The sequence below is a fragment of the Ammodytes marinus genome (assembly GCF_949987685.1).
Source record: "Ammodytes marinus genome assembly, chromosome: 21".
NCBI lineage: Eukaryota > Metazoa > Chordata > Actinopteri > Uranoscopiformes > Ammodytidae > Ammodytes > Ammodytes marinus.
In genome coordinates, this window is record NC_137225.1 from 6430385 (window position 1) to 6697363 (window position 266979).

At 42.3% G+C, this 266979-nt stretch overlaps 3 protein-coding genes across 4 annotated transcripts; 2 read left to right on the top strand and 1 right to left on the bottom strand.

The window, feature by feature from the left end:
* Window positions 1-5794: 5794 nt before the first annotated feature.
* waca (WW domain containing adaptor with coiled-coil a) lies at window positions 5795-47376 on the bottom strand. Its single transcript, XM_080049763.1, has 13 exons — window positions 47149-47376; window positions 46911-46941; window positions 45883-46075; window positions 31744-31835; window positions 24254-24369; window positions 24042-24157; window positions 20421-20666; window positions 11587-11709; window positions 10560-10708; window positions 10120-10268; window positions 7241-7439; window positions 6996-7123; window positions 5795-6902 (listed from the first exon to the last, which is right to left on the bottom strand). The coding sequence occupies exons 1-13, from the start codon at window positions 47187-47189 to the stop codon at window positions 6833-6835; spliced, it is 1653 nt and encodes a 550-aa protein (XP_079905889.1). The 5' UTR covers window positions 47190-47376; the 3' UTR covers window positions 5795-6832.
* Window positions 47377-50027: 2651 nt separating this feature from the next.
* mpp7a (MAGUK p55 scaffold protein 7a) lies at window positions 50028-198008 on the top strand. Of its 2 annotated transcripts, none has more exons than XM_080050158.1 (17): window positions 50028-50202; window positions 92323-92482; window positions 106405-106523; window positions 116574-116651; window positions 128719-128799; window positions 135899-136030; window positions 150588-150669; window positions 151210-151295; window positions 152120-152194; window positions 155286-155482; window positions 156232-156296; window positions 171746-171916; window positions 178813-178893; window positions 183077-183170; window positions 185799-185907; window positions 187596-187739; window positions 195605-198008. In XM_080050158.1, exons 2-17 carry the CDS (start codon window positions 92446-92448, stop codon window positions 195782-195784), a joined length of 1731 nt encoding a protein of 576 aa, XP_079906284.1. In that variant the 5' UTR covers window positions 50028-50202; window positions 92323-92445; the 3' UTR covers window positions 195785-198008. The 2 variants fall into 2 exon arrangements, with proteins under 2 accessions (XP_079906284.1, XP_079906285.1); XM_080050159.1 differs by lacking the exon at window positions 50028-50202 and adding an exon at window positions 85908-85975.
* An 18981-nt stretch (window positions 198009-216989) lies between these two features.
* Window positions 216990-254336, top strand: odad2 (outer dynein arm docking complex subunit 2; the record flags this gene model as incomplete). The annotated part of the gene is made up of 20 exons (XM_080050582.1): window positions 216990-217213; window positions 217592-217746; window positions 218179-218353; window positions 218562-218668; window positions 219251-219387; window positions 220784-220900; window positions 224089-224192; window positions 224743-224895; window positions 225878-226010; window positions 232721-232867; window positions 233236-233445; window positions 234451-234684; window positions 235415-235525; window positions 236623-236777; window positions 240713-240893; window positions 240995-241056; window positions 243413-243527; window positions 246597-246785; window positions 247050-247271; window positions 254220-254336. The coding sequence occupies 20 exons, from the start codon at window positions 216990-216992 to the stop codon at window positions 254334-254336; spliced, it is 3048 nt and encodes a 1015-aa protein (XP_079906708.1).
* Window positions 254337-266979: the final 12643 nt, after the last annotated feature.

The following is a 266979-nucleotide window of genomic DNA, read 5'->3' on the forward strand; positions in this document are numbered from 1 at the left end:
AGACATAGGCCTACACAGCCTTCATGAAATACCATGGACCCATTATAAGAAGTGAAATACATGCTTAACCAGTTTAAAGATAACTAAAATAGTTTACCAAAATGCAGATCATTCTACAGACAGATAGGATCCATGCCAAGTATTAAAGGCACAGCTATCCCGGGACCTTTTATTCTGTTTCCCATGTGCAGGACGTATCTGTTGTGTGGTGATTCTAGTGAAAGCACATTGGCCGGTGGCTGTGTATGCAGCGTCATGGTGCTGCAGCCAGGTCGACGCCGCTCTGAGACGCTTCCCCCCGGGCTGTAGAGGCTGCTGCTGCTGCAGGGAGGAGAGGACACACCGAGAGAGAAAATTAGCAATCCAAAAAGGCACATGGCGCCGCCGAGACGACACGCACGCAAACACGCGCGCGCACACACACACACACACACACACACACACACACACACACACACACACACACACACACACACACGGAACGCCAGCGCGATCCATATCAGTGACAACTCCTTTTTTCACAGACAGGTCCGAAACATAAATCATGTCACTGTCATGCAAATGCAAGACAGGTCGTTGTGTTTTTTTTAGGATCCTTGTTTTCGATGTTCACAAAACGAGAGTATCCTCAGCCTACTCCTGAGAGGGGGGGGGGGGGGGGGAGTGGGTCATTGGTCATTGGGGAAGACCTTGTCTGCGTTCAGAGCTCCGTGCGTGCAGAAATAAAGCGTGCACTGCAAGGCAAGGCCTTAACTGCGGCCAACAGACAACAGGATGAGGATACTGCCTCGGGGAAGGCAGAAAACCGCTCACTGCAATTACCGTAATTATCTGCAATCACACAGAGGCGCCAGTTGCATCATTTCTCCCTATAGAAAGAGCTGCATGGGAAAGGCGTGGAAGTCCACACAGAAACTGGTTTGGTACTGGTTTCGGGATCATTGGCCTTTCTCATGTGTAACATGGCCTTCAATAGTTTCTGTATAAGAGTTAAATTGTCTCTAAAGCACAAGTAAAGACCTGGGAACTCCTGTGGCACAGTGGCTGACTTTCCCAAATTATTGAAGATGTTTCACATTTTAAAATAAGGTGTTCGGATTTGGTTCAGTTCAAATATAATTCGACATGTCCCTTTACTAAACTGTGAGCAGCGCATCCACCTCTTCCAGTCTGCTGTTACATGTGGTGGACGGTTAAACGTCGCCACCTAGTGGTCAACACGGCAATGAGCTTTTCACTGAGAAAATAGCTCCCATTCTGACCGCTCTTTGGCTTCTGGACTGTGGCAACACAATGTTGGTTTGGTTACATTCAGACAGATTCAGCAATGAGCATTAAAGGGGCACTGCAGCCGTTATTGTACTGTCATGTTAAAAAGGTTCAGGAAGTTGTGATGTCCTGCCTGTAAAGAGTCAGCAATTTTGGAGAATGCTTGTTGTCAATATCAGTGAATATCTTATCACCATCCTGTCTCTTGACTCCACCTTTGATACATAGAATAGGCCAAACTCCCAAAACACGGGATCCTAACTTTCCAATAATTTCCTAATTCATTTGTAAGAACTCCACTGCCAAGTAAATAGATATTTCCACACAAAAGGGCTCCACAACTATGCAACTTCAATTTGGAAATGCAGGCTTTAAAAAAAGTCTCCAAGCAAGCCTCGGCAGACATAACCTGGGGATATATTTTATAATAATAAAGTGCTTACTGTATCTGCTTATTTATTCTCTCAGACTTCAACAAAGCCACTTGAGACATGGTTTACTGAACTCTGTGTATGATATCAGCAGAAGGCCCCTTTAAACCATTATTCTAAAGGTTAAAGGAGACAAACAACTTCCATAAAACATTTCCGAGTTGCTGCTCCCTATTACCATACAGCAATGACTGTTTAGAAGGGCCAACCGGTAGGAAAACAAAACTGTGTGTGTTTCCATGCTGAGAGGATGAGCGTCAACAAGCTCTCAGCCCAGTGGGGTGGGGTGTGTGTGTATTTGTGTGTGTGTTGGGGGGCTCATGTAAAGTAAGTGGCCTTTTAAGGGAGCGATTATACCCCACGGCTAGCGTCTACTTTCACACATTAGGAGACACTGGTGTACTTGTCACCTGGTACAGACAGACGGGTGGGGGGTCTTTGCCTAACAAGGGCCCCCCACCTACCGCTCTGGCAACGATGGCTGGGTGGAGATGCTGCTGGGATTTTGAAAGAGAGTGAGGTTGAAGGGTGGGTTAGTGGTGGTCAAGTCCACCTGAGAGAGTAGGACAACTCCAAAGCGTTGTTGCATTTCAAAAGTCAACCTTTAACACCATCAGTGACAGCTCTTAAGACTGTCCAAATACTCCATACCACTTTGAAGATCCTAAACCACAAGCTGATTCACATTCACCACTTTATTTATATCTACAAATAGTATAATTAATTTGTAGCCTTCCCAGACATCCATCCATCATAAAAAAGTCAACCAATAATTGTATTATGGTACACATATTTAAAGGACTAGTTTCAGAAGGACGTAAATAACAATACGTTCTATAACCACATCAGTAAATAATAATACACATATTAAGTCATTTAGAATGAGTATAGTCTGTATTCAGCAGCTTATTGGGGTCAGCCTGAGGGCATTCGAAATAAAACAATTTGAGAGAATGTTGTGTGTTTGGACCACACTCTAACTATACTATTTAGACTGCTCTTGTCTTTCACAGACTACCTGTTATACCAGCAAAATAAAATAAAAACTTAAAAGGCCTTCCATTAAAGAATGGTAAAAGTTGCATTACAACCAAAATCGTTTCACAGACATCAAAAGAGTGTAGCTTCCGCATTAAATTGATCCTTTGTTGACCCTGTTTGACAATCAATTTAGTGTTGTTGCCTCAAATTTCAGCTGTGAGTCAAACATAACACTGCATTACGCCCTAATACATGGAGACACACACACCGGGCTAGACACACTTCCTCTTAACACCTCCCCGGCTTCCTCTCTGTCCCCTCTTTGATGTGGGCCATATCAAGGTCTCTGAAGAGGCAGACTGTCTCCATCCTCCGTCATCTGTTTCATTCACTCCAGGATAATGGCTGTAGCCAAGGCAGTGACATAGCGTAGTGTGTTGGGATATACACATACACACAGACAGAAGAAGTGCAGGGAGGCTGCTTTGATGTAACAGATTGGGTGACGCGGGCTCTTTAAATATGAGGCACCCAAGCAGACTTTATCTAGAGTGTTCTCTATCAGAGGCAGCAAACTGACAGAATCCATCGTTTTTGTGTTGTCATTTGTTTGATGTGGAGATTCAGTGGCACTCCTCCTGTTCTATAATCCACACACACACACACACACACACATCTGAGATAACTAGTGTTTGATCACCAGGCCTGAAATGAATACAGTTCTGGTATACATTTTATAGAAAAAAAGAAGCTTTTGCCGAAAAATAGAACAAATCTCAGAATTAACCTGTGCTTGAGATTTATTTTTTGACTGCAGTGGCTCGTCTTACTTTATATATTTATAGTCGAGCCCAAAATTATTCATACCCCAACTTTTGATTTAAAGTTACTTTTATTCAACCAGCATGTTTTTTCCTGATTGGAAATGACACAGGCTTCTCCCATAAGATAATAAGACGATGTACAAGATGCATCATTGTGGAAAAAAATATTGTTCAGCTTTTATTTACATTTGAACAAAAAGTGGCATGTCCAAAATTATTCATACCCTTAACAATAATCAATAGAAAAGCCTTTATTGGCTATTACAGCAATCAAACGCTGACTATAATTGCTGGACAGCTTTTTGCATGTCTACACTAGTATTTTTGCCCATTCATCTTTAGCAATGAGCTTCAACTCTTTCAGTTTGGAGGGTCTCACTGTCACCCTGATCTTTAGCTCCCTCCACAGATTCTCAATTGGATTCAAGTCAGGACTCTGGCTGGGCCACTGTAAAACGTTAATGTGTTTGTCCGCTAACCATTTCTTTACCACTTTTGCAGCAGCAGTTCCACATTCAGATAGCCAACTAGCCAACCATGAAATCTCTGAGAAATCCTCCGACACTGCATGACGGTCTCAGTGTGCACCGTTGTGTCCGTAATGTCTCGCTATGAACGCAAATAAAAAAGTGGCTTTGCAAGTTGAGACAGGAGGAGAACATACCAGCTTCGTCTCTGATCTGATAACTCCAATCTACAGTAATCAGGTCTGACTTCCCAGTCAGCAGTGCAAGACATAAGAGTTCCAGCAGGGGGAAGCAAAGTTCCCAGGTTAAGTGTTAGCTGTGGGTGATTGATGGGATATTTTCTCCAAGGAAACACGTTTGCATATTAAGGTGCACTATGTAACTTTGGGTGTGTCAGAGAAGTGATCATTTTCTAAGATATATATTTAAAAAAAAAAAAAAAAAAAATTCCCTACAGAAAAATTGGCTCCCTGGAACACAAAGTAATATTTAACCTAAGAGTTACCGTTTACAGCATCAGAGCCCAGTTGTGTTTACAAACATATTCTAGACTTACGTTTGTTTCCAGAAGCCTACTAGTTAAATTACTTTTGATTTTAGATTATATAATTATTCATTAGTAATAGTTACATACATTTGAACTAACTGCAGACTCTGCAAATGTAAACAAACCCCCTCCCCTGAATCGGCATACTGCACCTTTAATTACGCCCAGGGGATAAAATAAGTGTCTTGCTGCCAAACATGACTTTGCAATTAACTTTGTTAATTGCTGCAATGTACTACTTTCCGTGCTGAAAACCTAACCAAAACAAGTCTATTCCAAGTCAAGCAAGACAAAACACTGAAGCTACAGGGACCATCAAAAACCAAGAACAACATGGCCCTGGAGAGGCATATTTTATTTTTCATTTGTCAATATACTTCAGGAAACAATATACAAAGCAATGATTTAGTCACTTTACTGAATGTGTGGTGCAGTTCAGTTCAGTTAGATACGTCCGGTGGGGAAAAGAAAAATAAACAGGTCTTTGCAGCTGGTCTTCACCAGTGTGTTAATAGAGAGAGAGAGGGCTGGGACATGATAGAAAAACAACCCTGTTCATGATGAGGATGACAGACAGACAGTGTGGGGGTCTGTAGGTTCAAATCAGGCTGTGAGACTTAAGACTTTCAACAAGGCACTAGCGCACAAACCAAAAACCTCAACACTCCAATGAAAATAACCAGTGCTCGCTTTAGTTGAAGATCTTTATTACAATACGTAAATTTCACATTTGAGCTTGTGACCTCTGGTGTCGCCCTGCTATCGACACAAGGCGGTTATCCACAACCGTCGGCCTCCGAGCCCCCCTGTAGCTGGAAAAATACCACTCCTAAACCGGATGCAAATGAAAAAAAGTGTGCGGATATCAACGTGACTTTTACTGATCATCACTACAACTCTAATAAATAAAACCGTTTATTAAAGGCCTACTTCACCGGTTTGAATATGAAGGTGTATTGGATTCTGAGATCCTATGTAGTATAAATGTGCAAAAAAAATTAAAATTGGTTCATCTTAGCCTGAGAAAAGGCAGAAAGAGTGTTTTTTTAACCCTATATTTCTCTTTCTCGTGACATCACAGAAAGAGAAATATAGGGTTAAAAAAAAACTTACTTTGTAAATATTACTGTGATGTCTTTTACTGTGACATCACAGTAATATTTACAAAGTACGTTTTTTTTAACCCTATATTTCTCTTTCTGTGATGTCACGAGAAAGAGCAATATAGGGTTAAAAAAACACTCTTTCTGCCTTTTCTCAGGCTAGGATGAACCGATTTTAAAAAAAATCGCACATTTATACTACATAGGATCTCAGAATTCAATACACCTTCATATTCAAATCGGTGAAGTAGGCCTTTAAGTATGCATCCTCTTCTTAAAACTCCAGTGAACGTTAGCGACTGTACAACGGAATGAACCGGGAAAAGGATCAAAAACGGTTGGCTCTAAAGTGTTGTGTCAGTATAGGGGGTGGGGCTGAGGCCAGGGGAGAGGGCCAGTGGGAATGGTCCAAAGCAGCACACCATCACATCTCCTCTTTTTTAGTTTTTTACCAGTTACTCCACCACACCACCAGGCACTGTTTTTTCAGACTGGGACATGCAGGGCCACCAGAAGCTGCAAATAGATCACTGAACCGTATGTGAGCAGTTTACCACAGACCTGTAGAGGGGATGTATTGTTGAGCACGCCTGAGTAGAGTTACAGTTACAGTTGGCCCACAGAGGGCGCAGGAAGAGAGTCTAGACCGACTGTATCAGTTCACCATTATCTGAGGAGGAAACCACATGGACGCTGCTGTGCTATGCTTCATGCTTGGCTTCTGTGTACAGAAGTGACTGAAGAACGGCCTCCTCCGTTCGCATGCAGGTCACAAGCTCCATGGTTCAATGATCTATGAATCGACACAATTGAAGCTTTAAGTCTGCGGACAAGTTTACATGAAGGTAAAGGCTAGCTAATGAATGTAGCCGCCTCGGCGTTGATTAGTTTTGGATGTCAAAAGCTTTGATAGGCATGGCTTTCCATGGCTTCAATCTACAAAACATATTTACAACATAGATAATAACATCTACAAGAAATCTACATTTTCCCCCCGCGGAGGGCTTTTTACAAAACCGAGTCTTGTAAATCACCCCTCCCTCTTGGCTTGGTTCTCCCAGTCCAACGGTCCAAAGCCAACATGACTGCAGCCTCTGTGTGTTTCACACCGGGCTCAAGAACTCAACAGCAGTTCTCCTTCCAGCTTCCAACTATGTGCAATGGGTTTCCCCCCTTTCCTCCACGCCGGCTCCGACGCGCAAACAAGTTCTCAGACCATGAAAGAATTCTGATTCTTCAACTTTTCAAGTTCTTTGATTTGCTGTCTCAGAAACAGTATCCTATGGGAGACACAAAGAGGACAATAGTTATTAGTGTTGGTACTTGGATTTGAGTGCACTTTACATTCTTCTGGACAAAATATATGTTCTCACCTCTGCTCTCGCAATGTTGCTTGTATTTCACAGACTCTGACCAGGGATCGGAGGTTCTTGAGCTCGGTGCAGTTCTCAGACATACAGATGCTCCCCATGGTGTGGGCCTCTTCACGTAGTCTTGATGCCTGGAGAAAATGTGTGTCCAACAACATTTGTTTAACAGTGAATACAAGAACCAGACAAAATAATGTTCTAAGTTTTGGAGGCTATAGAAATGACGGTGGTATGTTAGCAGGACAGACCTGCTTCTCTGCATGCTCAGCAGGCCATCCCTGTACATGTTTGATGAGATTCTCATTGAAGTGAGCAGCGAGGGTGGGGGTAAAGGTGCAGGAGGGCCGGGCTGAGGAGGAGGTGGGCGGAGCTGAAGAGGAGTTGGGGGCGTGGCTACTGCTGCTTGAGGAGACATGGTTAGGACCCGGGGAGGGACTCCTCTGACTGCTGCAAATAACACACAGAGACACCATGTTTATCAACAAGGAATGTTCACAACCAAACTTCCTTACTTCCAACACTGATCCACTAGGGTGGATGACAAAATACAGGTGTGTTAATACTAGGGGGTGTGAACGCTTACAAAATGTCTAAACGGTTACACGACTGCTATTTTTTTATGGTGTGTTTTTTTAGAACAAGTTATTGAATACTCGCTCGAAAAAACATATTGGTAACAAGTTATTGAATACTCGCTCGAAAAAACATATTGGTAGCCTGTAAAATAGTATTTGGGACAGCCCTAGTCTCTCTTGCACCCTTCTACACAGCACATTAGCAGGACAACAGCAGCAGCTGCTCTCCATCGGTGCTGAGAATGAAGCTGTTCACCCATTTAACTGTTTTGCACTGACAAACACTTTGAAAGCTCAACACCCAGCCATACACCTAGGAGCCCCAGTATAGGAAAATATTTTTTTCTTAAATCCCTAAGGATCTTGATATCAAATTGTATGCATAAAAGTGTTGTTGTTACACAGCCAGTGACAGATGGATGACTGGAAAGAGTTTAGGTATAGTAATGGTGCCAGGCTACAACTGTACAAGACTAACTAACAGTCAATTACCTGTAGCTTCCCCCCCACATTTATTTTTTTGCGGCAATAATAAGCTATGGGCCTCGGCCAGCAGCGGACCCAGGTTTGATTCCAGCTCGCGGTCGTTCTCTGCATGTCACTCCCCTCTCTGCCCCATTTCAACTCTGTCTCTACACTGTCAATAAAGCATAAAAATGCCCCCAAAAAAATCTTAAAATAATAATAAGCTACTTATTGCAAAACTGATTTACAAAATGAGTGATTCCCATGCCCCCAACGCCATCAATAGTATCCAGCTGCAGCCCGGAGACAAGCACCCTGGCGTAACGACACCCAGGCGTGACGGAAGTAACTGTGGTGTGACGGACGTTACCTGTAGATTTTATTTTTGCAACGTCATAAATTTCTAAGTTGTAAACAACGTCAAACAATAACAAGACAGCAGACCGATACTAAGTTTGTGTTATTTATATTGTTTTGGCGATTAGGTTCAGGCATCACAGTTGGGTGGTTAGGGTTAGGGCAAGGGGACAGGGAGAGGTTAGAATATAGATAGAACATTGACGGAACACGGCGGCGGCCATCTTGAGTACGTCACGTCAAACAATAAAAAAGACCGCAGACCGATAGGCTACTAAATTTCGGTTATTTAGGCCTATATTGTTTTGAGGATTAGGTTCAGGCATCATAGCTGGGTGGTTAGGGTTAGGGCAAATGAGTGACGTAGCAGACATGTCATGGAAGCTAAATAGTCAAAAATCACGTCCGTCACACCACAGTTACTTCCGTCACGCCAGGGTGTTGTTGTCACGCCAGGGTAACTTGTCTCCGGGGCTGCAGCTGGACCCTACTCAACGCCATGGGATCCTTGGTAATGAAACTAATGTTAGGTTGTAAAGGGATGCACTTAGCAACTCATTTCCACAACGTTTACTAGTCGGCCAGTCTATGAGCAAGAAAACAGACCAAATCAAACCCAATGTAAACGTTTTAGGAGGCCTTTAGCCTCAACATTCTAATAGACAAATACCAACTATTAATGTAAATGTGCACCGTTATTAAGACTGGGCACATTAAGATAATGGCCACGTCATCGGACAAACGTGGGCTACCGGACGGAACACACAGCAATGGCCCCGCCTCCGCAAAGAGATCCACTTAGGTTTCATTTGGGGCAGAGAGTGATTTCAAGTGTGTCTTCATAACGTAAAGCCAGCATTAGCTGACTAACGAGAGCTCTCACAGCTGGGATCCTGATTGATAAGATACAGTTGCTGTGCCTTTCCGCTGAGGTCAAGATAAACCTTTTTCCTTCAAGTCCACGTGGTGGGTATTCAATTATTAAGCGACTAGTATTTCTGTTGCCAACAAGTGAAACAGCATGAGAGACAGAGTCAAGTCATGTGCATCTCTAGTTGTTATACGAATGGATCACTAGGCCTCAAGCTTAAAATGCAACAGCTAACCTCATCAATGATAATAATAAAGACCTGTAATAATTGTGCATAAATGTTTTATCAACCATAAAAACAATAACAGTATTTAATAGGTTTAAAAAAAAGATATGTTAGTGTATGGCAAGTGTTTCTTTCCATTTTATCTGGGGGTCCCTGTTCTGTTTTTCCATCAACCAAGGGGTCCCTGGGCTGAAAAAGATTGAAGACCCCTGATTTAAGACCAGAGAAAAGTGAATGAAGCAGCATCATCATTGTTCCATCTTTGACCAACAGATGGTGCCATGACACTATACAGTGAAAATGGTCAACAGTCAGGGATTCACTGGAAATGCTTTGTGCTGGTACTGGGCCTCAATTTTCAGAAACAGTATTTATCTATATGGTTTCATGGGAAGAAAGCAAACCAACACACACACACACAGATGTATGTGACTATAAAAAGGCATGTCTTAAATATTTTAAACTATAAAGGAAATGATCTTAAGCGCAGCAGACAAAGCCTACACATCAGAGTTGGTCATCTCAGGACCCACACATAATGAAGTCCCATCTGCTTATCATCCAAGGCTGCCTGCTTTCTCTCATACCATCTATTGATTGTCAAAGCAAGCAGAGTACTGAGGTTGCACTTACCCTTGGCGATGTAGGTTGCGCGGTGAGGCCGTGGTGGCATCATGACTGTGCTGCTTGTCACTGGAGAGGGACTGCTGGGACGTGGGATGAGGATGGGGATGAGGATGAGGATGAGGATGAGAGGTCTGCTTCGCTGATTGCGAGCTCACCTAAAACACAGCAAGTTTGAACCACTACGTCAAAACAAGTCCTCTACACAGGACCAAGATTCAAGTGTACCGATATTGTCAAGCCAGCCATCAGAGCCTCTTTCATTCAATAACATGTATTTGTTAAAAAAATTAAATACTCTATTAACATGGGATGTATCTGCATATTTGAAAAACCTTCACATTATTCAAGAACACTGTAGACAAATGCTAACAATGTCTACAGTGGGCAACTACTCCCAACAAAGTGTATACTGCATAAGCTTGTTGAACTGTCTTTTTGTGACTTACCTTTGACTGTGAGATGGCAGGCTGCGTGCTGAGGAGCGGTTTAAGATGACCAGCGTTGGTCTGTGGTGTGCTGATCCTCGGGGAAACATAAGACCGGGGCGACGAGGCGTCCGATGTTAGTGACATGGGCGACTGGTTGGATTGCTGAGCTGCAAAGACAAACACAAGACAATCTAAGGGCTCCGGACAATAGACGCATTTTAAAACCCAGCAACGGAACAATTATAACATCACACTATCATGATGACTGAAATCTTATGAATGAAATTACTTTTCCCTTAAGGCCAGGACACACCGGCCCGATAATCGCCATCGGAGAGTCTGGAAGTGGCGGGGACACACATCTGTTTGGTGTGTGCCGTGACGTCGGTCGTCGTAGGGCTTGTTTTGAGCCGATTGAACATGGGCAGTCTTTCAGTTGGAGCGATTTGATTGGTGGAGGGCTAGCGAATCAGTAAAGCCCGGAAGTGAGGCGGGTAGCACAAACAGCTAACAACAGCTAGCCATTGTTTTAATGTGTTTGTTTGTTTCGTTCAGCGAGTACTCACATGCATCAACCATTGTTGACTGCTCGACACCATGCTCGACACTCTCTGCTAAAAATGGTGCTCTTTATGGTCCATAAATATAAATACTTATTTCTATCTATGTTTATGGTCTAGAGAGTTGTCCCATCATTTCCGGCTTCTGTATTTTTTTGGGCCAAAATACAGATTAGCGCCGCCTGCTGTTATGGAGACATTACGTCCCGCGCAGAGCGTACGGAAAGTCAGTAGTCGGATCGGTGTGTTCTTGGCACTTTTTTGGCTGCGACGGGCAGACTGGAGCTGCCTGAAACGGCAGACTCCATTTTCGGGTAGTCAGACTGGTGTGTCCTGGCCTTTAGCCAACGGCTCATCAGAACTATTTAACTTGCAGAAAACAGAAGGGTCCTTCTCTATTACTAGTCAAAGCATTATAATTGTACAACAAATAATGTAAACACACAGTGGTGGAATAGATGTGCTCCTGCGTGGGCTTCATTTACCTTGGTTGGAGAGTTGAGCAGCTTGAGAGAGGATTGTAGTGAGGTTGAAAGCAGACGGTCCAGCAGTGAGGATCTTATGGAGCATCGACTGTAATGAAGCTTGTGTGACGGCAGCGGTAAGAACTAGAGATAAAAACAACAGACTGTAAGTGTGTGCACACATGTATTCATTAAATTAATTCAAAGGTTTCTGTCACAGCATCACAGTGACAGAAAGTACATATGGCCAGTTAAAATGTTACTTAGCTTGAACAGGCCAAGGTGAAAAGAAACTAAACAGATTTTTTTCCAATGTGGACAAACTTCTTTGTAACCCTTCCTCTAGCCCACACCATCCCAGTGTTTCCCACACACAGGCTCTACTTGGGCGGCCCCCTGCGTTCTCCTGTTATAATGTTAAATAAAGTCAGTTTAACTTATGCCTCGTTTCCACCGAGTAGAGCGGGTCGGCTCAGAGCGGCTCAGAGCGGGACAGCTCACTTTTAAGAATCTCGGTGTTGTTTCCACCGCCGACCCTACCCTTACTGCTGGGGCGGGGTTTAGGCTGGACTGCGATAGCCGCCGCCAGAATGTGGGTTAAACTATCGGGCTGTGGAACAACTGTGGTCAAGCCAGCGGTCTCTCGTTTTTGCTTGGTCAAACCAGCCGCTTCTTTATTTATTCCCCCCGTGTTGTTGTGAGCACAGAGACGGCTCGGTGCAAGTTGCAACTGATAGAGACAGTGAGAGAACAGCGCTGGCTGCGGCAGCTACGTGACATCGTAGCAGTGGGACACAGTGTAGCCAACTGATTCATTTAATGACGAGGAAAAACACCACACAATAAACAGTGCCGCGCTCACAAGCCAGCGATCTCTCGTTTTTGCTTGGTCAAACCAGCCGTTTCTTTATTTATTCCCCCCCGTGTTGTTGTGAGCGTGTATTTACTATAGCCTACTATCTATGGCGAAAACACACAGAGACGGCTCGTTAGAGACAGTGAGCGTGACTAGTGGGACACAGTGTAACCAACTGATTAATTTATTGACGAGGAAAAACACCACACAATAAACATTGCTGTGCTCACATTTTCGCCAATACACAAGACTCTCTTCACTCTTGCCGAGATGACTACACATGGCGGAAATGATTATTTCGACCAATCAAATGACGGCTCCGCATTTTCGGTCCGCTTTCAGGCGGCTAGTACCCCTACGGAGGAGTACTGAGATCGGGAGCGGCTCAGAGCGGTTAGGTGCGCTTAAACCGTACCCTACCCAACTTTTGGCAAATGAAAAGCCAAACTACCCGGACCGAGCCGCTCCGATCCGACCCGCTCTACTCGGTGGAAACGAGGCATTAGAGAGTTAAAGATCTTAGCAGACCCTCGTCCCCACCCTCACGGCTCTGAAGAATCTGCCTGCTCCATGTGGCGCTGTGTGTGTTTGTCTCAGCGCCGGTGCACAAATACACGGACATGCACTCGCCGGTGCACAAATACACGGACATGCACTCGCGGTGCATCACTCACGGTGGACGAGTGTTTTGATGAAGTACGCTAATAACGTTAGGACCAGAATTGAAGTGAATAACGCTCGTTATAAGGGGTGGGAAAGTCTTAGCCCCAACCCTGTTCATCCTCTACACAAATGACCTACCCACCACCAAATCCCACAAATTAATCTATGCAGATGACATCTGTTTGACCTTCCAAGCACCAGCTTTTGGTACATTAGAAGAAAGTGCTCAATGAAGACCTTGCTAAACTGCACGAATAGGGATGGGGATCATTAATTGTTATTGATACCATTATCGAGCCTCCTTATAGATCCGGGTCTCTATCGATACCTCTATCGATACTTTTCTATTATTTTGTTGAAAGATAACTGGTATTATTGCTTTAATTGCCCATAAGATAATCAGAGCTCAAGATAGGACGGTAAACAAGTCATAATTCCATAGTTACCATCTATTTTATATAGCTGAAAAAACAAGTTTTTCACCAAAACTGTATTATTAAAGTTTCTCTCTAAAAACAAAAAAGAAATTGTTACATTTGAACACACCATGATGACCTTTTATTTACCTTTGCCTAATATTTATATTACCGAGCCGACCTGAACACAACACATTTGACACCGTTAGCAACTTTTTTAAGCTAACTAGCTCTATATCACATGCTATATCCTGCCGATTTTAACATGGATTTGAAAAATGGATAACTATTTTTAACTGTCATCCCATACACACCATGTGGACACCCAATTGAACTCTACAATCCGCTCAACACCACTCCCCTGGCTCCCTGTCCTAGCCAACATAGCTCCTCCGGCGAGTAGTTCTTACTCAAAGGATGCTCCGAAAGACAAAAGACTCCCTTCACCTTCCAATTCACATGGACATTTTCAACCCACCCACTGCTCGACTTCCATCTAGACGTCTAATTTGGAAGAACCCACCACCAGCTGATCTCACCATCCAATCAGTTTGGAAAAAGGAATGGGAGTCCAAGGACGTCCCAAATCAACATCTGGTGTCAGACCCCACCCTACTGGTCCCTGGCACCAATCTCCCAAGGAAGCAGTGGACGACATTGAATAGATTCAGGACTGGACATGGCCCCTGCTTGGCCAGCCTTCACAAATGGGGCAGCAGCCCAACCCCACAGTGTGCTTGTGGAGAGCTGCAAACAATGCATCACATCATTGAAGCATGCCCTCTACAAAAACGTAAAGGAGGACTCGTCACCCTTCATACAGCAGAGCAACAGGCAACTGCTTGGCTAAAGGACTTTGCATTCGCTAAATAGACAGAGACTGAAAGAATGAAAAAGAATAGAATCCTAAAATTGACAACTCATTAACACAGCCTGACAATACAGTGAGCGTTAAGCCAGATAAGAGTTCTCATTCTCCAACTTGTGGCTCAAACCCCCAGACTGCAGAGGTCAGCGTTTCCCCCAGCTCTTTATGGCTAAGGTGGCCGCCTTAACAATGCCAGCCTCCTGCCTTGACTACCAACCGACAGACCAGATTTTTTTTTAATCTTTTTTTATTGCTGCACAATTAATGTAGGCTACTAGCAAGCACAATTTGTGCTTATGCTTGGCTGTGATTTGCGGTAAATAAATGTGCATGCGTTCCTCTATCAGCTGCTCTGTGTGTGTGTCCGCTATGGGGATATTTAGGATACAGGTACAGGAAAGTTTAATACTCCACATCACCGTGCCAACACAACCTATCTGTATTAAACAGCTCAGACAGCACAGAGAAAAGCAGTGTTTCCCACTAATGTATCATTCCGTGGCGGGCCGCCACACTTTCATTTTGCCACACTTTCACTTTCATTTTTTTTTTTTTTTTTTTTTATGTATATTTTACTATTTAAAAATATACATGTATACATTTCATTTGCAATGCGCAAGTTTCACTTGGAAACAATAGCATTTCCGCATAAAAATCTTTAACGTGTGATTCGCGCTGTGATCTCAAGAAACAATATTTCCTTCAATCATGGACGTATTATCAAAGCGCCGCTTGAGGGATCGAGGCTTCAATCTCCCCGAGTCAATCAGCCCCTCCCCCTGCGGTGTCAACACGCGCTGTGACTGTATTCATAAGTAGCTATTTTCTGCAATTTTTCCATCACAATTCATTCTGCGCTCTTTGAGCACCCTCTGCTGGAAAGAATATTGTGAGCTATCCTTCGTGATTGTAGTCACAGTTATTTGAGTACTAGTAATTCAACAATCTAATAAAACAAAAGGGCGCTTGTGTTCACTCTTTTGAACCACAGGTAACCACCACCTTTGCTTCATTTTTTTGATGGCTCAAATGTGTATCATAGAAAATTATTTATTCATTAACCATTGATAAGTGTGTTAAACTCCATCTTAACACTATGCAGCCCACGGGAGCGCCGGCGCTCCGACATACAATATATTCTTTAGAGCGTCATATCTCCTTGACGGTTTCAGCTAAAGACATGCTGTTTTTTAAGCTAACAATTAGACAAAAAGCTCTAAAAAGCAAGCCAAAAAGGACCTGTGTGAGAAGACTATTTACCCAATGATTTAACGTCGTAACTTTCGTTTGAGTGTAACGTGGTATAACCGGTGGAATGCACGGAGTATGCACTAAGTAGCAAGAGGCAGAGTTACGTCCCCCTCACTGTCTTGCAGTAAACAAATGATTTATAGATTTATCTTCAGTCGCCATCTTAGCTAGTGACGTTTAGTACTTTATACACTCCTATTGGCTACATTAAATGACATCACAGCTTCAGTAGGCTGACCAATCAGAGTGAATCAATGTCCGCTCGCGCTGAGTTTGACAACCGGAGTTTGACGGTCAGAGAGAGAGGGGAAAAAAAGCCAACAACCAAATAACGATAAAGAGAAAAGGCAAAACGTAAATTCACAAGAGAGAAGGTATACGAGTATCTTTTTGACAAGGATGCCGGTAAGGACATTGAGGACTCGGCCCCGGTGTCCTGCTGCTCCGAAGATGAGCGGCAGTTTGGAGACGGGATTGATCCTCTTCAGGATAACAAGTAAGTAGCCTAGCTAGCATAACCTTTTATGAAAGCATCAAAATTGTGAAGGACTACAACCTTTCTATAACAGAAGACGTCTCTCGCTTTGTTTGTGTGTGTGTGTGTGTGAGAGAGAGAGATGGAGAGATAGAGGCGCGCGGGTGGGGGGGTGTAGGAGGGGGGTGGTGTAACGTTAACGGTGCCCGGAGCCAAAACAGACAATAATCAGCTTTATAAATCATGGATATTCTGGTCGTCGTTTGGCCGCGAGCTTATTTTCACTCCAAATCACTGTCTGTGTTTTGGCAAGTTTATCCGCGGAGATAAGACGGCGCAACAGCGAGAAAAGACGTTCATTTTAGAAGACTGAACAGTGAGATCCATATAGGCTAATAATGGATAATAATGGGATGTGATTGTGGAAAAAGTAGCTTTGCGTGTAAGAGCAGCTGGGAGAGTGTGATTATCGTAGCCTGATCTACCTGGCAAATCAACTTGATGTGTGTGGGTGTGGCTGTGACGTGTGCTCGCTGAGTGCGGGTGGATGATAATCGCACTGGCACTGAGATGGGATGCGCAACAAGGCGTTTTTTACGGGGTGGCTCTTGGTCAGGTTTAGAAACAGAATTATAACCATAAAAATCATAAAAACTCTTATTGTAAAAACACTTAGTCTAAGTTTTTTTACGTTCATGTCAGAACACTTATAACATGACAAATAAAACACTATTTGGAAAAGTCATCGATTTGGAGACAGGGTTTTTATAAGAACAGAGATATATTCATTTGAATAGTGGAGCAAGGTAAAAATGACCTCATTTCAGTTCTAAATATACAGGCTACAGAGTTTTAGTATGGAAATGTGTTATTGGATTACAGATAGCATATACTGTTTTTACTCCAACAACACAGACCTAGTATGTACAAAAATTACTGTGTTTTATTTGCCTAGATTGATTATATTTTTAGATGTTGATTGGTTAATTCTCTTATGTTACAGTGAGGAAGCAGACCCTGCAGCTCCTGTCAATCCACCACAGCCTGAGCCCTCCACTGCAGTCAGTGGTTCAGCTCAGTAGGCCTACAGGTAGGAGACGGATGGGTCGTGGACCTGGTCGTCATTGTTGACAAACTGCCACAACGAATACCACAGCTAATCTGTATACACAAGATTGTATATACTGTAGTGTATATAGTGTGTACAAGATTTTTAAATTGATTGATTGATTTGATTATTTACCATGTATATATTTTTTACAGATTGAGTTCATATTTTCCATCATATTGTTCATAATATTCATATTTTCCATTATATTGTTCATAATATTAATATTTTCCATTATATTGTTCATAATATTCATATTGTTCATATTTTCCATGATAATGTTAATATTTTCAACCATATTGTTCAAAGAATACTCTGTTTATTATGTGAAATTTAATTAAAACTCTGTTTTACCTGACACTGGGTCTTGCTTCTGCTGTTGACATATCTTACCACTTCTAGTAGAAAAAACGCCTGTATACACTGCCCAAAAGAATGAGCATAACTCCTGAACTGAATAAGCTAGAAACCTCTGGTAACTTCTGGCAGAACACAAACTTGTGTGTGCAACTTTTTAGATTCAGATTTTCTTTCTTTTTAATGGTTTACTTTTTTTTTAAATGAAATATGTCAAAATTAAAGTTACGATTTTCATTTGTTTTAGCTTTTTGGACCAATATTCCATATTAGAATGCATAAAAGTTTGAATTGAGTTACATATACAATTACCTGAGGTTGTGCTGATTCATTTGTATGTTAAAACATAATGCTGGTGTAAAAAATAAGATTTTTATCAAGTAAAATACAAAAATATAGAACAACGGAATGTTAGAATGGTGGGTCTCAAAGGGTTAATCACCATTTATATAGGAATAGTGTTCCTCAAAGTACACCAGATTGATGCATTTAACATTTAAAAAGGTACACAATTTTCTTCCGGAGGAGCATACCACACTTTCAAAAAATTCTGTGGGAAACACTGGAAAAGTATGATGGATGCATGAGAGTGATGGCCCAGGCAATATCAGTTAGTTTACAGAAGTTCCACACTGTTACTATCTTTGACCTTTGGAGAAATGCAATTAGTTATGTTCAAGGGGAAAACACATTGTATTTATTATTTCAACTATTGAGTTATTTTTAAAACAACATGCTAGTGTTGGCCTATAAGATGAATTTTCAGAATTTTCAATGCTGCTTTAATTTTATGTTTTCAATTGGGAAATACATGTTCCAAAACGACCACTAACCTCTGTATTTAAAAATAAATCAAGTAAATAGGCTAAAAATAACCATTACTGAATAATAGGCTAACCCATCACAGTAGGCCTATTGTCCACAATAATCGCACAGCCCCCCCCATCCAAAAAGGAACTGTAAGAAGTTGAATTTGCACTTTGATGTGCACTGCATACACATTAAGTGTATGGTCCATCATTTATATTTAGTGTGTCTGCATATTATTGCACCAAAACAGTAGAAGTTTCAATTTTCTTTAATTGTATCTTGTACTGTCTGCGTGTTTGCACAAACTTTGTACCTGCACATAGCAAACAAAATTGCACAACTGTAAGGTCAGTGTCTTTTGAAATTTTGTATTCAAATAAATAGTTGTTTATTTCTTTAGTGCGTATTGCCATCTTTGAGCAAAATACCCCCAACAGTTCACCACGCCTCCTGCACCCCTTGGCAGCGACCACCTTGACTAATAGGCCTTTCACACCAAAAAGAACCATGAGCCAGTTCCGGGCTGGTGCCAGTTCAAAACTGGTTACAGCCTTATCCCAGTTGAACCGGTTGGTTTAATAAACGACCAGAGCCAGCCATGGAGCCGGCAAGAGAGCAACGTCATGACGTCACTGTACACGTGTGTACGTCGCCCGACGCCGCTGCTCTTGTGGCTAACGCTAAAGCTACCGCTAGCTTTAAGCACAACAACGGCGAATACGTCTTATTTTTACACGTGTTGGCTCTCACTTTGTCCGTCTGTGTGTGTGTGTCTGTGCGTCTCCGTTTGTCGCGCTGCTCGGCTCAGTGGGCTCTGTGTTTATATATCCATGCTGTGAATGTGCTGCCTGCTTCAGCGTTTACTTTCATGTTACTTCAAAATAAAAGCCAACTCACGTTTGTCCAGTGAAATGCTAATGTGAAGCCAGTGAAATGCTTTTAATGTGAAGCCGCAGCCTTAATGCTCTATTTGTTTAACAGTAACTTAACTGCTGCGCGCTGATCTAAAGATAGTGTTTTTCAATATAGAAAGCCGTGTCTCTGGCATTACCGGTGATGACAAGTTTATTTTGCTAAAAAAAAAATGGCACATTGTCCCGCACAAACGTAGTCTTTGTCCCACATCTGGTGAATTGGGATCTGGTCTATTATACGTACGTATTTTCGCCGGTCAATTTGATCGCTACGTTGGGTAATTATGTTATGTTTACGTCTCGTAGTAGCGGTGTTTTTAAATATGGCGGGCATGAGGTTTGAGTTGGTCTGGTTGGTCAGGATAATCCCTCCCCCGGCCGCTGGTGCAGGCAGTTCTTACCTCAAGCCCAGCTCAATCCTGGGGTTTGAGTTGAACCGGTTTTTACAGGCCGGAGCCGGCTCTCTGGCGTTGTGAAGCCAAAACACTGGCTCTAGCTCCGAAATAGCCCGGAACCGGCTCCGATTTTGCTGCGGTGTGAAAGGCCTATAAGACATGGTGAAACACTGAGTGGTGCATGTACTGTTGGTCCTTGGGTCTGATTACCCAAAATATAACCGTGCCCTAGACAGCCATGATGTAAGCCATTACAAAGTGTTCCACTCAATGTTTCAACTGGTCCACTGGCAGGCTAGTCATTTATGGCTGGTCATTGGTAAGTTCAAAGTGCTCCAGCATGCTAAACAGAAGAGAAACTCAAAGCAGCAGCCCTCTAGAGACCATCTGAAAGTGTGTCATTATTTCCATATTTACAATGATTGCATCTCATCCCCCTCATGCATCAGGCTTATTCTCCTGTCTTCCAGTGTGACTGTGGAACAGCTACTAACACTTTGTCTTTGGATATGGTTGTTTGAACAAGAGCCATTGGGCTTTTTTTTTTTTGTACATCCGGACAGCAACATGTCAAAGCCTTCATCAGGTAGTCAAGACACGAAGCTGATAAAAGTACTGCTATCATTTCACAGCCTGCTATCATTTCACAGCCCTGTTACTAGTGCTTATCAAACACAGACACTGCAGCTAGCTGACAATAGACACCAAATATTTACAGCTTTATCATGGGAATTCTTCTTACCTTCGTTGATTTTGGCCATGTCCACACTGGCATTGTTAAGCTGCAGGGCAGTCTGAAGTGCTGGTAGAAGCTGACGGAGCAGGGTGGGGTCCTGCAGTAGTGGATGGGCGTGGGACTGCAGGACGGGGGACACTGGCACCGTGGAGGCAGATGATCCAGGATGCCCAGAAGGGTTCACGCTCCCTGAGCCGGAGGATGAGGAGGACTGGGAGGCATTTGTCGCTGAAGGCTTCTCCTGGGCAGACTCTGAAAGCAGCAGAGAGGATGATGTCATTTCATGTCATCATCATGCACCATCTATGTGCTCAACACACACTATTTTCATATCATCTACAAGCATGGATGCCTTCAGCACATGCAGGCTGATAGACGCGTCGGCAGCCTGCACATATTGTGTGGTAATGTCATCGCTACTTTATAACTACTCTACCTGTCACACAGTAGAGTCAACATGTAATTCCATGGCCCATCACTGCATAATGCGGTCAGTGTGTTTGTGAGTTAACTTGGGACTGTCAGCGATCCGCTGGCATGTATTGATTTTTGAAAGGGCAACAACCTATGAGGGCAGAGTAACAGTGACTTACAGACTTTTATGACCTATCGCCGAGTTTGGTCACTCACACTCACTCAGCGACATTCATGTTTGTAGGGCTGGCCTTGCTTGCCAAAACATTTATTTAAAAACATGAAAGCATTAAAGAACCAGAGTGAAACGTTCTTAGGAGGACCAGTGGTAACATCAGTGTTTCTGATAAAGCTAAACAAGTCTTAATGATAGGACATTGAATTTAGTTTCAGACAATTATTGCGAAGCATTCACTGGCATCTGTGTGTAATACACATTAAAATAAGAGTCTGTTACTCCATGTAAACAAGGCCACCTTTGAACAACTACTGTGTAGCTTCATGTACATGTTTTCATATTCTGATGTGAAGGAAGCAGAAATAACTGCATTCACCTGCTCAACACCAGCTGTATGATAAATCGTAATATCTTACATTTGTCTGATCTGCAATGTGATCAGTGATCAGGCAAGTTGCCCTCCATGTGTGTGCTAAAGTTGATGTATCCCAAGCATACAAACAGCCTACAAACCACCTGCCCTCTTCATATTATTAAGCATTTATAATGAAGTGTATGCGTAGCAAGTGTTGTGTTACTATAATGAGCAGTAACTTTCCACAGCAAGTGAATAGTGGCTCTCACTGAGAGTTGTTTGAGTGACAGAAAAGAGTGATAAAGGAAATGTCATGAACTGGGGATTGGCATGGGGATGGCAGGTCATAGATAATGAATGTGGCAAGAAAACTGTCAATATACACATCAAAATGTCAACAGCATGTTTAACCCATTGATGACCATGGCAATCTAGGATGCATGTCCTTAATGCCTGAGGGTTTTCTGAAAAAATTGTATGAATTGTAAAGTCTACCAAAACCTTAATATCTAAGCCTGTGTAGCACATAGAAACATGAAATAACATACATTTAAAAGTTAAGGTTCACAGGTTTTATTTAAACATGCTCCCTTAGCGCTTACAAACCAACACAGTTTTCTAAAAATCGTCAAAATTAGATGGGGGAGAAATTTTTTTTAAATAATATAAAATATTAAAAAATAATGTGCTAAACGAGGTTATAATCCTGCTTCCTTTTAGCATGGATAGTAGTGACTGAGTGTGCAGTGGAGGGATACAGATAGACAGATATAGGAAGGAGAAGATAGCTTTATTTTATTATTTAGTTCAGTTATCACTGGAACCATAAATCCGATTTCCCAGTACAACTGGAACGCAGACTGACTCCTGCTGTCGGGAGCCGATCAGCTGGTCCAAAGGGCTGTATACCACAGAGATGAAAACGAAACTGAAACTTAACTATCGCCTGGCTGGGCTGAATTTGAGTTGGAGCAGCAAAATATAGCCTAAATTCATAAATATTGTTAATAAATAGATGCAATGTGTTGTGTGATTTTCGTCAGTAGCCTATAGTAGACCTTGATTCTGCGCTCCGAACGCCACTAACTGTTCTGTAATACACTATCGCCGACACAGCTGGCGTATTTTTATTATTATTTATTTATAAATTTTTTGATTGGCGTAATTTTCTGCAAACCACACATTTTTTGGGTGGTCACGTGGTCTTTAAAAAAATCAACAAAACCCACCTCATGTGTATTTGAACCAATGACGGTGCATTCTATGTTGCGCACGCCATGAAAATTAGATAAAGTAACAATTAGGGCTGCAACAACGAATCGATAAAATCGATTACTAAAAGCGTTGGCAACGAATTTGGTCATCGATTCGTTGAGTCGCGCGATTAATAAGTCACTTGCAGGCGCGGCACTGTTTACATCCAGCCGCCGACAGGTTCATGCACACCCACAGCGAGCCTTCCGCACGTGAAGGCTCGCTTCACGTGCGGGAAAGCTATAGTGTGAGCGGCCACAGCTTGTATTTTGGTCACTCACAGTTGTGTGAGTTTGAGACTGCTTTGGCCTCGACTCTTAACGATTTGGAAGACGGCACTCAGAACATTCCACTTACTTGCTAATGAAAGATTTGTTTTGCCGACAACGGCAAACGTTTAATTTAACAGTTTAACAGCTGTTCGCTAAACGAAAGGGGCTTATGTCACCTTGTGCATCGCTCTGATTGGTTGTAGTGCTATCCAACTGCGTGCAGTGGCATTTGAAATGCACGAGTAGGAGCCGCCCCTTGAGTTGGACATTACTATTGATCGTGGCCAGACCCTCTATCGTTCAAGATATCAGGGTCTGGATTTCCAGGCTATGGTTCAACCAGTTTTAGTCTCAGTCTTTTGGTAAGCAGTTCTTAGCATTCATCAGCCAAAAGGTCAGCTCAACAACATTCATCATTGACTAACCAATAACAGCAATGCTTAAGCTCATGCAGGGCTCAACAATAAGGATTGCCAAACTACAGCTAGTAGTATAGTCCAGAACCAGGCTATATCGTTTCGAGTATAGGGGGGAAAACTGGGCTGGCCTGTTTTGATTTCTTTAAACCAATCACAATCGTCTTGCTGGGCTGCGCTAACCTCAGGAAGCTTTCAAAATAATGCAATTTGGTTGCCGACCACGGACCTATTATGAAAGATGCCAGCCAACAGCGTTAATGACGCGTGGCGTGTTGTAGTACAGTGTATGAGCTAGATACTATCAAACAGGCGCACACTTTCTGTTGTCTCCCATTCTGAGCGGAGCATTAACAGTAGGCTACAGCGGGGAAGAGGAAGAGTTTGACACTTATCTAACGGAAGCGCTATACTAGTTGTCGATATCTGGTAAGACTTTCAGTATGACCCTTAACTCATCTATAACACTGTCCATGATGTGTTCATACATTGTAAATAAAGAGCAAATATAACAATTTACCTGATTCTTTGTCGTAATAAATAAAATAAAACATTGTATAGGGGCCAGTAAAAATTTACTTTGGGCAAGTAGAACTCAGACCTACTTGCCCGACCAGGCAAGTGAAAAAAAAAAACCTTAGCGTTGAACCCTGACACGGCTTTCAAGTAGGACTGTAGAAAGATCAAAGCAGACTGGTGAGGAAGATAGTGTATTGCAATAGTGTGTTAAAAACTTACTAGCACCAGTGAAGCCAGGGGCGGCCGATGCTTGCATAGCCTCCCTCCTGTAGTCCCTGTCTTTGGGAAAACTGTTGACAACCGCAGTCTTTGTTGTCTCTTTTTGCCTCTGTTCTCTGTCAAAGACAGATTCAAGCAGATATTAGCCATGTATCCAACCTTCACTGAACACTGATTCAAATCAAGTGGTTGGGTAAAGAGATTACAGCTACCTCTCCAGCCAGTCTTTGGGCTTCTCCCACTGGGACACCTCTGTCCTGCAGTTATAATAGTATTTCTTTCCAGATGAGCTGATGTGCTCGGACCAGTCGTCACCAGGTTCCTGTGGCTGAGAGAAAGAGAACATATTTAGGGACATGAGGCCAGCCAGACAGAAACCAAGTGTGTGTGTGTGTGCTATGGAGGGCTGATGCAAGACCTTGTAATATAATTTAAAACGTACAGGAAATATTGGGATGGCAGCGCTAAATCTGGGCTGTTTTCACAGGATCTTTTTATGTAGGAGGGAAGGCTAGGATTGTAAAGCCCCACATTGTAAGTGAAACAGTTGGATCATTTAAAAAAGTCCATCGTATTGACTGATGTTTTGGGTATATTTACTGCATTCTGTTAGCCTGGCATTCCCAGACCTGCCACTAGGCGCTGGCAAATTAAATTTGCTGCGCGTGTTGGTCTGGACACGCTCCGTTGAAGCTTATCAAGAAAGCCAGAAATCTGGCGGGCGCGCCAGAGCCCCTTATATGGTACTCTGGGGAGGACGTAACCGGATGACGACAGTGACGTGCATGCGACGTCGAAGCCGTGATAGTAAACATCAGAGATGGCTGCGGATATGTTGTGTGAGTTTGAGACTGCTTTGGCCTCGACCCTTAACGATTTGGAAGACGGCACTCAAATCTTTCATTAGCAAGTAAGTGGAATGTTCTATTTTGCCGACCGACAACGGCAAACGTTTAATTTAACAGTTTAACAGCTGTTCGCTAAACGAAAGGGGCTTACGTCGCCTTGTGTATCGCTCTGATTGGTTGTAGTGCTATCCAACTGCGTGCAGTGGCATTTGAAATGCACGAGTAGGAGCCGCCCCTTGAGTTGGAAATTACAATTGATCGTCGCCAGACCCTCTATCGTTCAAGATATCAGGGTCTGGATTTCCAGGCTAGCATTCTGTTACTAATTCACACGAATATAGACACTGCTTCCATTAAGTCAGGGGTTTTCAAAGTGTGAGAGAGTGAGCACCCCCCCCCCCTCAGATTTCAGCAGAATTTTTTTTTCTAAATCCCTGTGTTCTGCTTTTTAAAATACATAAGAGGAGTGAGAAAGGGAGGCAGAAAGACTTGCCCAAATGATTGACTATTGTTAAATGTCATTCACACACCCAGTGTTTTTTCGCAAGTGCCTCCAATGTCTTACTGGGTAAAAATAGTAGCCAGCGGAGAACAAGACTCTCCTAGGGGGGTCCTCTCCCCCGGGAGATTTTTTTTTTTACCTTTTTAAAGTGAAATGCATGAATCTGGTGCACTTTGAGAGTAAAATTTAATTTTGTGTGAACAAATAATTTGGAGACACTGGGTCGGATGAATTAGAAGCTATTGAAGAAAGACATGCATTGTATATAAAAATATACATTTTAAATAAAATATTATGCAGGTTCCTCTGAGTTGGGCTTGGTGCTATTTTTCTTTAACGAGACACATTTCTCTGTAATATAGTGAATGCATTTAAATGCAGTGAGAGGAACGAAGCAGAATAACTCTTGACCAGCTGTCTTTTTTTCCACAGACGAGGCTGAAATAGGCTATAGACTATACAGAGTGCATGGGAAACTGAAGGCAGCCCCATTTCCAAATGTTTATAAAAAACTCTATACACACTGTGCATGGATGTGAACGTGACATGATCAGTTAACCTCGGATTATCTCCCAGATGATCTGATTCAATTATTAGGCTATCAAATACAATCATATGAAAAAGTTTGGGAACCCCTCTCAGCCGGCATTATAATTGACTCTGCTTTCACAAAAAAAATATAAAAGTGGTATGTCTTTAATTTACCAGGAACAGTTAAGTACTGGGATGTTTTCCAAACAAAGATTTTTTGAAAAGCAGTATTTGGTTGTATGAAATAAAATAAAATGTGAAAAACTGGCTGTGCAAAAATATGGGTACCCTTGTGGTTTTGTTGATTTTAATGCCTGTAACAGCATGTAAAACTGATGAATTTAAACACAAAGTTGGTTGGATTATGTTGTTAAGCCTTGAACCTCATAGAAATGTCTGTTTAATCATGAGAAAATGTATTTTAGGTGCCTAAATGCACGTTGCACTTCTCTTTGACTCTCTGCTGAAGTGAGACAGAATGGGATCATCAAAACTGCTCCCAAAAGATCTTAAAAACAAAGATTATTCATTATCATGGTTTAGGGGAAGGCTACAAGAAGCTTTCCCAAAGGTTTCAATTGTCAATTTCTACTGTAAGGAACGTTGTCAGGGAATGGAAGGACACAGGCACAGTTGCAGTTAAACCCAGGTCTAGCAGACCAAGAAAAGTACAAGAGCGGCATATGCGGCGGATTGTGAGAATGGTTGCACACAACCCAAAGATCACCTCCAAAGACCTGTAAGAACATCTGGCTGCAGATTGTGTATCTGTACATGGTTCAACAAATCAGTGCAATTTGCACCAAAACATCTGTATGGCCAGGTGATGAGAAGGAAGCCCTTTCTGCGCCCACGCCACAGATACAGTTGCATGGAGTATGCAAAAGCTCATTTAGACAAGACAGATTCATATTGGAAGAAAATGCTTTGGACTGATGAGACAAAAATTAAGTTATTTGGTCTTTATAAAAAGCAGATGTTTTGGTGCAAATTGCGCTGAATTGTTGAACGATGTACAGATACACAATCTGCAGCCAGATGTTCTTGCAGGTCTTTGGAGGTGATCTGTGGGTTGTGTGCAACCATTCTCACAATCCTCCACCTATGCCGCTCCTGTTTTTTTCTTGGTCTGCCATGCCTGGGTTTAACTGCCACTGTGCCTGTGTCCTTCCATTTCCTGACAACGTTCCCTATAGTCGAAATTGAAAATTGAAACCTTTGGGAAAGCTTCTTGTAGCATTCCCCTAAACCATGACAATGAATAATCTTTGTTTTTCAGATCTTTTGGGAGCTGCTTTGATGATCCCATTCTGTCTCACTTCAGCAGAGAGTCAAAGAGAAGTGCAACTTGCATTTAGGCACCTAAAATACCTTTTCTCATGATTAAACATACATTTCTATGAGGTTCAAGGCTTAACAACATAATCCAACCAATTTTGTGTTTAAAGTCATCAGTTTTACATGCTGTTACAGGCATTAAAATCAACAAAACCACAAGGGTACCCACATTTTTGCACAGCCAGTTTTTCACATTTAATTTATTTCATACAACCAAATACTGCTTTTCAAAAAATCTTTGTTTGGAAAACATCCCAGTACTTAGCTGTTCCTGGTAAATTAAAGATATACCACTTTTATATTTTTTTTTGTGAAAGCAGAGTCAATTATAATGCCGGCTGAGAGGGGTTCCCAAACTTTTTCATATGACTGTATCTAGACCAAAACATTGTATTCCTTCTTTTGTATGATAACTTACAATTGCTTAATATGATGTTAATATCAAAAACACAAACTCAATTTGTATTTGTAACTCCACGCCACAGTTTGAAAACCACTGCATTAAGTTATACAATCCCCATTTCATGGTCATGTTTAAGTCAATATTGTATTGCAAACGCACATAAATAGAAAGAAAAATAGAGCCTATCCATTAATGAAGCCAAGGGCAAAATAAAAACAAACACGGTTTCCCTCTGATACTTCTTCATGGCAACACAGATAATGAACACTGTTCAACTTTGCCATACACTCATACTGGATCAGGCTTTTCCCCTTAGCTGGGGGTATTTAACAAATGGATTATATGTAGTAGTTATCCGTTTGTAACAGTACCCAGTGTTACCCCTAGAATTTTTTTTTAGGCCCGGTGGTAAGAGCTGATAAAGAGTATGCGCGCCGCGTGCGTACCACATTTCTAGAAGAAATTGACCAAAACGAACCCCATTTGGGATGAGCCTCTTTTGACAGCCCGTTAAAAATGAGGGCATAGGGTTATGCTTTCACATTCAGTACATTTGTACATGTGGTGTTTCTCACAGGATTTTTAGATCCTGCTGGGTGAGAATGGACCTTCTGGAGTCTGGGGGCATGCCCCTGCAGAAGAAAACCTTATCATTTTTAAAGTTAAATGCATCAATCTGGTGCACTTTGAGAGGTGAAATCTGATTAATCATGTGCTCTGTAAACAGCTGTCATATGTCCTGCCTATAACTATTTTCTGTAATAATTTGGAGACACAAGCCATGTAAACTATTCAAGAAAAACACGTGGATTTCAATAAAAAACAATAAACACTAAGATCTAATATAGACAGGTCCTGTCTAGTACTCATTTCTGGAATAATCTGAATCACCTCACCTTGAAGCTAGCCTATTGATTTTTTTTTTAATGCAAATAGCCTTGTTGAAAATAAATGAATTAACATAGGCTACACATCATGATTAACCTATCAACATGTGTGCTACATAAGGCAAATTCCCTATTCCGACCATTATATTTCATCTAGCCTATTTCTCAATTTTAAACATAAAAATAAAGTAGCATTGAAAATACAAAGAAATAGGGCTACAATAGCCAGCTGTTTTCAAGATAACTTAACAGTTAAAACAATAAGTAAATTAATATATCCCCTGAAAATAAATGAATGCTTTTCTGAGTCAAAGGCAGTAGCAGTGTGGCACTTCTGTAAACTTACTGAAACGTGTGCATGCCGTTTTTTTCTGCGCTGTCTCTGCTGTTGATACAGATTGGGTGTGTTGCGATTTTAACTTTCTAAGTTTTGCTCAGCACTTTTTCCTGTTCAACGTCCCTGTTACTGAGTCCTTAAAGCTCACATATTATGCACTTTGCTGTCAATTTTATATGGTCTAAGTAGTCCCTAATACTTGTTTTTTTAGATATTTGCTGAAAAACCCGTTCAAATCATTTATTGTAGCAAGCCTCTATACCAGGGGTGTCAAACTCATTTTGGTTCGAGGGCCACATACAGCCTCTCTGATCTCAAGTGGGCCGGACCAGTACAATAATGGCAAAATAACGTACATCAACTCCAAATCTCTAGCTTTGTTTTTCAGTAATATGCTTTATCACTCAGTCTACATTTGTAACCTACATTATCATGGATCACAAGGGATCTCTGTACCCCCCAGGAAATGTCTTAGTAAAGGTTGCTGCTGGCCATGGGAATAGGAGGTGCGGCGCGCAGCGCCGCAGCAAAAATTTGGGGGGTGTTTTGCTCAAAGATGCCAATACGCACTAATGAAATAAACAACTGTTTATTTGAATACACAAATACAACAGGCACTGACGTTACAGTTGTCCAATTTTGTTTACTATATGTACAGGGACACATTTTGTGCAAACATGCAGACAGTACAAAATAAAATTTAATAAAAGTGCAACTTCTACTGTTTTGATTTATTTTTAAATACAGAGGTTATTGGTTGTTTTGGAATTCGTTTTTCCCAATTTAAAACATAAAAATAAAGCAGCATGGAAAATTAGGAAATAAATCTTGTAGGCCTACACTAGCATGCTCCTGCTCGTTTCGCACGTGCAGAGCCGCGGACACATCGCGCTTGCTAGTACATTAATTGTTCAGCACTAAAAATAAAAATTGTTTTATTTATTTTTTATTTTTTTGGTTTTTACTTTGCCATAAAGCACTGGAGGAAACATTAATAGCGGTGAAGCAAGATTGCCATTTACCATTTCCCACGTTGCTAAAATGTGCTTTTTTTTTATTTAGGCTGCCCCCTAGTGGCTGGAGTGAGCATTTTGGTTATTTCTTTAAAAATTCATATCTCCTCACAGGAATGGGCTAGAGACTTACTTTTTTTTTTGAAATGCTCATAAATGTGTGCTCTACAAGTCGCGGGCCGGATTAAATCATCTCGCGGGCCGCATCCGGCCCGCGGGCCGTATGTTTGACACCACTGCTCTATACCCTGATTGTCCTCTGGTCTCAGGATGACCTATATTTGTGCGATCTGGCTGGCCCCTCCCACCTCTCTGCCGGGGTTTCTTTATATGTCCATGGGGCTCTCCCACCGTCTCTGCCGTGCTCTCGCGATACTAGAGAGACACTGCGTGACTGCGAACACAGTGTTTACCCGGAGCTAAGCCATTGCTGGTTGCTTGTCCCAAAGCTAATAGCTATACACCAGTCAGGCAAAACTACCAATAAAAACTATTATTTTAGTTTCACCGTTTAAAAAAAAGCACAGGTAGCTTCCTATCTGTTGTGTTATTAAAAACGAGGCATTATTAGACTGCAAGGGGAAAGCTAAGTTAGTGTATTAGGAGCAAAACTTGGTGCTACAACCGAAGCGACATGGGCGCTAACGCTAAAAATAAGACTCAGACGATTTAAACCAGTGAAAACAGTAGCTTCAAAGTGTGATTTCTACAGGAATATCTTCCCATCCTTTTTCATGTTAAAAACGAGTCATTTCCAGACTGCTGTGGGGAATATAAACAGCGTGTTATGAGCAAAAGCTGGTTGCTTGTCCCAAAGCTAATACCTATACACCAGTCAGGCAAAACTACCAATAAAAACTATTATTTTAGTTTCACCGTTTAAAAAAAAAGCACAGGTAGCTTCCTATCCATTGTGTTATTAAAAACGAGGCATTAATAGACTGCTGTGGTTAAGATAAATTAGTGGAGTATGAGCAAAAGCATTCTGTGTTGGTGTATGTAACATTCAGGATGTACTAAGGGCATCTTGTCGCTTAGCTGGGACAACAACATGGCTGTCGCTCGGAAAATTTTCCATTGGATCTCGGGGCCGTGGACCAATAAGAAATGGGGGGGGTGGGGTTATCATAAACTACTGCACGGTGGACGTTTCTGGGGGGGAAGCATGGACATATAAAGAAAATATGGGGATGTGGCTGTGCCGACTATTACGTAATAGTCGGCGAGAATTCTGACTATTCTGAGTATATTGGGGGGGAGGGGTGGGGGTTTCAGAAAGGGGGAGAGTGAGAAAAGGAGAGATTGTTATTTTTTTTGATATTTTGGCAGTCTCTAGGCACACCGTGGACCCATGGATATGTTAGAACACATTTAAAAAGTGCATTTAGCATAATATGTGACCTTTAATATCTCCATAGAGCAGGCGCTGGTTTTATTTTTGCCACTAGTTCAGCGTTTGCTTGCTAGTCATGCTCCTGCTCATTGGCTTCCGTGTTTAACAAGTGCGCACACACGCATCGCACGCAGACACGCGCACACACGCATCGCGCCGCACGCAGACACACAGATCAGCTGATGGGATGATCAAACGAGAGGTTGTAAAGACAGGCGCACACGAGGGGTAGACCGACAGTGCTGCGCAGACACTCGCAAATGATTATTACGGAATCAAGGAAAAATGTATTCAAAAAATATAAATAAATAAATAAATTTTAATTTTTTTTAAAGTCAGGCTGCTGTTGGGAAACACTGAGTACCATTGTAATGGCTTTGCCTGATGTTGCATTAATGAAATCATATTTCTTGATGTGAAAATGAAGCACATGAGGATATGAATACTTACTGTGTCTGAGGTCTTGCTGGGGTTAGAATGTGAGTTGGAGGAGCTATGGAGGGAACTGTGGTTGTGATTTTCTTGTGGCGAAAAACTGGTCCCTGCAACAAAACACAAGGAGAGGAAAAATACACCATCAATAATAGTCAGTAACAATACACCATTCAAAGTTAAGACATAACTAACAAGCCTGGCTGAGAACTACATAAAGTGCACACCAATCCAAATACTTCTATGCTCAATGTTGACTGAGAGAAATTTAACAAAGGAGGTAACAAAGAATTAGCCTGGAAATCCAGACCCATATCTTGAATGATAGAGGGTCTGCTCCTACTCGTGCATTTAAAATGCCACAGCAAGAAGTTGGATAGCACTAGAACCAATTCCTCTCATCTGCTAATGAAAGATTTGAGTGCCGTCCTCCAAATTGTAAAGGGTCGAGGCCAAAGCTGTCTCAAACTCAAACAACATATCCACAGCCATCTCTGTTGTTTACTATCACGGCTTCGGCAAGGCATGCACAGCACTGTCGTCATCCGGTTACATCCACCCCAGAGCACGCCTTAGCACCATACATAGGACTCTGGCCCGCCCATATCAGAAATAGCGATTTGATTGGTAGCTCAGGATTTCTTGATATATTTAATGAGCGTCAATGGACAGTGTCCAGACCAACAGGTGCAGCAAATTTAATTTGCCAGAAGCAGGTCTGGATTTCCAGGCTAATAAAGAATGTCAACTGTTCAGAAACTTCAAATGTTCCTCTATGTTAAAAGTGCCAAGCAATTATTACAGCAATGCAAAATTGTTATTATTTACAACCACCTTGTTAGGGCTAATAAAGTCAAGGTCAAACTACATCTGGCTTATTCAATACCTACTTTCAGGCCTGCAATACAATACAATGTATTGAGAAATGTGTGATTGTGGATATAGTGGCTAGTATTGCGATATTATAAATCGTATTGTGATTCTACTTGCTTGGTTTTCAAGGAAAATTAGAGATTATTGATAGTTTTGAAACCGGTATATCTAAATTTAAAAACATAGGCCTTCCTACACATATTAAGAATCATTGAAAATATAAAAAATATTGTACAAGTAGCCTAGCCTAATGTTTTCAAAATAACAAATTGTAGTTTAAAAAAATAAATAAAAAACGTTTTTCCCTATGAAAATAAATGCATTCCTCCAAAGTGCAAAGAAAGTAGTAGTGTCTGTAAACGTACTGAAACTTGCGTGCCCCTTCACTCTCATGCATTCATCTGACTTTTCTCTGTGCCGTCTCATGTGTTGATAGACTGGCAGTGTTGCCACCGGTCGCCACGTGACATAGCGACTTTAACTTTCTAAGTTTGAAACAGAACTTCTATCGGTTCAATGTCGCTGTATCCTAATCCTAAATATCCCCATAGAGCAGACATTTCGTTTGTTTTTTCGCCACAGTTCAGCGTCGGCTTGGCCATAAACGGTATGGCCAAATCTCTCCCGGTAGACACTTTCATATCGTCCACGATATGATACCGTCATATCGCCCAGCCCTAGTGTAGTGTAGGAATTACATGGCAAAACTGAACAGGCCTTTGGTCATTGCAGCTTCCTAGGTCTGTCTGTATTATAAGATGTTACAAGTGTTAAGAACTTTAGTCTATTTACATTTGGGACATGTTTTCAATTGCTTTGGGGGTAGAATTATATGTCAGTGAGGCAAACCACTGCAGGGGAGCCATACTTGAATGGAAGGCCTCTGGTGAGGAAGGTCTCTTACATACAGAAAAGAGGAAGGATGCACCAAGCACCACTGTCATTGAAGCCATATGAAGCATTCTATGGCAATCACCACATACAGCATCATCTGCAAGAGTCCAATATCGATGCTTCAGCGTGTAAACCGTCACATTTAATAGAGAATTTTACAGTTGTTTTACCTGCAGCCGGGCAACGAAAAATTAAATGCAACAGATAAAAGCAGAAAAAAAATGACATCTGTTTATGCAAAAAACAGATTACTGAACTGGGGACAATACTAAAAGCTGATGTCGATTGTAACCCCTTCAGTCATTCCCAAACCCTGCTACAATTACAATAGGACAATTCAGTTCAATATTAGTTGAATAACAATCTTTTTTACCAGGTAAATAAATTCACTACAACTGGTCATTAACACTAGAACCGCCACGGGGTCAATTTGACCCGTGGTGGTTTTTCAACTGCCCATAACTATACTTTTACGAAATATTGAAGCCCCCAACTCTTTGACTTTTCCTAAAATGGTGTTGTGATGCTCTCCCTATGGTTAAATAAAGTCACAATTAAACTGGATTAAAAAAACAGGCATTTATACCTAGAACCGCCACACTGGGTCAATTTGACCCGCACAGGAAAATGAAATATTTTCGAGCAGGTTGCTAGGCAACTGCATTGTTTGGGGTCCGCGATCTGAAAACTGTAGCATACGTGCAGTCATTCATAAACACTTACAATAAATTAGAGATGAAGATAAATACCTAACAACATTATAGTTACTAAGTGAAATGAGTGATGTGAGTCTGATAGCGAGAGATCAGAACTGAGCGCTGTCTTCCACACACCGCGGCTCGCAGCTCAACTGACAGACAGCTGAGTGCTGTCTGTGAGCCGGACAGAGAGCGGCGGAGGGATCCTCCGCCTCAAAACATGTCAATGTGGGGAAAAATGAATGAATAATCAATTAGAGCTTACCTAAAAATAAGTTTGCCATGTTACTGTTTATTGTATTTAGGATTTTAGCTCATTTGGACGCTGTTTTGACCTTCTGTTTTCATTACTATACTTGCGATATTATAGCTACTTTCAGTTTCATTACTGAGTCGCCACGAAACGTGATTAGTGTTCTTAAAGATACTTAGATTATAAAACAAGAGGTCCAAAACACAGATGATTATTAAACAAACTAATTTATGACTTTATACCACACTAGAAATGCACGGGTCAATTTGACCCGCCTGGCGGTTCTAGGTATAAATAGAATGCTGGTTATTAGTGAGTGCCCATCAATTATTTGACCTCATCATCCATGATTGGAACAGTGCACTAGTCATGGCACGGGAAAAAGGGTATACTAGGCTAGGGTAGCACATAAACGGATGCTTTTAGCTTTTCATTTAGTTGGAGGTTTTTGGATAGATCACTTATCATGATTCAAGAATATCAGCAGTTAATCTAATAAAATAACTAATAACAAAGGCTGTCCACCTGAGCCAATATGTACTTCAGGACCTGATTTAAACAAAGCAACGACATAGTGTCCGACAATCCTTTTTTGGCACTGACCGAAATAGAGAACCGAAAAATGTGTGGTCAGTTCCAAATGTGGATACCTAGGGGTTAATCTGATCAGCGTCAGTGAGCCAATAAGCATGCAGCGTGGATCTAAAAGTCTGGGGCCGTATTCACAAAACATTTTATCTTAGCTCTAAGAGTACTCCTAAGGAGCACTAAAAGTTCTTAGTAAGGAGTAATTTCTTAAAACCTATTCACAAAGCTGATAAGACCAACTTTTACTAAGGAATGGGAGGGACTCATAAGCTAAGACTAGAGGGCGGTGTTGACCCTGTTGCTATGGATGATGTCATGTTCATACCTTCTATGCCCACAGTGATTGGCTGAGAGGGAATGAGAGCTAAGAGTGAATTTATGATAGAAACACTGTGGGAGATATCCATATTGTGTCGCTGTATTAAAGTAAAGAGTTTTTATATACAATTAATGACAAGTGACACTGATTTAACATGAAACCCAGATACTGCAGGGTTTCCCACACATACATTCACTATTACCTACAAAAGCGCCACATAGGTCTATTAATTTTAAATTTTACAATGATTTGTATCGGAAAAAATATCCTCATTGAACAGCTGCACGCCACGCACTCTCACTGTATTTCTCTCAACGGCGTACTATGCAGCAATAGTCAGACAAACCAGGAAATTCACAATTTAGAAACAACAGCCGGCGAAATCGTAAAGTGCATGCGGAAGGAAAAAGGCGAGACGCACAACTATACAGTAGCGGACCTGTGGAACGGAGGAGATGCTGCATGCGCCACATATAGGCCTCTACGTAGTAGGAAATTAAACCCAAACGTGACACCAACAGTAACTTTAAGTGCATCGTAAGCCCAAAGCAACTGCAGGAAAAGGAACTTAATAAATATTTTTTTATATTAATATAATAAATATAAATGTGTCTATACTTTCTAAATTTAACTTTACTAAGATCATTAAACCCTCACGGTTATTAAAGGTACCTTTTGTAAAGCTCACTAGCATTAAATCTCTCCAAAATGCCATCAAATGGTTGTCTGTGAATTACTCTTAGTGACTTAGGAGTCCTCTCGAGGACTCCTAGCTTTTCATAGATTTAGGAGCTAGTTTTAGCGCTAAAATGCTTTGTGAATTAAACTTATCTTATAAAGTTAGGAGTCCTAAAATTAGGAGTGAAACGCCCCTTATTTTTGAGAGTTACTCCTAAATCGGCACGTTAGGACCTACTCTTAGCCTTAAAATGTTTTGTGAATACGGCCCCTGGTAATTAGCTGTTACGAGGCAACCAGGAAAAACATTAGGTTACACGTCGGTGAGCCCATGGAACTATTACTGGGGAGCCCCGTCTCTGGGTGCGTCACTTGTAGTTACATCGCTGTGTCTCGCTGGGTGAATCTCAATACAGGGGTTGCGGTCTACGAAGGCTGCATTTGAAGACCGATTGCGTCATAGCGGCGCGCAAAGGTTGTTCCATTTGCAAGGCTCCTTGCAAGGCTCCTCATATGCGGTCGTGAAATGCAGCCTTCGTTTCACGGTTTTGAAGGCTGCATCAGATGTATCCTTCGCGGCCCAACATATCCCAAGATTCATTGCGTTTTTTTCAGAGATGGCATAAGATAAAATAAAAAATAACAAAACAGCAACGTGTTGCTCCATCTTCTTAACTTTTATCTTCCTTTCTTTTTTTCTTGTACTTTTTTTTTCTTTTCGTCTGGTAGGCAACTTATTTTTATTTTTTCCTCCATTGACAAGGCTGTCTCCGTTGGCAGCAATCAGGGTTGCTAGGCAGCACAGGAGCGGCGAGTCGTCACGCAAGGTAACGGCTTGTTACACAAACCGGAAATGCTCGTAAACAGAGCGAAACGGAGACCTGCGGAGACCGTCTCGTTTAACAACGCTTGTTGGCCTTGGAATCGGCCTTCACAGGCTATGGCCTTCATAGACCGCGTCCTACCAAGGAGGCGGTCTCTGTAACGGGATACAGCCGCTGTCTTTAACCTGTTGCCAACATGGCGTCCGCCTTTTCAGACTGCAATAGGGACTTAAATAGTTAAAGACAAGTGAAAAATCTAGCGTCTTTTTCTTGTTTGGAGATTGTGTTGACAAAGCTCTGCAAACATTACAACCGAGCTCACAAGAGCCAAGTAGCGACGGCTGCCGTCGTCTCCTCCTCCTCAAACACACTGACAGAACTCACTCACAGCTAGGGCTGTGCGATATGGCGATATATATCGTCTGATGAAACAAAAACGTCTATCGTTTAATTTTATGCAATATCGTTTATTTCGTTATGTTGCAAATCCCACTCTTTAGGACACAAACTATACATGTAGCTCGCAGTTAAGTTACTGTTAGTTAAACCGAAGATTTCCTACAGCGTAACTTCACATTAACAGCCTTTAACAGGTGAAATGTGAGAAATCAAAGTCAACTTTGACTTTTATTTTGAAGCAGAAACACTTAGCGCTTCCTAGCCCCGCTGCACTTCCATCACACTACTTCCGCCCGACCACACCAGGCTTTTCTCGCTTGTGTGATAATCAAAGTTAATTTCGGACACTAAAATCCATCGGTTACAGACCTGTCTGTGATTGCACACGTGTAGACGAGTATTAAGAGGATCATAAATCCCCGCTGACAGAGCAGTCGAACCAACGTCACCCGGGCAGCGCTCAATTGGCTCGCGGGGGGATAGCAGCCGAGCTAGCGAGCCGTTATCCCCACGGGCTGTTGCGCGCTTCCCGGCTCGCGGTAATGCGCGGCTCGGCTGCTCTCTCAGCGGTGAGAAGCTCCTGCGCTCCCCGGGGCGGTCACCCTCTCCGCGGGGTGAATTTACAAGCCACCGCAACCTCAGCTAAAGAGGATAGCTCCATTAGGCTAATGAGCTAAGCTAAGGAGGAATCCACCAATTCAGTCAATTCTGTGCCCTAAAACCCCACACGGCCCAAAACTACTCAAATGTCACATTGCAATTTTCTATTTTGTTGAATGCTTGAAAATGCGTGTTTTAATAAAAGCTGAAAATAATCAAATTTGGATAAATACTTTATTTGTTGAGTATTTAATTATTTATATTAAATATTCATTAATTGAATTTACAGAAAATATGCTATATCGTCAAATGTATCGTTATCGGGATAAGAAATTTCTATATCGGGATATGAGATTTTGGTCATATCGCCCAGCCCTACTCACAGCCATTCTAGATAGCAGGCCCCAGCCATCTGCAGAGAGACAGGGCCGTGTCCGCTCTGTGCAAGAGCTGCCAGGTGACGTTTGTTAATACGTAAATAAGTGTATAGGTCCTCATTCAATAGGCCACTTCATAGGCCAGCTATAAATAAATAATAAAAATCTAACCATATGTTATATGGCAACAAAGAAAGCTTTCATTTTGCACTGAAATCTATTCATGTTGATCCTTTTTCAAAAGAACCGTTGAGAGAGATGGCTATGTTTTAAGTATGCAGCACTGAGCCTTAAATACCGACTTGCACTTGTTAAAAATGCCAAGGAGCTGAAAAATTTAACTTGACATAATTTTATGCAATGTCATCTTGTTAAACGTATTTCATGAAAAGGTATCGCTCAGGAACCAGTATCGATATCGAATTTGTTTGAACAATACCCAGCCCTACACACTGTATATGCAATTAACAGCAACCAGCAGTTTTAAATATTAATGTTAGTGTTTATCAACAAGTGGTGCAAAGAGCATCATTGGGAGTAAAAATTATCCATTTGGTAGGTTTCGTGTTGGAAAACTGCATTTGGACTTCAGAAATGTGTTCAGTGAGAAAAGTTCAAACCATATCCACAACTGACCCACAGTGAAACTCTTCTCTCCATAGACTGCTGTCTAACACAGGGTTCTCCCAACACAACTTGGTTTGGAGAGGTGGTAAGCAGTGTACTGCTCAAAATATGAAGGTGATGTACAGTATTTTTATGATATTTTTGTCAGCTAAGCCACTTCGAGAAGAAATCTCCACTCTATAGCCGTTACTACAACAAAAACACTCCAGTCCACTTGCATTCACACAGTGGTGTTCAAAAGTTGTCGTCTTTTCACACAACACATTTTTGGCTTAGTACAGACACCAGCTTGCAGAGAGCAGCAGCTAGAAGTCTCATTTTAGTCATTACAGAATTAACTTAAATTAGCCACAGCTGATATCAGGACTGAACGTTAACCATTTTACCAAGGAGCACCTCTAGACCTAAAATTATGGACCGCATAAATAACTTTTCATTTTCAAGCAAAAATAATTTAATTACAAAAAGTACACTGTTTTCAATAATTTCTGCTTCAACCTGTATGCAACTTGGGTGAATGTGCACATTAAAGGGGAAACTATCAGAAATGGTAATGTTTGTTCAGGCAACGCACTTAATACAAATGATATAATCGTCTTGTCAGGTTCATCTATGACGATAAATGCTCTTTAGACTACAGTTTTTGAATAAATATACAAGGTTTCCTTGATTCATTTCTCAATATTTCTTAGCTCGAACTCTTGTGTTGTGTGTTTTTAAGCATATCATTTCAGATAGTTTTACTAAAATGAGGCACATGTGAAAAAATGTATGTTGGTTGGACTTGCAGATCATTCATCATCATTGATGAACCTGACAAGGAAGATTATATCATTTTGTAACAGTACTTTGCCTAACAACATGGATGCCGACTGGCAGAAGTCTGATGAGCAAGCCGCTGCTGTACTGGTGGCGAAAATAAACGCAACATCTGCTATACGTGGATATTTCGGGTTTCCGGTAGTGCAACATTGAACAGAAATTATTGCTGTGCAAAACTTGGATAGTTAAAGTATAAACTTCGCCTGGCAAAACAATCAATCTCTATGAACATCTGAGACAGCACAGAGAAAACTACGAGGAATTCATGCGAGTGAAGACAAGCCATTTATAGTTAATCTGTCTACAAACGTTACACGCTGATACTCTCACTTGCCACTTTGGGAGGACTGTATTTATTTATTTTCGACAAAAAAAAAATGTATGCATTACATTTTTTAAACTTGTTTTATTTGAAAGCAGTATGCTACATACAAGCTGTATTTTTATAGCTTAAATGCTACATAAATATTGTTATGTACATATAAAATTGAGAAAAACATTTCAAAACAATCAATCTCTTATTTCCATGAAAACAAAGCAAGTAGACTCATAATAGTCCACTATAATCGTAATTGCACAATTTCACCAAAACGTGCAGCACTTTTGCCACCATTCCAACAACTTTTCTGGGGAAAACCCTGAACTGCGTTTTCTTTTTCTCCCACTTGTCTGCTATGCAAGTGTTTAGTGTCAATGTCACCATTTTATTATTACCACAGCTGCTGCAGAATCAGGAGAAATACATGATTTCATTAGCCATTGCCATCAGCAAATTAACAGATGGTATTTATGCAGGTGATAAATAACCGGAGATGGTTTCTATAAGACTACACATATGCCAGCCTCCAATTCAAAATCAGTAATAGGAAGCAAACAACAGAACTCTCACCTGTAGGTGACTATTTAATGAGCTTGCATGGTTTGGCTAACATCTTTGTATTCATCCTTTTTATACCTAACCTCACACAATTAGATATGAGTTGATAATGAGGCGCACAGCTCTAAAGGGCAGCACACACTGGTGGGTGGTGTATGACGTGTGTCAAAAGACACCCATCCATTGTTTTCTATACAAGTCAGTACACTGGAGGCATTTTTATGCCTATCAATGTGTCAGCCACAGCATCAATACATGTTAACGCAGCATTTTGTTGCTCACACAATCTGGCTACAATACTTGACAACTACAACTGTCTGTATGGAATAGGGGTGTGAACATTTACAAAAATGTCTAAACAGTTACACGACTGTAATTAACGCAACTGCATTTCTTTTTAACCGTTTCATATGGCGGGGTACGAACGACTTCTTTGTCATCACGATTTTATTGAATTTTCCTAAATGGTTATGATTTACTAACCGATTACAGGTGTACACAGTACACACCCCTAGTATGTAATGTCACTGATGCATTTAAGAAAGTTTCTCAAATATGCTTTGAAGTCAAACATTCACCTTAAAACTCCTGATACGCCTCAATCGACTAACGGTGGTTTCTAACAGGACGAGGAAACCGACAATAAACCTTCTCAAAAAGCCTCGTATTAGAGAGTCATTAATACTGGTGTGTGGACCCTCACTACTTTGCAAGCCTTCTTCTTGGGGCGCACTCACATTTGGCCCGGTTGATCCGTGATGTGCTTAAGCGCGGCTGTCCCCACCCATGCACCCCTGCTGGCCGTGCACGGCGTGCACTCACAATCTTCAAAAGATCTGTGCTTAGGTAGAATTGCTTCTTGTGTGCAGGGTTCGACATAACGTATAGCCCGATGGCCCGGGGCCAGTAAAATCATATGCAGGGAAAGTTGATTGGCCAGTCACTGGCCCGGGCGGGGCTGTGAAAGATACTGAATCACAGTTCAGTATCTTTTTGTAGACTACATCATGGTTCATTGAAATGCGCGTTGAGAGTCGGAATGAAAGCAGTGTTTATTTAAGACTCAATATAATAAACCTAATATAAAATATATTTGTTTAATGAAAGGCCAGTGGACAACCGATGCGTGGGCGTTTTGACAGGCGGAGCAACAAGCGGGTGCACTCTCGCTCCGTTGGCAGAGCTGCCTACCGTCCGCCTGCGAGTCGACAAATCAATCAACTTGCTTTGCCCCCTTTCTTTCTTCCAACAGCAGAGGTTGAGGTGCAGAAAAGGATAACTGCACTTTTTCCTTTATCTGCCGCCGTAATGTTGCAGTATTTGCATCCAAGCCCCAATGGTAATACAAATGAGAGGCTTTATTTAAACGCTGTGAATGCGTCTCCGGTGATTGTGTCGGTTGTAGATAGAAACGAACGGAGGGACTCCGCTCACTCTACAGTTCCTATAGTCGCGCAGTTTGGCACTGTGTTTTCAGGCTCGAGACATTCAATCAGATCGCGGAAGTCTTTCCCATTGAAATCGCTAACGGGGAGAATTAACGGCTTGCCATAAATATCCCCGGTTATTATTTTAGCAACAATCCACGCGGCGGCTCACTCGCTGGCGAGATCACACGGTGAAACGTTGCTGTGATCGGACGAAGGCATTGTGTGTTTCTAAGGTGATTTAACGTCATAGTCTTAGACGAGCGTTTAACTTATGCTGCATATTTTGCACTGCATTATTTTTTATCAATAGTTTGAAAAAATGGTCCCACACCGGACTCTTATGTGAAGCTGACACTTCTTGGAGAAGTGACACTCCTGCAGCGCGCTCACGACCAGACGTGAACTCGTACACGGTGAAATCTCCCATTAAAAAAAACGGCATAACCCACTGATTTTCGGATTTCTATTCTATTTTTAAAGTCAACTTGAGCGCAAGTGGAAAACTGGCCATTCGGTCGACACATTCATATCCCTAATGCATATAGAGAAAGTAATAAAAACAGCCTACCACACCACAAAGAATGATCAGACCTTCATCTCTTATTTTTTTTTTATGTTTGAACATGAATTCTGCAGGTGAACTATTCATTTAACTGCCCAAATTCAAGAATAAAAACAATCATCAAACTACTGGACTTTAAAATACTGGCCCACTCTTTCAACATACTTTCAGTTGTAGGCTTCAAATTCAATATGTTTGCCTGGTTTTATATTATGTGTATGAGCAATATCAACATTTCATATTACCTAAAATAAAAATAACCAAATCTAAAGGGTTTAGATATGGTTATTTTTCTAATACAGGTATTAAAATTATTGACACTAAATTATGAAGAAAAAAAAGTGTGTGCAGGGCCAGTGAAAATATACAAGGGGCCAGTAAAACTCGGATCCACTGGCCCGGCGGGCCAGTAGGAAAAAAAAGTTATGTTGAACCCTGGTGTGTATGTCATCTTGTCTTAATACGCACGGGTTTGTTTTTGAATATTTTAATCCGGCAAAATTTGGCAGAAGCAAATCTCTCCCAACCGCGCCAGGGCCGAGGAAGTGTACCATGCTTGAGCCAGTATGGAGCACTCACACTGGTCAAACAAACTAGACTTTAGTCGTCAATCTTGCTTGGGCAGGGAACAACTGCCTAGTATGAGTGCAGTATGCTAGCACTAAACAAACCTAAAGGATCAAAACCATTTTGAATATGAAATAAAACTGATGTTTTAAACAACTCAAAATAGAAAGATTCAGTAAAAATCTGTAATCACATTTCAGCCAGTAATGCAGAAATGTTTTTTTTTGTGGCAGCAAATAATGTTCACAACCTGGAAATGAGGTGAGCAGCTTTGGTCAACATCAGCTGATAAGCTTAACTGTTCTAAGCTGCAATTTGGCACAACACCTCAATGGGGTCAATATCGTACATATTTGAGACAAAAAGGCTTGTAAAGTAATAATGACAATTGTTTTATGATAGTTTAAGTATCTAGCTGGCACATATCAAAAGAGTTGTGATTCTGGCCACCTGATCAATTAGTCAAATATTCACTCTCTTTAGTTTTGTTTATGTCTTCACCAAGTCCCGAGAAAAAATTAGCTCCGTATTTAGCAACTAAATGCTCCATTATGCTCACTAGCCAGTTGCTGATGTTGTTTGGTCTAGCGCAGGTAGAGAACCTTGGGTTTGTCAGACCTTTGTATGTGAGAACAGCTGCGTTCTGCAGCAGGAAACAGGGCTGGTGGACGTAGTGAGGGCAACGTTTCGGGCTAGAAAACCAAAACAAAGAGCTCGAGATGCAAACATGCTCCTTAGAGCTAAGGGGGACAATTCTACAGGTTCATCACTACAAGAAGTGTAGTTTTCCAACCTGCTCACATTTGTGATTCTTTTAAATAAGACTATAAATCTAGGAAGATGATGAATACATTCTAAGATGAAAGAATATATTTGTATCAAAATATTGGAAATGGTCTTCTAAGGTGTCTTCTGTGTGTTTGCACACATACAATTGATATAGAAAACAATGTTTAAGCCCATAGTCTCCTTTTATTTAGAAGCCCTTAATGATTTATGTACATCATGTTATAATTATGTTAAAGACAACTTTTGCTGTTTTGACCCACATAAAACAAAGTAGATTAATCTAAATCTTATTTTACTTATAACCACTTTTGTATAATAACCTCCTGACCTGCAATGCAATGAAAATGCAGGCTGATGTTTGGTGCCTAAACTAAAACACTCAGTTTAAATGCAACTGACTACATTATACCGCTTATTGGCTTCACAGCAGAATACTGCTGAAATAATTAAAGCTCTTTCTTTGGTATCAGTTTGTTAACAGACAGAAGTGTCAATGTCTAAGGCCTTAGACACAAGTTCATATCTCAAAATAAAATGCAACACTGTCTCTTCAAATCCAAACAAAAATACTCAGGGTCATACATCAACTCCTGTTCTACAAGGTAACCCCACACAATGGCAACATCTTTACCAAGCCTTACTGGTAGCAAGGGAAACTATTTAATTGATTCTTGATTAAATAGCCATCTTGTTGACTGCTGCTACAGTTCAATGATTTGATCCTAAACAAGCTGGGATACCTACTGCTTTATATCAGAAATAAGCATAAACCAGGCCGTATTCATGATGGAAGGTAGAGAAAGAAACGTATCACAGAGCTGAAGGGTTTCAGTGTTTGAGTTTGGCCTCTTAGGCCCTGTTCTCACGGTGAAAACGTGACAGTTTTCCCGTTTTTGGTTTAAAAAAAAACCCCGTTCAGACACAATTTATCTGACATCTTCACTCGTACACATGTTTTCAGAGGAAACGGGACGAAATCGCTGTAGTAAGCATGCCATGCCAGCAGTTGGCGGTACAAGGTAGTAGTAGATAGCTTTTCCGGTACAATTTGATGCATAAAACCTTACTGTAACTGAAAATTAATGCCACTAACGTTCATAAAGCGGTTGGTGTAAGCTTGGGGTTACAAGTATTGTAAATGACAAGCTTTCTGTCCTCTTATTTCACCCATTGAACTCGTGAAAACAGAAGACATGCTGGTAGTGAAGGGGCTTTGTGAGCGGCTATCTTTCCTGTTAGGCGTACTTCAAAATAAAAGTCAACTCACGTTTGTCCAGTGAAATGCTATTAATGTTTAGCTAGTGACATGCTTTTACTGTGAAGCCATAGCCTTAATGCTCCTTTTGTTGAACAGTAACTTAACCGCTGCGAACTATGGATAGTTTTTTAATGTAGAGAGAGCCGTGTCCCTGGCATATAGAAGCTACACACGTTTATTTTGCTAGAAAAACCGGCAGAGCACAAATCTTTCCCCAGACAAAGTGGCGGTTGCATGGTATCAATAACTTACTAATAGACTATAGACTAAATTGGCGAGTGTTATATTTGAGCCCTGCACGACACTCTCCGCTGATCACAGTGATGGTGCCGCGGAGACACCGTGCATGTTATGTTGTCTGCTAACTTTATAACTTGCGTCGCGTGTGGGTATTTTGACAGCAAATGTTATAGACTATGCATACGTGAAGTGGAGCCGTGACGTCAGCGTTATCAGGGGAAATGGTTTCGGTGTTTACAAGAAACCAAAACCGTTGTGTTTTCCAAAAAATCCTCCCTGGGAGTAAATCTCAAAAACTTGCGGTTTCATGCCTGCGTTTGCTGTTTTCATGTACATGATATAGTGCAACCGCGGGAATTTTACCGCGTTTGCACCGTTTCGTGTTGCCGTGAGAACAGGGCCTTAATTGACAGCATTGTCTGCCAATTATTACACATTTCTAATCCAAACCAATGTCTTCCTCAATAACCGCTGCGTCTCACCTCCATCCCTGTCTCTGGCCCGGTGTGTGTGGACAGCCTTTCCTCTGCCGTGGCCTGTGTTGTCTGTGTGTTTGCTTTCGGGGCTATCAGACCTCTTGAGCATTTTGCAGGGAGGGGTGACATCTGAGGAGTCCCGCATCTTTTCATGTCTGTGGTCCCCTCCCGGATGGCTCTTGGATGAGTATTTGAGAGTCTGTGGGCACAAATCAAAAACCTTTCTACAATCTAGCATCTTGTGTGTGCAATGATTTATTTTAATCTTCTTCACAAGGTATCACACCAGCCAGTAATACACTGTTGTTTCACACCGAGTTTGGCCGTTGGAAACAATACAACATCAGTCTGCTTGTGTACCAGAGTCTATTTTTTATATTTCAGGGATGTGCAGAGCTTAGCAGCCAATGATTTAAGATTTAAGATAGCATATATATCTGGCAATTCTTTCTAATGCAACATTACTATGTAGCCATATAAGCTAGGCTAGTGTGGCAACAATGTTTCTAAGAATACTGACACATTTGAAATTTGAAAAATTCTGATAATTAAGAAGTAAACAGAACATTTCATGTACTTGTATTAGCCTTCGTAACGGCATAGTAGCTATATTTTCAGTTTAATTGTTAATACATTACTTTGTAGGATATATTTTGAGCACTTTGGTGTTTGGAGAGTTTAGCTAGCTATATCCCTAAAATGACAGATTGCGGTCAGGCCCTAATCGGACTTGCTAGCAAGCAAAGCTAACAGTTACATGCTAACACTAGCTTCGAGCTGCAATAAAACTCGCCTTTGCCTTTTCCCAAACAGCCCAACTCGACGAATATACTCGACCTTTATCATCGTCGCCTGAAAACATTAACGTTAAGAAATGTTTTGAGCGCACATACTGCATTTTCGAACGGACCAATTTACTTTTCACGTTATTTTCCGCACCAACTCGGGCCTGTTGTGCTCTCCAGAAGCCTGCGCTAGAGTGTCCATTTTAATCTTATTTGCTGCTAGCAGGCTAACGGTAAGCTAACAAGTACCTGATATGGCTGAGAGTCTCTTCGGTCGCACCTGTAAAAAAGAAAAGAAAAACTGTTGTTAATATCAAGCTTCAAATGTCATCGTAGATAAACAGTTACAAGAAAAAGTGCTGCAACAGCTGAGCATACAAGTTGCCAGACACTTATTTTGGTTTCAATAAAAATGGCGGATTGTCAAAGCGTAGCTACGAGGGGGAGAGGAAAATCGTAATAAGAAGCGATAAAAAAAGATGTTTACCCATCGCCGAGTCTCGGTTGTTTCCTTGCATACATTACCATCAATGCCGTGTTAGTGTGTTTGGAGTGGGGTGTGAAAGACTGACAACGGTGCTATGTTTTTTTTCTTGTTGATTCAGCGACCTGAAATAGTCAATTATTTCAGCCTAGCTTATGGGTATTTCAATGTTCTAGGCAGCGCAGGTCTAAAGAGCGCCCTCACTCAGTCCATCTCTCACTCCAGCGCTCACAGCCGAGTGTCTCTATCTGCCGAGCAAATGCAGCACAGCAGTGGAGCTGCGCGCTGGGGTTGCCAGATATTACACGTCCACCAGTATGGGAAAGCGCTTATTAGTCAACAGTACGTGCAATGCAATCATATTATGTCTTGTAGCCTAGTGCATTTTCGTAGCCTACATGTTTGTATAGCCTATATTGTTTTTGTCAGACTACTAGGCATAGGCTACTGTTTACAAGAACATATGCTACTGGCACATTTGCTAGTCTCAAATACGCAGTTTTCTTTTTGTAACACACGACATTTTGGAGAGGTTCCAATATGAAAACTTCGGCTACTCTTATGCTGTCAACGGTATGTTTTGCCAATGGTGCTTCTGAAAAAATTGAAGTAGACCTACGCTGAAAAATAAACATCGAATACGATTGACAAATGTGGGTATTGTACCAAACTGGCAACCTTGACTGCACATTCTCCACACTCCCCTTTCCTATTATGTATGGCAACATCCGGGACACACAATGGCTGGAGTTGAGCAGTCTGAAAAACTTGTAACCCTTTTTTCTTTGTGCTCTTGCATGGAAATAAAATCAATTTCTATTCGCGATTGCATTATTTTACTATCAGAATAAACTATGCATTTGCAATCAAAGGATGTAGGCTATATTCAATATTTCACAATCCCTGACAAACCTGCATTGAGTAGGCCTAGTGACTTGTTCTCTCCTGACATCTAGTGGTGACACTGTGGTATCGCAGGAAAGGTTTCTCCATAGTGATCGAAATCATGGTAAATCCCTACTCCTGTGGTATTGCCCAAGGATTGTACACTTTGTAAGCCAACTACAGTGTATATTTACACCAAAATGCTTGCATTATTAGCCTACTTTAAAAATGTAGGCTATTTCAGTAGGCCTATACCTTGGTTTTAGCCTTAAGATGAAAACAATTCTGCACAGCATAATGGTTAAAATAAACAACCGTAATATTGTTATACAGTATTTTAATATATGCTAACGTGAAAAGCATAGTAGAGTAGGGTACCACAAATGTTTTCTAGGAGTACAATTATAATTTAGCCATACATTCTACACGCAGGCCTTTAAAATGGAACGGTTTGTCTCTTCACATTTCGCGGCTTTGACCGGGTTGCATTAAATGGTTCAGAGTGAGTATCTGTCAGAAGAGGGCTGCTGGGCTACATTGTTTCCCATACAATATATCCCACATCATACCCCAGGCTGAGGACAAAAGAAGCTGCGGTCAGCTTTTTGGCACACAACGCACTTTAATGTGGGGACGAGGGGCACAAAGGGGGCTGCTTCTCTATTGTTTGCACATTTCTGGAACTTGTTCACACGCAGACAGACGGACAAGCACACACATGCACACACAGTTTAATGTGAGTCTGTGCTCATCTTATATAACCTAATGTATGATGGAAAACTGCGTCCATAATATTTCTCAGGATCAATGGTCAACAGGATTAGAGGAGAAACATGTTTCTATAGTATACCTCCAGGACCATTTAAAGACATGTTTTATTTAGGCTATTAATTATTATAAAAAAGAATATTTAGGCAAAACCAACGCACATCTTTTACAAAGTGTCATTTCTGGAATTTGACCACTTGTTGCTTTCTGTCTTAACATGGCCTGTAGGGGGAGGTATCTAACCAATAACAAACCAACCAAACGCAACAAGAGGGATTCCCACTTGCATTAGGCTACCTGAAAAATAAAATAAAATAGCCTGTTATAACTTATAAAATATGATCAAGTTTAATTTCATTGTATCCCAAAAAAAAAAAAAAAAAATCATTGTATCCCAACTATTAGACAAATACAGATGCATGAATTATTGTTCCTCTCACGACAAGGATATACAAACTTAAATAAAAAAAATAAAGAAAGAAAAATGACATTCTACAAAACATAAATTATATATATATCAATGCCAAAAATACGTTTGGATGTCGGTGATGTTACAAGTGGCCGTGGGGAGCAGATACATAGAAGGCGTATTATACATTTGCTAGGCACTCCAACCTGTGTGCAATTACAAATGTAGGCTAAGTTATGTTTAAAATCAGTGTCTGTCTGGGTAGCCTATATAATTAATAAATCATGTTAAATTGACACAGATCTATGCTAATTGATGTTTGAATTAACTGGATTAATTTAAATGAAGGCATGGCATATATAATGTTTTAGAATAAAACAGCGATTTGTAAACTACAGTTCGTTCTGAATATTTTTCATAGGCTATAGGCTATGTCTATAAATCAATTTTCGCAAAGATTGATGCTGTCAAAGTGCGATTGTTTTGTTTTCACCTGTCGCCTGACTGAGGCGTAGCTGATAATTGACAAAGGCACAAGCCAATAACGAGACAGAAGTGACCCACTGAGCACGCCCTGACAGAATACTGACCAATGAACGAGTGGATTGGGCGGGCTTTGGGGCGGGATCCCTGCGTGGTACAGATCTCAGAACAGATTTGCGTTATCGCGCGCACACTCGCGAACCTTGCCTCTACATTTACAAACCGTTTCCAAATCAGCGTCTCGACAGATAACTTTATCCAGCTCAGAGAGCGGAGAGTGGCACGGCCGAGGCGTAACAATTTTGAAAGGTTGTGTTCGTTCAGTAGGCTACATGACTACGGAGAGCGGGGATGACTTGAGGAGGTTTGAAGGAGCAAATCACTGTTATTAGAAAAAGTGGGAAATAAAACAACTGAGGACTTCCGTTTTTTCTCTCTCAAAAGAACCATTGGAGTAGGCTTTACACACCGTGACCACCAAGACACTATTCAACTCCGACCGCCGATGCGAAGTGAGTACTAACATATTGTATCTACTATCTACAGTAGCTAAACACGTATCTTTACAAGTGTCAAGCCGATGAAAACAAGAAGGCGGCTTCAAAGGGAATTTTGGAAAAAAGAATTGTCGAAAATATGGCTATGGCTTCAAGGGGGAGACTGGGCTACAGCCATGGACATATAAAGAACTGCGGTCAAGCCAGCCGACCCATCGAAAGCGACAGTCAAGCCAGCCGACCCAAGTTTTTGCTGTACCTGTTTGTACTAGCCATTACGGTAATAGCGCCACAGAACTAGTTTCAAAATAAAAGCATAGTTTGTGCATTTGTCTGGTACATAACAGAAGACAGTAAATAAAAGCAAATACTATCAAAGGAAATGTACAGACGTTGTGATATGTACTTTCAAAATAAAAGCCCAACTAATTGACAAATGTAAGCTTATGTCCATATTCAAAATAAATGCATTTGTCTGGTAGATAACAGAAGACAGTAAATAAAAGCAAATACTATCAAAGGAAATGTACGGACGTTGTGATATGTACTTTCAAAATAAAAGCCCAACTAATTGACAAATGTAAGCTTATGTCCATATGTTTTTTAATGTATATTTAAAAGGAAACGCCTTGTTATCGCAGACTAATTCCAAATCAGGTTTATAGTACACAACCCCAAAGTGTGACCCAGTAAGTTTCAAGACCTTCTCATGTGTAGTTTCAAAATAAAAGCCCACTAGAAATTGAAAATATGAGACAAATTAGATATTATTTTGGATTCAATTTTAAAAAAAATGCCCTGTTATGCCAGAGTCATTCCACTGCAGGGTCATAGTTCACGACCCCATGAGGCCACACAAGAAGTTTCAGGACATTCTGATGTGTAGTTTCAAAATAAAAGATATTGAAAATATGAGAGAAATTAGATATGATTTTGGATTCAATTTAAAAAAAAATGCCCTGTTATGCCAGAGTCATTCCACTGCAGGGTCATAGTTCACAACCCCATGAGGTCACTCAAGAAATCTCAGGACATTCTGATGTGTAGTTTCAAAATAAAAGATATTGAAAATATGAGAGAAATTAGATATGATTTTGGATTCAATTTAAAAAAAAATGCCCTGTTATGCCAGAGTCATTCCACTGCAGGGTCATAGTTCACAACCCCATGAGGTCACACAAGAAATCTCAGGACATTCTGATGTGTACTTTCAGAATAAAAGCCCACTAGATATTGAAAATATGAGACAAATTAGATATGATTTTGGATTCAATTTAAAAAAAAATGCCCTGTTATGCCAGAGTCATTCCACTGCAGCGTCATAGTTCACGACCCCATGACGCCACACAAGAAGTTTCAGGACATTCTGATGTGTAGTTTCAAAATAAAAGATATTGAAAATATGAGAGAAATTAGATATGATTTTGGATTCAATTTAAAAAAAAATGCCCTGTTATGCCAGAGTCATTCCACTGCAGGGTCATAGTTCACGACCCCATGACGCCACACAAGAAGTTTCAGGACATTCTGATGTGTAGTTTCAAAATAAAAGATATTGAAAATATGAGAGAAATTAGATATGATTTTGGATTCAATTTAAAAAAAAATGCCCTGTTATGCCAGAGTCATTCCACTGCAGGGTCATAGTTCACAACCCCATGAGGTCACACAAGAAGTTTCAGGACATTCTGATGTGTACTTTCAGAATAAAAGCCCACTAGATATTGAAAATATGAGAGAAATTAGATATGATTTTGGATTCAATTTAAAAAAAAATGCCCTGTTATGCCAGAGTCATTCCACTGCAGCGTCATAGTTCACGACCCCATGAGGCCACACAAGAAGTTTCAGGACATTCTGATGTGTAGTTTCAAAATAAAAGATATTGAAAATATGAGAGAAATTAGATATGATTTTGGATTCAATTTAAAAAAAAATGCCCTGTTATGCCAGAGTCATTCCACTGCAGGGTCATAGTTCACAACCCCATGAGGTCACTCAAGAAATCTCAGGACATTCTGATGTGTAGTTTCAAAATAAAAGATATTGAAAATATGAGAGAAATTAGATATGATTTTGGATTCAATTTAAAAAAAAATGCCCTGTTATGCCAGAGTCATTCCACTGCAGGGTCATAGTTCACAACCCCATGAGGTCACACAAGAAATCTCAGGACATTCTGATGTGTACTTTCAGAATAAAAGCCCACTAGATATTGAAAATATGAGACAAATTAGATATGATTTTGGATTCAATTTAAAAAAAAATGCCCTGTTATGCCAGAGTCATTCCACTGCAGGGTCATAGTTCACGACCCCATGAGGCCACACAAGAAGTTTCAGGACATTCTGATGTGTAGTTTCAAAATAAAAGATATTGAAAATATGAGAGAAATTAGATATGATTTTGGATTCAATTTAAAAAAAAATGCCCTGTTATGCCAGAGTCATTCCACTGCAGGGTCATAGTTCACAACCCCATGAGGTCACTCAAGAAATCTCAGGACATTCTGATGTGTAGTTTCAAAATAAAAGATATTGAAAATATGAGAGAAATTAGATATGATTTTGGATTCAATTTTTTAAAAAATGCCCTGTTATGCCAGAGTCATTCCACTGCAGGGTCATAGTTCACGACCCCATGAGGCCACAAAAGAAGTTTCAGGACATTCTGAAGTGTACTTTCAGAATAAAAGCCCACTAGATATTGAAAATATGAGAGAAATTAGATAGGATTTTGGATTCAATTAAAAAAAAAATGCCCTGTTATGCCAGAGTCATTCCACTGCAGCGTCATAGTTCACGACCCCATGAGGCCACACAAGAAGTTTTAGGACATTCTGATGTGTAGTTTCAAAATAAAAGATATTGAAAATATGAGAGAAATTAGATATGATTTTGGATTCAATTTAAAAAAAAATGCCCTGTTATGCCAGAGTCATTCCACTGCAGGGTCATAGTTCACAACCCCATGAGGTCACACAAGAAATCTCAGGACATTCTGATGTGTACTTTCAGAATAAAAGCCCACTAGATATTGAAAATATGAGACAAATTAGATATGATTTTGGATTCAATTTAAAAAAAAATGCCCTGTTATGCCAGAGTCATTCCACTGCAGGGTCATAGTTCACGACCCCATGAGGCCACACAAGAAGTTTCAGGACATTCTGATGTGTAGTTTCAAAATAAAAGATATTGAAAATATGAGAGAAATTAGATATGATTTTGGATTCAATTTAAAAAAAAATGCCCTGTTATGCCAGAGTCATTCCACTGCAGGGTCATAGTTCACAACCCCATGAGGTCACTCAAGAAATCTCAGGACATTCTGATGTGTAGTTTCAAAATAAAAGATATTGAAAATATGAGAGAAATTAGATATGATTTTGGATTCAATTTTTTAAAAAATGCCCTGTTATGCCAGAGTCATTCCACTGCAGGGTCATAGTTCACGACCCCATGAGGCCACAAAAGAAGTTTCAGGACATTCTGAAGTGTACTTTCAGAATAAAAGCCCACTAGATATTGAAAATATGAGAGAAATTAGATAGGATTTTGGATTCAATTAAAAAAAAAATGCCCTGTTATGCCAGAGTCATTCCACTGCAGCGTCATAGTTCACGACCCCATGAGGCCACACAAGAAGTTTTAGGACATTCTGATGTGTAGTTTCAAAATAAAAGATATTGAAAATATGAGACAAATTAGATAGGATTTTGGATTCAATTTAAAAAAAAATGCCCTGTTATGCCAGAGTCATTCCACTGCAGGGTCATAGTTCACGACCCCATGAGGCCACACAAGAAGTTTCAGGACATTCTGATGTGTAGTTTCAAAATAAAAGCCCACTAGATATTGAAAATATGAGTGACATTACATATGATTTTGGATTCAATTTTAAAAAAAATGCCCTGTTATGCCAGAGTCATTCCACTGCAGCGTCATAGTTCACGACCCCATGAGGCCACACAAGATTATTATATTTAATTTAAAATTGCAACGCTTATATTGTTAGAACACTTTTGTAAAATAAATACATTGTGGGTATTTAACAGACATGTGTATGTATGCGAGTATGTATGAGAGTATGTATGAAAAAATAAAAATTTACAAAGTTAATTTAATAAAAAACTATTACATTATCCATCGAAGTAGAATACTCAAGTACTGTAGCAGAGTTGATGAAGATGAAGACCCTATACCGCTGCCAAGCCTGTCAGTGGTGGAACTCCTGGTGGGGTGAAATGGTTTCTGCAAATATGGTGTTGGCCTCTAGAGTAATGGAGTTTCGGTGACCCCGAACCTTTTCTTACTCATCAAAATTAGGATTCCTATACTTGCAAGACCATATAAGTAATCCACTGTGATCCTACAAAGAGAAAAGCATTAACATATTTAAACCAGAAGAAACGTGAACAGCAATGAAGCCCACGTGCTGGAACAAGAGGGCCGAAAGTGAAAAATGGGAAATCAAAGAGGAAGAACCATTCTTAATAATACATAGAAAATATTGTACATAATAAATCTTTACATGGAGAGGGTTTAAAAAATATATACTCTAGAATGTCCTGAAACTTCTTGTGTGGCCTCATGGGGTCGTGAACTATGACCCTGCAGTGGAATGACTCTGGCATAACAGGGCATTTTTTTAAAAATTGAATCCAAAATCATATCTAATGTCACTCATATTTTCAATATCTAGTGGGCTTTTATTTTGAAACTACACATCAGAATGTCCTGAAACTTCTTGTGTGGCGTCATGGGGTCATGAACTATGACCCTGCAGTGGAATGACTCTGGCATAACAGGGCATTTTTTTTTAAATTGAATCCAAAATCATATCTAATGTCACTCATATTTTCAATATCTAGTGGGCTTTTATTTTGAAACTACAGATCAGAATGTCCTGAAACTTCTTGTGTGGCCTCATGGGGTCGTGAACTATGACGCTGCAGTGGAATGACTCTGGCATAACAGGGCATTTTTTTTTAAATTGAATCCAAAATCATATCTAATTTCTCTCATATTTTCAATATCTAGTGGGCTTTTATTCTGAAAGTACACATCAGAATGTCCTGAAACTTCTTGTGTGGCCTCATGGGGTCATGAACTATGACCCTGCAGTGGAATGACTCTGGCATAACAGGGCATTTTTTTTAAAATTGAATCCAAAATCATATCTAATTTGTCTCATATTTTCAATATCTAGTGGGCTTTTATTCTGAAAGTACACATCAGAATGTCCTGAAACTTCTTGTGTGGCCTCATGGGGTCATGAACTATGACCCTGCAGTGGAATGACTCTGGCATAACAGGGCATTTTTTTTTAAATTGAATCCAAAATCATATCTAATTTGTCTCATATTTTCAATATCTAGTGGGCTTTTATTCTGAAAGTACACATCAGAATGTCCTGAGATTTCTTGAGTGACCTCATGGGGTTGTGAACTATGACCCTGCAGTGGAATGACTCTGGCATAACAGGGCATTTTTTTTTAAATTGAATCCAAAATCATATCTAATTTCTCTCATATTTTCAATATCTTTTATTTTGAAACTACACATCAGAATGTCCTGAAACTTCTTGTGTGGCGTCATGGGGTCGTGAACTATGACCCTGCAGTGGAATGACTCTGGCATAACAGGGCATTTTTTTTTAAATTGAATCCAAAATCATATCTAATTTCTCTCATATTTTCAATATCTAGTGGGCTTTTATTCTGAAAGTACACATCAGAATGTCCTGAAACTTCTTGTGTGGCCTCATGGGGTCATGAACTATGACCCTGCAGTGGAATGACTCTGGCATAACAGGGCATTTTTTTTTAAATTGAATCCAAAATCATATCTAATTTGTCTCATATTTTCAATATCTAGTGGGCTTTTATTCTGAAAGTACACATCAGAATGTCCTGAAACTTCTTGTGTGGCCTCATGGGGTCATGAACTATGACCCTGCAGTGGAATGACTCTGGCATAACAGGGCATTTTTTTTTAAATTGAATCCAAAATCATATCTAATTTGTCTCATATTTTCAATATCTAGTGGGCTTTTATTCTGAAAGTACACATCAGAATGTCCTGAGATTTCTTGAGTGACCTCATGGGGTTGTGAACTATGACCCTGCAGTGGAATGACTCTGGCATAACAGGGCATTTTTTTTTAAATTGAATCCAAAATCATATCTAATTTCTCTCATATTTTCAATATCTTTTATTTTGAAACTACACATCAGAATGTCCTGAAACTTCTTGTGTGGCGTCATGGGGTCGTGAACTATGACCCTGCAGTGGAATGACTCTGGCATAACAGGGCATTTTTTTTTTAAATTGAATCCAAAATCCTATCTAATTTCTCTCATATTTTCAATATCTAGTGGGCTTTTATTCTGAAAGTACACATCAGAATGTCCTGAGATTTCTTGAGTGACCTCATGGGGTTGTGAACTATGACCCTGCAGTGGAATGACTCTGGCATAACAGGGCATTTTTTTTTAAATTGAATCCAAAATCCTATCTAATTTGTCTCATATTTTCAATATCTAGTGGGCTTTTATTCTGAAAGTACACATCAGAATGTCCTGAACCTTCTTGTGTGGCCTCATGGGGTCGTGAACTATGACGCTGCAGTGGAATGACTCTGGCATAACAGGGCATTTTTTTTTAAATTGAATCCAAAATCATATCTTATGTCACTCATATTTTCAATATCTAGTGGGCTTTTATTTTGAAACTACAGATCAGAATGTCCCGAAACTTCTTGTGTGGCCTCATGGGGTCGTGAACTATGACGCTGCAGTGGAATGACTCTGGCATAACAGGGCATTTTTTTTTAAATTGAATCCAAAATCCTATCTAATTTGTCTCATATTTTCAATATCTAGTGGGCTTTTATTCTGAAAGTACACATCAGAATGTCCTGAACCTTCTTGTGTGGCCTCATGGGGTCGTGAACTATGACCCTGCAGTGGAATGACTCTGGCATAACAGGGCATTTTTTTTAAAATTGAATCCAAAATCATATCTAATTTGTCTCATATTTTCAATTTCTAGTGGGCTTTTATTTTGAAACTACACATGAGAAGGTCTTGAAACTTACTGGGTCACACTTTGGGGTTGTGTACTATAAACCTGATTTGGAATTAGTCTGCGATAACAAGGCGTTTCCTTTTAAATATACATTAAAAAACATATGGACATAAGCTTACATTTGTCAATTAGTTGGGCTTTTATTTTGAAAGTACATATCACAACGTCCGTACATTTCCTTTGATAGTATTTGCTTTTATTTACTGTCTTCTGTTATCTACCAGACAAATGCATTTATTTTGAATATGGACATAAGCTTACATTTGTCAATTAGTTGGGCTTTTATTTTGAAAGTACATATCACAACGTCTGTACATTTCCTTTGATAGTATTTGCTTTTATTTACTGTCTTCTGTTATGTACCAGACAAATGCACAAACTATGCTTTTATTTTGAAACTAGTTCTGTGGCGCTATTACCGTAATGGCTAGTACAAACAGGTACAGCAAAAACTTGGGTCGGCTGGCTTGACTGTCGCTTTCGATGGGTCGGCTGGCTTGACCGCAGTTATAAAGAAGGCTACAGAGCCTACACAGGATATAGCTGTACTACTATTTACAACTCACCCAATGACAGAGCTTCGCTATTAGGCTACTACACTTGGCTGGTGTGGCACTTGGGGAGTACTGAAGTGTTGTTGCGATGTGATATTAAAGTAACCGTGTGGGAGCACATACAAAATTAGTTTACTGAACAGAAAAAACTGACCACACGGTTTATCTTTAAACGTAGGCTATGCGTACCTAATTTTCTTATTCATCTAGGCTACTCATTTAGCCTACTCAAATGACTGTCGTGGTGGTGCTTTTGTGTTTCAAATACATTTCACTTGACATCTTCTCCCCGTTCGCGTACAGGACAGTGATAATGTAGCTCTAGTACAGAGGAATAATGATAATGTAAATGACAAGCTTTTGCAGAGTAAATTACAGCATGTATAGCCTAGTAGTTTACCACACACCTTATCCTAGAGGGAACGCTAACATTTAAATAAACAAAACATTATGACACAATTCCCTCGTGACTCTACCAACCCTCGACTTTCACTAAACACACACGCGCGCACAACCTATACTCTCCAGGAAGCCCAGTGTGGCGTGTAGCAGGAGGCTAACGAGGAGCACACTGAGACCTTTTTTCTTATTTTTTTTGTTGCATACTGAGCCCTTGTGCCCTGAAGAGTCGAGTGTGGTGACACGGAGCTCGTCTCTGGCTGTCAGCGCCAGTGACAAGCCTCTGTGCTGCCCGCCTGCCCACATCATGGGGAGAATCAGCACTTGGCCTGCTTCCATCACCTCACAACTCAGCCATTTGTTTTGCATACTTTGAATTTGTGTATATTTTAATGACAGGGAGCACTGTGGAGCCTATTTCTCTGTCATATACACCATTCTTTGTTGAGTGCGTGCCACAATGTGAAGAAGCCACTGTCGCCACAACACGGTAAAGACCCTTGTTCACATTCAACATAAAAATGCTTCATAACCCCCTTAAGACCACAATATCATCTGTTATGTGATGTGGTGGAACTGTTCAAAGGGAACCAAGATGGGCCTGTAGCAATTCCTTGAAAATGGAAACGCCAGTATTGTTTTTGCATTCCACTCTTGTCATTCTGTTCCCCTCAAAATAGTCTTCAGTATTCTTCTTGAATGCACATTTCACACAATAAGCATGCAGACTCATTTGACAAAAGTGCAGTGCTTGATGTTGTAGTAGTAGGTGCTGCAGAGAAAAGCGAGGTCAGATGTAAACTTGTACCTATGGTTAAAGAAGCTTATTTTTATTTGTATTTACAAGTGGATTGATTTAACCAGGAAACTGCACTTTGCATATTGCCTTTTTAAATAAAACGTTTCTGAAGCTTCATTACTTTGAATACCCACACTTTTTGTTGCCAAGGCACATTGTCTGCATCATATGTCAAGGTTGTTTCTTGGTGTCTTCTGCTCTGTGCTGGTCTTTGGTCTCAAACAGAAAGGAGACGGTAAGAGGACGACCTTTCCCTTGAATGCCGCTGAAGGCTCTAGAGAGCCCACAACTCCCTGTGTAAACTCAGAAACGTTCACTTTGGCCAACTCCTCTGCTCTCAGTGGGAATAGCCTAGTTCTTTGAAATCTTGCCTATAATCAGTTGTGTGTGTGTGTGTGTGTGTGTGTGTGTGTGTGTGTGTGTGTGTGTGTGTGTGTGTGTGTGTGTGTGTGTGTGTGTGTGTGTGTGTGTGTGTGTGTGTGTGTGTGTGTGTGTGTGTGTGTGTGTGTGTGTGTGTGTGTGTGTGTGTGTGTGTGTGTGTGTGTGTGTGTGTGTGTGTGTGTGTGTGTGTGTGTGTGTGTGTGTGTGTGTGTGTGTGTGTCAGTGTGTGTGTGTGTGTGTCAGTGTGTGTGTGTGTGTGCCAGTGTGTGTGTGTGTGTGCCAGTGTGTGTGTGTGTGCCAGTGTGTGTGTGTGCCAGTGTGCGTGCGCCAGTGTGCGTGCGCCAGTGTGCGTGCGCCAGTGTGTGTGTGCCAGCCAGCCGGGCATAGAGAGACTCAGCAGACTTTGATTAATTTGTATTTCAGTCCGGTTTATTACTCTGGCTTGAACTGTTTATTAGGTCAGCAGCTTCACATAGTGACAAGTGTGTGATGGCTTTATTATGCCCTCGCTGTCTGAAGTCTTAGCATGTACTAACAGACTTTTTAAAGGGATAGTTAGGTTTTTGAAGTGGGGTAGTATGAGGTACTCATGGCTAGTAAGTCTGTCACCTGATAGAGATGGGCTCGATTTTGAGCTCAATAGCTGATTTCAGACTGTTCCGCTGCACTACACAGGCGTGATTTGGTGTTGTGATACATGGCAAAAATACAAGACTGTATGTTTTGCAGCAACTTAAGCAGTGAAACTTAAGTTTGCCTCCTTTGCAACAGTACAAGGCTGACTTCTCCTGCAGCGGCTTCTTCTCTAAATCCCCAAAGTGACTGTGCTTATTGCCATCCCCATAAGGTAAAAGACTAACTATAAGTACTTCATACAACCCCATTTACAACAATAAAAGAACTTTGCCTTCAATTAAGCCACTGAAGGCATGGTACAGGGTGAAAGTGTTGGTAAAAGTTGCAAAGGTTTTTCCACCTGGTAATCATCTTGGCTGGCCCGGCTCGTTTGTGCGACTGCCCCTGACATGAAAACAGATGCTTGTTTCTTGATGTTAGTGCCCACGGTGCTGGAGTGCAAACAGGGGCAGCCGAGGTCAGGGTGGGGTTGGAATCGGATGCAGCGTCTCAGGCTAGACTGGGTGTATGAGGCTTCCCCCGTGTTGGTTGCCTCAACAGGTGACAGCTCGCTGCAGCTCTGCATTGCTCACATTCCCAGGGTTTTGTTCCATGGTTGGGGTCGGTTAAGGGGAGGGATGGGGGTGGGTGTGGGAACTAAAGAATGCTATGTGCGAAAGGCTAGACTCCCATAATTTACCCGAGCAACCTGCTGATTGAGACAAACGCTTCCTGTCATTGCAACAGAACAGCCCGGTGGCCAGTGTTGATGAGAAAGCTGTCGGCAGCCCGTTGCGCTGTTCACGGCCTCGGACAAAGCCCACAGTTGGCTTCCATAACTCCTCGTCAGTAGAAAATGACATTTTCTTGGGGCTTAAAGGGTGGCTAGGATACAGTGGTTTAAGACCCTTAATCCAAACATTAGTTTGGATCGCTATCGGTTTCATTCACAATGGCAGGAAATAGGCTCATATGTGCAGAAGGGCTGTCATTTTAAACTGCTCCCTTTATTTCATGCACCTTGTCTTTTCAGCGATTCCCTAAACACATCCACGGATTATTTACTTTAAATGTCACATAGATCCAAAGCAATGGCTCCCATTGTAACTGCCTCGAATCCCCTCATTTCAAATGTGTTTTCCTGCAGGAATGCAGTCATTCTGGTGTTGTAGTGAAGCAGAAGAGAAGATAGTTTGTGTGCTAACTTTGGCCTCTTTTGAATGACTGTGCCGAGTTCTCTCTCTCTCTCTCTCTGTCTCTCTCTCTCTGTCTCTGTCTGTCTCTGTCTCTCTCTTTCTCCGTCTCTCTCTGTCTCTCTCTGTCTCTGTCTCTCTCTGTCTCCGTCTCTCTCTGTCTCTGTCTCTCTCTCTGTCTCTGTCTGTCTCTGTCTCTGTCTCTGTCTCTCTCTGTCTCTGTCTCCGTCTCTGTCTCTGTCTCCGTCTCTCTCTGTCTCCGTCTGTCTCTGTCTCTGTCTCTGTCTCTCTCTCTCTCTCTCTGTCTCTGTCTCTGTCTCTGTCTCTGTCTCTCTCTCTCTCTCTCTCTCTCTCTGTCTCTGTCTCCTCATCCAGGGTTGAGTTGGTCTCTCAGCTCGGGTCACACGAGTGCTGCCTCTTGACATTTTGAGGTGAACCTACTTTACTACCATCCATTGCTAAACTTGGCATGATATGAAATACGAATACAAGTATGCTGTGGCAGTAGCTTAATCCAGTTACAGTCTGTAACACATTATAGCAAGACTGATTAAAAGCTTTTGACACTGCCTCAGCATATGTCTGACGCCTTAAAGGGTGGAGTCAGCGATTCTGTCAAATGCTTGTTGTCAAAAGTACTTTGTCAAAATCAGTGATTATCTGGTGTTAATACACCGCCTAGGATCTGTGAACAGATATGCTGCAAGCTATGGTGGACCCCTTTGTTTACACATACCCGTCTACAGTGCCTAGGCTCTGTTTTAACACTGGATTTGTTTTTTAGAGATCATAGATATTCACTGATTTTGACATGAAGTCATTTTGAAAACAAGCATTCTCCAGAATCGCTGACTCCACCTTTTTTAAATGTCATATTTTTCCACAACTGCACTGGTGCAGAGTGTTCATTCATCTGTCCATCTAAAAGCTCCCTGACGTCTTTTCACCCTTTGCCCCTCCTGCTTTGTCGTCACTCATCATTTTACTCATCCAACCACTCATATCTCCTCATGTCATTTATCCGTCTATTTATCCATCCATCCATTCTTTTTATCCATGCATAATCACCGCCTTGCTCCACATTGTCACTAATCTCTGTTGTGAGTCCGCGGTGGACTTCTGTGGCTCTGCTGATCCCAGACGCAGAGATTAAAGTGATGTACTTGGCATGCCTTCATCAGTACTGGTGGTGCTGAGTTGTATTGCCCCTGCCAGCCCAAAGGAGGAGTAGGGTTTCTCTCTGCAGTGCTGCATTGGAATGAGCCCACCCAGCAGAGGCCAGCCATCAGACACCTGTGTGTGTCCCAATACTGTGCTCACCGTGTAGGCATGCTGCCCTCCTGAATCACCGCCCGCCGTGTTTTGATGGAGAAAGCAGAGAGCCTTACTCGACGACGGTACTAGCATTAATAAAAGCCCTGTGCGTGGGAAACCAAGTCCGACTCTGAACCCTCAGGGGGAAGGTTAAGCTATAAAGTGTTACTGTATAGGGCTAGGCATGAGTGGTCGGAATTCAGAAAGTGCTGTTTAGGCCCGGTCTTCTTATTCAGCGACATCTGAAGGCTAGCTCTGGTCTGCATTTAAATAGTTTGGCTAACTTAGGAACTTGTAGACTCTTTGTACTTGTGCAAGGGATTGGATATTAATGTATTCATTTGATTGATGATAGTAGTGGACTTCCTGACCACCCAGTGCCATGCCTGGATTCCAAACAGGAGGATTTGAAAAAATATATTTTGAGAGTCTGTTGTTTAAAGCTAAAACATTATCTAAAAGGAATTGTTGCACACCCAAGTGGAGACGGACTTTAATTCTTGAACAGTTTGTAACCAATTTGTCAGCTGTCATCGAAGGCTATTGCCTTACATACGTCAGGCTTATTTGTCAAATGTTGTATTATTTATGAGGGTTTTCCATGTGTGGCCCCTGCCTAGCATTACTATGCCTATTCCCCCGTATGGCAGCCGTGTGAATAATGCAACAAACTTGGAGTGAACAGAACCAACATAGGCCAAAGAGTGTAGTTGTTTAGGGCTCTTTCTAGTAAATCAAATCAACAGCAGAGGATTTGTGTAGTTGTAGTAGTTTATGTAACTAGTGTGCACTCATGTCAATGACAACATGCATGCACTCAACAAGTGTAATAGGTATGTAGACTTTCCACTTGGTATTTTTGCCTGATGTCACCTCCTGCCTGTGATGAGTGTCCGTAGCTGTATTAAAGGAACATGAGGTTGCAGTACTCGTAGCCTGTGTTGATGACATGCGCTTGGGGAGCTTAGTTACACTACAGCAGTCCTGTTCCTTCCTCTACCATGATCTCTACAGATGACAGTAACGGTAACTTGACCATGCCCCACAAGACCTATCGTGTAACTCATATAAGGGTAATGAGAGCACAGTTATGTTGTAACGTAGGAATCGCACGCTGATTTCACCACCACCTGCTCCTTGGTTGTTGATAAGCAGGTAAAACAACATTTTCTTTACCAAACATTACAATCTGTTAGCGGTCTAATGGTTCTGGAGGGCATGGTCACAATGCAGGTTCACCTTTCAGCGGAGGAACTGAACCTAACAGTGGATGTCATTTAGCTTGTTTGAACATATTGGTGTCCTTCTCCTTTGTTGGGCTGCCTGGCACTCCCCCTATTGCCTGCTCGTAAGGGATACTGTTCTCTGTCTCGCCAAATGGCTTCTTAGCTGCCGTAATGATTGATATAATTGTGATAAGCAGATAAAAAGCACAAATGGCCCAGTGTTGCTTACCACTCTGATCCCATTTTCCTTGTAAATCTATTGCAATTTACCAACATTTACTCATTTACTCAATCAAGATACCTGTTCCACCCCAGACCATGCTGCAGTTTAACCATTGATTTGACGTCCGGTAGGAGGAGACAGGGGTTAGAAATCGGGGAGACTTTGTCATACGTTAGTTAAGCATTTGTGATGGTGTGTTGGGTCTTGCAGAGGCCTTGGGTCCTTCTGAATTGTACTGTGTTTTTCTTTAGCTGCCTGTTTCCTCTCTGTGTTGGCAGGGACTCCTACCAGACAGCAATGCTGGTTTTCACCTGCCAAACTCCCCCCCACCCTTTGTGTGTGGAAGCGTCTCGAGTAGTGTCAGCTGTATAGCCCTGTACACTTGTTGCTGTGTGTCCTGCCACCTCCTTCTGGCAGCAGGCCCCCAGCCGCCCCCACCCCTCCCTGGACAATTCATTTTCACTCTGCCTGTTAACATCTCTGCCTTCCCCTCATTTGCCTCTGGACTACGCCAAACAACACGTAAACGTTTGATCGGCAAAAGGTCTGTGTACTTGCGTGCGTGTGTCTGTGTGTGTGTGAATGCATTATTTTGTCTCAACTTGAAAGCACGTTCTCCAGCTTCTGTGTGTATATTTGTGTGCGCTACACATGCATGGGACAGTCAGGCACTCATTCCTCTTTAGTCAGGCCCACTCTTGTGCCTATTCCCTCGCCGCACATTGAGGGCAATTACAGCTGCTTAACTGTGAATACCCATTCACAACAGCCCATTAGAACCATTAGCTATGCAACCTTCACTCTGTGTTGGACCGGCCCTTGTGATTACAATGATTCAGTCTGGACCATGGCAGACTAGGGGATGGGATTGTGAGCTCTGTCTAGACTAGGGATGTGAACAATGTGTCGATTCTCGGCTCAATTTTCGACTCGTGCTCATGACGACTCTAAAAATAGAAATCGGTAAATCGGGTGTTTTACTTTATTAGATATTTTGGGGACATGGGAGACGTCCGTGATGCGAGTTCACGTGTGGTCACGAGCGCGCTGCAGGCGCTTCATTTCTGCAATGTGCGCGCATTAAATGTCCTGTGTGGGTCAACAGTGCAGTGCAACATATGCAGCATAAAGTTATAGCATTCATCTACGACCGTGATGTTAAATCACCTTCACTCAAAGCCTCCGCCCGGGCAAAGCAGCGAGTAGCGCTGTGACGGTGACGATCACCGGGAGACCTCGCAAGTAGCCTACGAGTGAGTGAGCCGCCGTGCAGAAAAACTCTGTGGTTTGTTGAGTAAAATGATAACCGGGGCTATCCTGCCCATTAACGTTGTCTACGGGAACGGCTTCTGCGATCTGTTTGTATGTCTCAAGCCTAAATACACAGAGCCATGTCGGCAAGCTGACAGTGCGACTGAAGGGACTGTACAGTGAGCCGCTCCCCTCCGTTAGTTTCTGTTTTCAGCCGAGTAAGTTACATTCACCTCCGACGCATGGACAGCGTTTTTAAAATTAAAGCCTCTCATTTTATTATCAAAAAGGCTTTGATGCAGTTGAAGTCTGAACACACACAGCGTGTGGCACCAGTGTTGTTTAAAGGAAAGCGCCATTTATCAGCACCACAACTACGTGCTGCTGCCGCAAAAAAATGCACACTGCCTTTTTTTTTTTTTTTTTAAATGGCACAGTAAATCGATCGATTTGTCGATTCATGCCTCCGACACGTCGACACGCAAATAATGAGTCGTTTAACATCCCTAGTCTAGACCAATGGGACTTCTGTGTCCTGCATTCTGATTTCATGCAGGTTACTTCTAAAATTGCCTTTTATCCTGCCCATGATAGCCATTACTTCCATTAAGTTGTTCAGCCGCAACTCCACGTCTATCAGTCAACATGACAAGAGACTGAGTAATTCACTTTGCACAAATGTCCACTCTGACTCAAGGAGGAAGTGATTAGATTTTGAAGCTCATAGGTCAATGGTCAAGGTCACCGTGACCTCATGCCTCAAGAATGCAATATCTCATGAACGCCTTGATGTATTTTTGTCAAACTAAGCAGAAACTTACATATGGACTCAGGGTGAACTGATTAGATTTTGGAGGTAAAAGATCCCCGGTGACAGTGATCTTAGTGTAGCTTCTGCGGAGCTTTACCTTCTTTAAAGGTCTCATATTGTACACTTTTCTGTCAATTGTATATGGTCTAAGTAGTCCCTATAGCTTTTTTTAAAGCTGTTCGCTGTATTTTTCAGATCATTTATTGTAGCATGCCTCTAAACCCTGATTTTCAGCGTATCTCAGGATGGCCTATTTTGGTGTCTATTTAAAAAGAATGAGTTGCTTCTCCCCCTACCCCTGTCAGGAAGAAACCCCGCCCTCTGGTCGTGGTGCCCGCAGTCAATGCAATGCTATCGTTACCACGGTTGTTTACTTCATGAGAAGTAATGACATGTCTAATGCAGGAGCTCAGCCATACTTTGAACAGTTTGACATACACGACTCTTGTCTTCATGAAAGACTATCTTCATACCGAGGCACTGACAGCCACAAGCTAATCAAAATGACATGTTCACAATCAAAATGCATCAAAAGCGGGATGCTACTGCGAAGCTAATCGTGAGCTAAAGGCTACAAATCACAGTCAACCGATTTAAAACCAGTGAAAACATTAGCTTCACAGTTTGATTTCTACAAGAGGAGCTTCCTATCCTTTGTCTTGTTAAAAACTATGCTTTATTAGACTGCAATGGGTACGCAGAGTTAGCGGATTATGAGCAAAAGGCTTCTGTGTTGGTTTATGCAACACTCAGCATGTCTTGCTTAACCATGGGCATCTTGTCGCTTAGAGGGAAAAACAATATGGCGGTCACTGGAATTTTTTTCCAGAGGAGCTGGGGGCAGTGGACCAATAAGAAATAGGGTTGGACTTATCATAGACTATTGCACTGTGGAAGTTCCTGGTTGTTAATGTGGGGGGAGTTGGCTTCCCCGTTTCTGACGTCGGAACAGGCAAAATTCTAAACTGAGTATATTGGGGATGTTTTCAGGAAGGTGGAGGGTGAGAGAAGGAGAGAGTTTTTTTAATTGTTATACTTTGTCTAGGCACACCATGTACCCATATTTATGTTATAAAACATTGAAAAAGTGCATTTTGCATACAATGGGACCTTTTAAGTCATTGCCTACCACCACTGTACAACGTTTGGCAATTATACATCACAGAGGAACAACTGCCCGGGAGGTATTTCTAGTTGTACTTTATTTTAGGTAAGTGCACATTCTTTCCTGTACAAGCAGTTTGCCATTTGCCAGTTTACGCTAATTCGGTCTTGCTACATTGGAGGTAAAATGTCCAAACGAAACCAACACGAGTGGCTGCCATAATTTGAGCCAGTACGTCACCGCAGATGTTGTTTTCCCTTTCATCCGAGAAGCATGCTAGGATTTCAACAGCTGTAATCATCTTCCTCCTCCTATCACATGTTGCCCTCCTATCAAAGGACAGGCTGTGCTGCTAACTCGTCCCTTAGCTCACCACTAATTGCCAAGTAACCTCATAGAAAGGGCCTCTGGTGAAATTAAAGTGCGATATTTATAGTTTGCCTTTGGATTTTCGAACCTTGATAACAGAGGCCGTGTGGTGTTCATCGGTGTGTGTGTGTGTAGAAGTAGTTTACTTTGTGCGCAATGGTGGGGGCTGCATCGTCATGTTCATCAGCTAACATTTGAATTGACCTTAAATAGATGGTGTCAGTAGGGTGGAGTTTGGGATTTGGTGTCTAAGTTCAATGGGTCACAGAGCTTCTTTGATCATACTAGCATTGAGCAGCAGAACTACTATAGAACACGTAACTGAAGTAATAGGCCGTTGATGTTTTTACATTGACCAGGTGTTTTTGAAGGAGTCATATACGATGCATGACACAGTAACCACCAAGCCGGGCACCCCCAGTAGCTCAATAGTAGAGTGTGTACCATAAAGGCCAATTCCTTGTTGCAGCGACAAGAGGGTACGATTACGGTCCACATCCTTTTGCTGCAAGACTTCACCCTCTCTTCCCTATTTCCACCCTTTCTCTATCTCCAATTAAAGCTATAGTGTGCAAGGAAGTTCAGATAAATCCCAAAAATCGCCCACAAAATGTTTCAGTTGTTGATTCTATTGCTAAGAAAAAACCTGGATTGTACAGCCGAAGGTATAAAATCCGTACGTGATCACTGAAGGCTTACCTCATGTAGATGCACCGACACAACAGTGTTGTAATTAACAAGAATTCCTCATAGGGGCTACGTAAGTTACGCATTATAGCTTAAAAAAATATCATAAAGTAGGGGAGAACGGGGTAATTTGTCACATGGGTTGGATGTCACATTCGTTATATCTCACCACCAGAGCGCGCTAGCTCTGAAATGTTGATATAAAAAAGGTCCAGAATTGGGATCAGAGGTCACATACATAGACTTCCTTGGAGTTAGACTGCTGCATTTCAGGTGAGAGGATGTTTTGTGTTTTTCATGTCAAATTCCAAATATTTTGCTTCTCAGTACTTTTCTTCTAGGCTTTTACACAATGGGTTTATAACAAAACACTTGTTACCCTCAGAAAGTGTGAAGGGTAAACTATAGTTTAGATTGTGGTTAGCAAGCTAATTAGTTGTCAGATGGTTGTTGGCCTTGATGCTAGCAAGAAATTCAAGTTGGGGTTGGTCGTCAAATTTTTTGGGGGGTTGGTTGTCACATGTTATCTCAAGGCTGCAGCCAGAAAAGGAACCCAATAACGAAAGAAATTGTCAAGCTGTATCCTCACTGACACCCCAGAGAAGGAAATAATAGAGCAGGAAAAGGCAGCTAGCAAGCAAAAGAAAAAAGGGCAACAAAATCAAAACAACCCAGTGCATCCCAAACTAGACCAGCTGCCAAGGCTACAGAACGTTATGTAGGCCTATTTGTCAACTTGACAATGCAATTAAACATTCAAATTTGGTCCTGCCTCCTTGCCTTCTTTTTAAGATTTTTCCCATTAAGATAACATTGTGACAAACAACCCCATAGTGTGTGACAACCGACCCCTTGATGGGGTTGGTTGTCACAATGTGTCAGAGTGTCTTTGATGGTAAATTACTTCTTCATTACAATAAGTTGGAAAAAAAGAGAGACACACATTTCTAGCCAACACCTTAAGCTTCAATTTAATGTAGGAATGGCTATTGACAGATGTTTTGGTGATGAGCAATTCTCACTAGAGTAAAAAGTGTGCCTACTTACCCCGTTCTCCCCTAACTACCAAGCAAGTTTCTTAGTCCTCCTCCAAACCCGGGCTCTCACTGTTGGTCATTATAAATGGCCCTTGTCATACTTTGTCCTGTCCAGTGTCCACCAAGCTTCCTCTCTCACTTCCGGGGTGGTCAGTTCCACATTAAGACAAAGCAGCTCTTTCTTTGTCTGTTTAGATGTGGTCCCTTCAGCGGCTGGATGCTAATCTGACTGACCATCAGCAGCTTCTGTCATGGTCAGGGGAAAGAAAGACAGATAGAAATACTGACAGAGAGAAAAAGAATGAGATAGATAGCAAAGGAGGGGTGAGGAAGGGGTGTCATGGAGGGTGAATGACTGCTCCATTTGGCATCCGTGGAACAGAGGAGTATTGTGTGCCAGGCAGCGGGCCACTGTGGATTCTGAGAAGAAAATGCACCAGTACCAAAGGACTGCAAATTCAATATAGATATACAGTCCCTTGCAAAAGTATTTATACCCCTTTGAACTTTTCCTAATTTTGTCACATTATAACCACACACTTACACTTATTTTATTGGGATTTTATGTAAAAAGACCAACACAAAGTGGCGCATAATTGTGAAGTGGAATGAAAATCAAACATGTTTTTCAATTTTTTTATAATTAAAACAACTGAAAATTGTGACATGCAAACATATTCAAGTTCAAGTTTTCTGCCACACATTGCTTTTTGCATTCAGGCCAAAAACGTAAATGTGTGTCTCATCTGACCGGAGCACCTTCCTCCAACCCTTGCCACAAGCCAGTCACACAGCAGCATAGTCAGATGAGACCAAATTTTGGTTTTTGGCCTGAATGCAAAATGTAATGTGTGGCAGAAAACTAACACTGAACTCACATCCCCACAGTGAAACATGTGTGTGTGGCGTTGTTGTGATTGTGATTATTTAATTGTATGTGTGTTCTGGTCATTTGAGCATGATTAAACATGCCACCTTTTAATATGGCTGTAATAAAAGCATGTATCACTCATGTGATACCTTGATAAGTGATATTTTCTAATGTATCACAAGTAGAAAGAGGGTCTGATATAATCAGCCTAGTTAAAGAAACAAAACTAAAACATAAAGCTCTCTCTCTGCATCAGTGTCTGTCCAATTATATCATCACTGCACACAGTGACAGCAGTTTGTAAATGCTGCCATACTGAGAAAACAGAGAGTTTTGTGGAGCTGATGGGCTTAATCTAACTCTGTGTCAACTCATCTGGCGATGGCTTGAATGTAACCTACATTCATTTATACTAAAAAGTGACACACTATAGCTTTAAGAATGACTACTTTGGCGTTTGTTGGTGCACCTTCCATTTCTGTCTATAACACACCAGTCACAGAAGATTCTGCTCCAAAACAAGATTAGTATGTTATTGTAATGTGATTGCTTTGACTTGGAACTGTGCATCGGGGTGTTAAGAAATGAAATGCACCAACATGATCAAACTTGATTGGTTTGCTTCTGCGTAGGATTCAGTCAGCTCCTGGCAGCACTGGAATGAAAAGACAACAGCAAAGAGAAAGGAGTTGCTTGGCGGAGGGGAGATGTAAAAACATGTGCTGAGCTTAAAAGTTAATGTGCGTGTCTCTGCTTCCCCCCAGCCCCCCCCCCCCCCCCCCCCCCCCGCCGCCGCTTGCAGGTGTTGATGATGTTCCTACTTTAGTCTGTAACAGCAATGAACTACTCAATACTTTGTTATTTCATGTGGTATGTTCATCCTTCCCAAGGTTCAGGCAGAAATTCCACATAGCAGCCCAGTGACAGTTTATTTGGAAGACCGGTTATAACTGGGGAAGGCATTCATGGCTTTGACATCATCTGCGTTCTCCAGCAATAACATTTACATCAACGTAAAGGCACATTAATGCCTTTTGTCATGACATGAACACCTCTATCTTGTTGGTCAGCTGTGTGTGATATGAATGGATCCCTCATGTAAAGGTTGTGTGAAAAGCTTTAACATTTAGTTTCCTTAAGAACAAAAAAAAATAAAAAGAGGAAGAGGAAATTGGCAAACAAAGAAAGCTCTCAACAAATGGATGTGTCTAAGCAACTGACAGAAATGCGTGCTGCTTTGTATGTGTGTGTGTACTGAGCACACCTGGGTATATCTGTATAGTGTTTTGTAAAGCCTTGTTTTGAACCAAACATACATTTTCTCCTGCATGATGGAGGCAGTGTGCTGCTTTTAATGTGGAGTCATTACATATCATCTCACTCACTCACTCACTCACTCACTCACTTAACGGTGCATATGACAATAAATCTATCTATCTATCACTCACTCACTCACTCACTCACTCACTCACTCACTCACTCACTCACTCACTCACTCACTCACTCACTCACTCACTCACTCACTCACTCACTCACTCACTCACTCACTCACTCACTCACTCACTCTCATTATTCTTCATCCATTACATTCATATGGTTTAAGGTCAGTGAAGCCGAATAAGGCCTGGAAAAAAAAGGCTTAAGTCGATGTGTGATTTAGACAGCTGCAAGTGTAAATGTGTATGTGAGTTGTCGTTTAACGTGGCACCATTCACAGAAACAAGGATTAGCAGGTTATCAGGTGGCGTTAGTCATCCCCACTTTGTGAGATTGTGCACTGTGCAGAAGTATTTGCTATGTGTATACTGCTCTACCATCACAGTTGTAGTTATCAATGATGAGAGTTTGTGTGGTGCTCCGTGGTCAGAGTGAAGTTCATTCCTCAGTACTGGCATTCTTATTCTTATCTTCTTCGTGGAGATTGCAGCCTGGTACTCCTCCACTGACTAAACACAAGCTATCTGGCTTTTCTCAACCAAAGTTTGCCATCCAAAGACATTTCATGAAGATTCAGTGTATCACAAACGGCTCCAGCCTTTTTTTTGTGCTTGGAGATCTTTGAAATGTGTGCTGTTGGAGATTTGTTTGTGAAATCACATGAATGTATGTGATCCCCAAAGTTTTGTTCTCTCATGTCGGCGAGCTGATTGGTTAGCCTGAAAGAGTTGTTATGTAGCGTCTAACAAGGTCCATGAACCCAGCCAGTGGTCACTTTTAGGCTCAGGAGTTATGGGAGGTTTTTTTTAAAGTTTTTCAGTCATTTTGGTCACAAACTCAAACTTGGTAGAACTTCAAAGCTGGATTGTAGTTAAAAATCATAAAATGTAGTTGGTAATGTGTGTGATGGTAGTGGGTTCCCAACTCTGTTCTTCACTTCCATCGAATTTAACCTTGTAACTTAACCTTATTAAGCATTTAAACCAAGGGGAATTAACCATGTTTAATCATACAGCTCTCCCTCTGCCTTACTCTGCTTTTACACAAAACCATAGTCATTCTTGGAATTAACTTTTGAAACATTGGCCTTGTACTGTTCATATCTTTTACAGAGTTTGAATGTTTTTTTTTATTCTGAGCTTAACAAGCTGCTTCCCCGCGTCTCGGGTTTCACTGACAAAGCGGCAGCGAGACGAGAGGCAGGCTGCGGTAGAAAGCGATACCCCTCCACTCGAGTGGAGGAGGAAGTGCTGGGCTGTACGGCATTGTGTGTTTGTGTGGAATGTGAAGAAGAGTGGAGATGAGAGCGCTTGAGAGTGAGTGATGGTGTGTGTGCGTGTTTGTGTGTGTGTGTGTGTGTGTGTGTGTGTGTGTGTGTGTGTGCGTGCGTGCAAATCAGGCTGCTGACGGGTGCTGCCTAGCCATTTAGAAAGGCTGTCATAGACAATGGGGATTATTATGGTATGGACATAAATTTGTCTCTGGGCTCAGGCGACACACCGACATCGGATGGAAGTGACTGAAAGGAGCTGTAGGCGATATACCTCGATTACAGGAACGGTGAATGGAAAGTGTGAACGTTTCATTCAAGCAGAACGACACACATCGGTGACACATTTATTCAGCAGCGCTGTAAAGTCCCCCGATGGCCCTTTTCAGCGCTTTGTTAGACCGCCACTTAAAGACTATTTAACTGAGGTGAGTCACATGAAGCCCTCTGTGATGCTCAATTGAGACATTGTTCTTCTTGCCTCCTCCCTTCTTCATGCCTGCGCTCTTCTCCCCAGCAACCAAAGCCCATGCAAAGTGGTCACACAAACATCCTCGTTTTCAATTATCAGTCTAATATGACCGTGTACTGTATAGCAGGGTGGAGGAATGTGTTCATTGGTGGAGCTAACTGAGAGATAATGGACGAGCCCCTCCGCCCTGAGACAATTTATTTCCTGCCATGTTCAAGCCTGATCATCCCGTCCTTGTCCTGCCATTCCCTGCCTCAGGTACATTCAACACGTGCACTTTCTCAGCAACAGAACACATTTGAGACATTCTTTGGTACGCAAACGTCCTCGACCGATCTCTCTATAAATACCTCAGTGTGTATTTCTCCTTAAACTCCTGGGTGTCTTACCGCTACTTGCATGCTAACTCGCCTGCTGTTGGTTTTGTTCTCATGCTCAGGAGTGCAGGTTTACCGGTAGCAAGTAACGCAGTGCAAACACAGGAAAGACAGGCTTATGTTGAAACCTGCAGCAATGTTTAGTTTAGTCTGCAAGATTGATTAAAGCTGTTGGTGGTCCAGACAAAGTGGCAGTAACTATTGAGTTAACAAATCTCACTCCTTCATGCCCCAGATTCTGCTACTAGATTTTAAAACTAAAATGCCACACACTCATCAAAGCGTGAAGGGCACCGAGCAAAGACACATTTAAGAATGAAATGACACGCATACTAAAGGCTGCTGGTGTACACTTGACATAAACTATTCTATGTGAGCAAAAGTGACTAAAGCTGTTTCCATTTGCAAAGCAAACACATAGACTGGTCTCTGATTCCATCTTCTCCAATGTGAGGTGTACATTTTGGGTTTGAACTGTTGATCAGAAGAAAAAAAATCTTAAGACATCTGGACTCTTTGCAATATGTTTTGTTTACATGTTGAAGACCATCCAATTCTTCCAAAAAGTAACCAGAAGAATAATCATCAGGGAAATTAATTATGAGTTGCACTTGCAGTCCTAATATAGTACCACAACAAGATGTGTGTAACATTGTTTCTGAAAGCCATTACCTCCTCAACTATGAAACTCTGCTTTAAAAAAAAGATTATGATTGAATCTTCCCCAGGCACACACAACCTGCAGAAACAGACATGTGTTGATGTGATGCAACATCAAGCGATGCATCTGGTCTGATCTTGAGTGAGAGTATGAAACCAAAGGATTAAATGTGCCGTGGAGCCAAATACATGTTCAGATCAGGTTGTTAAACCCTTTTTCCTGCTCCGACAAGCCCCGACGAGCCCCCCACCAGAGCACCTAGAGTAACCGCTTAACACTTATCTAATGAAGAACCAGGAGGGCAGGGATTTGTAGCCAGACGGGGACGCACACACAGACACATCACTACTATCACCCCCATCATCTTTTAGCTTAACCGTACCCCGCAACCCGACTCTAAAGCTCCTCTGACTCTAAAAGCAGACCCAAGGCCTCACCACAGAGCACTGCTCGTCGCCTCTTCAATCCCTCTAATTGGATGGAGATAACCTGGGACTCATTATGCTTTACTGCAGGGCACATATTAGACCTGCCTCTCTTTACTTTCCAAAAATCATCCTGATCTGGAGGCAGCAGAATGAAATAGCAACTCAAGGATCACAATAGAATTAGTTGGTGAGGCTGGCATGGCTTCATACTGTCATTGTGTACGATGCATGACTTGGCACAGAGTTTACTGACTCTGTCATAGCGGCTGTGAAAGTCTCCATCAGGGCGAATGGTAAGAGAGATTTTGTAAGACGTTAAGGCCTGGCACTCCCTCTTGTATCCCACGCACACACACACACGGTATTAGGCTGCAGGCTGACCTGTGTGTTGGTAATTTGGGAGGTGATGATCGCTAGCTCTCCATTATAGCTGCTGAGACTGTGCCAGGGAGCTGCTACGATGATACTTCCTCTGACACTGTGCCTGCTTGTGTGTGTGTGTGTGTGTGTGTGTGTGTGCGACACGGCTCCGCTGTGGTAAAAATGCATGTCTTGCAGTCTTGCAATTTGCAGCCTTCAAGGTCAGGTCGTCTGTCTTATATATTACGACTGGACTGTCAGGATTCATTTTCTAGATACGTCCCATCTGCTTGCAGGCACGTCAGTTTTGTCCATGTCCAACCTCGGGGTGATAAAATCTTGACAATGTGACATACTGAAAGTGTTATCAGAATTACTAACACTTATACACACTTAGCCCCACTCGGGGAAAAGAGAAGCAGATGTGGGCTGCTCTTAAGACGTGTTCTTAAACAGTATTTTTTTGATTTTATGAAAGAGAAAATACTTTAAGGGATGAGAACTATCTGGTTGTCTGGCAAATGTACTTCTGTCTAGCAGCCCTACCGCTATTAAACAGCAACAGACTGCTGTTTACCTGAGCTTCTCTATTGGACCTTTTCTATGGGACCTTGTTTGGGCTAATCTACACTTGACAATGATAGGAATATGTCCAAGACTGTACCACTCCATCCTTCACAATCTGATGTTGGATATTGGAATGTTTTCAATTGAACAAACCCAAACCACTTCTTCTCAAATATCTTGTTTTGATGTATCTGCCAGTCAAAGGATGGATGAAGGGCTAATTATCAGGTGAAAGTTGTATATCCAAGTGTGGATCTACATTATGGTGGTCCATCTCGCTGCTTGGTCTCAGATCTCAGTCCATTGTGGCTGGCAGTTCTGGAGCCAGTCTGGTACTGTGCTGCTGACCATAGCAGCCCGGCCGACAGTTGTCTTGTTGTACCCGGAGCAGCAGCTTTAACGCAGCATCTGTTCCCAGCAAAGCTGCTCACACTCCACCTCACCACCTTTCTCCGTCTGCTGTATCAGCATTCCTCCATCTGCTTTCCAATGGAGTCAGCATCAACAGGGGTTTCCACCACCTCATCACTGTCATGGTTTGTGTTGTTTCTGTCAACAACATGTTTCAAGTTAAAGCCAGTGATTCTGGAGAACGCTTGTTGTCAAAATCAGTGAATATCTCCTCATGATCCGCTACCTGTCAGTACTGTGTATGCATGCTAAAAAGAAATCTTATGTTGTATACACAGCCTAGGGTCTATAAACAGGTATGTAAACCCGCTGTAGCTAGCAACATGTTGGTTTACAGAGCCAAGATTGTGTATAAACAATTGCTTTTTCTTCTCAGCGCACACACAGTATAGGTAGCAGATCGTGAGGAGATATTCATGCTTTTGACAAACATTCTCCAGAATCATTGACTCTGAATAACTGCCACCTTTTTAAATGAGGCAATTTGAGAGACACATTGTGTCCATTGACATTATCTGAGACACTGCAGTCTATTGAATTAACAAGGTGGGACATTAAAGTACTCTCAGGTAGGTAGCAAGTAGGGCAAGTATATCTCATTGTATATATTATGGCATGTTAGGGTTTGTCTAGAAGGGGAACCAGTTTGTGTGAGAGTATGAATCAAGCGTGTCAAAATGAAGCAGGTGCACCCAAGTGTAACATGGAGTGCTCTGGTAGAACTGACAGATACTTCTACTGTTCCTGCTCGTAAACATTGCTCCCACTCTCTCTTATCAGACAGATGTTCACAAGCTGTCACGCCTCATACGTCGTCAGTGTAAATTGATAATGATGTCGTTCTTCGCACTCTGCTGACTCGTGTGTCACCGTGAACGGTTGCACCAATATAGTGTTACCTCTGATGATGTAATGCTAGAAAAACAATAATACACACAGCAGAGCTTCGAAAGCAAGGCTTGAATGGTGATCTGTGCATGCCAACCAAATAGATCTCAGCCCCGGACAGGAGGGTGTTATTTGTCAAACTAGAGGTGTCTGGTATTACATCTACGGGGCCCACCACCTCTACCACTGTGTCCTTGAGCAAGGCACTTAAACCCAAACTGCTCCAGGGGCGCCGTAATGGCTGACCCTTCGCTCTGATCCCCTCAGGAGTGTGGTAACTTGAGAGGGGATATCGATATACCTTGTGGAAATTGACAAATAAAGAAACTTAACTTAACTTTAGCAGAACTCCCGCTGTGCTAGATTTAGCATAATTGTGTGTAAGGCAGGACTTTTAAGAAAGTCGTGTTGTGTTGTGCAAACAGGTTTAATACTTTGTGGTAAGTAACATGTTTAAATAACAACATTTTGTTACCTCACTATAACAGCATTTACTAACTTGGTACAATGAGGCCCTACAGCGATAATTACTCCACAGAAACTCCAAACTTGCCCTGCATTCCTGCCAGCACTTATCTTGGAAGAGGAGTTTTTCCAGCTTTTTTCAATTTATGACGCGCGAGTATCTGCCAAGTGATTTTGCTTACTATGCAGAGTTGCGTAGGTTGCATGCGCATACACTTGAGCTTTCCCATGTGTCATTAGGCTAAGTGTGTGGGGCTCAGCTGTTGGTGCTCCGGCCCATCTGTCTTACTGTCCTGTGTGTCCCGGTCAGGGTCAGGTCACCTCAAGGACTTGCTCCGTCACTCTAGAGGATCCTGTGTCCACACAGAGTGGACAAGTGTAAAGAACAGGGTGCAGAGTGCTGGATGCGTCGTCTGCTGAGGGGGAGAGGAGAAAAGTAAGCTGTGTTTGTTGACCGTAGATGCTCGGATTCCACAGCTCGGTCTGTGTGTAAGGAGTTCAAGTTGAGCTTGTTATTTTGCCTCTTACACTCCTCTTACACCGACATTTGATCTCTTGTGCTTAGAAAGCAGTTTTACCCTGTGGCCTCCAGATGAACTTCATCTGTGTCTCACTACAAAATATGTGGTTTTAAAAGCTAGCCATCTTTGAGCATATTGCTGCGAGTTAGTCACATTGTATATGTTACAGTTTTCCAAAGTTGTTTATTCCAATCCAGTCCTCTGCTGTCTAATATAACCTTTGGGAAACCATGTCTCCTTTTGTGGAGCAGCTTATCTCTGACAAAGGAGCTTATCCAACACAAGCTTATTGGCGAATGCTGAGTTCATGTCATATTGGGGTTGTGGTTATTAGAAGTGTTTAAGTCTTTCCCTTCACTACCAACACGTACCTTTGCAACGTGACATGAATGCAGCATAACCTACAATGTTCTTCCATTTCCACTGAGAAGAGTATTTGCTTTCTCTCAAAGGCGTCAATGTGTGTGTATAAAGTTCACCAAAGTTAAAATGTGTGCAGATTGAAAGGCATATTTTTCACTTTTCAGATTTCAAACGGTAGTTTCACCTTACCTTAGTCAGTTGGTCTAATATGGCGTTTGCTGGCCTCACGCTTAAGTATCCTGTTCATTAACGAGAAAAGCGGCATGTGGGAAACGGCTAACCTCGACCTTTAAAAAAGCCATTCCCAGTCTGAATAAAATAGCAACAGTAACATTTGAATATCGTCTCACAGTCTATCTGCTCCAAACAGTGCATCTTTGTCCAACCAGAGGAATGTTTCTCACCACATGGCCGGAGTGCTTCAGAGCACTGGCAGCACCAAGCCTTGTTTTACACTGTGTGGAATCTCCCTGGTTCAACGCTGGTATTCAAACAAACTCACTGTTTTTATTTGTGTAACTACTCCCTTATTCACAAGCGCAGACATCATTTAAACCTGCCTGTTTCCTAACTGCATCTGAAGAGGCCTTGGCTGTCTGTGGGCGCTTTGTGGGCGGTTGAGGGAGTGTGATTGAGGACGAGGAGGCATTGAGGAGCGCTCGGTGGTCTGGAATTCTCCTGCCAGAGTGAGTAACTATGAGGATGTGAAAAGCTTCACTTGGGCTGATTTACACCTGTGTTTGTGTCCTGGGTAAGAGGAAGAGGAAGCACTGTGCCCTGTGTGTGGATTATAGTGTCCCCAGCAGTGGGTGGCATTGGGTGCCCCCCCGCCCCCCTAGAGGGAACTTCAGTCTGAAATAATGAAAGAATTTGATTTCTGATGAAACTTTGTATAAAAATGGCTCTGGTTGTGTGGTTAAAAAATGCATGTCATCCTGTCTTTGAGAATGATGTGAATGCTTTTTTTCTTTTGAAAAGCCACTTTCCATTGAACAGCCTCATGTCAACATGTGGCTACATGATTACATGCTTTCCTCTTCTCTCTGATGCATTCCACCTATATTTCATAAACCACTCTTTTCACAAATAAAACGGATATAGAGAGTTGAGCAAAATACATCGCTGAGTCACCTATTATGCAAACATTTACTTTATTATGGCTTTTCTACATTAGTATGGGTCTAACCCTAACCCTATGGACACCACATCATAAAAACAGTTCATAGTAGAATCTCCAAATTACTATTTTGAACCTCAAATTTGTTAAATATGTTACCTTTTTAAGCTGCACAGTTACAAAACCCTAGCCTGGTCCAAACAGACCATCCTACTTCATTTGTACAGAAGGTCTGGAAGTGCTGTAATTGGCAAACGTTCACTCACTTTGAGGCGTGTGTCTGTTGAAGTTTAAATCTATTGGATCTGCCCAGTGCCACTCTGGATTAGCCAACCAATCGCATAATGTTTGGTCGTCACGTGTGTTATGAGCCGGCTTCTGACGGTGCGTTCCAGTTGTACAGGCAAATCGGAAATTTCCGACTTCACTACATATTGTGGTCTATGGATCTACAACGGCTCTGGCAACGGTAACTTGCTAGAGCCTAACGTTTAGTTATTTGGATGAGAAAGGTTGTCGGCGTCCATATTTTTGCGAGCAGATGCACTGGAACACAGACAGGTCGGAACTCGGAACTACCAAGTCGGAAATCTCCGAGTATAAAGGAACGCAGCATTCAACTGAAACTGGAGCGCGACTTCGACTTCATCGTTCTCAGCCACTCGCTCTGTTTGCTGATTTGACGGCTGTAGATTTTCCTGAGAAAACTGATAAATTCACCGCACCCCCAGTCTGACTACTGAAGGGAAAATGAAATTTGAGCGCAAGTAGGTAGGCGGGCTAGGCCAGGCTAACAAAACCCCCTTTTTCTTCCAGAATCCAGTAATTATTTTGTAGGGTGTCTATTTTTCGCTTGAGTCCAGTCTCTTCACAAACATGACTCTGCCCTCCCAGCTGAGAGGAATCTAGTATTTGTTTGTTTTCCTTCTTAAGGAGTTTAGCAGCAGGATTATGAGGGGCTAAAAGTGATGTCTTTGTTTTTCGCAGATGGCGTGCCTCTTCTTTTCCGAGCAACACATGATTTAGGCTTGCTAGGTCATTATTCCTTTCTCACGTTCAGGTATTAGTCTCCCCCCTCTGAGCCGACAGGAGCACAGCTGCTCAAAGGGTGAGGCGTGGCCGCTTCTGGCTTTGTTTTCAAGGTGGAATATGGTGAAACACAAAAGGACAAAAGAAAGCCTCAGTGTGTCCATTCAAACACCTGTGCTCTGCAGGTGGAAGGCTGAAGGACAGAGATGCAGCGCTGTCGGGGTTGTTACTCAAATCAATGTGTTCCATGTAGTAATACAATCTAATCTTAATTCAATGTTAGGGGGCACTATCTCTTTGGGCAATATTTTAGCAAAAGGAAAACAACACCTGATTGAATGCAATGTGGTTGTGGATAATATAGAATGATCTTGTTACACTTGAATTGGAGCCTGGGTAGTTCACGATTGCAAGTAAAAATGCATAATGCTCAAAAAAGCCACATTTCAACGGAAGTAATGCTTATTTAGCATTAACTAACGGTTTGTGCTTAGTTATTAACAGTTAGTCAATGCTTGGTGACAAATTAACTATGCTCTGTTAACTAAAGCTTACTTTAGCATTTACTAAGCATAAGGGTTAGCTAATGCTTAGTTAATACTTATTAATCATTAGCTAAGCAGTTATTAACGGTAAGTTAACGTGTAGTTAATTCTTATTGAACATTAATTTAGCATTAAGTAACAGTTCATTAATGTACCCTTATTGTAAAGTGTTACCGACTAATCTAGAAACTGATGTACATGAATGTTTGCCCGCTCGTAGGGCTGATGTCTAACCCTCTCTGGCTTCTGCTGGGACTGCCTTAAGGGGCTGTTTTTTTAGCTCACGTCTCAAAGTAAACTAGCCCTAAAATGTTAATCTTTCCAACTCCTGAGCACCATACTGTATGTTTGGGTCGTCATCGTTGTAACCCAACCGGAATTTGACCCTCTCCACTCACACTCTGGCTGTCCTCCTGTGGTGCTAGCTGTGCCTTGTGTGCTCCCCTCCATCCACTCACTCACTCACTCACTCACTCACTCACTCACTCACTCACTCACTCACTCACTCACTCACTCACTCACTCACTCACTCACTCACTCACTCACTCACTCACTCACTCACCCAGACCAGAACCCTGCCTGGTTGTACAGGACACATATCGTATTGGCACATATTAGCTTGCTGCAGAAATAGCTGTAACAGGAAACTGCGGTAAACAAAACAGACAAAGACATGTTAGTGGTCATTTTATGGTACCAGTGCAACTTCTCTATACATTTGAGGGTCTGAGAGCCTGAACATTGTCACTGTACTCGGGGACAGGTTATCAAGTGTTCCAGGATAGACTTGGTGGTGTTTGACTGTTCCCAAGAAAGTTTAGGAATTCTGCTTAGGTATGCAGCCTCGGCTCGGAAGTTGGACCAAGGTCACCGGTTTTGGTTGATGATATGAGGGTTTTCCTTTTAGCGGCAGTGATGAGTGAATGCTAAAATAGGGTTATTTTGTCTCAAAGCTAAACAGCATGACAGGATGGCAGTTGGACAGGATACACAGCAGCTTCCAGATAAACTGATAGGATTTGGTTACTTTTCTGTCTTTACCAACCAGGCCTTCTGGTTGTCTTTTGTTCTTTCTCTCTTTTTTGTTTCTTTCCAACTTATCTTATTCTTTCTCTCCTCTCTCTCTCTCTCTCTCTCTCCCTCCCCACCAATAATGGATCTGTAAATGGGCTTGCTTCCACTTCCCGCTGTGGCACTGTAAACGTGTGTGCGAGGAGCAAACACTTTTGACCTTAGTGTGTGTGTGTGTGTGTGTGTGTGTGTGTGTGTGTGTGTGTGTGTGTGTGTGTGTGTGTGTGTGTGTACGTACCTGTAAAAGAAGCTTTGTGAGGACCAATGCAAGCTTTTTACCATCTTAGTGAGGACATTATTGGTAATTTAGGACATTTTCCTGGTCCTCACTTCTTTACAGGGTTGTTTTAGGGGACTTGGTTTTACCGTTCAGGTTAGAGTAGGGTTTGGTTACGGACGGTTAGTGTGAGGTTTTGAGTTAGGCATTTAGTTATGATGGTAAGGGGCTACGCAATGCACTATTTCAATCATGGTCCTTACAAAGAGGGAAGTACAAGGTTGTGTGTGTTGCATCTAGGGCTGCAACTAACGATTATTTTGATAATCGATTAATCTGTCGATTATTTTCTCGATTAATCGATTATTAATTGATTAGTGTTTTGGTCCGTAAAATGTCAGAAAATGGTGAAAAATGTTAATACATTTTCCAAAGCCCATGTTGACGTCCTCAAATGTATTGTTATGTCTAAAACACACAGATATTTCAGTTTACTGTCATAATAGGATTAAAGAAACCAGAAAATATTCACATTTGAGAAGCTGAAATCAGAGAATTTGGAAATTTTTCATTAAAAAATTACTCGAAACGATTAATCGGTTATCAAAATAGTTGGCGATTATTTTAATAATCGATTAATAATCGATTCGTCGATTAATCGTTGCAGCTCTAGTTGCATCACTGTTTCCTTGTCAGTTTCATCCTGCCTGTCAAACCAGCGTTGACTCCCTGCCCCAGCCCCGGGCCTCACCAGGTGAGGCCATTCACTCAATAATTAGGTCTGTGAATCTTTTGGAATCCCACGATTTGATTCTGATTCTTGGGGTCACGATTCGATTCCAAATCTATTTTTTGATTAAACACAATTCCAAAAATGGATTTCTCGTTTCAGTACATAAGAGGATTTCAGATCTACTCCAGTCCATTGTGTGCTAAGAGGTGTTGTGGCAAAATATGTCATGAAAGCTAATTTAAAGTCCATGTCTCATTTGTCTTCATTTCAATCTTTTTAATATCTATCGATTTTGGCAAATAATGAATCGATTTATTTCACCTCCCCTACAAATAATACTAGGTGAGTATGTATGTTACCCAGCAGCGCTGGCATTGTTCAAGGCCTTCCAGATTAGTGCAGCTTATGGCCTCTATCCCTCTCTGCCCATGCGCCTCATTGCAGGTGCGCTGCTATTTGTGGCTCAAATCGCTCATCTGAAAATCGATCGTCATGTAATTAATGTCAGTGGGGCGGGCGGTGGAGTTACAGAGTACATATAGATAATGTTTGCATAGAGTGTTATTGAACAAATACAATTTCACTCAGGCCTAGCCGACTCCAGCAAGGCTTAAGTAGAGCAATAAAGCACTCCCATCAATGACGTTTTTTTGATCAAGCAAAGTGTTTGTTAAAGCAAACCCCACTCCATCCACTCTCTATCTGTCTCTCCTCCTGCTGAGTTAAAAGCATAATTCATTCTACCGCTTCATCTCTACCATTAATTGAATTGGTCATTAACAGGTCGGCGGCGAGCCTGAATGAGTGTGTTGTGTTTTTGTGTGTGTGTGTGAGAGACGGTGGAATGCGTGAGTGGCGACTCAGTAGTGACTGCGGTCTCGTCCCCCTGTTAATGGGTCAGAGAGAGACAAAGAGCTGTTGTGTCCGCATGGGAACCAGAGAGCAGGGACGGCAGGGCCACAAAGAGGCGGAAGAGGTGTTGTAGCAGCCAATACTGTCATAATAAGAGCCAATAACGTAATACTTTTTCATTTTTGATGTAATTATAGCCCATCATGTAGTAAATTGCCAAGAACGAAGGCCTTATTAGATTTAATGAACATAACAAATGTTTGCCCATAATATAGAGTAGGGGTGTTTGTGTGGTCAGGTCTTTGAGCAGGTATTTAAAAGAGGCAATAGTAAGTAAATGTGATGCTTATAGCCAATATATCGTACTTAAAGCTATAGTGTGTAACTTTTTCATATCAATGAATGTCGGTTACATTTAAGCCAATCGGCCAAGCAAGTTGACACATCTGATTAAGCCTACCGCCCCCATAGAACTCTCTGTATCTCACACAATAGTAAGTCTGCAACTGATGTTTTGCAACGTTTCCTTTTGCATTCAACATTTCTATTAGTAATCTTTTATTCTATAAAACAACTGAAGCATCACAGTTTTTCTTTTTCTTTTTGTAGGTTGATGGGTTTAACTCATGTACATTTTGACTTGTCATATAAGCCATAACACAGTGACTCAGCATGCACAATACCAGCTACATGGAAATCATTTTATAATATACTGCTGTGCTTTTCATACTGTGACATGTTGACATTTCTTCTGTGAAAAAGGGTTCATTATTTGGCACTGCCCTTGTCAAATGTTATGTTAGGCACAGTGCACAATTTATTTCTTTATTCACGTTACCTTTGTTTAACCAGCAAGTCTCTTAAAGAAGAAAGACCTTGCCGAATTGGCCTCATAAAGTAGTCTAACAGTCATATTAGAAGAACACATACAGAGTTTAATACCATTCATGAACGGAATAAAAGAAAGAAGCTTGACTATTTACTGCACTACACTATACTGTATGTACAAAACATTTAGTTGAGCTTTTTTATTTTCTTATTTATTTCTTATTGCAGCCAGCACTATAGCCGATCAACAGTAAAGTCTTGTCAAATCCCCCTTTTAAACTGGAATTGTGCTCGTTAAACAGTCATGCGGAGAGGTGTTGATTTGAAAGGCGAGTGCTGCAACAAAAAAAACATTGTAACATGATAATAGAAAGTGTCATTTCCTTTTGTCAACGAGGTCGCACATACACACAACCCAGTCTGCTGCCAGTCTGCATGGCCCCTTCTTAGTTTTTAGCTAGCAATGGGGCCCTGGCAGCCAGTGGATGAGATTACTGGAGCCCATCTTTACTGGCACCCTGAGGCTCATCTGAGGTCGTGAAGAGGACGCAGACAAACACACACGTACAGTGTGGCGCATGCACGCACGCACGCACACACGTACACACACACAAAAGCAACTATGTCATCTTGCACTGTCTGCTACTTTCCATAATAGTTTTTTCTTCCTAATGTGGAGACTGGGGAAATTGAGTTAGGCGAGTGCTCCATCTAGTGGCCGTTAGTTGTCACTTCAGTTTGAGAGGACACTGCACTGTAAGTACATTGAGTCATATGGTATCTGGCATGGGTGCTTTACCATAACACTAATTTAAAAAAAAAGTAATGCAATAAATTAAAATTATGTTGTCAGTTCTGATTGGGGAGTTCCAGAATGACATTGTCACTGATGTAAATGTGCAATAAATGAATTGTGCAACATGAGCAGTCATACTGTTGTAGGATGTGTGCACAAAAATGTATTCACAGGCAAATGTTTTCTCACATTGATTAACACTGTTTATCTTTGTTTACAATTGAGTAGAAGTGTGAGCTTCAGTAAACAAAATGAAAGGGTGGAGCATTGCTTGTCTTCAGTTAGAACACAAAACTTGTGTTACAGGTTGGTTCAGTTGAGCTGATACACCTGATGGGTGGCTGTCTTCCTGTAATGGGAGGATTTAGTTTAGTGTGTGGTTTAATAGTGGAGTGGGAGTGCCCACTGCTGCGTGTGAAATTGTGTTTCTGTGGCAGGAAGAAAGAGTGTCCCGGTAAGTCCCAGCACGGCTAATATGGCTTTATCTACGTTATTTTCACAATCTGCATGAGTGTATTCTCTTTATTTGTATATTTGTCTGTTCTCCTAACGCCTGTGCTTCCACATAGATCTAGAAAACATAGATCTCATTCTCACTGTGGTCACAGGAATATTGTCCAGAGAAAGTGACTTTGACCATTGATTTCCTTAGTGTTTGTTGCTTTAAATGCGGGTCACTCCACGCTAATAAGTATACACTTATTCAGTTATTGATTAAGAACTTTAAACATCATGCTGCAATAGCAATGTTATCATATGTTTACTTCAAGGGAAACCAAACCGCTAACCTGGAGGTGTGAGACTCGGGAGATGGCGCGGTTGTAAAGCCTTAAAGCTAGTTTGACACATCCAGCAGACATTCATTGTAGTACAAATCTGCAATAAATATCCATTACACTAGAGACCCAGAGTCTGTCACCTTTTGATTTTCCTGGACTGCTCTGACTCGTATTCTTCCATATCAGTGAGCCCTGAAACATCTTTCCATTTCTCTTGTAAATGCTACAATCTCTTAAAGGATTTTCTTTTTTCAAACACTCCATCCAGTTGTGTGTTGAGGTGGCTGAGAGTGCACAATGACTTCATGCCTCTCTGGAAAAGACCAGTTGACCCAAACTCCAAGAGGAGTAATAGCTCTGTGCTGTGCGTGTATGTGCTTTACAACGCACATGTTCGCACTGATAGGCAGATGTATTTTATGTGGAAAGTACTGGACGCTTGTGAGCGACACGTGGCAAAAGATTCTATACTGTCAAAAAATAAATCAATCCCAGCTGAGGCCAAGAGAAGATATATCTTCCCATTTGTCGTCATGGGTTAATACTAGTGGTCATAGAGATCCACATTTGCTCCCTCCTAATCTGTTTCCATATATGCTTTTATTAGTGACATGCATCCGCTTCTTCCATCGTTATTACTGCCCCTCTCCACAGCAGTCAGCAGTCAGTCCAGGAACATTAGCCGTTGCCAGGTACCGCTGGGTCTTAATTTAAGCAGCCCCAATCCCTTGTAAAGCTAACGGCTATTAAGGAAAAGCCGTATGGCACACGCCTGAAAACACAACCCTCTCCCAGGCAGCGTCACGCGCCTCATGCCTAATGGGAATGGACGTGGTGACATTTTGCCAGCGCTGTGAGCAGAGGCAGGAGAAAAGACATTATTCAACAATGTGTTTTTCCACCGAAGAAACAGAAAAGGCAAAAGAGGGCTGTCCGACTGTGCTGTGCTGTGTGCTGGCATCAGGAGGATTTTTTCGGTATCATAATTTCAAGATGTCATGTCGATGAACATTCTCCCCCCTCGACCGCGGTTTAATACACTGCAATTATGCACAGCCCATTGAAATGTAGCTCCGCCGTGTGCCTCCGTGTAAATGAATGTTCGGCCTTTACCACAGTCGGTTACACTGCAATTATACTCTTATGATTGTGTCATGTACAGTTGTGTGCATGTGGCTGTAACCCTATCTACTTCTGTCTGTCTGACTTTGCACTCTGTGGTTCCTACAAGCCAATATGATGTAGAGCAGTTGAAACACAAATTGATTTTACATCCAATCTGTCTTCACAGCTAGCCCATACTAATACCCCAAAGCTGGAGCTCACCAACGGGCCTGGAACTCAAACAGTGTTGTTTTTCATATAAGGAGCAACTATATTATTTATTTTAAATCCGAGGGTTAGTTCATCTTTCTTCCTCTGTCTCCTCAGCCATGTCAAACTCTTGCTCCCTCTTTCTAAACAGCTTTCACTGCACAAATATTCGGAAGCCTCTTTTGAGCACTGGAAGGCTGTGTGCTCTCTGCTACAGTTGACTTGTATGTAAGCAAACAAGCATATCCAAAAAAGAAATGTTGCCTTTAACATGCAGCCGTTGATAACACAGAATCTTCTCGTAACAGGTCAAAATGAGAAAGATTATTTAAGACAAAAGCAGCAGCAGCAGCAGCAGCAGCACATTGGACAATAAACCCTGGTTTTCATTTTACTAAAGACCAAGATGAGTGCAGAAGCAAAGCCTCACGGGGTTGCAAGAGACAATACAACATTAGGTAACATGAGTAGGTGTCACGCAGGCTGCCACATAGATCTTCAACACATCACCAAGGAGCCGTGTAGATAAACTCATCAGATTGGGAGCAGATCAACAGACGCTGAAGCTGGTGGATAGCTTTGGAGCAAACGTGTCCTTTGAGCTGAAACCAGAGCAGGTGTGACATGGGTGGCTTTGGATGGATGGATGGATGGGTGTCTGTAACGCGATGAAGAGGATCAGTGTCATCCATGGTGGCCCAGTAAAAACAGCCAGTATAAACCCACCTTCCTGTCACTGGATGTGGGACAATCCAGGACAGAACACTCCATTGGCACCCTGGGGAGGTTACAGAGCTGACCTCTATACCGTGTCCTGTTGAAGGACTTCCTGTCCAGGTCCTGGCGGAGGCAGCATGCTCCTCCCACCCTGTGAACCCTGTCAACACTTTACAGCTTTACATGTGTTTCTCTTTGTTCCTTTTCCTGATTAGGATCTCGTTGTCCTTTGGCCAATTTCTTTGAATGGTGATCTTTACAGCGGCCAGGTCACTCTCAGGAGAACGGGAAGGAGCAAAAGGTTGTTTAGTAAAACGGATATAAAGTTCTAAATTCAAACCATACTCTAAATTCTTTTGATAGCCTCTTTAATGTGATAGGTATTGCAGTGTTTTTCACTGTCAGTCATTCCCCTCCTGACTGTGTTATTCCTCTCGCTGACTTCCAGCTGAGTCAGACGGCTCTGCCCGCGCTCCCCCTGGCCAGACGGCCAGGCTTGTTTTTGAAAGGTGCAGAAGAATAAGAAGTCTTCTTCACCTCCCTGTTTCCAGCTTTCCACCCATCCATCCATCTCCCCAATCTATTTTCTCTTTAAATACAGAATTTGACCTCAGGTTTCAAACTCCGTACGAGGCTGTGCGGACACAGAATGCGTCCCCTGACATCCAAACATACAGGTCTATGTGAATGAGAGGTGCCTCGGCTTGTCACGGCTGGAGTTTCAGGGCGAAAACTCCCCTGCAATACTGAAAGCTCCCACTAGATGGTGGCAGAACCATTTGAGGGAGGGAAACTTCACAGGGGTTGAGGAAGGCACATCTCCTTGCAATTAAGCGTATCCCATCTTTTGTCCACATGGCAAAGTGTCCCTTCACTCCCCACATGACCATCTGATATTGTGTGATCTGAACAGACACGGTTAGAGCATTCTGACAGTGGGGAATGTTTCTTTAACTCTGCCTGTTATGGTCCTTTTGGGCCTTTTTTAAAGAGTCCCAGGTGTTCCCGGGCCCTGCGACATGCTTCCTGGCCCATTCAAAAGATCCTCAAATGGAAAGATGGATCTTTCCCCAGATTGGAGAATTTGTGGTCATTCCCCTTTGGATGCAACAAAAGGCAAATGACTGGTATTACAGCACGGCATACCTTAAGGGTATTCATGTCCCTTGTCTTTCCGTATGTCTGTCATTCCAATCACAAAGCCTTATGACAATACCGTGCTGTAGCCCTCTCCATGAAACACTGAACTGATTTAGCATGGGTCAGTTCTCTTGGCATGAGCTCAGTGGCTGTTAGGTTCGGTCCCCTGTTCAAACTGGCCTGCTGGAGAGATTTTGTGGTCAGTGCTCGAGGCGCCGCTGCCCTTCTCTGCTGGTCCCCTTAACCTATTTTATTGAAGTATGCAAAGGGTTGAACAGCACTGAACTCCCATTTCATCAGGTTTTAAGTTTGCACATGCAACGCTCATGCAAATGATTGACAAATTTGGCCTACAGATCGGCGCTGGCGTGACACAGTTGCAGGGTTTTGAATTTGTCCCCCAGATCCCCTCTCGTTGGAAAATCGATCCTTCTTTAAGTACTGTTTGATGAATGCACCATATTTTGTACATCTCAATCCAGATGAAAAATGGCCTTTTTCTGATATGCACTCACTGGCTTGCTTACCTGCTCACTCAGGCATCCTCTGGACTGCATTGTCTAGATGCTTTTTCCACAAGGCTACACCCGGGGTCTGCAAGGCCCTGAGGTGAGTTCACATCGCAGTATGTCAGACAGGCATGGTAGCATTTTGCTACGTGGGCTGTCGTCTTGGCAGGCTCAAGCCTCCACCTCTGCATGTGTTTGTACACACATGCCAGGCAAAGTGCCAGGAAATAGTCACTCCTGTGCAGCTGTCACTGCGGGGGCTGAGTCAGAGAAAACACATTTCTAATGAATTTCCGGTTCAGTTTTCAGCCACTGAGATGGACATTCAGCCAGAGCATTTCAAACTTAAAGTGTGTGTGGCCGACACCACCTGACCACTGCCTGGGGTCCCAATGAGCTGGAAGGGTGCAGGTGTCTTGACTTTCCCTTTCTCTGCCCTATTGTTTATGAGTCAGCCATAGCACTCTGTGACTCAGTGTCCAACCAGGGGCCAGGTTTAAAATCTTTCTTTACAACTTCTATCAATATGAGAATGGCAGAAGGCAACCTATCTCACATGGGAGTTGCATACCATGGATGATTAAGGTGTGTAACAAGGTGCATGCTTTGAAGAAGCAAAAGGCTCACAGGTAATTGTTTCAATTCCCTTGTTGAGGTTAAGAATGCATCCAGGTGACTCAGGAACCTGTTGAATGCATTTTAAAGTTGCATTTTAAAATGCGCTTGACAATTTGTGTTTGGTTGCTAAATAGGCTATGAAGCCAAGTCAGTACCAACACCAGTGTTAGACATATACAGACTTACACACTAACAGTGACATAATAAAGAGCTTTATGTCTCACCTACTTTGCAAGCCACATTACAGCAGACAGACCTAGTCTTAGCCAGCAAAATTCAAGAGGTGCATCTCGACTTGCAGATTGCTTACTAAGGCTTGACGTGTGTAGCAACTAATAATGTAATAACGGCTCATAATTTCAATGTTATAAAAGTGCATAATGTAATCGGCTCATAATGTAATAAAATCACGGACGCATAACTTAATAAGGGCTTTGCACATAATGTAATAATGTTATAACTTATTACATGAAAAGCCTCATTGACAGCGCTCATAATGTTAGAACGGCTCATAATGTAATAATTGCTCATATAGTGAGAAAAGTGTTGCATTATCATACGTTTACCTCTCAAATAAAGCTGCAAGTAAAGCAAAAGGCATTGGCTTCAGTGCATTAGTAAACTAAATGAGTGAAACCAAGTATTATTTAATAGTCATTTCATTCTCACATTTTATTGTTGTATAAGGTTGGAAAATCAAAAAGTGAACAATAGCACACCCCCTGGAGTGGGGACTCGTGTTCTGTGAAATGTTTGAATGTCTAAGTGTAACGGTGTGGGAGGAGATAAAGCTAGAAAATGTGGCGGAAAATCATCTCAGTTCTGTGCTGAATTTTTTATTTTAAATATGACATCTATGTAGCTATGAAAGCACTGCCTAATTATCTTTCCTTGATTTGGAGAATAACCAAAGTTAAAGGTGGGAGTCTTGAGTACAAGTTTTCTTTCTACTGCGATTAGATTTATGAGTCTGCCTTGGCCAAATCCACACACATTAGCTGTGTTCCTCCTGTTGTGGTTGAGCAGTTTATTGTACACTACTATGTGTGTCTGCACATATGTTGATCCATTGCTGGGGGAGAATTCAATGAGCCACAGTGGTTTTATTTGTGTTCTACATCCCCTTTCTTCCTGTTCCTGCTCTATCTGCCTTTCCAGTTGAGTGCCATTATTTACGAAGCAATGCTTTTCCACGCCTGTTAGATTTTTCACAGGTCTGTGGCATTTGCTCGCTTACTTATCTCCAGCGAATAAAGTTTCCCTCATTTCCGATGGATTTCGGAATACAGCGTGGGATGTGTGTGTGTGTGTGTGTGTGTGTGTGTGTGTGTGTGTGTGTGTGTGTGTGTGTGTATGTGTGTGTGTATTGTGTCTGAGTGTATGGGTGAGGTGATGTTGGCTCATGTTCAAAGCAGGATGTTCAGCAGCTTAGGAAAAAGAGTGTTGGCTTGTAAACACCCAGAGTCAACTGTGAAAGTACTGTCAAGGCACACACATACTGAAGTGAGTCATTCTCTCTCAATCGTTGGCTCATCTACACACAAATGCATATATTTGCTAGTATGGCATATCTTCATATCCATGGCAACGGGTAGCTATAAGATCCTATAACGCACACTCATCAAACATTCACCCACACAACCCAGTATCTGACTGACGCACACGTGCATGTGGCCCATTCTGCCATTTGACAAGTAGGCTCTAAAATCTTGTTCTCTTTGCAGGGCTCCATGGCATAAAGCCCGTCCTCACATTCAGCTGGTCCCTGGGGAGAGCTGCCGAGGAGCTGACGCCCCGCTGCCATATTCCACAGCCCGAGGGGAACCAGGAAGCAGCCGGCAGGAGCCATGCCTGCCCTGGCCACCGGAGCCGGCCACGAGCCAGGTACGCTATCCCCTTTGGGCCTGGAACACAGTCTAAAACACAAGACCAAAAACAGTAAAGTGCTGTTCTAAAAATGTGGGACTTCCAGGGGAAAAAAAAGAAGAGTATTTTGCTACTTTAATTACAGGAGTCCAAATCCATCAATCTTGATGCCCATCACTGCACAATTGCAGAAAATCTGTGCAAGCAAGTGTCGTCCCAGCCTTAAATGAATTTAAATGTCAAACAAAACCATCACCAAAAACAGCGCTATTTACAGTAGGGGAGAGTGGGCTGAGATGTGCCACTTTTTACTCAGTGACTTTAAAGTGAGGCCTTGACAGTAAAGTCTCCAACTCAAATATGTACATATATTTCAGGGTGTTGTGCATCCCCTGCAACACTAACTTTGGATCTGAAATAAACTGTTTAAGAAATATAGCTTTTGGAAAAAAAGTTGTCTTGTGGCACAACTTGCCCCCGGTGTGGTGTAAGTTATGCCACAAGAGAGAGTAACATGGGGTAAATTGTGCCATTGATATATATCCCATAAACTGTAATGCAAGACAAATCCATTAGACAATCACTTATTTAAGGTTTATTTAAAGTAAATATTTTACAAAGATTGAAGGACAATTTTCTTAAACTAGGCCTAAAATAAAATAGGTAAAATCTAATGCTTTTACCTGCAAAGCTCACAATGACAAAGTCACCATCATCATCTTTCTGGCCATCTGAACTCTCATCAGTGGTGCCGTTAAGTTGAATGGAGATGTCAGTCTCTTTTGAGCTACTGTAGACACTCACTTTCTTTTGGTGACCAGCACATACAGCCATACCAATGGCACTACTCTCAGAAATGTACTTTGAGGGGGAGCCTTTAGCTCAGTTGGTAAGGCGTCCCCCTCCCGGGCCGGGCCCAGCAGCAGACCCGGGTTCGATTCCCACCCGCGGTCGTTCTCTGCATGTCACTCCCCTCTCTGCCCTATTTCACCTCTGTCTCTCTGCACTGTCAATAAAGCATAAAAATGCCAAAAAAATATCTTAAAAAAAAAAATAATAATAAATTTACTTTGCACTAGCTGCTCCGCCCTTGTAGAACCAACTTCCACATGGCATATGCGATTCCCCCTCCATTTCTGCCTTTAAATCAAGGCTCAAAACCCATCTGTACATCCTGGTTTTTCCTCCCCATTATCTATCTTACCTCTGCGTGTCTATAATTGTTCAGACACAATAATCAAAAAACCTTGATCATGGAAATTTTACTTTGAAAGGCAAAAAACAGTTTTTTGAGCTTAAATGTAATTATATCTTATTCCATGTTTCTCCCTTCTTTACATGATGAGTCAAATGGATGGCTCTTCTTAAATATGTGGTCACATTTCCAATTTCTTCTATGGTTTTCTAGAAACAAGGGGTGGCACTACTTGTCCACTGGCACAACTCACCCCACTCTCCCCTATATAGTTATTATTAATGCCGTTACACAAGTTCGATTTTTCCTGGGAACATAGACGACACGATTTACGGCAGACAGACCGTATCATTCTATGTTTATGAACAGTACTCAATGAAACTTTGCTTTACCAACGTCATATCACCATTATTAATCTTACATAGTTGCATATAAATACATAACCTCACCTCTATTTATGGACTCATAAACAAAAATGCACACACCGCTGGCACGCACTAGTGTTCTGGTGTCATAAACCAGAACACATCTATTTTATCCAAAGATGCTGCTAGAATCAACAAAAACTGAGAACTCCTCGTAACTACTCTAAATGTATTGAGTTTTCTAAAGCTACTTTGTTTTCAGGAGTGGAGTGCAGCTTCTAAAATTGCGGTAGGAAAATAAACCAAAGTAAATTTTGTGCCTCGTCTGATGAAAAACACACCATTGAAAATATTCGCAGTGGGCAGATTTACAGTTTAACAACAGCACAATAATTGCAAAATATGTGTTCCGTACTCAATCTCTCTTGTTTTGTCTGCTCCGTTCTGAGGAGTGTGAGTGTGTGTGTGTGTAGAGTGTGTGATGTCAGAGTAAGGAACGCGTCAAGCTTGTCAACGCCGAGGCAGCTGCCAGAAATCGCCACCTCTCCCCCCAAGGAGCACTATCCTTCTCTCTGCCTGGCTTAATGGCCGGCTACATCACACACACACACACACACACACACGGACACGCACACGCACACGGACACACGCGCGCGCAGAGGACTCGACCCACTGAGAGCAGGATAGCAAAAGGACAAAAGGAGGACAGACATTAAGTTCCTTTTCTGATGGATAAAGAGTGTGTTCCTTTCAGAGTCCAGACTTTTTAACAGAGTTACCATAGCCCCCGTCGTACTGGAAATTTGTGCAGACCAAAGTAGAAAGCCAGACCGTCAATTACGATTAGAGTCATTTTGGGCAATTACCGGCGAGGGCTCAGGTTTCCAAATAAAACACGTAAAGACTCCTCCGGCCCATCTCCTCCGCTTCCCCCTTGATGGTCCTGTGAAGCTGTGTGTGCAGGTGAAACATGATGAACAGTATGGTGAGCCCTAAGGCCACTCATCTCCAGGCCCCGCTCAAGTCACAGATACACGTGGCTCACCTGGCATTGGGACTGCCTGGCCGGCATTGTGCCAAAGATGACACGGAAAAAATGGTAATATTACTATTGGTATCATAATAATGCTGTTGATTTAAGAGACAAAGTTCCGTTGGGATGATGGAAAATCTGTCTGCTATATGGTTTGCTTTCGAGAGACGAGCCTTTTAGCTGCGTCTGTTCTTGGTCAGATGAGTTAGCGCTGGAGACTACAGCTTCAAGCAGTGTACTAAAGAGAGCAACATGGGGAAAGTAATGTGAAGGAATGATTGCTGACTAAAAAGTCAAATTGACTATTGAATAACCTCGTCTAATACTCTCTTGGTAGACTACTCTAATCCTCTTTTATTATGAAGTTCTACTGCTATTCAATACTATGTGTAGTCGCTGCTGGATGAGGAATCGGTGTATCGGATTTAGTTTTTCTATAATATTGTGCTGTAGTTTTTAATGTTATCTTATCCTGGCTTTATTGGTGCTGTATCACAAACAGTGTTTTCCATCCACAGTTGCAGTTACAAGCAGAACACTAAACACATGACATATTTGAATACACAAGTCAATAAGCCATGATTTCTAGTTCCACTTCACTTTTTTAGCATTTCGGATTAGATAGATAGATAGATAGATAGATAGCTTTATTGTCATATGCACCGTTACAGCACAATGAAATTTGCCTTTTCAGTACACACCTCTCCAAGAAACATACAAGACAGTGACAATAACATGGGTGGACAGGAGATAGTGTAACTGCTTACCAATAATGGAAACAATACAATTCAGCCCAAACAATGGTATTCAAAAACAGCAACACATAAGTACTGAGGGGGTATTAAACATAATGTTTACAACGATCGTCTGTACTTGGGATAATGGGGTTTACCTAACCAGTAAGTCTGGAGCGGCTGTGGTCTGGGAGGCCGTGCGCTCCTCCTCCCAACTTGTCCACATTTCAAAGTGTCCCTGGCAGTGTTTACTGATCCCCAAATTACACCTGATGGTTGGCCAGAACCCTTCTCGTTATCACCCTGCCATTGTTGTGTGAGACTGTATGGGTGAATGATCAGTTTTTGAATGACCATTTACCCAGTTTCCCAAATCATCTCAGTGACAGACTCAAATGGAGAAAAAAAGTTATTCTCTGATTACACACTAAGCTGCCTGCTATTTTCTACGTACCAAGAATGTTTAAAAACTTCAGTATGAACCTACCACTTAAACACAATCGTTATCTTGGCAGTTCTCAGCTAGCGAGCAACAGCACAGAGTGATTTGTATTCATAATTGCTAATATTGCGTTAATTACTTTATTTCAGAGGGACCTCACTGCTTGATACGACATTAAGTATGGATTACAGCACACTCTTGCCCAAGATGAAAAGTAACATCTTAAACTATGTTTCTTGGGTATAGTACACCTAACACGCCTTATGTGGAAATAAATATCTGGCACCGCTGAGTATTTGTATTCATGGCAGAGCATTTGAGCTTGAAGAGGCTGACGTATAGTTCCACTTCAGACAACATCCACATCAGCTCCAGCAGGACTCCTACATACTTCTGGAGATTGTCCACGGACGTAGCAACACCTCGACAGACAAGCATAAATCCACAGAGACAACAATACCTCCTCCACACGCGCGTAGCTGCCAGTAATTACAGAGACATTACAGTATATCCTGCCAGTACCTTTTGCTGCTTTTCTTTTTGCAGTCCTGCCATAAGCAGACCCCTCAACACCATACTCGCACTACACACACAGAAGATAAAGTACAATGCTCAGGCTGTTAACCCTAATGCGAACAAATATTATCATTAATATAACTATTCTTTGGTAGCCGTTCTCCTATTTCATCGCCACATTTAGGCAGACTGCGAGTGTGTAATGTGTAGATCTTATTAAAATGCTCATTACGGGAGTGTTTAGAGAGCAAACACATGGGCAGACAAATGGAGGGCATATGTAAGATATACCATCGCTCTCTCTTTCTCCCTCTGCCCAAGTAAACAACACGGGCCTTCGTGTGGATTAGATTCTAATAAATGAAACCAAAAAAGCGAGAGAAAATAAACTTGAAAAACAATAAAAGGTTGGAAAAACCCACCTTTTAGAATATTAGTGTGGGGAGTACTGGAGAGGCGGTACTGGTGATTGGGTTACTGTAGACTCATTTCACTGTGTAACTTCTAGTTTTTTTTTCACAAATGCTTCAGAAGCAGATTAATGACAGGGCTGTAGTTGATGATGCTGGCCATGCTCTTGTTGAAACATTTTGTCTGAGTGTATTGAAGCCCGACTCTCTATCCTTCAACATCAAGAAAAAAAACCCTGCCCCGTGCTTCAGCGCGCTGTAGTGTGACATTAAGTTGGCTACTCTTTCTTGGGATCTAATGCACAAACACACATTAATTCACATTCTAACAAGGCCGCCAAGAAGAGACAGAAAATTAGCTTTTAATTGTGCAAACAGGGCCTGGTAATGGGAGGCCGCTCCACAGAGACATCCAGGCGATAAGTCAAAACTGTGCCTGGGATCAACCTGGACACTCCGTAACCCGCCCATGTCCTCCAGCAAAGCTATGCAGCTGCTCTCTTTTCCCTCTCTCCTCCAGACCGCTGCTGTTAAGTCATTTCTTTCTCCCGTTCAGCTGTGATAGAGTTTTGTCGTGGGCTCAGTCGGGGACAGATCACTGTTACGCCTCCGCTCAGTTTTGGCTCGGCTCGTCTCGGTTTATTTCAGCTCCCACTCAGGGATCTTCAGACAGACAAAACCCCGCCCACTCCTCTGTCTGCTACACACTCTTTATCTCCCTACTGAACTCCATTAGCGCGGCAAGGTCAAATTTTGAGAAATGTTATTCTTCTTTCTTTGTTTTTTACACTGTGTGGGTGTCTGTGTTTTGCTGCGTTTGTATTGTGAACTACCGGGAATCTTCACCTAAAACTATACAGCATCACCGGATGTGCAATCAATCAAAAACCTCCTCCACGCTAAAGAGACACAATAACACTGATCGGGATGAAAAGGGGATGAGCATTGCGTTCCAATTTTGTTTCATTTCAAAATTAAATGTAGAATAGCATATTCCCTATTTTGAGAGCAGAAGTGTATCATTGTTGTTCTATTGAAAACAATGGTACCATCTGATTTCACCTCTACTGCATACAATTCCATGTGTGTGTAAACATTTCTTTGTATGCAGGGATGTTTGGCACTCGAAGAGTAATTGTACAGTAATGGCAGATGAGGCCTTCTGCCGATGAGCAGTTTTCTCAATTGCTTTCAACATCTCTGTGAGACCCTGAGACTCACAACATCTGGTTTATGCCATTCAGAGGTCAGCGAGCCCCCTGGAGTGAGAGTGGGTGTTTGCTGCTTGTAGCCCCATTTCCTCCCTGCTTCTGCAGTTATGTGATAGCAGTTTAGTGTTGGAATGGTTCATGTGTAGGGTAGAGGTCGAACGAGACATCAGAACAAAGCACTAGACTTAAATCTATCTTGGACAGTGTAGGGTGCAATACCTTTCTTTATGTAGTTTCAGATCATCGCATTGCCCTTTAATCCACTAGAATGTTTTTCTGTACAGTCATATTTTTCCCTTCTGGTGTCATCCATCCGCAGTATAAGTCTTAGGATTGTGGTGTGGTTGGAATTTTATATTGTGGCTTCATGCCTGCAGTTCCCTGAAAACCATCTTCCAAAACATTGCCAATTGGCCACATATATCTATATTGGTGATGGCTAACCTAAGTGAAAAATAAAATAATACTTAAGTAGATTTTTAAAAAGTACACTTAATATATTTAAGTCTGTTTATGAGCAATGTACTTCAAGTTGCTCTTAAGTTAAACTTAAGCAGTGCTTCAACATAATTTACAGTACAGTTGCTCCACTAGTTTCTGTCGCAAGTGCTGCCTCACTTAGTTGGCAAGCTAGCTGTTGAGTCCATCAGATGTGTTGTCTTTGTGGAGTTACTTAACTCTCAATAACTTACATTCAATTTCAATGATCAGAATGACTTTCTTTCTTTTAAACACACTACTACTGCTCTTGTTCCTTTTACCTGATTCAGTGAACAACACATCAACGATGCTTATTTTTTAACTGACTGCCCTGCCCAATACTGCTGCTGAAACAACTGCTTGGTGACAACCCCCCTGTGTGCCATTACGGTCACTGCATGGTGTCCCTTAAACCTTACGCCCCAGGCCAGCCTAATCCCTTGAAATCCTTGCACACACACTCAGGAGCAGGCACTTCTAAAGACCCCGATGCCCTTTTATTAACCTTATTAAAGTTTACGGTGTTATTCCAAGCCGTACCTGCGTGTTCTATCAAGGTTTACAGCCCCCACACAGCATTTAAAGATAAGGGTGGTTCAGCCATGCACAGCTGCGGAGGAGGTGGGCGACACTCGCATGAGAGACTACACATGGAAATCTTGCGATGGGACAACGCTTTTACCAGACACGCTAATAACTTACCGGCTGCATGTGTGCATGTTTGTGCAAGAGCACGTAAAGTGATGTGATGAGCGATTCCAGCCATCTTATTCTCTCAAATCTTGAACAGCCCCTGTTTGAAAAAGCTCTATAATGTTACTGAGTAATGGCATGCAGATATTTCTACGGTGCACTTTCTAACTACACAGCATTATTGCTTCCGCATACACATACTGTTTTGTAGGACACAATTCTTACATTAACATGAGTCTCTGAATAATATGAATATTATAAGAATGTGGTCATATTGTTTTTACTCTTTAAAGGTTAACCGTGAAATTTTCCATCCTGATGTCAACAATCCAGAGCATCTGGCCTTTGCCAATTTTAACTCGTGGGAGATATTGGGAAGGTTTGGGGGAGGACTTTGCCTATATCCAGGTGGTGTAGGGATGGCGTTCCACTAGGAGCTTCCAGCCATTTGTTGTGATCCCTGGCCACTAGCCAGCTCTGTGCCGCAGTGATACAGTACCGTAACACAAGGATTTGTTGCCACTGGAAGAGCTCCCTGTTTCCAGTTACATCAGAACTTAAATTTCCACATAATTTTAGCAAAAAAAATTAAATAATAAAAAAAAAAGGTTAAAGGAAGCAGATGTAAAAGAGAGAAATCAAGTGAGTGCGACTGAGAGTGAGGAATGATGACTTTTATTTGTTTGAGTATATGAGGAATACTTTTGCTTTTTGTCGAGGTGGGATGACATCCTCCACTGTTCCCTTCCAAAGCACACAGGGCATTAAATCGGTCATTGGCGGGCAAGACATGCTCACTTGGATTAGAAAGAACCTGAAAACAGCTTTACACACCATGTGCTGTGTTTGACAACAGGCAATGGGACGTTGAGTAATGGCCTGCAACTTTGAGACCGAGACAGCGAAAAGATTTAAAGTGTAAATTTAAAGCACAAATTTTCATAAGTGCTGCTATTAAGGTATGATCAAAATGAAGCCTTTCAGGTGGATGTCTTCCTCTGATTCTCCTTGGAAAACTTGCTAGGAATAAGGAGCTGGCCGCAGTTTTGGACAGAACATGCAGCCGTGTGCCAAACATTCTGCTGCTGTTCCATTGCCACAATAAGCAGAGGTGACAGGTCATTTGGATTTGGCCAGCTTGTTGTGGCTTCTGTGTTTTGTCTGCCATGCTAGAGCAAATCTATGCTCTGCTGGCTCCAACTTGGGCCAAAGAACGACCTTTCATCTCAATCTGGGGAAAAGAGAAGTCCTTCATACTCACTGCCAGTCTCAGCCTTCCCACATACTTCAGGACCTTCCTTCTCGGAATCCAATTAAAACTAGACTGGCATCGTGCTATATTCTCCATGCTCCACATCTCGTATCTGTCTTCATCCATGATACTGTCTCTGTCATCATAGTTTGATCTAGTCAGATGTTCCTTACCTTTCGTTCTCCACACTGCATTTCTCTCCCTTTCTATCTGTCCTTACATTTTATATAAATTGTAAGTTTTCAGGAAGTTGCTTGGAAGAGAGTATAACTACTCAGACCTGGACAAGATACCAAGTTCCATATAAGTAACTTCATTCTTGCCTTGTTGCTGGTGTGTTCACTCAAGCCTCACTTGTCTGCAGTGTGATTGTCATAACTATTATAGCTGAAAACACGACTTGCTCTTCAGGTTGCGGGTGAGTCCTGCAGACTATATGTATTCAATTATGTTGATTACTCTCGTACTTTTGTCCTGTGCTCCGTTTTCAATGTGCTGACAGCCCTTTTGAAGTGCACAGGTGTGACGACGCGTGAAGCAGAGGAGGGGCGAGCCCTTGCTTTGACGATATTCGCCGGCATGTTGAACACAAGATGTAACATAAATCCTTTTTGAAAAGCTTGTCCTGTGCTGGTGCTGAAATGCAACTTGGGTAAGGTCCTGCAACCTGGATTATTTCTGCTCCCCCCTGGATGAGGCAAGAGCTCCGCAAAGGGCCACAAATTCTTTGTAGGCCTTGAAATGACATGCATCCAGAGTTCAGCCTGCGGTATGATCAGAGTGACGGTTGATTGCACCTGGACCAGCCCACTGTACTTGTTGAAGTCATTTTTCCATGCCTCGGAGCCCTAACTAACATCTTGCAAAAGCCACTCGTTCTCTTTTTTTTCCTCTTTCCAACTAAACGATGGAGTTATTCAGAGACCGTGACACTGAAATATCATTGAAGATGATATTGGAGGGCTCAATACCCTGACCTGTTTTAATGTGGAGAAGTGGTTTGGTCTTTGGAACTGGTAATGGTGGAGGCTTGTGGGCTTGAATGGAACGCCGCCTCCTGCTGTTCCATTAACGGGACAGGCACATATTACCTCTTTCAAAGCTCTTCCATGGTTTGCCACTGTTACAAACCAAGTAGAACGCTGTTGGACTCATTGGAAGTTTAGTCTGCTCAGCTAATACGTCATATAATTTTACGTCTGGTAGGTAATGCTGCACAAGCCAAATGTTCTGGTAAACCAGACAACCAATGCTCCCTCTTCTATTCCATGTTCTACATGCTACTTTAGTTGGACGAAAGTTCTAAAGGGGATCAGACAGGCACTGGTAGTCTTCAAGACATAACAGAAGCTGTATTTGGCCAGTGGATTGATGAGATATTCTGTCCTGTCCTGAGTTGGCTGTAAACAAGGGGGCATTAAACACTTCTCCTTTTTGTTTGGCACTTGGCTCAGAATAAATCCATCTTCCCACCCACTGTCTGTCTAGAGTTTCTCCCTTTGGATGGAAACCTGTTTACATAAGTGCAGGAATCATCATCCCTGTAATTGATGATGTAAAAAACCAATCACTCCCCGGCCTTTTCATTGCGTTCCTTCTGGTCTTTCTCTTCTGCCTGCGCACATACTTTATTCAGATGTTATTTAAGTTTTGTGCTTCTTAACCAAATCTTGCATCCATTTTTTCCTTTTTGCCCTCTGTGTCTCAGCACCTAGGAGAATGTGCAGGAGGGAAAATTCAGAAATTGAGTTGAAAAACCCAGCTTTCATTTCCTGTATTCGAACAAGTTAGTTTTCTCCAGACAGGCGGTTTGTCTTTCTGCATGTAGTTCAGTTACAAGATGGAAGTGGGGCCCTCTAAGCATCCGTGCTGTGCAGTCCAGCATGTATGGAAGCTATGGACAGTGTGACAAATGTGTCTCCCAGCAGCCTATGTGGCCTAGTGTGGCGTGTAAGTAGACTGTGCCAGAGTTACAATGGACTGGTGAGGGTCATATTTTACAACCATGCAAACTCTGTGTTGTCAGATTAGTCCCTGTAATTTCCTCATCTTGCAGTCCTTTAGAAAAACCCATGAGGACGTTGACCTATGTGACTAGCAATTTGATGCATATCATGTTTAATGGATGTCATTGTCTGGGATTGTTTGTGTGTGTGTGTGTGTGTTTGACATAAAAAAGGATCTGTGAAAAACACTGTTATTTTCTTTAACCACTGTGGAGGTGTGGGCGTGAGAGGGGAAGTGCTGTTTGGCACTTGAAGCGGTCACTTCCTTCATACGGGAAGCTTCGGAGGCCGTGGCCTCTCAGATTTCTCTGAAGACTGTTTCGGCCAGCCCGTGCAACATCACGCTGGTCTTTGGGACCTCTGGGCTGGGCTGGTCCAGCACTAACCACAACAGAACCTAGTGGTCTACTACAAGACACTGCCAGGTCCGCTACACACAGCCGCCGCACCAGAGGGTCCGGAATAGTCCGGCCAAAACAAATCACATGAAGCCAGACCAGCCCAGCAAGAACAAGTCAATCCACCCTTTAGTGGTGACGGTTTGGCGCAATCTTTTTTCCTTTCTTCTTCTTTCCCCCTCTCTCATTTTGTCTCCAACTGTCTGTTCTGGACATGGTTTTTGATGTTCCAGATCTATACATGTGTCTATACATTTGGCCCTGGATTTATTTCTCTCTTTCTCTCTCTCTCTTTTTGTTGTCCACACACAGTGATTTCACCACCACTGTGGTTGTCCTTTTGGCTCATTTTCTCTCTCACTCTTTCTGCCTCCGTTTCTCCTCTGTGCTTGTCCACCCATACATTCTTAAATTTAATTTCAGCTTTGCAGTGTCCTTGTTTAGATCTTGGCTCCTGTACAGCTCTCTCTGTTGTTGTTTGAAACTGGGTTCTTCTCTGGTTCAAGGGGTTCAGCTTGACATAGTGACCTCAGAACCCACAGTACACGCACAGTGGCAGTCTGACTTTATCTTTGTTTCCCCCATTATGTCATTATTTCTGATCAGCTAATGGGGTTGATGCGTTTCCCATGATGTGTCACTGGCACACACATCACAAAGCCTGTTTTAAGTTTAGGAACTATGGATAGGGAGGTATTGTTGTCAGAAGGAATAAAGGATTGAATCCTTGAGAGTGTAGACAGAAGGTGGGACTTTGCACCTGGGGGAGGATCATTTGGGACGCTCGCTTTCTCCTTCCTTCTCTCCCTCCTTCCCTTCATCTCTTCCTACCAGTATCTCAGCACTACCAATAGTAATGGACTTCCCATACACCATTCCCCCCACACTCTCATCACCCTTCCTACACCCCTCACCTCATCCCATGTCTCTTTAAATCTTTTTCTTAATATATTATGTGAGATGTTCTGTTGGGAGTTCCAAGTTGTAAATGATTGAACGAGCCAGATGCCCTAAGGCAGGCTTGTGGTAGTGAGGAGGCTAAAAAAGTGTGTGGTGATAAGGACCACAGAACCAGGCTTGGATGATCACATACCAGGTACAGTATCACACACCAGACTTGAGTTAAACCACGTGGGTCGCCGTAATTACTGGTGCACATGTGTTGTGTGAAAAAAGCTCTCTTGTTCAGTGGCCTTTTTCTCTCCTTTGTTGTACTTCTTTCTTGACCACAGAACTTTTGAAACAGTGAGGTATGAGGCGCTAGCACTGCACATAACCCAGGTTGTGAGCTGAAGAACAGGACAGAACAGGATATCATCTTGATATACACTGTGCGTCTGTCTGCTCCAAAATCACCCAAATCACCTCCAAATGGAAAGCAGAAGGTTCAGAGTGGCAGATGACAGTCCATCCATCTGACTAACCATGCAGCAGCAGTGAATGACTTGTGCTCAGTCAAGTCTCAGCCTCAGCTCTCCAGCCAAAGGGTATTAGCTGCCAGCATACACTTGCTCTAAGTCAAGAAAGTCCGCCAGTTCCGTCAGTCAGTCATTCATCCGGCCAACGACGTCAACCATTATTTCCAATCAATCATTTTCAGCTAAGAATTGCTCCAGTTGCGTATGTGGTGCTTTTTTCCTCCCTCCTGCCTCTCTTTTGCTCTGTCTCCTGATGAAAGACACTCTCGGAGAGCCAGCCAAGCTGCTGAAGTTTGTTTTGACGTTTCGATGGCTCCACCGTGAATGTGTTTAGAGTTTCTACACATGATCAGTGTTAGTTCAAAGGATTTCATCCACCGTGTGGTTGTGTTTGAGGAGTTTGAATGTGGGGGGGCCATTTCTGGTGCGTTTAGTAAAGGGGGTCTTTGATGCATTCAACCCATCTTGACTGCACGCTGCATTGGCCTGACCTTTAACGTAGCCTCTGGTTTGGTGGATCACAGCCAGGCTGAAGACCAGAACAGAGCAACAAACAAGTATCTGCTACTACTCTGCGTCAGTCGTGCTCCAGGACTCTGTTGTGTTTGGAAGGAACTCACTCACTGGTTTTGTGCTCTCTCCCTCTGAGTGCTTCACCTCCCCTCTGCTTAATCTTGAAACCATCGGCTCCCTAGTCTGGTTCTCTGTAAATTGAATTTGAAATATTCATTCCTCGCATAAGTCGGGTTAGTAAACCCCCGAAAGGCCTTACAGATTTCAGCATGTGTCGTTCTGAAGGGATTCAGATTTCGGCTCTGGGAATGCTGATCCATGCACCCTGTTCCTCTCACTGTCACCAACAAACTTTGCTCATGCTATGGTGATGACCTGTGTATGGAACATGTACAGTATACCTGGAACAATGCAAAAGGCTACTGTCCTCTGTGAGCTCATGACATCAGTTAGTGCACAGCCAAATCTGTTCACTCAATTTACCTCAAAAAGTTTAGGTGCAAAAGTTTATTTTCAGAACTGTTCAATTCCTTCATGGCGTTCAGTATAAAAAAAATACTGACATAACCAGCACAACTGCCACATAGAATTTATCTTGAGTACTTCTTCCTAGACTTCTGTTTAGCAAACACACACGCACTTTCCTCCAGGAATTGATTGTTTGCAGGCAAGAAAGATGTGTGGATGGAAATCCTCCCGAGGCATGTGTGCCATCTGTTTTGTCAGAAAAAGGTTAATATTAAACTCTTGAACTGGTAAAAAAAAGGGGATTTATAGTTGCCTGACATAAAGTTATTGAGGTTGTTACTGATTGGGACTGCAGGTTTCCTCGAACAACAAGGAAAGGTTAGGAGAATAGCGGGAAGTAGATGCCTGAAAACTGCAATTTTCCTTCCAGTGACGAGCAGAAATGTGGCGTTAAGAGTGCCTTTTCTGTAGCTTGTTGCAGTGTTTCGATGCATTTACTTGTGAATATTTTATTTTCTGCATCCGAGGAAGAGACAAACCAATTATAAAATGTGTGCATGTGATTAAGCCCTAGTATAGGCTTTCATATGTTTACAAATGCGTGTTTTTTTCTTACTGTCTGTTTACTTAATATGTCTGGGTGTCTATGTATTCCTGCACACGTACAACACTTGTGTTCTTTTATGTAGTATTAAAACCGCATATTGTATGCACATCTGTTTCTATGCGTATGTTTTCTGTGTGTGTGACTGTGCATACCTCCCACCACCATGCCAACTCTTTTGTTTCCTGTTCCCCGTCTGCAGGTCTGTATGAGCTGCTGGCGGCTCTGCCCTCCCAGCTGCAGCCCCATGTCAGCCGCCCGGAGGACAACACCTTTCTGCAGGACATGTTTGGGGAGAGAAGCCTCCAATCCCTGGTTAAGGTAAAATTAAAAAATAAATAAAAATAAACACCTCTCAGTTGTGTATTCAAGTTTTGCTTTGTGATTTCATGTTGGTATTACCAGGGCTGTGCAGTTTTCAAAGAGCAAATTCATTTCCGCCACAACCGAGGAAGTGCTTTAGAAACTTTAGAGAGTTATGTTCTTAAAATGCAGTTATACTCACAGTATGTAATTGTATTTGACAGTTCTATTATAGGTAATAATTCAATTCAATTCAAGTCTCACTTTTGGTCTGATAAATGACCCCTTACAGCAACAAGACCGTCGGAGAAAACAGATGACATTGCAACCTAAAAGCAAAGAAAAAGGCACATTAGGTTAATTCGTATACAAGATATTATTTCCTTAAAAACCTCAATTAGACAGCCTATAGAGTCACATCCTTCCCTTGGTGCGAAAGGAGACAATCTATACCCTCCATCCTGGGACCCACACCCCTGAGCCTACCTCTCATATTCACATGAAAACACACAATTTGCTCAACATTGCTTTATTCAACCTCCTACCTAACAGTCCCATTCATACTGTACTGCAAGTTTATTGTCATTCCAACCGTCTACCCACCCAGATTTCCTATGGAGATGTGGTCCGGTTACTGCCTGTTACACTAGATAGCTGCACAGTTCAGGGAGAAGATGAGCACACTTGATATCTTTATATGCTTGCAGACAGACAGTGGTAATGAATGTAACACATTCTGTCCGTCTGCCCTAACCTCATCTTCACTTGGGATTCTCTGCGATCTGCAGCCAATCTCCTTCTTCATCCGCTGCTATTGGAGAGGGAGCAGGAGGATTTTTTGTGACATGGGGTTTTGGTACTCTCTATTCAACTCCTACCAACTGCTTCAACTCTTTCTTTGGTTCATTAATGTTTACTGAGAAGGCTATATTACTCAATATACTAAGACAACGTCTCTAATTGTTAGAGATACATTTGATTTAGTTTCTGCTCTCTGTTTGAAAGAACGCCCAAAACTGTTTTCATGTGCTGGCATGATATATTTCCTGCTTTGGTGGTCTCCCTTTCTCTCAAGCCAGAATCATTAGAGACGATTAGGAGAAGAAAAATCGACATAATTTGTATCCCCCTCTAAAGAAATCTTTTCTTTGTAAGCATGTTTGTTCAGGATCCGAGGTTGTAATTCGTCAATGTGAGTGTGTAAAAGTGCCTGAATTAGAGCATACCCCCAGGTGCTGAAGTAAAACCCCAATGTCCAGACTTGAGGAAACCAGAAGGGTTTCATTTGATGCCTGGATTGTTATGGATGGCCAAAGAATAAGGCACCTTGTACGTGGATAATGATGGCAGGTTTGGGCTCACATTCTCACAGGCCCCAAAGAAAACACCAGAGAGAATGATGCTAATGAAGGTGGCATTATGTTTCTGTGATATTTAGCCAGGCATGAGGGTGGAGCTGCCAGCATTCACCTAGTCCTCTTACCACCCCTGATTATACTATCTAAGCTTTCAAGAGCCACTCATACGAGAGAAAGTGCTGCCCAGACAAAAGCCATGTCCTCACAGCCTCTTTACATGGAGTGAAGGAAATGCACCATATTGCAAAAGGTCCTTAAACTTTTAACCCAACAGATCATTTTACTCTGCAATGTTCTCCATCACAGATCTCCTGCACTACTGTGCAGTACCCAGATAATAAAAATGTAACAGAAAAACGGTATTGAAGGTAGCCTAGGATTATATATCCTATCTGACCTCCAAAGTAGATAGGGATTGCGTCACCTCCCAACCAGATACATGGGGATGAAGGGATGGACAGATCTACGGGAAAAGTATGTGTCTGCGCCACCACCCCTAATAATGATAAATGGCTGGGAGAGAAGCGGTTTACCAATACTCAATCTTGTTGTTTGTGAAGTTGTTTTGAAGTGGTTACAAAGGGAAGCACAGCAAATTGAGCTTTGTGATTTTCAAAAGCCAATTTGAATACCATTTTGTTTTTGTTCCATAAAGATAATGAGTCACTCTCATTTTGAGGCCAATGTCAGTGTATTTCAATTAGTATCAGTGAAAAGTTTAAGCTAATAATAGCCAATTCACTATAGCTACTGCAGCAGTATAAATACCCCCAATACGACACAGCCAGGTCCAAGTCTTGCCATCGCAGCCACAGAGTGATCAAATGCAACAGTAAAACATCAAGCATAATATATCTTCACTGAGTCTGTCCTACCTATTTTCCCATTCTTCCTTTTCGTCCAATGGAGAGAAACCGAGCTGCTTTTAGCGTCTCTTATCGTTAACGTGGAGGCATAAGTAGAAACTGCCCTGTTCCAGACAGGCAGAACTACGTGTTTCCTCTGCTTTTGACTTGGTACTAAGATGTGAGCCAGCCTGTCAACTAGAGAGCCAAATGGACAGAGGGGCAGACTTTGAAACACACACACAAGTACAGAACAACCATCTCACCTTACAGTAGACACCAGCACTCAGACACAACATTAAGGTGAACATGGCTAACGTCAGTGGCACACCATTAATGAAACCTTAATTGTCCCCTTCCTCTAAAGCCTCACCACCAAGTCTCCACGGATTCCACCTTTTATTCCCCAATGCTGTGAAGGGGATACTTTGGGAACGGCTACACAGCAGAGAAAAACACACACATCATGTTAATCTGACAAGCTCTGCAACCCAGGTCGCTCATATGGAAACGCTCAAACCTCACCTGGGTAATTATGGAGCATCACTTACTGGGCAGTCTGTCTGGAGGAAGAGAGAAGGACCAGAGGAAGAAGTGTCAAAGATGGGAAGGGAGACAATAAAGAAGAAGAGAACTTCAGACCTACACGAAAACCAGACTTCAGTTCTTTGTGTCGCTCCTCACCTGCCCTAATCGGATCGTCCTTATCCTGTTATGCCACAGACATGAAACAAATATTTCCTAATATCATCTTTTAGGGACCAGAGCTTACAAGTTTGCCTCATTTTGCAGACTTATTAGTTGATCAGCGTCAAAGCCAACATGAAATGTGAGCACTGCCGTGCGTAGCTAGCATAGCTTAAACGACGCAGGCAGTAAACCGCGTTTCAATTAATGGGAGTTACTCAACTGTGTTTTCTATAAATTCCACCACACTCAGTGTTCCACTGCCAAGTTCCAGTTCCATAAAAAGCCACAGGAAATATAATACAATATTCAATTTCCACCTGCCTCAGGTGGGGCTCGCCGTTAAAGACCAAGTTTCTGTCAGCAGTCCTTTAGCCAGGCTCCGAGATACCTCATTTTGTGGTCAGTCAGTTTTCCTTTAAATTCTACTCCTGTTAGTTGCTAATGGGCTTGGCGCTCGCATCGTTGTTACACAGCAATATTGATGTGGGCTTGCCAGTTTGTTCTTCAGTGCTACAGGCCTTTAATGACATGTAAAGGTGCTGCAGCTAATGCTTGTACCCAAGTGGAAAGTTTTGGCTAGTTTTAATAAATAAGCTGATTCAGACAAACTACACTGTATTCCTTAACTACCAGACTTGGTGTCCCATGAATAACTGGATCGAGCTCTAGGTAGCCCTCCAAGTTGTATGACTCACCCTGTAATGTCCATCATCTCTACCCCTTGACAGCAACCATAGAGTTTGCCCTTTAGTCACATATCTGCCTTTCCACACCTGAAAATATACCATTCCCCATCCACATTAAGAAATATCACAAAAAGGAAATTGTTATAAACCTCTCTCCCTGCTGCATAGTCATGTAAGCCCCACACCCTGTATGCAGCAAGGAAACCTGGCTAATCATCACCTGTAAACCCAGAGATTCAATCGTTCTTTCTGTGGTCAACTGGTCCTGTAAACTGGTCACCTCTGATGCCTGTGTTTATTACTTTAGGGAAACGGTAGCACTAAGGAAAGTTGAGAGAAATTCTTGAAATCTGCTTTGGAAAAAGGACTTTCATTCCTTCAAAATAAGTTGTGCCTTTATTCATCTAGCCTCCTTTGTCAACTCAGTGAAGCTTCTTGGTATTCTCATTGAAAAAGCTTGGGGCTTTATTATGGTAGTGATTTGATGAAGACTTTGTTTGAGTGCATCATCTTGCCATTTGCGGCTAGAAAATATTATTTTTGACTCAAGCCAAGGTTTGTGGTTTAAAAACCTCACTTGAATGCAAACTATATGCACTTCCTTGTGTGCTGTACTTGTTGCTTAGAATTTCCAAATATTGTCATAGGAGTTTAATGGTCGATCCAAAGCTTGAAGTCAAAAGATTTTGCTTAATGTTCACAAAGAAGCACCTCTGAATTTAACCATAAGAGCTAGGTGAAAAGACAATGGACGGAGACAAAGGCAAGGTTGTGATAGGGTCAGGGCAAATACGAAGGGAAACTTCTTCTTAGTACATCAGACAGGCTGCAGTATGGCCTGTTGACTTCTAAAATCTAATTTGTTTTAACCGTGTCTGGAGTACTGGGCTATAGTGAATGTTAGGAGGCCTACAGATCCACCATTCTATCAGTCATATGTCTGTATTGGTAATCAAGGAAAATCTCTGGAGTGATCTCGCAAGTCGCAACCATTGTTCCAGGTCACTTCGGTTGACCCCGATTTTGTATTCCTTCGGGAAGAAAAGGGACTCAAAGTGAAACCAGAAGGTCTACATAAAACAAAGCCAATCCTAATATGACATGCAGCATAGGAGCACTGCACAAAAAAAATGGAAAATTAGGTTCATGCTGCCGTATATGTATTTATGGATCCTGGAGAACTGCCTGAAGACATCATCAGCTCACCTGGAGCTTTAAAAGATAGTCTTAACAAATTCATACGTACAATTTATTCTCCGAAAAGCACTTAAATCAATCGGATTCAGAAAGTCAGTGCATTAGTCCTCAGCTATTCCTAATACTGCCTCGTAAAACAATAGCAGATGCACATCGTATGTACTTTATAAATCGCTTGATTAATATATGCCACTTCCCTTGTTTTGGGTTGCTGTGTGTATAAGTGAGTAAGAGGCTAAAAAACAAACAGGAAACGTTCTGTGGGAATTTTAGTTGTGGCTAAATGTCATCGTATGTAGTGGGACTGTGTTCTACAGTGTTCTGGCTTCACAAAACACATGGCACACATGGAGGTGTGTCAGAGGCCTCTCTGCTTCTTTACCCAGGACCTCCAGGAGGAAATGTATCCCCTGTCTAAATGATGTGGCTGTCATGATTATTGGCAAACTGCCCGGGACTCTCTGGCTCTTTCCCCTCTTGTGTATTGGATCAAATGCTGGTTCTTAATTAACTGTCACATTCTCCAGGCCTTTTCCCCAACACAAATCTTAGGTTTGCAGGATCAGCACGTCAAGCCCTGAACAAACTTATGGAGAATGGAGCTGTGATCTGCAGGACAGTTCATGAACCACAGTCCAGGACCTGATGCCATCATGCCAGGGCTACATCCAACACTTTGTAAACCAATCCACCGTGACAGAAGAAAAAGCAAATCTCAACTTTTCTCCCTTCGTTCCTTGAGTAAACATATCATTTCACAGCTATTCCAGTTGCAACCCTGTACGTCCGTCTGTAACCCCCACCCGCATTCCTATGTCCGTAACTTAGTGTCGTCTACCAGGCCACACTGCATTGACAAGGTGGTCTGGATCAGACCAAGAGATGGGACCCGGGTGGATTAACGCAGGCCTGATACTGGATCCGCGCTGGTGGGTAGATATATAGAAACAGCAGTGGGACAGCGATCGTCGACCCCAACCCGTCCGACTGGAAGTTTTCTGGTCAGTAGACGTTAACCAGAGGCCTTCAGCCTTCTCGCAGGACGCAAAAACAGAAACACTATCCTGCCCTGTGATCTCCAGACCTTTCTTTCTCCTTCCATCAGCTCACCTCTCCATCTATCAAGCATTCGCTCTCCTGTACACTCTCTCCCTCTTAGTGCACCAGACTTTGCTTGATGTAGTGTGTCTGGATTATTGTTTGCAAAGCATTTTTTTTCTCTCGAAACGGGTCATTGTTAATGCATTTTGATCAGGAGGAGAACACCAGTTTGAATCACTGCATATTATTCATGAAGGTTTCTTGAATGGTCTCTAAAGTCTTGACCCTTAGCCTTAACAGTGATCCTTTGCAGTGGTTGTTTCTCCTGTCTAAAAAAAGATGAAGATGGATGTCGTGTTTTCTTCCCTGTCCATACTTGTTAGAATCTGTTCATATCAATTACTGCCGCTGTTAGTGTTTTTTCTAAATGTTATTTTCTCCATATGTTGCCGTGTTTATTTTAAGCCCGTTGGGTATTTCTGGAAGCAAACACAAGTTAGTCTCAGGCCTCTGTGTAGAGACACACTGCTTCTTTGTAGCATGTTTTTTTTCAAGTGAAGGTGTACATTCATTCATCTTTCTCAGCCACTTTTCTATTAAAAAATAAATAAATAAATAAAATTATTTTATTTTTTGGGGCATTTGCACTTTATTACACAGTTTGGAGAGACAGAGATGAAATGGGGCAAAGATGGGATGACATGCAGAAAACTGGCCCGAGTCGGATTCAAACCCTGGTCCACTTTGAGGCATAAAAATAGGGGGACACTCTTAACCACTACACCACGAGTGCCCCCCTCCTCCCTGAGTTTTTAACTATTTTGATCTCACTCTGCTTCCATATTTTACGTAAAAGTAGTACTACAGTAGCCTGGAAATCCTGACCCTGATATCTTGAACGATAGAGGGTCTGGCGACGATCAATAGTAATTTCCAACTCTAGGGGCGGCTCCTACTCGTGCATTTCAAATGCCACTGCACGCAGTTGGATAGCACTACAACCAATCAGAGCGATGCACAAGTGACGTAAGCCCCGTTCGTTTAGCGAACAGCTGTTAAACTGTTCAATTAAACGTTTGCCGTTGTCGGTCGGCAAAACAGAACATTCCACTTACTTGCTAGTGAAAGCTATGAGTCCCGTCTTCCAATTCGTTAAGGGTCGAGGCCAAAGCAGTCTCAAACTCACACAACATATCCGCAGCCATCTTTGATGTTTACTATCACAGCTTCGACGTCGCATGCACGTCACTGTCGTCATCCGGTTACGTCCTCCCCAGAGCACCATATAAAGGGCTCTGGCGCGCCCATATTAGATAGAACCAATTGAAACGTTATACCAGATTTCTGGTAGTCTTGATAAGCTTCAACGGAGCGTCTCCAGACCAACACGCGCAGCAAATTTAATTTGCCAGCGCCTAGTGGCAGGTCTGGGAATGCCAGGCTAGTACTACAGTTCTCATCGGAGAAACTTTAAAATCCCACACTTTGATTTGGTTAGGTGTCCAGGAGTCGCTCTTGATTTGTGCTAAGCCCTATTTGGCTGTGGCACCAGGACACTTTGCCTGTTTGCCAGGAGTGCTGCTTGCCTCACCAATGGGACAGGGAATGCACTATGCAAAAAGCAGCGTAATGACTTTCAAATGCATTACCGCGTCATGGACAGGCACTTGGAAATGGTCCTGAACTGTAAATAAAAGCATTTCAATCTCGCATTCACTCAGAGAGCAGCGGAGAAATTCCACAATAACTAAGTAAGCCGAGGTGGTGGAGCAGCAACTACCTAAACAGATGTCACCAGGACTGTGGTATGTTGGAGCGCTGAATGCACTGGCAACCACTCTCATTTATTTCATCTGTTTTCTTACAAAAGATGATCAGGTCAGATGAAGTAACCAGAGCTGCCTGCCTGTCGTTTTATGGTCTTCTACTGTAAAAGAACAGACAGAGGATTCAGAGCACAGGGTGGAGTCGGTGGGACTTCATGAACAGTAGAGAGCACCTATTCAAATATGACGTGGCGATGTGAAATTAAACAGATGAGGATGAAAATTTCCTATACTTGCCCTGGAGTGGCAATCTTAAATGTGATGCCATAAAACATGGAAAACAATGACCACATTTAACTCTATATTACTAAACTACCCAAGCTCATGTTAGCGTCACTCCAGCCTTGTTGTTTAGCTATTCAGAGTTATATCAATATATAAACACGTGTGCAAGAACTTCACGTGTTCTTGCACCTCTCCAGGCCAATCCTCTGCATGGTTTTCTCTTTTGCCAGTATCATGGCTGTCTTTTTTTGGTCTTCAAGCCACAGCTTTTTGCGCAACCATCCGTCTCCCTCAAATTACCTCCACGACACACCTAATGCACCATGTTTTATAGCTGAGTAATGTCGGTGTTACACATGGATTTGAACCTCTATGCTGACCTTGAAACATTGATGCTATGTTGGCTAAGTGAGGCAGTCATAGCGGGTCATGATTTATGATACGTCCAGCTGAAAGAGCTGTACCTACTTTAGTACCTGTAGTCATTATAGGCAGAAAGGGGCATATACGGTTTATGCTTAGATGTTTCACACATTGTTCTGTTGCATTTTTCTTACTGGAAAGTCATAAAAGTGCCAGTGGAATGCTGATTTTATAGACTTTGTATTGTTGACGTTTTCTCTGGTGGTTATCAAAGACAGATGGCACTTTGAATAGATGTAACGGAAATCTAAACATGTTGCATGCATTTTTGCTGAACAATCCTTTTGAGAACATTTCTTTGCAGAATGTCATTCGTGGAAGGATGCATCCGATTCTGTAATCCTGTGATTGTGTCTTCACACAACATTCACCTCTCCCCGACTGGCTTTACACATAGCAGCACATTCCACGGTGCTGCTACTGCTGAATACTGTCTAGTTAAGGAACACTGTTTGTTTGATGAAAAGTATGTCTTAACAATCCTAAAACAGATGTTTTAATTGTGAACAGCATCTGTAGCTGTTCACAATTCGACAGCAAACAAACTGCTTTTCTTTTTGCTTTCTCTCATACTGAGCAATTATCTGTTTCAAAGTGACACAGCTCCATGTGTGTGCGTTTGTGTGTGTGTGTGTGTGTGTGTGTGTGTGTGTGTGCGCTCAGTGCTCACACCCACAATTGTGGATTTGGCCATACAGACACAGAGTTGGCCCAGCAGGGGCTTTCCTGTCACTTGCTCCCCAGCCACAGGGCCTTCTGTCCCACCTTTGTGCTGGAATGCTTTCTGGGACATCCAGCTTGAGGCTCTAGGACCAAGGCCCAGCTATCACTCAACCCTGTGGCCTAGCTCCCCTTCACCATGCTGGGTTGAAGAGAGACACAGGACTGGCTATTGAGAGGAAAGTCGTCCCTGTCTTTTCTCTGATGGATCCTGACAGCAGTCTGTATGCTGTCAACGCATTCTTGTACAGCTGCTCTTAAATCACCACTGGGATGGCTGTAGTGTTTCTTCTCTGTTTGTGTGTGTCTGTGTCTGTGTGCGTAGGCTGGAGCACGAGTGTGTGTTTGACTGCATGTGTGGGGGTGCAATGGTGTGGCTGTGTGCATAAATGATTCCCTCACTGCTCCACGTATCTGTTTTTGGAGTGATGAAGTGTTTTTCTGTGTGCAAATGACTAATTGCAAAGCACGGGCTGGTCCTAATTTCCACTTTAGTATTCTCTCCAGAGATGCAGCTTTGTCTCCTAACACTGTGCAGTCACAGTGTTGAGGCTGATAAGGCAATGTTTAGCCAATTTAACCAGGCTGTTGAAATGATTTGAAATCCTCACCAGGGCACTTGGGTATATCAAATGCGCTGTGGAAAACTGGATTGTTTGTACAGTACAAGCGAGCTGAAATACTTAGAAGGGCTCTGTTGTTCTCGGTCAAGGGGGTCTTGTGTGAAAGAGCTGTTTGTGTGTGTTTGTACGTGTGATTCCTTGTTATTATGGTCTACTGTGAGTGAGTGTGTGTGTGAGTATGGTGTGGATTGAGGCTGTACATGTTTTTGTACATGTGTCCTTCTAGCAGTGCACATGGTTGTGTGTGTGTGTGTGTGTGTGCGTGTGTGTGTGTGTGTGTGTGTGTGTGTGTGTGCACACTATGTTAAAATGTGTGTCTATGTGTGTGTGTTTGCTCAAAGAGGCCTCGCCGTGGCCTCTTCAGCCCCAACACTGACCTCCTTCCTCTCTCTGCCCCTCTCTCTCATACTGATGAACACAATCTGTCCTTTCAGATCCATGAGCGACTGCAGCATTATGAAGAGAGCAAACCATTACCCGTCCTGGACAGCGCTGCAGCTCTGGCACATGAAGTAAGTTCAAATGAAAGGGGGAAAAAAACAGCATCAAGTGTCTCAGTAAGACGTTGGCCCACCATGGCCCTTCTAAACAGGCTTAATTGCTACTTGGCAGAGATTCTTGAAGTTTTGGGATTTTCTGCTGGAGGGTTGATTTTTCATGATGATGCTGGAAAGTACTGTCCAACATGAAGGTTGTTCTTTGCGTTGAGCCCTCAAGCATCCACTGCGGCGACAGAGTGCAACTATTTACATTTACAGTGGAGGCAATTTTTTTTGGGTAAATCATGGTCAGCGGTCGCCCCTCCCAAAAGGCGAAGGTAGTCCGTGTGAATGTGGAAGTTATTTAGTCTTAAAGCATGAGTCTGAAAGTGTTTATGACACCTGCTTTGCGAAAAATAAAACTAACACAAACCTCCTGCTTCTGTCTAACCTCCACAGTCTGGATATGAGAGTACTGTGCAGTAGCTAATTAAACCCAGCAGTCATTACTAGCTATTTTATGATTTAAAACATAAAATTCCTTGCCCTGTAATCAGAAATGCACCATTTAATACAATTTGGATGCATTTCAGCCAGGAAATGTAGCACGTTACCAGCTAGATGTATGCTTGGTAGCTGCTCAGCATTGGCCTGTGTAACGAGATCGTCTTTAATGGCCGCTCGTCTGTCTTTTGTCAGCAAGCTCATAATGTTAGTGAAAGAAAGCACAGAACTGAAAATCAAACTCGGATTCATCTAGATGTGTCTCTTGAGTGCTTTTGTTCTGTATGAAGGACTCAATTGTAATATTCGTCCACTCATTTAACTAGGTTTTTCCTTTAATTTGTCACTGGCCTACGCGCGCATTACAAATGGCACAGACTTGCACGTCCCGTCTTACTGTTTGTGTTTGAAAGCAAAATAAACATGATTTGCTTATTCTCAAATCCAGAGAGAGTTGGTGTAAAACAGTTAAGAAGCTTGTCTTGTTATGCAGTACAACAGTAAGGTTTTGTGCACAAGTGCTCAGTGCCTTTTTTTATTTAAGTTTTTGAATATTTTCATCTGGACAAATTTGCAGCAAAAATTACACTTTCACATCAGACCAACGCACATTTTTAAACGTTTAACCGACTATGTGCATCCATCCTTCATAAATAGACGTCAGGATTGCCGTGTATGTGCGTGCTTGTGCGCGTGTCAGCCCCATTAGCATCTGTACTTTGGCCTGAGTACACCTCTCCCAAGTGTGCCTTGGCCGAGGAAGTGTACCTTGCTTGAGTACGGGTGGTATACTCACACTGGTCAAACGTACTAGACTTTAGGGGGCTAACGTACTTAGGCACGGTACAGATGGCCTAATATGAATGCGCCCTAACACAAACAGTGGCACACGCAAACGCTCAACAGTCAACACCATTCCCAGTAGCGTGCAGGGAGCCTTGGCAACATTTGTCCTCTCCTACCTCTTACCCCGGAGTGAACTCTGAGCTGTTCCCTTCTCAGTTGAGTTTTTCTAAGACTCACTCTCCGTTACAATAACACAAGACTCAACCGACTGTGCTGTACACCCAACGCCTACCCCAGCCGCCCGCTCTCTGCCCAAACGTCTGGCCGTACACCACGAGATCGAAAATCCAGCACTGCGAGGACGGACTGATAATTTTCCTGGGTCAGAAAGCGGATGGAAAGGCCACTCATTCAGAGTGAAGCTGAAGATTGATGACCATGCTGCGACCGACGTTGACAGCGGACAAACTACAGACTACGGAGAGAGAGGAATTGCATCATATAAACAGAAGTCAGGGAAAGCGGAAACACATTGAATTCATATTCGTAGAGAGAGGAAGCATCTTGGCAGCCATCACCTATGGCGTGCAGCGGCCCCTCTTCATTGGTTTATTAATGAGAAGTCCTCACACAGACAGCAATAGTACCAATAGGACCACTGATGATGATTTTCTGCCGCTGGCCACGCTGCTCTCGTCAAGCTGTGAAAGATATTTAGTTTGATTTATTGAGTGAATGTCCAGGGTTCTGACATTTGTTACCGTATTGTTCATCTGCAATATTTATTGAAAGCCACATGTGCACATAAGCATGCAAGTGCCGTGCTCACATCCCCATGTGCGTAAACGTATGCACTCACACCTGTGTAAACCCAAGGAGCAGCCTGGCATGGTGAACCGAGGGAGAAGAGGTCCTTTGACTGCTGTGTGGTTCTGTTTGAAATCCTCAGCTCTGTTTATTGTAATCAAAGTGCCTCCGACTATTCCACCCCTTCTAAAAAGCCCACAGTCATACATCATCCTAATTAGTGCTACTGAGTCACGGGAAAGATGAGAGAAAGAGGGGCCACCATTTTTTCATACTGTACAGTCGGTCAGGGTAAAGGGGAGAGTCCAGTGTCAAATTATATCACGAATGAAATGCCGTCGTGTGGTATTGAGTGGTTATCCTGACCTTGATAAGCACCAAGTGTCAGTGAAAGAGCCGGAAGTTCCACCCTGGGAGGTTCACCTGCACCGATACCAATGACAGGAGTCCCAAACCACCCAGGACACTTCACCCAAGGAAGCCCCAGGACGGCTGAGCTTGAATCTGCAGGGACAATATTCTCCAATAGACATTTTATTGCTCCTTCATTGCCTGTGTTTGTCTTAACCTGCTGTTTGTCCTGGCACAGGACGCCGCCAACCAGATAACAGACTTCAGAACAGGAATTCCACCAGATTCAAGCAGCCAACAGAGTGGGGAAGGATTGCTCCTGCTTCTCTTTTTCTAGTCTTCGCTCTGTCTCTCCAGGTTGTGGCAAGAGGCCATAGACCACTCAACAGACCCCCAAGTATCAGCCTCCATCTGCCCCCCTCCCCATTACATATTTTCTTTCTCAGACTTTTTGTCAAATTACAGACTTTCAAATTTATGCTTCCTGGTAAATGCCCCGCAAAGCGTCTCCCTGGGATTATCAGGTATCGGAATAAAAACCCAGAGATGGTGTATCAAAGCGTCTCACAGCCCACCACAATCCCGAGTCCCCCCTTTCCTTGGCTAGGGGAGAAAAGAAAAGCTCCTAACCCCCGAGCGGAGCGGTGTATTTTTAAAGTGGATTGTTTTTCACCCGTGTCACCGCTCCAAATGAACGCTATTGAAGTGGTGGCCGAGGGACTCAAGTGCAACAGGAGAGATCTACAGTTAGATGAAATTCATTTTGGGCTTGGGTTTCGGGTAATGGAGGCCCAATTTATTGTCTAACATAAAACGACACTTCAACCCCCGTCTGCCCCACGCTGCACTGTCTAGCTCACACACAGCAGGTGACTGCCACTGTTCAAACAAACTATAGTGCAGCCAACGCAGCCTGAAACACGATCGATACCAGGACCACAGAATGGGTGCCGTATTACGTACGCATATAGACATGTCGTCGGGTGACCGCACACACTTTTATGGATGTACATGTACATTTATTTCTCCCCAGCCCTCATTAAGACTGAAATAGAAGCACTCTTGCCTCATTGTGGAATGTGAAAACCCACATTACATTAATCAGAAGGGGCAAATCAGCCTCACACGGGAACCAGCTTGATGTAAAGTTCCAGTCCAATGAACCGATCGATCTCTATCAATCCTGTCGAAAGCTAATCACGCCACTTCAACGGCAAGCTGAACTGCCAGCCCCTTGTTCCACATCAGCGTACCTTCAGCCTGAACTCAGACTGTGTGCCCCAGTGGCTGACATGTATCGTTCTCCTCTTAAAGCCGTTCTTTTTCCTTCCCTGGCCTGCTTCCCAACAGCTTTATACTCACCCAAATACTTGCTGTTACTTTGGAAGCCCACTGGGTGACATCAGAGAGCACTGGTCTGCAGTCCATAACCCAGAGCCAGTGATAGGGAGAGCCAGACAAACAGAGGAAGAGCAGGCTTCATCAGTATCAGGTGGCTCTTTTAAAACCACAGCTAATTATGGATCCTATGGATTTCATCATTTCCTAATGAAAACTAATAATATTTGTGTTGCAGATAGTGATGTAATTACTGGCAATATAACTCTCAGTGCTAACATACATCTATCTGCCTGTGACTTCCTTATACTTCAGACATTATAGGAAAAGGCTCCACATTATTGGGTGTAGCTATCAGTAAAACGCCTTTTATCTGAACAATAATTATGGTTTAGTCCTCATTTATTTTGTAACAGATCGACCATTGATTTATCATGAATCCCCAGTATCAAGCATAGAAGATACATAATAATATAATATATTTATTTATATAGCCCCTTTTAAAAACAATGGTTTACAAAGTGCTTTAACAAAATACATACGAGCAAGTACAATCAAATAGATGTGAACTAATCAAAATAAAAACACATATACAAAAAGATAAATACACATACTCATATATACACACAACAGACCAAACAAGATAATAGGTGCTAGGGTAAAAAGACATTGAAGAATAGAATAAAAAGAATAAGTAGACGGCATTACGTAAAAGTCTACATGCTCCTAATACACTGGCAAAAGCATAAACATTTTACCTTCACCAAAACTTCTGACTACCTTTTGCAGCTTTTGTTCCTCATTTTTAAACTTATTTTATCCTTGTCTATCACACTTTTATCTTCACCTTTTTATAAGGCGGCTTACCTTTCCACAGGACTAACATTCAGCGTGCGGCATCAATCATAAACGCTAAAATAATCTAACTTTTGAGCTGATTTTCCCCAGAGCTTGAGCTTTAAATAAGCCTGCCTGCACGCTTTTATTGCTGATGAATAAATGATACAATAAGAATCTGCATCTTAAATAGTTCCACTGATATACTTGACACATTTCAAGACTGACCTGATTAAAAATAATTTTTTACTGAAGTCACTTTTTCAAGCGATATTTTTTCCCCCTCTGCTACTCAATGTCTTTAAAAGAGAAGTACGTGATATGGTCCTTTTAGCTAATTTCCTGTCAGTGACTGCAGTTAGCAGTCACTGACAGGAATGAATGGAGCCGTCTTCGTCAGATAGTGCCGCGATGGAGAGCAGCGAGTCATTGTTCAGGGGCACAGTGACCCGCCTCTTTATAGCGCTCTGTCTACTGATTGGATAAAAACTAGCGGGATACTCAAAATTGTATCTGGCGGTTAGTACAAAGCTGAATGACTGGGAGACCTGTGTTATGAACTGCGCATACTGTTTAAGTGATTGCTGTATGAATATAGTGTGATTTAACACGTATATTAACAAACAATATCACTTACTTCTCAAACTCATGCATTCATTGTTTCCTTTTTAATTTTAGAAAAAGTAAGACAATATTCAAACCGTGAGACTTTATCGAAAGCTATAAAATATAATAATAGGAAAACATCTTGTGCATGACTGTATAAAATGTAATCAGTAACGTCTTTTAAAGTCTCATTCTCCTCAAGCAGTGTATTATTGATCAGTTCATTTGAGGATCATATCAAATTGATGACGCTGACTGGCTGAGATCAGTTTGAAAAAAAAAGAAAAGGTTAGTAATTTTAATATGTCCTTAACCCATTGATGACTATGGCAATCTAGGATGCATGTCCTTAATGCCTGAGGGTTTTCTGAAAAAAATAGTATGAATTGTAAAGTCTACCAAAACCTTAATATCTAAGCCTGTGTAGCACATAGAAACATGAAATAAAATACATTTAAAAGTTAAGGTTCACAGGTTTTATTTAAACATGCTCCCTTAGCGCTTACAAACCAACACATTTTTCTAAAAATCGTCAAAATTAGATGGGGGAGAAAAAAAAGAATAAATAATATAATATATTTAAAAAATAATGTGCTAAACGAGGTTATAATCCTGCTTCCTTTTAGCATGGATAGTAGTGACTGAGTGTGCAGTGGAGGGATAAAGATAGACAGATATAGGAAGGAGAAGATAGCTTTATTTTATTATTTAGTTCAGTTATCACTGGAACCATAAATCCGACTTCCCAGTACAACTGGAACGCAGAATGACTCCTGCTGTCGGGAGCCGATCAGCTGGTCCAAACGGCTGTATACCACGGAGATGAAAACGAAACTGAAACTTAACTATGCCTGGCTGGGCTGAATTTGAGTTGGAGCAGCAAAATATAGCCTAAATTCATAAATATTGTTAATAAATAGATGCAATGTGTTGTGTGATTTTCGTCAGTAGCCTATAGTAGACCTTGATTCTGCGCTCCGAACGCCACTAACTGTTCTGTAAAGACCAGGACACACCGGCCCGATAATCGCCGTCGTAGAGTCGGGAGGGGGCGGGGACACAAATCTGTTTGGTGTATGCCGTGAAATCGGTCGTCGTAGATGTCGTCGGGCTTCTTTTGAGCAGTCTTTCAGTTGGAGCAATTTGATTTGTGGAGGGCTAGCGAATCAGTGAAGCCCGGAAGTGAGGCGGGTAGCACAAACAGCTAACAACAGTTAGCCATCGTTTTAATGTGTTTGTTTGTTTCGTTCAGCGAGTACTCACATGCATCAACCCTTGTTGACTGCTCGACACCATGCTCGACACTCTCTGCTAAAAATGGTGCTCTTTATGGTCCATAAATATAAATACGTATTTCTATCTATGGGTACGTTCCAATACCCGTTCAACAGGCCCTCGTTCACTTTCCCTAGGCACTTGCCCTCGGGGGAATCCCCGCTGCCATCTTAAGTGTCGTTCCAATAGTCTGGAAACTGAAGTGAACTTCGTGAGATAGACCCTCGGAGGGCTGAGTGATCAAGTCAACATGGATGGTCACTCCGAGGTGAATATCACCCACAGTGCATTGCAGTTCGTCTTCTTCTTCTTCTCCTTTTATTTTCCGGTAGACTGTATGCTTTTAGGGACATCGCGGCCACCCGCAGGACAAATATATATATATAAATATATTCCAAAACGCCTCAATTAGGCTATCCTATTTCCATACGAACAATCCAGTGAATGTATTGCAGTTTACAAATTGCTGCTATAACACCGATGGCTGCCAATTAGAGGACTATTTAAAACAAATGTTTTTGGTTGAAAGTATAAATAAGAAAATATGTCGGAGCAAACTATTTACATGTGTAAGTAACAATATCTTGATAATCTGAGTTACCGTGTCGAAATTCAATGTTTGTTATGCTATGGAAATGGCTTTCTGCAACATAGGCTACCTTAGCAGAATGTTATAATTCTGTATTATTTGCATTCAGATTTACCTATGTAACTGACGGTCCATTGCGACTACAAGGGCAAGTGGGCAAGTGGGTTCCATTTAAATCCTCCGCTCCTCCCCCGCCCAGTCTCCCTCCGCTCTCCAAGTTCCCTCCGTGCAACGTATGCTGTTACGTCATGCCAAGGGCTGAGGGTAAATGAACAAGGGGAAGTGCAACTACTATTGGAATGCAGGGTATGTTTATGGTCTAGAGAGCCGTCCCATCATTTCCGGCTTCCGTATTTTTTCGGGCCACAATACAGATTAGCGCCGCCTGCTGTTATGGAGACATTACGTCCCGCGCAAGCGCAGAGCGTACGGAAAGTCAGCAGTCGGACTGGTGTGTCCTGGCCTTAATACACTATCGCCGACACAGCTCGCGTATTTTTTTTATTATTATTTATTTATTAATTTTTTGATTGGCGTGATTTTCGGCAAACCACACATTTTTTGGGTGGTCACGTGGTCTTAAAAAATCAACAAAACCCACCTCATGTGTATTTGAACCAATGACGGTGCATTCTATGTTGCGCACGCCATGAAAATTAGATAAAGTAACAATGCTGCGCGACGCAGCATCAGGCAGGAGATACAATGTGGCATCGCGCAGCAGCCGTCATCAATGGGTTAATACAAGTATTTTAGCATGAAGTACAGCTTGATATATTGGCAGCCATATATCAAAGTTGTGAACCCTCAGTCGTTCAGGGTCAAGGAACAGCTATAAACTGACATGCCGAGTTCAAACCTATCTAAACATTGCAGTGCCTGTCATGACATTTAACAAACAAAATTAACCCAGTCTCAAAGGAGAAAAGCATCATTTTCTTGCCCTATCCCTCCCTCTCTCAGAAGGCCAAAGGGTGGAAAATGTGACTAAAACACTGAAGCACAAAAGTAGTGGAGCATGTTGTCAAACATGTCCCATCTGTCCTCCACACTGAATTATGGGACAAGGTGCTTTAATAGGACAATATGAGGGACTGGAAATATACAGTTCCTCCGTCCGCTCTTTGCCTGTACACAGCTTAGAGATGACATGATGGATGTAAGCATATCAGAGCAGGAGAATTTTCCTCACTAAAGACCCTGACCCCTGCTCCCCCTCTATCTCTACCTTACCCTCCTACTCAATTCTTCTCTCTTTTGATCATTTACGGTCTTGGTTTCTTTTTTACCACTTCTGCCTTTCCACATATTGCTCTCTGTTTGTCTCTCACCCCATCTGTCTCCCCCTGACCTCCCTCCTTCACATTCTATTGTTTCTGTATATTTGATAAAGTGAAGTAATGCAGGTTTGAGGGACGTTAAACCAGGGTAACCTTGACCACATTGACTATTCATTAACTTAATGTTTCGCCCTCGGGGAGGTTGGAGCTAATGGAAATAATGAAAATACCCCCACGGCCAAAAGCACATGTTCCTGTCTACGGGTAAAGTGACATGGGGACCTCCCTAACCTCAGTCTAACCCCTCAGCCCCCTACCTTTACCTCTGCCTCACCTCGGTTGCCTTATTCCCGCACCACAGGGGTCGTTAGTCAAACAAACTGTGGGTTGTTTCCAACCTCTGTCGTCATCGGCCTTAAAGGGGGGCACACTGCTTTTGGGATTGCTCTTACATTACAACAACACAGTGGGGCACCGAAAATGATCCATGTGTTTCTTCACACTTTGTTGAAACACTGCCTCACGCTATGATTTTAAACATACCTTAACCATTTAATGGACATGAAGCAGTTTCCTGTTTGAGTTAAGAAACAGACTTTTGTTATAGGTGGGATACCTTTTCTGGGATGTACAGGAATCTAATAATTCGTGAACAATACGATTTTTGTCCACAGATTTAAAAAGACTGGAATTACAAAATGGAAAACAGGACATAATATGTAAAAAAAACAACTTGTGTAGCATTTTGCGTGTAGTTGGGTCAGGTGGGAAACCCTCACTGCTGGATACTGCTTCAATCTCTGTGTACAAGGGGCTTATAGGTGGGACATATAAATGTAGCACTGCGCCGGTCAGATGCTTTTTCTAAACAACAATGCGAGTGAATTGAGAAGTTCTGGTGCTGGCAGTCAGAGGGCCATCCTTTACTGTCCCCGTGATGTGACGGTTGATCTCGCCCTCATCTCCGATTGAGAGGAGCTCACAGATCTCACTGTTGCCCCAATTTTTGCCAGCCATAGCTTTATTTTTATTTTTTTCAACGTTTGCAATGACAAATGAGAAAAATGGCTCTGTCTGGCTCTGTCAGTCTCTGGTTAAGTATATACTACTGAGGGCCCATGTGTAATTTCAGAGTGATAGGTCAAGCCGCCGAGGAGAAAAATGAGGACACACACACAAACAGACTTTAGATAGATAGATAGATAGATGGATAGATAGATGGATAGATAGATAGATAGATAGATAGATAGATAGATAGATAGATAGATAGATAGATAGATAGATAGATAGATAGATAGATAGATAGATAGATAGATGTCTTACCCTGTTGGATTTATAACAGGGTGGAATTATCACAGACATACAGTATGTCACACACATACTGTATACATGTATGTGTTAACTGATATGAATAAAGCAACGTCAAATAACCAATAAGCTAATGGTAGTTTTCAAACAGTCTTTCTTGCATAAGAAGTCCAAAACAGAGTACTGACTTTGATTTTCAACTATAAGATGTCCACTGAGAACCTACAATACATGGTCCCAATTCTTTAATAGAAGAAAAGTATTTGGCATCCGCCCAAAGAAAAGAGACTACCGGCTGATATATCATTATTGGATATGTGAAACTCTCAAATGTTGATGAGTGGAAGTATGTGCCAAGTAAATATGAAGTGTGAGCAGATGAAGGGTCTCAGGGAAAGTTTCAACTGGGTGTCTGGTGATGGTGGATCGGTGAATGCATCAAGCAACATCCGCCCTTGTACCAGATGTATACACACCAACTTGTTACTTGCTTTTCTGTGTTGCTATTCTGGGTTTCAGCTGTCAATGGCGACTCTGCACATACAGTATTTTATTAATTTGGTCTCTTTTTAACAAGAACAAATCAGACTTTTTTGATGTCTTCATCATTAATAAACATGTACTTGAGTTTTAAGGCCTGCAACATGTGCTTAGTTTTTTTTTTTATATATATATATATATTTTTTTTTATATATATTTCTTTTAATAGTAAATGGACTCCAATATAGTGCTTTTACCTGTTCACATTGTTTTGTACACATCCACCCAACAATCACACACACATTCATACACCGATTGCAGTAGCTACCATGCAGGGTGTAAGCTTACAATCATCAGGAGCAATTCCGAGTTCAGTGTCTTGCCCAAGGACACTTCGACATGAGGCGGGGGATCGAACCACCGACCCTGCACTCCAGTGGACGACCGCCCTACCCGCTTTGCCACAGCTTGCTTAGTCTGAGAAACAGTCCAAAACAGACATTTATTTATTAGCAATGATAAATGTATGGCGATTGTGCTTGAAAAAGAAGGTTAGAGAAATACACCACATCATGGACAGTACAACCAGAATAAAGTAGAAACACGACTGTGTGTGTGATTTCCTCTATTACTGCCTGCGCTCTCTTCACGCCCCCCAGTCTGTGATCTCCACTGGCCCTTGTTGTGTCGTCCACATTAGCTGCTGATCCCAGCTCTGTACAAGCGTGTCTTTGTGTTCAAATGGCTCGGCACTCCTCTCTGCACTCAGAGCACGTCCAGGAGGATCAGCCATAAATCAGAGCGCGGTGTGAGGAGCGTGGCCTGGGCTTTAGAGCTACCAGAACATTCATCATGAACCGTATAGTCCAGCAGCTCGGTCCTGCTGCTCTGCGATGCTCTCACAGCTCTCCCATTGTTTCCAAGAGGAATGGCTTGTTTTCTTTTGTTCCTGAGATCTTTTCCATTGAAAAATTGTTCTACTGCATAGTAGCTTGGTAGTTAATCAAGAGAAAATGAGGCAACAAGTGTGAGTTCTACATGTGACGAGGTGTGACCCTGACTCCCATGATTTAGCACAATAGCACCTTTCCTATCTGAATTCTGAAAAGTCCAAACCTATCCAGTGCCTCTTGAGTGTAATGAACAATATTTTTTGCACATAGGGGTTACCTCATCCTTACACACTCCTTTACTGAGAAAAGTTCTTACAATTAGATCTCTCTGCTGATCCTCACAGGTAATACAATCTGTCAAAAAGTCAGTAGTTGAAATAAAGCCTGGAATAACCGTACATTTTTTTCCAATTGAAGATGTTGCAATGTATTAAAAGATTCCTTCCACTTGTTTTGACTTTGTGTTTTGATTTTTTGACTGGATTATTATTATTTTTTTGCAGTGGAGGTGTAAATTCTAACTTGGTCCTGGAGTCACTTTAGAAGAGTCTAGAGCGCCTCCTAAGCTGCAGTGGCTACAGATATACCACATGGAAACTGCAAGAGCGGTCGTTTGTCAGTACAGGCCGCTTGTGTTTTTTTTTTTTTTCTAATTCAAGTTTCCAATGCTCAAGAGATGTTAAGTTCAGTAACGCACATTCAGAAAAAAAACCCATCTCCCCTGCTTAACCATCTGCTCGCCGCGGTCATTGCTCTCTATCCCTGTAAATGAAAGAATCTTCTAAGTTTTGAGATACTGTCACAATAAATCAAAAGCTACTCCGTTGGTATCTTACTGCTCCCTGAACCTTTGTGTCAAGTATAAATCTGTCAGCACTTAGTGGAAGTTATCAGGGCATTCCGGAAAAAGAAATGAAACTTTACTTTACTGTCTCTGAACCACTGCAGAGAAATTTGGATTTTTCTTTCGTCTCCTATCGGCATGTTTAATAGCCTTTCTTGACATATATTGTAAATGCATTTGTGTGTCTATATCTTTTCCATAGTTGTCGGAGGAGCTGGAAGGGAAATCAGCCCATGGAGATATCAAAGAGCTTCTCCAGCTACTGGCCCAACCCCACGTGAAGGTGAGTTTGGCTCCTGTCGTTCATTACTCTTCACGCTTTATCCGTCTTATTCAGTCAATGGCAAGAAAACTAGAGGAACATATTTTCTTTGTGGCAGACCACGGTATTATCTTAGAAACTTCCAAATCAAAATATCATGCAGTTCTGTCCATCACACACTGAATCAAACACAAACTTTGGCCCGCGTTCACACTGATGTCATCCCACAGACAGTTTGGTGATTATCACTCTGTACACAAAATAATATGGCGGTCAAATCCAGTCCATGCTTCTTTTTTTTCCCCATCTCTTTTTTGGCTGCTTGGCTCCATTGGCCCCGTCAGCCAGACACAAGACAGCTACAAAATGAATTTACATATTTTTTATTTTCAAGAGCATAACTCTGGCCATCCATCAGGCCTTCCAGGTGTCTCAGGCAGACATAGCTGCCTTCTAGGAGGAGAGCTTGACGGACTTCTATTTTTTTATGCAGTCGTCATGCTTATTTGGGCTCTGCCAGAAACAACAGCTCCCTACGAAGTCCTCCCCCCACCACAACACACACACACACACACACATACACACACACACACACACACACACACACACACACACACACACGTACACGTACAGTGTCAAGGGTTGTGAAAAGACAGGGGGTTCCCAAAAGGATCAGACTTAGAAGTGAGATCAGCATGTGGATTTTTTGAATGTCTATGCCAGGGATGCAATGATCCATTTCTTAAATTCCAAAACTTCACGTGTATAAAGACAAACAGAATAGATGTAGTTACACATAATAAGTCACAAGGAAATTGGATCACGTAGATTTGAGGTTCATCACACTTAACCAACAATCCACACACAGTCCCGCCGCTTTGACTTATGACGGTGAATGCACACACCCACACAAGCACTTTCCTGAGGACAAATGGTCACGATCTATCACAAGCCTTGCTACGTTGGGACCTGGTGATGTGCTCCGTCTCTGTCAACCCTCCCAGAAGAGAATCGCGCCGACAAATGATCACCGCGCTGGAAGCACGCCTGTGTCAGAAGTCCCAGTGTTCATTATTTAAATTGCAAATTTGGCGTGGCTAGGGTCAATCCGTCAGGCCAGGTGTACACACACATTAGACACCATGGACAGTATTATATCCTATAAGTGGCAGGTAAAACACCTGTATCCATTCTTAAGTTTAAGCCTAAGTTAATAGTTTACATCTAAGTGAGTATGTGTACTCTAAATCAAATGTATGTTTGGGAATACTTCACCTGTGGAAATAAATCTTACATGATCACGTATATTGAATGGGACTTTGATCTAAACAAACTAAGGTACACTTTATATTAATGGTACATGAATCATGATGAAGTCATGAACAAATAATGCTTAGTTCATCATGATTTTAACACTTAACAAAACCCATGTGTATTGGTGTGAGTTGTCAGACATGATCATGAGTAATAACTCAAAAATCCTGATGATTAACATACTTTAGCTGACACTGTGTAGATCTAACTGTTAGATCATGCATGAGATACCATACATCCCAGTGAATTACTGGTAGTTCATGAAGTACTACATGGATGTATTCATGCATTTTCATGCATTAACTCAGACATGAATTCATGATGATTCATACCATTAATATAAAGTGTTACCCAAACTAACAAACATTTCAGGTCATTGCCATCTTCCTGGTGGGCGTGACCTTTTCTCCTCTCACCTATCAGAAGCCTAGGCCACTGCAACTGCCACAGCTGACAGCTTTTATGCCCCATAGTTGATCTCCAAGCACTTACGGCTACACCAACGAACAATTGACCATCCTACCTCATTTAGTGTGTCTCTCTTGTTCCTTTTCATTGCAGATTGCATTTTGGCAATACTCATCAGTTAGGTATTGAATGTTGCCTCATTGAGATTTAAGGGCAATGTGTCCTGTAATGTGTCAATAGATTTGAAACTTCCAACCATAAAGGGCAGTGAAACTTTTAGCTTTTTCTTCTTATTCCGTCTCCAATGCTGTCGCTCCACCTCTACGCACTGCTCACCCGACCTGCGCTCAAGTGCAGAACGAGGTCAGCCAAACGTTTCCACACCAAACAATGGAAAATATTCAGCTTCTGCTTCCTTTTACTGCCGGCCGACACCACTGTCATAAGAAACTGAGGCCAAGGGAGGCTGCACCTCCTGGGGTGCAATGGTATTTTATCTGAAACTAGGATTTCAACAAACATTCTGTTCTAACGTTTTATGGCGATTGGATGCCACACGCCCCCCCCCCCCCCCAAGAAAAACACCTAGTAACATAGAACAGGAGTCTGGAAAGCATCAAAGAAAGCCCGAGTCACGCTTCCTAGACCGTCTGTAGTTGCTGGCCTTTCAATATAAACAGGCATCTTATGTTTAGTGTCAAGTTGAATGATTGACATCTGAATGTCTTCACACTCTTATACACAGTTTCTCTGCTTACTGTATGACCTCTACTCTACGTACGTATTGGTTGAGTTGCTTGGCCGTAAACCACTGAACTTATTGCTGGCAGCAGGGAGCACTCGCTCAAGAATGGATTAGTTCCAGCATCTTGGTTCAGAGGGAGGACTCTTGACTGCAACATACTAAAGGTATAACATTCTGTAATTGTGTAATCGAAGGCAGTCTGTGCACTTCACAAATATAGTATTAAAAGATTTCTCTCATTCTGTCTCCATCTGTCCCCCAGGGCACTTGATACCGCACCAGCCCCAGTCCCAGTGTAAATCACAGGGCCGGTGGTGTAAAACACATGCAGATGGCTGCTGCCTTTGAATGGCGTCTCTGTGCGATAGTAACTGTATCACTCTTAATTATGGCTGAAATGATCCATTCCTAGGGTGGGGATATAAATCAGGCTCTTTAAAACTCCCTTCTGCCTTTCGCTTTCTTGCCTTTTCTCCGCCTCAAACCTTTTTTTCTTTTTACGATTTGCACATGAAAAAACAACTTTTGCCCGTATTAGCCCCCCCCCCCCCTCAGCAAGACCAATATTGACAGTGATGAAAGTGCCAATTATGACGGCCGGCTGTTTCCGCCGGGCATGTCTGGAGATAGATTGACTTATACACAGGCTTTGCAGAGTGTGTTTGACTCGTGGTGCTGTGGCTGAGGTTCAAGGCTGAGAGAAGGGTGTCAATTCCCAGCCGGCCTACCAGCAGTGTCTCCTTAGCAGAACGCTCACAACAGAGTCCTACCCACCCTGGGGAGAAACACAGTCGCACTACGAAGATCCAGCAGCGCTAGCTGAAAAACGAGCGGGCCCAGTCACAGGACCGGGGCAGGGGGGGCTTTAATGAGAGGCAATTGCCAGGAATGTACGAGCAGGTTTATTTAGTCAAGCTCAGTGATCTGTTTTTCTAGGATCCCTATTATGCCTAATGAACACAAACACGCCACACCAAGAAGGACGGGATGCCTGAAAAACAAGGGTGGTTTGACTTCCTCGCCTCTGTCTTTCCGCCTCTCGCTCTCTCCTGTCCTCCTCAGCCCTCAGCTCCACTGCGTGTACCAAGGATATGACTTTAGATTTGATTATGCGGCTAATCCACCGACATTTAGGCATAACAAGACCCACTGACTCAAATAAACCCAGGAAGAAAGCTTCCATACAGATACCTCTACGCGTGTGTGTGTGTGTACATTTTTACCTGTGTAGTTGTACTTGCATGTCAACGGTCACCAGCCAGGGCATGTACCATGTGCAATCTATTAGCGTACAGCTGTTATTGCTACTTCCTCGAAGGTTTTTAAAAGGAATTAGCTGTGGCTCTGTTACGGGTTGTTACGCACAGCCGTGAGGGGGGAATGCGGCTAGCAGGGAGCAATGCCAGATTTAAGGAAGTGCCATCGATGAAAGGACACTCACAGGTCAGGATATTATGCTTGATGGATTATGTTCGGAGGAAACAACAACTGGCAGGGTATTGGAGCAAAGGTTGAGGGGAGCATGTGAAGGTAAAGGTGAGAGCACCGCAAAGTTTTTCTATTGACGTTCTCTTAGGTTTTACTCAATTTTGTGCAATTTCTTACTACGACAACCACATTTATTTTTGATCTAAACCAAATACTCAAACCTTAAATGTCAGAATATACTGTAGGTAAATAGACTTTTAAATCTCCTGAAACCTAAGGTTACATGTTCACATTTCTCAATTTTTCTACCAACAGGCAAAACACAACTTTGTTTGATTCATGACTGGATCGGTTGAGTTCTAGTTTATGTTTTAGTCTAAAGGTTAAAATAAGACAAATGATTTTGAAATAACAGTGGAAAAAATAATCAATGAATCACCTGGCAAAAAACCATTGTAGATACATTCTGTGTCAATTAACTATTGGATTGATTGACAGCCTGTTTCGACACTACTCCTTATTCATCAGACACATGTCATTCTAGGGACATACTGCACAAAGTCAACAAAACACTGAAGTTCTGCTTCTCAAGCACAAGGCCTGCATGGGTGTCCCACCCTGCTGAGAGGCTGACAGACGCCTGGCTGACCCACACGTTGTCACAACCCAGATCAGGTGCTGTGACTGACAGTCTAACACCATACATATAGCTACTACACCACATGTATCCAACCTAAAACTCAAACAACACTCCTCTCTTCTCAGGGCTCGATCTCTGAACAAGCCAAAGGGTGTTTTCAGAAAACCCTCGGAATTTGATACGAAGCCAAATTAGAATTAGGTTTTCTCATACCCCCAGAGGAGGAAAAAACAGAGAAGGGGAAGGTTAAGAAAATAGAAAAAGAAATTGTGGCCACAAAGTCAAAGGCATTCTTCTGTAAATATTTGTTCTGCAATGTTTTATTAAGTCCTGAATGGAGCTCTATTTCTATTCACTGGCAATAGCTGATATAAAGTCATAGCCTCAGAATGCAATATTACTGAGCTCATCACAACACTGTGTAAGCTGTTGAAATGGTGCTACGAACACAATATTATATAGAGCACAGGTTTGGAATCCCATTCCCATTCAGTTTACTTTTTATGGTCTTCATCTGCAAACAGTTTTTCCTTTCTAGTGTTCCAAGAAAATATATCAATACCATTATGACATTATCCCCAGACATACAGAACAACACAAAGTGTGTGTTTATGTACTGTGCAGATGAAAGCCAGGAACAAATAGTTATACCTGTTCTGAGAAGTTATGCTGGGAGCGTTTTGTAAGAAAAACCTGAAAGATAAAACTGAAGAAGAACAAATAAGAAGACCGGAGAGGATTAATGGCATTTGAAAGAAGTTTGGACAGAAGGACCAAGAAAAAGAAGAGAAATTCAGGGAGGAAAGATGAGAAACAGAATGTGTGTTCTTTTGAGTCTTTTCCTTTTTTTTTTGTCATTTTGTATGCTTGTCTGTGGGCTAGTGTTGAGTCCGAATCTTATTTAGGGTTAGTAACAAGATTAGCTTTTTGGTAGGAATTGAAATTAGGCATGGTGAGATACATTCCAGCTTATCCAGACTTGGATCTTACGTTTGTAGCTTTGGCCATCACTTTTATTGGTTATGACAACATTGTACTCATCAAGTCATCAACTGCTAGGATCTTGGAACAAAACCATCTGCTTCAACCAAGTTCCTCAGTGCATATGTTCAGCCATATTTTGTCTCACCACAAACAACTTATTTTTTAGTGGTGTTGCCGCTTTATTCATTTTTGGAAACCTATAGGCCACTGGGATGCAGCAGTTTTATTAATGCAGTAATAAATGAGTCGAACTACAAAAGTGAGAGCTGATTTGTAATAAACCAAAATCATCCTTTAAAGGTGAAGTCAGTGTTTCTGGGGAACGGTGGTGGGGGTCTAAATATGAGTATGTGGCAGTGTTGCCGAATGGGAGAAGGCTCCCACAGGTGATAAAGTGTTTGAGTGCAAAGTGAGAATTGTAGACAAAAAGATGCCAGAATTCACTGGTGTTACCAAAACTAATTCTCCCCTGTCAAAATCTATACCTTTCAGGTTGTAGTAAAGGACACAGGGGAAAAAATAGAACCAAGTCCTCACAGGCATATAGGATCCATTATGTATGTATGTGTGTATGCAGGTTGGTCAACTTGTCTCCGAATGGATCTCGGCCACATAGATCCAGTTGTGTCTCCTCCTCTCATCTGCTCCCAGTTAGCAACATCTTGAATGCTGTACTGCAGCATGCTCCCATGTCATAAAACACACTGCTGCTCTTCTCACCATGTCTTCTCTCTCTCTCTCTCTCTCTCTCTCTCTCTCTCTCTCTCTCTCTCTCTCTCTCTCTCTCTCTCTCTCTCTCTCTCTCTCTCTCTCTCTCTCTCTCTCTCTCTCTCTCTCTCTCTCTCTCTCTCTCTCTCTCTCTCTCTCTCTCTCTCTCTCTCTCTCTCTCTCTCTCTCTCTCTCTCTCTCTCTCTCTCTCTCTCTCTCTCTGGCACATGGGCTGGGAGATGTTTTTCTCACTTTTCTCTCCCCTTCCCCGACCGCGGAAAAAGCAGCACGCGTCCAGCTGCATCTTGGTACGGACATGCAGTCGTTAAATAGTTTGAAAAATGAAGGTCTCAATGGCATCATTCTTGTCTGCGTCCTGTCTCTTTTTTATGTCTGCTCGCGAACGTGTGAAATATCTGAGGCCACTGAGAACTTTATTCGTTTGAACTTGCCGCAGAACAGCGCAGAACATCGCTTCTCCCGAGTGTTCACCAACTTGCCCCCGAAAAACATTGGTGCTGAGAAAAAACTGACAGCCAAGGTCCAGGGCGGGTGCTTGTTATTGCCTTTAATCAGAAAGATGTATGGAGGGAGAGCACTGGCCTAATGACAATTAACGCATGTAGCTACAAGTTCTGGCTCCGAATGCTTTCAAATCCATCACCCGGGACTTGAGGTAGACACCCCAATTCATAACTATTCTCCCCACCGTCTCTGCATTTTCTCTGCCCTGCTTAAAGCAATAAATGATAGATTGGACTCTTAATAGCATGTATTGCTATACTGCGTTTGGCAAATTAGGCCGAGGTAAAACTTAAGGCCTTTATGGTTTGAATGATAACCCTTCCTCTTGTTTCTTTCCTCCCATCCATCCCTCTATCCCTCTCCTATAGAGCCTTCTGTCAGTCCACGACACGGTCGCCCAGAAGAGTTACGACCCAGAACTACCTCCGCTGCCTGAAGACATTGACGATGACGAGGATTCAGTGAAAATCATAAGACTGGTCAAAAACAAGGAACCTCTCGTGAGTCATTATTTCTTTGTGGTTGCTGTAGCTCCAATACGTTTGAAAGGTGGTTTTGGAAAGTTATAGGAAGCATATTATGCACATTTTTGGGTTCAAAATTGTAATTCCGGTTTCCACTAGAAACTGTTTTTTCTTGGTGTAGTGTCCGAACAAATCTAATATTTATCACGTGCCATTGCTGAATCTCCTCTCTTTAGCCTCTGTCTGAAACGCTCTGTTTTAAGCCCAGCCTTCCAACAAGCCCAGTCAGCTGTGATAGAACCTGAATCCAACTGCAGGTTAGGTTTGACTGCCAGTTAGATTCATATGTGGGTGTGCTTATCACAGGTGGAGGTAGTGCCTAGGTAGGTGACTATTAACTGATAGTGATAAATAATGTCTATGGGGCGCCCCAGTTCCCCAGGTGTAAGACACCGACAATGGGCCACAAATCCCTCGAGTAACGGGATGCCTATTGCTTGCTGTTCCCAATCTCTCTTCTACAGTTCGCTTTCAATATAGTAATTAAATATTTAAAGTATTTTAATTCCAACTTAGATTTAAAAAAAAGTTCTATATTATTGCGGTTAACGACATAATGTGAGGAAAATCCTGCTATCTTAAGTGATATTGTTTGCTAATCCTTGAATTTCTGAATGCCTTGTGTATCAAAGCGGCATCCACACCACAAGTCAAGCCAATGTCATACATGCTTTTGAGGGTACTAGCCTGTGGGCATCCAACCCACAACCTTGAAGTTGTAAAGCGCACCAAAACCGACCACAATTACCCTGCTCTTGGCCATGAGTATTTTCAGCCAGTCTAGGCTTGGTGTCTGCGAATGGCTTCCTCTTCTATCCTGGTCACTGTTGCTCTCTCATTGTAACATGCTCCTCAGGTCCGTGCTCTTCAGACATTGTACCAGACGTTAACAAGTGCCATCGTCTCGGCCCATTCTCATTTTCACTCAACCCATATCTGTCTATTACGTCCAATTGCTGCCATTCCATGCATACCGCTGGTCTTGTCAACCATTACGGTACATTTGAGAACAGGCTCTGTAGCCTCACCTATCTTTTTTTTTCTCCGTTGTAGTTATTCCTCGATTCTCTTGAATGACCTCAGTGTCCCGCTATGCACAAACACTCCACAACTCAAGTCCTGGATGGCCTGTCAAAGACCTCTGTCTGTAGCACTTTGTTGTGTGCCGAGGCCCAGCCCATCTTTGATCTTTGCCGGACATGTCCTGGCCCTGGCCGCCTCTATTTTCACTTTGTGGTTTTCGGCCTGACCACCATCTTGGCTCCAGGCCGGCGCACTTCTCTCACCACACCCCGGGGGGAAGGCGAACACACCTAAGCCATTTTTGGGTTTCTGCCTGTTGCATGTTCTGTGGAGCTGCTGAACGTAATAATGTGGCTTGGAGGAATTCTCGCTCTCCCTCTCAACACACATTGTCGCGGGCGCTTCCTGCTCCGACCTCTCCCGAGTCTGCTGTTGGACAACATTCCCTGAAAAACCATAATGTGATTTACACCCGCCCCGGTCAGTTTAATCATCTGGCTGGTGTTATTCCATTACACAACTTGATTATTTTTTTTGTCTCAGTGATTTGGCCTCTGAGAACATCTGAAACACACATTTACGACGTGTGGTACTATGTATTATTATTGAAGTACTATATTGAAGGTGTTAATTATATAGAATATGTTTTTGTAGTAATATATAGTGGCTCAGTTTTAGTTCATTGGTTCAGGGTGCACACTGGTTACAGTGTGTTTTGAAAGTTATATGAATAGAGAAGGCGCTGTGCCTCCACTGTTCTTTAAGGTCTAGGTCAGCTTTGTAAATACTTCACCAATTTAAAAGTGCTTTTGTTAAATGTGGCTGTTTTATATACAATAACTCGTCAGTATCACCGCAATATTGTAGCAAGGGCAACATGGTTCTGATGCAAAACACGCTAAACATTTATATTTACAGCAGGAAATCTAGTCCAGATAACTTCATGAGTTATCTGGACTTGATTATATTCATAATTTGGCAACAGCCACAGAATTTTCTATTGCAACTCATTACACTGCAGTGAGAAAGCCCATTGTAAAACGTACGGCCGTTTCTTCCTTGTATGCTGCCATAGGACCCACAGGACACAACTGCTGCCCATAATCTCCTGTGACTATAATTTTGGCCTGACCTTGGTGTGGACAGCAATAGGATTGTATTGCAGGGAATTTTCTTTTTTTCTGTGTATGCATGGAAGACAACAGTGAAGGGCCCTTCATTGTGGCCATAAGTAATGTCAAGTGTGATTGTCTTATATTTGTACCGGGGGCATAACGAGGAGGGCAACTTGCCTCACCTTAGAAGATTAGAACTGTAGACTTTTATCTTAGCTTCCGAGGGCTTGGAAACTCAGTAGAATATTGTTACCAATATTTCCCAAGAGACTAGGATTAGCATTCATCAAAGGGGTCCTGATATGTGGCAAAGTGCTGTAGTAAAATAAGCTTGCAGTGGGACACTACAGTGGCTACTATAATCCTGTGTGGCAAAGAGCCTTTTCATACCAAATACACGGTCGCCCATAAAGTTGGAACCAACATTTTTTGACCGTCTCATGAAATGATTGTGATAATGTGATTCATTCTTGATAGATAAAGTGTATATCTTCTCAAAGCTTTATTCATCAATCTCATCCAAACATATCACAGTGAAAATGAAACCACAATGAACCTTTATAAGGCTGTGTATTTTACATATATTCTCTAATCTGTAATTGTCTATGCAAAATTAACCTTCACACCTTCACACCTAGCTTCAGATACTTTCAGGTCAGATTCTGCGGCAGAAAATAAGTGAAACTTGTGAACATGCATTAGTCTTCCCCAGCCTTCACTTATCTTTTTTCTTATTTTGCTGCTTCCATTTGGCACCAGATACTGTAGCTATGTTTGCTCCAGATGTACATGTCATAAAGGATCCTTCACTGTATGTTCCCTCTTGCACTACATTTTAAGGCTAAAGTTATAACTCAAGGAAGAAGCACTCAAACCAGCTACGCCGTACTCCCACATAAAAATAGAACTTGCTTTGAACATCAATAATAATTCAGTGTTCTAGCACCACATCGCCATACTCCGTATCACCTCATACATACAGAGGTGTGCTGAAATGGCATTGACATACATCAAAATGGTGCACTCTCTGTAAAAATGGTCTTAACAGTCCACTTGTGTTACCTTGTCATTTGTGGAGGTGAAGTTTCTCTGATTGTGTGACCTTCTTATTGGACAGTATATTTAAAGGTTCTGCCTCTTCCTCTGGCCCCTGTACAATTGCCATCCTACATCTTTACCCGATGAACAGTAAGATGGTAGATTAAGGAAAACAGCCAGCGGGTTAGATGCTTCTGATGAAGTCAAAGCCATTCAACTGACCAATAAAAAAAACTCAAATTGTGCAGGTTCCTCTTTCACTTCCCGCTCCAAATTGATGTGGATGTGCCCTTTAACTCACAATTTTCATGTAATCAGCCTGAAATTCTCAGACTTGACATCATAACCATGCGGCGGTACAATATCTTATTTCCTTTCCGCCTCTCCTTACTTTGCTCTCCTTTTATTTTCTCGTTCACTCTCTCTCTCTCTGCCTGCCTTTGTCTCATTCTATAGTTCTGGACGTTGTGGGGACCCGGCTGTAGTTAGCACGCAGACCCCTTTTCCTTGTGAGTCATCCATTCAGTTAATTGTGATTAGTTGGGCGGATAGTATTCAGTAGCTCTGATTAATTGCTATCATTTCTCAGAGCGTGACTTCATGCCACATTTCAGAAACTGTAAAAACTCTATTTTCCAGGACAACTTGTCTCTTCTCTCCCCCCCCCTTTACTCCCTCTTCTCCCGCTGCTCTCCCAAACCGGCTGATTTATTAGGTCAAGTGTCGGGACAATGAAATAATTGGGTTTCGAGAGCGGCATAAACATGTGAACAAAATTACACATCAGCTCAGCCATGTCTTTTTTTTATTGAAATCATGTGCTTTTTTGGATAGGGTTTCAGAAGAGTTTTGGTGGGGGTCTTAGTTAAAGTGTTAAGGAGGTTGCGTCAGGGTTAAGTATGTGGCAGTGTAGCTGATATATGGGAGAAAGTTCCCTCCGCTGATAAAGAGTGCAGACTGACTAATAAGAGGATTGTAGACAAGAGGTTGGAGGAAGCCAGACTTCACTGGTGTTACACAACTCATTCCCCCCTGCCAAAAGAAAAGAGTCCACTTTGGGGATCGAGAGAAGCCTAGAACATCGGCAACAAAAATGTCCCTCTTAAAAAGTGATGTAGTGTTAAAGCTTTAATTTTTCTTCAGGACACCTTATATAACACATTTTTGTACATTTAAGTTTCATTTTTTTGGTACTATTTATAATGATCAATGTTTGATTTACTGGCTACACAGCTTGTTTATTGGCATTCCTTTGCTGTCTCCTCCTCCCAAAACAATCCGGAACATTTGAATCCTCAAACACTCCCAATGCGCAGTATAGCAAAAGACGACTTTGAACGCCCCACAGAACGGTACACCACAGCGGCTCAGAGTGACCGTCGCTATGATGTGAGAACATTAGAGGCTGACGAGCCCCGCTGTGGCCGGCTCTGTTCCCCTCATTTGGATGTCCTCGAAGCCCTGTGATGCAGATGTATATCGCAGACTCGAGATGCTCACCGTGCATTGCCCCCGCTGTTTTCCTTTGTTTTATACATCACCTGTGGACTTGCTCAATGCCACTCAGTCGGTGCTGGCTCTCATCACTGTGGGAGCGCCGTTCATTCACTTGTCCCATTCAGTTCATCTTCAGTCGTCATCCTACTCACTCGCCAAATTTTGACTTCCTGGCGTCTCTCCTGCTTCCACTCTTTAATTCTTTTCTTACATCGGGTTTGCTATCAAGCCGATTTCTTTGGTCATTCTTCTTATATTACATTTTTGGTTAAAACATGTTTTTAAAGGGGTTACAACTTAATCCTAATGCATTTCACTGTCCTTCAAGGAAGGAATAACCCTTTGTCCCTTCTCTGCTGTGTCTATATGGACACCTGTTGTTCAGATATATACATTTTTGCACCTTTCCAAATTCTTGTTTTGCATTGCATGTCTAAAATTGTAAATCCGGGAGAAACATTTCCACTCTATCCATCCTTTTCTCCCTCTTCACATCCCACGTTTTTAGCCGCATTAGCCTGAAAGGCCTAACCGCCAGGAATGTGACAGGATTTAGGTCTATTCCTTCTAACTCCTCTTCCCCTTTCTCTCTGCTCTGTGTTGTTGCACACACAGGTTTGGTTTTCCCATTATGCACTAGGTGTCACTGGGTGCAACTCAATGGAAACTGTAGACTGCAGGGTCTGTGCCATCCAGTTGGCAATGCCAACCTACATAGCTTCCTGCCTGGCACCATCTAGCACCAATCAATACATACTATACCACTGTTGGGCCCGGCCACCCAGCCGCCCCCACCACTGGATACCATTGGATCGGCTGGACTTCTCATTACAGACCCACAGAGCTATAGTAGTTGCAGCGCATACAAATGAAGATGACATGTCCAACATTATTATTGTAAATGCTCCAACTGCGTGATTGATGTCGGTGAGTTTTCTTTGCTTAATAAGAGAGTTGATAATTGCGACGAGACAGGAAAAGTCTTCGCTCGATCGATTCGGTTTGTGACAAAGTTAGTTTTCCACGAACAGCAGTTACTGGAATGAGCCACTGGCAATTTGTCATGCCATGCTTTTCTCATCTGCGGCAGGCAGGCCTCCTCTCCTCTCTGACTCTAGTAGGACAGTATGACGCTCTATTTGTCTGGAAGCCTTCACAAGCGCACGCATTCATTGAGATAGTTTCAGTCAGTGTCCTTCTCTGAACACAGTCTAAATACAGTCCACAGTCACGAACGTAAACTATCCTGATGTGAATGTATACAAAGATAGGTTTACACCATCCCAAAAGTCTTGAGTATTGCTAAAAAAAAACTTGGAGAGGTTCACGATAGACAAACTTATCAAAGGAAAGGAATCGATGTGCGTTAAAAAGAAGTGACTTTTCTATTGTCTGTTTACATCAGATTGTAGAAAGCAAGGGGAAAGTAATGACACTGGGAATTAATGGAGCAGTTAATGAGATTAGAGCAGACAGCACACATGTTAGTGTTTTACAGATAGACCCATGTGCTTTAAAAGCAATACATCTTTCACTTGATGGATTGGGCCACAGTGTCTTGGGACCCTGCAAAGGAAGATGGAGCACCGTGCTCTAAACCATGAGCACTGCTGGTGTTGACTGCGTGTGAGTGAGTGTGTGTGGTGGTGTAGTCATTTCAGTTTGGATTTATTTTTATTTTGCAGATTTTTTTATTTAATACAGTTCCTTAAGTCATAGTCATATAAATCATTGCCAGCATTATTGTTCTCATTTGTAGAAACCAGGGAAAACATGTACATTTCACTGAGAGCAATGGTCTTTATTCACAGTTCCACCTTTTGGTCACAGGCCAGCCTCTCTATCCTGGTGAGTTGTGTTAAAACCTCATGGAAGGAGTAGTAAGAGGATGTGGACTACGCTTCGGACAGATGTACTTACTGAAAGGATGATGTGATTTCGAAGTATTTTATTGGCATGAGGTTATTAGGGTCACTGGACACCAGTAAAATGGGTAAAATCTCCCCAGCCTCAATTGAAATGGTTACCTGTAGCTATTACTGTGCCATAAACTATGCCAAAAAGTAATAAACAAGTAACAAAGAATATCAGGATTGAATATATTATTTTATTTATCATTACAAACCTTATCAAGTGTATCATAGGTTACCATTGAGCAGCTTTGGTGTTGCCATTGAGCATATCATTGTATAAAGGACAGTATATGAAATAATATATATACCCAGGGGGCAAAACCCCCTTTTTTCTGAAAACAGACATGGGCTGTTGTAAAAGGTTGTTCACCAGAAATGATATCTAGGACCTTCAAGGATCACAACCTGGGTGGACAACCTGGTCAACTACCTGCTGGAAAGCTACAGATGGCCGAAATAGAAAATGGTAAACACGGTTTAAGGCGAGGGAAACATTGAAAATTTTAACTTAAAGATATCATCATGAAACTTTGCCTGTTGATAACTGGCATTAAAACAATGATTTTTTTGTATTGAAGTTTTTTTTTCAGAAATGTTTGAATAAATATGCAAATTTAGCATATTTCACAAATGATGCACTAATGTGCTGTGTGCATATCATTAAAAAAACTAAAATCTAGATATTGGATAAAACCAGAGTTGAAATCTTTAATGCATTTTACAACACATTAGTGTCCAAACAGAACAGATTTGGTATGCAGCCTTTTTTCATTTTATAGATAAAAAAATACTACGTACAGGTCTTAAAAATGCATTTTTCGACATTTTTGAAGCGGAAAATGTCACATAAATCAGACAATGAACGATATATATCAACATCCTTTTGTAATAGCCTTCAGAATAATACCAAAAATTATTATGGAGAGTTTAGTTGATGTAAGTGCTTTAGAAGTTGAGATTTTTTGGTCAGAGTATTGAGAAAAACTATCAAATCATGTTTATTTAACCACTATCAAACCAGAATTATCACACCATTTCTCACAGAGGAAGTTTGTTTTGTAGAAACTTAACAGACCTATATAATGTCAAAATGCATTAAAGATTTTGGGGGCGCCCTTAGTTCAGTTGGTAGGGCGTCAACTAGCAAAGTTTCATGATGATGTGTTTACGATTTTCTATTTCGGCCCCTTGTAGCTTTCCAGCAGGTAGTTGACCAGGTTGTCCACCCAGGTTGTGATCCTTGAAGGTCCTAGATATCATTTCTGGTGAACAACCTTTTACAACAGCCCATGTCCATAAAATCACTTTGCCCCCTGGGTAATATGCAAAGTTTTTTGGCTAATCCAGTTAAACAAAAAACCTTACAAACCAAGGTACCGTATTGCGTCAAGGAGACATGGGAAAAGCCTCCTGTGTTTGTTGTTGGTATGTGTGCACTTGTTCAACACTCAGTCCAGGTGCTGTCGGTGCACCACCCTTGCAGCCTGTTGAGTTGTGAATGAGAAAACATGCACATTTTCCAGAGCCACATCTGAGGCATTCCCAGATCCTAATCTCACGGCCCTCTTAAATGAAACGTATTCCTCCCATCATGTGCAATCATAACCCGGGGACACACATCCCGGCACTCCTGCTCTTTTCCGCCCGGCGTTCCCGAGAGCCAGGCGAGTAGCTTGGAAGGCTGAATGTGGGCATTGTTGGTCATCAGGCCGGGTGCTCCTCAGCGGCCCCTGCTCCCAAGCCACCGCTTTGGAAATGAGAAGTGACATGTGAAAGTGCCGTTTTCTTTTTACTCAGGGATAACGACCAGAGAAAACACTAAACAATCCCAGAGCAGTGATAGACCTCTTTCTGTGACACAACTGTCTCTTTGTATGCCTTCATACAGCTCATGCAGGGCTCTCATACAAGGCACAAGCACACACACACACACACATAAAGTACATAATGACTAAATATCTGGCACTGTCCAGCTTATAGCAGAGGGATGGCGATTCCACTCAGTCTACATGGTGAGTCATGCGGACAGTATGGAAATAAAGACACACGTTTGGTGAGATAGCTACACGTTTACACACACGATTCACACGCCCCACATTCACCAGCACCTGTCTGAAGATCTGAAGGTGGGTCCTCTTAAGTGTGTTTTCATAGCAACTGGGTAATGACTTGTTTGACTGCGCTAACATTAAGGTTTAAAGAGGCAGAGGAGGAAGTGAAAAGGGGGGGGGGTGGAGGAAGACAAATGAAGGTAAGCTGTTCCGTCACAGGCCTCTCTGCATTCCATTACCTGGCAGCTCCTCCTGGAATCTCTCCCGCTGCCCATAATTATCATAATAATGACCCACAATTTTCCTTTTTCTCAGTATACTTGTTAATTACGACTCGTGGGTCAAGACCGGGGTTAAAGAAATAAAAAGGGAAATCAGAGCCTGGTTTAGAGACTTAAGAATAAGGGAGGAGATGTATGGGGTCTGTGTGTGTGTGTGTTTGTGTGGTGGATGAAGCTTTTATTTGTTGCAATCACAAGTGATTTATTAAAACAGGTGGAACAGCATGCTACAGGTCACACAGGGAATTTGCCGGCAGTGGCAGTTCTGTTGCATCAGCTAGAAAAATCATTTGACATAAAAACATTGTGTACCGTTCACTGCTCCCTGGCTTTTCTCTTCTTTTTCTCTTCCCTTTTGCAACAATAATCTAGATATATATTCATCTGGGCTCCTGCTTACAGTGCTGTATTAATCGTTATAGGCAACCGTAAACTTAATGGATTTTCTGATCATGACTGAATACATTAATATTACAAAAAAATTTTACCCTTTCTGGGCCGCTTTGCAGTCTGAGGTGAGCATTTTGAGGAGGTATGTAGGAACTCGTTAAATATGCTGGACCCGTGTGGCGTGTGGAACGGTCATGTGTGTGTTATGTGTGAGGGGCTCTGTGCCATCTCGGTGAGGTAAGATGAAATGACACACTCCAACACCAGATATGATTGGAGGTAATTGTGTTTTAATGTCCAGGAGGCCCGTTCCCACTTTGTGTTTGCTTTTTCCATGGTCGACATCTGGTGTGAAGAAAGGCCAGCATGTGTTTCCACTACACTTGTATTTATACCTCTAAACATAGCAGTCAACACAGCAGTCGGCAGGAGTTTATTGTCGTTGTTACACTTTTGCTGTTAAGTGACATCATGTCAAAACACGTCGGCCTCGCTGCCCGGGCCACTCGTGTTTGTTTTCCCTTGTCGCTCCCAATTTGGAGGGAGAAATAATGTTTGTCAAATGCCACAGTGTTGGGTTCGGTTCACGGGGTGATGTTTTAAGTAGGCGTTACGGGCCGAGGGCCGCGTGTTTGAAATAGAGCACTGCGCTTGTTTTCCCTGGCGGCTGGGCAACAGTGGAGTGGCTTAACTTGTGGCCGTGGCTAAAGTTAAGGTATCCCGGGATCCCTCTTTTCCACTGTGGCACTTATTAGACAGGCCACACATAGCCGATGCTAGACCCTGAGACGTTTGATGAGCCACGCCAAGACCATTAGCCAGCCTTTTCATACAACCAGCATACAGGGCAGCCAGCTTCCATCATGTCATCCAGCCACCCATCCACTCCATCAGCCAGAGGGCACTGTTATGGCCCCGTGAAGACAACCCTTGCCAGAAACTCAGTGTGGCCAATCCCAGCCTAGCAAGTGACAAGCCATCCAACATTCAGCTCGTCTCACTCCTCTTATCTGCTAAAGTTTCATGGCACTACTGTGCACTGACAGTTCCCTGGACAATCCTGCCTTCATTCCATTCCCTCTAATAAACACACTCTCTCATACAAAACGGGATCCAAATTTCAGTCCCTATTCTCTCCTTTCTTTTTTTGCACTCTCTATGAGGTGTGAGCCATTTGTCATCACGTACTTAACGTGGCTGCCATGTCAGCATGTGTGCTCCAGTGCATGCGTGGGGAGGGGGTGATGGCTTGATATGGACAAGTGTCGCTCCAGTTCTCCTCATCATGCAGCAGCAGCTTTGCCTTTGCGTTGTGGCCAGCCCAACAATAACAATCAGAGGCATTTATGTGTTAGAAACAGAGGAGTAGAGCTGGGAGCAGCGGCTGCATATGGAGCTGATCATGTTAGCAGTGGAGGCTTCGGATCGCCTTACTGATGACTAATTGACCACAGCTAGAAGGCCAAGATGACCCCCCTCTCCTCTCTATTTTTGAGAGTGTATTTCTGTGCCTTCTGCCCTCCAACGTTTCATTTCTGCAGAGACTTGCTCTTTTGAGTCTATTTTTATACCCTGCACTGGTTGACAGCAGGAAGAGAGAATCAGTCCCTTACGACATAAATACACTTCTTCACCATCTTGGGTGCACACTGTGCTATCTTGCCCTGTGCAAATAGCGCAGCTTAGCCATTTGATGGTTAAGTGGTGCCTTGTCTCTAATTGCTAACTTAGCGTGGCCCATTCATCAGGCTTAGGGACTGTCCAGCATCAATCATCCAGTCTTTTGAGGTTTCTCTTGGGCCTGTTTGGCCTGACTTCAGGTAGGAGCCCACGGCTACACTCTCATAGAAACACACACACGGACACGCTTGCATGCTCGCAAAAACACACCTACACATGCTGTCACTCATGCGTGTATGGGCTTTGACAGGCATAGACATTCCCCTTCCGACTTCCTGCACTGTTTCCATGCGAAAGGAAAAGACTGAAATGGCTTCCATGTGCCAGTAGGCGTTGGAGGCTTGTTTTAAACCCAACCATCAGTTTGTGCTAATGCTTAGCTGCTACACCAGGAAGCCCATCTTGATGCTAGAGGGTCTTCACCCACCGCGGTTCTTATACACACACAGACACGCACACAGACACAGAGACACGCACACAGACAAAGAGAAACACACACACGCACACACACACACACACACACCATGCAGCTTATTTAGGTTCTAGCCTGACTGTTTATGTATTTGTTTAACAGAGCAGGGACTCCTCATTAGTAGCCATGCATGGCTGGATGCTGATGATAGCACCCAAAGGGTATCGAGGCACAGGGGGAGGTGATGCCGAGTTCACGAGGTTGGATCTTTCTCCCTGGTTCCAGCTGCCTCACAGTGCTTCCAAGGCATTCGTCAGGCCTCCAGGAGAGGCTGATGTGACCAGGCTGGAACATTGAGAAGGGGAAGGCTGGCTCTAGGTTTGAATGATAATAAGGACTATCTGGAAAAATAGGGTTGTGCATGACTTGGGAATGGCCAAAGAAAAACGTGATTGAAGTGTTATAAAAACAGTTTATGGTTAATTTGACAGTTAAACTTATATATTTATTTATGTTGAAATCATTTAACTTGTCTGAGGTACAGTATTACTGCCTTAATTGTTGTGTTCTTCACTTGAGATGGTTATTGGCTTCAGTGGAACTCTCTCTCCAAACAGTAACAGTGCCATTTCTGTGTTTTCTATCTCAATCCCTTTCACTTTCATTGTTGCTCCATTCCTTAATGCTTTCTTTCCAACTTGATTGCTCATCATATCACATTGATTTAATTCACTCACTAAGCCACTCACTCACACCCACGTCTACCTCCTTCGCCTCCCTCTCCACTCTCCTCTGTTCTTCCACTTACCATTCAGTCTGGCTCACTCCTGTTGCCACTGGAGCGTTTTGGCCTCTCTCAGCTTTCCTTATCAGACAGAGCTCATTTGGCTACTGTAGCAGGGCTGAGTTCAGACTGGGGCTGGCCAGATTATGGAGGGGAGGGGAGCCTCCTTTCATAAATCCCCAACTCCCTTGCTGCTGGCTTGGCTGGCCCACGTAGGCCTATCACGTTGGAGGGCAGTGGGTCAGATGAGAATCTTGAAGAGGCCAGACTTTAAAATGAGTGCTGCTATGAATAACTCCTGGTGGAGAAGTCGGTAAGGTGTAGAAGGAAAAATGAGCTTCGCCAAATTTGGTCCACTTGAGCTTGTTTCTCTACTGGTGTAAAAACACACAGAGCATGGTGGTTTGAACGGGGATAAAATGCTTTTCTTTGTGCCCAGAAGAGTCACGACCCCATGCGTTGGTTTGTGCATGCTAAATGTGCTGCTCTATAATCACCATTGCCACTTGCAATAAAAGTTGTAAAAGTGGTGTTCCTAAACGGCATCGGGGGTTTCAACATATGATTTAAGCCATATGTGTCAAAACACGATTTATATCTACACACCATATGTGAGCAGATTCCATAGATAGCAATAGACATGCGGTGTGGAGTACGCATGTTGAGTTTGTGCAGACAGCCTATATTGTCGTAACTGACTCTGGGTCCATGGCAGTCTCTTGCTGTTTAGTTAGCCTTTAGACTGCCACCAGCCACCAGCGACCCCAGGGGACACAATAAAAACATCCATCATACCAATGGCCATCAGCCAGCTTGAAAACGGAGAGTCAGAGCAAAAAAACTAGAGAGAAAGTTAATGACCACATGTCTGAATACTCCTGTGAGATTTCCCGGCAGACTCCCCATCTCGCCCTATTGTCTGTCACAGTCCGCTTCTTTCCTTGCAGCACTCTATTCTTTTACACACACACTAAATGACCTATCTGTCTGTCTGGGGGCCATTGCATCAGAACCAGCTGTTTGAGGTCACACTGAGGGGTTATATGTGACCCTGACACCAGGGTCTGACAGTACCTTCCCCTCTCACTGACCTCCTTTACCAAGTTCTCTCCTCCTGCTACCTCTCAGGTTTCTTTAATTGGCCCAATTACTCTATTAGGTCTGCAACAACTCTGTACCACCACCGTCTTATCCTGATGTCCGTCCTTGTTTTCATCTCCACACCCCAAAGTCCTTGAGGAAACCATTATCTATAAGAAAAGCCATTAAGTGTGAATAGGTCTTGAAAACAACCAAGATGACATGCTAATGACTTAGGCGAAGTGGCACAAAGCAGAGGCTCCTTTGGTCTTTGAGGAGTGTTTTTCTTTATTATCTCCTCCTGTGCTTTCCCATCAATGGTAGTAGCCAGAACTACTTGGGGCCTGTCACAAAGCGTAGCCGCGTTTCTCACATGGCGAGCTGTTGTTGCACTGGAGCGCTCGTCCCAGGCGGCAATGGATTAGGACAGCTGAAATAAGGCACGGCTTTGCGGGATGAGGAAGGCTCCAGGCCGGTTCCTTTTTTTGCAACAGAAATGAAAGTAATCTTGGGGGATGATGGGGATAGCAGGTACTAGAGGGTGGAAGGATGAGTTGCAGCCCCGACAAACTATGTGTCGCCTGTACGCCGCATTTGTCTGGTCTGGGTTGTCAGGGCCTATCGAATATGATGCCACAAGTTAGGTTGAAGTTACCTATCCTATTCCATCCTAAATCCCAGCCAGGCTGGTGCCTATATGGTGTTTGTGTGAGGGCTGTGACAGGTTGGCATTCTTACATTCTGTACAGTGTACTGTTTTTATTGTAGAGGGAAAAGGCTATTTGCGTTGACTGGTAAATGCATCACGGCCGAACACTGTCTTTTCAAATGAGGAATATGAAACCCTATCCTCTCCTCTGTGTGTCTTGCTGGCCGAGCACCAAGCCCATAGGATGAGAAGGGTTGAGGAACTGTGTGTTGTTGTGTGTGCTTTGAGTCTATAACCTCGTACCTGCTTGGCCCTCACCTCTCACTCTCGGTCAGCACACTTTATACAGTAAAGACATCAACACCTTGTGCTACTGTTCCCACACAGATGGGTTTATTCAGACTATCAGTAGCAAACATTCTTTACTGATTTCCCATTGCTTTACACATTAAAATAATCGGTTTCAAAAGCATGTGTACCATTGCATGGAAGTAGAATGCCATGACTTTAAAGGTTTTGCTTTTTTTTGGATATCATCATTCCACATTGGAACAATGCAACATAATACAGAGTGGCAATACAGTGCAATGTTTAATGATTATGTATGATTGTTTTTTTAGGGAGCAACAATAATGCGTGATGAACACACTGGAGCCATCCTGGTTGCTCGGATCATGAGAGGAGGGGCAGCCGACAGAAGCGGTCAGTTCAACCTCTATTTTATCTTACGTGGGTTCCGCCTTGTGTGTGTACCAAAACATCTGTATATGAGTCTGCATTGTGGAGTCAAGTATTCACTTCACAGCAGAATTACCTCCAGTGTGCAACAAAGAAGGGATTTATTCCAAATTCAGATGTATCCATGGACCTGAATCCTATGTGCCATCAAGTTGTCCTTTTCCACTTTGTAAATATGAACATGGATGACAAATATTGTAACGAGCTCTGCTTATTGTCCACATGTTTTTCTCTTTGATTTTGTATTCATTGTGTCCGGTCTGTTTTGCAGGTCTGCCACAGTCAAGCCAAAGGCAAAGTTCCACATGTGCTGACAATAATGTTTTGACTCTTTTCCAAACTCAAATGCCACCATGACGATAAACATTAATCTGCTGTACTGTACACATCCCCAGGCTCTGAGAACACTGGACCTCCATACAGTAGCTCACTTATATTAGGACAATTAGTCTAATGGAATATTAGAGTAGATTTGCAAACGTTGTGTTTGTGTGTGTGTGTTAGGATTGATTCATGTAGGAGACGAACTGAGAGAGGTCAATGGAATCCCTGTGGAGGACAAGAAACCAGAGGAAATCATTCGTATTCTGGTAAGCATTGTGTGTGTGTGTGTGTGTGTGTGTGCGTGCGTGTGCGTGTGCGTGTGCGTGTGCGTGTGTGTGTGTGTGTGTGTGTGTGTGTGTGTGTGTGTGTGTGTGTGTGTGTGTGTGTGTGTGTGTGTGTGTGTGTGTGTGTGTGTGTGTGTGTGTGTGTGTGTGTGTGTGTGTGCGCCTACATTCTGCCCTGTCTATGTATGAGTTTGTGTGCCGTCCAAGGGGTTTCTACAGTCTTTCCAATCCCTTTTCAAAATTCACTCTCCTTGTTTGTGATGGCAACACACCTCACCTCCCTCAACCAGGACCCCATGCCTCCCATTACTGTGCTGAAAACCAAAACACTTGCCTTTCAATGCAAGTCCATCCTGTCCCCCAGACCACATGCGTTGAGCCACACGATCCCACTGGAGGAGATTAATGCTTAGTAGTTCCTCAAAGCAGGCCCCCAAATAAGCTTTGTCATGTGCCTGAACTCTGCCAGGGGGGGCAACTGGAGAAGAGAGGAAAGAGAGAGAGAGAGAGAGCCTCTTCAACTCTAGAGGCCTCCTCAGACACAAAGGCCTCCGCAGCAGATGATAGCTCTCATCACTCCTGCTTTAACCCCCCCCCCACACACACACACACACACACACACACTCACTCCGTCTCTGCCAAGCGCAGTCATACAATCCTAATAACCTGTTCCATTGTTGAAATATCAAACAGTGCTTTCATTGGAGTAGACTTTGGGAGATATCTGTAGGACAGATGACTGGTCTTTCCATCCCTTCATTTGTACCTGAACTACCGTCTCTTTCTCGTCTTTTACCAATATCCAGGCCCAGTCCCAAGGAGCCATTACTTTTAAAGTTGTCCCCGCTGTCAAGGATGAGCCGCCAACCAAGGAGCCCAAGGTACTGTATGTCTTGTCATGGCTTAATCGTTAACGTTGATTGGGTTACACTCATCGACTCAAAAAAAACAGAGAGCTTCTGTACTCCTACATGATCCTTTTTTTTTGTTGGATGCAGAACATTGTTTTTGAACTGCAGTGAGGACATGACCCGCACAAGGAAAGAGGAGAACCGTAAAATCATAATGTGAAGAGGGAATACAGTAAATGGGCCCCTTTATATGCCTAAAGCAGCTTGTGTAAATGTGTCCATACTAATGTAAAAACGCAACCCGAGGTTTTGCACCACCCACAAATTTGCGAAACTTAACCTTTTTAGGAATCTGCACATGCTTTTGTACAAGAAATATGTTTTTCAAATGTGCAAAGAAAAAAAAAACAGATTTGAACCTGAAAAGGACCTCAAATGCATTATTACCAAAACTCACTACCTCACCCCAGTGGTTCCAGGGTTCTGTGTGGTTGTTACTCCTGCACAGGTCGACTGTCTACATTGCAAGTATTTTAGCAATGCTCACTCCTAAATAATGCATTTGTCAGTCATCCAAAATGCACTGGACCAAAGTTACTGACTCTTGTTTTAAAGTGTACACTGGCAACGTATTCAACCATGCAACCTGTAGGGCCTTCTTTTTTTTTTTACCGGACAAATGAAAACTTTCACTGACACCCACAGACAGTGGTTCAGACCCAGCATTGTTTTTCTGGCTTAGCAAGGTTTCAGTGTAGTGAAGGCAATGGAAACCCAAAGTTATAAGCAGTCACATTAGGCTTCTATCTATCCACCTTGTATCATCTCATCTCACAGCTAAAAAGAGCGATGAATAGCAGGTTTTGCAAACTAAGCCTTTTACTGTCCCAGGGCAGATAATTAGACTTTGATTCTGATGTTGCTCCAATATGGTTCTTTCTTATTTATCTGTCTGTTGTTCTCTGCTGGTTAGGGAGGTGTGTGATTTAGAGAGACACGTAAACCTATAAAATCAGTTCCTGTGTAGATTCTCTCACTGTAGTCTTGTGGTTGCCACGGTCACGTAACCATCATAAACACTAAATGCAGTGGCAAAGAGCCTTGTGCGTTGACGAGAGCGCCAGCCAGCTTCCCTCTCATTGCCGATGGATTGGCGCAGGTCTCGGCCAAGCCACGGCTGCCACGCTGTTTGCCATGGTGTTGTGTCTGAACACAAGTAGTTGTACGAGAACATTATGAAACATTGGGTTAAAACAAGAATATGAATCTGTCCAGACAGACATTCAACGCCAGCTTTCGGTACTTAACAGTTTCCACACCCAGCCATATGTAGGACAACAGTATCTTCATTCATCTCCAGCGGTTGGGATGTCACTCTCAACGAGCATACCGTCGTTCTCACCCACTGGGGTGTTGAGACACCATTTGTCATTTCTCTCATCTATCAGCAGCAGACAGGGGCTGCATCTACTCGTAGGGTTGAAGGCCATTGATCATTTTTCACAACAAATGCCACTCTGCCTGTGTAACTGAGGTGTAGAGGATGGGGTGGGTCACTTATATATGTTGTCATCATGTAATGGCTGAAACTGTCTGGCTATCTGAATGGTTGGCACCATCAGTCGCTCCTTTCATTAAACATAGCCTGTACGCTCACATCAGGTGTAGACGCGTCAAAGGCCAGCTAAGTGGCTGAAGACGTGCAGGCCAGAAAAGCGAGCCAAGGGAGGAGAAGAGGGAGATCTAAGTGTACAGATGTGTGAGCGTTCGCTAGAGGGTTTAACAGCCAAAGGCGGCTGTTATGGCCCAAACAAAACATCTCTGTCTGAAACATAATTTTACTACATGGCCCAATGCACTCTTTAAATCAATAGGACATCTCAAAATGTAATGTCCCCTCCCCTCCGTCTTGTTTTCTCTCTCCCTCACTCACACATACACACTTTCCTTTCACGGTCTCTCTTTCCACATGTACCGAGGTGTCTCAGGGACGATAAGTCATTGTGACAGAACTCAATTTGGACAAAGAGACGCAGCAAGGTGCTCTGAGTTGAAGCCCGTCACCCACAAATGGGAAAAGATGTCTGAGGTTTTTCCACTATAAGGTTCCAACCTGCGTCGTGTTGATGAGGTGTGTCCAACCACTGCCAAAGCAAATCAGACCTACTTTGTAAATAAAGAAAACATTTTATTTTTCTGTATCGTTGAAATCCTTAATGTGGAAAGATTCCCGATATTACTGTAGTTTGTGCTTACAATTTGTTAGTCGGTGGAACTGAGCACTTCAAACTGGAGTCTCTGATTCAGATGACAGACAAGATGTTAAAGGTGGAGTCAGCAACTCTAGAGAACGCTTGTTGTCAATCTCTTGTCAAAATCAGAGAATATCTCCTCACAATCCGCTACCTGTCCGCCTAACTGAAAATAACAAAATGGCGTAGGGTGAAGTCAGGTAATGTGGGACACTTTTTGGACATCATCAAAAAGCTGGTTAGTCATCCATGCTATGTGTGTTTTAAAGCTATAATGCATAACTTCTTTCACCCCCATGAAGTATTCTAAGTAATTACATGAGGTAAGCCTTCAGTGATTGCGAATGAATTTACTACGGTTTTTTTCTTAGCAGTAGAATCAACAACTGAAACATTTCCTGTGCCAGTGTTAGGGGGGGCGACACCAGTTTGTAAACGCTGCCATACTGAGAAATACACAGAGAGTTTTGTGGAGCTGGTACGGTAGGATTATTCAACTTTGTGACGACTCATTTGGCTATGGCTTGTAACCGACATTCATTTATATGAAAATGTTACACACTACAGCTTTAAGTTTTGCCACACTTAAGATGATGGTGGCGAGGCTTAGTCAATGCAAGTGTTGATGGAACAACTGACTTTGCCAGTTAGCAGTTGCAGCTCTCAACGTCTTGATTGCAATGACCTTTTGGGGATAATCACCCACAGCGTTTGGCCAAGCACCTTCTGCGTTTGCCGTGATGGCTTGCCTTTAGAGTTCACAATCTATGAAATGGAGGGAAAGGTAATTAACAGTGAAGCTTGCTTGCTTTTTCCTGTTGTGCCCCTCAATCCAGCTCTTTGTCTTCTACCCCTTCCCCCTCCTCCAGGTGTTTGTAAAGGCACTCTTTGACTACGATCCCAAGGAGGATAAAGCCATCCCATGTAAGGAGGCCGGACTGGCCTTCAAGAACGGCTCTATCCTTCAGATCATGAGCCAAGATGATGCAACGTGGTGGCAGGCCAAACACGAGGGGGACGCCAACCCCCGTGCCGGCCTTATTCCGTCCAAACAGTTCCAGGAGAGGTAAGAAACAACCCCCGGCTTGATTAGCTTGTCCTGTGTAACCCGTTGTATCCTTAACAAGGCCCGACCTAACAGTCTCGAACTGCTGTCACAGTCGCACAGTTTCACTCTCTTTCTCTTTTTCTCCCCTTTTTTCTCTTTCAAAATGTGTTTTTTTTTTCTTCCTTCACACACACTGCCAAAATAGTCTGGATTTCCGCACAATGTCTGGCCCGAAATGAGTAATGACAGAAAATGATAGCGCTGGTACCGATCCACTTTGGACAGCAAGTGGATGGAAAATCGCACATCAGTGTGTGCTTCGGACGGCCGCACTTGATGTGCAACACAGAGCTCAGGAGAGCCGGGGCAGTTTCTTGGCAAGGTCCGAGAGAGAGCGCCCCGAGGAGGAAAAGAAAAAAAAAAGAAAAGAAAAAGCCACACACACTAAAGAGGGAGGGAAGAGAGAGAGAGAGAGAGAGAGAGAGAGAGAGAGAGAGAGAGAGAGAGAACATTTCAAAAACATTCAAATTTAACACTGCAGCATTGTCAACAACAAGTGTGTTTTCCCTTTACCTACTCACTCCTTCCTGTCCTTCCTTCTCGGCTGACAGAATGCAAGTGGCGGATATTGAAGAGTGGGTTCTCTGCAGCGTAGCAGGGAGTGTTTATTATTCCCAATGCGCTCGTGAAAACTGATGTTTTTTGTGCCTTTTTCTTTTCATTTTTCCTCTCTCTCTCTCTCTATTCTCCTCTGTCTCTTCTTCCAGGAGATTTGCACTGCCCAGACCTGTTGCCACACTCCCGCTCCAGAGGAACTCAAGCCGACGATCATGTAAGCATATATCAAGGGCTCTGATAGGCCCTGAGTATTGAAAACATGACAACGCACTGCAAAGCTGGGTGAAGCTGGGCGTACGAGCGCTATTGCAGAGGGAAGGGCTAGGAACAAACAAGTCGTTAAAGTTGCTCATCTCTGCGGCCAATACTGAAACCGATCGTAAAGTTGCACTGCTTCACGCCTGTCATCAGAGGAAGTGTTGTGTCTGGATTCACCTTCCTTCTTTTTATTTCCCTGTCTGCTCCGTGTTTCATTCTCTCAGTCTCTTGCCAGACTCTGTTGCCTATGTCCCACTTTTTGCCTTTTTCGATGTGTTGATGTGGACTAAGTCATGCAGTATCTTTTGATGTGAATAAGAATTATTAGGAAGGTTTAGTCCCTGGAAAACCTCCTAAGCATTTTGACACCTTCCAGCCAAAGAGATCCAGCCAGCCTTCCCATCCCAGCTCACCTCTCCGCATCTCAGAGAGCCTAGTGACGGATTAATGATCTGATACTAGACCTACAGATGTGATGGAGGCTATATAGTGAGCACATACAATCACCATATCCCTGGCCAGTACAGGGGTAGTGCATCAGCAGAAGTTCTTAGCATAACAAGCTTAGATGTTAGGGGATCAGGAAATGGGGGGGGGGGATAGTAGCTAAATTACCCTTATGAATCAAAGATTATTGATTGCTTCATAACAAAGACCATGTTCCACAAGCAAAGCACAGCAGCAGAAACAGTTCCGGATGACCTACAGACCTTGTTCTGAGTTTAGGACTAGAGAATAAAGTCAAAGTCAAAATGATTTCTATAGCACATTTAAAAACAACATCAGTTGACCAAAGTGCTGTACAAGATACAATACAAAATAACATATAAGATACATGAAAAAAAAAGTGAATAGGTTAGAATAGGTTGATATAATAGGTTCCAGTGGTAAAAGATAATCGTCACTACAGTGTCATCAAAGTGTTTTACAGCATAACTTTGAATCAGCTTGCCTGATCTATGAATAGAGGACAATTCCATGAAGGGCTTTCTAGTGATAGTAATGTGACAGTGAGAACTTAATTGTCCTATTCTACGACCATGGCCAGTGTTTTGGGAATCATGGATTTGCTTGTGGTCATTATCTAAAATCTCATCAACATGTATGAAGCAACTAACCGATCCAATCAAAATGCATAACGGACCTTGTCTTTTTTTTTAAACTACCCACTCAGCTGCTCAGGATGCTGTTTTATGCCACAAATATTTGCGCCCATGACATTGACTCTTGCCACTGACCAAAAAGCGCTATGAGAGATTGCCGTCTTAAAATGCCAAAATGATTAGCTATTATTTACAAACAGTTGCTAAATAGCATTTATACATGGTGAGCTACAATGCATGAATTAAATTACTATCCAGTTGGCACCATGACTGCGCATAACGATTATAAATTGCATGTGCCTGCCTGAAGCATATGGAGGAAAACATGCTGCAGTGTCATCATGCCATTTCTTTGACCTTTGTGATTTTTCCGCCCTAAAAAAAAAGCAATGATAATTTTGAACTGTTCCCCATGCAACTTAGGGCTATACCGAAGTGAACGTTTTTTAAGTGCAGTAATAGTGTTTATTATACCTTATCTCACATACACCTCTTAACAGTGAAAGCATTCCCTGTATCTTACCTCAATGTGCTTTACATCAATTATGAGCTTATGTGCAAAGAACCGTCTCCTTGACTCCGTCCTATACACCTTTCCTATCCTCCCTCCTCCCATCCTCAATTTGTCTTCATAACTTTGCCTATATCTTCTAATTCATAACCACATCATAGGCCTAACTCTGAGCCCATAGTTTCAGCTTGTCTCACTTCTTTCATTTGGCATTTCTAAAATAATATGAAATACACTGGCTCTTGTGCTTGGCTTTAATAGGCCCGCTCTGATCCCACAATGACCCCATTGAACCGAAAGCCAGGTCTTATTGGCCATATTCCTTCACTGTAGATTACCACTCTGAGCCGAAACATGTCCTTTTGACTACTTGTTTCCCCTCAACATGGCGGTGAGCCCTTAATGTAACGTGACTCTTTCAATATGTAGCTCTGAAATAGCCGACAGAGCTACGCTGACCACCCCTAAACTTAGCATTAGGCACTTTTCACCCCGGATTCAAAGCCCGCGGATGAATTATGGATGTTGTCATTTCCTGGTTATGTTCGACCGCATACTGGCATACATGGTCAGGATGGCCAAAAATAGCTTGCTAAAGAGTTAAAGACAGACAGTGCTGTACTGTTCCCTTACTATTTCATTTTAATGGGCCAGTTCCTATTATGAGTTATGGGATTTGTAAACCCTCCCCCCTCAGGGCAGGTGTAAAATGTAGAGGAGTCCTCTGTGGCCCCGACCAAAAGAACATAAGTCTCCTTTTGACTGTGGCAATACTTTCTTCCCACTGTCATACATACGGTGAGTATTACTTGTGTTTCAGCAGCAGCAGCAGTAGTAGGAAGTCCCTTGACACGGCTCCGTTTGGACTGGATGAATAACTTGGGAATGATAACAGTTCACTCTCTGTTCGTTCAGACACACACACACACACACACACACACATTCATTTTCTGATGTTTTCAAATACAAATTCCAATCAAAGAAAACTGTTGGATCCAATTGGGAGTGTTAGCAAATATTTTTGTGAATAAAAGCAATGGGTGTTACGGAGAGTCCACATCGGAAAAAAGAAGAGATGCGGAAACGTACAGAGGAATATGGATGGACTGGAAGAGGAATAGATGAAGAGAAAAGCAGTCGTGGAGCAGTGGTGTCCGGGTGAAGAGAGATGGAGAGAGACAAAGCTTGGATCCTGGCCCTGTATAGACCGGGGCCCTTGGGCCATAAACTACAACCTAATTGAAGGATACTGTGGAGACCCCACTGTTACCGAGCCGAGAACGGCGGTGGTGATTGAGGAGGAGGTCCCTCTTTCTCTCTCTCGCTTTCCAGCCCGGGAGCTCCGTCGGCTGGAACAATATTGGTCTTGGCGAGGGGCTGCGGCGAGCATTGCTTAACCGTGTCCATTTACGCCTAACATTTGCAAGTTATAAATAATCCCTTTCCTCACTCACGCCGCCTTCGTGGACGCATTCCTCGGTTATGAAACTGATGTTTAAAGCGCCATCAGTTTGCCCTGTTTAAGCCAATTATTAATCGGGTACAGGGGTTAGATCAACTATTTTACATCTATAGCTGTCAACCTGGCCCCTTGCCTCCTCCGTTTTTTTACCTCCCAAGATCTATTTCATCGATACCTGGCCCTCCTCCAACTTTCCCCATCTGTTCTATCTGAACATACTAACGGCTCTCTGGGCTTTCATACAGCAACGTCTGTTCCTCTGTCTGACATGCAAAACCTCTCCACTGTCTGATTGTTTGCTTTGGTTTGCAGAGTGCCAAACACGTGGACACACTTATCGCTCACCTTGGGGTCTTTCTACGTCTCTCCCCCATACATTTCAGCAAAATCATTTTGAAACAGCGCCCGAGAATTGGTCTTAAGTGGCCCTGAACCTGGCCCTGTGTTCAATTTATCCGTCCATTTCATTTTTCAACTTAAACACTCACAGACATTTAGAAATAGAGAAGATTTAGAAGCGCAATGGTTGCCGGAGAAAAGTTCCATTTTATTTTCCAAAAGGTTAGGGCCAGATAACCCCGTGGAGACCACCCTTAAAGTTTTATGGATCAAGTTTTTTTTTTCTCCTTCACTTAAAAACTCCCTGCAAATGAGTTCATAGATAATATCCCAATGACCTATAGAGTTACCTGTAATATGTTGTATTGCATAAACTCAGCTTTTTAATGCAGACCAGCTCTGCTCTGTATTTCATTCAACTTCTTTATCCTGACTTTGAATACTCAGTTCTACATTGGAAGGCCAAGAGATGCATGACAAAGATCTCATTCTTTGTCATCTGGAAAATTCTACTGGTCTCATGTTGGTTGTTTAAATAAAATAAAAAAAATAGAGAGAGAAATGGCAAGCAAGAGAGAAAATTGACAGCGTCCAGTTTGTCCAAGGAGAAGGCCATCTGTATGCTGGCCGGCTGCAAGGAGGTGACATCAGCTCATAACTCATGGCCATTTACAGGGTGCTGACTAGGGGTCATTCTTTTGTCTTTCCCCTTCATCGTAAGGAGGTAGCTGAAAGGTCTTTTAGCAACTGTGCAACACTGCCAGTTGACGAGGACAATGGACAATGACAAGAATGGATTTGGTGATGACCTACTATTCAACATTTAACCCAAGAATACTGTAGTCACTGACAGCAAAATACAACTAATTGGTGTCAAAGCCAGACGAATGGTAAAAACATTACTAAAAGCATTGCAAATATCCATCATAGTTAACAGGCCAACTTCTTGTTCGACCCGTACCTACCATACTTACTGTCTCTTGTGGTTTGACTTTCAAATAAATTGCTTTAGATAATCTGGCTGAACTGCTTGACCTTCTCATCATGTCAATTTGACATCAATCATGTCTCAGATCGTAGCAATAAGTATGACTAGTACAATATTATCAATACCAATAAAAACGACAGCCAGAACATCACAAATAAGACCCACATTTAAATTAAATATAATAAATTAAACAAACACATACAAATACATCCTTACAGTCTCTCGTTCCACCATCCATTCTTTCCATTCAATCCAACGCTACCCTTACCTCACCCCCCACTGTCATCCTCTGTGGTGGATCTTTGGTATGTGGGCAACATGTGCTATACCCCTAAACGTGCGTCCCTTTCCAGGGGGCATGGGTTGTCATGTAAGGTTGGTTAGCCGATTGGTGGTAGACTGGGTGACTGCACACTGGGAATGTCTGTGACAGTCGGTGGCCGCAATCTGGGCGGCCATGGCTCCCTGCGCTCTGCAAATGATAGGCTTGGCTGCCACCGTCACTGCGGGCCTGGCCGTCCACATTAACTCACTTCAGCTCATTTCCAATGCTCACGAAATCTTTCTACGGGCCAGGCGGGTGAAATGCACTCTCAGAAAAAAGGCAAAGGCACGACATCTAGCTTTCACCATTCAAGTGTTCCCAGATAGGCCATGCCCTTTCCATTTGCATTCTGCAGTGTTATCGCATGGTGTTTCGTTAGACTAGGAATGTTCATGTACAAGGCTACATGGCCATTAGGCAATACAAACAATCCTCATGACAGATAGGCACCAGATGAAAGCCTTCCAGAGTGTAATAAGGGCAGCACTTTGAAGGATTTTAGATTATCATTCTCATATTGTCCTTGTTTCCTCTTTCAAGTTTTCCTCCGTATCCCCCCACTCCACAATTACCTCTCATCCTGCTCAGAATGTGCTCTGGATGCTGGTTCAACTTAAAATGTGGCGTTACAATGGGAAGAGGGCACATCAGTAGGAACTTTGCCGTGAACACTAACATGTGAAACAAGATGTCAGATAAAGGCAGACGCATTTGGCTCCACACTTCGGAACAATCACCGCTCCCAGGCCTGACGTTTCTTGCATGAAACAACCTTTGCAGTGATCGGTCCTGACTGCTGTTTTGGCTAGTCATTAAGTCCGGCTGTGGCGTAACATCTCGTTGAGCTGCATTGCCCTGTGGGAAATGAACATGGTGCTGTAAGGCGAGCCCCATTGTGTGCTAGATGGTGTTATGTGTGTTTTGATTTAACCTGGTTTGGTCAAAATGGGATCACGTGACGGGGAGGAAGCGTCCATAAGTGCCTCCAAATGTTCACGTCATCTTAAACCAAACACACACAGATCCTACATTGGCTACCATTGTGAAACCATCATCTTATAGCTGTTTGGATGAAACTCTCAAACATCTGCAGTCATTTCAAAAGCTACCTTAAATTGAAATGAACTGCTTAACTGCATTAGCCTGGCACCGCCCGCCTACCTACTTACGCTCAATTTTAATTTCCCTTCAGTAGTCAGTCTGGGTCCGTGGTATATTCGCGGGTTTTCTCAGCCTGATTTTTGGCTGTCCAATCAGCGAACAGGTGGAGTGACTGAGAACAATGATGTTGAGGTAGTGCGCCAGTTTCAGTTGTAGTCAGAAGCCGACGGATGACATACGTCATGACCAAACGTTATGTGATTGGTTGGCAGATGGGCAGATCCAATAGTTTTAAACTTCAACAGACACCCGCCTTCAAGTGAGCTTAAGTTTGTCAATTGAGCGATTCCAGAACTTCTGTACAAATGAAATGAAGTACGATGGTCTGGTAGGACCAGGCTATAACTGTATAGCACAATCTTGTTAAATAAATGCTGGGTCATAATGTTCCCTTTTAATATTGTATATCAATGTATCAATATGAGGTGGCCACTTGGGGGCTACTTAATCTAAATTATGTTTCTTTCTGTGAAGCCACAGTGGATGCACCACAGACATGTACCACAGACTGTGTCTCTCTAGGTAACAATGGATTTAATGTCTTCTAACAAAATCAAACTGTAGAAATGTCAATAAAAATTAGAGTTGATTATAATAGTTTGACACGATAGTTTGCCGAAAATATCTGAACTCAAGGTCCATTTTACTATTTTTCCTGAGCTTTCTATTGTATTTTGTAGTCTTTACTTGGTTGTCATCACAAAATGTGGATACAGCTTCTGCTGGGGGTTATGATCTCCCGCCGAAATGCATGTGATTAAAACTGAGCTGTCTCCATGACAAACGGGCATTCTTCTAATATCTGATGAGACCAAGAGTTTCAGGTGAAAGCGTCAGAAAAAAGCAAGTTAATGGACTTTCAGTTAGTTTTAGTTTTTTTGTAAAATGTAGTTTTACTTTTAGATAAGTAATGTACAGTTACATATGTTGCTGAGCATTGTTCACAAAATGAAATAGAATAATGAGCTATTTAGATTTTCTATGAGAAATGACTCAATTTAAAACAATATTTTAATATGCATTTGTGTTGTGCACTATAGTGTACTTTATAACACAAGGAGTCAAACCATCTTAACTGTGGTTAAAATCTGAACATTTTTTCATCTAGGAAATTAAGATGTTAACTCTTGTTTTTGTCATTTGTTTTTGTCTTTTGTTTTTTGCTTTTAAGACGATGTGGCTGTAGAGTTTGGTAGGTTTTGTCTTCTTATTCTCTCATCTCGTCCCTTAACTTACTTTTTGATACCCCACATTACACCTAACTGAGTAATCTCCATTCCTTGCTTCTTTGCACTCACAGCCGAGGAGATTGAAGGTACTACTTGTCTGACATCCCCCATTAAATAGAACTTCATTGATAGGTCACTGGCTAATAGTGACACTGAAACCCTTTTGTGATTGGTTCCCTTTCAAAATATGTGTGTGTGATAAAAAGGGATATCTATCACCTTTGCTCCCCATCCTTCCTGTTTTCATTTGGCCTGTCTTCTCATGTCAAAACTCATTCTTAAAGGGAAACATTAGACTGTCAATATCTCCTGTGGAAACTGAAGGGGAGTTTGCAGGTTTATTGGCTCTTGCATTGTGCAAAGCCTGATTTTTCACTTGCGATCTTGTCATCTTGATTAGAGTGGACATTGTTTGGGGGAATCATTCCTTCAAATGTACACCTCCAGTAATCTTGCTCCAGCCAAACTCACTCATAAAACTAAATCATATACCTACAGAAAAGCATCCAAAGCAATGGCCAGCGATGTAGTGGATTTCAAACTTAAGTTTGGTTAATGTAAATCATTATTTGAATAAATTATTTAAAAAAAATGATTCTTACTGTTCTAAGTAAATTCATTGTATTATTTTCTCAGGGGAGGACAGAGAGGAGCATTTTGGTTAATGGTGCTCATCATTTGCTGGCTGGAGGTTACACTTTATCTCTTATTTACCACTATGTCAATGGTCATCACTTTGGACAAACTAAAACACTCCATAAATTACACAAAAAACTCATTTTATTTCTGTCTTGTTATCGGTACCTGTACGTGTTTTCTCATGTATGTCTATGGACCTGTCCTTTCACCTTTCCAGTTCATGGTTAAAGGGGTAAGCTGCCTGTTTCTCTGATATCTTACTATTCTCTTTAACACCATGATGTGCCTCTCTTCTGGCTTCTCCTTTCCTCTTCTTCTCATCACCAGAGGATGATGCCGACTATAGTAGCGGATTCCACGTAGGTGAGAGATGTTGTCTTTCTTCTTTCCCGTTTGTCCTCTGCCCTCCTAATGTATTTCATCCATGTGCAGTGAAGACAATGGCACCATACTGTGTTAGATTTACATTGTTCCTATCCATTAATGTTCCCATGTCACTTAAGCCCTTCCTATAAATCACACGTTGTATTCTGTGCCATGTTACCCTGAGAAATAACTACCTGATTTCCATAATGTGCTTGAACAAATTGTCATAAAGCCCACATTGACTTTGGTACAACTCATTAAACTTGGACATGTGTCTGAAAACGCACACTAGTTCTGTCCTGGTACGCTAGCTTCCATTGTGCTATTTCTGCTCTCGCTGACAATGTGACTGCACTGGCTGATCATGTCATGGATTTGCAGGATGTAGTAGTTATCCATGCTGCCTCCACTGTGGGTCAGAGGACATCTTTGAGAATGCTTCTGGATGAATTTGGGTTAAAAGGACAGCTTGTTTTCCGTGCTTTGTTCTGGAAGGGCGGGCCGAGTGCCGGTCTCGTTGATGTGGTCCTGGTCAGATTTAATGACAATTACCGTGGCCTGCTTTGGTTCAACAGCCGTTTCCAGAAGGGCTGCTTCCAATTCTCTTTTTTTTGCACAGAAAACGTTTCCCATCATGTTTTTATTACCACTGTCATTTTCCCGACAAATCATAAGGTATCGTCCCACTGGAGGACCACAGGCCGTTCTAGCTGGCTCTTATGCAAAATCCTCTGTCAGTCCATCTCCCGTTTTTCTCATGTTTCTGCCTCTTTATGTCTTTTGCTTTCTGTATCTTCCTCTCCGTATCCCAATCTGTCTGTATTCAGATGTTAAGGTCAGGGGGTGAACCAGCCCCAGAGCTCTCCTTCCACACTGCACTGTTTGGACTCCAGATTTCACAGTCAATCCAGTGCTCACGCGAGTTTATAAATACTGAGTTTGAGCCATGTCTGCCAAGCTCAATCAGGGTCACTTCCCAAGGCCGAGCTATACCAAACACCAGTTTTTTCTTCCCCCCCCCCCCCTCCCCCCCACACTCCACTCTGTCCCCTTCAGGCCTGCCCTTACTGTCACCCTTCCTCCTCCACGGGGTCAATGACCTCAGATTCTCCTCTATACCCAAACACAGTCCCGGACTCTAGCGGGTTAGCAGCATTTCCCGAGTCCAGCAGCCCAGAACGGGGTTTAGCTGAAATGAGAGAACCTCAGGAGGAGGAGAAGTGAAAAAAAAATTGTGAGTTATAATAACATCTTCTCTATGAGAGTACTTGCTGCATGGCTTTTCAGCCTGTTGGATGTGGTTGTATGATTTAGAGTTGGCCCGTCCCGAACAGTTTGAAACTCTAGAACTTACAGATGCTTTTGTAATGCTACTGAGGTTGCATGGAGAAATAAAGGAGGCGGTGGGGGGAGAAGGCAGTTGTTGTCCTTAAGTTTTTGGTTTGTTTTCCTTCCATGCCTCGCTCAGTGATGCAACGTCTGTACGCTCTTTTGCCAAAAGTGATCCCTGAGCACAAGAAGGAAAACTTGGTCCGTTAATGCCTTCTTATCGGGTTGTAGTGAGCAGTGCTTGGAGGCTTTCAATTTCGTACAGATAATTAATGAGCACTTTGCTTCACCATGCACATTTTTTTGATGTTGAAGACATACTAATGCCTCTTTTTTCCAACGGGACACAGTGTAGTCTGGCGATTAATGACATGAAGAGGAAGAACACAACGCGGCGCTGTAATTCTTCACAGAAATGATTATCAAAGGACTACAGTGTGTAGCTCCACCGTGTTGGGACCACTTGGTACATCAACAAAAGGGTGACACAAATAGATCAGTGTCAGTGGAAAAGCAAATAAATGCATGCCATGCCGTCCCGAACCTCACCGCTCAGTGGAAACAAGGCCCAAGAGATTTGTTTTGTTAGTGATCCATCAGTGCACTCAGACTGAGTCACAGTCAGAGCATCGATACACTTTCACTATGATGTGAATGCGTAGGCATAGCTACACATCACTATAACTTAATCCCTAAAATCCCCAAAGTCAAACACTGAACATCCCAAGAGAAAGACAGATGGGTGGATGGCAGGACAAGCAAGAAGCTCCAAATTGGTTAAAGCTGAACAAACGGGGGCTGGGATATCCATCAACCCCTCCAAATCCAATTATGTCCAAGTTGTGGAAAAAAATGGGAAAGTGTTATAAACTGAAATAAAAAACGCTCCATTTCCAAAATGAGATGAGTTCATCAGGCTACAGGTTCAGTAGTTGTGGACGTGCAGGAGCCAGTACAATGGGATAAGTGAGTTATTCCCCCAATCTGGGTCCAAACAGGGAGGAAATGTACTTTATAAGATTGAAATGATACGCATTTGAATGGATATCCAACATTTGGATACAATCAGAAAAGGTATTTTGCATCAGTTTGACAGGTGTACCTTTATCAGCAATAGCAACCAACCATTAAGGGTTGTTTAAAGAGTTGGAAAAAAGACCTGGAATTTCCTTGGCTGTGTCTTTGTTGTAGAGTATCATCACTTTCTAAACATTAAGAGCGTTAAGACAAACAGGAAAGCAGGCATTTAGCCTCAGTAGTTTTGGCATGTTGATAGTGGCTTCAAGGACTCCAGCAGAAGCAGGAGTTTTGCTTTTTTCGTTTGTTGTCTTGGCCAACACGCAAGGCATCAGGCATCGTTTTGAGACGAGACATTCTTGAGCCCAAAGAGCTGTGGGATAAGACCAAGGGGAAAAACAAATAGCGCTCGACACAAATGGACCTCTTGCAGCCAGAGGTCTAGATCCCTATTCCACTGTATTAAGCCTGTAACACTTGGGCTGGGTACCACTTTCCAAAATGCTCGGGGGCAGTGGAAACTGACTCCTAGAATGAGTTCTCCCCAGATAACAGTCTAATGAGTTCACCACCGTGGACTGCACATATTTCAAACGTCACACACACAAACTTCACCATTTTGCTTTCATTTTGTTATATTAGCAGAGGAGTGAAGTACATCAGCTTGGCTGTAATGTGACCGGAACTTTCTTTATTAACATAACGTCCCTAAAGTGCGGAGGTTGGATATACACCGTTGGGATCTTGTCCAGTAATATTTGACATTTAATACAATCACATACTCAGAGATCAGCCACTTTACTACTGTGCCATAATCATTTCTACAGATGCCTGTGACTGTAGCAGTTGTGTGGAGGGAGCATACAGTATGAAGGACACACGCTTGTCTGTCTGGATATGTCCACTTCCTTCTTTTGACTTGATGTCCTTTCAGCATTCTCCTTTAATGCCTCTCCTGATTCCTTAGCTGACTCCTCTCCTAATTCCTCTCTCCTCCTCAAGACCTTGTTGAATCCTCTGGAGACAATTTAAGATACATTATGTTGGCCCTCAGTGGCAGGCCTCAACTTCTGTCTGTACAATAATGTCAGTTCTCCAGAAATCTGAGCTTGTTTTGCCTTGACGTTCTAGCACGCTTCCTTGTATTATGCGGGTAAAGCAAATTGGTGATAAATCAAGCAGAGCAGTCCTGTCTACCCCGGGGCGTTTGTATTTTTCTCATTAGAAGCAGCAGTGCTCCTCTTCCTTTTATTCACTGTTGGGATAATAACGGCTGACAGTGTGGAAAGCGTCCTCCACCTCCCTAGCTGCAGGCCATGAGCCTTCCTTATCCCTCCCAACCAAGCTAATAATGGGCATACACACGCTGAGGCCCGCGAGAGCCAGTAATGCTTCCCACATTTGGTGCCCACGAACGGGACTAAGTGTTACAGCGTTAAACCGCAGCGTGCGGCACAGAGCCGAGAGCGTAATGCTCACTTAATCCCCGGCTGCCATGCCTGCTTAATTCCATGGATGTCGTCTCCATTAGTCCAGAGGAGAGAGGGCCTCCTTCAGGGAGAGGCAGGATGGCACTGCAGCTGTCAGCACGCTCCCTGTAGTTAGGCCATATAGGCCCTAGACGGCCGCCTCACAACAGGTGGTTTCACTATGAGCCTTTCCCTCTTAGCCTCAGTGCACTCTCTCTGTGTCTGCCTCTGCACAAAATGATGTTTTGTAGTCATTTTTTATTCTTCTCTGTGTTGTCATCTCGCTGTTCGCCCACGCGAGATGTCTGGAGGACCTGCTGCTGCGTCTATTCTTCTCAGGCTACTCCTGTTTCAGACACCCATTGGCAAATGCATGACTTGAGTGTCTTTCAGTCATCTGTTATTTTTTATGAACTTTTGTCTCACTGCACTTTACTTGATTTTTTTTCTTTTACAGTTGGAAGCATTTCCGTTACAGGTGCGGGTTTGTATCAACTCACAGGATGTTAGTATCCGAGTGGGTAGTTTGTATTCACAGTTTGCAGAGGCCTCGGGGCGCTTTCTTTACGCACATGCTGAATTTCCTACGTGGCTGTTAGATATTATCACACTGGAAAATGGGCTTTCGGGACTGCTGGCGACTTCCAAGCAAGTGTGTGTGTGTGTGTGTGTGTGTGTGTGTGAGCGCACGCACGCACGCACGCACGCACGCACGCAGTCACAGCTTGTGTTTACACTGTGTTTAATATGCTCATCTCGTTTTCCTCCACTTTTTTCATGTTCCTCTTTTACTCAAATGACTTCGAATCAATGTGTCTGTGTGAGAGAAAGATTCAGACGGTGTGTGTGTGTGTGTGTGTGTGTGTGTGTGTACATGCAAGTGCTCAATTGCAGTTTTGGCAGTTCCCCAGTCACAGCCTAGTGCACACCATTAGGAGATGCGTGTGTATGGGACTTAAGTAAGGAAACTTTAATTCCCCTACCCCGAGACACACAGCGCTCTTTTTGCAGAAAAACACAGGACACTGGCACCACTCAGCTCCTCATTCCAGGGAAATACAAAACAGAACTTATGGTGAACAGTTATGATTTGACCTGTTAAGCCATTAAAAAGAGGCATTGCATCTCTGTGCCACACATATTATACATTCCTCTTTCTACGAGGAAAAGCCTTATGCTCGCGACAAACATGGCTGGTTTTCCAACATACCGGCGGCTTCTCATGACTAAACAGGCAGGCTTTCTTCATTTGCACAGGACTTGAATCATTCCTTAATTCTGGATCACAATAATTTCCATCCCCTCTGTCTATTTCAGTCTCCGTCAGTGAGGAGATGAGATGGTTGTTTGGGGGGGGGATTGGAAAGTTGCATGAGGCTTTCATTTATTTCTCCTTTGGGGCAGAGCTAGAAGGGAGGCAGGAGAAGCCTCTGCATTATTTGGATGGAGCTGTCTAGATAGGTTTTACTGATCAAGAGAGCTACTAGATTACAGAGGGCCCTCCTCAGGTCTGAGACGGCAATTTATATTAACTGTAGAGCCTCGTAATAAAACCCTGTGCACCTGCCTGTCCCTTTGGAAAGCAGTGGAGATTGCCCTTGGCCAATGAGATGGCAGTTTTTGTCACACTCCAGGAAGGCTAGAATTAATGACTTTACTAGTATTACTAAGAGCCTAATTAGCAAATATATAGTGTTTTTCAGAAAATAGTCTGCTCCCTTTCAATAGGATATAATTGACATTATACTTTTAGTGTTTATTGTAATGATGTCAGCCCTTTGTGGATATTGGTTACAGCTTTGAGGTTCTTTACAGGAGAAATGCAGATGAGCGGTATGTTTTCCATTGCACGTCCGAGGCTAATACTCCCTGGGTGGGGGGGAGGGCTGGAGGGGTGAGGGTGCTGAATGAGTAGATTCACCACAGGAGAGAAATGGCACAGACAACATAAGCCACAACTTGCCCACAGTGGAACAAAGTCTGCCCTAGATGTTCAATGTAACACTATATCCAGTACGCGTGTGTGTATATGCTCAAGTGTATACACAAGCGCATGCAAAAACACTATTACTCTGCTCCGATGACTTCCAGTGTGTTTCATTTGTAACTCAGCGTAGGCCCGTAGCTCCATCTTTTATTAAGAAGGGACTGTTTGGAAAAGAACAAGCTGAGAAGAATGCACACTCTTTCTCTCTGATGCGTGTCTGCATAGCCCCACAGTGCTTTCAAAATGTTGCGGAAAGTATTGCAGGGGGGGGGGGCTGCTTCAACTACCGAGCCTTCTTTCACTCTATCCTTTTTTCATGGTGCCCTTATCCTACTCGGGTGTCTTGCATCATATTTCTTAGTTCATTTATTACTGATTTAAAAGCTAAAAATAATGAAAGAGAACCCATAGCTGTGAGCAGAAATATTACTTTAGACATCATGGGTTCTGGAGTTGTACCTTTTTTTAGGTTCAACCCAACATCTGTCATAAATATATGAAACCATAGTCCTCAAATTAGGGATAATTGTCTCCCTTTGAAGCTGCCATAGATTATCAGATCAAAACGTGTGCACTCTTGGATCGGACCCGTTCAGCAGGTTCCGTGAGGACACGGCGCACACCATAAACCAATCAAGGCTGGTGGCTGTTGTCGAGTGACCCGTACACACAGGACAAATGTTCCCATGCGGCCAGAGCCTGAGAACACTCAATGACACACTCATCATGTACACACACACACACACACGTACCTCACCACTATCTAAAATTGCAATGTGAAATGAATTGCAAATCATAGGCCCCGACACAGTTATAGAACAAGCAGTGAATTCACATGCTGTAGCAATCATGTATATGAAAGGAAAAATCTAATTTCTTCTGCTTCACAAAGTGAATTCTTAGCAGAGATCTGGCTTGAGGGGACCACAGAGATTCACGAAGAATGTAAAAAAAACAAGGATGAGTGATTCCTACCTTGATTGAAGATGAAATATTGTTTACGAGAAAACATCCCAAAATGTTTTGTAAATCTTTTTTTTTTGTTCTAAGTCAAAGCCTCAAACCCTCACCACGGTCTCCCACGGATATGTGTGTGCACAAAAGGAGAATATTAAAATGCGCTTCATGCCGCCGGCCGGGGGGGAAAATGTGAATCAAGCGGTGGCGTGCAATACCCAGGGAAGCTGTTTGGCCTAGCGTTGTAGCTGCTGTTCTTCTTTCACCTACAGCGAACACACAGCTGTCAGAAAAACCGAAGCTGCTCAATACAATATGAAGTATTGACATGGAGCCGTGAAAGGTGTTTGCCAGGGACGCTGGAATGACCATAAATCCAATTGCACAGCTGCGGGGCTTATGAGTGCATATGGCTGTGTCAGAATTGAGACACACGTACTCACATAAACATTTCCTTCAGATTAATGTCTTTCTCTCTCTGTCTACTTTTTCTTCTCCTCTGCGGTTCCATCACGGCCTCCAGCTGGGTTCAGGAGAAGCTTCCGTCTCAGCAGGAGAGACAAGAAGACCAACAAGTCCATGTACGAGTGTAAGAAGAGTGAGATCTACGACATGGCCGACGTGCCCACCTACGAGGAGGTGGCCCCGTACCGCAGGCCGAGCACAGCTAAACAGAGGCTGGTGGTCCTAGTGGGTGAGTTACAGAGCTCCACACACTCTTGTTAAAGGTCACATATTATGCTAATGTATGGCTTAAGAACAACTTTAAGCCCTCATGTCACTGCTTACCTCACACTTTGTTTAGTAGTTTGAGTCGGGGGGGGATCTATTGCTGTTAAACTTGGCAGCGTAGATTTTAATATAAGTCTTCACCTCCCAGCGCGCCGACACATACGAAAATGACAGAAAAGACTGGGTGACTCAGAGTTCTGGAGCTCCAGAGTTCCCAGGTGGCCTGGCCTTGCCCTCCCACGAACCCCCCAACCTAGAAATGAGCTTCCCAATGCCGGGGGGAGCTGGCCCTGCAGTCACACCGGGGCCTCCTTAAATTAGACTTTCAGCACTCAACGGAACGGACGGAGCAGCAGACCTCATATTAATCAGTTTCATTGAGTACTTTCATTTACGGCAGCTCACTCCAAACGTCCTTTCAATTTTTCAAAGCCGATGGAATTGTTAACACTCGCCCCGGCGCTACAAAGAGCTCCACACCGTGCCAAGGGTCTTGAAATGAATTTAGCCCGTTTCTCGTTCTGTGTTTGTGGTTGGAAGACGCACGGTGCCAGCGAATGGTGGAACAATATGCTAAGCCAGGTGCAACAGTAAAGACATCAACCTTTCTGGGAACCACCCGCTCCATCCCTGAGTTCTAAGCTTTGCCACGTTTTTCCCTTTTTAGGGGTTGTTACGCGAAACAAAGAAATGACAAGAATGTCACAGACGCAGATGGAACTAAACATTCTCTACATTTTCAGTGTGTTTGCTCCTATGGCATTTTCCATTCATCAGGGGAAGAGATACACTCAACTGTCTGATACAATTGTTATATTTCAAATATTCCAGCAGGCTTTTGTAAAAAAAAAAAAAATGTTAATTTAGAAATGTACACCTCTTGCAACAAGGACAAGCTCTCAAGGACATAGTTTTTTTTTCTCACGCATGCTCACTAACAGAGGTGTGCTTCTAGCCTGATTGACCAGGCCTTGGTTCACTAAAATACGCCATGCAACCAACGCATGGACTTCATCAAACACGTTGCTAATTAGCCAGCCCATTTTCCTGCCAGCAACGTCGCAAGCCTTTAACACCGAGGATGCAGAACCTCTCCCACCTGTCACGCTAATGTAAATATTTTCAATTAACTTCCATAATTTGGAGGACAACTTATGGACAATTTCACACGTAACGAAGTGGAGGGCCACAGGAAAATATCTGCTTTGTGTTTCTCGGCCTCCCCTTTCTCTCTCTCTCTCTCTCTTTCTCTCTCTCCTTCCTCTCCCCGGAGTTTTGTGATTTTTCTTATTAGAAAGTCTGTTTCTCTCCATCTCTCTTTTCCGTGTAACTGCTCTTTTTGTCTTTTTCTGTACATGGGGTGAGTCAGATTTTGTTCTTCAATCTAAAAGCATATGTTCTCAGCACTTAAGAAAACCACTTTCCACTGAAGGCATCTGCTCTATATTAAATCTATCAAAAGCAAGTAAAAAAAAAAGCCTTATTTTTGAGCTGAACACAACATCCCCAACTTCAGACTTCCCCTGTACCTTTTAACGTTTCACATCACGTACTGTATAACCAGTTTACAATAACGATGGCAGATTTTGCCATTTGCAATTATTGCCCGATTTTTTTTTATGCAATAGAGGCAGACCAAAACAGGCTTAGCAATTCTACCGGTTGATGGTTGAAATGACGACCAGAGATAATGAAGCTAACATTAGCTCCGTGAGTTTTTCCCCAGCTGACTGTTTAATGTTTCCAGCTGACTCATATTAAAAAAATGAGAATTCTGTTAAAAAAAAAAAGTCTCTTAAATATGCACTAGATGATTACTTACATGATATCATCTTAAAAGACTGGGGCTAAAGCTGCATGTCCCACGCAATACGTCAGCATGCTTTACGGTTAACGATCCATTTGGAAGACGTCGGGAAGAAAGACACAGACTTGCTCTTGTACTACAGTGTAGGGCTTGTTACAAGCACGTACACTAAGGAGTAATGTAGGATGTGTCTGTTTCCTTTCATTCCAACCTATCCCTGTTAGGCTACTTATATGACATACTCGTATCCACATTTTATTTTAGCCTCAACCCTTAAGTCTTATAGCATCCAGGAACAGCTTCCACACAGTTGAAGTGCATGTACTATTGGTGATTCAAAACATTTTCTAGTATCATTTCTACTCCGGCATGTTAATGGTACAATATATATTTAGCAGCATCTAGTGGTGAGATTCTAGTTTGAATCGCTCCATTGCATTTCCCCTCACTGTCGAAGAATGTACAGATACGGTGGCCTTCGAGGACAAGAAGCTAGTTTTTAAAGATGGCATCATCTACCATTGCCTCTAGTCTCTTCACAATATCAAGTGATGAGGTGAAGATGTATTTAGTTATTTATTCTATAGAACTTCTACTTCGACTTCCAACAGGTGCATTTTCCCAGGACGCCCTCTATATATAAAAAAGTGTAACGCAGTTTGTCTGTTCTGTCCTACTGTAGAAATATGGCGGTGCAACATGGCGGTGCAACCTGCTATGTAGAAATAAAAGGCTCATTCTAATTGAATACAAAATAACTTTTATTTTCCAGTGATTATACACTTATGAAATCATAATGATTAATATTACATTTAATGTCTACCAAGTCTGTTCTGTTCTACACACTGTACCTTTTAACATGTGGAATATGTGAAGAAATCAGTACAGGAAAGCCTTAAGGCGTTTCCTAATGTGGACGCACAGGTTTCACAGCAGCACCCACTAATGAATGACCTGCTGCCAACCTCTTCCATCTGAACACAGCACACAGGCTGAGATCTGTTTCAGAGACAAATCAAGATGCTTATCTGCTTTTTATATATTACAAATCAGACTGCCAATAAAAATATATATTTTTTTACTGCATGCATAGTTCCACCAAACCACTGATGGTTTTGAAAGGAATCTGATTATTTAACCTGACAAAACGATATGCTGATTACCACATTTCCTCGTAACATGACACACTGAAGATACAGTAAAGGTTTGGATGAATTGAACGTTTTACATTTGGGGTTTTAGCCCCTAACATATTTCAAATACACTGATGCCTAAGAGAATGTTTATGTGGTATCCAAATATATATAAAAGTGGAACTCTATTTGAAGACTTCCCTCCTGAAGAGAGGAACTAAAAGTGTAGTAGCAGTGCTTTGTAAATGATCTGTGGTCCCCACATTACACCACTGTCATGCTTTAAATGTGGTAGCGGCAGAGTTGGCGCTATGTGCAGTGCTGCAATGTACCCTGGCCTGGATGTGAGGCATGCTCGGAGGTTTTTGAGGCTGGGTCGGTGCTCTGGGGCCCAGATCGGAGCATTGTCGGGCCATGCAATGTGCTCCGTGCTTGGCCTGGAAGTTATTAAGCTCGAGATATTAAAGGCAACTTCTCTAATGAGTGCGGTAATGAAGTCTGACACTTTTACTGGCACAGCAATCTGAAAAGGGCCAGAAGTACCACAAGAGGGCCAGCGAGACAGACAGATGCCTGGAGAAATGAAAATATACATAAACACAATGTACAGTTAAATACTGCAGCTGGTTCCAGAGAGTTTGGAAGAGTTTACTGTGGTGTTCAGATTGATCCTGTTGTATTAGCACATTGTGTGAAACAAACAATGCACAAAGAGGTGGTGTGCTTTTAGGTCAGACGTTGGAACGGGACCACAGAGCACTGCTTCTGCTTGTAAAAGGCCCCGGCGGTGGGCCTGATGGGCCCCCTTGGCAGGCCATGGTACAGCTGGAATAGGCTTTAATCTCCATCTGAGGTATTCTGATGAAGGCTTCCTGCCACGGATCATTGATATCACAAGTAGCAAGCAAGGGAGCCATGTACAAGGTGAAAATGGTTTTACGAGCGTGCAGAAGTGGGGCCCGTCGTCATACCAAATGTCAGCACAACTGGTTGTGTTGGTCCCCCCCCCATGCCCCTGGCCCTGATATGCAAACCTCCCAATCAGGCAAACAAGCTTGTGTGGAGGTTTGTTGCTTGGCGGGGAGGACTGTCTACCCCTACTGTGGCTGGACTCATAAAAGATATCCCCCTATTACCACGCTCTGCCACCTTCAGCACCTACAACAACACAGTACACGACCCTGTTCAAACTGCAGCGCCGCATTCCTCTCGCCCTCCCGAAACAAACTCCATGAAATGAACTCCATTTCCTCATCTTAATAAATCACCCCAAGCTCTTAACAGAAATTCTTCTAACTAAAAAAAAATACTCCCTCTCCACCCGGCAAAGATTGATGGCTGTCTTCGCGTGGCCGTGTGCTTGTTTATATGAGACGGCAACCACAGAATGCCGCGTGCCGCTCGGTCCAAAGAGGGTCTGGGTAATTTTCTCTACTTTTTTCTCCTCTCTTTGAATCCACTGTAAGGTGTGTGTGTGTGTGTTTGTGTGTGTGTGTGTGTGTGTGTGTGTGTGTGTGTGTGTGTGTGTGTGTGTGTGTGTGTGTGTGTGTGTGTGTGTGTGTGTGTGTGTGTGTGTGTGTGTGTGTGTGTGTGTGTGTGTGTGTGTGTGTGTGTGTGTGTGTGTGTGTGTGTGTGTGTGTGTGTGTGTGTGTGTGTGTGTGTGTGTGTGTGTGTGTGTGTGTGTGTGTGCGCGTGTGTGTGTGCGTCTCTTTCTCCCTGTCTGTCTGTCTGTCTGTGTGCACTCTTGAGGACACAGCTTTTATCACTTAGCCTACAGCTACAGCAGTCGCACAATAGGACCCAGACCATGTGTTACTGGGCGCAGAATTGAAGGGAAAAGCACGGGTGTGAATTTGTCTGCGTGTGAAGGCTGCTGGTGTTGGGAGATTATGTTTAAATAAGAGCCTTGTTGTCCACACCTATTTATCAGCTCGCGGATCAGCCCCAGAAACCTTGCCCCGCTTCACACCAGATGAGATGTAGAGGAAAACTCCAGAGGGAAACGGGAGCACTCTCTTTCCCCCTTAAAAATACAAGGCTTGTCTTTTTCAACATTTTCCTTCTCCCTCTCTCTTTCTCTTTCTCTTTCTCTCTCTCTCTCTCTCTCTTTCCACCTAACCCGCATCGCTGAGTGAACTCATTGTCCGTTTGTTTTAGAGGGACCGGGGCCTGCTAAACACATTTGCCTGGAGAAAAACGAATTTCCAATAGGGGTTGATGCGATTGTAGTGCCTGCCCAGAACGTCAGGCATGCGAGGAATCTCGAGCCCCCAGATCAAGCGCTGTCTCTGACTCTGTCCACACACACTGCAGAGGGCCGTGGTGAAAACACAAGAAAAACGCAGTCCAGTCCCGCGCTCGCTTGTAACTCCGGGCTGATTTCTTGTCCAGTTTTGAGGAAGACCATTGATGTCAGCCGGCCCCCAAATTAGGATGATGTAGCACCCCGATGACAACCGACAAAGTGCTGGAGAAGTGCTTTCAGGGTCAGGGGACTCGGAGTAGAAAGGGAGATCGTAAAAAGCAAAGATAAACATTTGGATATCAATTCAGTGACCGCTACCAAAGCATAGCCAGTGTAAACAAGGCTCTTAGATAAAAGAAGCAGTTGTCTCTGCATCTCTGCATTTACTACCTGTAACTGTATTTTCACATGGGAGTGGAATCTACATCATTTCTGTTTATTTTCAACACGGTTTCATAAACTGCCATATTGTTTGTGAGCTTAAAAATCAAAATTAGGTAGAACTTGTTTTGCAGTTTGATTAGACGTTATACAGTAATCGCCTTGTGTTTGCTATTAAATGCACGAGGGATGCTCAGCGTTAGGAGCCCATGGATGAATCAATAGTCAATACTCCAATAGCCTCTCCAGCTTGCTTCTCCCACTGGGGATGTGATGGGAAAGCCAGCTGAGTTGCGATTATGAAAAATCTGGAAAAAAGGCTTTCTTACCTTCTCTTGTGTACTGATTATGGATTTAATGTTTCGCTTCAACTAAAACAACGAAAGGCACTGGTTAGAAAGTGATGGTAACTGTTGAATGCCTGCAGCTTTGTCATATTAAATCAGTTATCTTTGCTCTAAAGGCTTTAAACAGGTTGATTTAGTAGGCGTTTTTAGTAGATTATGAAATTCAATTCACTGATTTCATTTAACATATAAGGAAGACTGAGATCATTTCCCTTTCTTGGAGAAAAAAAACCTCTTGACAGTGGTCTAGTAGTGAGTAGAGTAAGCACTGCCACTGTACAAAAAAAAAAGTAGAGAAAGGTTTAGGACAAGATAAAAACTTTATTGATCCCGTGGGAGACATTCATGTTACAGCAGCACAGAGACAGGCAAGAGGCAAGAAAACAGATACTATTGGAACCACAATAAATACAAAAAATAATAGAAGGATTAAGACTTAACAGTGTCTTAACAATATGCATCATCATTTCTACCAGTTTATAGTGATATGTGCTATGTAAAATAAATAGCGTTAGGCCTAACTTTATTTATTTTACATTGTGTATCACTATAAAGTGGTAGAAATTATTATAAACGCCCACAGTTATAATTACACTAGAAATAAATAAGTATAGACAAGGTGCAGGTGTCTTGTTGTAATGTTTGTTCATTACTTTTGTTTAAGGGACACTCAATCAGTTGAACTCATGATGAGTTACAGCAGCTGTGACATGTACTGTTGGATGTATTCCGTGGCTCTGAATAGAACTTTGGAAAGTCAGGAAGAACAAGAGTTTGATGCATTATACAGTATTTGAATATACAATATTTTTCCTCGCCCTTTCTGCATTAAGTAAAGCAGGGAAAACATTCTGAATGGCATTTGTCTCTGTCTTGTTATATAATAGATGTTCTGATATCTGTCTATTTCAACGTCTTTTTTTTGCTTGTGTTGTGTCTGTGCAGGACCAACAGGTGTCGGCCTGAACGAGCTCAAGAGGAAACTGTTGATCTCAGATGCCCAACATTACAGTGTGACCATCCCACGTAAGTTCACGCCCTGGTAGTGTGTGTGTGTGTGTGTGTGTATATGTTAGTGTGTGTGTGAGTGTGTGTGTGTGTATGTGCGCGTGTTTGTGTGCTTTGAATCCAGCCATAGCTGAGCATCTTCCAATAGATTCCATTCGTCTTCCAATCTTTCCTCTGTGTGCGTCTCTCTGCCTTCTTTTCTGTGTGCGTAGCTGTTTGTGTTACGTGTGAATGTGTGTTTTCTACATTGTGTCCGACCACAAGCCGTTTACCAGACTGTGGTTTTAGATTATTGGCGACCTTTTAGGGAAGACATCGTTTGGCTACCTTCCCCCCGTTCTGCGTGCACCACCAGCTTATAAGAAAGCCAGGTGCACTGTGGGACGTCAGAAAAACTAACCACAGCACAGACGCTCATTCTCTACAACCTAGAATAAAATGCTTTAGTTTCCTTTTCTATTTTAGACTTACAAAACATAAAAAAAATAAAAATTTCATGCATTTTCTTCCTTAAATACATAGACGCTCAGGGAATCAGTTGCACCAAAATCATGATTTACCATTGTATGCTTTTAATCTATGCTTATTTTACTATTACATACAGTATTTCTCTGTTTGATCATATGGAGTCAGTGATTCTGGAGAATGCTTGTTGTTAAAAATCACTTTTTGTTAAAATCAGTGAATATCTTCAAACGATCTGCTACCTGTCTGTACTGTGTGTGCGCTGAAAAGAATACACATACAGTACACCAGTGTTAATACACAGCCTAGGAACTGTACTAAGGGAGTTACTACGGTGGGCCCATACACAACTACTGACTCAAATAGATCAATAAAATGACAGTAAACAAGCAAAACATATTTGTTTTTTTGCTGCAGAAAATGTTAAAATATTAGGGTAGGAATAAGTTTAAGATTTTTTTAAGAACTACATACAGGCAACAGGGGGGGGAGGGGTATGAAATGCAAGAATGATAACCTAGCTGGAATTAAGCCAGGGATTATGCATGCATTGTAACCAATGGGCCAAATCAAAACCTTTATCACCAACCATTATTTTTGCTGTTGTGTGAATGGAGTCTGGCTTGTTGTCAGGTCGAAAACAAAAAATAAGCTTCTTTGTAAAAACTGATTTAACCTGGGGACAGCTCACTGTAGAAAACGAGATCGTCGGCCAAATAGAAGAGGACACTTGACGCTTGAGAAACATTGTCATCATTAATCTTCATCAACATTACCTGCTGCTCAAACATTTAATAACTGACACTACAGCTGTGTTGTGGTGGGGAGAGGTCTCCTCCCTCTCCACTCTCCTGGACTCAGTGGTGGCCCCAGAAGCCACTCGTACATCTGTCCACTGAGACAAACACATTGGAAAAACATTCTCCTCACAAATGTCAGCGCACGAGATGCCAGATGGAATTCCGAGGAGCGGCCGTTGCTGCGCCGTGTGAGTTTTTAGCAACACATCAAAATAATCACTTTAAGGTGAAGGATGTTTAGCTTACTCGTTCCAGTATAGTTTTAACAGTGTGCGAGGGGGCTTGTGCTGTTTGAGCGATGAAGGTCCAGTCAGACAAGCATACACAAACCAAAGGGAGCTGTCTGGCAATGAGTTAACACCCAGGGTAGCTCTCTGCTCCCTCCGAAGGCCCAGGCCGCTTGTTTCTCCCCCTGTGTAATTGTGTCAGCTTTTTACAGTCTGCCTGACAAGCTCCCAATGACGGAGGGAATGGCCCTTCTCTACCTCCTGAAAGGCATGCCATTCTACTGCTTCAGCTGCCCACACTCCTTTCTTTTTGTCCCGCTTTCCTCCTCCCTTTTTTCTCATTTTAGGAACCAAACAACAACTTGCCATAATTCTGAACATCACCCAAATCTGTTGCATACGGCCTGCCAGCTTTTTATTTTTTTATTTTTAGTTTGTTTGCAGTTCTGAGATGTCCCAAAGCCAGCATGTTGGACCAAATAGTAACTCGGTAGTTAGCATCTGGGGCTTGGAAGGGGAAACTGAGACACGAGTGTGAGGAAAAATGGTCCGCTGATATTAATTGCTGTGTTTGCTGCATGCCGTGTGTGGCATAATGGACGTGTCCCAGTGCAAGTCTGACACTTGAAATATCCCTAGTATTAAAATCCAATGGGTGGGGCGGGGGGCCTTCCTTGTTTTTCCACTAGGCATGTAAATTGTTCTCAAATGTGACCCGCGATGCTGTGCTTAATAGAGCCCAGACAGCCAGCCTGATTCTGACCCATATAGAGCAGGAATGGCATAAGTCCCGGCTCTCATTGAGAAGGGTAAGCCATTCGGAAAGTATCTCGTCTCTCGCTTTTTAAACGTTTGATTGCTTCCAATGGACACATGGATGTGTTTAACACTTGCTGTTGTTTCGGATTAGGCCCGAAAGCGTTACCCCCTCTTTTGTTCATTTGAAAACCGGCGCTTTGGAGACCACCGACTTGTGGCCACGGTTAAGATTTGCACCTCCCCCTCTCTCTCTCTATGTCTTTCTGTGTCTCTCTCTGGCTTTCTCTCACTCTCTCTCTCTCTCTCTCTCTCTCTCTCTCTCTCTCTCTGTCTCTCTCTCTCTCTGCTTGTCGCTGTAAAATGTAAACCAGGCGTCTCAGAAACACAAGAAGCATTGCAATACGCCATTAGAGATGGAGGTTAAACATTTTGATCCCAATCCAAGTTTACTGATATTTTCCATGATTTTGGGATTGAACGGATGCACATTCTTTTGTTGCACTGTAATTATTTTCTGTGCCACAAAACAGATGCCTCAGTAAGGCATGGTGGATGGTGTCGGTCTTATACTACCCAGGGCTGTATGGCACTATTTCTAACACATTTCTGAATGGGAGGTATAAGTACATTATATCTTATGCCAATGCTTTTCAAGCCTTTTGCTAATTTCTTTCTTGCTGTGTAGGGCTGCACAAATAATCGAAATCTTATAGAAATCGCAATATGACATACTACAATTTACAAATCGCAGGAAAGTGCCATATTTGTTAAAGGCCATAATACCATTTGAAATGAAATAATGGCATGATGCGAAGATGTCCTGCTTGCACATCATATTCTACAGACTTTAAAAAATATCTATGTTTGATACAGATTATCACAACAATCATTTTCAATCAAAATGAGAATAATTATGGCAATAAGTAATCATTCCCTCTCATATCGTGTATTGCAATTGCAACATCACTCAGAATAATCAGTAGATATTATTTCAAAGTGGTGCAGCTGTACTGCTATGTGGCGCTAGTGACAGAAAGTCATTGATCTTCCCCAACAGTTTGATGTGTGGCCGTATTTCTTTTCTCAAAGCATTGACACATCACTTCCACAACCCTGTCCATCGGCCTGGACTAATACCTGTAAGGAAACGGCATTGGTCCACTAGCAGGGCACAGCCTCAACACATGTTTACAAGAAGAACAATTCCAGTGGGAGTGTTTAAGCAGAGCTTGGCAGTGTTGGATGCAGGTGATAAAAAGTTTAATAGTTTGTTTTGGAGCTGGCCGGAGTGTCTTGCGGGAGTGCACATCTCCCCTCTGACCTCTGGAAGCGCTCCCTGAGTGTGAGTCCGACCCCTTGACCCTTACAAATCCACCAGCGCCGGCTGCACACGTTCTCGCCACGTGTCGCACGCACACACACACACACACACACACACACACACACACACACACACACACACACACACACACACACACACACACACACACACACACATTTTACTGCAAAGCTTCATGGGTTTATTACCAAGTAAAGGGTAGAGACTTGATGTTAATGAGAGCTCACCACAACTCAATTAGTGTACGTCGGCTAGCACTGACGGCTAACGCTACGGCCTCTGTTCTACACATTACAACAGACACATTTAATAAGACACAGTAAACCCCTGATGAATGTCAGATTAAATGTCTTGAGTTTAGCACTGCAGCACTACAGGTTGTGTATTTTTATTTTATAGTGCTATTACACAATAATATATACAAGGGTTGGCATGGCCCAGCGCGTGCTGTGGTTCGGGCTTCCAGGGATGTTAATAAGGGGCTCAGTTCAGATGCTTTCAGCCCCAACAGTGAGTCAGAGCGTCTGGCTTTGAGGTAGTCACTCACTCCCTCTCTTCTCTTCTCCTACCCCCTCTCTCTCTCTCTCTCACTCTCACTCTCTCTCTCTCAGACACCAGCCGGCCCAAGAGGAACCAGGAGAGCGACGGTGTAGAGTATCACTTCATCTCCAAACACCTCTTTGAGACCGACATCCACAACAACAAGTAGGCACTGCACCGCGGAGTCCCAGAAACACTGTTCACTTTAGCACAATGTTTGTATCCATTGGGAATGGACTACAGATCTTCATGATGTCCATGTTAACAACTTTAGAAGCACACAGAAGCATTTAAAGAAGTGAAGATCAAGACCTGCTTTCCGTCAGAGAGCAATCATTTAAGTGCCCAACAAAAATGAATTGGCAACATGAAGAATTGTGTTACACTGACGGCTCATAAAGTTGGTTCCAGTATCTTCAAATAAAATTATTAAGGTGACTTCAGCTATTTTATTCAGTGGGGTATTACAGGCAAGAGTAAGAAAAATAAAGTATCTTTTAATAATGAAAATATAGTTTTGAGAAAAAAGTCATATCAGATTTTTATGAGGAAAGGGGCATGTTCTGAGAGTAAGGTTATATAATGGCGGTGAAGGCTACTGTTGAAATGTACAACTTGGGTTCACCCCGTTCCATTCACCCTCATTTGACATGTAAACTGTTTACTGTGACGGAGGAAATATCTTAATAACATAATTACTCCATTCACATAAACATGTTTAAAGTTAACTTAGTTAAGTTAAAAATCATAAAACTACTTCATGTAATTGTGATGTTGTTTGTTAAATGATCAAGTCATTAAGTTAATTCAATTACTATGATATATGACAGAGCAGCAAACATCACCTGGCAGGAGCTACCGAGGGTTTGGCATTTTTGTAAAATATAAATCACTGTTGGCGACCTCTTAGCTCAACAAATGGATTAATGGACTAAACGTACAGCCCCTATCACATTACAAGGAGTTCTTTCATGTATAATCACATACATACAATGTTTAGTGTAGTTTTTTATTTTTTTTTCTACTTCAAGGTCCGTGTTTAGAACATGAGACATTTGAGAGCCGTCAGCCTAATGAGAACAACAGAACGACTTTGTGTCTGTGTTTGGGAGCTAGCGAGAGGCAGGGCAGCAGTAGTCTTGCTGCCTCTGTCGTCTGTGTGTCTCTGTAAGCGAGTGTGAGCTGGTGTTGACAGGGCCGGGCCCTGTGTCGGTAACGGATCTCCAGACAGTGGCCCCAAGGTCTCCTGTCTCCGCTTCCGCCTTGCCTTAGGCGCTTTCTCTGAGCGCAGCCACACCACGGCCCGCCTTGACATTTTGTGGCCGACAAATTGAAATGCAAGTTGTAATAGTCATAAGAATGATTGATGCCTTTCTTGCTGGTCTCACACGAGCTGGAAATGGGGCGGGGGGGGGAGAGTCTTACTGTAGGGTGCACATGCAAAACATTTTCGCACGCAAACACACGCATGCACTGCTTATGACATGGAGGGAATCCGGCGGTGGTGAGTGCATATGGAGTGTCAAAGCATGTAGAGGGAAGAAGGGAGAAAGGGGGGGGCTGTATATTTAGGCCATGTTGCGGTGGAGGTCCGAGACATGCAATGTTTTTCAGGGAGTCGGAGGGGTGAGTGACAGAGCTGTGATGTGGGGTGGATGCGTGGGACACTCTGCGCTGAAATTACAAGGCAGCAGAGCAGACGAGGAGTGAGATGAACTTGTTTGCGTTATGCCTCATTGCATGCAGCAAAAACAATGCGCGCGGTGCAGAAATAAAAGCTCTCTGAGCTAGGGCCACAACAACGTGCGTCTTTCGCCCGAACAACTTTCCCAAGGGAAGCCCTGTTCTGTGTCAAAATGGCAACAATCCACTCTCTCAATATAGAACCAGCTGGCATGCCTTCCTGTGAATCTATATACCTGCTCCTCAGACGACAAACAGCGCAGAAATGCTGTGAGGTGTTATTTTTCAAACTCAGGCTACTGTAAGCTCTTAAATGAATTTCCCATAACCAAATATGAGGTTTGTTAGAGACTTAAGCCCCCCTCTCTTTAAAATGCTGAGTAAAACTTTCTTACATGGGCAATTACCATAAAACTTTCTTTTCTACATGGCATCGTTCACACTGAGGTAGTCATTCTGTCCCACTCTCGTCATGAGCAGACTGCGAGCATACCACGCGCTCCCATTAGCTTCAAATTCTTTCCACATCCTTACCCTCCGCGCTGCCTTTTTTCCTTCTTGTTTTCAGCTAAAAATACACTGTTTCATGACAGCTGATTGGTGTAAAATGGGGGGGGGGGATATCTGGTGGAAAAGTGTTTGTTTGCTTGCGTCTGTGCAGTTGCTCGGTCGGTTCAAATCCTCGTGGATTAAAGGAGGGGAAGGTTTTTGGCATCCGGGAGGTTTTTGTGGTCGTTCTGGAACAAACAGGTGTTACTGATTGAAAGGGTAGCGCAGAAGATTATTTAAAAAAAACACGCTGGGCCAAAAGGTCTGGTTTCTAAGTTCTGCTAGAGAATGCTAGAGAATGCTATCTTCGGATCCGTCGGCGGTTGAAAGAGTAATCCTCCACTCTCTGCGGATTTGTCAGGGTTTGTACATATCGTTATTTCTAAGGCGAGTGTGCTGACGCAGTCAACCAGATTAAGACCATATTCTTATGTTACACCTATGGGACATTAGCGTTGCATCAGAAACACTAATCCCCGCTCAAAAATGATCAAGAAAAATGTGTTTTCTTGCCCAACAATCTTCTCATCTCTCCTCTCCTTCAATCTCTTTCCATCTCAGGTTCGTCGAGTATGGCGAGTACAAAGGGAATTACTATGGGACCAGTCTAGGCTCCGTACGCTCCGTCCTGTCCAAGAACAAAGTGTGCCTGTTGGATGTCCAGCCTCATGTGAGTGACACCAGCCCTTCCATCCCTCCATTTCTATCAGAAGAAGATCTCTCTCCATTCCCTGGCTTTTTCCTGAGGCCTTGGCTGCTTACTGGGTTACCAAAGCGGGGTTTTTTTAAAGGGGGCATTTTCAGGGAGCAATTACCGCTAATTTCCTCTATTTGAGGATTTCCTCTTTGGCTTATGTGTCTTGGGAGGTGGCAGATCAGAGTCAGACCCAAAGCAAATGACCGGCTTGTCGCTGAGCCCTCAACAAAACCCCCCGAGCCCCGACTCCCATTCATCCAGGGCTGTGCCGCGGTATCGCACCAGCCTTTTGCCCCACCAGCTCCTCTGGTCGTTTTTACTCAGTGGAGAATGACACACAGGCACAAATACGCCATTATATACATGGTGCCTGCCTGGCATTTCCTCAAAGCAACTTGGCCCTGAGCACCAGTGAGAGTGAGCACCACAGCCCTGGGTTATGGGGTGTCAAACAGGCTGTGGAAGCTCATGTGGGTGGGTGTGAAATCACATATATACTTGTTTTTCTGGCTTACATTTGTGGGGTTGCGTAGGCCAGTAGGCAGGCATCCCCCCTACCTCCACCGTTAGGCCATTCTCCCACAAGACTCATGGATCGGATCAGTGGCCGTGTCGAAGCGGTTTATTGCCCCCATGCTGACTTGGTGACCAGGAGATGTGACCGGCTCCCCAGTGGTTCTTCTCCTGCCCCTCCTTTGGGTTTGTATCCATCTTCCTATCAGCTCTGGGTTTAGACCCACTGCCTTTTAGCACAGCAAGAAACCCTGGTTGTGGTGCCAGATCCAGGGGAGAGCCTAAAGCCTGACGCCACCACTAACCAACTCTGACCTCTCGCCCACCTCTTTGAGAACCATATGGGTGGTGCTGTTTCGTGCAATTGTCACTAAAAGGAGAGAAAAGAAGGTTAGGCACACTGGGACAGATGTATCCTCTGTTATCTTCTTAAATAACCACATGTGCTGAGCATCCCGAGGCCTGTTGTTTGTTTCACCCACCCTTACATTAAAGCAGTTACTCCCAACCTTCTAGTCATGGGACCCCTTAAAGGTCACATATTATGCCAATCCACAGGTTCAAAATGATCATTTTAGTTCCTTATAGAAACTATTTTCAAGGTGCTGTGTCCAAAAAACCTTTTATATTTCTCACAGTGCCATTACTATATCTGCTCTTTCCAGCCTCTGTCTGAAATGCTCAGTTTTAGAGCCTGTCTCTTTAAGCCCTGCCTTCCAAATAGCCCAGTCTGCTCTGATTGAACCCTCAATCTAATTGCTAGTTAGATTCAGGGCTATCTGGGGGTGTGGCTTGTCACAGGTGGAGTTAGTGCTACTGTAAGTTAGGTTGGTGATAAGGCGGTGTGGCTTCTCCCCTTACGATGTCATAAGGGAGAGAATAATCTGACTGGTGTTTGAACACTGGTTTTGAGAAAGGGAAAAAAGAGAGGGTTGTTCTAACTCATACTTTTAGAGTCTCGAGTCACACCAGAGACCTACTGTATATTCATGTTGGAAATGTGAATTTTTCATGAAGAAAACACTATTGTTCTGTTCTCTCTTTAACCACCTTACGGTTGTAGGGTGATTTTAACACCTCCAATTCTTCCCCTCCTGTTGCATTTGTTTGTTTGTTTTTAAACACACTTTTTTTAAATTTTTGTTCAGACTGTAAAGCACCTGCGAACGTCAGAGTTCAAACCCTTTGTAGTGTTTGTGAAGCCTCCCACCATCGAGAGATTGAGGGAAACCCGGCGCAACGCCAAAATCCTACCGGGGAAGGACGACAAGGGATCTGCCAAGGCATTTACGGTAAGAGAGTCTGACGATAGACGTTTATTCCTCACACTGGATCAGACTGTGATCAACATGATATGTTGTTTATGGAGCAACAGATGGATCAGGTTTGCCTTGATTTAGACAAGATTACAGGAAATCAATTTGAAATACTTTTCGGGGAGGAGCCAACACCTCTATTTGGTTCTTCCAAAATTGGATGGTATTTGTAAATGCCATTCAGATTAGATTTAGTTAAATGAAAGTTTAATGACCTCTGTGAGTGAACTGGATCACTTCAGCAGAAAATAACAGGATGCAGATAATAGCATATACAGTAGATTAAGTAAGGAGAAAGGGGGACATTTAACATACAGCCAGGGAGCACATTTATGAACAGCTTCAAAATATCAAGCTATGGTATTTATTTGTTGAAAGAATGTCAGTCACATTCACATTGAGCACACATTCCAATGATGCGATGGTGTTGTACTGTAAAAACACATGGCGTTACACCTAACAGATTAGCAGCAAGTGATGGGTTGGATCAGCCATGATCAGCCATGATCCAACAGGCTTTCTTCACAGACCTGGGGCCTCATTTATCAAACTGTGTGTAGGATTTGTGTTTGTGGAAGGTTGCTTTCGTAGGATTTAGAGCAATGCGTGCGCAGAGATTCGGATTTATGAAAAAGTGCTCACGTACGTCCTAAGCCTGTTTCCTTTTGTAAATCACAATCAATCCTTAATGTGGAGCAGCCTTTACAGGCTCACGTTCACGTAACGCCCATATTTACCCATACATAGTCATTGAAACGCCCCAAATTAATATCATTTACTGAGTGCATGAAGGCGATCGCGGCAAACGCCAACTGAAAGGGAAGTGGAGACTCCACACGGTGTGGATCACTGCGGCCACGCCGAAGTTCCGGTTGGGGAGGTTACGACCAGGGAAAATATAGTGTAGTATAGTTGGTGACACAGTGTGTGCGTAAAGAGTGTCAGCGTGTGACGATCTCTGTTAATGCTGCAGCCTCAGAATGTCGGACTGTGGTCGAAATAAAAAGAAGTGATCTGACATAAAAGTGGACACAAAAAAGTGCATATCCACACACAGCAGTGTTTGTGCCACGAGCGGGGGACACTGAGACCCCCCATGTGAAACTGATTTTTCACATGGGATTCCTCCCGGGGCAGTGACGGCGGCACAGGGTTAATAATAAACTTCACAACCCCTTTCAAATCACAGATATGACGTGCTTAAACATAAAGAAAAACACATAGATAAAACGGACTAAAAGCCATGAAAAGTTAGCACAATATGTGATGTATAGTAGGCTTATGATTAATGTATGAAACCGTGCACTCCTGTCTGCCTGACTGAGGCATCGAGAACAGCGTCAGTGTAAAAGTAATAGGCTGTATTCCACCTCGATATAATCAGAATGAATGAGATAACATGCAGATAGGTTATTCTTTAATAACTACATAGCATATTTGCACGTTGTTTTTTTATTTTTTATAATTTGCACTCATATATCTCCTTTGTAGGCTATTTAAGATCCTAATTCTTTTTTTCTTGTTGGTATCACTCCATGGAAAAATCCGTGGAGGCATTTGTTTATTAGTTGTAAGAAAGGCTTCTTACGTTTCTCAAAGGAACTCCCAATATATGATAGACCTACATGGATTATAATAGGCCTATATCTGGATTCATTTTACACAAACACATTCGTTCTCGCACTTCTTACATGTGCCGACGGAGTCGCCGTTTCTCCTTTTTCCTCTTTCTGTGTGTACAAATGGGTCAGAGTGTGCATGGAGGACAGCACATCTTCCCGTCAAGTTTGCTTTTGATAAATCACTTAGGTTGTGTACTGGGTGGTGTACACAGCGTTGATAAATGAGGCCCCTGACCTTATGCAGGTCATGGAGGTCCTTCAAGGGAGTGCCAGTATTTTGCTGCACACCTTCACAATTATACACTTCAGCCCATTTTTTATGTTTCACAGCAAGTGAACTGTGCCAGCAGATTAAAGAAAAGGTAAAAACAGATTCAATAAAACAGGAATAAAACTTAAATAAAAGGCGGTGTCAAAATTAAAACTGCAAAGTTTACGATGAATGTGCAATCGCTGATGTGCTTTCTTAAACACAGCATCAACCTGGGGCTCAAATCACAGTTTACTGTCAATCACAGTCCCAAGATAATATGGATGAGGTCATCCCATACACACCTTCATCCCCAGTGCAACAGGGAAGCAGATGAAACCAATTACCCGATGTGTGATGCTGCTGTGTGTGTGTGTGTGTGTGTGGTGGTGGTGGTGGGGGGGTGGGGTGGATGATGGTTTTCCCAGCCCAGAGACTCGCGTGTCACGCTAGCCACAGGCAGCTTTAAGGCCAGGATCCAGGTCAGAAAACACAGCAGACACATGGCCTTATGGCACACCAGGAGGGTAGGAACATAAGGGTAGGGGGAAGCTGAGAAGGAGACAAGGTTGTCAAAGAGACGGCGACTGACTGGACCGCAGAGCAGCACAATACGGGCTAGTGAAGGAATGGATCAGTTGGGAAGGTGATGGGAGTATGAACAGGGCTCTGCAGGTGTTACATACAACATATAGGGCACACTTTGACACATCTTGCATGTGGGGTTTAATATTTGTTTTGTGTAGGTCTTCTATTATTGATAACATATGCATATATAACATTGTACTGTTTGAATATCCCCCACGCTGCTTCAAACCCCATCCCTAGGCAATACTGTTAGCAAAACAGTGCCAAAAAGATAGTCCTCTACTGAAACAGTGTAGAAGAAAACTCAGGGTTACATGGAATTATCAATGACTTAGATGTAGTTTAATCTTTTATCAGGTAAAATAGAAGGGAACATGTTGCCTTAACCAAATTCCATGTAAGGGACAAAAGAGTGATCTAGAGTGACACTGCTATCATCAACTAAATTAATTTTACTTGAAACAAAATATTGATTTAAATCTGGTTTTATTGATTTATAAATTATTGTATTACTTACAGTATAAAACATTGTGAACAGGATTTTGGGAAAATGTTTCCAGTTCTAGCAAATCAAGCTACGTTCCACTGCATACCCAAACCTGGAACATGGTGAGCAGGATGGGGCTGTTTCATTTTCTATGGAAAGCAGTACATTCCTAGCGAGGAGCATGATGGAATGGCCTGAGTAGCCAGTAAACTAACCGGTAACACTTTACAATAAGGGTACATTAATGACCTGCTAGTTAATGCTTAGTTAAAGCCATTAACGGTTAGTCAATGCATGGTTTATGCTTATTAAGTATTATCTAACTATTAATGCTTAGTTATTAACGGTTGCTTGGTTAGGCATAAACTATGCTTATCTAACTAATACTTAGTTAAGCATTAACTAAGCCTAACTGTAAAAGTTGATGATTTGTTTATGCTTATTAAGCATTAATTAAGCAGTTATTAATGGTTAGGTAGTGCTTTGTTAATATGTATAAAGCATTTACTAAGCAGTGAATGACAGTTAATTAATGTACCCTTATTGTAAAGTGTTACCACCTAACCAATTCTCAAATACATGCATTCTGCACTCTCAAGATACACTTCTCTGTGCTATTGTGAGCAATGAAAAAAAGGATAAAACAAACCTCACTGTCAACACTGTTCAAACCTCAATACAGACACAAAGTCAGCTCGCGTTAGTCCCTCACTGACATATCATTCTGCATCGGTCTGTTCCTCATTTCCCAGCAGGGGTCCAGGGAACAATGGACTTCAGTTGTCAGGAACAGGATGAATGCTAACAATCCACACTGTTGCTGTTATTACCCACACTGTCCCTTTATCAGCTCCGGCTTTTCTCTCAAGTAATACAAACACACCTCTATAAAAACCAGTTTTGACAAGGAGACATATTTCAGCCAGGTAAGTAAAGCAGGTTCAGTGTGACTGTCCATGTACATTGAGAGGACATATAGGTAACCTCAGATATAGCTATTAAAATGCTCTGAAAGAGAGGCTCTCAGCAGACTTACAGTACTCTGTCCACCGCCAGCTGTATTTCTCTCTCACAGAGACACAGGTCTGCTTTAATGATGAAGGTCGAGGGAACAGTCGTCTCATTGTTTCAGCAGAGCGCTCTGACTTTAGGCCCATTGTTGGAACTGGAGGCCATTCAGAGAAGCCTTTCAAAAAGACTAGCTGAAGCGTGATGTAGAAACAAGCAAAAACCGCCTGTAATATGGTAAAATGGCACAGTCATTAAAAAGTTATATTGGAAAAGATCTGTTTGGGTTTTTTTAGACATTAATTTGAATAGAAAAGGCTGGTGTGCTTTATTGGGATCAATAAAGAAATGAAACCTGGTGTGTGTGGTGGTTTAACAAGATAACACCTGGGGCTGTCAAAACTCTTTATTTTGCAATTGAAGTGTTGAAATGGGATATAGTTCCATAATGCATAAGGATTTTTTTTTCTTATTTCACAGTGAGTCAACGTTAAAAACGCATGCTTTCACAATTAAAAAATATGAAACAATAAAAATGCAAGCCAATAAAAACATGACATTGATTCAAATCTATAAAACGCAGAGACTTCAGTAGTAAAAAAACAAACAAACCAGGAGTCAAAAGCCTCACATAAATTGCCATGTATCTGTGCTGGAACAAAGTACTTCAACAGGCACAAGACGCTACATCATCATTTCATGTGGAAATTAAGCAATCTCATGGCAGCGGGCATGAATGAGTCCCCCGGTGCTTTTCTTCTCGACTCTGGCCCCTTCCAGAAGTGGCATGGTCTCAAACTGCCCTTCGAGGGGAACCATCCAGCACGGATCAGCGGATGCCAAAGTACATCCACTCGCTAACCCTAACCCTACTTGCCCATTTTTCCATTTTCCCTTTTTTTTACTTCATTATAGTCATGTCCTTTTTTATTTCATCCTACATCTATCTTATTATTTTCTCCCTCTGTTTTTTTTATTCTATGTCAATCTCTGTACCCGGCTCGCTGTCCCTTAAAGCCCCTGTAAACCCCAAATCCACCAGATACTCTTAACCATGTCATTTGGGGAGTAAGTTCATGATAGCATGCATCTGAAAAGAGTTAGGCATATTCAATCAAATTAAAAAGTTACTGTCAGTTAAGTTTGATAAACGTTACAGAGATGCGGTACAAGGCGGGCAATACTCTGGTTCTTATGACGCGTATTTTGAACCAATCACAGCAGCCTACTCCAACATTCATATTTTCGTAAAAGCTTATTGAGACACCCAGGTTTGATGGCATATATTGATGTTTTACTATTTTAGACCAGGTGTCGAGTGGCTTTTAGAGGCTTCCTGCTATGATTAAAGTTGTTTTTACATGGAATGATGGAACTAAAGACAGACTCAGATACTCGCTGCTGGACATGGAAACTCATTAACTTCATTAGGTTTGCCAGGACAGGTCAGCGGGCTTGTCTTTCTGGCTCAGTGGTCAGCTGTGCGTCCCGGTCCAAAAGGATGGAAATCCTGCAGGGGCTTGGGTCCAGATGACAGAGAATATAGTCCCTCTGTGGAAGAGTTTCCTCCATAGGCCAACAAACCTTCTGCCCTCTCCCCGTCCCCAGCCCATCCTCTCCCTGATAAAACCATCACACCTTCCTCACAAAAGACCTCAGATCATGAATGACACGTGTCGTTCTTTTTTATGTGAGGTAGATACATGCGAGACAGCCTGACCCACAGAAAAAAAGCAGACGGGGCTTTTTCTGTATGTCCACAGCGAGTGAGCATTTATATTTAGCTGCGCAGCTAATCCATTATGAAGCGGAAAACCACCAGAAACATTCTGAAGTAACTCCTGGCTGGAAAAGGAACTTCTCAAAAAAATTGAGGCGTTTAGGAGTTTTTCAACTTTTTAACGAGGCCGTGTTTATGTGCGTACACATTGCATACACACACTTGCTTGATAGGAGTGGGATCTTGTGTGTGTGTGTGTGTGTGTGTGTGTGTGTGTGTGTGTGTGTGTGTGTGTGTGTGTGTGTGTGTGTGTGTGTGTTCTGTGCATGAATGTTCATCTGTGTGTATTTATAAATGTGTGTTTGGCAGAGGGTTCAACTATAAAACCATATCTGGTCCAGAAATCTAAAGTTGAGCGTTCCCAGTAAAACATGAGGCTAATTCAGTGCGGCCTCTTTAGTACTGCCGGTGCACTGGGGCCCAGGGCCGGCCAGGGCCCACACAGCTGGAACCAGAGAAGCCTCACAGGGACCACCTTGGAGAGATACCTTGGCTCTCTCAGAATACTCTATCTGTGAATGCAGGAGGCCCAGATCTGCAATGTTTACTCCTAGCCTAATAAAGCAATCGCATATGAATGGTCCTCACAGGTAGCACACGGTTTTATATCTTACACAGTTGATTTGAATATTGACTTGGAAAACTCTTCACCCCACTGATAGACTCTGTTAGAGGCTCAATGGCAGCATGCAACAGTTGTACGTAGCTCCTTAACTTCCTCAAGTGCATACAAATCTGATTAAGGCATCACAACTCACCTTAGCTCATACTATGTTGTGTAGCTTATTAATGCACCAACTGAATAAGTAAAGTGTTACCTCATTTAACTGCCACTGCCCTCTCGATGGTGTTTTTTTCCCCCCAACGGAGCCGTCAAGGCAGCGCTGCCTGGATGACCTATGGGACACCTCCACATAGCAAACATGCTGGAAACCATTATAAACCGACAGAATGTTGCGAGTAACACACACAAAGTAAAAAATAATGAACCATCCCCTACCCTCCTCATTTCCTCTTTCCCAATTAAAGGAGTGGAACCCCCAGATCTACATGCCTAATTGCATTGAGTTGCTGCCATGTAATTGGCTGATAAGTTATATGTGTTCACAAGAAATTGAAACGGTGTACCAAATATAGTGGCTAGTGAGTGTATACTACGACTACCTATCTAAATAGTATAAGCATATCACTGAAAGGCAATAACATATTTGAGTTTCTGATGCGCCGTAAACTCATTTTGGGCTGTTACACAATGTATATTGTTCTATTCATAAAATGTATTTTGCCCAGGTGTGTCCATCTATCATTATAATTTAACAGGTTCATATTGAAGAGCATCACAGCCTCACAGAGCCGTGTGTCGCTGTCAACTCCAAGTCACAATTTAAAAGAATGAAATCACGAGTCATTGGTGCAAAAGTTAAAGATGCTCTTTGATTTAAATGAAGTATAAATTCAGCAGAATGATAATTTGAGCATCATTCATCTACTGTAGCAGCTCAATCTGCACTGTGTCTATTCCTGCCGTGTCCATGTCATCTCCTTACTCAGTGAAGCTGCAGCAGGTTCACACGGTCAAGAGTGCAACAGCTTAGCCGCAAGTTGTCATTTCCCCCATCGCACTTAGAAAAATCCAGTCGGGCAATAATGTGTGTTTTACATGTCTGTCATTTGGAAATTATGGTTTAAGTCTTGTCCCCTCGCTTATTTCGAGGACAATTTATTTTCTTTGTGAATTGGATAACCGTGTGTATTCGGTATAGAGGAAATATGAAAATTCCTTGAGGTCAGGTCGTTGTATGGAGAGTTTTAGTGCGTGGTCTGTGCCAGGGTTCAAGTGTGGGTAGTACCGTGTCTCTGGGAGGTTATAACGGTCTCCGTGGCGGGCCACTTTGTGTTTATTTGTGAGTTCAAGGCCATGTAATGTGTGTTTACAGTATGTGAATTTATCTCGCCTCTTGTTTACTTGTGGCCAGTATTTTTGCCTTTGCTGCAGATCGGCAGTCTGAACCTTTTGGCCTTTTTGCTTTGTGTATGTAGCTCTGCCTTTTTGTTGTCTTTTTCACCTCTGTCTTCTTCTCTCCTCTTTTCTCTTGTGCCCTGCAGGAAGAGGACTTTGAGGAGATGGTGAGAAGTGCACAGACCATGGAGACCCAATACGGCCATCTGTTCGAGAAGACAATAGTCAACGACGACCTCACGGCCGCCTTCAGCGAGCTGCAGTCAGCGCTGAAGAAAGTGGAGGTGGATACTCACTGGGTTCCGGTGAGCTGGACTCACTCCTGAGATCCACGTGGACTTTTGAAAGGAGAAAAGGGAAGGGCTTTTACAAAAAATTATGCAGGTTTTTGTCGTTTTTTTTATATGTCTGCTGTGGCTGGTGTTGGGGGGGATAATCGTGAATAAAAGAAGACAATGTCAGAAGGCCATACCTGACCTGCACGGAAAGCTGAAAATAAACCTTTTTCCTGGGATTCTGTTGGATTTGGACCTCAGCTGTGGTCTGGATTGGGATCTTCAAGGTCTGACCAGATCTGACAGGGTTTGAGGCGAAGGGAGTCCGTCCAGAAATATAAGCCTCAGTTGGACATTGATCTGGGGTCACATAACCATAGCCACAGGTCGGAGGCTCTTTGCTCCAAACCAGAATGTGGAACGAGCCCTGGACCATCGCAGCACCAAGTTAGTCCTGCCGGCACATTAGTACAACCGCGCCGACCAGGACTCCCGTCTTTAGCATGTTTATAACATTTAGACCATTAGAAAATCAAAGGGATTGACCTATGTCTTCATGGCGGACAACTTACAAGCATAATGTCTGTGAAAGAACACAACCGTTGATGGAAAAATGGGAGAAAAAAGAAAACGTATTTGCCTTCCGTCTTACTTTAATCTGTGCTTCTATAATGCTTCAATGACTGTTACTCCAAACGAAACGTTGTCAGGTACACTCTCAATAAAGGGCAGTAAGTGTGATTTTATTTAAGAGAAATTAATATATTTTCTAATATCCTCCAGTTATTTTTTAATACCTTTTTTATACATACATATCTTGACTTTTAGAGCAACCTGATCTCAACTGTAGCCACCTCGCTGACCACTTTTAACACTACAGGCGTCTCTACTTTCAGTCAAGTGTTTTGATTTCATCACACTAGTCTAGTTTCCCTCTTACAAAGCACATAGAGAGCTATTTTATTTAGCTGTTTTATATTCCATTTAGGGGCATTTTTTAAAAAGCCACCCTTCATATGAAGTTGCCCAGCATAACAGCTTTGCCATTTAAAGTCCCAGAAATGGTCTCATTTGGCCGTCCGCTAGGAGAAAATATTCACAATTGTGTTTTATGAGGGTGGAGTCTTTATTTTTATTCACATTAAAAAAAATGGCTTTTCGGCAAGGCTGCTAATAGAAGGTCCACAGCACACTTCCAGGATTTTAACTCAGAGAACTGCTAAGTAGCCGCTCCTGACTTCATGAGCATTAGACGTTATGGCTAATTTAGAGATTCCTAGTCTTTCTTACTCACGTTTTACTCAGTACTTCTCTTTTTTTTTAAGCTTCTATCAAGGAGCTACTCGACCGCAACGTTTGGGGCATTGAGTTTCAAAGCAGCTTGTCATTAACTCATTAACATTGTTACAGTCCTGGCTAATGTGGTCATAGTATGAGAGTAATGCAGGAATAGTTTTCACTCTAATTTGCTTCGGTAAGATTGACACCACTTTTATGTATTTTATATGGACCTAGAGCCAATAGGTGATTAGCTATAGCCTAGCATAACGTTTCGTAACCGCTCTGTCCTAAATTCAAATGATGTATGCCTACTAGAACCTCCTTAATTTATAGTTTAATTGACTTGTAGCTTGCTTTTGTGAACTTTAAAGCCACTGGTACACACACCTGCTTCCAGTCTGTAGTCTAGGCTGAGCTAATTGCCTTCTGGCTCTAGCTCCACAGGCTACTCATCGTACAGACATGGGAGTGATATCAATCTCCAGATTCAACTCTTAGCCAAAAAATAATGTCATAATTTCAGAATATTTCCTTAACTATGTATGTTTAATTTAATGTTAAACAGTGTTCCACAATACTGTACAACACATGTTAAAATTTCTCAGGTTGCACTGCCCAAATTTTCTTATGCTCAATTTCTGACCTTCTATGTTTTTTATGTATTTCTTTAGAAAGGGTAATGTGTGTGTTTTAAAGCTGTTTAATAATCAAACCACATATTTTAAAGGGACTTTTAACACCCCTCATTCCTTTACTTTGGCCCTAGTTTTAGTTTAAATTCATTTTTAGTATCACATTAAGTTCCCTTTTTGTATTATGCTTTTCTATGTTCAGCCTTTTCGTATCTTACCCGTCTGCCCTCAGAATCAGATTTGTACAGTCTCCAGAAAATATTTTTAATTTCTTGCTGTAAATGAAATGCTGTTTATGAGGCAAGTTGTATGAATTGAGATTATTCTTGATAACTGCTCCATTTTATATTAAAGCAAATCCGACTAAACGTGTATTTCCACAGTGTTAAATTAATTCATGTATTTGAACTGGGCAAACAATTTACGAGCAGCGATGTGTGAAGTGGAACGGAATGAGAGAAAATATTCCAGTGTTTCTGGGATTCGTGCCCTCCAGTGCCATTCCCGTCTGTCTTTGTTTTCGCATTTGTAGAAAACATCTTTCAGCTGCCCCACAGAAGTTTAACTGTCATTCACTGGCTGTTTTTCTCACCTAAATGGCTATTACAGCTGAATTTGATTTTGACAAGACCAGAGTACTTTTTCCCACATACGTAGCAATCGCCTTTAATTATTTAATTGTATATTGTTGACCTTTGGTGACAGTTGGCCTGTCTCTACAATCTGACCTGTCAAAGAAAGATGGATTGTCAAGAAAATAAGGTTAAAATCGAAATTCTTGGAAAAAAATATCTACTTTGGCCAATTTGTCATCACCACAAGTGCACTTGTCCAAAGCCAACTTTCCAATCATCTAGGAAAAATTGCAAATTAAATTCCAGAAAGAATTAGCTAAGTAAAATGCAAATGAATGTGCATTTTCATCCACTAATGTCATGTGAATATTAGGAGTATCTTGAGATGGAACAGTGGAACAGAAGTTTCAGTATCGGTGAAGGTCACATATTTCACGTATATGATTCATTATCGGTTTCCATTGCACTTCGCTCTTTATCAATACATTAAAAATGTCACCTCAGCCAAAGTTTCCAAACTTTTTTTTGCCATATTTAGATTCTTTTGGTGCAAAGTAAATAAATAGTTGGATATTCTTCAGTTGTCACCTGGCCGACCGGATGTATGGAGTACGGAGTATCCACCTAAAATTGTTGGACCAAGATTGAGGGGAAAGGGCCTGAATCCAGTGACTGCCGAAACCACCGGAGCGTGGAGCGCAATTAAACCCCAGTGTCCTGCTATACAGCTGTGTGCCAAATTACTAACTCAGATGTCAAAGGACCTTTTTGAAAGCAGTGGCTCTGTGAATGGGGGTGGGTGGGAGTTTGTGGGGGTGGGAGAAGGGAAGGGGGCTCTCTGGAGAAGTTCAGCCTACAACTAGCAACCCACTGGAGGATTGTACGGGCCTCTGCTTGATGCAAGTCCAAGAAAATCCCCCCACCCCGTCCGAATCAGGTTGCCTAACCTTCACATTTCCTCTTTTCCACAGTACTCACTTTGATGGCTGTATAGCATGAGGAGAAGGAGGGGTGGGGGGGGGGGGGGGGGGGGGTTAGAGCCAAGGCGGATAAGGACACAGTGAGGTGGAGGTGGCAGGGAAGGTCAGAAAGAGGTAAATGTTGTTATGCCTAGTTCTGCATGCCTGCCGAAAAATTGCATTCACCTAGCTGTAGGGTAAACCAGCAGACATCGCACTGATTATTAAGGCAATATTCTGTTTAAAAACTGTATTATATTCTTTGCCGGGTTCATCTGTGATTATACATTTGTTTTTTATTGGGTTTTTTAAATGTGGAAAAATAAATGTTAGTATGTCAAATTCACTTATATACAGTTATTTAATGTATGAAATTCAAACTAGGGAGCCACAATGACTCAACGTATGTGCTGGTAAAACAATATGATTCATAAATCTCAGGAAATACAGTTAGAGTGTGAATGCATTATTCAGTATTCAGAGTATTTATAATGGTGGTGGGTGCAGTTTCCGGCAGGCACGCATAACTGGGTATAACAACGGCACTCACTTAAGCAGAAGGGGGAACCAGCTATTGCACGTCTTGCTTTTTCCTTATGTCTTTCTCGCACTCTGTATTTCTTCTTAATTAGGATAACTGAGCTATTGGGGCTACAAGGAGCTCATAGAAGAACATGGCACTGGCCTGAATTACCATAGTTTAAGTGAGTGAGTAGGTGAGTGAGCCAAGTTTTCCACTTCCAAAAGGGATCAAGCTCAATTGATTTATGTTGATGAAGTCAAACGCCCCCCCCCTCCCCTCTCCCCCCTGCATTGTCCTGGGAAGGTCCGTGTGGTTGGGGGAATGGCTGGACATAGACATTCTGGAGGTTCTAAGTGAGTGCAAATCAATCCCATTTCCTCTCAAGTCATAAAGCCAAATGGGGGACCGCTACTCAGGACCTTTATACCATGAATCTCATGAGTGAAGGTGCCCCCGTCACAGACTTAGGGGAGCCAGTGTAGTTGGTGCTTTGGAGCGTTTTTTTCCCTCCATTGTTTTACCCATTATAGTCAAGTTCATGTCCTTGTTCACCCACTATCTCATCCACATGTTGTTTTTCCATGTGTTCATTTGACTGATTATGACTTAAGGTGTCAAGGGTTTCCAGCTTGTTCCATGTTTTGATAGTGCTCCGATCGCCCTAGAAGGGAGTGACGCCCCCTGCACTCCCAAGACGTTTTTTTTTTCTATAACAAACGATGAGCGACTGATTCAGTGTCAGCGAAGGTAGTGAGTGACGGACATTCTGTTTTGGTTCTTTGTTCCTTGACATTGTCGTCAGCGAAAGCCTGAGACACTGCAGGGGAACAGGGTACAATTCAACTTATAAATATAATCATGGAACTTTGCAATTTACCCTTAAGACAATCATTTTTTGTATAACAACAACATTGTTACATTTTCAACTCCTGCAAAACAAAGTTCTAGAAGATGAGAAGATGATGATACATATAACTATCCAAAGTTTATGCTGAACAGATTTTGACACAGCCTTTTTTTTCATTTTATAAATCAAAAGATGCCATGCAAAGTTCTAAAGAAAAAATCTATTTTCTGCACTTTTTTTTTTAGAACATTATGTATCATTTTATCCTGACTTGTATTCGACTAAATAATCCCACACTATATTGTCTGAGTGATGAGGGTTGTTACATCAGCCCCGGATGCTCGGCTTCATCCGCTAGCTTCATAGGAACGGAGGATGACAGAAACACGTGTTCCTAGATTAGGTTTCCCCTGACATGGATAACTAAGGGGGCCAGGAACCGGCCACATATGCCAAGGTACTTTAGATGAGTGATGATGTAATACTAAAAAATACTATGTGTGTACATTAGGGTCTGTGTATGGGATCACGAAAACGGAAGAGTCAATGGCACTGCCCTACAGTAAGTAGTAGCAAAACAGATAGGCTTTCATAAATCTCCATATAGTCCTATAAAAGTCTCCCCGGTACAGATTTAAGATAACAAATCTCTCTTCCTCTTTATCAATCATTCTCCGTCATTTTTCCCGAAAAGAAAAGTCAGCTGCCATTTGAGCAAAAGGCCAAAGTGATGGCTTCCCCAGCCTCAGACAGACATGAACACTGGCGCTCACCAAGTCAAAAGACCTGCTCTCTCCGTCTAGTCCCCTTGTTCGTTCTGACAACTATAATAGTTTAACAGAACACTTTAAGGAATCGGGGGGAATTTATATAGTAAAGTAAAAGTTCGGCTTTTTATTTTGGGTCCCGGAGATTAATGTTGCACTGCAGTAAACCCCTCTTGAATAGCTCTCTCTCTCTTGCCCTTTTGATGTATGTATTCCTATGTCCATAAATCCATGCACTTAACTGAAGCAATTGTTTAGGGAATGATGGCAAGGAAAAGAGCCAGACAATCAGGGCATAGGAAGAAGGAGAAAAAAACCAAAGGTGGATTAGGTTTTTTGGGGGGGAAAAGTCAGAAAAATCCCGTCCGGTCCCAAGCCCCAGTGACATGTCATAGAGATTCTTACAACGCCCCCCTGACGCTTTTAGGAAGCCATTAAAAGCAATATGTCTATGTCTGGAGCTATGATGGACGCCGCAATCATTTTGATTTACTTCAGTTTGAAATTACAGCGTCGGAGCCAATATCCTGAAGGGTGCTCCGCGTGATAACTTCTGTCTCTGTGACCAGACAGATTGTACAACATGAGCATCTAAAGGAGGAGGAGGAACACTGTAGACCCAGGGCTCCTGCTGAGAATTCCCATCTTTTTCATAAGCGCCTCGTCGTGAATGAGCCTTTTCTTTCTAAGTCCCTGGTTTCTCTTACTCTGTCGTTCCGCTATCCTTCCCCCCTTTTGCCCAGACCTTTCATGTGGTGACTCAGTCCATCACCATGGCTTTATACCGTATGGAACCAGCAGCCAGCAAGACAGCGATGGCCGCCGCTCTGTTTTCCTCATCGCTGGTTAAATGCCCTTGACCATAGGGAGGGCTGTTCTCTAGACTAATGGAGGGATTTCAGGCCAGGAGCTTCTTGCCCACCATGTCTCCTCTGCCTAATTAGCCGTTACCATTACCTCATGTCTGTATAAGGCAAAAGGTCCTCAGGGCATGTTACCTTGAGCTGTCTCAATTACAGGACCTTTAAAGGAACAGGGGATGCCCTATATTCCTCTACATGGCCTGAGAACGCCTTTTTCACCCCCGATGAGAATGTGTGGAAATCATAACAACATGCTCTGTCCAAGAGCTGTAGTCGCAGTTGGTCATTAATGCGGGCTGGCGTCGTGTGTATACAATGCCTGCTGGGGCCGCGCAGGTGAGATCAACTGTTTGGTGTGTGTGTGTGTGTGTGTGTGTGTGTGCGCGTGTGTGTGTGTGTCTGTGTGTGTGTGTGTGTGTGTGTGTGCGTGCATTTGTAAATGAGACCGAGAGGGTAAAAGTTCATATTGAGTTGTCTTCAGCGCTAAGAAATTCCTCTGACACATGTGGAGCTAAAGCAGGGTACGAGGGGTTCGAGGACGCACAAAGCAATGACTTTGTTACAGGGAGTTTCGGAGCTGTCCACCTGTATTTTCTTAAACTCTCTCTGCAGCCTTTCCATGGGTGTTGTTGGCGACTATTGGAGGGGTTTTAATTACGCCGTCATCTTTAAAGGACTAGTTAAAAAAAAAAAAGTTTAGCTTGTTGCCTCATTCTCAGGGTTCAAGTCAAGGCGACAGAGACCATTCCTTTAACGTTGCGTGCATACTTTAAGAATAAATGGTCACAGGCTAGTTAGCTCATGGCTAGTTAGCTCAGCTCAAATACTGGTAGTCAATGGGTAGTGTTAGCCTGCCTCTGCTAACAGGAATCAACTTGTTTATTCACCCCATTTGTTGCGCTCTATATATAATGCTCTTTATGTAATTTTAGAATGAAATAAATACCAGAAGGAATGCCATTGACTATCAGTATTTGAGGCAAGCAAACTTGCGATGGGCGACAACATTGCCCATTTAATCTTCTAATATTCACACGGAGTTAAAGGAAAGGTTTCTGTCATCACAAGCTAAAAATAGAAAATGTGTAAACCTATTCCTTTAAAGTTAGCGCCTGAAAGGTCGGGACCTTCCGTGTGTGTGTGCTACAAATTAGTCTCAACACAGCCGCAATTTCCTCTCGTTAGGGCGAGTGAGAAAAGGCAATAAAGAGCATCTGCTTTCCAAATGTGTCTGTTTCCAGTGCAATGGAGCATTCTTTTAATAGTCTGTATTATCCTGACCGGTTGCCAGTTGGTGCCGTCAGTTTCAGCAACCCGGTGCAAACTTTGTAAAAAGAAAAACTCAAATACATGCAAATGTAAGTAGCAAAACGGTGTTTCTCCATCTTCCAAAGCGTAACACCACTGCACTGGAATGTAGCGGTGCGTCCAGCTGGGTGTATGAGCAGCCCAGCAGCAGTAGCCACGCTGACCCTGTGTAATGACGCTAAGTGGATTACAAGGAGGCCCTGGTCACTGGTCATTAATATTGAGTCCGCTAGAGTTACCTCCATGTGGCAGCAGATACACCCACAGGGACCCAGCCCAAGACCTCCAAGATACCCGAGAAGGCCCGCTGCTCTGTGCAGGGCCTCAGCTGATCTGACAGCCTTTCTGAACACTGAAAAGGACCCCAGAAAGATCAAGAGAGGACAGTGTTTGTTTTGTTTTGATGGTTGATTAGTGAGGATAGAGTAGCCCCTACGTGTGATGACCTCATTACCGTCAGCTTTGTTTTTTTTTAGACTTGTGGCATATATGTTTCTGAGAGGTGAATGCAATTGTGCGTGTGGTGCTCTCAGCATTGCCAAAGAAGAAATAATAATAATACATTCAAACACTAGCATCTCTTTCCGTTACCAGCGCCCCACCAAGGCACAGTCACATCAACAGAATGGCAAGCTTAAATGGCAAATTCAGTTCATTTAAATTGAATCATTGAGATGAGTGTATCAAAGCAAATTATAGGCCTCAAGTTAAACTGTGTGTGAACGTTGACATGCACATTGCATTTAAACCTCCAACAAGGAACTTTTAAAAGTCAAACTTGTCCTCCGATGATATGAGATCATTACCTGTGAAAGTAAACGAGACCATCAGCGAAAACATAGCTGTTTTTTATACAGTTATTTTTAATGCCTTTGCTTGGTCAGATATTTTCCCGGCCTACGCTCTGTAATCACATGTTTCTTTCAGTGTGCACAAGGACAGGTAGCAGATTTTGAGGATATATTCACTGAGTTTGACAACAAGCGTTCTACAGTATCACTGACTCCACCTTTTATCTTACAAAGTCACATTTAAATACATCACTCATCATAGTGCATCCTGCAGGTCCAGACTTTTCACTCACTTCATAAAAAAATGCGCCACAAACGTCGGTGTCATAAAAACACTACCCCCTTTGTCCTTAAGGGGATGCTACAATCAAAAAAAGTTGAATTTTCTCATAGCTACTTTAACAAAAACAGATGTATTCCTAACACGCCTTGTTCGTGAATGTTACAAGCACTCCCCATGAAACCCTAGAAGTTGATCAAATGTGTATCTTTCAGCCGATGTGGGTTCCCCGCCGCACGCAAAGACCTTGTAACAGACAAGCGGACGTCACGTTGTTATTGTCATGTTCGGGGGAAACATGGTGACATGTTAGCAGCTCTTGGCATCTCCATATCAACACCGTGCTGGGTTGACAGGTGCTCAGCCCCAGATCATGACAGTCAGATGTTTCTCTCTACTTGTTCCCCAAACCCAAAAAGCCCAGGCCTGGCCCCTGAACCCACACACACTCCTCACACTGTGTTTTGACACGTTGTCATCGGTATTTTAGATGGCTAGGTATGAGGAAGAGCATATGATGGCTGCATACACACTCTCTGTGGGGCTGTTTGTGTTTCTAATCAAGACGCCCAGCCTTTATTGCCTGCCTGCCCACCTGGGAGGTGTGATGGGAACTCACATGATCTAAGGGAAGAATGAAAAACAGACAGAGCAAAGGTGGTAATAAGTAAAAGTGGGACAAATAAGAGAAGGGAGACCGACACTGTGTTCAAATCGTATAAGCTTTTTTCGTTCTATTCTACATACTACAGATGATCATAAAAGGTATGCAGGTCTACTGCAGTAACCATGCAGCATACTTTTACCTGTTTATTTTGTAATAACATTGCGACTTGAACTTCCCCCTTTCTTAAATATCTGTGTCATTGCTGGATGTTTTCTCTCTGAGGCTCCGTAGATGTGAAGTGACTTCCTGTGTGCAGTGGATTGTGGGTCAGAATTGCCCAAAAGCTGCTGATTTCCACACAAAAAATCCTGAACGGATGTAGTAGGGCATATGGGTATTTGTAAGCATGCTGCATCTGAGCACAGGGACATTCTACATCTTTTTCTAGCATACTAAACAGCAGGGAAGTATGGGGCTTGGAATGCAGTGAACATCTCTTATTACCAAAGGAAGAACATCGAGAAACAGCGTTATTTTGTAATGGGTCACGTCCCTTTTACAAGGTGATGTAACTCCCAATAAAGTGCCATATATGATCCAGTGAGGATGCCAACTTATTGTATTATGTGTTGAGCAGACATAGGAGAGGAGGCTGGGGCTAGCAGACCCTGTCCAGGCCAGACGTAGTGGACACGTTAAACTGTCAAATCGGCTGCTATACTCCCATTGAAAGAAACCCTTGGACAAACAAACCATAAAGCGGGTTTACCTTTTGCCAACTAAGAACAGTTGGTTTTTACACTCAAGAGTGATGACGTTTGGAACTTCCGAGGCGTTTTTGAGGAAACGCAGCAATGGCGGTCCAAAGAGGGGGCATCCATCTAACAAGCAAAGGCGTCTGGAAAAGAAAGAGATGCTCAGGGATCTTGTTAGTCCAAAAAACAAATCCAGAGGAGAGTTCTTGTGTGTGATGTGCGAGCAGGTGTTGATGGCGGCGGGAGTGGTGCTGCTAGCGGCCATGGGGAGCTGTTGAAGGTTTTTGGCTGCAGACACCAGGCCCCTATACTAATGAGTGATGCTCCACAGGGCCTGCTGGGCTTCAGCCAACCACAGGTCCAGAGAATGGAGTGCGCCTTTACCTTTAACTGAAGCCAGATCTGAAAAAAAAGGAGGAAATGCCCACAGTCTGTCTGCCTGGCACTCTTGACTGTGCTCCGCAGACTCTCCAGAGGGGCCACACACACACACACACACACACACACACACACACACGCAGACAGACTGATTAGTCCTCGGAGCTTTGTGATTAGACTACATTGTTAACGTTGGAACAGCTCAGACGTGGGCTGCCTTTCTTTAGCTTGTTGAAAACTTGTAGGCTATTGAAAACGTATTGTATTTCCAAAACTCTTTGGCTTCAAAGTGGCTAGTGGGATACTCCCTAAGTGCAGCTGTCTTTTCCCTTCGAGAGCTGGACAAGGCTACTGTTTGGAAACAATGGGCTAGTGATAGCAATACACTGTCTGTGGCATTATATACCTTCATGCTTGTGCATTGACCTGACCCCCCCCCCCCCCACACACACACACACACACACACACACACAAACTCAAAGAGGAAGATCCCGGACAGAATGTCCAGTCAAACAAGGTGTTTAACGGTCCTGAAATGATGATGTCATGTATAAATAGTGCTCAAATAGCTTCTAGGCTATGTGACTTTTAGTGTACATTTTATTAGTTTCCCCCTGGAATTTATCTGCTAATAGAACTGGCAACAACTTGAGTAAAATATACAAATGAGTGAATGAGCTAAATACTGCTATCTTGAAAATCTGTAACTCCTCAAACAAAAACAAATGTCTCACGCAGGATGGACTTGCATCAGTTTATATTTGACTCTGATTAATCACACAAGAGCTCCTTGGTTATTTTAGAGGTGAATGCCTTTAACCGCACGCCAGTAAATTCCTTGGTTTCCCCTGTAAAACACTCCTTTCCTGTGCAGTTTCACGGTCAGCTCCACGCAAATCAAACAAACAGCATGTTTTACCTCCTAAATATGGTCAGCGTCTATATTATCTCTTCATAAACTGCTCATGGGTCAAGCAAAGACTATTCATAGCCATCAGTCATGTACGGTTAGTGATGCTGCAATGGGCTGACTACATGCTCTCCTGCTGTGTCTGCCTGTAAATCACAGTATGGGGCTGGCTGAGGAACACAGGGAAAGAAGGCCAAGTGACGGTCAGGCATGTTGTGGAATTCAGCATGGTGCAGTGGCTTCATAATAATAACATTCACACCTGACACAGTTTGACGTCAAAATTATGATGTATAGCCGATGTACTCTACATAGGCTACACACACATGTATGTGGATATACTATATCCGTATATACTGTATATACAGTATATGTATATATTAGGGCTGGGTATCGTCAAGGACTTCACGATACGATACGTATCACGATACACTGGTCACGATACGATATATCACAATATATTTCGTATCTTGATATATCACGATATATTGCGATATTCCATAAACAAGTTGCCTTGTCAGACATAACAGCACAATATATTGATAATTGCACAGACAAATGAAGTCAAAACTATTTCATTCACAACTTCCTTTACTATTTTTCTTCCTTTACTTTTTTTTGGTTTTGGCAAATTATCAAACACTGCTGCAGCTGCCATAACATCAAAATAACAACTGTACAGGACACACTGAAAATGAAAATACATCAGTGTGCTTTTGTGACACAGTGAATCTTAAGTATTATTTTAAACAAAATTGATCTAACTTCAATAGTCAGTATCCTAGAGCAGCAGACATGGGTTTGAATCTGACCCGTGGTAGTTCTCTGCATTTCATTCCCTCTCTGCCACTTTTCATATCTGTCTCTCTGCACTGTCAATAAAGCCTTGAAAAGCAAAGCAAAGCAAAAAAAAAAAAATATATATATAATCGATACTGATATTGCGAAACTAAGTATCGCGATATATCGCCATATCGATTTGTTGACACAGCCCTAGTGTATATATGTGTGTATATATATTTTTTTAATTATGATTAGCGCAAAAACAAAATACAAAAAATGAATCGAATAGTTTGAGATTTTGGAAAATACGCTATTTGACTGTTTAGCGGTAATAGATGCACATTTGAACTGTAGTGACCCCGGGCGAGAAACTGAATAAGCATGATTCCTGAAATGTTGAACTTGAGGTATACTTAACTAAAAGTGCTTTCAGCATTTTTCATTCTTATTATATTTCCTGTGTAATAGTTTCCTGTCAGAACTCTAACAATGAATGCATTGAAGCAAAGGGAAAAGGGTGAGTGACACTTGACACATAGCCTGCATAAAACTTTGTAGCAGTCAATAATTTAATAATGGATAATTACATCATAACTGTCAATAACATAATAACTTGCCCATAATGTAATAATTACATTATGGGCACCAAGTGTATTACATTATTGGCTTTTATTACGTTAATATTCCAAAACATTTGGCAGTTATTACGTTATCGGTGGTTATCATATTATTGGCTGCTACAAACATCAAAGTAGATTTTACTTTGGAACCAGTGGTTTGGATCATGTTTTTATTATAGAACATAAAGGGGATGAAATGAGAGTTAAGTTTAACCGTCCGTCAGTGTGATTGCTTTAGAATAACACAAGGGATAAATGAGACGTCACAGAGCAAGAGAAAGAGGTGTAGGCTAACAGCTCTGTGCTAATAAACGATGTGATGAACAACAGAGCTGTCTCCAGGCAAAGTCTCTCTCTGAATCACATTAGCCCATTCACAGGGAACTTTCTTTTTTCTTCTTTTTGGTGTCTTTCACGAGGACGTCTCATTATTTCCAATGAGCAATATTCCCTCTCTCTCTCTTCCTTTGTCTGATTGGCCCGGTGGCGCCAACGCTGGTCTGGAGCAGCACCTCCTAGCTAATGATGGGGAGGACAGGGTACCGGTGTGCTGCCAAAAAGTGATTTCAGTCCAGATATGTGTGTTCAGCTGCTTTTATCAGAATCAAACAGTTATAATATGCAAAATATACATAACTATATGTCTGTGTTATAAGCAAAGATACGTATTTTCTTTGAAACACTTTAAAATTTCTTGTCAACGAAAAATCACAATTGCGTTGGCAGTTCATTTTGAGATCGGGCATGACATTGACTTGACTAAGGGCCACATCCACTAAAGGATTGTGCCGCTTTTGTGCCCTATCCACAGAGGACACGCAAAGGCGGAAATGCACACAGACTGCATTGAAACTGCCCTGTGGAGCAGACAGCGCTGACGGTGCGCCTGGCCCATTTTAATGTATTTAAATTATGGATATTCTACATCCAGTGCAAAATTACTCCATTCCTATGCAAATAAACCTTATTGCAAATAGCACCTTATCCTCAAAGGCCAGCGCTAATTGCAACAGGCCGTTTGAGTGAAGCAATTACCGCATATGAAAAGTGTGTACAAAAGTGGCCCAAATTTTCTACACTCCCCTTGTCTCTGTTTCTCTCTCTCTTTTCAACACTTGTGAGCGTTAAATTATATTGAATTGATATTGAGCCATATTATGAGGGAAATCTACAGGAAGTGGGTTGCGCTTATATAGGAAGAAAACAGTTATGATGGTTTATTTAATAAGGGTTGCGTTATTAAAATAGAATGTCACAGTACCAACCTGTGATCTGTGTATAACAGCCGACCTGTGTGGATGTCAAGCAGATTATAGAAAATTCATCATCATCAAATCCTGGCCGATCGTCTTGGCCCTGTGCGTAAAGCGTTACGGTGCTGCCTGAAACAGTCCTTTCTGGGAGGCTGTTGCAGTCAGATCACAGCCTAATGAGACCTCAGCACTGCCCCCTCTGTGTGATGTCAGTACTGACCCTATATCTCCTCTCTAGCTAGCTGACATAAACATTCATATGTCGGAAGCACACTAAAGCTCATTCCCCAATATCGTAACAATATTTGGTCTGTGGATGGCTTCTAAAGAAAGTATATCCTTTGCGATTAACCTTATTTTGCCATCGTGTTGATATTTCTTTAAATTCCAGTCATATTCCTAGTCCTAAAAGGTGATTATTGCCTTACAGAATGACTTGTCTTATTAGAGCCCACCCAGCGCCTTTTTACCTGCTGAAATACCCTTTTTATTTGACTGAAACCCCCTTTTTGGCATGGCGATCACTTTTTGGCACCACACTGGCCTCCAAATTCACCTCTCACTATACCTCTTTGTCTGTTCTCACTCTCTTTTTCTTCCTTCTCCTCCTTTTCCATTTCTATCTTTCACTCCACAGCCATCTTCATCCTTTCATTTGCGTGTTCTCCCTTCGCTCCCTTTACCTAACAACAGGCCTAGGCTTACTGCTCCACTCCTCCGCTACCTCAGATCTCCCTCCATCCTCAGACAGGGGATTTAGGAACAAAGGGCCCCTGATGTCTTTACTGGAGAGGTTATAAAGCCAAAGTCAAATTGTATTAGAACTTGCCTGAGCATTAGCATGTGAGGCAGTGCCAAAAAACGAGGGGACGGCCTCTCAGACTGCACTTCTCAAAATAACGATTACACCCGTTAGAGATGGAGCGAGGGAGACAGAGGAGCAAGGAGGTGAAGGAAGGGAGGAGGAGGAAAGAAATAGAGAGAGAAAGAGAGGAGAAAGTCTGTGTTTTGATTTTACTGAAGGTCTCAACAGAGTAGAACCAGCTGCTATCTCCGGGCAAAGGAGAAAGGAAGGGAGCGAAGGCACGGCGATCAGTCTAGCTAGCAGAACGGATTTCGCCAGCTCAAGGGTATTTAGTATGAGGCTTTTATCTGGTAAACAGGTCAAGGTGGGGCCGACATATCCTCACATGAACCAGACAAAAGACAGCATAAAAAAGAAGGAAGTAATTGTTTGGTCATTATTATTTAGATAGCATACAGTTAATAGGCTGACAGGAAATGAGGGAAGAAAGGAGGGATGGCAAGCAGATAAAGGTCCCTGAATGAACTTGAACTGGGAGCGTTGCTATTATACTGTATGGTCAGCATCTATCAACCCAAGACTGGATGACTAGGCACAGTGGGTGTATGGGGCCCCAGACCTGGCCCAGAGGAGCCAAAAATAGTCAAGCTTTACTTCATGTTCATTCATTTTTGTTAATTTGATTAATCATCATTTTCTAAGTGAATTTGCACAACTGCCATGTCTTGCCGAGAGGCTTAGGAAATCTAAGATCTTTGTTATTTCAGTTTATATTGTGCTAAATAAAGTCATTCTTTAATGAAATTGCCTCAACCTAACTGACACACAAATAATCTGAGCCCATTTAGTATTATTCCAACACTGGTTGTTTTCTGGCTTTTGTGTGAACTTTACGTGAGCGGAACCTGGGGATGGCAGGGTATGGTAGGCTACTCAAAGCACAAAATGTAGGTATAGGGGCCAGGAGGGCCAACAGCAGAGTTTTGCCTGAGGTCCCCCTAACAGGTAAATCAGCCCATGTGGGATGACTTTGCCACACACCGCATATGGGAATTCTAAGTTTCTGTACTTAAAAACTGGATTTTCCTCCGAATTCAGAGAGAAACAATTTTAAACTGTCAAACATTTAACTTCATTCACTGTATATCTCCATAAAATATCTACCAACTACTTTGCATGATGTATTTCATATTTGGCCAATTGGTGCAATATCTCTGCAGAACATTCTACCACAAAAAGGCATCCTAATTGGCTGACACAGGCTAACAACTTCTGTTTTTAGAATAAAAAAATACAACTAACAAAATAATTTCCCGTAATACATTGTGCTCCTGGGGACGTTTGAGTCCATTTTAGCTTTTTTTATGCTTTGTTTTGTGTATAACTTTTGCTGTGCTAATGTATAATAAAGGCAGGACACTTTTTTGTTACACTCGTTACCCTTAGGACTTGAAAATTAATGAATATTTGATATTTATGTAGAGAGCTCAAGTGGGATAAAAGGTTTGTAAAAAATTTAAATAAAAAAGTAGGAATGTTTTTATGGCAGTTTATAGGGAGGGGGCATTTTTGTCCGCTAGGGTAACAAATGTACAGTAAAGGGCACCCAAGGGTTACATCTTCTCTTGTAGTTCATCTTGTCAACATTGCTTCATATTTTTCTTACATTTTGGCAGTCAGAGGGGCTGGGAAAATGCAAGGTTATGATGATATAATTGTATCTAAGATATGTTTTGTGGTTACATATTGCCCATTCAGCTTTTCTGGAAATACAAAAGAGTGCCTTGTAAAGTGTCAAGCCAAGTGTTGCCTTGTGGAACTGCAACCAAAACCAACAGAAAGTGTTTTAAGCCGTGTATATGTAGACTGTGTCATCTGTTTCCCTCTAGGCCGTAAATCATGTGTAACTTCTATATTGGACAGCCGTCCATCCACTCCAAGGAAAGCACTGGCACTAAGTGATAGCCACTTGAAATACACAGTGTACACAGTATTTCAAACCCACAATTGCATGTTCATGTCCGTAAGGAGCTCAAGCAATGAAACTGTTCCTAAAGAATATTCTCAACAGTATCAGGTTTTGTTTGCTGAGACTCATTTAGAACATTTTGATTAATTTTCATGGAGTGAACATAATGTAGGCCTATCCAACCAATGAAAACCGCAAAGTATAGACAAACCATTGTAGTAATTTCCCATTATGAGTTTGCCCTTATGTTGATGTTAACCAGGGGGATGTGGTCCCATGCCTTTTGTTAGGATTCCCTTTTACTGTTTTAAGAATGGATCAGTGCGACACATCACACAGGTTCTCATTAAATGCTGGGTCAGTGATTCTGTAGAACGCTTGTTGTCAAAATGACTTTTTGTCAATCGGTGAATATCTACTCACGATCCGCTTCCTGTCCGTACTGTGTGTTAATACACATCATACAGTAGGCTCTGTAAATGTGCATGTTGCTAGCTGCGGTGGGTCCCTTTGTTGACATACCCCTTGTTTACACAACCGTTTACAGAGCTAAGGCTGTGTATTAACACCATGGTAGTGGATTGTGAGGAAATATTCACTGATTCTAAACAAAAAGTAATTTTGACAACAAGCGTTCTCCACCTTTAAAATGACAATGTTTCACCCCTTTTCCTTCCCAGCTTTAGCGGCACAGCCATAGCTGATCTGGACACAAAGCCTGTAAAAAACATCAGAGCTCTTTGGAGGATGTGAACCCATGCGACTGAAAGAATGGGGCAAATGAACTACATGGAGATACGCTCTCTGGCTCCCTTCAAAAACCAGGAACAGGAACCAACAGTTGGTGCACCTCGTCCTCCTCATCACTCTTGTAACACACGCACTGGATTTTGTGTAAACCGTTTGAACTGAGTGTTAATGGAGGGCTGCTGTGGAGGTGGAACACTCTATGAACGGATGTAATCATGATGCCCATGTGTAAAAGAGGCCCGGGCCACTGTTGTACCTTTTCATTTCTGCCTGAGTGTCATCAGTGGGTTTCAATCAGCAATTGAACTCAAGCATTGGAGCAACATCATGGGGAGTACGTTGTGTTTATTATTCTGTATTAAGTTCTTATGTCAGATAACATCTAAACGAGCCAGCAGGTGCTTCTGTGCTCGCAGTGTATTTGTTTTACTTTGTAAAAGACCCAGGCCGGGGTTGGGGGAGAGGGGTCTCATTTAAGGCCTCTTAACAAACACCAATTAGGCTCACTAATGAGACCCTGGGTTTAGATGTTTTAAGACCTTCTGTATCCTGCTTTTCTTCCTTTTTATTTTTATTTCACTCTTCCATCCTTCTTCATTTTGTTTTCTTTCTCCTCACTGCTCCACAGTCAGGCACACACACACACACACACACACACACACACACACACACACACACACACACACACACACACACACACACACACACACACACACACACACACACACACACACACACACACAGACACACACACACACACACACACACACACACACACACACACTTTACGTCAGCCCCGTCCGAGTTCACATACCGGTTTGTCTGAGCTCCATGGCTCCATCACAACATTCTCAATGCTTCTTAATTTAGACAGTGTTCCCCTTGTTCCAAATAAAATACCTGGCTTGGGGGAGGTAAGACCCATAAATCCACTCTTCTAACAACAACAACATCCAGAATGATCTCTCTCCATACTAGAGATGAGCTACTGCTTCCCCATCCTCCTGGGGATGGTCCGTGATTGATTTACATGCAGACTTACAGCTCCAACTTTACCCTAACGGTTACGGAGACAAAGTTGTTCCACCTGCTGCGCTGCCATGCGCGCCAGGCTGAAAGGGATAACGTCTCTGGGCCATTGGCACTGCTGGCAGATGGTGTGCCATACACAACGCAAGTATACCATTGGCCATGAGATACTCCTATACTCTCAGACAGCCCCTAAGGACAGCATGGGTGGGCAGCTGCCACACAATGAGGACACTAAATCGTAGAGATTTGATCACATTGAATAAAAACACGTTTGAACCCCATGTATGAATCATGCGTTTAGTAGCCTATAGTTTGAAATCATACAAGTAGCCTTCCACACTGGGGGTTCCCTGCTCAAGCTGCTGCCCCCGCGACCCCATTACGGATAAGCGGTTGAAGATGATGATGATGATGATGACAAGTAGCCTTCCACACTGTGGGGCCTGAAAACATATTTTTCTTGGCTGTCTCATATCACTTTTTAGCAAGTGTGGCTCAACTATATGTACAATTAAAACAGCTTGATGTCCTATGATGTCGTAATCACACATTCCCATTATATGTCAATGTGGCTGTCCTCATTCACTTTGAACTGATGCCTATTGGGTAAAAATGTATGTAGGCCTACCCCGTGAACTAGAACCAGAGGTATTGCATGTACACCTAAGCAACAGTGGAATGCTTGGCCTTTCCTATTTAACAAATGTTATTTACCTTTCTATCTCCATGCCAAGATAAAAGGCTTAACATACCTGAGTTGATTGGATTATTAACTTTAAACTGAGTTAGCCTATATGTGAACTTACTATGTCCAAACAGAGAGTGTCCTTCCCAAATAGACTGTTTTCCCTGGCCAATGTTTGTCTGCAGGACAGTGCCAAACCAGTAGGGAGAGAGGAAATATGCTCTCAAATATGCGGTTATGTGGACACTCTAAGGGGAAAGCATACAAGGGTTTTATTATTATGACAACATTGCCTTGATATTTTAGAGCCTCGCAAGTCACGAGTCACGACACATATCTGCATATCCAAGCAAGTTTAGACCTTGCAGGTGGACTGCAATTGGGGTAAGTGTACACATATTTATATATTTCTTCTAGCTTTGACTTTCCTTTATTGCCCACTTGCCTTTTCAGCCCTGCACTGAGCATTTGGCAAAGAAAATATTTGACTTAATTATGCTCATTTCCAAACAAAGTAGCCTATAGCCTCCCGAGCAGTAGCCTATATTAGGCTACTGGCAGAGCTGCTGTGTTGCATTACATTATATTGCACTGTGGTCCTGTTAGATTATCCCCCTGTATATTATTACCCCTCTGTGGCTCTCAGAGTGATTTAATTTTTATCATTTACAGTTTGGGGTTTGCTAGTTTTGACCCAACTAGGGTTCCGTTGTGTTTGGCTGTTTCCTAGCAACCCAAAGGGTGCGGATGTGGCTTGGAGAGGCAGTGTGTGGTTTCCATGGATACCGTTGATAGCCAACTGTCGATAAAAGTTTTGCAGTAGAAAATAAACTTGAAATACACGGTAAGTTTGCTTTTAAATCCAAATGTAGACGGAAAAAAAGCTGACAGAAGCACGTACCGTGGGTTTATTGACGGAGTAAAGCTTAAAATGATTGTAGTAAAGCTAACGTTAGCTACAAACGGGACCTATGTAAGCTTGGCTAAAACGTAAACGTTAGCAAAGTTAACGCCAGTCAGTGTTGTGTGTGCCTTACCCTTCAAAATGAACGTGCAGGAAACTGGATGAGTAACAAGACAACAGAAAGTATGTGTGCGAATATTGAAAATGTTTAACTGGAAAATATTAAATACGCGTAAATAAAACGCTGTAAATTCCTACACATTATTTAGCACCTTAAAAGTAAGCCTTTTATTTTATATTAAAGCTCTAAATGCAGGGTTATATATATCCAGGTATTAAAGCGTGCTTAAATTTTATTTAGAAAATTAGTAGTCTCTAGTACCGTATGTTGTGTGACAAAAGAATACGCAAAACAAAGAAGAATAAATAACTTTATTTTATTTTATTTTTAGAGTTTTTGTCATGCCATTGTCAGTTAAGGCCAATATATTTTAGTTGGTGTATTTAAGCTTTGCTGGTTCAATTAAAATATTCATTATCAACTATTCAAAAAGCTATTTTCGAAATTAGAATAGTGACATAGTGTATAGTCTTGTTTACATATATATATATATATATATATATATATATATATATATATATATATATATATATATATATATATATATATATATACATTCCAAAAAGACAAATAGGTAATCCTCATTTTGGAGAAGCTGCACCTAGGACTCATGTTTGGCATTCATTCTTAGAAAGTACACTCAATCTATAGTTGCTGGTGATTCCTCACTATTAGGCAAATCAATTAATTGACTAATTGTTTCAGCTCTGAAATATATGTCTCTCTTGGCATTTTCCTGTTATTTCCACATGAGACCTGGGGCCTGAAATTGTTGAGCATCCTGCTCAACCCTTAAAGGGGCCACACACTTTTGATCTGTTTTTTAACTTTTAATTTCAGAACATTCCAGCCAGTGCAATGGGGGTATCACTGAGCAGGGCAGCCGAGTGGACCTGGGACAGCTCTGGTACTGGCCAACTGGAGTCCACTCCGATGAATGAGTCCTTGTTGAACGGAATCCTGCGCTTTGTGGAGCAGTTCAGCTCCCAGCACCCACAGGAGGCAGAGCATGTGTTTGAGGAGCCGCTCCAGTGGAGTACCACTCTAGTGGCATCTGATTTCAAAACAGACTATGACATCAGGTTAGTCTAATCATGAGGCAGCTGGCTGGCCACTGTGCTTTCGATATTACGTGTCTGTGCAGGATATGCTGTCACCATGGTGCCAAAATGTATTTTACCTTGGCTATACTCAAAGCAGTGGGCTATAATTAATTTGTTTTTCAGCTTTAGTAGGACTGCGCACATTCCATTTTATTTCATCAGATATTCTGGACTTTTCTTTCAGTATGTGGTTAGCTTTGTATCGCGATGCTGGGAAGCATAGACGTACAAAAACAAAAAATGCAGACTGATCTTGCATAAGCGTTTTGGCATGTATAATCCACTGCCAAGTGTTTCATAATAGGAACACAACTGAATTATTAAATTGTGTGTCTGTCTGTTTTCTTTTCTCCTCAGTGACTCAGATGCACAGTCCCACGAGAAAGACAGTGACGGGCAGCCATTGTTGCAGCTCTCCCCTCCTATTGTTTGTGTACGCAACTTCAGCCAGCTCTCTAAACTGCTTCATCTGGCAGACAATAAGCAGGAGGAGGTTCGAGCATGTCTCCAAGGTAAGCATGATGACCACAGGTTGAGATTTGAATCTTCCTTGCATCCTAAGTAGTCCAGCCACCAGCATAACTCCATAACCCACAGACTTAATTTGTTTGTCCTCCTAGTTATTCTCTTCAACCATCCAATTACGCTGCCATCGGTAATTCTTTACAGACGTGTAGTCACTTTAGGGCCGCTGCCAAAAAAAAGATAAGGTAATGTGTATTCGTCTGAAAGAAGAATACATGAGGAATATGGCTGGTAAATTAATTTTATTCAGAGGGAAGGTTGGCTAAGTTTGAGAAATGAAATGCGAAGGGAAGAAATACAGCACATTTGAGGCCTGCTGTAGTGCTAGTTCAAAATGAACCCACCTCACATTTTCACAAACGTCCGAATCATCTTCTGAATCTGAACATTCACGAAGGCCAACCTCTTTTATTGTACAGAAAATAGAGAGCCTGTGGTTAAGATTCTTGGAGCCAGCGTTGTCAGCATCCTGGAGAAAGAAGGCAGCCATACTGATGCGCTAGACCAGGACTCTGAGGCCCAGGTCAAGCTGTTCCTGTTGCTCCAAAATATGGATAACCAGCTCCTCAGCAAGTGCCTCCAAGAAATATCCGAGTACGTGCTTCTTCTATCTTCACCTCTTCAATCTGATTATCCATCCATCCTTCACGGCTATCCTCTTTCATTCTGACCTGGCCAGTTCTTAGTGTGACATGTGCTGGTTTTTGATTGGAATAGGCAGTGGGTTTAGAATAATCAGTCCTGAATGACTAAGATGATTTGAATGTTTGTTTTGATTTTTTTTTCTACATTTTCATCACAGAACAGTCGGACTGGACCCGGCCGCGGTGCAGACTGAAGTGGAGTTGTTGAAACGCTTTTGCAGTGAAGGAGAAAAGAGGCTGTTGAAGTCGCTTCAGTACACATCAGGTTTGAATCATCTCCACGTTGCAATGGGGTCTCAAGGAAAGCAATCCCTATTAACACTAATGCTGGATTATCCAGAGCATAAAGAGTCTGTGTTCTGCTTCCACAAACGACCTGGAAGTCATTTTGTCTGTCACATTCTAGTTTACCGAGTCGTTAGTCATCGACATGTTTTTTCCCCTCCATTGCAGTCTATTTATCATACCCTAATAAAGCGTTCAGCTGCAATATGTGCACACCAAGTGGTAAAAACAGTCCATGTCCCCTTTTGTCAAGTTTCATTGACACCTTAGAAAATACTCTTCCATCCAGCCTTCAAAATATGATTGTGGTTTTGATTTTTTGGCTTAATATTGCAAATAAAACTATAGCTGTAATCTGGCGTCCTGCCGCAGACCTGTGCTGTTAATGTCAACAGCTCAGACATTTGGGATAATGTTTTGCTTTGTACCACTGTTTTCCCCCCGTTTCCTTTCTTCCTGTCGAGGCAAACATATTTTTGATTGTATTTCAGGCTGCACTAGATGAAATAAAGTTTGCTTCAAGACTTTTGCAGCTGACAACTTTTTGCTTTTTTATTTTTAGGTTATGTATTTTTAAATGGCTGCCGCGCCCCTCCGTGGAGACAGGTGCTTGGTGAGATGTGTTACCTTGTTATTGAGCCTTATGACACTGAGGCCCTCAACATCACCTGCGGTACTGATGGAGTTTTTCTCAATGGGGTAAGGATAGGAAGATAAAGCACTTTGCACTGCATCAGCAGCAGCAGCAGTAGTCAAAGTAGTATTGTTTTCTTTTTCTGTGTGAGAAAATGTTCACCTTTGTATGTTCGGTATGTGGTGCGCCAGTGATTTAAAATAAGATTTACTCCGAGTGCCTTAAGACTGTTCTTCAATCATAAATCACGAGTGTAAGAGGTAGAACATAACATGTAGTTACTGTGTGTATCCTCCTCCCCAACAATTATTACAAAATCTGTCATAATATATTCTAGCATTTGTTCCAGGAAAAGCAGGGACAACATTGGGCATGTCACTACTACAGCTGTCCCCTAGACCGTTTACTCAGTTAAATACATGACTGAAGGAGGCACACAACTGCAGTTAGACGAAAATATTCAGTACTTATTCAGTGCAATTATCCTACAGTTTATGAATGACAAGCTTAATCTCTCTAAGAAAGAGAAGTTTTAAAACACAAATCAAAACACAATTTACAGTACACATTCTCTATTTGATTGACAGGTCTTATGAGTGATTACATTTAGCATGTTTCCTTTGTTTAACCAGGTAAAGGATCAATTTGAACCTTGCCTAAATGGTATAATAACAGTGTCACAGCAATAAATCAAACAACATAAATAGACTAAAACATAAAACAACTGTCATAATACAAAGAGTAAATGCAATATGCATCACAACAATTATGAGTTGCCAAAGCTACCAAAAAAAGTTAAAAACATTACAATCAATACAAAGGCATTGGCCCAGAATGTTCATTTCAAGATAATTCAAAACTTCACCAAAAGTAATCACGTCTGACAGTCTTGAATCCCTTTGTACATTGTTCCAGCTGGAAGGAGCTGCGTATTTAAACAAAGTACAGTGGTCTTCAATAACCACACCCATTCATAACATGTAGAGAACAGTTAGAAAGTATCCAACATCTTTACTTACGGTACAGACACTGGGCATGTGCTGTCATCAAGAAAAGATCACTGCACTCCAATAATGTTAAAGAAGTTGCAGACCCCAACAAAGCAATTATCAAAATGTATGTTACAAATGTTTTCTAATATTGTTAAAAGTCTCTGAACTATATAAGTATGTGTTACTCGAGAAAAATAGTTATGCTGAATTATTTTGATAAATATACACTAAAAAGTGTAACACTGTAGAAAATGCTTGCAAAATATAACCCCGATTCCGAAAAAGTTGGGATGTTATGTAAATGTGAATAAAGCAGAATGAGGTCATTTCCTAATCGTTTTCGACATGAATTCTATGAATAACAGTACACGTACATAATATGTATATCGACAGTTTAAAAACAACATTCCTGCAAATAATTTAAGGATTTCACCATCTAATTAAGTTGTTTTTCAATGTGTTTTCACAGGGCATAAACCAGGAGCAGGAGGAGAGTGGCTATGAGCGAACAAGTGATATACACAAAGACCTGGTCACACTTCTTAAGAGCATATCTCCACATTTCGCTGAGAACCTAAATGAACAGGTACAGTGGAATACAGGCAGATGCAATTATCGTCAACACATTAAGACCTCCTTTTTCTAGCCTTGCATTTTAGCTCTCGAGGCAAAGATGTGTGGGTGTTTAAATGCCTCTTTGTCCCGTGAACAAGGTCCTTCTCTCTAAACCTCTGATTGGATCCCTGGTGCTGTATGTGACTCATATTCGTAAACAGAGTACGGATTGTGTAATCAGTGTCTGCGCTGTTCCACGCTAGTGAGCTAGTGTCTGGTTGTCACTGTGCTGAAAACATTTCTGAAGCGACCTCCTCCATGTTCCGACATCAATACAGCGCAAGCACCATCAGCACCCAACATCCCCCCCTCAACACAGACACACTCACAGGCCCACAGATGCTCATTTCCAGACATTGAAATATGCGTGATTTATTCAGTAGTGCTATTTCCTGCTTCAGTAATTTGACGACATAACAAATTGCCTCAATAATAGATTCCAGCTGCACCCAAAAATCTGTTAATAATTTCAAAATATGATCTCTCTTCTATTCACACTGATGTTTGTTGGAAAATGTGGCATCATCACAGACACATCAGAGCTCAATTGCACATAAGTTCTGTTTACTATAAGAACGAAAAAATGGTTTCCTGCAAAATAAAGTATAAAAATGGTTCAAAACAATATAATTTACCCAGGCAGTGCAAATCTTGCCCTCAAAGACATAATTAAAAGTGCAATAGGATAGAAAGGGTTTCCCATACTAGGATGTATTGGTACAGTCACTGTTTAACATTCCTATAGGTCGCTGAAAGATGCTCACATTTGTTATTAGCTTAACCAGCATCTTGTCTCTCTTCCAAGACAGGGAGTGATTTTGGATATCTTGTAATACTGAAGACTACAGTATATAGTGTAAACAGTAGTTATCTTTGAAGATGCAACCTCTTTACAGTAGGTGATGGATCCAATGGTGCTGAAGAAAGCTGGAATAGGGTTAGTGAACACTTTAATAAACCAATGAGTGGTGCCAGGCTGAAACCATGTTAAAAAAAAGACATTCAGGCTTTTATGTTTTATGAGTCCAGTGTAGAGTGTGATGCCTCGAGTCTGAATGTTCTAGAAATGATGGACAGCTGCAGTATAAAATGGCTGTGAACTAGTTTAAGTAGACACAAATCATTGTCAAGGTATTTTCTTTTGGATTCTTCAACTCCTTTGATATGTTCCTAGTACATATGTCTTGTAACTTCAGTTTCACTCTCAGTGCTGAATATTTTCTCTGTGCCTCTAGCCGTACTAATCTCCTTCATATGAGGGGGTCAACTTAAAAATGCATTGCTTAGAAATTCGTTTATTTGATTGATTGATTGCTGACGACCGCAATCAAATGTTGCAATATGCATCCTATGTCTTAGATATTAAGTAATTGCTGTCATTCCTGTGGACATGAACCGTTCCAGTATTAATTTGAGGGAGCGTCTGTCAGAAACACAATCTTGCGTAGCTCCAGCTCAGTTCGCTGATTGCAGTGCAGAGAGCCTCAACTTGGAAGGGCGATAGCCAAAGATAACAACACCTAATCTGAAAACATATCTACTGCTTTCCAATGTGAGGAAGCAGGTCCTTTCTTAACAGTTGTATTAGATTGGACAGCCTCAATCAAATGAGCAGAGGCTGCCAAAGAGATGAAGGCTGCAACGCATGGAGGAAGCAGACTCGCCTTCTCTGTTCACTGTTGTGGATTCGTTTTGACATCACAGCGTGATTGGAAATTGGACATGCTGTGTGTTTGCATGCACAAGACGCTCGGCGAATCGCAAAAACTCCCAGGGTTGTAGATTTGTTTTTTTGTTATTCACATCCTGAAATTAATATGGAGAGTCTCACTGTCACAACCAGTCAGTAGAGACTTCTTGAATCTTCCAAGTGACAGATGTTTTATGGCCAGTGGCTTCAGATTTGCTGCCCTGCTGATTTTCCATCAGTATGGATCACGTAATTAGAAACAAGTCTCCCCCAAACACATGCAAGTAGTTTAATTTTAGCAGTCAGATGCTTGGAAAAAATACAAATGAAGAAATAAGAAAAGTTCTAATGATTGAATGTCACCTGCTATAAAGAAAACTGCAGGCGTCAGTCTTGTTTAACACAGCATTTGTCTCCAGGCCTGTAGTGCATTGGGGTGCAGAAAGGCAGTTGTAATATGACTTTTACTGTGGCATGTCAAGGAATTTGGAGTGTTCCATTCTGTGTCAGCCCATGGCCTTTGTCCATTTTACATATAATAGAATTAAAGAAAGTTGGTTAGCCTAATAAAGTCAGACTGTGGCTCTGTGGTTGGGTGAATTGACTTGTATGTTTCCAATAGCAGGTCACTTTGTGTTTTATGAAAAACAAGTTCCTGGAAAAGTGTTTGGGCATGCTTGGCTCCACCTTGCGTGAACACAAGCCATAGGAATACATCTTAATTCTTTTTCCCTGCCCTTTAAAATGTCGAGCCCCTAACAAACAATGACAGTCTTCTGAGTTAGTTCTGCAGTGCAGGTGTCTGTGATTAAAAACTCTCCTGCCTGCAAACCATATGTGTCTTATTGGCAATCATATGTAGGCCGTAAAGTTTGGTATTAAGACCTTCAAAACATAGAAAAAGAAAAAGAAAAACAGTGACACAAAGGCGTTACTTTGTCTGTGCCAAGCTGCAGGGATTTAGGTGGAGGAATGTACAGACACAATAAAGTTTTTCACATTGTTCAGCCAATCAACAGAACTCTTGGGAAAGTGTTAATTTAGTTCAATGCCTCAATAAAAACTGACTGGTTAAGCAGGTCTGAATATTGTTGAGAAAGAGCTTTTATGTGAATATCATGTCGTGTCACTGACACCCCTCTGTAGTATTTATACCCCTCTTCTTGGAGTGATTTGGCCAACACTTTGTCAGGCTTTAAAATGTGATGTGTCACAAATAATGAAGAGAGGGGCACCATGTCATAGTTGGAAGAAAATATGACGCACAGCTCCACAAAAAGAACAAGTGAACATCAGAATTAAATATTTTTTTCTCTCTAATAACCGTTGTTCAGAGAAATTTACAACCGTAATACATATGGTTTTACAAACCAAGTTTATTGTATAGCTCACCACTAGAATGTTGGTGCGAATTGAAAGAAGTCTTTCTCCTCACTATCCAGTCTATGCCTTTTTCCACTTACCAACAGGATTTTGCAGTTGAAGAACTTCCATCAACACAAAAGATCCAGCATGTGGAGAAGAAATATGTACGGAATAGATGGAAGAATCTTGGTCTCCTGTCTCCACATGGGTATGTGATTATTCCTCACGTAAGATGAGTCCTGAAATATCTTGAGGCTACCGCGTAATGTACGTGGCGGGGATCCCTCTTGTTGAAGAGATGAGCTTTATATGACAGTCATGCCAAAGCTCTGGCCTCATGTGCTCAGCGTGTCTGCCAGAAGTCACACATTATAAAGAGATCATTATACGGTTTATACATTTAGGATAAGTGCAAATATTCCTGATCACACAATGGTCTGAGTTAATAAATATGTTCACGGTGTAGAAACCCCTTTCTGCCCCATTACAGACAGAAAATCTTGGGAACAAGATCTATCACATATGGTCTTTGATTGATAAATAGATGTAGCAAGGGCTGAGCTGTTGCAGCTGTACCTTGTGATAACTGTACCCATTTGAGGAGAAACTGGCTGGAGATAAAAGTATCTCAATTGCTTTAAAAAGGAGAAATGCCCGCTGAACCCACGTCTAAAATTGTTAAATAATGATTATGTTAGAAAAATAACCATTTTGAAAATAGAAGCCGGCATAATGACTCTTATTTTACATCATTATAGTCAAGCAGAGGACAAAAAGAAACCCAGCATCAGCCCTGGAGGGGGGAAGGCTGGGGAAATACAGAAGAAAAAGCTGGGATCAGGAGCCAAGAGCAAGATGAAAGAAGAATTCTCTGTGTCCTCTTTACCTGGACGCCTGTCCTCCCAGAAAATGTAAGTGTCGAATTACTTCTCACAATCTATAATGACTGCTACTTACTCTGGAGGTGGAGCAACGTACACCTACATATAGAAAATGTAGCCACTGATAAGAAGAGTTACAGTATATGCTGTGTTGCCAGTGTTGGAATTTGAAGTGAAAAGTATTACCTGCAAATATATTAGCCATTGTCCTGAACAAGAGCCTATGTAAAAGGTTTTCCTTCCTCTGGCTCTTGGCAGTTCTACTTCCCCAGCTGTCTCCATACTCGCTTCTGCCAATGTACACAGACTGCTAGCATCATAAATTGACGCTAGCCACTGTTCACTGATAGCATTCTTAACTGCTCATCAGTTAGTGTGTAGAGGCAATAAAGAGCCCAGGGTGCATTCACTCCATCAGATTCATGACTTCACACTACCCAGGACAGTGTGTAGGTCTGGCAGCTCGACGAAGGTCTTGTTTCAGTGTTTATCACGTCGCTTCATGGAAAACGCTCCCTCATATCGGCTGCCTCCTTCTGATAATGCGCTCCCCTGCCAATGCTATTTGCATGTACATGAGAACTGTCTCCCAGTGGCCCCATTTGAATATGTACCACATTTCATTGCTCCACAGTGCCCAATTTTCATGATACAGTTATCCAAGTGGCCCGAGGAACTTTAAAAAGCCATCTGTGTTTTTGTTTGCATCAATAGCATAGCAAGAGCCTTTGCTCTGCATATAATGACGACTCCAGTCCTCCCATGGAATTATTACAATCCTTATTTTCCTGCTGCTTAGATTCTGAGGAAGTTCAAACTTGACACTTGAATTTCAAAATCCTTAATAGGTCTCCTTGTGTGGGATAACCAACCGGTTTTTCCATTTAAAAACGACAGGAAAAGAGATTTCATGATATCATATTGCGTCCCTTTTCTATTGTCTATTTGTATTTGTATCCCACACCTTCAAAGTGTATCTGTGGCCTGAAGTGCACTGTTATCTGTTCAGTAGGACTTCAGATGCTTTCAGTGAGAGTTCATCAGAGAGCGAGGAAGAGGAGGAGCAGCCAGAACGCCGTCCAGAGAATAGCACAGATCTGCCTTCTGAATACTGGCAGATCCAGAAACTGGTCAAGTACCTCAAGGTATGGGACCATTGCCCTGCACAACTCTCTTCCTTCTACTGATGGATTGCAACCCAAAATAGTGATTTGTACATATAGTTACATTACTACAGGTGGGGGCAAGCCACAACTGACAACAAAATAATGAAGTCCATACTATTTTCCTGTCATCTGTACAAGAATGTTTATGTTGTCCTGATTCAACTTTTTAAAAACCTTTTAAGAATTGCAGTTTGTAATGAAATGATACTTAGTTATGGAGGTGCAGGAGAATTTCAGATAGCAGATATCACAAATGGTCAAATCACATAATCACCCCGTCTTCTGTGTCCCTGTCATATCAAAGTGCCACTCTGCAGAAACAAGGATGTCAGATGAAATAAAGTATAGGTCGCGCTCATTTTAAGCGGCGCTTTGTAGGAAAAGATGCTTCTTGAAGTGGTTGGCTCGGCTTTTGGATTCCTGGTTTCTGACACAGGCCTGTTTGGTTGCACATGTGAGCCAAGGCACAGGGGGAAAGAGCTGTCTGACGGCAGCAGCTGTACACGCTGTTTGCCCACACCGCAGAAGCATAAAAATGAAGCTGCGCGCCTGTGATAGGTCTGACAGGGCATATGGTGAATATTAATGTGTCAAAACATGGAAGGGAAAAGAAAAGAGGACAGAAACGCCAATGACCCAGACTGGCTGGGAATACCTCCGACCACTTGACTTGAGAGATTACTCTACCTCGCTCAGTGGTCCCTATTATCTATTCATCTGGACAGTATCATTCAGACACATTATATGAAAACAGACTGCGTACGCTTGATTTTGACAGGAATCTGTTTTGTTGCATGTTGCAAGCCTGTCCCCTTCTATATAACATTAGAAATATCGTCGATGCAACTTCAACTTTAAGAAAATGAAATGAGTTAATGTCTTTTCAGTGTGTAATGATAGTCTACGTGACATAGTTGTATATGGAATGGGATTTATTACTAACAGATCTGTGTTCTGTGGCTTTGTGCTAAATACAATCGTTCACAGAGCAACCGCGCAAATCCTTTATAGAAAAAACTGCTGTATAGTTCAACTCTAGGTAGATATTTTTAGCTAAGCAAAATAGAATATAATAGAAGGAAATTCCCACTCTAAAAGCAGGCTGCTATTACTTTCCAGAAAGTAAAAAAAGAAAGATGGAAATGATATGAAAGAGGCGAATTCCGATAGAAAAAAAAATAAAAAAAATAAACCTCATTGGTTTGTATATTTTATACTTTTCAGCAGGATTGTGGTGTGAGCTTTAGGGGTTGTGTGTGTGTTCCTGCTTCAACAAGATGCAGAGCTGCAGTAACCAACATATCCTAGCTTTCTATCTGTCTGGAAACCACATAGCACAGTTATTTATGGGGTTTGTCCAGTAGTCATTTTATAATATCATTACCATCAGACGCTGAAACTAACCATGAGCCAAGTTAAATATCTGTTTTATTTTAGGAGGAGATCTTTTTTCCCCCCCTTTCCCTTGCACTATAGACAGCCGTCTGTACTCCAGGAAGTTTAACACTTTCATAAAGCGACATGTGGATGTTCTGTTTTGTGTTTTAATGATATTTACTGTATGTAGGGGTATTTGCCTAAGGTTCCCAAGTGTTTGTTTTTATATACGTACGAATGGCGATATGTGACTGTAAAATGGTTACATGGTCTCTCACAGAATCCAGGATGCAGATTTAAGTCAGTGTCTAACAAGCACAGGTTTATAATTTATGTGTGTGTTTGTGAGAGTATGTGTACACCACGTATTGTAGGAGATGCCTGTAACACACTGAAAATGGAAAACAAGTTATAACATAATTCCCCTGACATATTCCAGTCCGTATCCAATATAAGCTAACATTTGATCATACTTTATATTTAAACCTATGTATAGGCTGTATTCTGCAAGCATATAGTTATATGTACAGCATAGAGGCCTTCAGTATTCTATGCAAACTGGACTGGAAACAGTATTAACTTTGCTATCGAGTCAGGACTGAGGACTTTTCACAGATATACATATTTTGTATGATATACAAGATGTTACTAGTTAACAGGTAATACTTTCTACTTTGTGTGTTGTAAACATATTCATAATGTACTTCTTATAATATTCATCAACTTATTACTATTACATTTTTTACTTTGCAGATATTATTTTCCTAACAGTTGCAATGAAATGAATGAATATTCACCAGTAATATGAATTCACCATTAGTGCAGCCTTTCTCCATAGCTTTAAAATGGTGTTTCTATTACTATAAATTTAATTTAAGTGAAAAGCAGTGCAGATTAACAAGCTTGAGCCAGGTCCTTGACACTCATGTTATTGTGTTGAGCCCTCATTAAGGTTGCTCCCCCTCTGCTGGGCAGTCACAGTACTACTGCCCTGCCCATCTCTCAGGAGAACCATTCCACTAATTGCTCCACTAAAACTAATCCTGTCTCCAGTGTGCAGGAGCCGCTTTCAGCTCACTTTCTTAACATAAGCTTAAATTGTAGCTAATCATGTTCTAAGTAGTTAAGCATTGTATTTGTTTTAATAACTACACTACACGATTAAAACATCTCATTTTAGTGCCTGTAATACATTAACAACCTGTCGAATTCACGCATCATACTGTTCTCATGAGTTGTGCAACTTTTCAATTCAAGGAGCTGACTAGACTTTTGCTCAGCATGCACTGCACACACAGCTAGGCCTATTAAGTGATCAAGTTTTATGTTATATGGGAGATCCTATGTCACATATGAAGCAAGAAACAACCAGTAATCACTCATTCTGTCCCTGCCATACCTCTCATATAATATAACAGGATATTGGGTTTGTTCTTGTCATTACTAGCCTTCCCTCTGCTGTAGACTGGCGAAAAGTATGAAACCTCATGCATCCTCTGAGGCTCGACCCCTGCCAAAAAAATCGCTGCTTCCTTATTACATTGAGCTCTATGAAGCGCTGGCAGTGGCCTTAGTCCACCTGTAGCCAGTCCAGCATTGCAGACATACACTTGTATGTATCTCAGCACATAATATACATGTTTACCCACAAAGTCCAAGCCAAACACACACTCATTCACAAAACATTCATGACAACATTTTTTTTTTTTTTAAAGGGCCAGAGGTAGGTTATCACCGACAGCACTATTTACCCCATCCCAGCTCCCATATGCTCACTGCTATGATTTATAGGCGTGGAGTGGCTCAGGCAGTCTGTGTCTGTAGAGGAACCAGACTATAATAAGAACTCCATTCAGTAGTGCAAAGGCTTCAGCTATTAAATAGCTCTGTCTGAGACACCTGCAGTGAAGGAAGAGACACAATGCGTAAAGCATCTTTAAGTGGCTGCTATGGAGTTCACATCATGAATGGAATTTGATCCTTTGTACTGCTTAACTTTTCCAAATCAATTATAATAACATGTATTTACATAAGACACAATAAAAGTATTTATCCAATTGCCCTTAATTATTCCTGTATGAGCTGCCATTAAAATGCTGATTAATGTCAGAGTGGTAGTCCTATAAATTCACTTAATGTACTTAATATAGTCTTACGGGGGGAGGGGAGGGAGGGTCTTAAAGTGAGTTGTGTTAGGCTCTAAACAGAATGTCTTTGCAGAGAGGCTATACAGCAATGCCAGTGTGAGAAATAAAAAGGGATTTTTGGACACCACACCATGCAAAAAGTTTCTAGTAGTAATAAAAATCTGAACCCGAAAAATAGCATAATATAAGATCTTTAACTACACATCCATTAAGTCATACACACATTACATTTTTATCCTCTCTAATTGCGAGACTCAATGGATGGTCATTTCAGTCTTTCTGACTTTGGTCAAAGCTTACATATCTAAATAAATATTGGATGGAGTGCCAGAAATTCATTGTCCCCAGGGCAGGAATCTGGCTGTCTTTTTTGAGCCTGTGACTTTTCCTCTTGCACGGTTGCCTTGTTGACATGTGGTTCCGAGTGAAATAGCTTGACAACTACTGGATGGATTGCTGTGAAATGTGTTACAGATATATACAGTATAAGGTCCCTACTGGGTACATTCTTATGACTTGATTCTCTGACTTTTCCTCTAGTACCACTAACGGATTAATGTTGTCACTTCTTCACTGAAATAGCTTGAAATCTACTAGATCATTTTTTGAACAGTCATTCTTGTATCTAGAGTAGAAATCCCAAAGACTATGATCCCATGATATTTTCTCTAGCACCACCATGAGGTTGCCATTTTTTGTTAATGTCTGGAAGTGGAATGTCGCGACAATTGTTGGATGACATTTTGTAATGTTGCATCGTCAAATTTAAATATAAGCACTGCAATGCTAAAATAGTCCCACAAAGCAGTTTGAGGGAATGTGTACTCTCTTATGCAAGGGCCACATCCACTAAAGGATTGCGGCCTATCCACAGAGGATGCGCAAAGGTGGAAATGTGCGACCCATTACTGCCCACTGCATGTCTTCATACTGCGATTAATACCACAGCGCATCAAGTTAATGATGTGGATCCGCGACCCCTTCTCCTGCAGCTCCGCGTGGATAAACGAGGGCCTGCCCGCTCACTCACGTAAACGCAAAACAAGGGCAAACTGCGCCCAGCTGACAAACTTTGTGGGCGTATTAATGCCGGTATATACTTAGTGCAAATTACTTAGTGGATACGGTGCTAAAACAGAGCAGATTGCTATTTTGCTGCAATTCATGGTGCTATTAGTGCACACAATCCATTCTTAGTGGATGTGACCCTTAGTCTTTTCACCACTACTGTTAGCAAAAGCAATGTCTTCATTGGTGGAGGCTCACTTGGTTTATGAAGCAGACCTGTAAAGATTTTATTTGGATTTTAAAGCACTAAAGGAAACACATCACACGTTTGTTGTTGGTATTACATATTGGTTATAGAAATGAGAAGGTAGGTAATGGAATACAGTATCAATGCAACATTAAAATATCCCCACCAAGAAGATAGTACATTTAGGTATTAAATAAGTGTTGGAATTCCCTGTTCAGGGGTTGAATAGTGGTTGAATTGGTTCCACTTGGAGCATCTGCCCCTATCGTGCTCTACGAGTCAAAGATCTCTCACCATAAAAGATTTTCAGATGTTGTCAATGTTTTAAAGAATGTCGACAATACTTCAAGAGCAAAGCTAACAGAAATGAAAGCACATGATCTGCTTTCTGTTCTCCCAGCTATCACTCCGAAACATAGCTTTTTTACTTGTTTTTACAAGGTACGAGCCTCGCCTGCCGAACCCTTTGAAGAGTGAGAACGGAGGAGACAAAGGAAGCAGTAGATCCACTGCTGTTAATGGGCAAATGGTTCACATTTAGGCTAGCATCATGATATAGAGAACACATGTGGCCGTTACCCTGCTGTGTCGAAGCACTGCTTGGTGAGGGAGATATGATCAAACACCACTTGAGACGTAGGCTATGGGCCTTTACTGATGAGCCGGCCCCTGTGCATGAAACAGATTACTGCCCCAGACGAAGGCATTTTTTCTACTTATATAGCCGATAGCAAGGCATGTTCTCATGTTTGGTTGGTGTAATCTATTTAGGATGGTTCTGAGGAAATTGTTTGCCTAGTGTGCATCTAATAAAGACTATATGAAGTTTGGAACGGTAGAGTCGGCCTTGAATCCACTAGATGAGAATTCTATCTGCAGCACATTTAAACCACTGTGAAAGAGGAATATTATTCGATTGTTCACTTGCCAGGATATTTTGGACTAGACGTGTCAGTGTCACATATCAAAGCCATGTAGCAGGTCTAGTATTACAGCAGCCAAGGGTCGCCATGAGCTTCTGTTTTATCTGACTGCTGATTTTTTTCCCCAAAAATCTCATGATCAAAACCATTGCATGTCAGGTTTGTTATGCAATTACGTATGATGCAGACTAAATATGGTAATGTGAAAAACTTATTCACCAATTGAAAGCACCAACCTTAAGACTTGTACTTTAAGTGCCATAATTCTGTCAACCTCCATCCAAAGCTGGGACATTGTGTGTATTTATGTGGTGTGAGGAGAATCCAAAAACAGAGTATTTGGAAATAAAATTCAGGTTCTGCCACTGCTGCACATGTTGGGATTTGACCATGGGCCCATTTTAAACTCCGTATTGTCTATTTTTTTTAGTGAACACATTGTTGTCATATGGCAACACACTCTAATTATTCTCTGCCCCATGTGTGAAGAGGGGCTTGAATTTAAATCAAAGAGCAGATTTTCCCCCTCAAAGCAGTTGTTGACTTAGTGGTGTTGTAGTTACTAAGTTGCTAATCGCTCTGTGCAGGTTCTAAAATGATATGTGTGTGTATAGCAACTGTCAAAACATATTCCGCTTTTGAAACACTAACTCATCATTACTTTAAGGGTTTCAGTGTTCTTTCTCTCATCTTAGGGGCAATGCTTAATGGTTTTCTGGGCTGGGCGCTGTTGTCAGAGCCGAGTACTCTGTTAGCAAATCATTTCTTTTCCATCAGTGTTTACCACCACAAAGCTAAACAACCCCAGTAGGAGTGTTATTATGGGGGTGGAGGGGGCAACAGAGTCAGAGGGAGGATGGGGAAATTGAGGGACGTTCGTGTCCTCCCCCCCCGTTTCCAAGTGTCTGCTTAATGTTTCATTTACTCCCCCTCTCTTCCTCTTTGTTTCCCTTTCTCATTCATTCATGTTTGGCGTTATTATTTCAGGGAGGCGACCAGACGGCCACTGTGCTGACTCTGTGCGCAATGATGGACTTTAATTTGATGCAGGAGACGTGCCAACTGGCCATCCGGGATGTAGGTGGCCTTGAAGTCCTCATTAACTTGCTGGATACAGATGAAGTCAAATGCAAAGTGAGTAGCTGTGCCAAAGCTGGACGTGGATGGCCTGCAGGCATAAACAGAGCCGGCCGTGTGTGCCAGGCTGTGTTTTAGTTACAGAAACACTAGTGCGGGGTAAAGAGCGTGCCTCTAAAGACACAGGGTAGCAATTATTCTCCAGTGGGCCTAATGACATGTGGGCGCTTTCTAACCCGATTTTATTACGGCTTTTTGTCCTGTCTATTTTTAGGAAAAATGTGGCTAAATATTTGGCTACTTGATATCGCTTACTCTAAGTACAGATTGAAGCCTCATGTTGGCATAGAAACAAGAGTGTTTTTTAAAGATACTGTATAATTAAAAAAAATATCTTACTAAGTGTTATTTTTGTGTGGCTTTAGATCGGATCTTTGAAAATCCTGAGAAAGATTAGTCACAATTTGCAAATCCGTCGAGCCATTGTTGACATGGGAGGTCTGCAGAGCATCGTGAAGATCCTGGACTCACCTGTCAAGGACCTCAAAGCCTTAGCTGCTGAAACCATCGCTAACGTGGCCAGGTTCCGCAGAGCAAGGAGAACTGTCAGGCAGTACCGCGGTATCAAAAAGCTGGTGAGTATAAGAAGGGAAAAGCATCATTTTCATGTTAGTGTCACTCACATACAAAACATGCAATTGTGTCTGTACTGTCTTTGAAGTGTAACAGCGGAGAAAACGTCGGACAAGAACCCAATGTCCTACAGTAGCAGATTTTCCATGAAAACATCTAGCTGCAGCTAGTTTGTGATTTAGTTCAAACTTTTTTGTACTAAACCACAAGCACTTTAGAACCGTTGGAAAAACCGGATGATGCGTTATTCCGATGTGATCCACAAATGACCCTACTATTCTGTATAACGTGTAACACACATAGCCATACTTTGCTGAACCAAGTTTTAATGCATGACGAATCAATCACCCATTCATGCCCTTTTCACACTGTGTACAATAGCCAGATAGTGGCTGCTGGGCTAAAACAGATAGAATGTCCCCGACATCCTCTGACCTGCATTCATGTTTGTTGACAGAGGGACCTGTGATTAAAGCCTCCATGCCTTGTATATTTTCCTCAGCCCCAAATCGGATGTTCTCATGTGTAAGTCACTCACGGAGGCAGATTAATTTCACGCTATGCGACGAGACCACCTTTGAACTATGCTGTGTGTAGTAGCTTTGCCTGCTCTGTCTCACTGGCCGGGAACTATGGATCAGAACACTGAATGATGGCTATCATTAGGCCTGAAAAGCCTCATCACACTGGGCTTTTCAGGCCTAACGTCAACATCTATCCTGACAGTTTTCCACTCCTAGCATCTCTGGCCTCTTTTATCCTCACAGACCCAGTCGTATTAGAATTTTAATTACACCCTCAAACATAGCCAACAACCTGCTATTCCCATCTGGAACCATCCATTATCACTCTGTCCTCAAATTCATGTCCAGTTCATTGAGTTTAAGTAAACGTGTGTATGCAAGTTTTTATGCTTGGAACACATGTGGTCTGCCAGCTTGTTTGCACACATTTTTATGTTTGTGTTTATCCACATGTTAGTCTGTGTCTATGGTCTCTGTGCTCAGGTGAAGCTGCTGGACTGTGCTCCTAATTTAACCAATGTGACTACAGACCAAGAGAAGGATGTGGAGGTGGCTCGCTGTGGGGCTCTGGCGCTGTGGAGCTGCAGCAAGAGCACCAAGAACAAGGAGGCAATCCGCAAGGCCGGGGGCATCCCTCTGCTGGGACGCCTGCTCAAGTCTCCTCACGAGAACATGCTTATTCCTGTGGTGGGAACTCTGCAGGAGTGTGCCTCAGAGGTGAGCCTCTTACTTAAGGTGGCACAAGTTGTCAAGCTTTGTGTTAGGCAAAAAATATCCACAAGTCTGATTCTATTATTAATATTAATGGAATAATGGCTGGTAATATTGAAATTTTTAATTAAATTAAAGTAATGTCAGACCAAAACAAACGATGCATTGATCCTACTAACAAGTACTGTGTGTGTGTGTGTGTGTGTGTGTGTGTGTGTGTGTGTATCCAAAGCCTGATGTACAGTATCTTATTCCGCCATGTAATTGTGGTCCTGAAACAATATCAGAAACTTGTCACTGAACCAAACTGTTGCACTGGGTGAAATTCTCCTTCATTACCATGACACACGCACTGTAGTTTATGTTGACTCAATCCCACATACAACATCCTGCTTTCCCAAATACTCCCTTGAGCACCAAATGTGGACTAATCTTAATATGAAATTAGTTCCTAACAAATGCACTTTTTATTCGTATTACAGTTCACAGCTGTTTTATGATAGATTTGTATAGATTTGCATCTTTATGAGGGGAAAATGGTCTTGCGGCTAATAATCACAAACAGTCAGAAAATATTGAAAGATGGATGACTTGACAAGTATAATTATATACTGTATACTTTTGATTATGTTCGAATCACAGCTGTGCTAATATTCAGGACAACAGCACTCCCTTTCGTGTTATATTGCTTCAGTACTTTTGTTTCTGTGGTCTGCTCATTGTTGTGTCTCCACAGGAAAGCTACAGAATTGCCATTCAGACTTTTGGCATGATCAAGGATTTGGTCAAAAACCTAAGCAATAACAATGATGAGCTGCACATGCATTGTGCCAGGGCGATATTCAAGGTACATGTTTTTCTGCCCTTATCATATGCATTTTCTAAGGAAATGTAATAGATGTACATCAGTGATTCTTGAGAAGTGGGACAAAACAGGGTGCAATGTTAAAAACATACAAACCCTATGTTTCGGCAAATTAAATTACATGTACAGTATGTTTCCAACATATACTAAGCTACTGAGCTAAGCTTTGACACAACCTCCCAGCTTTTGTTTTTTTTACCGTCATTGGCCTATCACCACCGTCAGATGTCAACTCCGTCAGATTTCCTGTCTGACGGTGTTGACATATTTAATGTTTCTTAAACATAACAAATGGAATTTATCTATTAGCCATTTGGTTTTTCTGTTGATGTTAGGTGCTAGTATGAACTACTTCAGGAAAATAAAATGATCAAAACATTTTGTTGAGATATCACGGTTGTGACACAGGACTTTCAAGATTCGGAATGTAAAATATTCTAAAACTACAACACTTATCAGAGCCTGTCTGACTGTAATGTACTCTGCAGAGGTAGAATTTGACAAGAGGTCCTTCAAAGTGACAGCTGCCCCTTATTTTGCCTGATTTTATTACATTTGACATAATTAAATGTCTGCCAGTGTTGACCTACAGTAAAGTGGTCCCACCACTTTGAAACCTTATAAAACTTGTGTTGAAGAAAAACTGTTTTTATAGATATGAGAGATTATTTAGTGTTGCTTTTTATGAAAAAAGCTCTTTTTAATCATTAAAGTACATTCTTAATAGTTTTTTTTTGCATATGAAAGATTGAAACATTCTCTGAGGACACACTGTTTTGGACGTTGTGAGGAGATAACAAGTGTCATATATTTGACATAATAATGATACAATTAAATTTAAGGGGATTCTTAATCCCTAATAACATCTACAATTTAAAATATTTTTAGTTTTAAACACAAGAGCAGTTACATATGGAAGACGGCCTTTTGTCCCGGTCTCAAGAATCACTGACATAATTAAATGAACAAAATTGGGATAAAGGACTGAGAGTTAAATGGATTTCCAAACTTTGTCTCCTTATTTGACCCAGCCTGTACAGGAATTAAAGTAGATCTTGACCCTCTCTTTTGCTTTTCAGTGTGCGGAGGACGAACAAACTCGTGACCTGGTGCGTAAGTACAAAGGTCTGCAGCCGCTGGTTGCACTACTGAAGAAATCGTCCAACAAGGAGCTCCTGGCCGCTGCCACTGGGGCTATCTGGAAGTGTTCCATCAGTATGGAGAATGTGGCTAGGTATGGCAGGACTCACCGGACTCAACGGCCCATAACTTTTGGAAAATATTTAGCAAAGATGATGTGGTTAACAGCAGTCCTACAATATGTGAATGCAGAACAGCAATAAGGGCTTCAACTGACTTGCGTGCATTATGGTCGTCATGCCATCATCACATATGTTACTTTTATGGGGGGCTCTTATTCATACGGGACTAGCTTTGTCGCTTTTTCCACTCACATGCTGTTGTCATATCTGCCTCTCCCTTGCCATTGTGACTGCATGAAGTAATTATTTGCGTAATATGTAAAGTTTTTGTACGGATTCTATTAGCTCTGATCTTTTATGTGAGTGTTTGTCGCTCCAATTCAATATTTTCCACCGTTAACAAAGGCTCATGTCAATGTGCTGATTTTATAGACTCCAGTGATGTGTTTGTCAAGGCCTGTTGGTATTGAACCAAACGTAGGCATAATGAAAGAGTCAGCCTTGTGATGGTGATTGTTTTAATGTCAAAGATGCAGGCTGACAGAACCTTTAATCATTTGTCATGTAAGGCAGAGGTTTATTTAAGTGTCACTTAGCCTGGTTTCTTAAGAAGTGACATTTCTGGAATTAGTTTTCGACTTGTACTTTAGTGTCAAATGATTTTTAAGTCAGTAATTTTTCCCTCTAAAATAAATAATGCCGGGAGACCGTGCCCTGGCAGCCCAATACATTTCCACTAGTGCTCCAATGAAAGAATGTTTTAGCTGTATTTATTTTCTTATTCAGTTTGAGGCTGGGAACATAATATATAAAACACATGCAGTAATTCAATACCTTGGTAGCATACAGTATTTATCAATTCAGAACCTCTTCTCTCCATTGTAGCCAAAGAGCAGATAAGATGTTGTCTTTCAATCTTTTTGGGGATAAAGTGCATATTTAGAAGCTGAAAGTTTTTTCACTGAGGTGAGATGATTTGAAAATACTTTTCTCCTGACTCAGAAACACTGTTTAGTTCAAATTGCAGAGTAATTCTAAAAATAACAAGAACAAGGAGCAGTAGCACTCACAAGGATCTGTCTACACTTCGTATATCATAACTGACAGAATCATATCCTGCATTTAAAGTCTAAGTTAAGTCCTCCCAATTGGAACTGAGTATCTGCTGCCACATCCAGTTAAGAGAGGATTCCTTTACAGGAGCAAAGGCATGGGGATAACATTCTTTTAAAGCGAGATAGACAGATCACTGTCTATTGAAGCCACGTCGTAAAAAAATCATTTCCATCAATTCCATATATTTATAATTATTATCATTTGATTATAAAAGATGGTTATTATTCTATAGAAAGCTCTCTTTTCATGGTACAACACCAATATTTGAACTGGATCCTTTATCATCATTTTAACAAAAACACTGTCTTAAGAAAACAAGAAAACTGGTACGATTTTGGAAGGCTTGACTGCAGCTTGGCGTGATGATAAAACAAGCTCTGGTCATGAGTAATGTGGCAGCTTAATACTCTCTCTGCCAGCCCAGGCCCTATGCCATATGTAATGACTTGTCACACAGTTGCTATGTAAAATACTTATATTACTACTGATCATAACAAAAATAGAAATAATTGTAATTATGCCATTAATCACATGTAAACCACATTTTTTGACACTTCATTAGCAAACTCTAAAAAAATACTACTTAGCATTTTACAAAGGTATCTTCGCAAAAGGCCATAATATGAAACCACTTTTCAGGTTTCTCTCCTGTGTGTGTTGTGTTTTATTTTGCTTTTTGGGTGATTGTGGCAGGTGTGAACAAAGGTGACATTTTAACTGATATACTGCAAATGTATTTAACGCACACTTGAATGTGTTAGTGGATGTGTTCTGTCATACTCTCTCTCTGGCGTATTTGAATCACTTAAAATGTCTTGGTCAGGCAAAAGCTTGGAATGAAGTGGCCAAGCCATTACTGTCAAAAAGGAAAGGCTGCTAATGGTACAGGGTTTTAGGGGCATGCGCTCATTTCAGAATCAATCACATGCTGAGTGGTGCACTGAAATGAAAATCATTTTGGAATATATTTTGTTACACCAATAAGTACATGGTCGAATGAAACAGACCTCCTGGCCCACTGCAAACAACATGATTTGTTCTTTTATGTGACTGACGATTTGCATGGTCTGGACAGTATAGTGGTCGGTGGAACTCAAGACAAGTAGCTGCATATGCTAGCCATTTGCCTGATTAATGAAGCATCAAAATGTGAGATGATTAATGCCCTGTAATATAATTACATTCATAGCTAAAGTGTGTTTGTTTAAGGACCACAAAAGTGTATGTTTTTTTAGGACTTCCAATATTTCAGAGAGGGCTATACCTGTGCCAAGCTCATATGTATTAGGAAAATGCCTTTCTACAAGTCCTGCTCAGAAACACTGGAACATTAGATTTATGAATGCATCGATATGTGGCCCCTTGAGTCTGTGTACTGACTGAGGTGTTATGGACACACATACATGCTGTTAAAAGCCTTAACAAAGGCTTGAGGGAATCATTTTGCAATGGAAAGTCCCAACTGCCAAGTTTCAGACTGTATTTGCCAGCGCAGTAATGTTTGGGGTCAAGATTGTGGGGTTCGCTTCCATTTACTGACTACCCCTCCATCTTACATCTGTTCCAAGCCTATGATGAGCACACCATAATTGCGCCTCCAAATTATACTTTTCCTTACCTCACAAAAGATCTGTGCTCACCCAAGTTATTCACTGCTTTGCTGTTTACTTTCAAATGAAATAAAGCAATCCGTCTGTTAAATTTCAGGTTAAATGAGCATCTATCTCTCCCTGTATGGACATTGCTAAGCATGACATTACTCACTCTACCCTTAGCTTTAGTTATCAAAAAAAAAGCAGCGTTTAATATTATGCACTTAGTTTATTGTGTGACTAGTGTGAAAGAATGACAAAAGGAAAAGGCAGGCAATCGATCATAAAAATGTGTTGCACATAAGCCCCAGTGTTGTTCCTGTGTGCGTTGTGTGGAGCCCAGTGTTTGCAGAAAAAGCCGCTTCAGGCAGCCTTATGTAATGTTGCTCTTGCCATCACGTAATTACTTTAGTTGGGATTGGCTTAACAGAAAAAGGCATGATTCATCTTTCATTTATCATAAGTTATGTCTGTGATAATTCTGCTGTAGTTAACTGCAGATGACACTTCAGCAATTGCATAGAAAAAGCATTATTTTTATTGAGAATTTCTCTGAAGTTACCTTTGGCTGCTCTGCTGTTCATTAGCAATGTTTTCACTTGCAAGAATAGGCCTCGTGTCGGTGGACCCTGACCGAAACCAAATGACCTTGGCCATCTACAATAGCTTACAGTTCACGATGCCAGCAACCGTAACTGTGAATAAAAACAGTCGTAGAACTTAACTGTACATCAGAGGTTTGTTGAGGTTTTTGGAGACCACATTTTACCCCTTTTAAATGTTCACTATAGTTTACCACTCTATATCATTGGCAAACAAGACAAAATCACAGCAAAAGACAGAGGGAGAGATTCCAAGCCGCAGCAAAGCTTTAGTTATGCAAAGTAGATATGAGGGACAACTGTGAGCAGCCATGGGAAAACTTGCTTGTACTGCTTACAGTTAGAGATATCTGCCCGTGTGGCTGAAGGAACTTAAGCTGTTACCTGTCACCTGACACCTAATAGTATTTTAAGCCATGTTAGTGGTGTTACTCTATTGGTGTCAATATGTATTGTTGGACTATTGATCTGCCAACATGGCTTCAGAGTAGCTTTATGTTTGACATCTCACCAACACCACTTGTTTAGTTAAATAAATAGGCTTTTCTTCCGAAAAACAAAGTGCAACAACAAACTGAGGCAGACTTTGTGTTGCAGTCTTGGTTGTATCAGTTTAATACAATGCCTCACTCTCTTTCTCTTCCCCACCCTTGAAAGGTTTGGGGAATACAAAGCCCTGGAGACTATGGTGGGCCTGCTGACCAATCAGCCTGAAGAAGTGTTGGTCAATGTGGTGGGAGCCCTGGGAGAATTTGCCCAGATACCTGCTAACAAGGCCACCATCCGCAAGTGTGGAGGCATCAAGTCACTGGTCAACCTTCTCACTGGAACAAACCAGGCATGTTGAATTTTCTCTCTTTCTGCAAGAAGTGTCAACTCCTGTTTTTCTTTTCAAATACTGATCCTTTCATGTTCTTTGTATGTGTGTCATCAAAACAGGCGCTGCTTGTGAATGTGACCAAGGCAGTGGGTGCCTGTGCTACAGATATGGATAACATGGCGTAAGTCTCTGTGTCTTTCCAGGGAATCCTACCCTGGTAACATGGTCTTTAACCTTTAAAGTACAGTTTACACAAGGCAAACAGTGAGGTGTCTCTTAAAATGTGATTAGTGGCTTACTCACTGTCATTACTGAATTAGCTCCAAACACATATAATTGGCCGCGTATTGATGTCATCTGTTTTGACGGGGGAATGACACCAGTGCCTCACAGTATCATTAACCTGTCACGGCCGATGCTTAAATACATCTATGCTCTTTTAATTTGTAATTACGCAGGTACTTTTCTATTTCATCCCCAGCTTAATGACAGATTTGAAAGGCTTTGTTTATTGTACCTGCTGTGTTAAATATGGTTGTGGGTTTAATCCCCAGTGCTTTACTATAGCTTTGTGGTCCCTGTCAGGACTTGAGCTGGTCAGACGAACATACCTAAAGCCCTTCCCTGTCCAAGACTACATGGCTGTGAAAACACTGGGAACCACAGTCCAGAGAAGACTTTGTTATGTGTTCATTTAACCTCACCCTCGACACTGCAGAACATTGTGGAGATTCCATCTCTGCCTCATCGCTTTTATGAGACTGTTATGGACTACAAGGCCCTTCTTAATTAGCACTGGACGCAAATACAACTTAATGACTGAGTTTACATTGTTATTTAGTTAACTGCTAAGGCTATCATATGAACCTATTACATTTGTTTGGAGGAACAAAACCAAGGGGTTCTATAAAAAAGTGAAGCATGTCAAAATAAAGCCACCAACTGTGGTAAACTTCACACAAGAGGACAAGTTGTTTTTTCAGTGGTTCATCATGTTCACCATGTTTTCACACAGTACTTATATTTAGACCAGACTTTGTCATTTTTAGCCGGCGCACTTAGCCGTAAACAGAAAGTTCTTATTTCAACGGCTGCCTTTTTGAATGTTTTGTGTCAATGGCTTATTTTCAGACAGTATGTGTACAGTAGTTTGCTGAGCAATTAGCATAACTCACATTTGATTGTTTCCTGCTCAAACCCAACACGATCTGGAGCTGTTTTTCAGATTCCCTGTGGTGAGACAGTGTTAGACTAGCTAACACATATGATATATGCACGATGCCGCAAAGTTACAAGATTCATTTTACTAACAGAAAGATTTTCTCAAAACACAACCTTCTTTCGATCAGCTCAATCACTATCTCATCATCATTCTGATGCAGGTCAACTACTGAAAGCTGCTACCTTCCAGTTTTCCACAAAATACTCATGTGTTTGTGTTCGCTCTCAAACCAGTAAGCAGTGTGTGGTTGATGACATAGCACTTCCTCCAATGAATCCCGTGTAGCTACAAGAGTGAACACACGTAGTTTAATGCCTCCTGGGTTTGTGGTCTCCTCCTCTAATCCATCACTGTCGGCTGCGACTTCATCACTAATCTGTTTCATACCTGCTCTATGGGAAGACGGAGCTTTTTTGGCGGATTATATGACGCTTCACTTTTGTTTTTCGCCCCGGATTTAAGAGGCCCCCGCAGACTGGAATCTGATGTTATGATCCCTCTAGACTGATTTATGTGCAAACGGAAGACAGATGGCGCAGGGGACGTCCCTGATGAGTGTTCGCTCGTTGCCAGTCACGGAGATACTGTGATTAGGGAGTGTTTAAGTAATTATGACAGCATTCAATGTCGGCCTTGTTGGTGGAAGCACACATGGGGAACACGTTACATGTTATTTATACCAGACAACGGGTGCACTGTGGTGTAATTCTTTGGGTTCCCAGACCCTGACTGCAGTTCTGACTACAGTCATGTACACGACATGAAATACAGCTCATGCCTAAGTAAACTTCACTCAGACCCTATGAAATATAGAGCGACCTGTCTTTGGCTCTGTTTGATTTGGAAGGAGGTCCTCTTTTTGGCTCTGGTTGAAAAACAAGTCACCAACATAAAGTGTAAGTTTGTCTCGGCTTCTATTAATAAATCCATGTATGAAGCACTATACACAGATGTATGCGAGTTCACCTCGAGAGGGATTGCAGTGAGCAGACAGTGGGTGGGTTTCAGGCCTGGAGAGAAACCGAGGAAGTGGGACTGAAGGCCAGTTGTGCTGAGAAGCCAATGATGAAATCGATGGAGGCTTTGATCCTTCTTGGCTGTAGCTGTGTTGAGCCTTCTGCTGGCCAATGTGATACAGCCAGAGCTCTGACAAACAAACTTGATCAAAAAAGGTTACAATCTTCACGCTCAATGAAAGATGTAATTGAAATCACATCACTATTCTCTGTCTTGCTCATTCTTTCCTTGTTTGTCCCTTGTTCTCTTTTTTTTCTCTCCTCTCCTTTCTCACGCTGCTGTCTCTCTCTCCCTCCAGAATCATTGACCAGCTCGATGGAGTCCGCCTGGTGTGGTCCCTATTGAAAAACCCCAGTGCAGATGTTCAGGCCAGTGCGGCGTGGGCTCTTTGTCCGTGCATTAAGAATGCAAAGGTAACAGTACAGTGAAGCACATTTGTCTTCTGCCCCTGACCTGTGACTGTGTGAGCCAGGCACACCAAAGGCACATTGATAGGCTACAAATCAAAGAGGTCTGGAGAGTTTGTGTCGTTTCAGAATGAAGGGTTATCCCGCTCGCATAACAGAAGCCTGCTTATATCACCATGCTTGTCTCCTAAGCCGTGCCTCCAACCTGCTCCTGCTGCTGCTGCTGGGAGGTTAGCAGGGGCAGAGCTGTGTCAGAGGAGGCTTATATGAATCTCAGGCTAATATGAAGCAGAGAAGCCTCCTTGGCACACTGGGGTTGGTGAATTGGGAAGCAGGCAGAGAGAAAGACTGAGTAATATCCTGTGGCAGGGCTTCTGATTTCCCAGCTGAAAATCTTCCCTCAACATGCTACTAGTTACAGAGGCACACAATGCACCCGTAGAGCATCAGACATCAGTTTCTGGGAGCGCACTTTTCTAATGAGGACACGGCACAAATGGCTTTCAAAAGAAGTCCCGAAATGGCTATGAAAACTTGATGAGAACTTTAAAATTAGTACTTCAGATATCATTATGAATGAGTAAAAAAGAATAGGTTTGGAGGTCCATAAGGGATTGATTTTACACATCAAAGTCTGTTTACAAGTACTACTGCATGATGTGTTTTTTTGTTTTTTTAAATCTGTGATGTCACTTGAGTCAACGTAAATTTGGTCTGAAAAATGGGCTTGCCTCTATATATCCGTGGAAATGCTGATTGTTTTCACACAGAGGAGTGAGGCCTCAAAGTATGTTTCAGCATGCTGCATCCGACCACAAGTATTGGGACATCCTCAATCTTTCTCTACCATACTAAATAGCAGGGAAGTATGGGTATGTAGGCAGCCTACATCTGTTTCTGTTGCAGTCATTTTGATGAATAACAAAATAAATAAAAAACTGTCCATCATGATTCGGACAATCAGTGGAGTACTCTCTCAAAACATAATGAGCCTCTTTATGCCATTGACAAAGGCCTTCAGCCTAGTGTTACAACAGCTTTAATCTCAGTTACACATCAGCAGTTCCCTTGAGCACAGGATCATTTCCAACTACAAACGTAACACTGTTCTATTAGATTATCGCCATGATTAAGGTAAACAGCTTGTCAGTGGGACAATCTGGTTAAGTTTAAACAGATATATTGGGCCCAGACAGGTGTCTTGGGGGTGAAGTCCTTTTTCTTGCTTGCTGGAATTTCTCTGGCCCAGGAGTGCAGAGAAAATGATGCATGGCAACCATATGGAGGGAGAGGGGGACGGCGGACCCACTGTTGAGCGCTAACAAAGTTTGACAATGTTTGTCTGGATGTCAGTGTGCCAATTTTAAAGGAAATTCATGAACATGCTTTTCGGGTGATTTTTCTGGGACAGGGGCAATGACAAGAGCTTAACAGTGCTCTTTTACCGTTGAGCTGAGGAACCCGATACAGCTGCTTCGTTGCAGTCGTTATTTAGATAAAACCCCATGTGGTTTGTGTTAGCAGTTCCATAGTGGATTTATGAGAGAGCCGTGGTAAGCTGGATGCCCCATACGGTACTGTGGCCCCTCCGCACACACAGACATACCCTGTGTTCTATGCCCACAGGTCCACACCTTAAACTTGGTACTGTACAAGTAGTGTGAAGCAGTCAATCATTAAATCATCTTTGTTCTCCAATCAAGGAAGTAGAACCCTCCCAGTCACACACGTAATGGGGTGTATCATTAATTTGCCAGGACGTAGAGGCACATTTAGATGCTTGATTTATTTTTCCTTTACATAGTAACCATGTTAGAGAAGCCTGATTGCTGCAGAGAAGGGGTCACGGCACACTTCTGCCATTCTCAGCTTGGCTCACTCCCCCCCCAGCGCTTTGAGATCACGCACAGCAGATAATGTGTTTTCTATTTCATTTCATCCTGGGTAAAGAGGAGGGGAGAGGGAAAGAGAGAGAGACAGAGGATAGCGGGAAGAGAGGCCTTTTCGTGTGCAGCCTCATAATGTTGCGGTTTTTAGATGTGGGGGCCCGTCTAGGCCATGAAAGAGATTCTGGCTAGTCTATCGCAGCTGGTGGCTTGAGAGAGCTTCCTCTGTCGCAGGGACTCCCGAGCCGGCCGTCATCAGTATTCCTGAGGAAGGGCTTCCTGTGTGTCGGGGGGTCAGCTCCTCCCCACCCTGCACTGCACACACGGCTCATCCTCTGGCACGGCATCACAGGTCCCATACACCGCACCCTGGCCTCATCTCAGCTGTGAGCTCCAGGACTGATGAAATCCCTTAATTTATACGACCAAGAACAACCATACAGTGTGTACATAATACGCAGCACTGTGCCATATATCAGCTCTGGACATGTAGATTGATGTTGAAATGGACTCAAATGAAGCGTGCTTTGTGATTTGCATCTAGTCATCCATAATTGTATGGTTTTTTTAGGGGAAATTTCCGTTCTATTTTCAAAGCACTGAACATTACAGACTCGGCCACCTTCATGTACTCTTTGGTGGCTGGCGATACGACCAGTTGTGATTTAAAACAGCGGCCTGATGTGCCAAGCCATACTGAAGCTGTGCCAGCTCTTCCTCTGTGGTTCTCTCAGCACAGCGCTGTCTACCAGCCTGTTTGTTTGGTAGGCATTGCAACATCCTGTGGGACCAGCTAGAGCTATGAACTCAAACCATCAACTCTATTCTGTGCCAGGCTGTGGCAAAACGTTTGTCACTTTTAAGCTCTATTATAAATGATATGTGTGTTCATTATAACGAGTTAGGTTGATAGCAGGAGACAAAGAACTTGTTCACCCAAATCCATAACACAATTCTCCTCTAGGAGAAGTTTTTTATTTTGAAAGCATTTGTTTCAGACAGATAAATCTAGCTCTGGTACTGGTTGCTTTGCACTGATTAGACTTTGATTGTTGCCCAGCCTAATGAAAATACTTTGTTTGTACTTATTTAGTGTCCTTTGTTTTGTCTGCCGTGCTCAAATATCTCCTCCCTGCCTCTCCATCATCCTCCCCGTTCATTTTGATAATAACAGCCTCTTTGACTATAGGATGCAGGGGAAATGGTGCGCTCCCTCGTCGGTGGATTGGAACTGATTGTTAATTTGCTGAAGTCAACAAACAACGAGGTGCTGGCAAGCATTTGCGCCGCCATCGCCAAAATAGCCAAAGACAAGGAGAACCTGGCAGTGCTCACGGATCACGGGGTTGTCCCAATGCTGGCCAAGTTGACTAACACAGTAAGTACACCTCACGGCTTGAGAGAAAAACAACAAGGTTTTACTATTCAACAACACTGTGGTTACTGTCAGTACACAAATAACTGTCTTTAAAACAGATTTTAGTTGGCCGTTTTTCAACTCAATGCAGCACACGTCCAGCTAATGAGAAGAAGGTTGTCAGACTTTGCCAGGAGTCCCTTGTAGAGCTGCAGTAGGACTTGTTCTCTACATGGTTAATGCAGGTCTCTGGGGATCAATAGCATTCTGTTCTCCTCTCCACAGACTGACGACAGGCTCCGTTGCCACCTGGCTGAGGCCATCGGTCAATGCTGCACGTGGGGCATCAACAGGGCTTCCTTTGGTGATGCTGGAGCTGTGGCCCCCCTGGTGCGCTACCTCAAGTCAAAAGACACTGCAGTCCACCAGAGCACGGCTATGGCCCTGTACCAGCTGTCCAAGGACCCCAACAACTGCATCACCATGCACGGCAGAGGAGTGGTCAAGGTCAGTTTTAGAGCTGATGAAGCTCTGGCTCCATTCTTCTCCTTCTTTGTAGATCATTTAAAAAGTAGTTATTTCTCTATTTTATTTCATTTAACTTTTATTTATCCAGATAACACATTAAGTTTTATATAATTAACAGTTTCTTATTTACAATATTGATCTGGTCCAGGAGGCCCCAACAGGAATAAAGTTAAAAATAACAAATACACAAGTGTGACTCAATTAGACAAGGATATACAAATGCACAGCCTACGTACAGAAAGCAAATAGAAAACACAAATGTACAAAAAATAGTCATGGGACTAGCGTAAAGGTCTGGAAAGGGTATAATAAATAAGAGACAACATAAACATTAAGGGATGTGTGTGTGTGTGTGTGTGTGTGTGTGTGTGTGTGTGTGTGTGTGTGTGTGTGCGCGAGCATGCGTGTGTGTGTGTGTGCATGTGTGTTTGTATGTGAGCAGATGCTTGTGTCTGGAGGGAAAAAATAAATTAAGATGTGTGAATGTTATATTGTGTGTGACGGGTGTATTCAAGTGAGAAACTGGGGAATCAACAGCAGCAGTTGGGGTCTACTAACACATAGTTACGTTTCTATTTGAAGGCAGACTGTGATGTAAAAGCTGTAAGTTTGAGGGTGTTTTGAATGGTGTTCCAGTCAAAAGCTGCTGCAAAATGAAAGGAGTTTGGGCTGAAGCTAGTCCTGGTGCGTGGGTTGGTGAGTTTGATAAGCTCAGATGATCTTGTGCAGTAAGTGCTTCTGGAGAGATGGAGAAGGGAGGAAAGGTAAGATGGGGTCTTGCCCAGGAGTGTCTTATAAATAAACTGGAGCCTGTGTCGGTGCTTTATTTGGTGCTTTTGAGGCTAAATCTGGCATAATTACATTGAGGAAAATTGTTATTTGGCCTCCCACAACCCTTGTTTTAGCAATGTGTGAAAAAACACTTGAGTAATAAACTTTGAAAAGCTGTGACTATTTTCAGAGCCTTTGACCGATGGAGCAGAAACAAAGTGGGGTTTTATTCGGCGGCGGAAACATGACTCCACTTTCTAGCCGTCATGGGAATTCAGAAAAGCAAACAGCTCAGTGTGTGCGCAGTGCCATTTCTCCGGTAGACCCTAGATGCCATTACAGCAAAAGTCAAAGGGCTGTATCTGGGGGTAACTGTTGCTAAGGGCTGATCCTGGACATCAGGGTAAAATGCAGCAGCGATATGGCCCATGCCAAACAAACAGTGGGGTCAGAGTTGTTCAAGACTAAAAGACAACCCCCCACCCCCCACCCACCCCCTACTCTGTAAAGCTACATCCGCCAGCTCTCCATCATTACAGTATTGTAGTGCCCTTCCAAAAAGAAACAAGCATTGTTTTGTCTAACATTTGAGCCTGTCGGCTGTTTCCATTCTCAGCTCCAGAGACTGTTTATGTTTGTCTCTGACAGTAATGTAGAGATTTGACGTTAAGATTGCGCTGTAATTGATGTCTTGTCACAGATGATCATGTACCCATATTTCAGAATTTTGGGAAAACATTGCTATCTTATTTTCTAATTCAATCATGTTTCACATAGAAAGACTTTCACATGAGAAATCTTTTTCTAGCCACAGTGAGTTTAAATCTCCCCCTAAATAACTTTGATATAAATTATGAAGTGGTTATGCCATTGCAGCCAAATATTTTTTTCCCATGTTCATTAAATGGTGTACTTTAGCTCGATCTGCTGTTACAGTGTATGTGGTTCAACACTAGCCATAATTGGTAGCTGGACTGAACATTGGGTGTTCCGAAAGAGTTATGTCCAATTTGCAAAAGTCGTTAAGCTGAATGCTTTTTGTAGTTTGAGCCACGACAAAAACTGGACAAGCCCTCTTTTTTTTGCTCTCAGTGTGTGTGTGTGGTTCTATATTTGAATATCCAGTGTGAGTTTTTGTGTACTTATGGTTATGGGTGCTAGTGTGTGTGTGTGTGTGTGTGTGCAAATGCAAGACATACCACCCTTTTTAATCCGTCTCTGTGTTTGCCCTGATTAATGTACCAGCTAGGAGTTGCAACACTACTTCATAATGTATTTTGGTACTTTTAAAGAGCTTAATAACCAAAGGCCACGTAACGGCATGAGCATTGCATTTGTTCTTAATCTCAGACATGGAAACACAACACACAGGCAGCCTCATTGTTCGGTCTGGCCTCGGTCTCAGACGGTCTGGGTCTTTACCTGCCTGACCCAGGAGGAAACATTGCAGTGCGAGAGCTTGTCAATTTTCTGGATTGAGTGCTGCACTGCAACGCAATGCTTCATGATATACAGTCAGCTGGTGGAGAGAAATGTGTAAAAACAATATGTCCATCAGTCCTAAATGGGCTTTATCCAGGATTGATACAGGGCCCTGTGTTTAATTTACTGCCCTGGGTTGAAACCCTGGACTGCATCTTATGTTATTGCAACCATATTTCAAAGAGCTTTTCTGTGCCGTGGAGAAGCTCTCAAAACATGTTCACCCACGTGTAGTATACGATTTCCAATGAGCGAAGGTCTGTCTCACTCCAAAGTTGGTTTAGAAAGCAACTTTCCTCTCTCGTGCACTTAATGGTGTTAGGCCAAGTCCCTTAAGAATCACAGGGGAAATCAAGCATTGAATAGAAAGTATTTCACACTGGAAAACACATTAGTGACGTGTCTGAGTCTTTTCAGGCTTCACATTAGGTCTACAGTCAATTCAATTATTTGGCGTAAAGGCGGAGTATTAACCATCTTTAAATACATTTCTTTGATTTGTTGCTGTCCTTCATGTTTGTCTAGCCTTCATTTTCTGTCAACGTATTTTTCTTGGAATCTGCCAGCTTCTCACATCTAGACCTTGTTTAAGGAGATGGATTCAGGTGCTCGCTTCGTTCTCACAGGACGTAAATTCCAGGGAAAAAAGAATTTCAGCCTGAGAGATAAATCGCCCTCGCCGTTTGATTTGACATCCACTCTTGGTATCTCGCAGTTTTATACGGATGTGCTTGGTCTTGTGTCATGTACAAAATCAACATGCCTTTCCCCCTGCGCTTTACATTGCTTCCAAAAGGGACTGGGGATTGTTTGCTGAAACCATAAATCCTTGTAGACAGCTTCAGCCAGCTATTTGTATTAAAGAGGCTCTTTCATAAGAAAAGCTTTGTGAAGTAAATTGATGAAAATTACAAAATGCAGCAGGTAATTATTGGTAATTTTCATCTGAAGGCATTCCGGAGCGCAAGCTTTTTGCCAGATCCTGGTATGTATTCTAGGCTTTTCCCTAATCTAAATGAGAAAAACGTTTGCACTTTTGTTGCCATGAGCACTCTTCTGCCCCAGAAGGTTAGTGTTTGTTTAATTTGTATTTTCCTCTCTCACACAGTCAGACTTGAGGGAGTGAAAGTGCATAGGGAGGCTGTGGGGGGCAGGAATTGCACCAAATGTGAAGGCACGGATAAAAAAGTAAGCACTGCATCACAGGTTTACTTCTACGGTTTCCTGTTGGTTTGTGGGTAACATGACTTCAGGTTGAGGGTGTGGTGAGCAGATGATACAGCCCGCTCTGTTATGACTACCATGTTTTTGACATCCATGGAGTGTAATGTTTTAGAGCCTTTGACTTAAGCCTTGGACCAGAAATACCAAGCCATGTTCTCCAGGTTGAAGGGGCTAAAGGGGTCAGACCGAACATTCCCCCTTGAAGTCACTGATTTGAAAGCTACAGAAGAATAGTGGGGCTAGAAAAATATGAGAGGAGGACGTTTTTTTTTTTAAATCAAGCAGTCTGTCGAGTTCGGTCCTGAAATTGTATTTCAACTATATTCTCGTCATTTCGTCTTTTTTCTCAAACTGCATAATTAAAAAGTAAAAAATTCTGCTCAAATTTTTTTCTCTCTCACGTGGCGTTAATACACTTCCATTGAAAACTTCCCTCCCTAATTTTCCTCTTCTGAGACAGAGAAAGCAGCTAAGAGTCTCTGGCTGGCTGGAGGCTGCAGGGAATGTTGTTTACCTTGACTTTCCTCACCAGCTTCCCCTCAACCCCCAGCTAAACACTACTGTCTGTTTGTGCTGTTTGCTTCCACAGTGGGGCCTTAAACATGGGAGTTTTGGGATGGACTGATTTTCTATAATGGCTGTCAGAACTGGCACAGTGGAATTCAAACCTGAACTCCCGCAGGCACTGACGCGGTCCAACAGAGCTCGCTTAACACCACAACACCTCCATGTGTGATAGGACGTGTGTGTGTGTGTGTGTACATATGCAACAACAATATGCAGCCCTCCTAGACTGAACGCCTGCTCTGCCCCCCTCCCTTCTCCCCTCTTGGAGGTCAGGACTCACTGGATTTCTCTGAAGTGCAAAAAACCTCAAAAACTCAGGATTGGGTTTTCAAACGTGGGGCAAGTGTTCATGTTACCACAGTCAGGGAATAGCCAACAAGTGGCGTATTATATTCCTAGACAGTCCAGCTGGGAGGAAAAGAGCGAGCTAGAAAAAGGCAGCAAAGAGAGACACGCTTATCTTCGCCGAGCTGTGCGCTTCGGGAGACCTTATTTGGCGACGTCTGAATAACATGCTATGAGGTTGGCAAAAAACGCTGCCTCTGGCACTACTCAGGCATCCTCTCTTTTCACAAAAGAGACTTGTTTAGTGAGCTGCATGTTTTCTGGTGCCCGTGGATGTAACTTTGGTTTTTGGGGGTGTGTTGGGCTATTTAAAAAATCATATAAAACCTGAGGGCAAATGTTTCACATATACTCCTCGACAGTGGTGTATTGAGACAGGCTGACATCTTGGACTGCTCTACTGCATGTTACATTTATAATCAAGAGGGAAGGATAAAGGATATTATTTTCTCCATTTTTAACCAGGACTTACATTGTAGGTTCACAGCCCTTTTCGTGCTTACACACACACACTGGCTCACCTCATCTTTCATCTGTTTCCCCTCCACTGTTTATCTTTGAGCTGAAAATCCTGGGAATGTCTTCTCTCTGCTCCTTTGGCTGTTTGCTAACCACACAAATGTACGGGCGGCGTTTAAAGTTTGCATGTAACATGGAGAGGGGTCAGGGTCAACCTCGGCTCGGCTCTGATTTGCATTATGAACACAGTAATAATAAGCTGAGAGGAACACAGGCTCCAGTTTGCCCTGCACACTGATCCGCTGGCAACACACACACACTCGCATTGTTTTTTTCATTTATAATATTTTGTGTGTGTGTGTGTGTGTGTGTGTGTGTGTGTGTGTGTGTGTAGGTGTGTGTGTGTGTGTGTGTGTGTGTGTATGTGTGTATGCGCGCTTATGTGCTCATCTGCTCATTTGCTAGTGTTTTGTAATCTAATATGTAAATGTATTTTGGGTGTGGTATCTTTATAAGCCTTTACAGGTTCCTGCCACACCCACACATGTATTTTGTTTTTTTCCATTACATGTTTTTTTTATAGTGATTGTATGTGAAATTGTATGTAAACTAAACTAAACTAAACTAAACACGCACACACACACACACACACACACACACACACACACACACACACACACACACACACACACACAAACATTCTAACAGATTGACGTTTCATTTGTGCAAAACTAACAAAGGAATCCCGTCCCTTCCTATGTTGATATGTGGAGCCAGTGCTGAACAGGATGGGAGAGTTTTGAATAAGAGGGAGACGAGAGAATGGAGGTTAGCCAGAAGCTATTCTGCTGCCTTAAACTAACTCTAAATCAGTGGCTGGATGGAAGTTTTACTAGAGGCTTAGTTTTTGGATCATTTAAAGTGACAATCTGTGTTAGACTGGGATGTTACATTGCTGCCCTGAAACCAGGGAAACAATCGTGATGCTGTTCAAACAACACTTGTAAGCCTGCTGCAGCATGATCTTTGTTAAAATAAATGGTTTTCAAAATCCTTTTTCATTCGGTGGAGAACAAGGGCCTGATATATGGGGCTTGAGAGGGCCTCAGACGTATCAGCACTTACTGTATTTATCAAAGCTTCATTGTGTTTAGGAGCAGCGAGTCTTTAAGTGCTTAGTTGAGGGATGTAATGTTGCCGTCGGTTCATTATGGATGTAAACAAGACGATCCAAAATAATTGCAAGTGTGGCTTAGGAAAACCTCAGTGGCACACCATTGTTATTTTACCAAGGAGCACACATTGAACAAATTTAGATTCATCCATACACACCAGTGTATTTGTGCTTACATTGACTTTTACTTTGATTCAGACCCACAGCCGCCCACAAACATAATGTAGTGATTTTGCTGCAGATAAAGTAGGAAAAATAGCTCAGCCCTCCAAAACACATGCCACTCAGTGGTGTTCCATATCCAGTGTGTACCTCTTTGCTTATTTATGCACAATACAGAGCTCTTTGAACATGAAAATCTTTTAAATGTTCAATTTTATGGAACCAAAAAATAGACTTCCAAAGCTAGAGATTTCTGGAGAGCTCAAAACCTTGTTCTGCAATAAGATCTAACGAGATCCATTACACAAGCCACTAATAGTCGGATATAATCTGACCTTTGGAGCAGCGGAAAGGCTGTCAAGTGGTGTGGTTCATGCTTAGGTTTTTAATGTCGAGCCTGCCCTGCATCGCTTTCTTCTCAACAAACTTGCAGAAGCATGTGTGCTCGCAGCTGTAACCCCTTTGCTGAGGCATGGTTTGGAAGGGTAAGTGGGACACACAATAGCGCACACACACACAGGGACACGTGCAAGTGCCTTCCACTGTCGCCGCACAGCCGCTGTATATGTGTAGCCCACGCTGGTGGTATTGTGCAGTGACTGCTGCTGACATGGCAACGTGTGCATCAAGCTATCTATTCTGACAGTCGGTGCTTTTACAAAGGTACACTATTGGAATATAATGTTTCTTTGAGGATCTGTTCTTGCTGCCAATTATAACCTCTGTCCTTTGTCCTCCGGCAGCCGCTCATCCACATCATGGGCTCTGATGATGAGGTGCTCCAGGAGGCTGCTGCTGGCTGTGTGCGCAACATCCGACTACTGGCCCTGGCAAATAGGAAGGCCCAGTTATTCATTTGACAGTCCCTGATCACAGCACTCCTGCACATCCAAATGACCAATAATTACACATTACTCTGTGTCAGTGCTGAAGTGAAAGCCACTGTTGCTAAAAAAAACTGTTGTGTTCTTTAGAGAAAAAAAGCTAAATTCCTACAAACAAAAAAATATCTCAAATGGAAGTCACCATCCCCACCCATCTCACTGATCCCACGGCCAATACTTTTGTACACGCCCTTACGACGATTGTGCAGGCTATGACTGCACTACCTATTTCCCTTGGCATGTGTTTGAAAGTAGTTTCAAATAAAATGTTTGAGAAAAGTGTTTCTGACCACAAGTGTTTCAAATATGTTGTATCAAATCAGAATTAAACATTTTGTCTCGATTGAAGTTTGTATTTGTTTGTGCTTCTGCTTCCGTCCTAGCAGCAAACAGTTACCTCATCAGGAGTTCATACAAACATTTGAGGAAGCCCTCTTCTCGCTCTCTGACTGTGATGATAAAAATAAATGCCTCTCTTTCATGTCTGACCCAACTCCAAACACGGCATACGCTGTTGCATGAAACATTTGGAGGATGCGTTCTCTGCTGAAACATTCCTGGAGTAATCCACACAAGACCCCGGTATCTAAACAAGAGCCACATCTGCTTGAGTTGCTCAACCTCTCCTCTTATACAGCCTGTAAACTCCTGCTCTTATTGTTTGCATACTTGTAACACATCCAAACTGAGAAAACACACAGCCTGCGACGAAACATTTATACAAACACAATAGCTTGCTGTTGGTTGTATAGGACGTGTGGAATACAAGTTGCCTGCACAAATAGTATGTATCAAATACAGTACCTCACGATAATATGAAACTATGAATTAAAGCAATGTTATGATAGGGGATGAAAAATGTTTATAACAAGTTGGAATACAATCGCATGTCCTGTCTCTACCAGAGACCGAGAGTGATTTTAAATTGGGACTCACAATCTACTTTACAGTCATTTCTGATTTTGTAGGGGTATTTATTATAAAATAATAAAATCTATTGTATAAACCAGCTCATTATTCTTGTAAGTAAAAACAAAAATGTGGTTATTTTGCAAGTTGGGGTCATCTCTGTACCAAAGCACTTGCATGGCATGTAGTCAGCACAAACTATAAAAACAATTTAATGAAGGAGTTTTGGGAAAATGCTACAAAACAACTCTGCTTTTCCCAAAAGTAGCTATTATTTCTTATTGTTTTGTTTCTGACTATCTCTTTAAAGGCCATTTCCCTTATTATAATCCTACTATAGTATTGTTTTTACAGTACAATTTTTTGGACACTGCAAAAGTGACGTTGTTTTGGTGCAGCTGTCTTGTCTGATCCTTTTGTCTTCTGCTTTTCTTTATTATAAACATGTCAGCCTTTTGCACAGCAGACTTCAGTAACAGACTGCTGCCCTCTCTCGCATGTCTGTCAGCTTCTCTGTCTCTCTGATCCCACTGTCCTGGTCCAGCTTAAGGTTGGACGCTTGGCGCTCAACCGCAGAGGCTGCCACAAAATCTCATGGGACTTTCATCATTGATATCAGCCACGTGCTATAGTAGAAAATTAGCAAAACATTGAAAATATGTGGTCGAAAATCTTCATCACTCTTTGAAGTTTTAAACGCTACCAGCTGTTTTGCGCGGGTCACTGGGAGAGCACGGATGGAGGAGAGCAGATGAGTGAACTTATTACTCTGAAGAAGCCACTTCCTCCAAAAACACAAAACTGGGAGCTGGAATCGGCCACCAACTGTCTCCAAAACAGTTCAGAGCAAATAAATCCATCGTGATTAATGGCTCTTTAATTCAATGCTGCGAGCTTTATGGCCTCTGCAACATGCCCGATGTCAAAACAGATTCTCCAGAGACGTTTAAAGGGACAACATTTAGCCACTTAAACAGACAACGACAGAAGCAGACCTTTTGTGTGACTGCTTAGGCTTTCCTTTTCATTTAAAGTCAGATCTCTAATTTCTCCCAATGGTGAAATGGGACAGTGCAGTGGCTGTAGATCTCTCATATGTTTACTAGGCTACTAAGGTGGAGTGGATGTTGTTTGGCTAGTTTAGCAAGAGGAGTGAATGCAAGTGGAAACAGCTAGCCTCACAATCTCTCCAAAGTGAGAATAGGCTATGTGCCTAGCAACCCCTCGACAGCTAACATCTTACCATGCAGGATGTTACATATTGGAACTATTTACTGTCCAAACGCCCTAAAAATTAAAAATCTCTGTTACATTTATTTTTGGATTAAACAAACAAAGTAGCCCACAACATGCTCATTAGGGTTAGACATTAGAGATAAAAACTGAATCCTTTGCCACCATTTTCTTAGCATATATGGAATTGGCCTTCTTATGTTGTTTCATGGGATATTTTAAGATGGTCTGCAGTAATTCTTTACTGCGCATTGGCTCCTATCATGTCTTGAAATATTTAAACTGTTGTTGGAAAGAAACTCTGCTTTCCTTTCCTTTCTAAACCTGATGTCAAACTTGCCGAGCACAGGGGAGAGGCTGAGAGGAAGTAGAGCGCTGGTTCCAGGAGCCTGGCCCTCGGGCTCCTTGGTCATAAAGCCACAGTTGAGTGTATTAGTCGAGACCACAAACCCTCTGAGAAAAGAAACTGCCACTTTCTTTGGCCCGCCGTCCGACTGAGGGACATTATTCACGGGAAATTAGAGGTTATGCCTCCACGCCTCTGCAGAGGCAGCAATTAAGTCCATCTCTGGACGGTTCTGGTCACCATTCAAGATCCGATTGCTTCTCATCGCTTCACGGACGGGATGGAAATAGTGGAGGGACATCCCAGAGTTTGTTGCTCTTGTTTTGAGGGGACATGCCACACCCCTGTGTTTCAACTGGTGTGTCCCACCATTGGCCTGACCTTCACCTCCTCCATGCAGAGGTCTTCCCTAGGTCAGGATGATGGATGCAACCACACTTGAGAACTTTATTACACATTACACAAGATTTACGTGTCCAAACATCCTTTCTACTGTTGCGAAATTTGTTCTTCCACAGGAGTAAATATATATTGCTTGATTGTATAGTCAGGCAGTCCTTTAAAGAGTGTGCTGTGTATTGTGCTACCAGCTGAGTTGTTTAAAAATGGAACTGCCGCTTTTGAATTATATATATATATAAAAAAACATCCCCCCAGGCATTCTGCAGCAATATTTCATAAAATAACTTAATGAACAGTTAAAGTTATTTCCAGATATTAGAAGTGGCTTTCTGTCGGCCTTCAGTGTCTGACCTTTTTTAATATAAAATCCCAAACTGTTGCACAGCAGCGGTTGTAGCAGCAGCAGCAGCAGTAGCGTGGTTCGCTTGCGATGTTGCCATTAAAAACATGCACGTACACAACGGCCTCTCAGAGCTCCGTCCTGGTAGCAGAGGAGCGGTGGGGTGAACACAGCTTCTCTTCTCAATCTGTAAATTAGCTTTTATATCATTACAGCATGCTCACACCGCCAGGTCTGTTGGAGTAAAGCCTTCGCGTGTCGCTCTCACCCGCTGTTTGCTCAGCGGCCGGCCTCTCTGCATCCGTTTCCTTCTTTCAATAGCTCACAACATCTCCCAATGCTACACTCTTCAGAAGGTTGAAGTGTCCCCTAGTGATCCCTTTTGCATTTCTCAGGACTTTTCCAAAAAGGTCCTTTAATTGCACTAATGAATCCTGACAATCCCTTCCATAGAGTGTAAATAACAAGTTGGTATGACAATAAATAAACAGAGAAATGACTGGGCAAATACCGCAGCATCTGGGTCAGATTTCCAGGCTGCAAGAGGAATGTCTCCATGAAGGTCTCAACAAAAATTATTAATACCGTCATTGGTCATGACAAGCTGTGGCTTTCGGTCATGTATTTTTAATTGCAAACTTACGTTATTTGTGTTTCTGCGTTCAATTTCTGTGCGTTACAGTGCTCCGAAAAAATGTGTGCGTGCATAGAAATGATTTTGCAGACAGAGAATAATTTAATTTGAGCAAACAAAAATCCCCCCCTGTGCTCGGTATATTTGCATGTTTGCTGTTATGCACATAAGCACATAATAATAACCTCTCTCAGTCAGAGAGTCTCATTTGAGAGAAAAAGAGCAAACCAAGGTCAAGAGCGTGGAGGCCTAATAGCAAACATGCAAATACATTTATCGAGCACCGAGTAGATTCCCGTCGTCTAAATCTCAAAATCAGTTCATTCCAGTGTAAATGGCGGTTACATGTTGTACTTCAGTGCAAAAGTGCTTAATTTGCTCTCAGGGATGAAGTAAAACCATGTCTTCTTGACAGTTACCTCGGAGAAAACAGAAAAGCAGATTCATGGCATATTCACTACTCTAAATCATTCCCATTCATTTTATGTCTCTGTCATGGTATTAACACTGCTTAGAAGGCATGATTTTAGACAGTATTGAGAAAGAAGGCAATGATACAAACATGTATTTGGAGTAAATTGTAAAATGATAGTCTTGTTAGCCAACTAGCTTGCTAGCTGAAAGTAAGTGAGTTTGTGTTCATTCTTGCACCCGTTTTGGACAAAAGCGGTAGTGGTATTACTATGCCAGCTGTAGTTCCTGGCTGAGCATACCCATGACAAAGGCATTAAGAAAAACTATATAAAAATAGCATTCTTTGCACTCATGGTCTGAAAAACATCCCCACAGCATGATGCTGCCATCACCATGCCTCACTGTAGGGATGGTATTGGCCAGGTGATAAGTGGTGCCTGGTTTCCTCCAAACATAACGCTTGGCATTCACACCAAAGTTTGATCTTTGTCTCATCAGACCAGGTCATTTTGTTTCTCATGGTCTGAGAGTGTTTCAGGTGCCTTTTGGCAAACTCCAGACTTGCTGCCATGTGCCTTTTGGACATGGAAGGAGTGGCTTCCATCTGGCCACTCTACCATACAGGCCTGATTGGTGGAGTGCTGCAGCGATGGTCATCCTTCTGGAAGGTTCTCCTCTCTCCACAGAGGGACCCTGGAGCTCTGTCAGAGTGACCATCGGGTTATTGGCCACCTCCCTAACTAAAGCCCTTCTCCCCCGATCACTCAGTTTAGAGGGACGGCCAGCTCTAGGAAGAGTCCTGGTGGTTCCAAACTTCTTCCATTTACAGATGATGGAGGCCACTGTGCTCATTGGGACCTTCAAAGCAGCAGAAATGTGTCTGTACCCTTCCCCAGATCTGTGCCTTGAGACAATCCTGTCTCTGAGGTCTACAGACAATTCCTTCAACTTCATGCTTGTTTTGCAGCCTGGTTCTACCAGACCATCGTACTTCATTTCATTTGTACAGAAGGTCTGGAACTGCCCAATTGACAAATGTTCACTCACTTGGAGGCGGGTGTCTGTTGAAGTTTTAAAATGATTGGATCTGCCCAGTGCCACTCTAGATCTGCAATAACCAATCGCATAGCGTTTGGTTGTGACGTATGTCATGAGCCGGCTTCTGATTTCAACTGAAACTGGAGCGTGACTTCGACGTCATCGTTCTCATGCTCTCTCTGTTCGCTGATTGGACATCCAAAAATCTGGACGAGCAGGAACAAATGAATGCAATGCAGCCCCAGACTGACTACTGAAGTGAAATGAAAATTGAGAGGAAGTAGGTAGGCGGGCGGAGCCAGGCTACTTGTTTTGTTGTCTGACATGCACTGTTAGGTGTGTGCCTTTCCAAATGATGTCCAATCGCAAAGGCTCTGAATACTTATGTACAAGTGATTTCTTCGTTTTTTATCTTTAAAGGTCACATATTATGCTAAATGCACTTTTTAAATGTGTTCTAACATATCCATGGGTCCACGGTGTGCCTAGAGACTGCCAAAATATTAAGAAAAATAACAATCTCTCCTGTTCTCACTCTCCCCCTTTCTGAAACCCCCACCCCTCCCCCCCAATATACTCCAGTCAGAATTTTCCCCTTTTCTGACCTTACAAACTGGAAAGCCAGAAGCTTCCACTGTGCAGCCCACACCCCTATTTCTTATTGGTCCACGGCCCTGACAGGCAGAGGGCGAGGCGTATCTGGCTTCGCTTCCGGACAGGGGGCGGGGGCAGCTCAAAGATTGTATATTTACGAGGGGAGCTGCAGCTCTTTTTAAAAAATAGGCCATTGTGAGATTAGCTGAACTTCAGCATAGTACAATAAATTATCTGAAAGTTTTTTTTCAGCAAACAATTAAAGAAAAACGTATTAGGGACCACTAAGACCATATAATATGGTGTATAATAGTACCAAAAAGTGTATAATATGGGAGCTTTAATACATTTGCAAAAATCTCAAAATATTTTTTTAAATTTTCATTATGGGGTATAATGTGTAGAATTTTAAGAAAACAATTAATTTAATCCAGCCTTATTACAGGCTGTAACATAACGAAATGTGGAAAAAGTGAAGCACTGTGAATACTTTCCATATGCACTGCATACTATACATATATGTAACTTTTTTTTTCTGAACAAAAATCATAGACATTTTTCTGCCATGAACACGCGATGCAGAGCAGATTGGCGGAGGCCCTGTGCATGTCTTCTGTTGGATTAATCACCCTGGCTCGTCCTGAACTGTTACGCCACTCAACATCTAAGCATTTCTAATGAAACAGCCTTTAACTCACCGGATCTGATGTCTGTTCGTTGTAGTCAGTGCAAGGTGAATGGGGGTGGGTTGGGTTGGGGGGGGGGGGGGGGGATTTGGGTTTAAGATATGCCTGTCAACCACATTAACAGATCATAGCTTTTTTGTTCTATACCTGACCTTGAAATTGGGGAAATTGTGAAATCTTAGACACCATTGCTCTGATTTGATGAAACTTGGAAGGTATGACTCTTGCTGCAATGAGCGCACACTGATTGGCCTTAAAAGGTATCTTTTTTAAGGACCATCATGTTTGCAGTTAATTTTCCTGTGCTGATTTTACTGTCTTCCTCACTCTGCAACCGTCTCTGGAATGTCACTTGTGATGATGTTCAGAAGGTTTCAGCTTTATGTTCGCTTAAGTTTTTGCCCGCCCTGAGGCCTTTCTGGACCTTTTCTGTCTTGAAGTTACTTCAAACTGGAAAGGAGGGGATACTGATAGCCAACAGGCAGTTATATTCATTTGCAGACAAAGGATAATGTCAAGTAGAGATTCCTCAAAAATGCCAAGTTCCTCACACAGCAAGACAGTGATGAGTTGGCACACGCTCCCAGCTGCACAGCTGTGAGCCATAAGCCCGGCCAGGTTTCCCCCTCGCTGGACCGGGAACCAACCTGAGAGCTCCGTATGGAACCCCACCAAAAATTATATTATCCCAGAGTTTTCATCACAGTCTTTTCATCAATCTATCACAACTCTGGACCCGAGGGGAAGACATGTAACTGCGGGGAATAGCACCGAATCAACAAATCATCAGCAAGGCATTATAGGACATCCTATTTAAATCTGTAACTGATTGCACACTTTGAGACACGAGCACACAGTACAGAACTGGAGTAGACGCGGCCGGCTTGAGTTTCTTTGCAGAATTAAGAGTAATATTTGAAAAAGTGGTCAATTAGGAAAATGTTCAAAACTTGTTCTTCATGCTTTGGTGTGGTGTATCCTTTTCATGTAGCTATTATCGTCTTCTATTTGACCACTCCACTCCAATGTTTTTGGATTTCTTTCTTTTTTTTGGTCTTACTTTAATTCTGACATTAACAAATGTCCTTTCCTCTGCGCGATGCATAAAAAACCCCACGTTCCAGTCTAGCTCAATGCTGTCTGTCAGCTTGCCCAAGCACTCCCAAATACTTCTGAGCTTTGCAACTGTCTGCTTCCCCCCCAAAAAAAAAACCTGGCAACACGATAACCAAAGATGCACGACCCGGATTATAGCGGTGATGACTCTAAAGGTTTCACACTGGCAGCATTATAAATGACAAATGTCAAACATGCCTTGTTGTTATTCTAACATGACTGAGTAGTTCTGGCAAGGCCTGGGTTCACAAAAAGCACACTTTGCCTTAATTCTACTTGGAGCGACAACGCAGGGGAATCAGAGGGTACGGTTCACTGTGAAAGCATGTTCTTTGACAGATGTATCAATCACCTCCATGTGCACTGTATAGTGAGCTGGCATCTCCTCCCCGTGATGTAACATGGGCCTACTTAGTAGCCATTTGTGTATTCGTGGAAAGCCATATTTAGAGAGACAACAGAGGATGGTAGGGTTGAAGGAGCATTGGGTGTTCCAAGTTGCAATTACTCCCCACTGTAATTTTAGGGAGCAATTCCTAGTCACTTTTAATGCTGCTTTGGTTTTGACTCTTGATTGCTTTCGGTCGACATGGACAGACAGAAACACGTTTCAACTCGCTGATTAGTGTCCCAAATGTTTAAAACCCCTCTGAAAACAGTAATTGGGTCATTTTAAACAACCTGCAAATTTTCTCCTCAGTCACATTTTCCACCAAAGCTGGCGAACCAAACTATTGAACAAATATGTCTGTGGCTTTACAAGTAGTCTGTGAGCTACAGCATGCAATTCCAACTTGGTTTACATGGGGAAATTAGGGTCCAAGTCTGGAGTGAAAACATCAACTTAAATGAGGGGGGCAGATTATGGGGACAGAGCCTGTGGTTTAAAAAAATGATTTGGATTGTAATGGCATAAGGTGTTGACATTAGCGCTAATACTGATTTCATGTAATGGTCACCTTTCGTAGCCAGATCCCTTAATACACATTGAATGATGAAGTTCTCCCAAGGCAAAAACAGGGTGTCGCCTGCTCAATCCAATGTGCAACGAATGTCTGCTTTTTAGTTTTACATTCACAGCCTCACAAAAGTACACAAGGCTTGTGAGGCCGTGCAAAGGCAATCATCATCATCTGGTGCTTTCTGCTGCCTCTCTACTACAATACTTAATTCCTTACAAAGCAGCAACAGTGTAGTGCCTCCGTAAGTGCTGTGTTTTTCTGCAAAGGGATCCAAATTAAATTGCGAATTTATAGAGAAAAACAAATGTTATGAGTGCAAAGGAAATAAAACTTTCACTACGGCCGCCCTTCTGGCAGGCCAGACCAAACCTGCATACACATGAACTCCAGGAGAAGTGATATAAAAACAATACAAGTAAGTCAGTATGTATATAAACCATGCACAGGGGTTTAGATGCAATAACAGAGCTACATGTTCCCAAATTTACACTGACTTACATCATTTAAATTCAATTTCTTGGATGGAAAAGGTAGGGAGACGCAAAACTGGCATTGTTTCCTTCCCGGCATTGTATGAAAAACTAACTTCCAGATGTTTGTACACAGACCGTACGATATCTGATACGTCTGAGTTTATGGATAAATTGGATCATCAAAGGTGTTCTCCTCAGTTTTAGTACACAGAGATTGGGAATCAGCAAATTACTGAATGATTGAATTTAGAATGTTGAAAAAAATCGGAGAATGAGCCAAGATATGTTCTGACTTCTGACCCGGTCACGTCGGCATTTACATTTTTTGCAGCAAAATCAGTTTGTTTCAGTTGAATCGACAGCGGATTCAGTCACAAGGGCAACGCAAATACACGTAAATAATCTTTGGGTTCAACTTTGGCACATTACTTTGCATTGACATGTAGCAATCCATGACCTTTTAGAGGCAGACGGTCTGCTTATCACTCCTCAAAACTCACCTTTTACAGGAAATGCTTTTTATTTTAAATCTGTAATGTAATGCCTATTGTCACTTGAACTTTGTTTTTTATTATATGTTCTGTGTGTTGTATGTTTGTGTATCTGTGTCTGTCTGTCTGAACGTGCCTTACACTGTCTCTACTATCTTATGCTGTTTTGATCCTGACTCCTGATATTGTTTTTATCTTGTTTTGTGAAGCACTTTGTAATATATATATGTTTTGAAAGTTGCTATATATAAATACACATATTATTATTAATGTTACATAGATGATGCTATTGTTGCTGATTAGTTGTGTCTTACCTCCCCAACTTTACTCTTCTAAAAGCGCTCCGTTATAATGTAACTGATCAGGAATCAGTGGCACAATTATATCTGATGAATATACTTTGTTAACTCAGTCTCCTGTTAGCGACCGAGCTAACATGCCTGCTGACAGTTGGCAAAAAGCCCAGCACATAGAGAAAAAAACCGCACCAAGTCTGGAGAACCACAACAGACAACCCGGGGATGGGGAATATCGTGACCAAAGATGAACACCATTGAGTTTAATAAGCTGAGCAGTCGGGTCCCGTTTGAGGAGAATGAACAGTAAGAATGATCTCCAAGTCATGGACGGCCAGGCAGCATCCAGACCTAAACCAACCATGATGGAAGACCAGGCCATCAGACACAGGCTGAGCTGGGTATGTAAGAGCATTCTGCTTCTGTGGCTTATTTGAACATGTGGATTCACTTTAGTCAGGGGGTAACTGATGAGGAATACCTCTATTTAACGGTTATTTCACCGAGCACAAGTTAGCACAGCAAGGGAGCGGATAACAGTAATGTTTTTGCTGCCAGAGCGCTGTGGTTGTGTCTCCGCCTTGTGCACAATTGATAGACTAAAAAATATCAAGCTCACACAGTCTTCTTGGGTCAGATTCCTTAAGCATTACATTGGTGATATAAATATTTGCGGGTCTATTTGACTACTTATATAACATTACTGTTCATTACATTTTAAATTGAGAAAATTGTTTCTGCAACACAAATTAGAAATGTGCATGCACATATAGTATTCACCTGGGTGGTTCTTGTATATAAGTCTGAAACCACGATGACCTGTGCTTTACATCATGGTTTCTAACCAGGCTTTCTGGTCAAGCTCCTTCACGGCTAATATACCCTTTTCTTTTATTACTGATTTCAAGCTCCTTCCTGAGTCGACTGACTTTGATTTGTAAAATGTGTGGTGTGCCCCTTTAAAGCAACAATAGTCATTCCACCTTAATAAAACAGTTTCATGGTCAGTCTAATAGTCCAATAACTTTAAACAGGGCTAATGACAATGATGATGCATCAGATATTAAAATCTATCTGTATTGCTATAATGGAGGTTTCATTGATTTGTATATTTATGGATTGAACTTCTCATTTAAAGGGGTATCGGATCCAGGAGTACCTTGTACCAGGTACAGATAGATGACAAATACAGGTGTCAGAAGAAAGTCTGTTTTTAAACCATTCCAAAAATGGCTTTCTCAGTTTTTCCGTGTCATTTGAGCTCAAAACGGCCAATACCTGCACAATGTCTAAGCTGTCTGCAACTTCAGACTAAAAACAATTGTTGTATTGGTGCCAGGTTTCAGAAAAAACTATCGGTCAAACCTGAACGACAGGTAGAGCTACGAATATCGGAGGACAAAGAAAGCAGATGCCAGTGTAATTCATATGAACTCCACTCTGAAATAAAGCAGAGCTGTGCATTGCATGGATCGCCTGCAGAGTCCCTGCCACCAACCCCTACCACGCGGGACATCATGATTAATGAGGTGCTCTGAGCTGTTGAATCGTTTGGTACGCCCACACTGGACAACAGTCTGAAACAGAGGCACCATGAGCCAAAGCAGACACTATGGAGAAGGTGGATTAGGAATTAAGAGAATGCTATAGCGACATGGCCCTCCCCTAATTCCCCCCATCATCCCTTGAGGAGGTTGCTCTGCACCGCAGGTTTAGATAGCGGTGACAGGGTCATGGGAGGTGACAGAGGGTTCACTTCAGGCCAGGAGCAAAACCTACATATTGTGTATAACCTGAGCAAATAAACCCTAACCCAACCTTAATTAAAGTGATTACATGACTTGTGCCATTCATGGCATGTTTGCACAAGCCGTTAGTAAAAGTGAACTTCCCCCGTTAAATAAAAATAAGCACAAATAAACATAATTACACGGGTCCCTAACTCTTCATATGGCTGGTGCTGCTTAGTCACGTCCCTTAGAATCACTACCTTGGATAAACCCCAAGGGAACAACACAGCTGAGCAGCTCAGGACCTCTGAGTCATGGGGCCCATAATGTGACAGCTTTTATAATGGAAGTCAATGAGAGGGTGCATCGGGAGTAATCAGCAGTGGCAGTGCTATATACAGTAGGAATCTCTTATTTTCCCCCCGAATCTTACCAAAACCAAATTGGATTATGCCTGCTCTGAATCTGGTGGGATGATCGTTAGAGCCAAACGTTGCTCTGTTTTTGATACAGACTTCAACCTAAGGTCGTTTGAGGATGAAGATGTTCCTTAGAGAAAACCGTAAAATGGGTAAGAGGGTAGAAGGTGGCTCTGAGGCCAATGTGGTTTGGGATTTGACCCTGGACCGTTTAGGGCCAACGTGTTATCTTTCAGCGACTAGACATGGTGTAGTCTTTACGAGCATCCTAAGCAGCTTTACTGCATCGTAAAGCCCGCTGCAGCAGACAGTTGGTGACAGTTTTTAAATCAGCAATCCCACGCAAAGTCACACATTGGTGCAGATGTGGTGAGAGGATTCTGCTTGGGTCCAGGATGGTTTGCCTTTGTTAGGGGGATTTATAAGACAAAGGTCAAGTTAAATGCATGCCAACAGGTTTTTGGCAATCTGACTGCAAATCTATTAGCCCCACTCGCGTATCATTCCGTCAAAGGAACACAAGCTGCACTGGATTT

Bases quoted from the DNA above. Each gene is read 5' to 3' on its own strand.
- mpp7a (XM_080050158.1), top strand. From the start codon at position 92,446: ATGCCTGCCCTGGCCACCGGAGCCGGCCACGAGCCAG. The intron at 155,483-156,231 runs GTAAGAAACAAC...CTCTTCTTCCAG, and splicing joins TCCAAACAGTTCCAGGAGAG to GAGATTTGCACTGCCCAGAC. The intron at 187,740-195,604 runs GTAAGAGAGTCT...TGTGCCCTGCAG, and splicing joins GATCTGCCAAGGCATTTACG to GAAGAGGACTTTGAGGAGAT.
- waca (XM_080049763.1), bottom strand. From the start codon at position 47,189: ATGGTAATGTATGCAAGGAAACAACCGAGACTCGGCGATGG. The intron at 10,269-10,559 runs GTAAGTCACAAA...GCTGTGTTTTAG, and splicing joins CTGCCATCTCACAGTCAAAG to GTGAGCTCGCAATCAGCGAA. The intron at 7,440-10,119 runs GTAAGTGCAACC...TGTTATTTGCAG, and splicing joins CGCAACCTACATCGCCAAGG to CAGTCAGAGGAGTCCCTCCC.